This window comes from Podarcis bocagei (assembly GCF_964188305.1).
Source record: "Podarcis bocagei genome assembly, chromosome: 5".
Classification (NCBI taxonomy): domain Eukaryota; kingdom Metazoa; phylum Chordata; class Lepidosauria; order Squamata; family Lacertidae; genus Podarcis; species Podarcis bocagei.
Window position 1 is genome coordinate 26780563 of NC_138129.1, and position 252042 is coordinate 27032604.

Genomic DNA, 252042 nt, shown 5'->3' on the forward strand with positions numbered 1-252042 from the left:
CCTCTCTCCATAATTGATTATTTATCTAAAGCAAGGCTGAAATTAAATCCTCATGTCAGATTACAGTAAGAAGGAGGGAATGGGATGGATGAGGCTGGAACTCATCTAATAAGATATGGATTTCCTGAGCCACTGTACAGCTTTATAGACCTAATCTTTGAATCCTGAAATGATAGCTACACGTCTTATCAATTTCAGCAAAGAAAGCGCCTCTCCTCAGCTAAGCATTAGAGCAGATGGAATGGTCAGCCCAAGAACTAGCAATGCTATTACACCCTTATCAGAAAATGTTACTGCCTGCCCTGCTTTGCATCAAGTTGTACCAAGAATCCAAAGCCACAGAAGGAAAAGATTCTGCACACAAAGGCAATCAACTAACCAGCTCTTGACTTCCAATTCCATTCACTGGAAATTCCTCCTATTTAAGGGGAAGATGGTATCAGAAGAGGCAAAACACCAAAAGGCGATTCTGCTCCCAACCTTCCCCCACCACACTCACAATACAGTTGATAATATGAAAGCTCTTTTAATAGTCCCCATCAACCCATCTTGCAGCTTCCTCTGACAATTATAGGCTAGTCATTCCATTATACTGATTTTGCTGTTTATCATATGTCAAGTATGCTACAGGGAAGATTCTATATGCATATGTGTAAATCAGTCGTTCACTGTAAATTAAGTGAAGAAACAGGAAGCTCAGTTCTTTGGATCAGCCTTTACTACACCAATGCAATTGGCGATTTCTGAGGACTCAAGAGACAGGGTGTAATAAATACATTTGATCAGTCAGTATGAATTCCTTGCAAACATTGGATGACTATAAAAATAAAGAGAAAATTTTGCAAAGGGGTGTGCAGTTTGTTGGTACAGAAATTCTCTGTTCCAAAATGCTATCCTGCCAATAACCCACGTTGAAATTCTGTACTTTAAGCTGTGTTGCTGACTTCCGTTTAGTAGCCCAGCAGTTTACAGATGGATAAAAGCACCACAGAGGATCATATGCTTTACTCAGCGGAGAAGTTCAGAATAGGTTACAGGAATTCTTACTCCAAATATTTATGCTGAGATGTATACATTCGGTTGTCTCCACACCCTGTCCCAAGGGTTCATAGTGGGTGGCATATTCACAGCAAGTTCCCCCCCCCCCCGGGAAAAGTTGGTATAACTTATGTACTCCCTATCTCACATCAGGTTATTGATTGGTGCAGCACTTCTGGGTTGGATCATGGGAAAGTGAGTTCTTCATTATGGCTGAGGTCCTAAGTATATTTGCTCTGGGATATATCATATTAAATGTGCTTCAGATCACACTGCACAGACATCACTAGGATTGGTGGGTCTGCTCATTTATAAGCACTGGAGACTACCATATAAAGGAGCATAAAAAAAGAAGAGCCATCCAGATTCCTGTAGGAGCAGGACCTAAATGTACGGCACTCTCCCCACTTGTGATTCCCAGCAACTAGAATTGAGAGACATCCTATCATCAGCAGAGGAGGTGGAAGATGTCCAGAATAGCTGTTTTCCATTGATACCTTCCATGAATTTGACTGATCTTTTTAAGGCAACCAAGTTAGTAGTCATCACCAGCTCTTACGGGAATGAATTTTATGTGCCATGTGTAGAAGTACTTTCTTTTGTCTTTCCTGAAACTCCCAAATTTCAGCTGCATTGGACAGCCCCAAGTTCTAGTAATATGAGCCACATTATGATTACGGAAGCATAAATCCAGTGACTGTAAGAGCTTCAGAGGCTGCCATTTGGAACAGGCCTTCCTAACTGAACAATACCAAGAGAAGGATGGAGAAGACACCATCCTCTGGACTAGAGCTTTGTAAAGGTAAAGGACCCCTGGATGGTTAAGTCAAAGGTGACTATGGGGTTGCAGCGCTCATCTCGCTTTGAGGCCGAGGGAGCCTGCGTTTGTCCAAAGACAGCTTTCCGGGTCATGTGGCCAGCATGACTAAACCATTTCTGCTGCACAGGACACCGCAATTGAAACCAGAGCGCACGAATACACTGTTTACCTTCCCGCCACAACAGTACCTATTTATCTACTTGCACTGGCATGCTTTCAAACTGCTAGGTTGGCAGGAGCTGGGACAGAGCAACGGAAGCTCACCCCGTCATGGGGATTTGAACCACCAACCTTCTGATCAGCAAGCCCAAGAGGCTCAGTGGTTTAGACCACAGCGCCACCCGCGTCCCAAGAGCTTTATATCCAAACAAGAATGCAAAGCAACCCAAGTCTGCCATTCCCACTCCCTTTCTATAGCTGGGAATCTGAGTTTCCTACATTGTACCGAAGCAAAAGCAGCAGCAAGGAGTGCTGAAACTACCTTCCTCAAGGGCACAACAACACCGAGGTTCTCCTATCAAGGCAACATCCGAGATGGATTTCTCAGCACCCTCTCCAGGCTCTGCCTTCTCTTCTGCTTTGCCTTTTGATGCTGCCTCCACCTCTTCTCTTTTTCCCACATCCAAAGCCAATTCTTCTTCTGCCACATCACATTGGATCTCGGAACCCTTTGGCTCCATCTGTGCATAAATATTGTTTTTAAAGGAGAGAATTCCTAAAAGCTTGGCAAGGAGTGTGAGAATGCGGAGCCAAAGACTGCTTCCTTGGTCATCCTGTGTACACATTTCAGCTTCTCTAAAAATAAATCTGAAGGCTAAATGCTCCTGCCCGAGCACACCAAAACACAGCGGGCATCAAATTGCATTAGAATGTTTATATTGAGGAAAATTGCATCCTGCAAATCTAAATTATCTCTCTCCTCCCACCTGCCATGGCCCATTTCCTATTATATTTTCCCCCCTAACAAACCAATAGATGCTTGAAATCACGGAAAGCCATAAAGAATTGGAATCAAATTAAGTCTACATTCTAACTGCATTAGGTGCTGTCAAGCATAGTTTACTCACTTTTCACAGTTCTATCTAGAGGCTAAACAATTTTGTACCCTTTTCTCTACTAATCAAAACTGATTACTCTGATAATGGACCCCTGACGCTGAACACTTTATGAAGGTAAATTATGCCAGATTGAACAGGAAAGGGGAATGGAGAAATCACCCAGCAATAAATAGGTCTAAAGATGCATATATTGATCTCACCCTCATTCTTTATCTCTCTCAGTGCTTCACCATAGCCATAGGCCCAATCAATATTCTCAGTGCTGTAATGCCATCTTTCATAATAACATCATAATTGGCTGTTCACACACTTTGCCCTACAATGAACTTATACTAAGGCCTTTTCGTTTCAGGTCTTTTGTCCTCATCACATACCCTTCCTCATACTATTCAGAAGTTTGCTGGGGGCACAGAGTATTAAGAGGAGGCAAAATTAAATGCATCCTATATCTTTCTAAACACTCCACACTCTCTGCCCAGAGTTACATAAGTTGCAATTGCTGTCTAACTCAGCCAACAAGTGCACTCTGATTCATTTACCAAATGATATACATGTATAAGCATATATGATGATCCAATGCATTGGTAATTTTTGTTGTTGCAAAAAGCAGTATCAGTTTGCTATATAGAATATTCCTCCTGGCCCAGCTAAAAACAAGAGGTTTCTTCACACAGGGACTGGATACAGTGGTACCTCAGGTTAAGAACTTAATTCATTCCCCAGAGTGGCTGGGGAAGCCCAGCCAGATGGGCGGGGTATAAATAATAAATTATTATTATTATTATTATTCTGGAGGTCTGTTCTTAACCTGAAACTGTTCTTAACCTGAGGTACCACTTTAGCTAATGGGGCCTCCAGCTGCTGCCGCATCGCCGGAGCACGATTTCTGTTCTCATCCTGAAGCAAAGTTCTTAACCCAAGGTACTATTTCTGGGTTAGTGGAGTCTGTAACCTGAAGCGCCTGTAACCTGAAGCATCTGTAACCCAAGGTACCACTGTACTGTTAAAACAGATTTCGTAATAAGAAAAGAATTCTGTTGGTCGGAGTGGACTGTGACTGAAAAATAAAAAAGCTAGAGGAATAAAAAACACAGAAGTCTTTTAGTCCAACTTAATAGCTTAGTTTTCAGTGAAGGAGCCAATCTAGACTATAGCACTTCAGACTGAACATTGAGGCTCACATGATTGAATGTTCTTCCAATATAAAGAACACATTCACATAGACAATTAGCATATCAGTGTGAGGGCTGTTGGAATCTTTCCCCTTGAGATATCATTTTGTATGTGAAGAGATTTTTTTTTTCCTGTGGTGGAATATTTAAAAATTTGAGCACCTGCCTGCAAGTGGTACAGCCTAGATATAGTTTTGCAACCTTTTACCCACTACCTGTCTTTGCTGCTGGGATTCCCAGAAGTGGAATATATATCTATGGATACTTCGTCTACAACCATGGTCCACTAGCGCAATGGGGCAACTTCACTGCAGACTCACCAGCTCTGAATGGGAAACACCTAGGTCAAGCTGATCTCCTAGCTCCCTCTTCTGATATTCAGCGACTTACCCCATTTCATCTTCAGTGCTGTTTCCTCCTAAGCAAGATAATTGTCAAGCTAAGCTTTGTAAATTGTGAGTTTACTAAAGCACACCAAACACTAAAACAGGCTCTTCCACCACTTCATTAGTACACATCTTGCAGAACTGGAACTGCTGGCTTAAAACAGAATTCCATGGAAATTATCTCTCCCATTCCCATTTTACTAGCAGACCTTGCAGAACTTTATCATAGCAGAATAAGTACTTGGCATCCATACAGTGAAATATGAATGCACACCACATTTTGAAAATTTGTTACAAGCAACCAATATCTCTGAACAGGGTCTGCTCTAGAATTTAAACTATATGTTGAACTAATTAAGAGCGGAACAGGTACCATGGCTGGTTTAAAGATCACAAAGGTATCTGATATGGAACCATCTATAGGTGATAATGATTGGAAAGCTATCTGGCTATCTAAACCCACGCAATCAGTTTCTGCATATACAGGCTAAATCTACACAGCTATAAAAAAACCGCTCTGAAAACGCTCTGCAAAAAAAAACGTTGTAAAGCTCACAATTGAAAATATCATTGAGATGTGATTTCAGCCATACAGCGCCATCTGGTGTCACTGTGTTATAACACATTTATAACCCTGTATTTTGACCACCCTGTAATGTGGTTGAGTCCAGGGGTTACCATTCCAGGGCTCATGCCTAAAGCCAAAATTGAGTCTAGTCGAAACACATTGTGTTCAATAGCAAGTGGGACTGCCAAAGCCTTTAACTTGTGAGATTAACTTGGCTGCTGCTATTCAAACCCAAACCAGAGGGGTGCTAAATCACAACTCGGTCTTTTGGCATTATTCTACACCAGTTCATACAAATATACAGCACCCACGCCTGCTGTGTAATGTGCCTAATACCAGTTTCTGGTATTGGACAGGCCCTGACTTCTAGGTCTGTTTGGTGTAATTGTGGCATGACGAAAATACACACACATCAGTACAAGCCTTCCTTCTTCCACACATCCTGTTCTCTCTCACTCAATAATTGTCACACTTACATAATAGGAAATAATGGCCCTCCAGAATCAATAAGATGCAAAACATACTGCAGTCTGTTTTTCCAGGCATATAAAAGCAGGCTAAGAGTCAAGTAGCCATGCATCATCCATCATTTCATTTGTGCAGAAAGAGATGGGCCAGTGCAATTCCTCCCCCTGCATCCTGAACAGATGAACTTACAAGCTTGACCAAAGCCAACTAGCAATAGCAGAAACCATTCCCACTTCCTTGGCAAGCATCCTCTGCTCGGTGCCAAAACATGCAGCCTACAGAATTATTTTAGCCCAAAGCTGCTTTGCAAAGGCCACTAATCTGTATTATTTTCATTCTAAATATATTTACTGGAACTTCTTTTTTAAAAAAGCAAAAACAAGCATGCACGTAGCGGATGGGACACTTATAAGGAAGGCTATGGAAATGGCTACCTTGGTTCAGGAGAGCTGCTTCTGCTGGTCATTCCTAAATCTCAATCTCAATCTCTCTCTCTCCACCTTCTCCATGGTGGCTGCTTCCATGGGGTGAGTCAATCATCTGGAGCGGCTCACTACACAGGAGAGCATCACATCATCACTTGTCACCACATCACTTGTAGAAGTGTGGCTTAGTTAATTCATTTCAAAGCATTTTTATCCATTTTCCTATTGGGAATAATCAAAGCAGATGATGTGTTTAATTCATTAAACAGCATTTTTAAAAAAGCATTGTTGTTTTTTAACTGTCTGAATGTACTGTTTTATAAACAACACATAACCAACACACACACACACACACACCAGGAGTATTAAGCAAATAGCTTTTGTTTTATTATGTATTTCATGTTTTCGTTTTGTATTTTTATGTTTTGCACCACCCTGCGATCTTCAGATGAAGAACAGTATACCAATTTTAATTAATTAATAATAATAATAATGTTTGATCAAACTGTGGGGGGCAGTGGAAGACAGGAGTGCCTGGTGTGCTCTGGTCCACGGGGTCATGAAGAGTCAGACACAACTAAACAAGAAGAACAAGAACAAGAACAAGAACAACAACAACAACAACAACAACAACAACAACAACAACAACAACAATAATAATAATAATAATAATATTATGTTGGGGATTATATTTCTTGGCAAGTCATTAACTGTCCTGCAATAAGCCACAAGCAATGGAGGCAAGCAGATCTCCTATATGGGAAGGGAATTCCATAGTCTCTGGATTCCACTAATACAGCCAGTCAAACCTTTTTTTACTACTTGGAAGCAGCCACAGCATTTTAAAGCTAAAACTGTACCTATGTAGCTGAGGAGATTCATTGTGAGACAGTGACTACAGTTTTGGCCCTGGCTCTGCGATGAAGATCCCTCTTATCTCCGAGCCTGACCACCTCACAAGGCTGTTGTCACACTTAAATACTGATCTGAGTCAGGAAAAGAGCAGAGATAGAGAGATAGGGTTCACCCTATTCCTTTGACTGTAATCTGTTTTACTGTTTATAATTCTGAATTTTCAATTGTGGTCCGTGCTAGGACTTGCTGTTGAAGGGTGGGCAATAAAATAACAATAATAACTAAAGTATCCATGGCAGATGGCCAACAACCTCTGCTTAAAGATCTCCAGCGAAGGAGAGTCCACTACCTTTTGTGTGAGTCCGTTCTACTGTCGAATAGCTCTTACTATCAGAAAGTTCTTCCTCATGTTTAGTCGGAATCTCCTTTCTTGTAATTTGAAACCATTGGTTCATGTCCTACCCTCCAGAGCAGGAGAAAATAAACTTGCTGCATCTTCCACGTGACAGCTCTTAAGATCTTTGAAGATGGCTATCATATCATTCCTGTTGCTCAGGAATTGTAAGGAACCCCCCCCCAAAAAAAAAAAAATCAGTGCAGTTTTGAAAGCTTCCACAAATAACTTTGATTCAAAATTATGTTTAGTTATATCCAAATATAACCAAAACCCTACTCCTTGACACGGGTGGCACTTTAGGGTAAACTACAGAGCCTAGGGCTTGCCGATCAGAAGGTCAGTGGTTCGAATCCCCACGACGGGGTGAGCTCCCATTGCTCGGTCCCTGCTTCTGCCAAACTAGCAGTTTGAAAGCAAGTCAAAGTGCAAGTAGATAAATAGGTACCACTCTGGCGGGAAGGTAAATGGTGTTTCTGTGCGCTGCTCTGGTTCGCCAGAAGCAGCTTAGTTTTGCTGGTCACATGACCCGGAAGCTGTACACTGGCTCCCTCAGCCAATAAAGTGAGATGAGTGTCGCAACCCCAGAGTCGTCCGCAAATGGACCTAACGGTCAGGGGTCCCTTTACCTTTTTACTCCTTGATCTCAGGAACCATCATACAAAAGTTGATTAAAACCAGTGCAGCTTTGAAAGGTTCACAGTTGGCCATCTTGAATCAAAATGGTGTCCTAGTCTCGTTGCTGAGCAACAACGAGAAGAGCTCAGTGGAGGGGGAGGCCAGCTAACCAGAAGAGTCTCTGAGGCAGAGTAAGTATCCAAAGTCAGGTCCACTCCTAGGGTCAAGAGAACAGCAATCTGTGTGGTCAGATGGTCCAGGGATCAGGGAATCCAATGATCATGGGACATAGCTGTCAACTTTTCCCTTTTCTTGCGAGGAATCCTATTTGGAATAAGGGAATTTCCCTTAAAAAAGGGAAACGTTGACAGCTATGTCATGGGGTCAACGGTCAAGACAAGCAGGAAGCAGCAAGGAAGGACCAGGAATGACAAGCATTGTTACCAGCATCTGACTGCTGCTGGAAGCTCTGCTTAGGAAGGCTGAAGCCAGCTGGTTCTCATCAGTGCCTTCTCCTCTGTGTCCTTGAAGACTGATCAGTTGCTGGTGGAGTCACTCTGCTTTCTCCCCTTTCAGGTTGCTGTTCAACAGACGAAGCCAACACCCTGACAAATGGTGTCTAATTGTAAGTGAACATAGACAAAAACCTGCTCTTGATTCAGGAGTGCAAAATTTGGTTGGGTATCCAAATGCATAGTGAACAACCAACTTCCCAAAACATAAAGTGGATCATGCACCACATCACAGCCTCAATTTCAAAAGATGTTTTCCATGTGACATGGACAGGGCTTCTGTCTGAAAAACACTTGTTGAAACTGAACTAGCCATAGTCTTCTTTAGATCCACACCTACAGCTTGAACTATCAGCTTGAACTGGGATGTTGTTTTGTACAAGACATTTGAAATGAACAGGACTTGTATCAGAGCATGAGCTGTACTATCAGAAAAAAGTAATCCCTTAATCCCAACAGGTTGTCTACCATAGAGTTGCAAGGTGCGTGCATGCAAGTACAGTACACACATGCAGCCTGTGTGTGTGTGTGTGTGTGTGTGTGTGTGTACACAACATATTCCCATCTGCAGCTTTCTGCTCGTAGCTGAAGCTCAACAAGATAAATGTTCCCCTCTCAGAGACAAGATACCTATTCCACAAATCACTGCTCCCTTCCCTCCGCACCTTCCCTTCCTTCTAACCCTCCTCCATTACTCATCCACTGGAAGAAAATGCAAAGAGTAATAATAATTAGACAAGTACAAATAGCCAGACAGCGATATGGATGGCGTGTCCCACTAAATAAAGGGCCGTTACCATACCAACAGGCGGGCAGAGTGCTGATCTAACAGTGCTTGGAGGCGCTCAAGCAGTGGCACATCATCCGTTATCCGACAACTTGGGTCTGGCCTCTCAAAAACACAAAACGTTGCCCGGGACTATGTGCCCCTTCAGTGTAAGTCAAGGGAAACTACTGCTTTTCATTAAGTGCTAAATAAATAAATATTGTTGGTAGCAGCGGCAGCACAGGAACAGCCCTCCTGGATCAACTGCAAGGTCTGTCTAGTTCAGAGATTTGCAGCAAGGAAGAGTTGATTCGAGTTAAGGATGCCCTCTTACTGTCCATGGGGGGGCACACACAAAGAAGCTAAAGAGCAGTCAGATGTAAAAGTTAATTGTTCAATAGATTGGGTGGTATCCAACACACTTGTTCTGCTAGTGCAAGGTTATATGGTTCTGCAATGGCATGGCTCCCATCACATTGCCCCAAACCTGCTCCAGGGGCTTGGGGAAAATCCCAGAACAGATTTAGGGGACATTGCGGGAGGGGGGGAAGATGGTGAAGGTTCCATTGCACCAGCTTAGAGCTATGTTAGATACAGGCCATAGTAACAAAATTAAATACTTTTTAAAAAGTATTTATATAGGTTATGTTTGGATCAATTCATGATAAAGGTTCACTAAGCAGCTTACAATGTAGAGCAAAAACTGGGGGGGGGGAGCCTTTTGCTGCTTATAAGCCTCCCCTGCAATAAGGATATGGTAGCCAGCTGTATGTCATCTAGCCTGGTGAGAGACACACACCCCTCCTTTCTGTACTGTACTTAAGACAGACCGGAAGACTAGTACCATAAACTTTGTTGTCACTTAACTCTTGTTTTGCTTTATATTTATGTACTTACCGGTAAACCTAGATGAGATGGGTTATTTGTAACATTGAATTTATTCTGTGTTTGTTAAATTGTTGATTCATCATTTTTTAAAAAAAATATCAATGAGCTCTGTATTTTGTTTATTGTGTTTTGATGTTTTGAGTGTTTGCTGTAAGCTGCCTTGAGCACAACTCGTTGTGGAAAAGGTGCGTATAAGTAAGCTCAATCAATCAATCAAAAAGTTACATCTGGGAAGGGGGGGAAACAGGAGGGGTATACAGAAAAGACAAGGAGTTGAAAGCCAACTATTTGGAAATGATGTCATCCGAATGCTCTGTATAATATGAGTGAGCAAAAAGACAGCAATGCCACTGTGCATCTTTTGAATCTTAAAACAAAACACCTGTTTGTCTTTAGAGATATAACACGAAACATGTAGGCAGTATTCAACCCAACACAGATCAGTAAGAATCAATGTACACTTTACACAAAATGAAGCAGTAGATTTTGTTATTGCGATGGTGTGGGGTGCAGGTAGAATTCTGGACTAAACCATTTCAGACTCCAGGTAGGAAGACCATATTTTTAATGCTCTCCCACATAAACAAGCTCGAGCAATTTCCTGCATGTAGCAAACCAATACAGAGAGAGAGAGAGAAAATAGTAGCCTTATATGTTACTTTTACATGCAGTCAATTTTTTAAAAAATGTGGGAGCAGTCAGAATTACTCTTTCCCACCATCTGAAGTGAGGCAGTTCAGAGTTTTTAATCACCTCATTTTGGCAATTGGCTCTTGGGACCCAAATGTCACAGAGGGGAATTTTCCTTCATATCAGGACATTCTCCCCCTCTTTCTCTCCTGTAACTCTACTGAGACTTCAAGACCAAGCAGTAACCCAGGTGTGGAGAACCTTTGCCCCTCTAAATGCTGCTCAACTACAACTCCCATCATCCCTGGCCATTGGTCATGCTTGCTGGGGCTGATGGGATTTGTAGTTCAGCAACATCTGCAAAGTATTGGAAGACACAGGATCTACCCACTCTGGAAGAATGGCAGATGAAGGTGATAGACTATATGGGACTGGCTGAAATGACTGGCAGAATCCGAGACCAAGGGAGAGAGACGGCGGAAGAAGATTGTTTATGTGTTTGTATGTTTGTATTGTGTATTGTTTGTGTTTATATAAATGGTGAAAAACCAATAAAAAATTTATATATAAAAAAAGTTCAGCAACATCTGGCAGGTCAAAAGTTCTCCCCACCCACAGTAACCTTTTACCATAACCTTGAGGCCACCCCATGCTCATAATCTGATTCTTGTTGTACTATTTCCATCTCTACCTTAGGCTCTAAAGCTGCTCATTCTGCAACCATTCCCTCCCCACAGGTCATAGCACCAACACCCTTCAAAAAGGTTCGATCCCACTAAGGCCATCCTATTTATAATCCCCTCATGTTCTGACTCCTGAACACAACATTGGCCATGTCATCATCTCTTAGTCTCCACACTTGACATCAGGAGCACGCCTCTTACTATATACAAATTCTTTTCATAAAAACACAGGATAGTCTGCTGCTAAGGGAGGTGCACTGGTTGCCGATTTGCTACTAGGCCGAAGCCCAAAACTCCTCAGGCCCAAACAATCTTAAGGATGCTGACGCCTTCTCAGGGAGCACTTCTGGTGCCCCTGAGGTTTGATGTGGCTCCTGTGGAACTCCCTGCCAGGAGAGATTTGGAAGGAACCTTCCATTTTCCCTTTTTTTTCAGGCATATTTTGAAAGCGATATTGTTCAGACAGGTCTTTGCAATATAATTTTTCTCATTTTAACCGAACAATATTGGTTTTGTTGATGTTTATAATAAGGGTGTTTATGGGGTTGTTGTTTTTTTGCTGATTTTATTCTGATATGTTGCATACCACCTGAATGCATATTTTTCTGAAGGTGTGGGTTATAAATACATAAATAAATAAATCCTCTCCGCTCTGCTCTGCTCATGTCTGGTGTGTCGCAGCTGCACTTACACTGTCCTTTCTCTGCATCACAAATGGCAGGATGCAGCGTCCAATGTAACCGTGCGAGTGCAAAATGGTACACCGGTACTTAAATGCAGTGCTATTCTATCCTATTCACTCAAGCAGCTTTGGCAGAGGATACAATTGCACTATTAATAGAAGATTAAGCCTGAGCTTGCGGATTGTGTTTCTACTCTTCCTGTCTGTCGAGTCAGGCAATCTCAACTGTGATAAAGAGAGAGAAATAGCTCTCACACAGAGACACTTGCCTCTATTTATAATGACTATGTAAAAGGCCAGCTATAAGGCAGCCCAGCCCAAAAAACGTGAGTGATAAGACCGACTTGCTTTCAGTTAATGGGCTTGAAAGGGAGATGCTGGAAACTGGACCACCGAAATCAAGAGAAGATGCAGCATGCGAAACAGAGGTAGCAGGTGCCTCTTGGGACAGGTAGGGCAGAGCACTGGTCAACAGCAAGTGGAGCAAGAGCTCTCTAGCCTACAAAAATATTTACTGCAACCAACGCTTTCATATTTAAGATGCTGCAAGAGTCTTTGTTGTTAGTGCAGGTATCATCCATAAACAGTCATACCTCGTGTTGTGTTCCACTCATTACAGACTTTCAAGTTACGAACGCTGCAAACCCAGAAGGGTTCGCCACCCACGCATGCGCAGAAGCGATTTGCGCACTTCGCACATGCACAGAAGCACTCAATGGCGCCACTCACATGCGCAGAAGAGGAGCTCTAGTTGCAGACTTTTCGGGGTGCGAACGGCACCCTGAAACGGAATCAGTCCACAACTAGAGGTACCACTGTACAATAGTTGGAAGTTTGGGTGCAACTCAGTTTGCTGAGAGGGGGTTGCATGGGGTTAAAACAGATAGAATAAGAGACCTCCATATTCCCAAGCTATCCCTGTGCCTTTGACCTCTTTGCTGACCTCCCGATCCCCTTGAAGTCTAGACTGATACATCTTAGGTTGCATCCTGTTTACAACCTCCTCACACTTCTCTTTTGGACCTCAAAATGAGAGGTCACCTTGACTCTATCTTCTGAGGGGGGAAAGGCACAAGCATGTCTTTGTCGTCTCTAAATTAGTTAGTGAGATTGGAACTAGAAACCTGTTTCCACCCAAGTTGTGCACTTCCTATCATCAACTATGTTGTTAATTTTCTTACGCCTCGAGCATCTCTCTGGATGTGATCACAAAAGGGAAATGCTACTCTCTCACCCAATTCACAAGCCATACGCTTGCATTGCATGCCCACTCTGCCCACTTAAGAGCTCCGATAGGTAATGGGGCTCCTTTTCAACGTAGGTACCTGCTCACTTTTAGTTTTGATGTGCAAGGAATGATTAAGCCTCTACCTTGCCCAGCCCTTGCACTTCGCAAGACAAAGGAGACGGTTAACAAGAACTCTCACAGCTAAGCCTTTTTTTCCCCCTCCCCTTATTTTTTAAGACCTTCGCAAACCAGCTCAATCTGATCTCATAGCCTTCTTGCTGATACGTCTCACTTTATTGGTGAGTTTGGCCTTGGGTGTCTCAGCTGTTTGATCAATATTGCAGGGGGTCAGTGATATTTTCTCCCTTTTAGTGTCTTGCTGCCTTTAACTTTGTCACCTGATGAACAGCGCTACCCCTTGAACGCTTATCTTGTATCGATTTTCTCAGCTCTCTTTCTGCATTTCCAACTGTCTCACCATTTCCTCTCCTGTCACCGGATGCCCATTTAATGTTAACTTATCCCCTTCTACACAAACTCCTTGTTCTTGCAGGGATCCTTTTTTTTCCCCCTCCCTCCACCACAACAGCAGATTGTCAAAAAAACAATTTCCTCCTTTTGGAGGGGAACTGACTCATTGATAGCCTTCAGCCATTTATTGTCTGTCACAGGGATTCTTGCTTTCTCTCTTTGCCCCCATGATGATGATCACTGCAATTTCAAAAGGGAGAGGAACACTGTAAATTGAAGTTTCTGTTCTGTATTTTCGTTGCTCCATCCCCTGATAAGCCACTTGATTAAAGGGGCCTTGTGCCAGGGTGGAAGAGCAAATGGAGCCCATCCTCAGACATATTTATTCAATATATATATAGCCCACTTTGCCAGCTCTTGTTCAAAGGAGCTTACAGCAGCAGAGACAGGGCAGGGGAAGTACAATCATATAAAATGGATGAAATCAGAATGAAACAGGGGCGACTCACCTGTGTGGATCTCCCAAAGGTGAGGTTCAAATCCCATCATCTCCATCAAATATGGGCAATGGGCAGGCTTGGTGGGAACTGCAGTTCAACAATTTTAGGAGGTTCACAGATTAGCCACCCATGGAATAAAAAGAGATTGTGTGTGTGGTTGTGTATGTATGTATGCACACACACACGTGCTCAGGCACTCACCGACACACACATCAGTCATTCAGGGAAACTGACTAAGACAACTTTCCCCAACTGGATAATTCCAGATGGAAGCTGATGGAGCTGGAAGTAGCTGATGGACTTCATTTTAAGTTGCTTTAAATATTTGTGATATTGAAATATTAATATTAATAAAGGTAAAGGTAAAGGGAACCCTGACCATTAGGTCCAGTTGTGACCGACTCTGGGGTTGCGGCGCTCATCTCGCTTCATTGGCCAAGGGAGCTGGTGTACAGCTTCCGGGTCATGTGGCCAGCAGCACACAGAAACGCCGTTTACCTTCCCGCCGGAGCAGTACCTATTTATCTACTTGCACTTTGATGTGCTTTCGAACTGCAAGGTTGGCAGGAGCAGGGACCGAGCAACGGGAGCTCACCTCATTGTGGGGATTCAAACCGCCGACCTTCTGATCGGCAAGCCCTAGGCTCTGTGGTTTAACCCACAGTGCCACCCACGTCCCTATTAATATTAATACTGTGTAATAAATTGGGTTGCTGATGGATTTGAAGTCCCCAGGAAGAATACAGTTGGGTCATACTGCTCCTTCGTAAGCATACTGATGACATCTTGCTCAAACTCCCTAGTTCAGCCCTGGAAACTAGCTTTGAGGAGTCGGCCATGCCTGCCTCAGTTCAGTCACAGAAGACTTCCTAGTTTACCACACATCCATTCAGGACCCATGGACTGGGGGGGGGGGCAGAACCGACATGATTGGTCAGTTAGTTAAGTATTTCTATTGTTTTACTTGATGGGGGGGACAGCTGCCCCCCTTCGCTACGCCCATGTCAGGACCCACCACTGAGAACCACTGGAGCAAGAGATTATTTAGCAGCAAGTCACTGTTTCTCTCCCACCAGTTGTTTTTGAGGCCTGTATAATAATTGTTGCTGCAGAAGCCACTGGAAATATTCTTCCAAATACAGTGGTACCTCGGGTTAAGAACTTCATTCGTTCTGGAGGTCCATTCTTAACCTGAAACTGTTCTTAACCTGAGGTACCACTTTAGCTAATGAGGCCTGCCGCTGCCGCTGCGCTGCCAGAGCATGATTTCTGTTCTCATCCTGAAGCAAAGTTCTTAACCCAAGGTACTATTTCTGGGTTAGCGGAGTCTGTAACCTGAAGCATCTGTAACCCGAGGTACCACTGTATTATTGTCTTAGATGGTGGGCTTTACCTTTGCCCCCCCCAGAAAAAAATGGTTTCCTGTGTGCAGCCCTTCCAAACAACCCCAGTACAACTGATGGCATTGTGCAATGTCATCCAGTGGCATAGCATGGGGGGTGCAGGGGGGGCCGGCCGCACTGGGCGCAACATCTGGGGGGGTGCTCGCACTCGCAGCTCTCTGCCCCTACCTGGCTCACTCGGGTTAGGGGGCGCAAATTACTTGCCTTGCCCCGGGTGCTGACAACCCACGCTACGCCACTGATGTCATCTCAATCTGTTTGTGAAAAAATTCAGAGTGATTTGGAAACAAGTCAAATCAATGTAATTTCTGAGCCAATCGGGCATGAGCTGGACGAGTACTTTCTTTTGTCTATCTTGAATCTTCCAGCAATCCGCTTCATTGTATGGCCTCAAGTTCCAATGTTATGAGAGAGGGAGACAAAAATTCTCCATCTACTTTCCCCACACCATACTTAATTACTGATTTCTCAGACCTCATCTTCCTCCTATCAGGGCTAAACTGTTTCATGGACTGGTTGAGCCTATAGAAATCAGGAGATACCTATACGTAATTGCCCTTAGACAAAAGCTCACTCTCAACTCAGAAACTAGCAAACTAAACTTTGTGTACAAGAATACAGCTCAGCCTTGGATGCAATATTTATAAATGAGAAGCTGGGGGCAGGGTTAAATGGAGAGGTTTGGAAATACACATTTGTCTTTGCAGAGGGAGTAGCGCACCATCATTATTCAAAGTGTGAAAAAGAGATATTGATTAAAAACGCCAGAGATGCAAAGAGATCTTGATAGGCCTGGATGAAGAGGAAGGAGCCCTGTGACCTAAACTGGACTACATCTTTCCATTTCTTTGATCCAATTATGCACAATTCTATTAACTTGCCAAAAAAAAAAAGTTGTCCCTGGGGACAGAAGGGGTTAGAAATGTACTGCACTGTGCTTTAGTTGTCTGGGAACTTATTGGGTAGTCATTTAGGTCAATACAGTACAGTGAGCAGGGAAAGCCAGGCATTTCAATGTCTACAATGTGATCTTTGCTTCAAATCCCCGATATAAAACAAGGTAGCCTATATTAATGGGACGCAGGTGGCATTGTGGGTTAAACCACTGTGCCGCTTGGGCTTGCCGAACGAAAGGTCGGCGGTTCGAATCCCCGTGACGGGGAGAGCTACCGTTTTTCGGTCCCAGCTCCTGCTACCCTAGCAGTTCGAAAGCACGGCAAAAAGATCAGAATGGAATGCATGTATGAAAAGCAACAATGACTAGTGAATAATTTTATACTTGTCGGAACAATCATACTACCTACTTATATACCCATATATTGTATTGTTATCACTGTTTCAAGCAATTTTTTTCTTTTTGTTTTGCCTTGTTTTCCTTTCCTTCGCTTTCTTTCTCCACAGAACTGCCACCCTAGCAGTTCGAAAGCACGGCAAAAAGTACAAGTAGATAAATAGGTGCCGCTCCGGCAGGAAGGTAAACAGTGTTTCCGTGCGCTGCTCTGGTTTCACCAGAAGTGACTTAGTCACGCTGGCCACATAACCCAGAAAAACTGTCTGCAGAAGCAGATAAACGCCAGCTCCCTCGGCCTGTAAAGCGAGGTGAGCGCTGGAACCCCAGAGTCATTTGCGACTGGACTTAATTGTCAGGGGTCCCTTTACCTTTACTTTAGCCTATATTAGCTTCCCCCAAATTCTGCCCTACAGATGCTTCCGACTACAGTTCCACTTAGCCTATCAGCCCTATTGCTGCACAGACATTTCCCAAAAGTATCTTCAACACTTAACATTATAGAAGATCAGAATGGAATGCATGTATGAAAAGCAACAATGACTAGTGAATAATTTTATACTTGTCGGAACAATCATATTACCTACTTATATACCCATATATCGTATTGTTATCACTGTTTCAAGCAATTCTTTTCTTTTTGTTTTGCCTTGTTTTCCTTTCCTTCGCTTTCTTTCTCCACAGGAAAATTTCAATAAAATATAACTAAATTGAAAAGAATCATTACAGCTCAGAATTCTTTCAGGGAAATGTGTGCTTCGAATGTGCTTTAATGCTATAGTTGTGTACACAGTCAGTGTAATATTGTTTTTAATGCTGTAACCTGCCCTGGGACCTGAGGGTGAAGGGAGCGTCGTTAATTGATTAATTAATTAATTACATATGAGGGGAGGATTCTCACATCTTGCCGCCGGGGGAGATGTGCAAACCCTCTTCCACAGGGGTTGGCAAGGTTTACCTCACCTGGGCTGGTTCACTCCAGCGGAGATCCCTCTGTGGGCCAGTTTGCACATGCATCTGCGCAGATGCAATTTCCGGCGCATGCGCAGAAGCGATTTCTGGCACTGCAAAAGCGAGTCCCCGCACCGCGCTGCACCGCTTTAGCACAGCACATGGGGACTTGTGGCACATCGACCTTAGGTTGCCGACCCCTGCTCTTCCATTATGTTAGCCAGAAGCACAGAAAGCATTTCCCCGCACTTCTCTGACAGAAGGAAGCAGCTCCCAAAACAAATGATTCTGTTCCATTCTGCAAGTTGAAAACAAACCGAAGCTATGATGAAACAAGCCCTACCATTAGGCAGAGGGAAGAAGCTGCCTCGGGTGGAGCAGACAATGGCGGCAAGGTGTTAGAAAACACAGCTTGCCCTATGCCGCCTATTGACCTTGGGTGTCGTGCCCTGTCCCCAGTGAGCTTCTGGGGAGCGGGGCTACATCCTGTCCTTCAACTCGGATAGCAAAATCGTTGCAAGTGCAGAGATGAAGTCTTCCAGTAGGCAAATACTGAATTTACTCAGCTACCATGCAAGAAGGAGTACATAAGAGACACAGTGTGGTATAGTGTCTAGAAACTGAATTGAAATCCCCCCTGCCCTCTTTCAACAATGAAGCTCACTCAGTAACTATGGGCCAGTCATGATTTCTCCCTCTAATGATAAAGGTAAAGGTAAAGGACCCCTTTAAGTCCAGTCAAAGGCGACTATGGGGTTGTGGCACTCATCTCACTTTCAGGCCGAGGGAGCTGGCGTTTGTCCACAGACAGCTTTCCGGGTCATGTGGCCAGCATGACTAAACTGCTTCTGGTGCAATGGAACACCATGACGGAAACCAGAGCGCATGGAAATGCTATTTACCTTCCCGCTACAACAGTACCAATTTATCTACTTGCGCTGGCGTGCTTTCCAACTGCTAGGTTGGCAGGAGCTGGGACAGAGCAACGGGAGCTCACCCCAATGCGGGGATTCGAACCACCGACCTTCTGATCGGCAAGCCCAAGAGCCTCAGTGGTTTAGACCACAGCGCCATCCACGTCCTCTAACACACCTCACAGGAGCCTTATGATGATGAACCGGGAAGGTAGATATACCACCCTGAGGTAGTTCGAGGAAGGGTAAGATAATAAATTATTAGGAATCTTGTAGGACTCAGGGGTTTAATTCAAGCCCAACTATGGTTATAATTATTCTTTTCGGGGGTATATTTATGATAGGTTGTAATTGGATGGTTTAATGTATTGTGATATAAATTTGAATACGTGTGTTTGTGTGTGAAATTACCAGACAGTGCAACATACACTGGGCTAATAATATTTAATATTTTATCCTGCCCAGTTTTATTGGGTTTCATCCTCCCTCACCAGATGCAATGTGATTGTTGTGGAGATTCTGCTTTTGGCCCACAGCTCTGTCGCTGTGGGCTGTGGTGTTAAAAGCTGTGATTTAACATACACAGTCTCTTTTATTCATCTAACAAGTTTATTCCTTTGTCAGGTACTGCCTCGTATCAAAGGATTTTTACCGAGGTGGGCGTGCAGGGAATTTATTGCTGTAACAGGTTTATTCTTGCAACCTTTTATTCATTTATGCAGACTCCCTTCCATTTGGCGTCTCTCTGCATAAGAGGGGGAAAGATCCGAGACTGTGAGACCACAGCGCCCCCTTGTGGTCCAAAGCGGCACCTGACAGCCCGAACATTAATCATAGCAGCAGGAGTGTAAAATTCAATTTTACCTCTCCATTCATTCTGAGATGAGCTGAAGGCCGGCCTTGTACATATAAACCACACTTTACTTCATCAGAGCCCCGGTAACAAATGGTGTGTCTTCTTCAGGGAGTTTAACCATCAAAAAACAGCGCACCATTTAATTCCGCTCGCGCCTAGGGTCAGAGCAGGAGCTCTTGGCATCAGCAAATGCTTCAGCCCTCAGCTGCGCAGTAAACTATGTTTTAGAGATTGTTCCTCAATATGAAATGATCAGCCCATTTATCTGCTAAAGGAGCCCATCTCTTTGTTCAGCCTCCCAATATTTTTTTCCGCTGACCTGATCTGGACAATAAACCAGAGCCGTCTTAAGATATTCACTGTTCAATTTGTTACTTGAGTGCCTACAAGCTCGGCTGTCTCCCGTCAGAATCCCAGCGTCCAATTTCCACTTTCGCCAAGCTAGCCTGGATTCTCACTTGGTTTGGCAAGACAAAGGGCTGGAGCCATCCTCAGAGATGGTCCGACAAGGCCACCAAAGATATAAAAACAAGAACCTGGCGCCCCAACCCAAATTATCCCAAAGTATATCACCACCATCAGTCTACCTTTCACTCTAAGGCTGGCTACAACATTAAAACTTTATACAGCAACACATCAATAAAAGATTTTAAAAGTTTAAAATAAATTGCAATCACAAGAATAGGGTGGGTCCCAAAACATACATCTCAAGTGACAAACACCAGTCTCTCCGACACACAGCAAAAACTGCATGGAGAAGGTTCAAGAGGAAACTCTGCGGGGAGGGAACTCCACATTTTAGGGGCTTCCACAAGGAGATCCCAAGCCACCAGCTCCTCAAGATTCAGAGGGTGGTGGAACTACTAAGAGAGTCCCCTGTGCTCATCTCTAACACCTGAAAGGGTTCATAGGGAAGGAGGCAGACTTTCAGCTACAGTGGTACCTCGGGTTACATACACTTCAGGTTACATACGCTTCAGGTTACAGACTCTGCTAACCTAGAAATATTACCTCAGCTTAAGAACTTTGCTTCAGGATGAGAACAGAAATCGTGCAACAGCGGCACAGCGGCAGCAGGAGGCCCCATTAGTTAAAGTGGTGCTTCAGGTTAAGAACAGTTTCAGGTTAAGAACAGACCTCCAGAACAAATTAAGTTCTTAACCCGAGGTACCACTGTATTTGGAACCTAAGTCATTCAGGGTTTTAAACATGAGCACCTTGAACTGGATCTGGAAACAGATTGGAACTGAGCCAAGATTTCTGCCCAAAGAAATTTCGGCTCTGAAATTTTGACAGGTGGCTAAAAGGGGAATGTTACCATTCTTCATCCCTTTTTTACATTTATATACTGTCTTTTCCCCAAAGAATTTGAGGTGACATGCATAGTTCTCTCCCTCCCCATTTTATCTCCACAACCACTTTGTGAGGTAGATTAAGCTTGAGAGTGAGTAATTGGTCCAGCGTCACTCATCGAGCTTCATGGCCGAGGGAGGATTTGAACCCTGGTCTCCCAGGTCCTATTCCCACACCCTAACCACTACACCCTACTGGATTTCCCAGACTCCCTCCTTTACCTTTGAAAGTGTATGGCCATATTTCATTTTAATTATTTGTGCCCCCCCCCAAAAAAAAATACAGTGGTACCTTGGGTTACAGACGCTTCAGGTTACATACGCTTCAGGTTACAGACTCCGCTAACCCAGAAATAGTACCTCGGGTTAAGAACTTTGCTTCAGGATGAGAACAGAAATCGCGCCGTGGCGCTGTGGCGGCCGCGGGAGGCCCCATTAACTAAAGTGGTGCTTCAGGGTTAAGAACAGTTTCAGGTTAAGAACGGACCTCCAGAATGAATTACGTTCTTAACCTGAGGTATCACTGTACTGTCATCACCAGAGACAATGAGGAGGCTCTTCTCAGTAGACAAAGGCCTTCAGCAACCTGTGTGCATTTCTGTTTGGGGTGTGTGTTGGGTCTGGATGAATCCCATATCAAAGAACCAAAGCAGGGCTTGTTGAAAGTTGAAACTGAGAGCTCTGAACTGAAGCAGGGACCTCCAAATCAAATCAGATGTTAAGAAACAACAAACAGCATGTCTGCAAAAATTGAAAGGTTCCTTGCCATATAAGGAAAATTCCAGGGGGAGGAGAGTTCTTTTTTGTCTGACAAGTCTAGCTTCTCATCATTGGGGATGACTTTACCAGGCCTCTCCAATCAAAGCACTTCTCTGTTCCATCAACTTTGCTACTTCTGCTAGTGGTGCTTGCTTGGAAAACGCTGGGCATGGCTACATTTCCACTTCTGTCAAATCAGCTATGAACTTAAGGCAATATTCAACTAAATTTTTGCACAAATGCAAGGGTTAGTGCTAGTGCAAGGGGATTCCCTCCCTCCCTCTCCCTTCTCCTCCACCAACAAACCCCACTCTATCCCCAAATCTGCTCCACAGGGTTGGAGGGAGCCACAAAACAAATGTAGAGGACACATGGGACAAGGAGGAGAGTACATTCCACCTAGCAAGGAGAAATTCTTGCACTAATGATGGAATCTTAGCTTTAGTACTGCATTGCTTCTGTGACTTCTGGTGCGAGCTGAGCCGAACACAAACCTGAAGCTGTTTTCCATGGGTAGGCAAACTAAGGCCCGGGGCCGGATCTGGCCTAATCGCCTTCTAAATCCAGCCTGTAGACGGTCCGGGATTCAGTGTGTTTTTACATGAGTAGAATGTGTCCTTTTATTTAAAATGCATCTCTGGGTTATTTGTGGGGCCTGCCTGGTGTTTTTACATGAGTAGAATGTGTGCTTTTATTCAAAATGCACCTCTGGGTTATTTGTGGGGCATAGGAATTCCTTCATTTTTCCCCCTTCAAAATATAGTTCGGCACCTCACAAGGTCTGAGGGACAGTGGACCGGCCCCCTGCTGGAAAAGTTTGCTGACCACCGCTGTTTTCATTTTATTTCTCACAACCCTGTAGCCCATGCACCAAATCTTTTGAAATTTTGGAGTATCTTTACAATGTAAAGGATCTCTGACAGTTAAGTCCAGTCACACACAACTCTGGGGTAGCGGCGCTCATCTCACTTTACAAGCCGAGGGAGCCGGCGTTTGTCCGCAGACAGTTTTTCTGGGTCATGTGGCCAGCATGACTAAGCCACTTCTGGTGCAATGGAACACCGAAACCAGACCTTCTGATCGGCAAGCCCAAGTGGCTCAGTGGTTTAGACCACAGCGCCAAACGTGTCCCCTCTACAATGTAGGTCATTTTTATTTTTAACGAATTTGTCCCAAAAACCAGAGGGAGGGAAGTTCTCCCTACCAAATCAGTCTTAGAGGCACCTAGAACAAAAACTGCTTTCTTAGCTGGGGGTGCCTCTCTGACATGCTATTTTCATACAAATGGTCCACAAAATAATAGAGATTAAGCAAATCCGTTTTTACCCACTCCAAAACTGCAGTTACATGAAAACTACTGTAACTATCCTTGTGAAATGTGAAAGGATACATCTTGCTTGCAAATTTCATTCAATTCTGCCAAAAAAATGTGCATAACCCTTCCTTTTTTAAAAGGTGGCCGGCATCATAACAACAAAAACCCTAGGCTTAATACGCCTGTAATTTGGTATGACATGTCCACTCAAGACGGCCTACTATGCCTGCAAAATTCATCTGCTTCTGCCAAGAAGCTGTAACCATTTTAAGAATTGCCTCATAATAGCAAATGAGACACAAAGTTTCATTTTTCCCCCAAAATGCACTTCTGGACTGACCTGAATCAGCAGCCTCTGAAGTGCCTTGGACCCAATCGGGCTGGTTTCTGAAGTGCTGAATCAGGGCCTGAACTGAATCTTGTACTTGGTACACACCCCTGGTTTCTGCAACACTTGAAGATTAATTCTTTGCATTACACAGAACGGCTAATTCAAGAGAGGATTCACGAAATGTGGGTGCCCCAAGGCCCATTCTAGCACATCAAGAAGTGCCATTTAGCCTCAGGTTTGTCAATATAGGGGCAGGAAAGGTTGACTACAGGCCATTTTGGCCTTGTGCTTTCTGTAGTGATGGACCTGTCACCTAAGCTGCAATAGAACAGGACCACAAGTTGCTTTAAACCAAGGGTCAGCAACCTGCAGCCCATGAGCCACAAGCAGCCCACGGGGGTCGTTTAAACGATCCACAGGCCGCCCCTGAACCGAGCCACCCACTCAGTGAATCCCTGCACGCTGTTCTAAACCAGCACAGCACGGAGCGGGGACTCGCTTCCACGGCGCCTGAAATCGCGTCTGTGCAGACGCAATCCGACCCACAGAGCGATCTCCATGGCAGTGAACCGGCCCAGGCGAGGTAAACCTTGAAGACTGAAACACTAGTCCTGCTCAGAGTAGAGCCATTTCTATTACTGAACATGACTTAGGTTCATTAATTTCAATGGGTCTACTCTTGAGTAAAACGTTGTTGCTTGGGTCTGAACTGCAGAGAGCTGGAGCTTGTGAAGGGATTTTGGAAGTTATAGTGTACAAGAGGCCCTTTCAGATAGTGAGGGGTTTTTAGAAGATAACCACAGGTATTTCCACTGACATGTCAACCAAAACTAGCAACTTCTGAAGATTCTCCCAGTGAAGTATTCAGTCTTGTAATCCAATTCAGGAACCCATTCATCCCTCTGCAAGCTTAAATTTAATCAATGAGTAGAGAACAAGGTGACAATGTTAAATAATATATCCAACTTCAGAATGTGCCCCACGCTTGTTACCCTTTTGTCTTTCTGCTTATCTGTATAATTCTGCTTGAGTGCCTGGATCTTTCAGAAGTTCAAAGCAGACAATATTCAGAACTATTGTCTTCCCATGATTCAACATTAAGTACAAAAAAAGCACATAATGAGGCTAATGGGCACAGCACCCAGCTTTCTGAGTACGTAGCCTTTAGAAAAATAATCTCTCACCTCTTATTAAAAGAAGGAAGTGATAGGCTTGATGGGGTGTATTATTATTTATTTGATTTATACGATTTCTCCCCTTTGTATTACCAATGAAAGAATTGCACAAAGGAAAGAAAAATGTACAAATCTTGAAGTACATAATTTGGAACGGTCTCCTTTGGGAGGCCTGCTTCCTTTTTTAAAATGTAAAAAAATTATAAACATATTATTAAAACAATAAAACCTCTCAAGTAGTTTATAATCAAAAATCCCAACATTCAAAAAATTATCTGACAACTGGATAAAAAGAAAACAGAAGTGCATATCTCAAATAAAGATGAAACTGAGCAATGTATAAATAAAATAAAAAAAGTTAAGAGATCTGGAAAGAGCTTTTAAAAGGCACTTACAGAGAACAACTGTCTCCACCTCATGAATGACCTGAGGGAAGGCATTCCAGAGAGTGCATGCTGTTAAGGTAAGGCTGCCAGATTTTTTTCAATGAATCCGGGGACACTTTTCAACATCAATGGATTTTGTATGGGGACTGATGTGTAAATCCGGGGACTGTCCCCGGGAAACTGGGACGTTTGGTAACCTTATGTTAAGGCCCACTAAGTGACAAACTTGCTAGCCGTGGAATGACCAGCAAGATCTCCCCAAATCTTATAAGGCTTGGCTTGTACCAAGAAAGGTGGTCCACAAAGTATCCTGCTTTGCAACTTCACCAACCCATTTTCCAACGAGTACAGTGGACGCTCAGGTTGTGAATGTGATCCGTGCGGGATGCACGTTCGCAACCCGCAGCGGTGTGTCTGTGCATGCACGGGTTGCGATTCGGCGCATCTGTGCATGTGCGACCGCCGAAACCCGGAAGTAACCCGTTCCGGTACTTCTGGGTTTCAGCAGTCCTTAACCCAAAAAAAGGCAACCTGAAGCGGCTGTAACCTGAGGTATGACTGTATTTGGCTTCTTTCGACAAAACTTTGGGCCTCATCTCTTGGTGACTCAGTGACTTTGTGGCTGTTGAACTGTTGGTAATTATATGTTTGTTTTTGCTTGTAGAGCCTGTGTGTGTGTGTGTGTGTGTGTGTGTGTGTGTGTGTGTGTGGTTTATTATTTGTTTTTAAAGTAATTACAGCTGTATGTAGGGGGGGCAACACAATGGCAAAGTTAAAGTAGTTTAATAAGTAAGTCTAATAAATAAATGTATTTACTTCACAGCTTTTCTTGAGAGATGATTTTGATTAAGTTGCAGAGTATACATGACGATGCCAGTGGATATCTTTACAACAAATTCATTCTCCAAAACAGCTTCCCACCGGTCCATAATAAAACAAAGTCTTAATAAGTGATGCAGATAATTAACTTAAGAGGTTCCACAACTTAATAAGCATTAATAGGCACAACAATCCAATATTTCTTAATTCCACAGCTTTATTTATTTTTTCTCTATAAAGTATGATACCAGAGGACAAAGCAACATGGAAATTTACACACTTTGTATCCGGTTCTTTGTAAGCTCCTTGAAAGGGAAAACAGCTTTTAGATACAAGTTCAGATGCCCATAACGGAGCGTCAACAATATTCTGGACACCACACAGTACATAAAAATAAAAAGACAACCCCGGCTCTACAGAGTTCACATACAGAGAGAGAGAAAGAGAGGGACAAACCCAGTTGCATCAGAATTCCAGGGGTGGGAATGAAATTTTGTTAAGCTAATATATACAGCACAAAGACACTGAGTGGACCACATTCTGACAAAACAAGCTTCTTTGCAGGTTTGTGGGGAGCAGAATAGGAGGGAAGATCTGAAAAAAGTGGCTCTTAATGCACATCCAGGGCAAGGAAGACCCTTATTCTGTGTAAAAAAAATAAAATGCTGTCATTTACATATGTTTTAAAAAGAGGCGAAGGAACAAGGTATTCAAAAAAAACAATAACAATCCAATGTTCTAAAACCAAACCCACACATTGAAACCACATCACTGTAAATTAAATGTTTTGTGAAAATAAATATTTACTTATCTGAAACTATATTGCTGATGCAACAAAAGGTTTTTGTGTGGAAAGGCAGCAACTGCAGTTTAACCAGTGCGTGCTACAAAGACCACGCTTCACCCTTGAGGAAGGTAGTCATAACAGCTGCTAAGTTCACCATGTATCCTATACGCTTTTTTTCCCAGGGTTCATGGAAGCACAATGGCGTTCACTGACCTAAAGCCAGCACCATCAGATAGATTTCACTAGCTCACTCAGCAACAGGAACTTTTCCTGAAAACGGGGCAGTTCTACAAATTGCAAGCTGGGAACCTAAAACTTATTGCACTCATTCTAATCAGATATTACCTCTATTCAGGATGGAAGCAAGGAAAATTTGCACGCAAGGAAAGGGATTAAGAAGCATAAGGAGATGAGAAGACCCAACTTCTCCTCATAGATCATCTTTCAATCTTATACTGTAGTGACATCAGAAGCAGAATAAGGAATGGTGTGGGTTTTTTGTCTGGAAATAGCAGGAAGCATCTTCAGGACACTCAGCGGAGGTCTAAGTGGCCTTGCCTCTGTCCCATTTCCTGGTGAAAGGCACCTCTTCAACTTCCTCCTCTGCAGTCTGGAGAACAAAAGAGGACTTCCTCTCAAGATAGTCCTCCTGTGTCTATCTAATGATGGCACTCCTCACTTGTGTGCAGTCAACACTTTTTTCCTGCAGGTTCCCCCACCCACCACCCCATTTATCATGTTATATGTTACTTAGATGGCTTCCAGGCTGCAAAGAGGTTTATACTTTTGTAAAATATATAACTGCCAACTGTCTGATTGGTGGTGGCAATCATGACTCTCACTCCAAAGCAAGATTTGCAAGACCACGGATCCAGCACGGCAGTTTTTCAACATCCACAGGATCAAAAAAAGTTAGTAATACAACCAGATTATTTCTGCAAGAGGCGGCCCCTCAAGTTATTTCTCATTCTGAAACAAAAAGGCAAGCAACTTGCATCGAACCTTGCTTGCGAATGTAATGTACATCCTGCCCAATTAAACTCCTCTCTAAAAGTGCTTAAACTTTGAGGTGGGTGGGAAACTTTGGTGCATGTTAACATATCATGTTTATGGAAACAGGTTCGGCTTGAAAGCAAGTCATGGAAAAAAATGTGAAGGAGAAAAGAAGGGAAAGTCAATAAAGTATTAGAAACCTATTGCTTGACAGCAAAAAAAGGAAAATCACAGCAGTTAGGCACAATCACAGTTTCAAGGTTTTCATTGCAACCCATTAAGGTATTTCAAGGCTTTGCTTGTGGTCCCAAATCTGCCTACAATTTGCAGGCAGGTCTAGGATGACCAACAGCTTTCACAGTGGTCTAAAGGATCCTGAGCGCCACCTCCTCATTCTGAGGGTGTCGTTTCCCCCCCACACCCTCCCCCTTCCTCCCCAAGGGGTTCAAGTGTTGCTATCCACATATTGCAAAATTCCCTACAATTTTGTTATGTCTTCTTTTGTATTGTTAGTTTCAAACTACCTAGTTTAAAAGGAGCAAAATTGCCCTGGGGAACAGGAGCGGTCATCACATTTAAGACTGTAGGATAAAAAAATATCCACAATGCAAGCTCTACTTAAGTGGTACAATGTATTGGTCATGCAAAAATCCCTACAGGATCCTGGCAGGCAGGCATTTCAACAGTTATAGTTGATGTGGGGTCAGGTTGCTAATCAACTAATTGTTGGATGGACAGTAGCACAGTTTCAAATTGGCGGCAGGTTCTGCGTCTCGCGCTGAAAAGTTCAACAGCCGCGGGAAGTCAGTGATCGTCCACTTTAGTTCTTTTGGCTTTCAGGGAAAGGTGCTGCAACAAAATGAAAGCATCGTTTTTGTTTTTCGTAAAATTCATAAATGCTCCAAGCGATATACTTTTCTATTCCAAATTACATCAGTCTCCATGTTAGCAACACATTCCATCCTGCATTAGGAACTCTACGCCAACTAAAATGTCATTTTGCAATAGCCGAGAAGACGTATCAAGCCTGCCAGCATTGCCAGTATAGGAATCAGTGCTATTTAAAAAGCCATAGACGACTTCGCTGCCTGGTGCTTAAACAAAAACACCCCTGCTCACCTGCAACATTGCTGAGTTTTGTAATAACTTGTCTTAAGGAAAACATCTGCTATATTGTTATCTACCATAACAGTATTAATGCTGTCAGGGTAATGCCTTTATTTATTGCAAAGACAATAGGTTATCACACCAACAGCAACTCTAGCATAACAGAGGCACCCAACCAGTCTTTCCAAGAAAAAGGTTTCTGCCTTCCAGTGCATGCTTGTGGTGTGGGATCAAGCTATTTACGGGAGTTCTCTTATTCAAGGCATAGGCAAACTCGGCCCTCCAGATGTTTTGGGACTACAACTCCCATCATCCCTAGTTAACAGGACCAGTGGTCAAAGATGATGGGAATTGTAGTCCCAAAACATCTGGAGGGCCGAGTTTGCCTATGCCTGTCTTATTTCTTCTCTTCTCTCTTTGTCTCCAGAAGCATACTATTACCCAACCTCCAGCATTTAGCACTAGCAGGTACGCCTTAGGGTTACTTTGAATTTTACATGGAGAAATGTGACTTCTGCCATCTTATGGCTGCTCCAACACTATTCCATAAGGTATAAAATGCTGGATCAGGCCTGTTACACAGATCTGAGTGCATTTACACAACATGGCAGCAGTAACTGCCTTGATATTGTGCCCAAATCACTTCTGCAAAAAAACCCCTTATACTACTAGAGTAGCGTGGGATACAACAACATTGTGGCACCAATCACACTGCTACAGGTAACAGGTAAAGACAGCTTTAAAGTCACTTTGCGCATTCTTAGAAGTGGTAAAAAGTAGGTATGTGAGTTACTCACATTTCTACTTTTCAAGCTTCAAAATAGGAAGTTGCATCCCAATATGGCAGGAACTCAGGATACCTTAGGGAACACCTCCACGCAACAATTTCTACCTAAGCTCTCGTATCTGGAGATGCCACTAAGTCTCACAATTTAAAGACTTTGCATCAAATGGTTCACAGAGCCAGGTATCCTTAGTTCCTGCATTGTAGAACAGCCTCCTAGTTTCTGCTGTTGACTGCGTTATGTTCAAAGACGGAAGTTTTTCTTTAAAAAAAAGAAGAAGAAGTTGTCCTGCTGATACGACTATTATTTTCCATTCTGGACAAAAACAGTCAAAAATAGCCCCCATCTCCCAAAACACTGGGTTGCATCCATCAAGTGATATTTAGAGTAGACACAGTGAAAACAACGGACTTAAGTTAACCATTTCCATTAACTTAAATGAATCTACTCTGTATATAACTAACATTGAACAAATTCTCAATTTAACAAATTTCCGTATATTTGTGTAATTCTGACCAATCACACATAACTGATATTTTTTAATTGTGCCAGCCTTTTCACTGAGAAGTCTCTGCCAGAATTTCTAGTCATACAAGGAGATACAACATGCCTATGGAGTCATATAATATGAAGCTATGATAATTATGAGCAATTACTATAGCAATTGCCAGTTACTTTTGATTAAGTAATGGAATAATGATTTGCATAACTGCTGTGTAGTTAAAGGCACCACTTTATATGTGACACAGGGAGGCATAATATTGGAATATTTTAGTGCTATCAACTCACTTAATTACAGATATACCGGATTCCTAGAAGATTTAATATAATTGTGGTGTTGGCTCATTTCCTTCTCAAACCATACCTGAAACACTTTTGCTAAGTGGCCAAAACCACTTCCATAACTTTTTTATGTTCTGCAGCACAATTGATTTGAATGCATTACAGGACACAAAGCAGACAATATCAATAATTTCAGGATGGGTTCACACTGCCCAAGCTTACAGATTTTGTGTACCGGGTTGCATATGGTTACCGTAGTGCCGTATAACATTGAAAATGCAAGGAGTAGATATTCATGTGAAACTGATTTTTCTAGATCCATTATCACTTAGCTTTCAGACGACTGTTCTGAACAGAAACTGCTCTGGTGGCTTATTTGTACCAAGAACTCAATTGAGGGAGCACAATCCTTTTCATACTGCTAGACCTCTCAAAGCCTTTGATACAATTGATCATCAAACTCTTCCAGACCAGTTGGAGGCACTGTATTGCGATAGTTGTGGTGCACAAACTGGTCGGAGCTTTGGGCAACAAGCTACACTACAACTTGGACTACTTACCCCAGGAGGCACTGCTAGAAGAAATATTGTGCTTTTTAAGTTAATTTATCTGCATAATATTGTGATATAAAATAATCTTTATCTGGAACAGTTTTATTAATTATTGGTAACTGTCAAACAAATAAATACAAGCAAAAGCTGGGGTAGTGGGGAGAGGGGATATACTTATGTAAACCCATTTTGCAAGCACAGGTAAAAGCATAGAATAACAAGAGCTGCCAATACGGCAATGGTACCGTTTGGAGGCTATGCCGAGTCCGTACCGTTCCTTGCTGGTAAAAGTGAGGGGCCAGTTCCAATAGCCAAGCAGATTCAATTGCTGTAACGTCTCGCATGTAATACTTGGAGGTCTGCATGACTTCATTGTAGACAACCCTAAAAATATAGCAAGAAAAGGCACACCCACTAAGAGAACATTTGGATACATTCCCACTTAATATTGCATTGGAAAGGTTTCAACATCTAGACACCAAGCCTTAATTCAAAAGTCACTGGGTGGTATTCAACTAAGTTTCACCGAGAACAGACCTGACTTAGCCATGTCCATTAATTTCAATGGGTTTACTATGTATAAAATATGAATACCACCCACTATCTTTATGCATGTTCCCACCTGAATTCCCTATATAAAAGATCCCTCTCTATGTTGCCTACCTTCTCCTTATGACTTGATGTGGATTGGGTTACTAGCGAGACTGGAATGTCATTGCCAATGGCTGGAAAACCATCTAATGCAAGTGTACTTTTTTATACCGCAATCAAAACACTACCGGTTATTGCTCATTGCATCATCCTTCAAAATTGGAGGATATGCATAAGATATGCTGAATTTCACATGCATGCCTTCGTAAAGGCATTACAAACCTCCCCACTCTCATGGAAGCAAATGTTTACACCCTCTTCTACACAAGCTTCTTGATCCTGCGGTTTGGGAGGGAGAAACCAGCTACTTGGCTTCCCAGTCATGCAACAACTTCTACAACTTGTTGCTGGTAGTGCTCCATCTACCTTTATCGCTTTTTCTCGATGTAAGTGTAGTGTGGAATGAAGAGTACAGCGCTCACTCTGAAGCCACAATCTACCAGATGGGCTGTGTTCTGTGAAATAAGCAACTCTCAACGATGTGGAGTGTCAAGCTCAACCAGTATGCTAATGAAAACCTTTTCAACGTACCAACGAGGAGGTTTCTCTGCATACAGCACTGAGGTGGGGTGTATATAAAGTTCATGGTCATCGCGAATAGTCCTTGAAAGAAGAAAAATTATTTTAAGACTTACAATATTTATTCATTACACAGCAATGGGACTGTGCCTAAAAATACACCTTTTTTCCTCAATTATAAACCTGATCATAGATAAGCAAAACTATCAAAGGATGCTGAAAACTTGTTTATTTATTGGTGCCTTTGAAATACCTTTCTTTACCTCTTATTCGTCTGAAATATTGCTCAGTCCACTTAGTGGACTGCTTCAAGTTTTTTCCAGCCTCTTCTAAGCTGTTGACGCTCAACTACGCCAGGAGACAGAATGCCAATTTGTTTCAACCTGACGTATTACCAGTTGATGGTACTGACAAGAAAGCATCATTATTTTTTTATGGCTACTGGCTTTCCAATGAGCCCTTTGTTAATGATTTAAAGACAATTCTGATCTATATGGCCCCACTATGTTCCCTTTCATCTTCCCCTTACTCTCAGAGGCCTGAACTACAGTAATTATCACTAGTAAATGTGTTCATATTGGGATGTTTATCACAACAAACCTCACATTTACCTGTATGCTCCGGTAGAGTGAAATCTGGCTGCGTTAGCAAAGAATCCAGAAACTATACACCTTAGAACAGGGTCTGGATCTCCTAAAAGGAGGAAATGGACCAGTCATTCCACAAAGTTCATCAGACCAGCTTTCTCCGACATGGTGTGCTTCAAATATTTTGAACTACAACTCACATCAACTTGTGTGGCCAATGGTAAAGAGCAAATTAACTGCCTAGTCAAATGATCGCAAACGAGCAGGGGGGAAAGTGGAACTCTGAAGGAATTTTTAAAATTTCACTTAGTTTAGTGCTCATTATTTGGGATGTTAAGCATAACATAGCTGTTTTATCTCCGTTCAAGCTCAATAGATGTTTGAATTGTTATCACAACCAGATAAAATAGGTGGAGCTGATCATTTATCTGTGGAAATCACTTTCTGAGATGTGACAGATCTCGCGCATCTTCTGGAAGGACCAAACTAAATTTTACATGGCAAACACATGTCACACGTTGTCTGGGTTTTTTTAAAAAAAGTTTAAACAAAAACCAGCTATAGGAGGCTGACATTCTGCAAATAGAATGGGAGGGGATGCTTAACCTTTCTCTACTGCTGGTTTCCTGTTCAACACCACTCCCTCCCCCCAGCTGCTCTTCCACTTGCAAAGGGAAATAATATAGGCACATATCCTTTTCTACCTAGGTGAAAAAGGAGCTGAGGGAGTGAAGGAGGGGGGGAGAGCCAGATGAAAAGTGGCTAAGCTCCCATCCCTTCTTATGAGCGTGCGTGCGTGCGCGCGCACACACACACAATTCATCTGCTGAAATCGACATCTGCTTTCCATTAAAACAACAAAAATCACTACATGCATCTGCCCTAAGCTTTTCCTTACTGTTTAACAAAAAGAGGAGGAGGGAAGCATTCCTCCAGACTTGTTTCGGGGTTTTTGTTTTTTTGTTTTTACATACATAGGGCGGTATGCAAATTTTACTCAGAGCACACTAAGTCATGTTAATTAATTTCAATGAGTTTCCTCTGAGTAAAACTCAGTTGAATATCACCTACAATTTTAGTAGTTTTAACATACACTGAACTTCAAGTACTATGGCGGGTTACATTTTATTGTATTGTACTACAGAACTTAATTGAAGGGTGAAGAATACCGTATTTTTCGCTCTATAAGACGCACCAGACCACAAGACGCACCTAGTTTTTGGAGGAGGAAAACAAGAAAAAATATATTCTGAATCCTAGAAGCTAGAACAGCAAGAGAGATCGCTGTGCAGTGAAAGCAGCAATTCCTCTTGCTGTTCTGGCTTCTGGGATAGCTGCACAGCCTGCATTCGCTCCATAAGGCGCACACACATTTCCCCTTACTTTTTAGGAGGGAAAAAGTGAGTCTTATAGAGCAAAAAATACGGTAAATCTTAATAACAATTTCCCTGTGATTACATTTATCATGTATGCCCTTTATGTTTACAATCACACACACCTGGAACCAAGGTATGTACGTGTTTAACTTATGCCGAGCATGCTTCTGATTACTGTGTTCTCTTTAATAAGCACCTTCCTGCTTAAGGTACTTAAGCAATTTTTCTGGTTAGGTGTGTTCACTTCTTTTTCCACAATACACTATGCTGTTGCCTGGCTCCCCCCGCCCCCCCAATGCAAAATATAATCTAGTCAAACATAAATAGACTTTGCAGGAAAGAGGGAAGTCTCAGATGCCAAAAGGGCTGTCTGCAAAGCTAATAAAGTCTATTCCAGTTTCCAGAACCCATGGGTTTAAATAAATATTCTAGCTTGTTATACTAAGACTGAAATGAATGTAAAAGTGAGGAAGAGGTCCTCTACACTTAGTACATTAGAAAGCTTTTACAGTAGTAAAAACACAATATACATCACTGAAGCAGTGTAAAGCAAACAGATAATAGAAGATCATGCTAAAAAAAGCAAGAGTGGAATCCAATGGTGACTGTCCACTGATGGAAGGCTTTCATTCAACAAAACGGGAGGCGGTAATTTTTGGTGGCACCCCCACCTATTACTGCAGTCCCTTATGCCACACTAAATCTGCTCTGGAAGGTCCCTCAACTGTCTGGAGCAGATTTAGAGTGGGCATGGGCTAAAGGAAGATTGGGAGACCACCACAAATTGCCACATTCTGTTAATGGATTCTCTTCCATCAGCAGACAGCCACCACTGGATTAACGTACAATGGAAAGAAACCAATGCTACTGTCACGGGAATTGGGGTTGCTTGTGTGTAAACCTCTAGCTGTTCCAAACTGTTTAGGGGCGGTTGTGTCTTTCCCTAACTGAGCAGCTTGGGTGCTGCCGCTCAGTCACTTGAAGAATCCGTGAGTGGGCGTCTCCTAAATTTCCTCCAGCATAAGAATTCCTTAACGGACAACCTTCGCCTCGCCTCTCTGCGCGGAAGCCTTCTGCGCAGAGTGGGCGTGCCTAGTGGTGGTCCTCCACCCTCCTCACTGACTTCACTGGAAGAGTCTCGGAGCCTCACCTCCGAGATGCTCTCTGCCTCTCCCTTCTTCCTGGTGTCACCTGGACTTCCTTCCCCAGATGACGTTCTCTCTCTACCCTTACTCGTTCCCTCTCCTGCAGAATCTGGAAGCCTCGCCTCCCTCCTCTGCTCTGATGTCAGTTCCCTGACATCCACCTCCCTCCCAGGGCCCTCCACCCCCCACCCCCCGTCCTTCCCTCTGACGGTGATGCAGGAAACCCCCGGAAGGAACTCTCCTCTCCATCTGATGATTCAAACACCCCTCTCCATTTGCTGCTGTCTCTTCTCTCTCCCCAATCTCCCCAGTCGGATTCTACTTCGGACAAATCCCCTCCCTCCTCTTCGGAGGCGGGAAAACCCGCAAACTCTTCCTCCTCATCGGTGGTGCCAAATTGCTCCCCCCAGAACCTCTCTGGTGGTTTGGGCTTTCTCGGGTACCTGCTATGAAACTCCTCCTGCAGATACTCATCCCTCATCTCTTCTGCTGGGACCCATGCGTTTTCCTCTGCTGGCTCCCCCTCCCACGCCACCAAATACTCCACCCGCCCCCCTTTCCACCTGGAATCGAGAATTTCAGCTGCATGGCCACTGAGTTCCCTTTCCTCCATCTGTGGATGCAAGGGTGTTTCATTTTGCTGACCCAGAAATTCCCTCCCTTCCCTGAACGGTGAGAGTAAGGACCTGTGGAACACGGGGTGCAGTTTCATGTGAGGTGGCAATTTGAGCCTAAAGGCCACCGGATTAACTTGCTGGGCTACTTCGAACGGTCCCAGTCTCTTTGGCCGTAGCTTCTTGCACCCTCCTTTGAACGGTAACCCTTTGGTGGACAACCACACCTAGTCCCCCACTCTTATGTTTTCTCCCTCCCTGCGGTGCTTGTCTGCCTGCCTCTTGTACTCTTCCTTGGCCCTTTCCAGGTTTAACTTAAGCTGTTGGTGTAAAGCCTCCATCTCTTCCACAAATTTTTCAGCTGCGGGAACACTCCAACTTCCCTCCCCTTCCCCTGGGAAAGCCCTGGGGTGACACCCGTAATTCGCCATAAACGGACTCATCCCTGTGGACACATGTTCTGCGTTATTGTATGCAAACTCAGCCAGCGCTAATTTGTCCACCCAATCCTTCTCCCTCTCGTTGACGTAGCAGCGTAGATATTGCTGCAGTACGCTGTTTGCTCTCTCTGCCTGTCCGTTGGTTTCTGGATGCCTGGCCGTGGAGAACCCAACCTCGACGTCCAGCAGACTCATAAGCTTCCTCCAGAATCTGGACGTGAATTGCCAGCCTCTGTCGGATAAAATCCTCAAGGGGGCGCCATGCAACCTGAAAACATGCTCTACAAACAGCTTTGCTGTTTCTTCTGCAGTCACCGCATGCGAGCACGCAATAAAATGGCACATTTTGGTCATCAAGTCAACTACCACCATTACTGCCGTTTTCCCCCTGGCTTTGGGTAAATCCGTCATAAAGTCAATTGATACCACCTCCCATGGCCTCTCTGGTGTCGGTAAGGGCTCCAGTAACCCCGCAGGTGCTGTCCTCTCCCCCTTCGCTCTCTGGCAGCACTGACACCCGCGTACATACTCCTTCACATCTTCTCTCACCCGTGGCCACCAAAACTGCCTGGTGACCAGTAGCATTGTCTTATGTTGGCCAAAATGTCCTGCCGTGGGGTTGTCATGCAGTTGTTTGAGTATTCTGCTCCTCAAATCCCTCAGGTATGTACAATGCACCCTTATAGTACAGTGCCCCGTCCTTTACTTCAAAACCCCCCTGAGTTTCCCCAGTGATACCAATTTCCCAGATCTTGGTTTGTGCATACTGATCATCCCTCGTCAACCCGGCCAGCTCTTGCTTCCCTACGAACACTCCCCCCCACACCCATTTGTCCTCGGGTATGACGTAACGCGCCTCTGGTCTTCCCTCCCCTTCCTCGTATTCGGGCTTGCGGGAGAGGGCGTCTGCTCTGACATTTTCCTTCCCAGGCACGTACCTAATCTCAAAATTAAACTTGGAAAACTCCTGAGCCCACCGCACCTGTCGTTGGTTCAGCACTCTCGCCGTTCTCCAATATTCCAGGTTCTTGTGGTCAGTACACACCTGGACTTTGTGCTGCGCGCCTATGAGAAAATGTCTCCATCGTCGAAACGCCTCGTGAATTGCCAGCAGTTCCCGATCATACACGGTATAGTTTTGCTCTGACTTGTTAAGCTTCCTGGAAAAGAAGGCACACGGTTTCCACTCCCCATTTCTCTGCTGGAGCAATATGCCTCCTACAGCTCTTTCTGAGGCGTCCGTCTCTAGCCTCATCGGCTTCCGCAGATCCACGTGTAGGAGCTGCTCTTCCGACGCGAACGCCCTCTTAAGCTTTTCAAAGGAACGCTGGGCCTCCTCCGTCCATTCGAACTTCTTCTTACTGCTGAGACAATCCGTTATGGGTGCCGTTAGATGGGCGAAGTTCTTGATAAACTTCTTGTAGAAATTTGCAAACCCCAAGAACCTCTGCACGTCCTTCCGGTTCTTGGGAGGCTTCCATTCTAGCACGGCCTGCACCTTGCCTGGGTCCATTGCCAGACCTTTGTCTGACAACCTGTAGCCCAGGAACTCCACCTCTCATGCATGGAATTGGCATTTCTCCAGTTTGACCCACAGCTGATGCTCCTGCAGCCTTCTCAGCACTTCTCTGACATCTTTCACATGCTGCTCCTCGTTCTCTGAGTAGATAAGTACGTCGTCCAGGAAGGCCACACAATTCTTGTACAGAAGGGACCCCAGCACGTGGTGCATGAAAGCTTGAAATGTGCTGGATCCTGATTGTAATCCGAAGGGCATAACGAGATACTCAAAGGCTCCCAGAGGGGTGAACATCGTGGTTTTCCATTCATCCCCCTCCCTCATCCTTATCAAATTGTACGCCCCTCGAAGGTCCAAATTGGTAAAAACCTTCCCTTTCCTTACCCTGGCCAAAATGTCATCAATCCTGGGCATTGGGAAGGTCACCGGTTCCGACACCCGGTTCACGGACCTATAATCTACGACCAAGCGGGGCTCTTTGGAGTCTCTTTTGTCCACAAAGAACACTGGACTGCCCCCCACCGCCCTTGATTCACGTATAAAGCCCCTCTTCAGATTCTTGTCAATGAACTTCCGCAACTCCTGCATCTCCCTGTCTGACATGGCGTACAGCTTACCCACTGGTAACTGAGCCCCTGGGAGTAGGTTGATCTGACAAAGGGCCGGTGAGGGGGTAGTCTATCCGCCTCTCTCTCGCTGAAGACTTCTTCCAGGTCTGCATACTGAGGTGGTACTCTCCCCTTTTCTCCCACCACCATCCCTGCCACCCTGGCTACTGCCATCCTCGGGGTTTCCCCTTCGTGGCAATGCTCTACGCAGTGAGCTGACCCAAAGGTGACTGTCCGCTGGTGTCACCCTACTACTGGGTCGTGCAGTGCCAGCCAACTCATTCCCAGTATGATAGGTGGTCCTGCTAAGGTGGCTACGTGAAAGGCAATGGTCTCAGTGTGTCTGGAAACTGTCATTTTCATGGGAGGGGTCTGGTGGGTTACTTCCCCTCCCAAAAGTTCTCTCCCATCAATCGTGGTTACTTGCAGGGGATGTTCTAGAGGCACCACCTGCAGCTGGTGTTCTAGCGCAAAATCCTTGCTAAAGAAGTTGCACGAGCTGCCGGAATCCAGCAGCGCCTTCACTTTGATGGGGTGTCCGTTTGGGAGTTCTAGCACCACCTCTATGGCGATGGCTGCTCGGGGAGGGTCTGGTTTGGGCACTTCTACTGGTTGCTCGCCTGGCTGCTGTGCCCGCCTTCCTGCAGCCAAGCTCTGCCGTTTCCCGGCGCCTCCTTCTTTTCCTCCTCACTCCCCACTGCCCCCACCATTCCTTGCCACGCCTTCTTCTGAGGGCATGCTCTGGCAAAATGTCCCGGATGCTGGCATAGGAAACACCTCTTACTGGTTTTCCCCTCCTTCTTATGCACCTCGCTGGAGTTTGAAAACCCGCGCGCACGCGCTCCTCCAATCTCCATTGGCTCCTCGGGTGGCACAGTAGACGCTGGCATGTCTAGAATGCGGTTGTCATGCCAATGCTCCGCTCTCCCTTCCCGCCTTTCCAGAGCGCGCGTCTCTTGCCGGACTCCCACAGCAAGCGCCAACTTGGTCAGCTGGTCCATCGATTCCGGGTGGGGTGAGCGGGAAAGTTCGTCTCTCACCCAAGGGGATAAGCCCTCCTCAAATAACATTTGTACCGGTTCCGAACTCAGATCCCACCCAAGTTTATGGATCAGCATAGCAAATCTCAACCAGTACTCTCTCACTGACTGGTTTCCTTGTTTGCACCCCATCAGTTCTTTGCGCGTCACACTCAGTTCAACATCGCTCGAAAACATGTGATCCATCGCGCTAAAAATCTTTCTCAGGTCCTTCAAGGCCGCGTTCTCTGCCGCCATTAAGGGTCGAACCCAATCTCTGGCCCGCCCCTCCAGGGCGACTCTTCCCCCATCATCGGCAAAGTCATCGTACTGCAGCTCCAGCGCATACTGTACTTCTGTCTTAAAAGCGTTATAATCTCTGGGGTTGCCCCCAAACTTCTGCACAAGTCCCGGTACCTTTCTTGCGATGGGGGTAATCTTCCCCTGGGCATCATGTGTCCTCCTTTCATCCAGCCGCGCCGCTAGTAGAGCCAGTTGCTGCTCCAAGTCTCGGTTTCTCTCTTCCAGACTCTGTCCGCCTTTGGCCCCCTCTCCTGCGCCGGCTCCTCCAGTCTGACTCATGACTGTACCCCGTTCCTCTTGCACACAAGCAACGTAAGGGTCTCACGGATTGCTGTCACGGGAATTGGGGTTGCTTGTGTGTAAACCTCTAGCTGTTCCAAACTGTTTAGGGGCGGTTGTGTCTTTCCCTGAGCAGCTTGGGTGCTGCCGCTCAGTCACTTGAAGAATCCGTGAGTGGGCGTCTCCTAAATTTCCTCCAGCATAAGAATTCCTTAACGGACAACCTTCGCCTCGCCTCTCTGCGCGGAAGCCTTCTGCGCAGAGTGGGCGTGCCTAGTGGTGGTCCTCCACCCTCCTCACTGACTTCACTGGAAGAGTCTCGGAGCCTCACCTCCGAGATGCTCTCTGCCTCTCCCTTCTTCCTGGTGTCACCTGGACTTCCTTCCCCAGATGACGTTCTCTCTCTACCCTTACTCGTTCCCTCTCCTGCAGAATCTGGATGCCTCGCCTCCCCCCTCTGCTCTGATGTCAGTTCCCTGACAGCTACAAATGTTGTGAAGCTCCCATGCAGCTCACAGTTGGCAATTCTGGTGTTTTTTTGTACTAAACAGAGTATAGGCAATAAATAAGAAATTGGTAAGATCTCTTCTCTCTTGGTCGTACCTTCACTGGACTTTTTTGGTACTTTGAACTTGACAAGAAGTTTTTTCAGCTGCTCTCTCACAGTTGTGGCTCGGACAAGGCCTTTATAATTCAGAAAGTGATCTTGACACCACTGGGAACTCTTGTTGTGCTGCAAAGAAAAAGGAACAGCTGAACCGCCTTAAAAAGCTTGCTTTATAAAGGTGTTAGCTCTGACTTTATCTCTAGGTTTCTTTTCCTAATATTATGGGAATGGGGGTGCATGTACCAGCCAAAATTCAGTTTGCAACAGGTCAGTCTAAAATCCTACAACTCTCCTGGCAAGAACAGGTCGTGCTGAAGGCCGGAATCTGGAAAGGAGACTCTGGTACTTAGCTACTCCTGCAGTTCAAACACATCAGTTGATCCCGGGAAAATCTCATGTTAGGAATGTTAAGAAGAGCCTGGCTGAATCAGATAAAAGACACATCTAGGCCAGTAGGTTATTCTCACTGTGACCAACAAGATGCCTATAGGAAGGCCAGAAATAGGACATGAGCTGAACAGAACTCTTCCACTTATGATCTGCAACAACTGGTATTCAGGAGCAAACTGCCTCCAATATCAGAGGCAGCACCATCATAATGGCTAGTAGCCATTGATAGCCTTGTCCTCTGTGAATTTGTCTTAACAGCATTTAAAGTCGTCCAATTTAGTGGCCATTACCACATCTTGTGGTAGCAAATCCCAGAGTTTAAATATGTTCTGTGTGGGCATAGAAGATTCAGGACAGACAAAAGTTAACTAATATTCAGTTTCATTGGATGACCCCGTGTTCCAATGTTGTGAGGAATTATGTGTGCCACTATCAAATTTCTTTGCATTCTGAATCTAAATTTTAGTTGACAAAGCCATTATAGATGAGGGAATTCTGCAGTCAAAGCATTTTCATAATTTTTTTACACTCCAAGTGTAAGCAAACATGATGGTAAACAAATATTATACAAGGTCATGGGTTGGCAGAGGACATGGTCTGTGTGAAACTTGAGAGCCTCAGCATTTGTTTTAAATATCACAACATACACACAAGTTCCTAGTCTTCACTGCAAAATAAACTTCAGAATGTATTGTCATAATATGCAGGGCATGCTGTGGATCTCTGAATTCAAAGAATGGATGAATGGAGCTTTTGGTAATGTACTCTAATGCTTTAAATATATCTAATACCAGTGGGGCTGTGATTTTACACCCCAGGACAAACATAGCTCGATTTAGATGAATATATTCTCCGATCAAACTAAGTGGAGCTTTAGGGCTCTGTACAACTCCCTGCCTACATCAAAACCAGAACTGACTTTGCTTAGCTCACAACACACATCTGATCCTGTTAATTACTATGTTGGACGTCCCCAAACTTCTAACATCCACAACAACTGGATTCAAGGCCGGCAAAAATCTTGTACCTCCTTTTGAGCTTACTTACTTTTATAAAGGCTTCATACGCATTAAGCATAGTGAGATGGTCGCCTTCCTCCACAGCAAATTTTCTGTGTTCTCTGATCTGAAAAGGAGGAACATTTTGGGAAAGTGGCAACATCAAAACCCCACAGACATCCTTTAGACAAAAACCACATTCAGCAATATCAATAGGACTCCATTTGTGAACAAATTTGAGAACAGAAGCCTCAACCTTTACAATTTTCAGTGCATCTACCATCACTGCTTATTCCTTTCCACATTTAGTACTTAAAATTTCTTCTATGAATAACAGTATTTTGTTAAAAGCATTTTTAAGGGAAATAGCACACATACCCAGTATTTAAAACTACTATGTATTTCTAATAAATCTTTGGAGAAAAGTTAAACATACTGTAAGATTCTCATGCTCACCACTTGCCACTAGAAGGTACGCACAAATAAATGTAATGCAATGTTTTCAACTTAGACATAATTTGTATGTCTGTCCAACATTTTTTTCAGTGGAATAATCTCTTTAGCTATTCAATCATTCATTTTCCAACCTCTCAGAAAAAGTTGAAATGAGTATTTCATTCCTTTCCCCACATCCTGAAAGCAAGCAGCTCACTCAAAAAAATATTATATTGCAGCTTTCCACTTCTTGCAAAATATGCCCAAGGTGGTTAACAGCAACAAAGATTAAATATCAAACACAATTAAAATGCAAAGCAAGAAGCATCATATGAAAACAACAAAACAGAACAGAACAGAAAGAGCCAGAAATAATGAGAGCCAAGGCAACAGAACTGCTGGAACAACATTTTTTCAGTTTGCATTGCAACACCAGTTAAGCAGCGAGGGCAAACAGATTTCCTGGGCAGTGAGTTCCAGTGGCTGAGCACCAATGTAAGACAGCTGAGTTCAGAAAGGGCGCTTACAGCTTGTGTCTTTTGGTTTGGAGGAATCATAAAGATATTCTGGATCTGCATCATGGCTGCAATGCTCAGGATCTCCTGGGAGCAGCCAAAATTCCCTGCAAAATGAGTTTAGGGGAGAAGGAACTTTACTTTTACACTGACAACACAAAGCACATTGAGAAAAAATTGTCTTCCTCACACATGCTGGATAAAAAATAGCTATAACAGCTCTCACAGAACTATATGACAGGAAACACTATGGGTTATATAAAGTGGTGGCTCCATCTAAGAGAAGTGCTTCTGCAGGGCAGGGCACCCAGTTTTCACCAATCCCTCTAACTTAGCACAATCCCTCTTCCCAACAACAAAAAGGCTTCTCTAAAGCCTAGGTGACCCCCTGGAACTGTATGGGATATAGCACAGAGGGCCGCAATGGGTTCGAGAGATTGGTGGAAACGGGGTGCCTCACTTTGTGCAAGTGGGAAAACGTTTGCTAGCCAGATGCTATCCTTGGATACAATCCTAATATTTTGCTTCTGCTATGTAGTGGAGAACAGAAACTCTAAATGTCATTTCAAAATGCTTGTTGAAACAGCTATTTTCTAGGTTAGAACATGCGGTAAACAGCCCTGGCAGTATATAAATTTAATTAAATAATAATAACAATAACATAGTGATAGCAGGCCAAATACCAGAACAGCAGCTGTTGATGGACTACATTTATTTAACACACATGTTCAGTTCTCAAACAAGTTGAGGCAGGGAGCGCAGGACATCTGCTCATCACTAGCAACCACACAGAAGATAATCCAACTAAAATCCCATATTGCTTGAGATTCTGGCAGCAATCTAATACCATCTACTGTGGCATTGCCTGTTATTGCTCCAGAGCCATGCAGTGGATTAAAGGCTTCCAGCTCAATGTAAAACCTAGGTATGCAAACTACTTTCTTCACTATTCTCTGTTGCATCCAGCATTCAAAGACTCATTTGTTCACATTATGGTATCCAGCTCGAACAACAAATAATAAGTTTACAGCAACAAAAACAAACACAAGAGAGGTGGATTTATTTATGGCACTTGTATGCCACGTACCACAACATAGAAGTCACTGGGAGACTTACAGCAAATTAATTAAGCTGGACTAACAATACACAAGCTGATTTACAGTTGCATGACACTGGCATTACCTGATTCTAGGAGCATCTTTGCAAACATGGGGTTCAAAGGAAACTCAGCTATCCTGATTCCAAGAGGTTCTGTGAGGCGGCAATATTTATCAAGCCCTGCAGGAAAAACAGCAGCAATATAAAATGCAAATACATACTGATGACTCAACACAGGGTTATAAAGTATTTCAAAACAAATTAATTATAGGCATGACTCTCTCCACAGAGAGGTATTGCGATACTGCATGTACTATTCTGCGGAACTAAAATTCTAGCTAAAATTTATTCCTGCGCCTAAAAAGCAGAAACTGTGAACTACTGGGAGAATCAGAGACGAGCCATTCTGCAGCATGCAAGATGGGTTTCTTGGGCACTCCATCGGATTATAGACAAGCTGCTGTTTATCAGCTCCACCAGTAAGCCAAAAGCAGCAGCCTGAATACCACTGCAATACAGTGGTGCCCCGCAAGACGAATGCCTCGCAAGACGGAAAACTCGCTAGACGAAAGAGTTTTCCGTTTTGGAGGTGCTTTGCAAAACGAATCTCCTATGGGCTTGCTTCGCAAGACAAAAATGTCTTGCGAGTTCCTGCGGGTTTTTTTTCCTCCCCCCCTTTTTCTAAGCCGCTAAGCCGCTTATCAGCTGATCCGATAAGCCGATAAGCCGCTAAAAGCCGCTAAAAGCCGCTAAAAGCCGGTAATAGCACTAATCCGCTAATCTGTCAATGGGCTTGCTTCGCAAGACGAAAAAACCACTAGACGAAGAGAATCACAGAACGGATTCTTTTCATCTTGCGAGGCACCACTGTACTGACTTCATCCATGACGCAAAGCAGAAGCATTTTTATTTTACTACATTTAAGCCCACCCTTCTTCTACCTTGGACTAAAGGTGGTAAACACGGTATTCCCATGATGGCTCCCATTCAGCTACTGACCAGACCCGTATCTTCCCAGCTGCCGCAAGGTAGCTGCCTCACATGGTCTCTGATCTTGTAGCGGCACATATATAACACACCCTTACTTCTTTTACTGTAGGATTTAATTATGCATGCTTTGCAAATAGATTTGATAGCAAACTCAGATTATAGGTATTATCACAGAGGACAAAGAGGGCTCCTGGAGCATCTAGCCAAAGCTGCTATTAGCAGACTGGGGCCTAGCTGTCACTCCCAAACTCTGCTATAAAAGTGCCTTCTTTTATATAAAAACTACATAGTCAATATCCATACAGGCTGAGAATAGGAAAGAGAGAGGGTTCTAATGAAAACCCCACACCTTGAAGGACTGCTTTACTTATTATAATTCTCAATTACTCCAATGGACTATATAATGAGAAAGGCTTGTTCACATGTCTGTACTTGCAAACCACCCATGAAAATCCATCAGCGGCTTGCCTTGCACATGTGTCTCCATACGAACCAAACAGAATTATTATTATGGGAACACAATGTGAAAGCAACTGCAGAAAATCTGAGCATGGAAACCCGACTCAGACAGTGACTGTAGAGATAAATGACTATCTTGAAACCACAATACCTTGTTTAAAGAAAACGAAATTATCTCCCAGCATCTCAAAAGCCTGACATGCTCTTCATGAGATGCTAATAAAAGTCTACTATTACAGTTCAGTTTTGCTTTTAACATTTTGGAGTTAAGTCTAAAGGTGCAGGGCCTTAATGAACTTAACAGCATTGCTGGCAACGGTGCACAATTCAGCTGAAAAATATGACGGCAATCAGCAGAGGAACCTTACCTCCTAATGCATAGAGGAGCTCAAAAGCTTGCACCATTGATTGAGCAGGTGGAGGCTGGGGAAAAAACACATACATACCATTTGTTCTGCCTACTGTAGGGACATTTATTACATTACAATGAACTCAAGGGACACAGATAAGGGCTCCCATGTGATCGCTCACCCAGGTCCCGCTTATGCCTGCAGGTATTTCACGGCCGAAAACTTTTCTAGATATTTCCTGAAAAACGCCGTGAGCCATGCAGGTGAACACTGCTTCATAGCCTTGTACAGGCTGTGAACATGAAGACTTCAAAATCCTCTGGTTTTGCTAGCTACTTGAGACAAATTTCTCTAGCAGTCATGCTGGATAACATCTCAGCAAACTAGAGCCTTGCACTCAAATGGTTAGCTCAGGTGTCTTCAACTTGGTGCCTGCAGGTGCCAGTACCTTTCATGGCACCCATAAACGATCTCAGTAAAAATCCACAATAGACTGTTTGGCTTTCCTGCTTAGTTCTTGTCCACAGTGCCTCAGCCTCTTTTAATTAAACAAGTTCCCTTAAACATGTCTACATTTTATTAAATGCAAGATACAAACAGCTTCTCTCTGATGTGGGTTCCCTTCCCCACTATTGATGGGGCAGCTGATAAGAGGAAGAATGGCTGCACCATTTTGTGGTCCTTTTTCTTTCTTTTTTGCTCTTTTAGATGTGGCAGCCGTTTTGCGTTATGCCATGCCCACATTTTGTGACCGTTGCCCACTACATTAAAAAAAAAGCTGGTGACCCCTGATTAACATGAACAGAGTTTCAGAACTGCCTTGTGGAGGCACATAAAGCACTGAAGTCCAAATAGTCAGTACAAAACCAGAAACTTTAAATATTCCAGAACTGCAAAGGGTAAGGTGGCACTGGAAAAAGGAAGTTATATATAGGATCTAATAAATCCAAAGATTTAGAAAGCTGCAACTAAAACATCTGCTAGTTGGGGAAATTATTTGAACAGTACAAGTATGCTTACATTTAATATATATGTTTTATTAAATTGCTCATGGCAGCTGGAGTGTGTTGAAGGGATGACAGGGGGAACACTGCAAAACCTAGAACCATGTGCTCCAATATTTTGGACAGAGACTGGTATTGAAGGCTGGGATGAAAAGAATCAGGAAGCAAAGAGACACTGGACTTGTATGAGACGGAATCAGAGCAAAATTAAATGTTAGTGAATCATCTGCCAAAGCTGCCCGCAAGGGCACAATGCACAACTCAACTGTGCTAGACTGATGCAACATCTTTCCATGCGACATCACCCAAAAAAACACTCTGTTGGAACTGACTATATTTGTTCAGTGCAATTTCAATGGCTCCTGGTCAGAACAAGTCCAGGGTGCTGTGCTGCTCCAAGACAGAGTGCTCTGGGCATGTGGAACCTGAACAGAGCTGCTGTGACCAAAAGCTATTCAGTCCCAGGTTACTCTATATTCTGCATGCTACAGCATGTTGGTAGCCATGAAGACCCCTAGATGTCCCCATTCAGCAAATAACGTTCAATCACAAGCTAAACATGGGAAGAGATTGCGAAATCTAGTTAACAGATCTATATATTTATCGTTATATACCACTTTCTCGGCTATTCAACATCTCAAAGTAGTTTACAATTAAAACCACAACCACCAAGCAGTCTATTGCCAATAACACCAACAGTGTCTTCACCAGAGGGGCTGCAGGGCAGAGCAAAGGTAGGGTAAGTTCCACTGGGTAAATTAACAAAACAGCAGCATTGGATTGGAAAGCCATCTGAAAATGGATGCTTTATTATTTTTTTCTGTGGAGGTTCCCGAGGTTCTTGCTTTCTTTACTAAAAACACAGGGCTCTTCAGAAGCAGTTGGGCAAACACTCAACCTTGGTGTTAGGTCCACCCTATCCTTCTTCCTGGGTGTCAGAGCAATAGTTACTAGGCTATGAACCATTGACCTCTGATGGTCTGCTACCTACTAGTAATGTTCAGAGAACATTCAAGACTTACAAGCTCTTTTTAACCTCTCTCCTTATAGCCTGCAGGCATTTAGAACTTTTATTTCAAAAGAGCCATGAGACATGCAGAAACAAAAGGGAACATAAAAGCGAAGGAACACTTCTTAATCTGGCATTTAACAGGAAGATATGCATATGGTCCACAAAAACACAACAGGACAACAGACCTTGCAGTCCTTGTAAAATGGCTTACACCATGTAGACAAAGTTGACAAACCACGGAGCATGGAAAAATTAAACAAGAATCCCATACTTACGGAGAGGAAAGGAAATCTAAGCACATTGTCAATTCCTAAAGCCTTGAGCTGCAAGATGACTGGTGCCAGGTTACTGCGTTGCATCTCGGGAATAGTGGACTGTGGCAACTTCTCAAAGTCTTCCTCTGTGAAGAGGGAACACGTTTTAAAATGCAAATCTTTTAAGTCAAAAAACCTCTACAACATTCCAGAACTTAAGAAAAAACAAAAACACACAAGACATTCCTAATGTTAACAATTATGCTTAGTAAGGAATTGAGATAAACACAACAACTTAACTAAACAAGACGTTGGCAAAAGGTGTTTGAAGAAGGTAATTTTGCAGTATCTGGTGCCTGAGAATTTTTATTTAAATGCAAAAGTGAGTATTGAACATGTCAAGCATGTAGAATCAGAGGTGGAAGGGTTTGAATCAGGTGAAACAGGCCTGCAAAGTGAATGTTTCTGAGAAATGTAAACAGAGGGAAACTGATGGAAAGGGATTTTCCCATCCCTTCTCACCTGGGCAATCCCTGGTGCCCCACCCCCCACCCCAAATACAGCAAGCTGGTGGGTCAGGGGACCCCACTGAAGAGGAGAGGAAAGATTTTAAAGTACAGTGCCACCCAAGCCACAAACAAAAGAGCAAAGTTTTAGTGTTACACACACTTCACCTGTGTAAAGTCTGTAGCATTTTCCTGAGCGGTTCCGGCCTGCACGACCTGCTCTCTGATTGGCAGAGGCCTTTGATACTGGGACAACCACAAGGCATTCAATAGCTGTTTTTGGATTATATGCACGGAGTTTCACAAAGCCACAGTCAATCACAAATGAAATTCCATTGATTGTGATGGACGTTTCTGCAATATTAGTGGCCACTATCACCTGAAAGAATAAAGAAAGCCAGTTTGTTTGGGATTTATTATGCTTGCTGATTCCTGACTAGTTAAGTTTAAGAAAATAAAAGCAGAAAAAAGTTTGATATAAAGGGGGAATCACAATAATGGGACTCTAATTCAAAACGTTTTCTAGGAGTGGTTAGCCTAACAGCAATAATGCTTGTCTGAAAAGCTGCATTAAATAAAAGAACTAAGCACACACACACAAAACTCTGATGGTGCTGCAAAAAAGAGAGCCATTGATTTGTATAAGGGCAGATATGTACCCTGCAGCTGAGAAGAAAAGCACAAAGTCTTCAATGAATTAAATAAGATAAAATAAAGCAACATATTCACTACAAACAACCTGGGTGGGCATTGTTGCAGGGCAGGGGTTGTAGTCTTGCATTCAGCATTTTGAGGGAAGTAAACAACCTACTATGAACTGCAGTGGCAAAGCATAGAGATGATTAACCTCTAAGCCAGCCCTTCTCAACCTTGGATCACCGTATGCTATTGAACTACAACCCCCATCATCCATAACTAGCAGGGGCAGCAGTCAGAGATGATGAGAGTGGTAGTCCAACAAGATCAGGGAGCCCAAGGTTGAGAAAGGCTGCTCTAAGCAATATAAAAATGAGTAAAAATTCTTGTTTAACAAGAAGGGTACATGGAGTTGATCCCAAGAGGGAGACTTACAGAAAACCCTACAGCATCTGTTACCAAATGCAACGTGGGGAAACACATTGTTACCATGTGGTTACCAAACGCAATGTGGCGAAACATTAATCGATGGTGGGCAATGCCACCAATTCGCAAGCACAGTGCCCTATTAATTTATGGCAACAGAAGCAACATTACCTTTCTAACGTTGGGAGATACCCTCTCAAACACTTTCATCTGCTCAGTAGCAGGTAATCCTGCATACATTGGAAGAACTCGCAGGTGTCTTTTCATCCCTGTGCGAGCAAGGACACGGGCCTGTTCTATCAGCATAGAAACAACTGTTTCCACTTCCTCCTAGAAAAGCATCAATATAAGCGACAGATCAAAATGCATTTAAGCTCCAATATCATATCATGGAGACTGAAACAGATTTAGAGAACTTAAAAAACAAAATACTGTAGTGTCTTGCTAGAATTTCTTCTCACGTGTTATTTAAAAGTTGCCAGATGACCGGCAATCTTTATCCAATACTCCATGGATAGGCAAACTAAGGCCCAGGGGCCGGATCCGGCCCAATCACTTTCTAAATCCGGTCCGTGGACGGTCTGGGAATCAGCGTGGTTTTACATGAGTAGAATGTGTCCTTTTATTTAAAATGCTTCTCTGGGTTATTTGTGGGGCATAGGAATTCATTCATTATTTTTTTTCAAAATCTAGACCGACCCCCCACAAGGTCTGAGGGACAGTGGACCGGCCCCCTGCTGGAAAAGTCTGCTGACCCCTGCAATTACTGTGTCTTATCATTCCATTCCAGCAGCCACACAAGAATGAGAATCCGACTTTGCAGTTTATGCTTAAAGACTGCATAACATCCAACTTCCGAATCATAAGCTATCAAGAGGTCTGCTTTATATACAACAAACAATGACAAGAGGATGCACAAGAGATTTCTGCTTTTTCTCTCTCTCTTGACTGAACTAAGATTTTCTTGTGATGAGAACTGCAAGCTTCAGCAGCTAGCTGGACCACACAGTGGGATAGTTCCAGGAAACCCCGGTTCCACATTACAAGCTGTAGTAGGGAAAGAGAACTTCTGAGCTGCAAATACTTTCGTTTAAGTGCTGTAAGAAAAAGCTCAGCCTTTCAATTGACCCAAATAGCTATGCTATCTCCATTTCTGGAACTCCAAAAGGGTATTTGCACATAATTATTCCATACAGGTAATACAGTTGTTTTGATTAATTTAGAGGTACTGTAATAAATTTTCTTTCTCCCTGGGTAGTAGAACAGTTCATACTAGCAGTACAAGTGACAAGTCTTCAGAATCTACATGTTTTAATGGCATCTCCATTTGAGATTAGAGCTTCCAAACATCTGAAACACACAGGCCAAATTCCCTCTATATTGTTGTACAATAGGAGTAGCTTACGGAGTAATAATAATAATTTATTATTTATAACCCCCCCCCCCCCAATCTGGCTGAGTTTCCCCAGCCACTCTGGGCAGCTCCCAATCAAGTGTTAAAAACAATACAGCATTAAATAGTAAAAACTTCCCTAAACAAGGCTGCCTCGTTTAAAAAAGGATAGCTGCTTATTTCCTTGACATTTGATGGGAGGGCGTTCCACAGGGCGGGTGCCACTACCGAGAAGGCCCTCTGTCTGGTTCCCTGTAACTTAACTTCTCGCAATGAGGGAACTGCCAGAAGGCCCTTGGCGCTGGATCTCAAGGTCCAGGTAGAACGATGGGGGTGGAGACGTTCCTTCAGGTATACAGGACCAAGGCCATTTAGGGCTTTAAAGGTCAGCACCAACACTTTGAATTGTGTTCGGAAACGTACTGGGAGCCAATGCAGATCTCTCAGGACCGGTGTTATATGGTCCCGGTGGAGTAAGTGGGAAGCTCAAGCTGTACTGAAATATGGCTGATGAAGCAAAACCATAGTAAGCAGGTGGAAGCAGGTGACTTAGAAGCTTCCCAAATCAGATTAGAACCACAGTGGTATTTCACAGTTTAGTATAACCCCAAACAGGTGTATGCAGCAACCCTAAATTCTAGAATTATTGAAACTATCATTTTACATCCTTGCTCCCTCTCACACACATTCTGCATAAAAAAGATGTTTTCAGAATTATTGCACAGCACAAAGTGAACATATCTTATACCAAAGTAACAATTTCAACAGGACAAACATTTCTTTTGTGTCTACCTGGCCAGTTAAAAATGCCAGTATATCCCCATCACCTTCTGTCTGATGAATTTTCATAACAGTTTCCACAGTTGATTTCACATAATCTGGAACGGGACTGTTGAAAAAAGCATAGACATGAGTTTCAAGTAAGGAAGGCAAAACTTGCTCTTATTACCAGGATAAAAAAGGGTATAGTTAGATTTTCATAAGTAATACAGACAGCTCACATACTTGAAGTATGCTTGATACGTGACCTAAAAATTAATCCTGGCGCTAGCTGGACCTTTCTGAATTCTTCACAAGTCACTTAAAATAACTTCACTAGTTTCTTTGACTTTATCACAAATCCTGAATGTCTGTATCTAGAGAGTCCTCCATCTCTATATCACATACACGCACAAGAATTTATTTCACAATTGCAGAAAAACAGTTCAATCAATATGTTGCTTCGATATCTAAACAAGTTACTTTTTTAAACAGTTCAGCTGTACTAATATTTGCCTACAAAGCACTCAGCATTGTACAAACACACAAAATTGCTTATTACCTGAATAAATTCTATGCATCTATTATAAGGGCTTGCAATATTCAATTTAACACAACAAGCAAATTTTGTAAGAGCCTCTAACATGCAGAGAAGGAGTTCATTGCCCTATATGAAAATTTACATCTAACTATGGACTGGATCACACATGGAAGCTTAATACTCAATGCCTGAATCATGTGATCTTACATATGCAAAAGGGTCATCACAGATACAACGCCATCCACAGAATTTCCATACCACATCATACAAAAGCTTTCCAGTGAAATCAGTGCACCCATTCAGCTGGTAGGACCAAGCATATAGGAATCAAGTTATGTACATGCACATATGAGGCAGCCCTATATGCACTAGTAAGTAGCCACGTGTTGTTGCTGTTTTAAATCAAATAGCTGTCCTAGTTTTCCTCAGAAAAGAATGGAAATTTGTATATTTAAAAATTATAAAATAAAAATTGGAGAGATTGGAAACTCAAGCCTCTAATATTTGCATAATACGCCATCATCTCATACAGTGTTTAAGGAATGAAAAACAAAGGACTAAATTACTACACCCATATATACGCACTGCTTCATGCATCTAATGATATAATAAGCCCTGAAGACTGTCTGCTGGTTCAGCTACCCCAGACTAACATGGCTACTCTCCCAGAATGCTTTGCCACTGCTACTTGAGCATTCCTCAAAGATGCCTGACACAAACATAGTAAGGTCGCAAGAACATAAAAGGAACATGATTCACAAAGCACACGATTATCCGCCTATGACACCCACATTTCCTTGCCCAGCGCAAGCACAAAAGCAAGCACTGTGTGTGCAGGGGTAAAAAAACGAGCCCACTTCTGCCACCGGACCTGTCCATCTCCTTCTGTGGAGGAGGAGGAGAGAGGGCATGAAGGTGCTGCCAGGTTTGCCCATATCCCTTCTGTGGAGGGGGAAGGGAAGGACTAAGATTCCAGGGGAGGAAAAGCATGAAGATTCCACCGAGTCCCCGTAGCACTCGTCTGAAGTCTGCTCCAGCTGGCCGGTGCAGAAGGGGACGGGGGAAGGTTCCCGAAGCCCTCCTCCACTGAAGTCTGCGCCTGTTGCTCACAAAATAGGAGAAAGACACATTCAATTGGAAAGCAAGATTTCAGGTTTACATCCTCAACGTGCCGGCACCCATGTAAAGACAACTCTTTAAAATAATACCTAAGGTCCGTTTAATGCTTCCCTTTCCCGCCCAGACTTTTGGTCGACAAGCAGGTGTCACAAGATGCACGCTCCTCTAGTCACCACTTACGAGTATTAAACAGGAACAGACCTCTGAATGTAGAAGACATCCACTGGAAATGTTCGCCCTTCCACTGTAAGGATCATGCTGGTATCTTTGCTTGGGTCACTGGTCTCATTTTGGTTAAAGAAATCCCTAAATTTCTAGGGCAAAGATAGCAAACAATTTTTTGAAAATCAGTGCGTTATTTAAGAGAGTCCAGTTCCTAACTCAGGAGCCAAAGGTAGGGTGTTGCTACTATTCTCTTTCAAAATATAAGCATAGGGAGGGACCTAACTAACTCGTTCTGTCACTGGCAAGGATTTCTACTTGAGCAATGGACCTTCCCCCATTCATCTCCCTGAGGGTGTTCCTTTCCCTCCTCACATCTGCTCTGGAGGACTGGGGAAACCCCCAGATCAAATTTAAGAGACACATGGCGAGTTCTACTGCACAAGTGGAAATCCTTGCACTGACAGAGCAGATTAGTTGGATATCACCTGTTATTTTCTGGAAAGCAAGACATTACAGTGAGCAACTTATGTTCCAGGTGACTTCATTTACAGTGGTGCCTCGCAAGACGAAATTAATCCGTTCCGCGAGTCTCTTCATCTAGCGAAGCAACCCTATTAGCGGCTTAGTGGATTAGCGCTATTAGCGGTTTAGCGGCTATTAAAGGCTTAGCGGCTTAGCGGCTAAAAGGCTATTAGTGGCTTAGCGTCTTAGAAAAAGGGGGGGGAGCGAAAAAAATCGCAAGACTCGCAAGACTTTTTCGTTTTGCGAAGCAAGCCCATAGGGAAATTCGTCTTGTGAAGCGCATCGGAAAACGGAAAACCCTTTTGTCTAGCGGGTTTTTCGTCTTGCGAGGCATTCGTCTTGCGGGGCACCACTGTACTTATCTACATATGTATGGAAGAGCATACATAGGTCCTGGGATTTAAGAAGAACTTTTCCTCCTAGTGCTGTGTTGTGATTGGGAGGAAAAAACATCCCAGGTAACCTGGCAAAGACACCTATAATCCCTCATGTATCACTGCAAACAGCTGGTGACAGGATGCACAAAGAGGGAGAAGACTTCTGACACAGATTTTACTGGTGGTGGCAAATTAAAGTTAGTTCCTGCTAGGCCACTTAGAATGAATTGGGCAGGTCTGACCCAGCTTGCAGGCTCAGATTTGCCACCCCAGCTCAGAACATATGGAGGTCCAGCAATAATTTAATCCATCTCTGTGAACTTCTGATATTTTATGCTGCTACACTTCAATATATAATATATAATATATAATAATATATAATATATAATAATACCTAATAACATTAACAAGTACATTTCCCCATAACTAGTGCTGAAATATTTTTCAAAGTAGCAACCAGCCTAGGTATCCTTGGTTTTGTAATTTCTTCCTAATTTGCTTAATCTAGTAATTATCAGATGTTTTGGAGAAAATATGGCTGACATCAGAAGTTTTAAGTTGTGTTACCAATGTAAATGGTGCAGCCTTTTGATTTTTAATCAAAAACAGATCAAACTGAAAGAATGCAAAAGTTGCAATTTCTGCAATAACGTATTTAATAAATATGAACAAATCTAATCCCTTTTAAAATAAACTGATCACACAATTTCACAAATTAGGTATTATCTGCTCTAGAACCTTCTAAAAAGGATTCATTTCACAGAGTTCAGGGAAATAGCATGTAGTGTAACCCAAAACTAACAGCAATTAAGCTTAAACTTTATGCTTATTAGTACCAGCAGATTAAGTATAGGCAATACAATCCAAATTTTCTTTTACTTGGATTGGAAATACAAATCTTAGTGGCTTCATAAATGTTCAACTCAATGGAAGGCAAGCATTTCAGCTGTGAAAGTTATCTGGGTGAGATTAAAATGAAAGCTGAAAACCCTTTCCCCCTTCCACCACCTCCAAAATTTTCATTGTTAAGAAATTAGTTCCCCTGCCCAAACTGATAGGGGGTAGGGGGAGAGACCCAGTAAGTTAATGTGAGTTAACATAAAAACTTAACAGTGATTTTGTTCAACTGCCAACTATTCTGATGGGGTTTGGTCTGCCTCTGCATGAATGTGTTGATTAGGCTACCATGTCCCATACTCTACTGAAGAGAACCTCCAGATGTTGTTAGCCTCTAACTCTCATCAGCCCCAGTCAGTATAGCCAGTGATAAAAGATGATGGGAGATGCCAACATCTGGGGGGGGCACAGGCTCCCTAATGTTCTTCTATAGAATGATATACAAGATGATAATTGTTTCATTTTCTATCAGAAATAAAACAGGAAAATTATTCAAATCTAATATGTTAGTTCTACCTCTGCATCCAGTGTAGCTGATGCAACAATCAGGCGAAGGTCTCCTCGTTTCTTTTGAACCTGTGAGACACAGCAGGGGGTTTTTAATGCTCAATTATGGTTAATAACCACAGAATCCCAGAACTGTTTGTCTAATTTATGAAAGACATTGGTCTGATATGCATACAAAAACAATAGCAAAATCAAGTATCTCTATTTTTCAGGAAATGACTTATCCTATTCAGAGTCCATGCATTGCAAACCAAGCCAGATATTCCCACGTTTGAAAATCATGTAGGTGTATGAACTTAAGTAATATGCTACCACTAAAATAATCCTCACCACCAGTGTATCATGCTTACAAACCTTAGGAAAATGTTTTATGAAATGATGTAGCACTGTTTGTCTTAAAGCCCTGTAAACTATTAACAAGTATGGTAGGATTCATGTTGCTGTTTCCATCAGAACTGTTCCTTCTAGAATAGCATCCATTATGAAAATCAACTCAAAATTAGCACCATTGCAAGCTTAACAGAGCAGCAAACTCTTCGACAGTAGGACCAAGGTAATCAGCTCACAAACACAGGGAACTGAATAGACGCTCTGAGCAGGTGATAATTCCAGAAACATTATAACTTTTTGTTCAATTCAGAAATTAAATAACTGTGGGGGAATGGAGGTAGGATGAACAAAGAGAGCTCTAACCTTTTTTAATAAGCCAATGGCAATATCTGTATATAAGGTCCTCTCGTGGGCTTCATCCAACATGATGACACTGAATCAAAGAGAAAAGAGCAGAGTTCCAATTATGAGAGATCAATGAAAGCTGAAATTAAGTCCACCTGAAAAATTCCAATTTACCAAGTGTAACACATTATATAATAGGCACAATTCAAATAATTATGGAAGTAGTATGCAAGCTGATCTTGAAAGTCACACATTTATGACTCAGCTGAATTTAAAACTCCAGCAGAGCTGCAATAACCATAAATTAAACACGACTGTGGGGGGGGGGGGATGGAATGGGTAATGAAACGCTAGGGATAGTTTTTCTTAAGCCAATGACTCCTTACGGTAAAAGTACAAAATGTGAGGCCTGAAGATTGTGCGTGCAAGTTCATTTATACCAAGGACAGGGAACCAGTTTCAGCTTAAGGGCCACATTTCCTTATGAGCAACCTTTGGGAGGCTGCACGTCAGTGTTAGGATATAGTTCCGTTCCTCCTTAAAAGGGAACAGGCATGACTATTTTATGTCGCATGCCTGTTTACTTCCAGCACTTGCTGGGAACTTCCGTTTGTATATAGCTTTTGCATTACTGCTGTTTTGCTGGGGACGAAGGGAAGCAGACATGCTTTCCTTTGTTCCTGAACTATGCTGAATAAAATGCTGTACATTATGTTTATACATTTCTCTATCCGCCTCTTCTGCTGTGAGAAGACACTCTTCTGATAGAGCATGCACGGGTCTCTAAATGTATCTGAGGCTCGTGTCGCTAACTGATGCTGTTCCAAGGGAGACCAGCTGCCGGCCGGTGGCTGGAGCCAGCTGGGGGCCTGCCTGATGCCCCCGTCTTTCCGGCAATAGCCCAACAGTCAGTACATGTGGGGACAGAGGTAAAACACAGAACAGGACTCGGCATGTAATGCCTTAAGAGAGAATATTATGAAAATGATTTACAGGTGGTACATGACCCCAGTCAAGCTTGCAAAGATCTACCATTTGCCCGATAATAAATGTTGGAAATGTAAAGAAACTGAAGGTACTTTTTTTTCACCTTTGGTGGACGTGCCCGAAGATTAAGGCCTTCTGGGAAATGATATATAATGAAATGAAAAAGGTACTTAAATGTACTTTTCCTAAGAAACCAGAGGCTTTTCTCTTGGGCATTGTCGGCCAAGTGGTATCAAAGAGGGATAGAACATTTTTTATGTATGCTACAACGGCAGCAAGAATACTCATCGCAAAGTATTGGAAGACACAAGATCTACCCACCTTGGAAGAGTGGCAAATGAAGGTGATTGACTATATGGGACTGGCTGAAATGACTGACAGAATCCGAGACCAGGGGAAAGAGACGGCGGAAGAAGATTGGAAGAAATTTAAGATTTATCTTAAGAAATATTGCAAAATTAATGGATGTTAAAATGTTGTGGTTATACAAAGTAAGGGATTACAGCTGCTAAGGATTAAGTAAAAGAAAAGAAAAGGAATAAATTGGATAAAATTAAGGGGAAGGATTTGCTGAAATAATTTTGGGAATTGGAATGCAGAAAGGTATGGAGGTATGGGGAAGTCGATGAAATAAGTTTGAGGGGGGAAAAGGAGTTGAAATTATACGTGTTTGTTTGTTATTGTATGTATATTTTTGTATTGTGTGTATTGTATGTCTTTTTAAAATTTGTGAAAACTCAATAAATATTAAAAAACAACAACACACAGAACAGGACTGGTGAAGGGTACAGCTGGGGCAAGGGTGTGTGGCCTGAGAAGAGGCTCAAGAGCTGGATGCAGAAGCCTAGACAGCTGCATTCAGCCCCTGGGGCAGAGGTTCTTCAACCCTCACAAATTGTGGTATTTCTCTGGGATCAAGGGCACTGTACTTCATTGGTGCTGCTCCTAATTCAATGCACAATTACAGAAGGTCTAATTGCTCAGAATTTATTGCTTTATTAAGTTCCGTAAGTATCCATGGCAAATTACAGAACAATAAGCAAAATGAAAAAAGTTAATCACTGCTGCCAAACGAAAGATAAATGTGAGCAAAAGGAAAAGGTGGGGGAAGCCTTACATCATTAATGTATACAGCAGTTAAAAGGGTTGTTAGCCTAACCTGTATCTTGTTAGCAATGGATCAGCCATCATTTCTCTCACCAGCATCCCATCAGTCAGGAACTAAAACACAGATACAAGAACAATCGGCGACTTGTTCAGCAACTTCAGCAGCACAAAACTCTAGGCAACAGATACACAATATCCTGCATTTCCAAAGTTCAGAGCCAAGAATGCAACTTTATGAAGCCAGGAAAGCAGTATCCACATACAAGAAGGTACCAGCGTGATTGTGGGAACTCCAAATTGTGTAGAAGTGCCAAGCAACTTTATCTAACAACAGAAAGCTAGGTGGGGGTGAGGGGAAATGGAGTCTCCTGGAGAAGGGCACGGCTAGCTGTCTGGAATACTGAACAGGTGCTGCAACATGTACATTTTTGCAGGTTTCTCTTGCGTCTACTGCGTTTTCTCAGCCTATGAATCTCTACTGGCTATGTGTGGTGCTATGTATAGTGCCAAGTATGGAATAGTGTTTTAGTGCTATGTATGGAATAAAGAAATGGGTATACATTTCACTGGATTAGGAAGATAAAGCAAGGGACACAAATTTCTGCACCTATGGGTCACAGGCGTTTGTTCAAAGATGTTACCTTAATCCTTGTAGCTTGTGGATCAGTACAATCATCAAATCGTATGCAGTACCCAACTTCATGACCCAGCAAGGCACCCCTTTCCTCAGCTACCCGGCCTGCGATCTAATAGAAGGAGGAGGAGGTTTAAAACTGAAGACATCAAACAAAACTTAATTCTTGAACTAGGCCTTATTAATAATAATTGACATGTGTCTGTAGTTAGAAACTGAATTTAGCTAATTTGGCTAAACTGAGCTAATCCTGTTGGACAATTATATAACTTCTGCACAAGCATCCCTCGTATGACAGGGATCTTTTAGGATCAGTGGAGTTGCAATTACTGTGCTTCTACGGGGACTGCACAACCTACAGGTTTAGCACAACCTATATTTGAAAACTCTACTCATATTAGTGACTCAACACAAGGTTTTGATTGCCCAAACAATAATAGTAACAAATAAATAATATTTTTTATTATTTATAAACACCATCAAACTCAGAAAGCTGACACTGGAACATCAATGTAGCTAGAATCCATTTATACAGCAGGCAGGCTATTTATAATGCATGTATTCCCTGAATTACAATCAACCACTTGACTCTGGATGAATTCTAGTTGTGCCAGATGTAGCCCCAGGATATAACGGCCTACAATTGTATTAGCAGTTAGGCTGGCGCTTCATGATGTATTAACACTTTCCCTAGTATCCCTCAGTGCCTTGCATGCATTGCAATATTTTTCAAATGGTCACAGATAAAAACATCTCCTCTCAGGAACCACCTATACAGTGTTGGCTTACTGTCAGCCTATGTGAATTAAAAAATAGGATTGATGAATGGTTAGAAATAGGAAGGTGGAATCACACAGTCAGCTTAATTCCTGGATATATGGATTAACAGCTAGCTTTCCGCCCTCTCAATTTTCATACTTTCCTAATTCAAAAGAGAAAATTTTGAATGGCAGAAGTCTCAACATTAAAATGCCTGAACATATACAACTAGGTTTTTCAACCCAGAAGGCCACTGCTCAAGGATAAGGGTCTAAAACACACCACCAGTTTCTAGCACCCAAAAGAGTGCGGTCTACCCATCAAATTTTATGCCACAATACATTCCTACCATTATTTTAGTGTTGCAGAACTTTCCTGTTTTGGAACGGGAGACTAATATAACTACTTCTACAGACCTATTTTTAGAATGCTTGGCTATTTCCAAAGCATAAGTTGCACAAAAGCACTGAAGCCTTTTCTGTGTACATTATCTTCCCATTGTCCCTTTCTTCTTGACTCCATGTTTTCAGGCAATATATTTTCATCTCCTGCACTCCCAATATTTCCAGCTTACTGAAGAGAGAGAGAGACTAACAATCTTAAAACCCCTCACACTTCATATGAATAGAAAAACTGCATTGTACAAAGCCAAACCACTTGTCCACTAGCCCAGTGCTGTCTGCTCTGTTTGGCAACAGCTTTCCTACAGAGGAAATTCCTAGCTCAGCTACCTGAACTCACTTAACTGGAGATGGCAGGCTGAAAATTGAATCTGAAGTAGCCACTCGAAACTGAAAATTAAATTCTCTGCAGCCACTCAAAAACTGAACTAGGCTTCCTCCCCATGTCATACTTATGTTTCTTCAAGACTGCTTTCTCTAACAATGTTCTTATCAGCAATAAGCAGCCCACTCTAAAAATCAATTTCAATTAGTTATAGTGCTACAAATGAAAGCACAAACTGGATCCATGAAAGGCTCTTGTGCCAAAGGCTGAAATATCCAGGCACGTTTCACATTTGTTCATCAAAATGGGCCATGTGGTAAAGCTATGCAGCCTTGAAACAAACTAAAAACAAGCATAAAAATGCAAATCCAAATTGTATGTAAATACACAGCCTGGAGCACATTTTAGAAGAGGCAAAAATTCTCTCTAAACAGAATGCCTGTAATATAGCATTCTCTCTCTCTCTCTCTCTCTCTCTCTCTCTATATATATATTTATAAAATCCCTGCACATCATAACTGCTAGTTCAATATTTAGTAAAATAACAATGACAACTACCCTTCTGGCAAAGAACAATCACACAATAAATGATCAACGGCTGCAAAAATGTTAAATATTTTCTGCACCCTTGCACCTTCAAGCCCTTGTAATAAAAAAATATGAACCATGTTTTAATGGTTACATGCTTCTTTGGATCCTGTACAAAGCTGTTCTCACCACCCTAACTTCCTACTTTTAATTACAGGTAGATAGCTGTGTTGGTCTGCCATAGTCGAAACAAAATTTAAAAACTCCTTCCGGTAGCACCAACTAAGATTGTAATTGGTATGAGCTTCTGAGTGCATGCACACTTCTTCAGATACTCAGATCATACCAATAACAAACTTAGCTGGTCTCTAAGGTGCTACTGGAAGGAATATTTTTTATTTTGTTCCTACTTTTAAGCTGATGAGCTTTAAACTGCTATGCACTGCATCTCCTCGAAGTAAAATCTTTTGCTTGACCATGATGTTATTCCAGCAAATGGCTTCCACTGAGAGAACCACAGGATGCGGCAGTTTAAACCCATTGACAAAAAACTGGGAGCAGGACAGCAAACCCTGAGAAAGAAGCTTTCACCAATACTTGCTCAGTGTTTCAGTCAAAACAAGGAAGAATTCTTCACCAGAATTCATGCTCAATTGTGATGGGGAAAGAAAGAAATTACTTTGTTCTTACTACACACATCATTAGGAAGGAGGGGAAACTGGGCTAACACCCTATTGCAAAGATTTTCACTGAAAACATAGGACCTTAAGCAAGTCAGCATCTGTCAGACTCTGTGTCAGAAGACAGTTACGGAGCCCAGTTAAGGTCCCATTACCACATGGATTTTAATGAGATTCAGGAATGCTTAGCTATGCACTGGGTTGTGTCAAAAGTTGATATAAATGGTGCTATACAAAAGGTTGGGACGCAGGTGGCACTGTGGGTTAAACCACAGAGCCTAGGACTTGCCGATCGGAAGGTCGGCAGTTCCCTGTGACTGGGTGAGCTCCCGTTGCTTGGCCCCAGCTCCTGCCAACCTAGCAGTTCGAAAGCACGTCAAAGTGCAAGTAGATAAATAGGTACCGCTCTGGCAGGAAGGTAAATGGCGTTTCTGTGCACTGCTCTGGTTCGCCAGAAGTGACTTAAGTCATGCTGGCCACATGACCCGGAAGCTGTACAATGGCTCCCTCGGCCAATAAAGCAAGATGAGCGCTGCAACCCCAGAGTCAGTCATGACTGGACCTAATGGTCAAGGGTCCCTTTACCTTTATATTATCATTCCCCAAAAGAATAATACGTAGACAAATAGTTTGAACTGGAGGCACTCACTGAAACACAAGCAACTCTCCGGGGTTGTGTTACTCCCACCACTCTCCCTTCGGCAGTCCAGCCAGCTTCTGTTAGATACTGTAATGAGGAAACAAAGTTGTTAACATAAATGGTATAAAAATTCTAAGTTAAATAGTTGCACTAGCGGAAGCCGGTGCAACAATTCCTGTTAGCACAAGGAACCTTCCTGCCTCTCCTTTCTATCTAAGTTCACAGCCTGGGGCCATGGTACCTGAAGGATCACAACATGTTCCTGTTGTTCACTATGATCCTCATAAGAGTTTCACAAGTTCTCCTACTATCTAGGGCATTGTGAGGGGTTTTAAGGGGGGGGTGACGGTCAGTGGTGGTGCTCCAGTTTTGGAATGCCTTCCTCAGAGAGACTTTTCAGGCACATAATGAAGACGTCATATTATCTCTTAACTTTTTTATTTAATTTGATCCATTTTGTAGATGCTGTATTGCACCCAACGCTGTCCATGCTAAGATGTCATGCAACAGGACTTCCAACTTCTTCATCTCTCCTCTGCAGCCTTCTAGGTGCCCTCAAAATCTGCTTTAGCACTAGGGAACCCTCCAGAGAAAATATGGACTGCATGCAGGAGAAAGAAAGGTGAAGTCCCATTGTTAGAGCAGAAGTCCATTTATACAATGTTGGACTCTGTTCTTTGCATTTATGCTGCTTTTATATATTCTTCTGCTTTTATTGTACTTGCAAACTACCCTCTGTACTGGGTTGAAGGGTAAGAGTATAAATTCCTACAGATGAAGAAAAATGAATCATTTCATACTCACTTGAGGAATCTGAGTGCTTTTCCCACATCCTGTTTCTCCAACAATCACCAATGTCTGATAATTTTCTACCAGATAAAGGATGTGATTTCTAAGCTGAAAGAAAAATAAGATATTCAAATGTGATTTAGAATGGCTTAAGAAAACAAGTTCAAAACATCAACTGAGAGAAGTGTTTGCGCAAAAACAGCATAGATTACAACCTAGCACAAACTCCTTAAAACCCACTAAATCCAACATGTGCCTAAACTGATAGTGGGACGTGTGCATTTTCATCCACTCAGAGTTACTGTACAAAATAATTGAATGTTCTAAAAAAATATTTTGTCAGAGGAAATGCACGTTCTATGTTGCAAATGCACTATCAGTTTTCATACTGCAAAACAAATGTAGAAGAAATGGTAAAATACCCAGAAGATAATGTGCACAATAATTCAATACAAAGTACTTAAAAGAAATTGATACCTTAAAAACTGGTAGTTTTTGCCTCTGTTGTTCAATAGAAAGGGAAACATACGGATTATAGATCACTGAAACACTAGAGCTTTCACCAGCGCTCTGTCTCTCCTCTGAAAGGCTGACACCAGGCCCTTCTGTCCCTGTATGACCAAATAAATAAATGTCACTACTAATAGGATGACAAGACTTTTAGACTAATGCAAAGAAAGTGGAAAATTAAGTTTATCTGAATTAACCTCTGTAGCTTTTGTAACATCCAAGGCTATCATGCAAGGGAGAATTACAAACCAGTGTGAATTCTAAGATATTCAAAATTTGTTTAAACCACTAGTCATAGCTTGCATGTGGCCCTTAGCCAGTCTCAGTACAGCACTGAGGAAGTCCCACCCACCTTTCCCCACTGCCCAGCTGATCTTCCATGGGGAGGATTATCTATACATAACCAGTGTGTGTCTGTGTGGGCAATGCAAGGCCTATAAAACCTTGTCCCCATTTTTATGTAAACAGGTTTTACCGAGTTAAATAGAGCCTTCCAAAACTGTCACTCTATGTGGATGGTATTGGCTGTCAGCTGGGTACTTGTGATATAGAATCCTCCATGAAGTTTTAAATTTATTTTTCTGTCGGAAACTTCACTGGACTGGTCGTGTTGTGCAGATGCCTGATTATCATCTTCCAAAGCAACTACTCTATTCCGAACTTAAAAATGGAAAGCGTAATGCTGTTGGTCAACAATAAAGGTTGAAAGACTGTCTCAAGGCAAATCTAAAAAAATGTAGTATAAACACTGACAACTGGGAAACACTGGCCTGTGAGCGCTCCAGTTAGAGAACAGCCTTTACCAAAGGTGTCATGGGCTTTGAAGACACTCGAACTCAGGACGCAAGGGAGAAACGTGCTGGGAGGAAGGCACGCTTGGCAAACCCACACCGTGATCAACTCCTGTCCGGAAACCAATGTCCCCACTGTGGAAGGACGTGTGGATCCAGAATTGGCCTCCACAGTCACTTACGGACTCAGTGTTAAAACCGTGTTTATGGAAGACAATCTTACTCGGCTACGAGTGATCGCCAAAGAAGAAGAAGAATGTAGAATCATAACTTCTGTTGCAAAGGATCCAGATGTCTACTCCATTGAACAGAAAAATCTAGAACTTAGGTCTGAGTCTGCAGCTGGCAGCCATCCAGCTCCAAGGTAGTTATGAAGCTGGAACAATCCACAGGAAAGGATATCACACCATTTAATATTGCCAAGTAGCATGTCAGTTAAGGCCCTTAACAGCTGTAATTTCCTGACATTTTGGAGACTGAGTGAACATGGAGAGCTCTTAAAGATGACATGTTAAACCAAAAGGTTTTAGTTATTTGAATTTGGGTGCATTCTGTGAAGGCTTTTCCTACAACTCTCTCATCAGGCAAACTTAAAATTGAAAATGAGAAACTGGTGAGAAAAGGGAAGAAATACCCACATTAAAAAGAAGCGAGACACCATTTAGAACAGCAGGATTGCCTATTGAGACCAATTTAATAATTGAAATAAGGTTAGAAAAACGTGTTCCAACATTTTCATAATCATGCTCCTGTGTCTTTAATGGGGCTGCCATTGTTTGTCTGTAACAACTAGTGTATTCAGTGACATTAGCAGGGGGTCATGCTGGTTCTCATAGCGTACAATCACCCCAGCTAATTTCTATGGCTGTTAAAATCTCAGAAGCAGGAGTAACGGGGGGGGGGTTTTCTAGGTAAGTTGGCAAGCAAAACTTCCCCACTCCCTCATTTCTCTTTATTAATGATGGAATGCAGTTCACTACACTCTAACAAATTATGCATTTATTTATGAGTAAGCCCTACTGATATCACTAATGATTACTTTTGAGTAGGCATGCACAGAAGCCAACTGCAAGGCCCAATCCTAAATGCATTCATTGAATAGGGACCTGAAGACAGCAATTCTATGTACGTTTATTAAGAAATAAGTTCACTGAATCCAGTATGGCTTAGCTCCTTAAGAAGTGTGCCGGGGATGACAGAGCCTGCTCAACTCAGAAGGACTTATCACGCATATAGGATGCATGTTTCAAGATGTTTTATCTTTTCGAAGGCTCACTTAATAATGCCCGCAACAACTACAAACAAACTACAAACAAACATTTAGTCAGAAATAAATTTACCTTTCAAAACCATATCATTAATCCTTGTGGATTTGCTGCAGATTACTAAAGAGCTACTGACAGCTGTAAGTGCTGAATCATGCAACTGATGTTCCAAGGAGAAAACAACACCCCCATCATTATGGATATGCATAATTTGCAGTTTTCCCTACGCAAGTTCATTGAGATGCCCTTCAGTTTGTAGGAGCTATGCCATATGGTTGCAGAACACAATAAATGAAAACCTCTAATTATGCCAGGCTGACTTAGGCCCAGTCAGGATACATTTCCAGGATGGTATGAGCAGCACTCAAGTAGCATGTGTGTGTATATATCTTTGCAATCACAATTTTGAAGATCCCCATGCACCAAGTTTTTCCAAAACTTGGTTTTCGTGACATATTTGTCCATATGCATGGGGTGGTATTTGACTAGGTTTATTCACAGTACTCCTACTGAATTAATGAACATGACTTCTTGTTGTTTAGTTGTGTCCGACTCTTCGTGACCCCATGGACCAGAACACGCCAGGCACTCCTGTCTTCCATTGCCTCCCGCATAACGTGACTAAATTAGGTCAATTAATTTCAGTGGGTCTTCTCTGAGTAAAAGTGTTTTCTGTTAGTATAAACATGTATGTCTGGTTACATACATATGTGTGGTTATATATGTCATGATGGTCAAGTTGTTATTTTGTAGAGTAGCACTGTTTATCATTCACGGGCTTCTCAGTAGTTGGTTAGTTTACAGCCCAACCTTCTACTTCATTAAGCTCAGATGTGATGGTGACTTTTAGTTCTAGGAAACTTCAAAGATTTCGTCCATTTGTCAAAAGTAGTTCAGAACTGCATAGCCATAATGACAAACATGAAACTTTCCTCACTATGCATCAGCATCCCAACACATTTGGTAGCCAATATGCTTCAATTGGCTGTTCTTCGTGATGTTTTGGACAAACTGAAGATCATCTCCGGGTGATTTCTTATTCAAGGACAAATCATTGCCATGGCTTGTTTTTGACTCAACTGTGCAGCACTAAATGGTCCCAAAGAAACCAGCACTCCTCAAACAAACTTGAGAAAGGTATCAACATGGGGACAATACAGGCATAATGCAGAATTCAATACTTGTCCTGCTAATAGACCCATTGAAGTTAATAAACGTGACTACCTTTGGTTTTATCAATTTCAATGGGTCACTGAGGAGGGCTTAATTGTATACAACTCATAATTGATAGCTAATGTTTCACATTCATTATACATCTGCCACCATATTCTACAGGTACACAAAAAATGAATTCAGGCAATAACGAAGTAATTGGTCACTTCCAAATAATTCCTGCAGAGGCAATAAGAGCCATTACATCCCGGCCTGTTTCTCGTCAGTTCCAATTAAAAATATCTGAGAGTTCAAGCACAATCTTTGTTAAAACTTGGCTCATGCTGGTGATCAATATAAGCAACACAATGTCCAAAGATGTATCATAAATATATATGGCATGAATCATGTACGTCACTTCTGCAAATGCAATGTTCTTGTCAGTAGCTAACAAAAGAATTGGTAGAACCTAAAATCCAATCAAATTATAGTTTATATGGCAGTCAAGGTCATAAGAGTTATAAGGTTTAATTTGCAACATTGCCTGTGGTAAATAAACGGCAATATAATACTTAACAAAAAATAGTTTCAGATTAAATTTACCATCCAGTATGCTCAAAAGAACCAGTTTCAAAAAGCAGCAGTAATTTCCTCAATGCCAATCAATATGTGTAGATAAAATTACCAAGCATATAGAAGAGCAGGTCTTGCTGGAGCAAGACTGACTAGCATCTGACTAACCTTTTTGAGTGTGTCAGTGAGCATGTAGATAGGGGAAATCTGGAAAAATATTGTGTACTTGAACTTTCAAAAAACTTTTGGTGAAGTCCGTCACCAATGACTCCTGAATAAATTTGCAATCACATAATATGAGACAAGAAATCCGCTTTATGAATCAGCAACAGGTTAGAGAACAGAAAACAAGAATAGGAAGAAACATCCAATTCTTATGCTAGGGATCTTTAGGAAAGGAACTGAAAATAAATCTGTTAGTATCCACTGCCTTCATACAGATATATGGTTGACTACCCTAGAAATATTACAGTGATACCTCGGGTTAAGAACTTAATTGGTTCCAGAGGTCCGTTCTTAACCTGAAACTGTTCTTAACCTGAAGCACCACTTTAGCTAATGGGGCCTCCCGCTGCAGCCGCGCCACTGACACACAATTTCTGTTCTTATCCTGAAGCAAAGTTCTTAACCCGAGGTACTATTTCTGGGTTAGCGAAGTCTGTAACCTGAAGCGTCTGTAACCTGAAGCGTCTGTAACCTGAGGTACCACTGTATTTACATTTCCGGTTGCTATGCCCAAAAAAGGATATTAAACAGAAAAGGGTGCTGAAAAGAGTAAAAAAAAACAGTGCTGGAGCAACAGACAGATTTTTTTTTAAGGTTAGACAGAAGGTGAGTAAAGGTCACGATAAAATTAGGCAAGGTCTGGTGAAGGTTTTCTCCCTCTTCCATAATACTAGAATTTGGGGACATCCAATGAAGCTGAATGTTGATTTAGGTCAGTCATAGGACAGTAGTTGCCTCATTAAGTTTCCTAGCCTAGCTCGAAGATCAATCCTATCAGAGGCAGTTTTAGGGTGCGGCGGCGTCACAACAATGCTGCATAACGGAGCGCAAGTGAGGGCACCAAATTTCAGCATCACAGAGGGCACCGCTGAAATTTGAGAGCCCACTGATCCTCTGCATGTTGATTCAGGAAAGAGACCCACTAAGTAGGGACGCAGGTGGCGCTGTGGGTAAAACCTCAGTGCCTAGGACTTGCCGATCGTATGGTCGGCGGTTCGAATCCCCGCGGCAGGGTGAGCTCCCGTCTTTCGGTCCCAGCTCCTGCCCACCTAGCAGTTCGAAAGCACCCTTAAGTGCAAGTAGATAAATAGGTACCGCTTTATAGCGGGAAGGTAAACGGCGTTTCCGTGTGCTGCGCTGGTGCTGGCTCGCCAGAGCAGCTTCATCACGCAGCCACATGACCCGGAAGTGTCTCCGGACAGCGCTGGCCCCCGGCCTCTTAAGTGAGATGGGCGCACAACCCTAGAGTCGGACACGACTGGCCCGTACAGGCAGGGGTACCTTTACTAAGTTCAATTGAGCTCCCTCTCAGGTGAGTATAAATAAGATTGCAATGACTTGACTTCAACAATTTCACATATACCCAAAACAAACATTTACATAACAATAACAGTGCAATCATATGCATTTTTACTCAGCAGTAAATTTAAATGTGTTCAGTTGGTCTTACTCCCATGTAATTGTGTATAGGATTGCAGCCTAAAGGCTATTATTTATATTTGTTCTACCAAAGTGGAAGCATAACACTCCCAATTACTTACACTCCTGTGCAGCCCTTTCTTTATGATAGAAACAATCCAAACAAAAACATGTACTAACTTCTGACTAGGCACAAAGAAATATACACTAAAAGAAACTATTACTACAAACACTGTTCTGGAATTTTTGGGCAGGTTAGCTCCAGACCCCAAAGTGAGCAATACTCTAATTTAAATAAATATTAATAGGCCTATAAAATTTCATCCACGCAGTGAAACACTGTCTGCTAATTATCCTTCACGCCAGGACAATCATCTCAAGAGCATCATGCATATATCAAAGAGGTAGCATGCAGATTGCTTAGCACTGCAGAAACCCTTTACTGGTAAGTTTGTATTGTTTTATAAACCATGAGCCAATGAGGACGGGATCTAATTTCACCAGATGAAAATGTTGACCTTGTTGCTTTTTCAGTCACACACAAGCTTTTCCTAATATTTCACAGATGTCCCTTATTTTCAAATTTTGCCCTTTTAGTAATGTACAGAGATCAATATGGAAACATTCCATATTATTATTGCAGCTCTGTGCAACAAATTACATATATGGTTTAAACTTCTCCCATTTGTTTGAACCACTGCGTTAGCACTAGATAACATCTGTTGAAACAAGCATTCTTTCGTTTGATAAACTGCAGGCAGAAAAGATGCAAATCCAATCACTGCTAGGTTTAAACTGAAAAACTCCCATGGTTTATAATACAGCTTTATTCCAAGTGGCAGGGTAGAAGAATGACAATTAAATATAAGGATTGCAGTCTTGCCATATGTACATTTACCCCAAGGTAAATTCCACTGAGCAGAACAGAGTTCCTAATGAGCCTGGCTCGGAATGGGAACCCAGAATAAGGTTATTTGCCTATTAAGCTGAGTGTAGGCTCATTATGCTTCATTCATTCATTCATATTAAATTTCTATACCATGCTTCATCTGAGGATCACAGGGCAGTTAACACAAAAATATGCTACATAGTAATAAACACGATATCTACCCCCCCCCCGAGTTTAAAAGGCCAGATTGTTTAATTAGCTAGGGAGAAGAGGAATGTTTTTGCCTTATTATAACATACGATGGGGGGCAGGGGTTCAAAGCGGTTTTGAGTACCTATTAACAGGTAGCAGTGAAACTGAAAGAGGACTCCAACACAGACCCTCCCTCTCACTGCAATATACTATACCTATCTAGTTATCTATCCAGTGCTTTTTTTCTTCTAAAATAAATAAATGGGGTACTCTCATTTTCTTACTCATATTGAAATAATGCCCCTCAATGAGGCCAAACTTAGATTCACAAAATTTTTAGGGGTATGCGTCCCCCTAGAAAAAAGCATTGTATCTATCTATCTCTATCTATCTCTATCCCACCAGGAAGGTGGGAGTAGCGCTATAAGCTCCGTTTACAGCACAGCTCACTCGAGCACCCGTTTTTTCAAACCAGCAGCAACAGCGTAAGGATGGCGCGGGTGAAGGTGCTCTCGAGCACGTGCAGAGTACCCCCTCTCACGCCGCCACGTTCCCAAGGAAGGACCGTTAAGTCCAAGGAGCCTCACACGCCTGCAGTGTTTTTATTTTGATTTGTCCCACGAATACACGGCCTGGAGTGGCGGTGGGGAGATGGTTATCCACCCCCCCCCCCAGACAATGCATCCTTTGCAGCGCCGGGGGAAAGAGAAATAGGTTTCTCCTCCTCTCCGTCCTTCGCAAGGAAAGCGCTTCGCAACATCCCGGACCCCGCCCACCGAGCCCTCGAGCCCTTCAGCCGCGCGAAAAGGCGCTTCCTCCAAAACTTCCCCCGGCGCCCCACCCCCCTCAGCTTCTTGCACTCCCACCCCCCTTTCCCCAAAAGGTTCAGCCCTTACCCGGCTTCCAAAACTTCAGCGGACCGACGGGCGCCGCCATCTTGGGGTGAAAGGTCAAAAGGAAGCGAAGGAGCCCGCTCCGCAACAGCGCGGCCCCGGAGTGCGCGTCACGTGCCCGGGGAGGGCGTTGCTATTGGGTGCGGGGTTGCCATGGTTGCTTTAACTCTCAGGCTCGAGCCACCGCCGCCTCCTTCCCAGCCAGGCTGGCTGCGAGGGAGAGCGGAAGCTTTGCTTTTTTGTACGGTGCTGCCTCATGAACAAATGCAAAGCCTTGCGTGGTATTTGCAGTCGGCCCTAATAAAAGCCCTGTCCTGTTGTGCAGTTCTGTATCCAAAATAATGGCTCAAGCGTCTCTGCCGCTTTGCTTCACTTGGCCTTGGTTGCATTTTGTCTTTTACTCCGTTGGGAAACCTGGCGAATTCCAAACGGGCTCTCTGCATCCCATAAGGAGCAGGAGTCGCTTTATTTTGTCCTTTTCACCACCATTTGCGGCGCAGGAGTCCCGTGGCAGGCAGTGAGACTGGCACGCCATGAGCGAGGCACCCAAGAAGCTTGCCCTTCTTATTTATAATTTTACTAATAATTTTATTATTTGTACCCCGCCCATCTGGCTGGGTTTGCCCAGCCACCTTGGGCGGCTCCCAACAGAATATTCAAAGCGCGATCAAACATTAAAAACTGCCCTAAACGGGATTTTTAGAGCCCTGAACCCGCTTCCCTCGCTGGAGGCTTCTCCCAAGTTTCCCACGTTGGCTAAGGATGGGGTGGACGGGCGTCCTCTGCATCAATCTGGGAGCGCTGAGTTCAAGTCGCTCCTCCTCATCCTACGTGCAACCCACGCGCTCCTCACCCGGCACGTCTGAACTGGAAGCTGCGTCCCGTTTGACAGGTCCCTTGGGTCGCAGCCCAAGGCGCCTTCCCTCGCTGGCACCCGGAGGTGGAGAGGAACTGAGTCAGGCTGTGCTGGCCGAGCGACGCCACCAGCTTCAGACAAGACCAGGGCGGGATTTAGGTTTGATGAGGCCCTAAACTACTGAAGGTAACGGGGCACTTTATATGTCCATCTGTCCTTTGTCAACAACAAATTGTTGCTGTTTCTTTGTGTTGAATATATGCTATATGGTAATTTATGGATCTAATAGGTATCTAAAGTCATTTGCAAGTAACAAAATACATATTTCATCAAAGCTTGCTTTTTATCTTACATTTTGGAAATGTACATCAAGTATTTTTTCCCTTTAAAATTTTTGGGGGGGGGCAAGAGGGGGGCCCTAAGCTACAGCTTGTTTAGCTTATACGTAAATCTGGTACTGGACAAGACAGAGGGGTTGGGCAACACAAGCTCACTGTTTGGGGAAAGTGCTTTATCTGCAGTCAAGTCCATTGATCCATCAAGATTAGTATCACCGACCCTGGCTGGCAGCAGCCCTCTAGGGCAGTGTTTCCCAACCACTGTTCCGCGGCACACTAGTGTGCCGCAAGATGTTGCCTGGTGTGCCGCGAGATGTTGCCTGGAGGGAGGCGGGCGAGTCGGGCGGCGAGAGGCGGGGCGGCGGCGGCGAGGAGAGGCCGCCCAGCGCGGGGCTCTCGCCGTCTGCCTGCCTGGCTGCCTGCAAGCTTGGTGGGCAGCGCCTCCGTCCGCAGCGCCCGCCTCGCGGCTCTCATTCCCTGCCCCTGCCAAAGCTCACCCAGCCAAGCCGCGCTCTCCTTCCTGCCTCGCTTTGCTGCCTCCTCCCCCCCACCCCCAAAGCTTGGAGGTTCCCCGGCAAGGGGGAGGGGAAAAAATTGAAACTTACACTTTCGTGCGTCCCTCCCGGCGTGACGCTGCACGCTGACGTCACGGGGCTGTAATGGTGGTGTGCCTCGAGATTTTTTTCATCAAACAAGTGTGCCTTTGCCCAAAAAAGGTTGGGAAACACTGCTCTAGGGTAAGGTTTTTTCAGTGAATCTGGGGACACTTTTCAACTTCAATGGATTTTGTATGGGGACTGGTGTGTAAATCCGGGGACGTCTGGTAACCTTACTCTGGGGTTTCAGCCAGGGACATGTCTAGCCCTACCAGAAGATGCCAAGATTCGAACCTGTGGCTTTCTGCCAGAATGGTGGATGCTACTGCAGTATGGCCCTTTCCCCAGGCAGATGTGCTCAATAAGAGGTCCTTCTTGCAGTTGTTGGAATCCTAAATGGTGCTGCTACAACAACTGGGCCTGTGTGGCCAAGTTCTCACAAGGTGAGGTTCAATCAGGGCTTCTTTTTTTCAGCTGGCGCTCAGCTCCAGCACCAAGTTCACAGTGAGCTCCAGCACCTCTTTTTCTAGAAAAAAAACCCACTGGGTGCAACTTGTTCCTGGATGCAGCAATTTAGGGGATAACTGTACTTTTCTCATAAGAGAATATCTCCCAGCATGTGTAAAGCAAGCAAACATAGCAGAGGCCACTCTAGAATTGTTCACCGTAATATCTAGGCTTAATAATATAACAGCCTTACTCCATCAGGTCAAAGGGCCATTAAATTCAGCATTCTGTTCTCACCAAGCTAAAGTAGGGCTTCATAAAAAAATAAAGTGCAACAGGATTGCTCCAACTATGTATATGGGGGCGTGGTTTCAAACAGTTTCCCAGATTCTTACATTGCAAGCAACCACACCTCTGGTTACTTCTGCTGTGAATCAGGCATAAACTCACTGCAAATGAAAGGGTAGTTAAAAAGGGCATTGACCAACATCCACTCAGCTCTGCAGCTTTCAACACTGAAATTTCATTTGAGAAGAGCAGATAGAAAGAGCAACCAGAATATGACATGCAGATTTGGAACCAGCATAAATCTAGCCTCCATTCATCTTTAATAACAACTTACCATATTTTGGGGTTGCCTGTTCTCTAAGAATTTGGTGCCCTGAAGATATCCTAGCCAAATTTTGCATAATGCTTCCTGAGATCAAGGAGATTTATCTATGTTTAGATACAGTTGAATGCCATTTTGAATCAAGATAGCAGACAACCTTTCAAACCTGAACTGGTTTTTTTGCTTTCTTAGAATTCCCAAGCAACACTTCACACTAATAATAAACCAGAATGTGCTTAGTTTGCAACAACTCCTGTTGCTAAAAATGCAATTCACTTTTCCTTATTTATTATCTAAAAGCTAGAATTTTGCTGCCAAACCCTCTGCATTCCATTCCAGTCAAATAAATGTGTTGCAATGTTCAGCTGGTTGTTCATTCAGTCAATTGCATCGGGCTCCATTTAGGAAATGCACTGTCATCAATCAATGGTGTTCACTTATAGACAAGAAATAAAACAGTGCAATCCTATGCTCGTGACTCAGAAGTCATACTAGGTCAATGAGACTTCGTCTCAAGCGTTTATGTATGCATAGGATTGCAGGCATGAATAGGATTACAGCTGAAGGCTAATGGAAAAGAATGTTCTAAATTATTGGCATTTGAAAGGCAAACAAGATGTATCATGTCTCTCAGAACTAGTTACCACAGTACGATCCAGCAGTCTTAATTTTCTGTTTGTTATGTGTTGCTTGTAAGAGCTAGGAAAGATGGCCCTAGATCTAGTGGAGGAATACTATTGCAGTAGAATAGGCACCACTTTTGAGAGAGAAACTGCATTCTGTGTGCTGCAATACCACAGCAGTACAGAATCCTGCAGAATGTGTTGGGGGCACTGGATAATTCAGCTTGTTGAGAATTGCAAGCTTCTAGCCCTTGTGCATGCAGAAATATGTTTGCATCATGTGTAAACTGCCTGCTGAGATCTCAAAACTAAAGGCTTAAAGAACCAGGCAGAGGGCCTTTTCGGTAGTGGCGCCTGCCCTGTGGAACACCCTCCCATCAGATGTCAAGGAAATAAACAACTATCTGACTTTCAGAAGACATCTGAAGGCAGCCCCGTTTAGGGAAGTTTTTAAGGTTCAGTGTTTTATTGTGTTTTTAATATCCTGTTGGAAGGCGCCCAAGGTGGCTGGGAAGGCCCGGCCAGATGGGCAGAGTATAAGCAATAAATAATAATAATAATAAATTGTTGTTGTTGTTGTTGTTGTTATATAGAAGAATAAGATTTCCAGGGGATCAGTGTCCCATAAGAGTTTAAGGTCTTCTCCTTAACAAGCAGTGCCCAATTTATTGTTATTATTAATAAAACATATATCCCACACCCTTTCTCCAAAGAAGCCCAGGCCAGCATGTGAGAAAACACAGTAAGAAAATGTGTCAATTGGCATACTTTAAATAAAAGGAACACTAAATTCTGAGCTGAGAATTTGTAGTCTCTTGGCAGAGATTATGTTGGGGGTTATTTTGGTGACTGAGTCTGCAATCCCAATCATGTTTACACAGAAGGAAATCTCACTGAATGCAGTGGAACTTACCACCAGGTAAGCAAGTTTAGGATTGCAGCCTTATGCTTTTGGAAATATAGAGTGTAAACAGTCCCCATTGTGACCTATATTGTAAGGAAGGCAAAACTGTCAAGAGACCCAAAAGCCTCATTCACCATGAGATTTCACCCCTCCCATACCCAAGAATCTCCTGATGATCTCCTGAAGGTCTCTGCTGACTCTCCAGAGAGGAGGAGGCGTGTCCTGCCTATCTACTTATTCTGCCCAGCAACATATCATTGTGTGTGAGTGAGAGTCAGTCAGCCAGTGTATCGGAGAAAGTGAGAGTGTTAGAGATTCTAGAGATAAGATTGCTGCTAAGTGCAGCTGCAGACTCTCAGTGCAGCATTGATTTATGCTTAGAATATTCAGCTCTGTATATAGTTTTGTATCATAGTTGTAGTTACAGAATAAAAGGAAGATATTCTACAGAGCTGCTCTCCGAGTGGTTTATACTCTGCAAGACTCTGCAAAACTCTGCTGCGCAACGACTGTATTATTGAGACAGTGAATCCGGTGCTCTCAGCTCTGAGCTGTGAGTCCACAGCACTGTGACCGTTTCCTGTGAGAAGGAGGTCTCTGGCGGTGCTTCCCAGCTCGCCTAGCCCAGTCGGGGTTGAGGTACATGAGTCCAGTTGGTGCACTGGCTCTAGGGCGATGCTGACACACCAGAGATACCGTATTTTTCGCTCCATAGGGCGCACCGGACCATAGGGCGCACCTAGTTTTGGGAGGCGGAAAACAAGAAAAACTTATTCTGAATCCCAGAAGCCAGAACCGCAAGAGGGATCTGGCTTCTGGGATACCGTGTGGCTGTTCTGGCTTCTGTGATAACCGCGCCAAGCATCTTCAGGGCAGCGGGATGAAGGCTCCCCCTGCCCGAAGAGGCTGCGCAGAAGCCAGGACAGGCGCGTCGGTGAAGGGGCGCTGCACCTTCTCTCTCTGCGCAGAGAGGGAGAAGGCGCAGCGCCCTTCAGCGAAGCTGCAGAAGGAACAGAAGGAGACCCTTCTGTTCCTCCTCCGGCTTCGCTGGAAAGGCGCGTCACTGCGAAGCGGGAGAAGGAACAGGAGACCCTTCTGTTCCTCCTCGGGCTTCGCTGGACAGGCGCGCCGCTCAAGGTGCGCTGCGCCTTCTCCCTCTCTGCGCAGCGCCTCTCCTTCACAGGAGAGGCGCTGCGCAGAGAGGGAGAAGGCGCAGCGCCCTTCAGCAAAGCTGGAGAAGGAACAGAAGGAGACCCTTCTGTTCCTCCTCCGGCTTCGCTGGACAGGCGTGCCGCTGCGAAGCGGGAACAGGAACAGAAGGAGTCCCTTCTGTTCCTCCTCGGCTTCCAGGTCAGGCGCCTCGCAGCGAAGCCGAGGATCCTGCATTCGCTCCATAGGACGCACACACATTTCCCCTTCATTTTTGGAGGGGAAAAAGTGCGTCCTATAGAGCGAAAAATACGGTAGCTTTCAAGCCTCTACTACCCGTAGCTGTTCTCTCCCAAAGTGCAGGTGCTGCCACACAAAAAGATTGATTTCTGACAAGTGCAGAACAGATGTTATACTTACTCATCAAAGAAGCTGGATGTACTGGAGATACATACAGATGTGAGCAGATCCCCTTAGAAACAAAGGACATATAGATTTCAAAGTTGTCTCTTTGCATTATCTGGATGGCCTTGTTCAGTGCATTTTTGAACAAAGTAAAATCTGCACAAAGTAATATTAAACTGAGCCACATCAGACTTTGCTTTCTTCTTTATTCTGAATTAATTACCCTTGTGGACTGAATAATAAGCTTGGATCTGCATTTAAGTTGTTCAAGTCACTTGGTCCTGAACTGACCCACCTCAAATGGCTGTTAGGGGAAAAATGAAACGTGAAGACATTTTGAAGTCAAAGTTGCAATCCTTAAGCACACTTGCGTTCAAGTAGAATATAAACTGATGTCTGGTTTGACACTATATTACCTTTAAAAAATCCTCTAACTTGGGAAAGATGTGTTTTGTTTTTTGGAAATGCTTTATTTTTCAGAGTCAAATAAGAGTTATATACAGAAAAGTAGAAGACAATGAAAATAACGAACAACAACTGGGAAATTTGCCCTAAGATATGGCCACAGTTGTTGGAAAAGTTATGAGTCACTGAACATTGTCTTTTGTTAGCCATCGGTTATCAGGCCATCAACTACAGGGTCATACACTTAAAATATTTTTACATGCTCCTATATTGGGACCAAAAAAAAAGGCACTACTGTGTTTTTTTAAACAATCAAAACAGCTAATATTTTTGTCCCTTGATAAAACCAAGTTACCCCATGATTTCTTAGACCAAAAAAAAGCAGTAGAAAGCAACATTTCTAAGGGCAGTACAGAATTGATCAAGTGTGAAGGCAGGAGCACTTACAAGTAAGCCACAAAGAGCAACGTGAAGTAGTTTCCACGTGATAGCTACCATCATGCTGCTAGGTATAATGTGTATATTGACTTGGCATTCCAAACCATTTTTCTCCATGGTACGGCAAAGCCTAAGAAAGGCTTGCAGTATCACAAAGATGGCTGGGCAGCCAAGTTAAAACAAAAACAACCAACCCAGCAGTATGTGCCGTACAGCAATTATGTGTGCCAGCTCTCACGATCCCATTTCTCAGAAGCAGTCATTTGATGAGTACAGTGCAAAGTCTCTGAGGTTTATGAGGCTCGTGCTGATCCGCTGCCTAGGCTTTAAGTTGCACCTCATTGGGCGGCAGCCTATGTAGTTTTCTGCCACGTTGCCCCTCCTAGACAGCATGGAAACCATGTGATTCAGCTTGGACCGGATGACGGAGTAGTGGAATTCTCTCTCCTTGTTCAGCTTGCGGAAATAGTCGGCCCTGTGGTTGGCGGCATAGTCTATGGACCTCAGGGATGTCAGCGAGCCCGTAGAGCTTGCCCGTGAGCACTGGGAAGAAAGTGAAGAAAGCGACCGAGCGCTGGATGAAGTTGAAGTGGCCTTCCTAGTAATGGGAGATACTTCTTTAGATGGCACCCTCTGATCAGGAGATGCTTCTTTGAAGACCACTCTCTGTTCGGGCAGCCTTTGATCAGGCACCCTTTGATTCTGGACCACTTCTGCAGCCTCCCTCTGCTCAGTCTGCGTTGTGGTGGTCTTGTACAAAACGGTCGTCTGAGTGCCCACCATCCTGGATCGAGTAGTGGTCTGGGTGGTGGCTGTTGCCACTGAAATGCTGGTTTGTGTGGCGCAGTTAAAGAGGGTGGTGGCGGGCTTCTCTTCCAATGGCTCGGTCTGAGTTGACTGGCTACTTGTCCCCTTAGGGTTTGCTAGGACCTCTGGGCCATTGTGCCACTCCTCATCGCCACTCAGGTGAGGGCGCTTCGCGGTCACCCTTCCACTTTGGAGTTCTCTCGCCAGCTCCAGTTCTCTCTCAAGCTTCTTTGGGCTGCTTGAGAGCCTGGCGAACTCCGCTCTCAGGAGGTTGTGCACAGTGAAGTCTTTGCACGGTGTTGCTTTACTGCTCATGTGCTCAGAGGCATCGCTGTTCCTGTAGCTGGATGGCTGCTTCGGGTCAAGAGGTTTTGATCGTGCGTACAAGATGCGGAACTCCAGATCAAAGTGTTCAACCACTTGGCCAGAGAGTAGCAATACATTGCTGCTGTTTAGTTTCCCATCAGTCCACGTGAAGCTACCAGGGGTTGGGGGAGGAGGAAGAGAAGAAGAGTATTATGCTATGCATAACCATTCCTTTAAAAAAAAATGTTTTATGGCTGACAAATGGACATAGCAATGCAAACTGGCTGGGGAGTTGGAATCCAATGTGAAGTTCTATGATGACTGGTTACCTTTTCTTCATTAACTCCAGGGGAAACTAGACCACCTACTCCTCACATTCTCTCACAGCATCAGTCTGGTTGTGGTATCTGTTCTGGTACTCAGTCCCTACTTAGCGATTACTTCTGAGTCCAGCCTTTTGCAATGTACATGTGTTTTTGCCTGTGGGAGGGCTTGTTCTTTCAACATGGGACACATGTTCTATGTTTGTTTGTTTCAACCTTTTTATTTACTTACATTCTGTAGCATTTACATGTTTCTGGGTTTTCTCTGATAAAATCCCAATAAAAACATTCAGTGCTTTTTTCATAAAAAAATGTTCAGCAGTACTCTCATTTTCCTACTCATATAGAAATACTCAACTAGGCCAGACCTAGATTCACAAAATGTTTAGGTTTATGCATACCCCTGCATCCCCCCAGGAAAAAAGCACTGAAAATATTATTTAAAACATTTTTTCATGGCCTCTTCTTGTTGGTATGAAGTAGGTAAGACTGAACTGCTCCCCCTTGTGAGACAGAACAAGAATTCATTCCCATTTAAATACACATTTGCTACTACTTCTTTTTCTCCACAACCCCCATCCCCTCAGTAGAACTTCAGTGCCTTTTTACAGCTTGTCTAGCAGAAATTCAACAGCTGCTGCTTGGACAGTCTGAAAGGCCATATGTCACTTCTGCATAATGAATATACATACACTACATTCTATACTGCCGTGTCTGCATATAAATACAAATCAGGAGTGAAAGGAACTAAAAGCAGCTCAAGAAGACTAATCAATCTCCCCCTGGCCCTTCCTTCTGCCCCGCTTCAAATGAGATAAAGCCTTTGTCAGTTTCTTAAAGGGTCTGCTAGTCAAGGGGGCATGTTTGTACCAGGGAAATGATGCTTCAAGCACAGGCGATGGGTATTTGTCTGTTGAGGCTATCGCAGACTTCCCATCAGACTACACTCTACAGAAGACTCTCGGGTTTGTTAAAGAAATACAAAAGGTATCAGGTAGCTTACCTGTAAGAGCCTGTAGTCGCTCTTACACCATCAACCAACATGAACTTCTCATGGACACTCCCAATTATCTTGGCTCCTGATCTTGCATAATAAGTGTTTCCAGTAATAGTTCGGACTCTCATCAGCTGTTAAAAAATGGCACACAGTTTAGGCCAAAATGCCAAGCTCTCTTCAAGCCAGAACTGCATCCCAGTGATGGGCCTGATAGAGCTGCTGCAGCAAACTAGTTGAGATTTACCACCACCCCATGCATAGTTCCCATCCTGGCTGGCACAAGGTCTCCAGCCACAGTTTGGATTGGTCTCTTAACTGGGATGTATCAAGGGAACCTCACTTCTGGGTAAAGGGTTTAGCATCCAAATGTATTAGACAAGGAAAGGGAAAAGCAGCTTTGAGCATGAGACTTTCCCCCTCTCTTGAATAATGGGCTGAGGTAAATCCAAGATCAATCTGTTTTCCACCTGTAAAATCAGAAGCGCCCCACAACTTACAGGCTCCTGTTCAGGAGAAAAATCCAGGTTTTTGCACATCTCCATAAAATGACAAAGGCAGGCCTGATCCAGGAGGATGTAGACAGGAACCAGCCTCTTCCTACAGGCTTCCCGGAGATCACTGAAGATGTCCATGTCTGTGAAGGAGTCCATAACTATAGCGATAACCTGGAAGAATTTAAAGTAAGAAAAAATGAATTATAAGAAGTTATGTGCAGAAACTTATCTTGTAACACGCTTTTGGTCAAGGGAGGGGATGTTGTTGGACTCCCAACTCCCATCAGCCCCAACTAGTGTGTGGTCTGTCGATGGGCGTTGTCGTCTAACAGCATCTGGAGGGCACCCCAGTGGATGCCAGACAGACCTAGCAACTTGTTACATTTAAATTTTCTTGCATAGCGTTAGAACAAGGGTGGGAAACCTGTGACCCCACCCCCAGTGTTTTCCTATTCCAACTCCCATTGGCTCTAGCCAATGTCAGACATCATAGGAGCTATAGGGAAATGAGACCTTGTCTCATCATGCAATGGTTTTTTTTCCCACCTGCCTTCCCCCACCATCCAGCCTTAGGAGCCTTCAGAATGGAGTTGCTGCCACGGGCCTTATGTTCATGTGTCTTTTGATCAACTGAGTGGAAGACTATGAGTCATGGGGGTGGGGGGAGTGTTTCTGCAAATTCAACCATGCTTAGTTGGTTTTTGGTTCATTAATGTTATTTTGTGCATCACGGGCAATTTGAGAATGAGTTATTAGCAGTAAATGGCCTTTTAGGCTTCCTCCACGTGAATAGGAGTTCACTTTTTGAATAATAAGAATTACCGTATATGTCACGGCGGGGTGGGGCGGAATCAGGGTTTTAGAGATACTTAAGCTGCTTTGTGACTTGTGTGAGTGAAAATCTGCATGGAAATACTATAACAAATGGGGGGGATGAAATAAGCAACATCTGGAGGGGCACCACTCCTGGCATAGGTATGTGTTCTCATAACCCAGGGGGTATACAACGATCCCTCTACCACCAGCACCACCATCACGTCTACTGAGGAGCCTGCATTTCTGTGGTTTCCCCTGAATCAAGGTGTTCTGCTGTTAATCTCATGCCATGGCCTGAAGAGAAACTGTGGCAGAGTCAACTATCAGTCAACATTTTCCTCCCCTCCCTTCCTCCCAGGCAGAGGCTGGGCCATGTACTGGCTTGCTGCAGGTGTTTGTTAGGAAGACCAACACAGCTTATTAAAAGGATTTGGCGTTTCAGATAGCAAAGCCAAGTCTACAAGGTACACGTGACTTCTGCCATGTTTTTTTTCCTCTCTAAACGCTTCATAAGCGTTGAGGAAGGGCCAAAAAGAGGCAAAACCTTGTGTTAGCATTGCATAGGAATCTCAGGTATTGTCAGGTGCTGGGAGGAAACAGTGAAGTGTGCCAGAGATTTTTCAAGCACTGCGTTAGGAAGGAAGAAAAATAACATTCTTCCTCTTGAACTGGAGAGCCCACTTGTAAAACAGAAATCAGGACTTGCCTATAGGGGTGTTGCAAGGACAAAGAGGCAACACTTTCAAAGTTCTAATTGAAACCTATTAAATTGTAGCCTGCAATGCTAGCCCTACCAAAATAATTATTGTCATTATTTTGTATTAACCTGCCCTTCACCCCAAAGTCTCAGGGTGGGTTACAACAGGCATAGGCAAACTCGGGACTACAACTCCCAACATCCCTAGCTAACAGGACCGGTGGTCAGGGATGATGGGAGTTGTAGTCCCAAAAAACATCTGGAGGGCCAAGTTTGCCTATGCCTGGGTTACAACATCAAAGCACAATGTTAAGCACAGTTTAAAACAATTTACAGTCACAGAAATAAGGAAAGTAAAAAATGTACACCTGTGTCAAAAGCCAGGGTAAGAGGTGCATATTCAGCATTCACCAGAAGCTCTACAGTGATGGTGCCAGACATACCTCTGTAGGGAGGGAGTAGCTTAGGGGCCACCACAAAGAATGCCCTGTCACCCAGCATCTTCATTGTTTACAAGTGCCTAATAACCCAGGAGCAAAATGTGCCTGACACCTGGCAATTTTTGAACACTGGCACCAAATGGCTCAAGGATAATGGATATGAATTCTGAAATACGTATACATCTCACAAACTAATGTATATATTTTTTTTCACATTGCTTGTTTTTTCACAAAGAAACAGTATTTGATGACACATGGAGATAACTAGGATTCCTATGAATGTGTGGGTTTAGCTTTGAAATATGACTGGCTGTTAGAAAACAATCATGTGTGATTTTGAGTAATCACACATTCAGTCTAAAAACTGTAATAAGATCATCTTCATTAAGCTTCTTTATCTATGGAACCATATGACAAATTTGCCAGTGAGACAAGACCTTACACTTTGGGTTACTAGACAAAAATAGACAAAATTAGTTAATGAATTCTAGATGTTCTGCCTCTTCAGGGTCAAACACAGGTGAATGATCAGAGGACAGTTTTTCAGTGTTAGCCTTTGGGCATGAAACAAGACTTATGTGCCATATTTTTGGTTAGTTGACTTTTTTATTTTCACGTAAGTTTAAACTCATACATACCAAAACATGTACAAGTCACAACACAAAGAAAATAACTAAACAAATGAACCCAATATAAAAACAAAATATGCAGGTTATAACAAAACTATCAGTGAGGGGAAACTTAATACAATGCCACACCTTTAAGATGTTACCAAGTAAAAAAAAGTCAAGGGACAAAGCATTTAATAACCTATGTGCTTGCAGAGTTGAGAAAGGATGTGTCTCTTCCTAAAGAAAGCTATTACAACATATGAGAAAACCTAGTATCATAACCAAATCCTCTTGAATGCTACTGGTGGCGCTTGCCCATGTTCCGTCTTGTTGGTATAATCTATGGAACCAAACCACACTGCAACTAACATTTCTTTTACTGTGACCTCTTGTGACTCTGATTTTGTATTTCCTAGGAGTGCTATTTCTCAGACCACATGATGTTGATATTCTGTGTTAGCCTCACACAAATCTTTCCAGAGCCTTGCAGCTGTCAGCAAAAGACTGATTAATTCTTTATTTTTCAAAACTTTGTTGCCATCTGACCACAGGTTCAACAATTGCAGTTGCAAGGATGGCACAATATTCTGTCTGACTATTGCCTCCATTTCCTTAAATGGCCAACACCAGAAAACCTTATTTGGGCGGCAAGATCTATGCAGCTATTAAAAGACACAGGAGTCTTGTCTTCTTGCCTTACTCAGGAATGTACATACTGTACAGCCATCTCCTGTTCACATTGACTCAAGAACTAGTGGCAGCTAAGTCCATTGCCAAGACAGGAGGAAATTTGTGGCTTTGGGGTGTTTCTGACAGCGCAGTCACTGAATGGAAGTCCCAAGGCTAAATCAAAAGCGCAAATGTTGACTCACCTGTCACCAAGCAATATAAAGCTGTTTTTATTTAATTAGTGTCATCTCCCTCACTCTTTAATTATATTTCATTTGATTACTTTAAACCCTTCCCTCTGGTTGGACCGTGAATGACCTCAAGATAAAAGCCTCTCTACATGAGTTAAGATTGCATGGTCCTCTATTCCACACACCTCACTCCTTTCAATTAATGTCATCAAACAGAAGCTTATATATAGTTTCCGCCATACTAGTTGCCTGACCTGTAATGTGTTCTTGATCAGCAAAGACCTCACACCCTCCTCCAGTCACCGAAACTACACAGTTTCATCCTCCTCAAACTGCTCCTCGCCATGTCATTTTCGACAAAACTCAACTTCAGGACTATGGGGGGGAACCCACAAGCTGTCCCATTTCTTGAGGAAAGGATACCAAGTGTCCGTTTATGGGAATGAGTTATTCCGGATTCAGAGCTCTAAAAGGAAAAAGGCTGCCCACTTTCCACTGTTAGGTACTAGAAAGAAAAATGTCTGATCTGCACAGACAGCAGAATGAAGTCCAGAGGTGGTAGACAAGCAGACTGCAAGCAGAAGAACCTTTTTTTAAAAAAAATATCCCACAATAAAAACAGAACTCCCTGCTGAAAGGGGAAGGGATCTTCTGTTCTGCAAGTGTTCTACTTTCAGGGAAATGTTTAGTTTTCCACTCTAGTCAGTGACTGAAATAAATTGATTCATTCGTGTTTAGTTTTAAGTGCCGGAAACATTCAGGAATGCTATCTCCCACCTACTATCTGAAACACTTGTGACCAAGCTACTTGAAAGTTCACCTCCTCCCACTTACATCTGCCTGGACCATAAGGTCTTTGTCAAAAGCTCTTCTTGAGGTGCCCCTGCCTAAAGAGATGCCTTTTTGGTGGTGGCACCCCTATTATGGAATGCTCTCCCCCAAGAGGCTCACGTGGTACTTACTGTACATAAGATATTTTTAGAACGAGGGGAATAACTTTTTCATTTCTCATGCCTTTTAGAACCATGCTTTAGTACTTTGAACAAGATAATTCTATTTTTTTACTTTCTTTGAATTTTTGTAAGACCCACCATGAGGACACGTGTTAATGGGGTGGTTAATAAGATACACAAAACAGGTGGCTCGATCTACTCTCAATACCTCAAGTTTCACTCCACTACATGTCAGGTTCTAATCAAAGCATCAAATACCAACATTCTACAGCAGGGGTGGAGAATCGTTTGGGCCCAGTGGACCAGATCATCCTCTGTCCTCACCCTACAGGCCAATTTTGGCAAGCAGGTGGGGCAACTCACCTGTCAATCACCTGGTGTCATTGAGACACGTGCCAGGCCAAATTTGGGATGGAGCTTCACTGATCATCTGAACAATGGGAAGAAGCAGTGGAGGTCCAGAAAAAAATATGACCTTCACGAACACTCTCTCCTCAGTCTCAGGGCTCTTTCTCCTGTTTTCTCTTCCTCGGCTGGTTAACTCTTCCCAACCCTGTAATTTCAATTATGATAAGCCTCATGCTGCTATTGCGCTTTTTCTAAGCTTAATAGCAGAAAGAGTGTGTGTGGAATTTCCATTAGGATGGTGAGAGAAGGGGGGAAGATTTAAATATTTCCTCATCCAGTGATACCCATTGTGCTGCTCAGCTGACTAAGATACCTTTTTTTTCTGGAGCCCCGTCCCTTCTTCCCATTGCTCTGCTGATCAATAGGGGAAAATGTTGTGGGCCACATAACATTAGGCAATGTGCTAGAAGCAGCTCACAGGGATGCAGATTGCACATGTCTGAACCGCAAGGGGGGAATACACGTTTCTGGGAGGCTATGCATACTGATCAGATAATGTGTATATTGCCTGGAGTATGTACAAAATGCCGTTGAGATAGGCATCATTCTTCAAGGCCTGTTTGGCAATTGTGCATCATGGCCAGAGAATGTGCATACCTCCTTCTTCATGGATGGATGATGTGCACATTCTCCATGATGCCTGGTGAATGTGCACAATGGTCAATGGCTGTGCACATCATCCATTCAACTTGCAGTTCTCCTAACATATCTGTTTCTCTGTCTTCCTCTTCCAGCTAATCCATTCTGATCTCCCTCCACTCAAAGGTTTCAGTCACTCTGCACTAATAATGTAGGACTGGATTTGGGGTTCCTCCTCTTAGAGATTTTTCCCTGCAGATCTTTTTTTCTAGTTATGCATGCTTTCCTAGCTACGCAGAGTCTACTGCTACCTCTCTCTCATGCATGGTATGGTTTTGGGGTATGTAAGAACAAGCAGAAGATGACTTCACTTGGTATTAGAACATGGATGTACTAATATTGCCTGCAAATATGGAGGTTCTATTTACCTAACAGTCATTGCCAGATCCACATTCTTAAAAAGGGATTTAGTCTTGTGATCTTTGAGCTGGCAATACCCCAAAGCCAATTACAGTGGTACCTTGGGTTACAGATGCTTCAGGTTACAGACTCCACTAACCCAGAAATAGTACTTCGGGTTAAGAACTTTGCTTCAGGACGAGAGCAGAAATCACACGGCGGCAGGGGGAGGCCCCATTAGCTAAAGTGGTACTTCGGGTTAAGAACAGTTTCAAGTTAAGAACTGACCTCCAGAACGAATTAAGGTCTTAACCCGAGGTACCACTGTATGTATTAACCATAGGGATCAAGCATAAATGAATTACATGGATAATCAATTTCTCTGACTCATTTATATAGCATTTTGGTAAGTACTTTATTTACTGCATTTCAAAGGCATAATCCCATCCTTCAACACACATCCACTCTGTGTAGACAACATGTCCCATCCCCCCAAAAAGGCTGAGAGAGCACACACAGAAATCAAATGGCAATTATAGTTTCCTCCCATCTCCTGTGTATGCATCACAAGAGTGTCACTTAATAGCTCTTTCTTGCCTGGCATTTCAGGAACTTTAATCACTTGTTTATTTCTCTTTATCTGAGGGTGCATCACCCTTTTGAAAAATCATTGCACTCTTCTCATGGCAAAGGAAAAAAGGAAAACAAGATCAGCATCTGATCCTGTTTAAAGACAGCTGGATTAAAAAGGTCACCTGGAGGCACTGCAGAACAGGCATGGAGCCAGCATCTGAACTAGACATTTATTTTACATTTTAAAAGAATTAAAAAACCCTAGAGCAGTTTATACTGTGCCTCTTCAGTGTATGATAGCTGCAGCCACATATTTTATATTTAACAGTGCACAAGTGTGGAATGCAACTAAAAGTTGCAGCATGGAATGCTGCTATTCAGAATTCCAGTTAGACAGGGCCAGGTTCTCCACCCCACCTCCAACCCCTCCCCCCCCCAAAAAAAAAATCACTTAGCACTGCAAGACCGCTAAGCATGTTTAGTCCTTATTGGGTGGGTGGGGGGTCTCCTTAAGGTTTTCGTGATTCTGCCAATATTCCCAAAAGTCTGCTGATACCACCTTCTTGTACATGCATGGGGGTGCCATTCTGCCTAGCTGTAGGTATATCGGGTTTTGAACAAAGCAGAGGTTTTCCAGGGAAAACGTGTTAAACACCTGATTCTCTGGCCACCCTCCAAGCCATGCAACCGCAAGCAGCGAAATTAACAGAACAACCCCACTTGTTCTTACCAGAGACCTCTCTAGCCCAGTACCCTGTTTCCCACAGTGACAAGCGAAACACCTACAGGAAGTCCACAAGCAGGAGACAAGTGCAAGAACCACCCTGTCACCATTGTTCTCTAGCGGCTGGAATTCAGGGGCACGCTGCCTCCAATTGCAGAGGCAGCATATCACTATTGTGATCAACAGCCTTATCCTGCATTGACTAGTCAAGTCACTCTTTAAAGACACCCAAGTTGGCAGCCATCACCATCTTGTGGTAGCGAATTCTGTAGTTAAACTATGCACTAGTTGTACTTCCTTTGGTCAATTCCCAATTCCTTGCCATTCAGTTTCTTTGGATGAGCCCAAGTTCTAGAGCAGGTGTGAGGAACCTCTGGCCCTCCAAAAGTTGTCGTTGGTCACGCTTGTTAGGGCTGATGGGATTTATAGGTCGGCCACATCTGGAGGGTCGTAGGTTCCGAAATGTTCTACAGCAGGGTTTCCCAAACTTAGGTCTCCAGCTGGTTTTGGATTACAACTCCCATCATCCCTAGTTAGCAGGATCAGTGGGCAGGGATGATGAGAATTGTAGTCTAAAGAAAACAGCTGGAGACCCAAGACTGGGAAGGCCTGTTCTAGTTACAAGAGAGGGAGAAGTGATGCTACTTCGTGACTTTACCAAGAGGAACACAGGAGATCAAACGATCAAGCAGTACAGAGACTATTTCTACTTTTAAACAACGGGGTGCTACTTCTGATCAATTTAGGACAAAGTTCCCAAAGTACAGTGTGCATTACATGGCAAATTAGTGGGTGTTGCTTCTCTCATGGCTAAACCATGTCACGTGCCTTCACAAGTTGTCATTGCCACAGCACCCTCTTTATGGGCAGAGATTCTAGAAACCTGGGTCATATTCTGTGTAGTCCACCATATTTAAGAGGCTAGCAGAGCAGAGGTTAAACCAATTTTTTCTCAGAACCCCTAAGGGCCAAATAGCCTTGCACAAGATACTATAACTATCAGTTACAATGGATACATTTCCACAAACCAAGTTGTGTATTATGGATATTTAATTGCACACAAAAAGCAGAAACCTCTTAGAAGTCACCTGTAATTGATGTAGAATCACACCTATCACAGCCAAAGAAGTTTCAAGAGAAGCTTAGAAGCCTTATCTTACAATGCCAAAGATATCTTCAATGGCTGGACTTGAGCGAGAAAATTTCTTCTAAACCTAGTATTGGACAACTTATAAATGTCATCAAGCACCTATTCAGGCTTCTTATACAAGGAACAATCTCAGCTGAACACCCTGGTGAGAAGCAATTTAGCAGTCACCCTCTCTGAATGATTCATTCTGAACAGAATTAGCAAAGCAACTAGAGCCTAATGCTAGCGTACCTCTCAAAGTGGCAGGCCGTCAGTTTTAAGGCAATGATGTCACAGAGCCCAGCAGCTGGAAATACTAGTGAAGTGTGCACATCCTGGTATGTACCAATTTCAATCCACCCATTTCTAGGTGGAGCCGCTATCAGTGCTGCAGAAGGCCACAGCGATGGGAAGAACACACTACACAAGTTAGCAAACTTAACTGGCAGACAACTGATAGCCAGGCCAGAGCACCGCCTGGTAAGGCAGAGACAGCCCACCAGATGCCTCAGAGGCAGTGCAGGGGTCTCAGATGCAGCTGCCAGGCTGCCTCCACCTTCCCTGTCCCCCGTTTCCACCTGGCTGCCTTCAGGTGGTGCAGGAGGCTCCTTTGAACTTCTCCCTTGAGGCGAGTGCAGCCCCGAACCCCTCAATGAAAAAGTGTGATGGAGCCTACACATCCCCAGCTGAGCAGCCCCAATCCAGCTCCATGCAAACAGGAGCTGAAGTCCTGGCTCTCCCAGCTGGAGAGGAGGGGCTTGCACTCCCCAGCTGAGCAGCCATCCCGCTCAGACTTTTGTGCAAGCAAGAGCAGGGTCAGGGATCTGATGTTGGGAATTCCATTCCACCCTTGCTGCAGATATGTGGGATTGTTACATGTCACATGTCTGTTTACATTCCAGCACAGATTGCTGGAGTCCCATGAGCGGAACATCCACTCTGTATTGCTTTTGTTCTCTCTCTCTGAGAAGAATGACAAGGAGAGAATCCATGTTTTTCTTTGTCCTGATTTATGTATAATAAATGCGTAGTTTAGTATAGTATCCATGCCTCAAGCCTGATCTGTTGTGTGTTTACTCTGCTGAGTAATGTGTGCTCTTGCATGCACAGCAGCTTGAGTTGCAGACATACGTCGGAGGAGGATGACTGATGGATCTCCGCAGCGGCAAGGGTGAGAAGGGAGCCGCTCCGGCTGGGCCAAGCCAGCTGGCTTTCCATCCCATGGTTCCGACATCTCTCAGCTAAGAAGCGGGGAATCAGGGCTCGCTCAGTTGGTTGCAGGAGTCTTTCCTCCCCACAGCTGAGCAGCACCTCGGCTCCCACCGTGAGAGCTGAGGCAATTTCTCCCAACGCCTCGCCAGCTGGGGCCAATGTAGCTTGTTTCAACATAGCAGTTTATTGCCAAACCACAATGTTTTGCTGGCGATCTATCGCAATGTTGAAAACTTAACATTGCCCACCCCTAACAGGGAGGTTAGACTACTGTACATCTGTTATTTACTGAACATTCTTTCCTATTTCTTTGCAGGGAGGTCGTCCCGTGCTGGGTCAAGCAAATGTTATTCCACACTTCCCAGTGCCTTTTTTGTAGGGTGGAAAGTCGCTTCTTTGCACAAGAGCTCAAAAAAACCCCCCAACTTTAATTGCTCAACTGGAGCTGGCCAGTATGCGACTGAATCTCACCTGCAAAATACTGACAGTCTAGCAGTGCCCCAAGACTGAGCAATGGTAGCTAGATGGAAACGCAGTGTGGCCAGGCAGGTTTCCATGGCACATGCCACCAGGTGGAATCAATAAGGAAGATGACATAATGTGTCATGGGGAATGAAAATCTAGCCAATCTGCTTACAAGAATGTTTTGAGTTATTGCCGCTACAAATTGCCACAATTATAATCATGCAAATATCCATGGCATTTGAATTACACTATAACTACCCTTTATAAAAAATGGTCATGTACAAAGATGGAGCTAGTGATGGCATCTTCCATAGTGACTTCAGACCCCTTCACTTTTGCTTATCCTCCTTTTATACAGACTTTGTCAGTCTCTAAGAGTGTAAGTACATATTCAAAACATCTGCTTGTCCCACCTCTCTTTCCCCATTTCTGCTCACCTACTATACGGCTCTTTCTCAGAGTAGGTATGTCAGCAGTGCGCAGGAAAAGAAGCAATCATCCACCTAACAGCTCGCTGGTTTGCATCACACTGCAGTCATAAATCATTGGAACATACCCAACACGAGAAAATTCACTGCTAATTATTGGCTCTACACAATACTACAGGTACCTCTGCTTCAGTATTCTTAGCTCGGATTGCCACCCAGTACTTCAAAATTAGATCACTAGACCTCTCCCATGTCAAATATAGCCTTGCTATATGATGCAGGACAACATTGCCAGGTGTCGCTTATTTGCAAAGAGTCTTGATCCAGAACCCTGTGTTAATATAGGTTAAAAGACTCCCTGCTGTTGGGAAAGGTTGAGGGCACAAGGAGAAGGGGACGACAAAGGACGAGATGGTTGGACAGTGTTCTCGAAGTTACCAACATGAGTTTGACCAAACTGCGGGAGGCAGTGGAAGACAGGAGAGCCTGGCGTGCTCTGGTCCATGGGGTCACGAAGAGTCGGACACAACTAAACGACTAAACAACAACAAAAGACTCCCATTCAAATCGCAAAGCTATTGTGATGTATTGTTGCTGAAAGGGAAATCATGGAAAGATGAAGGGGGGGAAGCCAGAGTAGTTGCTATGAGGAGTTGGAGCAACTCCTCTCTTCAGGAAAGATTACAGCAACAGATTTTTTAGTTTAAAGTCAAGAGGGGACCTGATAGAAGTGTATATAATTATGCACAAGGTGGAGAGAATTGATAGAGAGACAGTTTTCTCGCTTTCTCATAGTACTAGATCTCAAGGACATTAAATGAAGCTGAATATTGGATGATTCAGAACAGAAAAAATAAAGCACTTCTTCCATAGTCAAACTATGTAGTTTGCTCCCACAAGATGCACTGATGGCCACCAGCTTGGATGACTGTAAAAAGATCAGAGAAATTATTATTATGGATGATAAGAATCTCAATGACAACTAACCAAATGTCTATGCTCTTATTTCCACTGTTGGAGGTAGTAATACCAGTTGCTGGGAATCACAAGAGGGAGGGATGGGAAACCAGCAGGCAAGATCCTTGTTTCCTCACCCTGTAGGGCCAAATTCAACTGGTGGGCAGAGCCAACTACTGTCAATCATGTGATGCTGAGCTTTGTAGTTCCAACGGTAAGGGCTTTAAAGCACAAGGTAGGGCTGCTTGAAAGCCCCTTTGCAAACAAACTCCACACTGCTCTTCAAACCTTTTTCTAAAAAAAAGTTTAGAGAACAGCACAGGGTTCTTTGCAAAAGGGCTTTCAAATAGCCCCACACTGTGCTTTGGCTGCCTGTGTTTGTTCTCAAGAGGGGAATAAGTGTGCAGAGCAAACTGAGCAGGACTGAATCAGCTGGTGAGTGGAGGGTTGAATTCTGCTGGTTGCAGGAGTCTGCATCAACAACATGGTCCCCATAGGAAATGTGGTAGCAAAGCAGATCCCAGCAGGACTGAGTTGCACCCATCACCTAGTGATTTCAGCTGATGGCATTGTGCCCCAAGAATGGCCTGCAGGTCAGAGGTTCCACACCTCTGTTATAAAGGAGTTGAAGCTGGCCTTCCCAATTTCCAGCTTAAAGCCTCGGCTCAAGCATAAGCTCTCACCTTAAGGCAAGCAACCTCAACTCATAACCGGACTAGCTTACTGGGTTGTAGTCAAGGTAATAAATATCAATGCATCTGAAGTGCTGTGCATGCATGGACAGAAAAACTCCAAGGAAGACTGGACATCATACATCAATTCAAAATAACTTCTCTCTTCCATCTTTGCCTTCCATCTAGCACAGTACACTAATTGGTATTGGCCAAATACTCCACCTCATTCCATTTCACAAAATGGATGTGAGACATATAATGATTGACTTGATCACATATGTCCCAAAGCATGTATTTTACAAATAATTTTGTTGGATTTCTAACTTATTCCTCCTAAATTCAGCTACAGTTCTGAAATTCACATGGATGAGGAATGAAAGAGAACACTGCATAATGGTTACACCTAGTCTGAGGTGGTATTAAGGTCGTGCAACATCATTCTGTCATAGCTTTTATCTGGTGGTGCATCTCATGCTGGTAATTTTTTTTTAATGTGCATTACTAAAACTAGAACAAAGTGTGAAAAAAAATCCAAGTGCATCAGAGTCAACCTGTTCCAACGGCCAGCACGGGTGCCTTCAACTGTCAGTTATGCAGCAGTTCCATGGTACTCATTCATCTATGGCAGTCTCAATTAAAAAGGTGACATATAATCCTTTCAGCTACTACCTCTGCCCATGCTGCATAAAAGGACCATTCCAAGACGCCTGTTCTATTCAAACTAGGCTGCTGACCATTTCTGATGCAGGCTACACAACACATATATATAGACAAGAGCAAATGAAGACTGAGAACCACCATTCTAGGGTATTTGGTCCATCCATTGGGGCAGGGGTCTTTGTGTTATCACAGACCCCCTCAGCCCAAAAGATCAAGCAACCAAACAGAAATCAAACAAACTTACTTTGCTCAATAAAAGAGGTGTGGTGCCTATATAAAAAATACTTTTCTTAGCTACATTTTGCCCCACCCTCCCTTCCAAATGGAGTTCAGGGCAGCATATATGCAATCCAATGTAACAAAACGTTAAAAACTCAAAATAGATGCCACTGTGGGGAACAAACAGTTCCACGGGGAGACATTTATGTGGCAGCCCCTAGCCTGAATGGGAGAAACCCACTGGTTGGACTATAAGCAAGGGTCCCCTGTTATAGAGAGCCTCACTGTGGTATAATGGTTAAAAGCGCTGCTCTATCGCTCGGGAGATCCAAGTTCAAATCCCCACTCAGGCAGGCCTTGTGTCTCAGTCTAACCTACTTCAAAAGGCTTTTGTGAGAACCGAATGGGGAGGAAGAAACTCAGGTTTGTCAGGCCCGAGCTCCTTGGATGAAAGGCTGATTAAAGCTTCCAGATACCGCGCGAAGGCTTCATATCCACATTCCGGCGCCCTGACATGGTCTAAGGAACCGCTGGGAAATGTTGGAGAATCTCCGAGGGAATAGGATCGGGGGCAATAGGAATCAGATCAAAAACTGGATTCCCATGCAGCCGCGGCTAATCCAGTCAATCCCCGAAACGGAGCTGCCGCTGCTTCTCCTGGACGGCTCTGACTCACCTCCCTGGCCGACCGGATCTGCTTGCGCACCACCTCCTTGCAGGGGTAAATGGTCTCGCCAAAGCTGGGCTGGAAGTGCGCCTCTACCCGGGTGAGCCCCCGGAAAGAGCCGCCGACGAAGGCCGGCCAGCCCAGCTCCAGCACAGGCGGCTCCACGTCGGACTGCACCGGGAAGTAAGTGAGAGACGAGCAATCCAGAGAGGAGTTGGGGGACTGATCCGAACTCTCGTCCGCGCCCGGCGGAGGCACGGCGGCGCGCAGCACCGCTCGGATCTCGGGCTCGGAGAGGAACGCGCGCAGCTTCTCCCGGCGCAGGAAGGCGTGGAAGGCCGGCCGGCCAGCGGCTATGAGCTCCTCCAGCGCTAGGCGCTGCGCCTCGCTGTAGACCTGCGGCGGGCTGGGGTCCCACAGGGTGCGGAAGCCCCGAAAGGGCGCATCGTCCAGGCACTGCGACTGGTTCGCCATGCGGGCAGCCGGTGCCTCTTTAAAAAAAAAAACACGGCGCGCTCCCGGGGGACTAAGAGGATACCAAACACGACGACGCCTTTTATAGGGAGTTTGAAACTAAATTCGTCCCCGCGCCTCTGCTATTGGCTGCAGGTGCGAAAGCGAGTCTCTGGTTGGCTGCGTTTGAAGACCTTTCGCCAATCGCATGGCGAAGAGGGGGAGGATTTCGGCGGCTGTAGCAGTTTCTGCCTCCCGTAAGTTCTTAGGCGCAACCTGTATCCATTCATTTCGCCCGGAGCTTGGGCGCGGTGGGAACTGAGCTCAGACGGGTAACCGCTCCTGCGCTGCGATCAGGTAGGTATAAGGCAAAGTGCGGCGTCACCTGGATCCCGCCGGAGATGGAAGCTGATAATAATAATAATCTCAACCTTTGAGGCTGCGTCCTTGCTTTAGCGCTATTCTCTATCGGCAAAGCAAGTAGACCGCCAGCCGAGTTGCAGTCGATGTTTACGCTGACCTAAGCCTTGTTTAATTCTATGGGGTTTACTCCCAGGTAAGTACGGTCAGGACTCTGGCAAATTCGCACTGAAAGAGGTTTTGGACAACTTGGAGACAAACATATTACAGCGCAATCCTGTATATGTTTACTCACAAGTAAGCCCCCCTGCCTTCGGTGTGGTTTACCGCCTGGTAAGTATGTGTAGGATTTCTACCTTGGCAAAGCAAATGCTCTACAACTTTGCTCTGCCTTAATTCTTTTTGCATGCAAGATTGTCATTTTTTTCTTTTTACTGTATTTCTGAAGTATATTGTCTGTTCTAGTTTCCAGTCTGGCTGATAGGGACCGGCACATCACATGGATGTATGTTGCACACAAGTTGACTTCTGGATGGGGCATCAATCTATAGCAGCTGACAGGCTACAATTACTGGTGCTCTGGGCCTCTGCTTTATGGTGGTCCACCATTCAAACCCCAGTTACATTCATTTATTCATTGATGGAATAAATCTCTTTAAAAACTGCCTCTGTGAATGAATATGGTAGGAACCCCTGAGAAGGAACTAGGAATTGGCTTGAGCTTCTCCTTGTGTACCAGGATGCTGATGATGGGTGGGTGGGTCAGTTTTCATTGCTATACACATTATTTTTTATTGTTTCTTGAAATACCACCCTATACCCGGAGGTCTCGGGGCGGCTCCAGCAGGACGCTTGGGGATTATCTTGTGTTTGTGGAGATCTAAAAAAGCTGTCCATGGTGGACAGAAAAGAAGCTGGTGGTGAAGCACTTCCAATACCATTAGGGGCTGTCTTTGACAGCTTGGGCGAGCGTGATCTGACAGTATCACTGCCCTTTGCAGGACCCTGAGACCTTTGCCCTGCAACCATAGAGTCTGCATTGCATACACAGGCCCATCCGGTTATTTTTAGCCATCCCACAGAGCAGTGATTGCTGGCAAACGAAGCAGCCTCTTCAGCTCCAGCCTACTGATGGCAATCTGGAAGCACAGGATGGATGCACACTTGCACAAACCACTTCTGAGTACTTATGCACTAGGCAGAAAGCAAATTCTAATCAAGAGAAGGGCTAAGGGTCTGAGTTTTTCCTGTCTTTCCCAAAGCCATGGAAGGTTATGCGTTTCAGCATGTGTGTGTACAGGAATGCTCAGAGAGCACGAAGAAAAATAGCGGGCGATGAAAGAATGCTTTCTTTGCTCTCCATGGTATGCTTGCTACAGTCATCCACAGCTGTTCTGTGGGCATCTTTGGCATGGCACAACTTGTTTTTTTTCTGGCCTTTGCTTGTAGCGCACACTGATTAGCATGCATAATGCCTTGCTACATGATTGATCTGGAAGGAGAGATCACAGATGTGGAAGATCTTGTTTTAGGACTGGGGTGGCCTTGGACAGAGCATGGGTGGTACAGTTGGATAGGAATTAGAGAGCTTGTGGGCTGTAAGAGGCCCAAATTCTTGTGTACCTCTCATATTTATCTATACAGTTGTACCCCACCTTTCCTGTAAGGAGTTCAAGGCTCTCTCCCCCCCCATTCTATTTTATCTTCACAACAACCCTGTGAGGTAGGTTGGACCTAGGAATGGTGATCAGCCAAAGGGTTTGAACCCAAGTCTTAGTCCATCCTCGCTGGGGCTGATGGGAGTTTTGGTCCAAAACATCTGGAGGGCACCAGGAACAAAGGCTGTTTTGCAGTTACCATATTTTTTGCTCTATAACACTCACTTTTTCCCTCCTAAAAAGTAAGGGGAAATGTGTGTGTGTGTTATGGAGTGAATGCAGGCTGCGCAGCTATCCCAGAAGCCGGAACAGCAAGAGGGATTGCTGCTTTCACTGCTCAGCGATCCCTCTTGCTGTTCTGGCTTCTGGGATTCAGAATATTTTTTTTCTTGTTTTCCACCTCCAAAAACTAGGTGCGTCTTGTGGTCTGGTGCGTCTTATGGAGCGAAAAATACGGTACTTATATTATACCACATGTGCCACTTCATTTCTCATTTCCCCAGTGTGGCAAGATTGCCTTTGGAGCACTTGCATTTTACCTTGCTTTTCACCATCCTGAATCATCTAGTGTTGCCTGAAAACATGGTCATATTCTGTCATCCCTGACTGCAAATAATTTTATGAGCAAGATAAACAGCACCCATCCAAACAGGGAGCCTTGAGGCCCATGTTGCTTACTTCCCTCTGTTGTGGGAAAAGTCCTGATATCTAATATTTACCACAAAGCCCTTTCCATGTGTTTGAATGACACTCTGAAAGAAGTTTAAAAGGACTTCCCTTTTCAGAGGAGAAACTGGTTCTTGCTCAGCCAGACTTGTTTCTCTATATTACGCTTTTCACCAACATAGCCAAGGCTTATTTCCCAGCTCCCCTCTGCGTTTCTTTTTAAAAATGAAATAAGGCATTATATTGCCTACTTTCACTAATGGGTGATGACCAGCTACATATTTTTTAAAGAGTTCACCTTTGAGCCATTTAAGAATTCTTAGATGTACCCCATAGATAACCAATGAGCTGGTCTTGAGATGTAGCTGAACTCCAACCTCCCATCAGCCAACATAGCCAATGGTCAGGAATGATGGCAGCTTTAGTCCAGCAATTACTTGGGGGGACGGGGACACTAAAATATCCAACCCCACTCTAGAATATCATCTCTTGTCATCTCCATGTAACTTTGTTCTTCAGGTGCATTTCCCCCAAAATGGATCTGTCCAACACAAGGAAGACAAAAATGACTTTAAAAAAAAAAATTACATAGGAAGCTGCTTCAAGCCACACCACTGGTCCACCTACTTCAGTATTGTTGACACTAAATGGTTGGGACGCTTTCAGGCCAGTCCTACCTAGAGACCCTTGCGTGCAAACCTTGACCCCTGAGCTATGGACCTCCCCAATTACATTCTCTTCCAGTATAATATTTCATTGTAGGGTGTTTAATAAGTAAACCATGCAGCAGTCTTTAAGATTGCTTGGATCTCAATCCAAGCACGGCTATTTAAATAGGAGTAGAAGCCAGATTAAATGCTAATCTACATCCCTGACCAGGTTCGCAAAAAGCTGCTACGCAGGGGAAGCGGGAACATGTGCCTCAGTGACTTGTATGTGAACTATGCATGACAGCACACTGCCCCCCAGCAATAGGTTTAACACTGCTGTTCACATACCAGCAGGGCAGGAAGTGAAGGCAAGCAGATCTGCCAAGGTGTTGGATATGCTTCAGCATGATATTCAGTTGCTTCAAATAAATGCAATACACCAAATTTACCACCAGGTAAATGACAACCAAAGTCACACAAAAGCAAATGCTGTATAGTTTAGGGTTAACAGATGTCCCCGTTTCCCGGGGACAGTCCCTGGACAAATTCCATCCTCGGAATGTCCCCAGATTTCACCTAATGTCCCTGGGAAATGCAGCAGCGGCAGTCTCAGCAGCCTGGAGCAGTTGGCTCTGGCTGGCTTCAGGAGCTGCTGGGAAGTCCCCATATGATAGTGGTGCAGAGACTAAGATGCAGCTTCTGGGCTGCCTCCACCTTCCCTGACCCCGGCAACTAAGCTGTGAAGGGAGGCTTCATGCTGCCTATCGGAGCAGCCTCCCAACTCCTACTTGCATGAAAGCAGGAGTGGGGCGGGGATCTCTCAGCTGTGAAGGGAGGCTTCACACTGCCTATCAGAGCTTGCATGCAAGCAGGAGGGGGCAAGGGATCTCTCAGTTAGTCATCAGGAAGCCTCCCTTCCTAGCTGAGGGATCCTCACCCCCTCCTGCTTGCACGCAAGTAGGAATGGGATTGGGGCAGCTCCAATGGGAAGAGAGGCATGGTTGGACAGTGTTCTCGAAGCTACCTACATGAGTTTGACCATGTACTGTGGGAGGCAGTAGAAGACAGGAGTCCCTGGCGTGCTCTGGTCCATGGGGTCACGAAGAGTCGGACACGACTAAACAACAACATTCTTGTTATACCCTGTCCCATCACCAAGGAGCTCACAGCAGCTTCCAAATGGTTCCCGGGTGGTCTATCAACAAACCTCCTTAGCTTCTGCAGTAGAAGTGGGGCATGTGCTTTCATTCTCTGCGCATTGATGTGGCTAGCGCCAAAGCATGCTTTGTGCTGTGACTGGTAGGGCAGTTTCTTTCATGAACACATGTAGGTGTAACTGCAGCTTTCTGAAGGTTCTCAACGCATGCAGCCTCAGCCACTGGAAAACGAGGAACCACACACAACCAGCATTATTTCTATGTGCAGTTCCCCATCCAGTTATGTAGTATAACATGCTTTTGCTCACCTAGGGTCCCTGGTCAGACATGGTCTTTTTGCAGAACTAGGCTGCACCTCTTTGCTAGCATGAGCAAATCTGAGCGATCCTTCTCAGAGATGGGGCTGTTATGCAGCAAGCCGTGAACACAGGTTTTGTGATTCGGATGGGAAAGTTCAGATGGCAGTGAATAATAGGAAGTGCATTTTGCAATGGATGCTGCGAACATTCTTTTGCAGGGTGCGTCAGCTTCGCTCGTGGAATTAGCTCACTCATTTGGATTGCTCCGTTGCAGAAACCAGCCTTGCAAATAGTTCACAGGAGAACTCTGCCCTGCTCCTCCTTCCACAAGCCTCTATGCTATCAGAGGACCACTTCCTGACTGTTTTGAAGCCAGGATGGGCATTGGCCACCTGCATTACTGTCCTCCCCGCTTCCACACATATTCGCCCTGTCCCCTGTGGATATCCAATATTCAGCACAAGCACCATTCCAACATTAGTACGCACTAGCTGTTCCTTGTCATGCAGAGCAGCACTCTGCATTTTATTTGTTTCTAATACTGCTTCCTCCCCACAGCGCAAACTGTGTGTCCATTGGCTTGGGGTGGGGGCAAGTCAGACTGGAGCAGGTCCCAATTTTAATTAGGATCTTGGCAGAAGAGCAAGAGGGTTAAAGTCTTCCTCCTTGCCCCCTGCATACCTGTTAACTATCAATTTACATTTTAAAATAACATGCATGTTAAATGCAAAGATGCACTTAATCCCATGTCCAGCTTGGCCTTAAACCACAAGCTCCAAAATTTCACAGAGGAGAGCAGGGATATACTTGTTCCAATGGCAATAATCACTACCTGATGTAACCCACTGTCAAGAGCTGTGACGTGCAGTTGTCCATCATGAGAAACCCCTGCACTGCAAGTGACTGCTGTCTAGTAAAGCATCTTTTGGCCCTGGACCAGTTTTGGCCTACACCTGTTGCCAGATGCTCCCCAACCTTCAGGAACAGCTGTATATATGTAGGCATCTTTCAGCATAATGAAAATCCAGTCTGAGAGGGCAAGTCTTTCTTATATAGTGTTTTAACTCGGCACAAGGACTCAACACTCAACTTCTATCTTGTTCTTAAAAGTAATTTAATAGTTTTTAAATTAAAAATTGTTCTGTTAAGACACCAAAGTCAGAAACTAATACTGTCACACATATACTGTTTTGTCATCATACTCGCAGACAGTTTTAGATTTTATATACTTGTTTCAACAGTTAAGGAACCACCATCTTTTCATACATACATTACAGCAATATGAAGTTGATTCCATAAAATATCAAATCATCCTTATTTTAAAAGTTATATTAGATTCTGTGTGCCAAAATGACATTTTTGTACACAATGCTGCTAATGTAATATACAGGTGTATTTCCTCTGCCAAGACCGCCCACGCCCCGTGGCCCCACCACATAAACAATCTCATTCTTTGTTTGTACATCATTTATGGAGATCCACAGAGTCAAGTTATTGCAAAGGGCTGATCAAACTGTTATTTCCTGAATGTGCAGTAGCTTATCTTCCCTGGATAACATTTACAGGACTTACTCTGTAATCAGCTTCCTTCCTTCCTTTCCAGTCAAAACCTGGAAAAGTTGAATTTTTAGATGTGAGATGTGTTAACATCTAACTCTGTCACTATCTTGAAGGAGTGCAATTCTCCAGTAGCAAGATTTTGTATATTGCCCTTGAGTGTAGGCCTTGAAGGACAGTATAATCTTCAGGTGAGCACAAAAAAATGTGTGTAGAAATCAAGACTGTAATCCTCATACCTACTTCTTCCAGAATAGCCTCAATTAACATTCACTGGATTGCTCTAGAGAAGAATTTAAGGGTTGTAACCCAAGACTCAACCTGTGCAAGCCACCTTTATGCAAATAAACTCAAATGAATGAAAAGAGATCTATACTTTCCAGATGCACCAAAAGCATATCTTGTTAATACTCTGTAGGAAAACCATCAAGAAAATCCCACAGCTATGTAACATAATGGACTGATTTTCTTAACTCTCCATTATGAAGCAACACTGCTCTAAAGTAAGGATACTGTTATGGACTTTATCTGTTGTTTTACCCAAGACCAGGATTTTGGAAATGTTAGGTGCAAATCTGAAAAACCCTGAGAAAGGGGGAGAGAAGCAAAAGATGACTAGAAGCTGCATTGCAAGAATAACTCTTGGGAACGTTTGTCTTGTCAGGAGTTTAAAAGCAACTTTAAGTTTCATGGAACTGTTGCCAAACACTAAGCAGAGCGGTTCTTCGTAAGACTGGAAGCCACTTACAGCTTCAACATTTCCATCTACCGAAAACCTTAAACAAGAAGAGCATAACCATAACACTCTTCAGACACACACCCCAATGAAGCAAATGAATTCCTTGGGGTGGATGCTTAATGTGAGACCCACTATGATGACTGTGTAGGAATCCACATCCAGAGCTATGAGATGTGCATGACTAGAGATGGAGCAGAGCCATAAAGTTCTTTGATGCCCATTAGGAAGGCCTCATACTAGTACTCTCCTACTGACAAGTTCCCTTCCTTCTCAATGAATAAGTTTACGTATCCTTCACGTCTCCATATACAACTAGGATTTACATCTTACAGGTCACAGTGCCTGCAAGTGATTTGCTCCTGTGAAAATTGTGCAACATCACAACAGCTTTCATACATTTGAAGTTGTCTGGGAGGATGTTGCATAGTCGACCACAACCTCTCAGGGTTGCGAACTTCATATGTGCTTTCAGCTTATGGCAAATAATAAAGTTTCCTTTTGCATGTAATTATGCAGTTGTGATTAATAAACAAATGATCACCAGGGTGAGTTTTCAGCAGATGCTTGCAAAGTCTGGATTTGGAATGAATACCCTGGAAGGGTGATAAGATATGGGATTTGGTTTCCCCTAGTGGTTCTCAGAGCTACCTAGTGGTAACACACATTTTCGCTGCAGCATAGGAAGGTGTGATCTCTAAGGAGGGAACGGGTGTGAGGGTTGCTTTCTTTAAAACAACAACAAAGTACACAGGTTGGGCACCTGAGAGGAATACATTCCATGCTGCACTTCAGACAACATGTAGGAAATCCTCAAGTGTCAGGAAAAGGTACAAGAAGTGGGGGCTGACAGAAGAAGTAGCCTACTGGTCAAAGCCTATGTACAACTTTTTTAAAAAATGAATCATTTTAAATTTATGGGGAAAAAAGGTTGGACATGTAAGCTGTAATACAAAACACATATATGACGTGATCTTGCCTCTTCCTTCAGCTCTCTGTCATACTGGTATGGTGGGACAAGCCCTGGAAATAAATTAATAATAATAATAATAATAATAATAATAATAATAATAATAATAATAATAATAATAATAATAATTTATTTATACCCCGCCCATCTGGCTGGGTTTCCCCAGCCACTCTGGGTGGCTTCCAACAAAATATTAAAATACAATAGTCTGTCAAACATTAAAAGCTTTCCTAAATAGGGCTGCCTTCAGATGTCTTCTAAAAGTCTGGTAGTTGTTCTTCTCTTTGACATCTGGTGGGAGGGCGTTCCATAGGGTGGGTGCCATTACTGAGAAGGCCCTCTGCCTGGTTCCCTGCAACCTGGCTTCTTACAGTGAGGGAACCGCCAGAAGGCCCTCAGCGCTGGACCTCAGTGTCCGGGCAGAATGGTGGGGGTGGAGAAGTTCCTTCAGGTATACTGGATTGAGGTCGTTTAGGGCTTTAAAGGTCAGCACCAGCACTTTGAACTGTGCTCAGAAACGTACTATGGAAAGAACTGTGCCTTCAGAAATTGCCAGATTTATTTAGGTTACACGGATAATGAAGGATCTATAGGAAAATGGCACTGTGTAATTCACTAGCTGACAGCAAAATAGATGATGTGCAGTAACAATTACTCTCCAGTTGAGGGCACAGTAGACTTCTGTTCAGAACAGACACACTGAACATTAAAGTGATCTGTCACATTCAAGATGTTAAGGAACTATTCGTATCTTCAAAAACTACCCCCATATTCCTTGTGCATATCTACTTCTGCTTTTCCATCTGATAACAGGAAAGACAACAACCCGGTTTTGCACATACAGCTAAGCTGAACTGCGGCTTAGAATGAATGAGCAAACATAAGATTCCCAGCCTGAAGGTTGTGATCACTTTGGTCAGCTTCTGCTGCCACCGCTGCCACACTACCCAGAACATCCAGGCTTATAGTTTGTCTCCCTTGCACAAACCAAGAGTGGTGAATCAAGGGGAAAAAGAGGGGTTTACAGCTTGTGGTTTAAGTGGGGTTGATAGAAGTTATAGTCCCAATGAAATCTGGAGGGCACCAATTGGGGCTTCTTTTTCAAGAATCTGTGGTGTAAATTATACTGCGAGGAGAAGCAAAGAATGGACTAAGCACAACCTGATTAACTGAGCTGAAAGAGTTTTTGCAAGTTTACTGCATTGTGTGTGCAATCTTCGATTATTTTACTAGTTTTCTCAGCTCTAGCTCCAGAGCTGCTTTCTCAACAAAATCACTTAAATGAGATATATGAGCCATAACTGTTATTGCTTCTATACTCTCTTACACTGAGGCTTATTTACATGTCACATTTAGGCAGGTATGTGGCCCAGACCCAGGACATATATGGAGGAATTTAATGTTGCGCTATGATAGATAATTCCATCAGGGCAAACATTTCAGCTTGCTAGCTGGAGTGATCTCCCCCATGTGTTCTGCAGTTCTCACAACCCTCCAAGCCAATTTCAGGTGGCACAGGGGAGGGAAGTGGAGGAAGCCCTGTTGCACTAGTGGGAGTCTTTCCATGGGCTTCCACTGCTGTAACTCATTGGTTGAATCTTGCCCATACTATAGCAGTAAGTGGCTATAGTTGCTTTCCCTCCACTGCTTATGCCTGGCGCATATATTGCTATGTTCTGGGGTGGCAAGGGGTGCCAAGATGCTGGGATTCCTCACAGCCTCATGGTTCTTTGTAGAGTTGGAGAAGAAGAAAGTAGATGTGACAAATTGTTCAAGATTATCTTGATGGCCCTGGCAGAATGGTCAAGGACCCGACTCGGTTAAGGAGATGTCTCAATGGATCAGTGATTCTGGAAGGGAAGAGCCATTTGGGAATCAGGGCTTAACACCTACGTGTCACTTCCTCTGGCTGGGAGCAAGTAGGAAAGAAGGGAGCCAATCTAACTTTGTCACCAAAGACAAAGAACATACAAAGGCCTGATTTCACTCAATGAGCAACCAAAGCAATGACTGTGATGACCCATAACCACAAAAAAGCCACCCCCAAAATAAACTATTAGGAAATCAAGTTCTGTTGGAGTGTTAATGATGTGAGCCCTTTTATCCTACGCTTAACCTGTATGTGTGTTATAAAGCCATACATTACAAAGACACCACCACAAACCTCCAGTGACCGACTTCCCAAGGAAATCCAACTCAAGTATATACTGAGCCCCCTGAGAGATTACCCCACTTGGAGATTGGGGACTGCACATGGCCTACTGCTGCGTTCAATATTCTGCTTTGTATTCAGAATATTCAGCATTGTATTCTGCAGAGGTTGAGACGGCAAGTCAGCCATCTTAGATAGCTATGCTGTGCATTGTATATTGTTTTTGCCATGAAGGAAAAGCTAGGCCTCGCTCTCAAAATGGATGCCGCAGTGACGTGGTCTTTGAGCTGTCGGAGAAAGAATTCTGAGTCTAATCTTTAAGAGATGAGACTGCACAGCACATGCAAAACTAAGCAGCCTTTCAGAAGTAAATAAAACTGATGTTTGGGGGAATTTAAGATGAATGCCACTTCTTGCACAATGGTGTGGCCGAAGGAGAGGCTACTCATGCTGAAGACCTTCAATGAGCAGCATTGTTATTTGGCTGCAGGATTTGCTTCCAGCCCTTGGTTAATATTCTTATTGCTGTGTGATGGCTTTTGTTCACTGTCAAGAGCTTCCCATGCAAGCAGAATTACACGAGACAGATGATATGAGGCTGTCTTTCCATAAGATCTGCTATTTCTTGCACAATGTCATGACATGAAGTGTTTCCCCATCTGCAGTCACATCAGCCAATGAGTAAGGTGAGGTAATGCACAATGTCATGACACCACAAACATGGGATAAATGTTACTGCTGCATGTTATGGTAGAGGAGAACTCAACCCAGCAATTTTCATTGAAGGCCCTGCATCTTTCTCAATGTACATACTGCCTATATTTTTAAACAGCTGAGTGTTTCCAAACCTTATTTTAGTAACCCTGGTTACTAAAATAGCTGAGGAATAGCTGAGAAAAAGCCAGAAATTGTAAAAATCAGAGGATGATATGAGAATCACAGCAGAACAGGAAGATTTTGCCAAAACAAAACAGGCCACAAACTTTAATGTTCAAGAGCCATTTCAAATACTCTCTTAGGCATAGTAAGCATGGGCTAACCAAAAATACAATTACAACGGTCCAAGTGACAAAAAATAATGTTTAGACAAATGGAAAAAGATCCCATCTAGCCTAATCTTTCCTCAACAGTGGTTTGGGGGGGGGATCCAAACACAGCTGCCCTCTGATGAAATATGATGAACTTAAAGTTGAATTCCAGCCATGTGTCAAATTATGCCCAGGTGCTAAGTGAAAGGACTGCAATGGAGGTTATGTGTGAACCATTAATCCCTTTTATCTGTATCACTCCTCTAAGGAGCTCAGAATATCCCACTCATTTATAATAGGGTTGCCGCTTGCAGAGAAGACCTATCCAACTCTCTGTGTTGAGAGAGAGCACAACAGGAAATAGTGGCTCAAAAAAATTGGCAACAGGATGGCTGTGTCCCAACTGCGTTGTCACAGAACAGTCTACTGGTTGTTGTAGTAAAGTGCATATGTCTTCTGTGTGCAAAAACCTCACATTTGTGTAGGCAAAGTGAGTCCTTCAACAGTCCACCTACGCTGCTCGTAAAAGTGCTCGGGTTTGGATCGCATACCTTTGGTAATGGTGCACCAAGGATGTGTTGAGAGGGTTTGTTCCCAAAGTGCCATTTTTCAGGAGCATGGTGGCCCAAGAAGCTCAGAAATAGAGATGGGGTTAGCAATCACATGGATGTAATGAGATCTCTCTCTCTCTCTCTCTCTCTCTCTCTCTCTCTCTCTCTCGTGTGGACAAGAGTATGCAGTAAGGAGCTGTCCTGGATTTCTCTCTGCCACCTACACTTGCTTGATTTTGTAATGGAAATGCAAAAGCAAAGTAAGGTACTAAAAATGAGTAAGCCTGGTACAGCCTGGCCTGAGATGACTGATCCAGATTCTCCCGTTCCGCAGTGATAACAACCAAGACTCAGCAGAGGAGGCAACATGCCTACGCAGCTTAGCATCTCAGCTGGTTAGCAATGAAATTGGATCAGGAAATTCTGCAGCACCCGTGCACCTTCTCCTCCATTTCTTCCATGGGAGCTTTGAACTTTAAGAGAGGTGGATCACCGCTCGACACTGTGTAATAAACTGAAGTCCCATTGGATGTATAGGAAGGAGTCCTGGAGCTAATGAGGTGCTCTTTCGCTTCTCCCCCGTTCTCAGCTGTGCTGCCCCCGTTGCTCCCAAAGTGTGTGCTGATGAAGGGGTGGTTGAGAAGCTTCGCCGCTGCCCGCTGCCGTTTCAGCTCCGCGAGGGTTTGGTGGCTCCTTTCTTTGTAGCCCCCCCAGATCTGATGAGAGTCAGGGACTCCGGGGGTATCATAGGGCAGTGCTTGGCCTGCCTCATTGTCCAGGGCAGAATGCATTTTCCAAACATCTCCATTAGGGATAGAGTATTGGTAAGTGGAAGAGGATAAGTTGAGCCCGTTCTGGAGGAGGGTTTCCGAGTCACACTGCGTGCTTTTGGTTACCAGCTCCGGAAGGACTGTGGGCGAATCTGCTGGAGAATTCTGAAACAGAAAAGAAAATGAAAAAGGCTCAGCCATGACTAACCATTTATCTTTTTTTTTTTAAAAAAAAAATATATTTTTATTAATTTTTTCAAAAAATAAAAATTAAACAAAGAACAATACATAACACTGTAAACACACTTATATACATATTTTCCCAAATGAAAACTAATAAAAATAAAAATAAAGAAAAGGAAAAATAAAAGATATAAAGAAAAAAGACAAAAGAAAAGAAAAAATACTTTTCATAACCTGGAACATTTCCGAATTCTTGCTTCAAATACTGCAATATATAAATCTTAGTTAAAATATTATAAAAGACTTCCACCGCATTCACCACACGTCTCTTAGTTGTCTTACTTGCATTTACATCTGTTCTTCAGTCATTTCCCTTCCTTAGATTCTTTCATAATTAATCAAATCTTTATGTTCTCTGTATTCTTCACAGACTAACCATTTATCATTTGACTGACGCTTACTGATTTCCATGCACCAAGGAGCTATGCATGCCTGCTATGTTAGGCTAGCCTGTGGCTTGTGAAAACATTCATAAGCCGATAAGCAGACACAGGGCAGTCTGCTTCCATTCTTTTTGTCAGGTTATCCAAAACCTTCTGGGATTGGTGGGGTGGGGGGAGAGGGAAACCCCATGAGATCAGCATGAGGCGATAGATGAGCACACGTTGGAGCATAGGCTATTGGGATAACGAAACTTCCACTCTACTTTGGAGCACTGGAAATACCTTCACCCCAACAGAAGGATTAGTTAGTTATTACTTTGCCCCTTACTGGATCTGTGTTCTCTTGGTTGGAGCAAGACTCCCTGATGTCACCGTTGTAGCCAGAGGTCCTCTGCTCTTCTGAAGATTCTATTTGCTGCCAGATGATGGCCTCCTTCTCATACTCCTTTCTGTAAAGGTTGGTGCGGTCAGAAAGGCTTGCCCTCCGTACCACTTTCCTGAAGAAAAAAGGACAGAGGAGAGGGATTGTGAAGAGGATAATCACTGAAGTGGAGCAGATATTTCATTCTGTAGCTACATTCCCAGTGTGAACAGCCCTTCAGAATATTTCACCAAGTTGCATATAAGCATCTTCAGGTCTTGCTAATAAGGAAAGTACCCTTCACTCTTTGTACTTATTATTATTTGTAGTAGTAGTCGTAGTAATAGTGATTAGGCCTACGGGACTTCAGAGATTGACCCGCCAGGCCTAAGCGCACCCACCTTTCCCAGCCGTGACTCAAAGTCATTGTTTTTTCCAAGGTGGGGTGAGGCAATATTTTTGATGCCCTCATCCCAAGCTGTATAGAGCTTTGTACACAAGAACAAACACCTTGAATTGTGCCCGGCAGCTTATTGGCAGTGAGTGCAATCCTTTCAGCAGTACCATAACATGGTGGCGATAGCCTGTCCAGGTGAGAAGCCAAGCCACTGCATTTTGCACTAGCTGCAGCTTCTAGGCCAAGGACAGCCCCATATATAGCATATTGCAGTAATCCAACCTGGAGGTTATAAGCAAGGGATTCTGACTCCCAGTTATATTTAATAATAGCAGCAGCAAAATGACTCCCCTTACACCCTAAGTTATCCTGTTGAAATTAGGAGCCCAGGAGTGGAGTTCTGCATGGAAAGGTTGTGAGCTCCTTTAAGTTCTGTTACTCAAATTCAGAATTCTTTAATTGGCCAAAGAGTATATCTTTTACATAAGACTGCAGCTTGTGAATCTCAGGACAGTAGTAAAAAGAATTCAAAAGATCCCATGTACAAGCCTGAAATCTGTCAACTTTTGCCTTGGTTCAGCAGCAACTGAATTCATTGAAATGCTTGCATGAATTATTGTGAGTAGGCAAATATGCAAATCTGCTATAATATTTTTGCCCAGGACATGTAATTGCTCCATAATTTATAACTAAAGCATTAGTTCCCATGATGCTAAATGGTCAGTAGGTGGCTCTCATTCCTTGCTAGCAAACTGTGTGTCTTCCCTCAATATACTGTAGGTATATAAAAAGATTGAGAATCCTTAACCCTCTTAGTTCTCACATTCAACACAACACAATCCTATGCAGGCCTAAGAAAATCTCACTGCGTTCAAGGGGCTTAGAGCATGTATAGAACTGCATGCAACTGCATTTGATCAGATTCACTTCTTGTAACCCATGCCTCTCCCTCCCATTTTTTTTTGATCTATATTTCAAAACTAACACAGATAAAATTGTTTTTGTAAGATCTTGGTAGCAAGAACCACCTGATATATTTTTTTGCTTATGTTCTTCTGTAAAACAACACATTTTGGTAACAGTGCAATATAAAATAATAATAAGGAAAAGGTTAATTTTAGCCCCCGATAAATCACACTGTAGGATTTCTTCCTAAAATATCTCTTGTAGGAAATCAGTTTTGTCTCCACCACAAGCCCACATTCTCAGTTAAATCTTGCAGTCATGGCATGCATTTGCCATGTTGCCTTTCTTGCTGAATCTGCTTTTATTTATTGAAAGTAAGCTTACAGAAGTCAACTGTGGCCAGTTGGAAATCCCACTAAGCGGCTACAAAGCTCAGACTCACCAAGCACTAAGGCATGGAAATATACATCTAGCCAACATGGCTTCTCTCTGCTCACTCACCCTCTGCTTCCAGTGCTGGAGGTTCTTCTGCTCAAGGAGGACTTGTGCCTCATCTGAGACTTCATGATGACATCGTGCTTATGCTTCAGCTCCAAGAGCAGAACCTTAAACTCTTCTTCTTCACAGAGGTCTAAAGGGAATAGAAACCAAACCCTTGAGTTGAGCTGCCTTGCAATGATGTAGCTAAAGATTGAATGGTAACCACAGTCCCCAGCTCACACACTGCATTTTATTAGGAGTACTCCAAGCCCAGCAGCACCTAAGACTGAGAACAGAAAACATCAGCTTATTTTATTCATGTGCATAAACCAGTCTTGGGTTCAGATTTTTCCCCCTCCAGCAATTTGTGGGGGGTGGAGGTGTAAAGAACATGCCCCCAGAAGACTGATATTCAGATGGGGACCCAGGATATGCATTTGCCCAAGAATGGAAAGTGCAAACGGAGGCAGAATTACAGCTCACCTATTGGCATCTCATCCATGGTGGTTCGGGCGCTCAAGCTTGCGCCGTGAGACACCAACAGCTCTGCCATATGCATCTGGAATAAAGGAAAGAAAGCAAAATTCTCACTAGTCCTCCGAACACTAGGGCCATGTCTTTTATACAGATGAACTTGGCATTGCAAGAAGAGCCCTGCTGAATCAGACCAAAACTCTAGTCCAACTTTCCCCAACCTGGTGCCCTCCATATGTTTTGAACTTCATCTTCAACCTGGCCAGAGCAGATAGGAGAAGGCCTTGTCAAGAAGAGAGTTTGGATTTGATATCCTGCTTTGAGACCCAAAGGAGTCTCAAAGCGGCTAACAATCTCCTATTCCCTTCCTCCCCCACAACAAACACTCTGTGAGGTGAGTGAGGCTGAGAGACTTCAGAGAAGTGTGACTAGCTCAAGGTCACCCAGCAGCTGCATGTGGAGGAGCGGAGATGCGAACCCGGCTCACCAGTACGAGTCTACTGCTCTTAACCACTACACCACACTGGCTCTCCAGTCAAGTCCTGCAGCATCTTGTCTCCCCACAGCAGGGAAGCTCACAGGCAGGATATAAGGCTCTCTTCATGGTTGCTCCCCAGCCAATGATATTGAGGTTCTATTTAGCTATCGTAGGTAAAGGTCTTTGAGGAACTACTTCTCATGAGTTGGTCTTGCCCTCTTCCGAAAGGTTTGCAACAAAACACGTACGTGTCCCCAGAAGGCGGCGGCATGTAGGGGCTCCCAGCCATCCCAGTCCTTGAGGTCCAGCCTTGCTCCATGGTCCAGAAGAATCTCTGCTGCATGCAGGTAGCCATTGGCTGCAGCTATATGCAACTAGGAGAAGGAGAAGGAGAAGGAGAAGGAGAAAGAGAAGAAGGCAATGCCTTTTATATTGAGTCTGAAACAACCTAGAGCCTGACCTTAAGGATTAAGTGCATCCCAAAGACCTAAGCTGTATTCTCAACTGGGCTCCTGCTCCTTGTACCAATACCTCATTCAGCTTTGCATCCATTTCAGTAATTAAGAGTTCTTAAGATTGCCGCAGCTCCCATTCCTTTCCAACTCAAAGCAAATGCTTAGCAACTGCCTCTTAATTTCTTAGTACTGAATCTGCACAGCTAGTAATAAGACTCTTTATTATCTGTAGATGTTTTGCCAAGCTCAGATAACCTGACCCTAATACAAAATCAAGACTCCCCCAAGCAAAGTATGGCAATGAGCACATAGAAAATTGCCATATATCAAGTCAGATCATCGGTCTGCCAGGTCTCTTCCAGCCTTACTTGGAGATGCTGGGAACTGAAGCTGTGCACAAAATGTGTGCTCCACCACAATGACACAACCCTTATGGCTCTTGCTCCTAATACTGGCCCAGCCAAATAAGCATGGCTTGATATAAATTTAATACCCATGACCTTTCTATTTCATCCATAGCCCACCATTAACAGCCAGACAAAACTCCACAAAACCAATAGGGGGCTCCAAGTGAACGGAGCATTGCTATGCTAGAGAAACTCCTTGCATTCCTTGCCAGAGCTTGATGTGCAAAACAGAATTTCGTTATCAATTTTGCTACTGAAACAACTTGTCTTAGGGCCAAATTAGATGTAACTGGACCTCCCAACACATTTCCCTTCTGTTGGAACAGCTGTGTAGCAGTAACACCCCACCCCCCGCAAACCACCACCATTTGGATCAGGGCCAAGTACTGGGGAGGAAGATTTAAAATTGTAGAGTTGCAGAACTGCAGAGTTGGAAGGCACCACGAGGGTCATCTAGTCCAACCCCCTGCAATGCAGGAATCTTCTGTCCAACGTGGGACTCAAACCCACAGCCCTGAGATTAAGAGTCTCCTGCTCTACAAACTAAGCTATGTTGTCATACTGTTTTCCTGAATTAAAATGCCTCGCTGAAGTGGATATTAATATTATCAATCAATCACTCAAACAAACAAACAAACAGATCTTCACTCTTAAGATTCTGGTGAAGGTTGCTGCCATTTTAAATACAATATAAAAAATGGTTTAAAACAAATTATGATCAGGGTGGGTCCAAAAATATGCATCTCGAGTGTCAAAGGCCAGGGTAAAGAGATGCATCTTCAGCATATGATGGAAATATGCAGTGAAGGTGCCAGGCACACCTCTGTAGGGAAGGAGGGATAGTAATACTAGCAATTGTCCCATGGAATGCTAAAATTAATAAAGTGCAGCAACCTGTGCATTTGATGAGAACCAGCAATTGCAAACACCAATTTCATTTAGGACACCTGACCTGCCACATTTCAGCAGTCGGTGGTGGCTGCTCTTAACATACAAACCTACTCTTGAACATCACGGTATTTATTCCAGATTAAAAATGAATGTGGTTTTGTTCTCCTAAGCACTGATGAGTGTGAGAATCAATTTAAAGCTCACTTGCAGAATTAACTCACACTGAATACTATGTAGCCACCTGTTTTGTTACCCAAGACCACAGCAAAAAGGGATGAGATCCACACACACACCCAACACACTCTCAAACTGTTCCTATCTGGAAAAGTTCATGTGATGTTGTGTTAATCCCTGACCCCTAACTACAGTAACAAAACCAGGTGTAGTTAGCGATAAGAATCTCCCATTTTGTGCCAGTGATGAAATGATGCTTTTTTCAGCCAGAAGGATGTCCTTGGAGCAATTTCTAAGGCGGAATGCACATACAAGTGCTGTATATTTAGTCACCACTTCTCAGGTGAACCCTCAGAGAGGTTTAGTGACGCTGTCGTGAGATAAACTCCTCATTGCACATCAAGCTGAGCTGCTTAGGAGGAAGGCCGTAAAAAGGTGGCGGGCGGGGGTGGGGGATAAATATTTCAGCAGGAGCCCAGATGTCTGACTGTGGGTCAGCCCAGAGTGTGGGGAGTATTCTGGGGGGGGGGGTGGTCAGTACCTGCTCATACTAGGGCCAATGTACAGAAGGTTTTTTAAAAAATAAAAAAACAGCTGAGAAGTATTACAGATTTGGGAGGGAGGGAGGGAGAGTTAACCGTTCCCTTCTTGCAAAATTCCCCTGATCTAAATCCCCTCCTGCAAAGCTGCTATTTGCCCCGCTGTGGAAAATACAACCCTTCCTCTATTGCCGCAGGGCCAATCAAAACGGAAACCCTTGCAGTAATTTTAAAAACTAAAAATAGAAGCTTCAGGACATCAGAACATGGAGCTCCCATGTCTTGTATTTTAACACACACCCAGACTTACCTACCTCACATGGTTGTTGTGAGGGGGGAAAAGGGGGGGAAGAACTATTGAGAACCTTGAGTTCCTTGGAGAAAAGGCGAAACACAAAAATAACTAAAATAAGAGCAACATAACTCTCTTATCCTGGTTTCATAATGCTGGCCATCAACCGGAATAATAAAGCCTTGATTGGGCTAATATAAAAATAATATACCACTGGAACCGAAATTCCTTTCAGCCCTCTTAAAAAGTAATTGTCTACCCTGAACATCCGTCACTTCAAGAAGATCCACAGCAAAAAAGCAATAAAGGAAATGTCGAAGATTTACAAGTCCAATTACATCCAAAGGCAGGCAGCCAGCCAGCTTCTTATAATAATTCAATGAGAATATGGCTCACCAGCGTAGCACCTTGTGCATCGGTCCTGTTCAGATCTTGCCCTGTTGCTATCATCTCTGTAATATCATCAACCATTGCCTGTTCTGGCGCAGCTCGCGTCTCATTGATTTTCTCCTGTGTGATTCCTACAGTGAGCAAAAGGAGAGGAGTAGGAACAGCATGAGGTTCTATTTGACTTAACGGAAAAATAGTTTGGTTAGCTTACAGGCTAACATACATGTTACAAGCAAATGGGTATAGGAGAGTGGCTTTAAAAATAAATCTGTTCCAGGAGGCATGCTTCAACTTATGAACACCTTTCTTTTTTTTAATTTCAGGGGGAAAGCCAGATGAGAGAGGGAGGCATTTGGAGCAAAGAAACAGCTGGAGGACAAAAGGTTTATAATAAATAATAATAATAAAATAATAATAATTTATTCTTTATACCCCACCCATCTAGCTGGGTTTAAGCATACCTCCCTGATGCTTTTCTGTTTCAAACAGAGCAGTTTTTATTTTTTAAAAAAACCAGCAGCATCAGAATTAATAATGCCTTTATTTGCACATAACATGTAGCTAGCCCCTTAGACTACACACATAGAAAAAATCAGCAAATAGTAATCAAAATGATTACGGGGATGGATATACGTAAATAAATCTGCTGGACTGCAGTCACTGACTTCAGCAGCTCTGGTGTACATGTGGGGAAACCAGACCACACACATAGCTCTGCATGGGGAGAGACTACTGCCTTGTTTACTTCCAGGAAGTGGTTTTCTTTTGCCCAGGACTGGGCACAAAACTGCCGGAAGAAATTAAAGTTTGGTGCAGCAGTTGTCCAGCTGAACAGAGCTACCTTAAACTTAAATATTTTCATGGATGCAAAAAGATAATTTAATGTGCTAGATCAGGGATAGGGTAACAGGTAGACTACAGCTTCCATCATTCCTAGCCACACTGGAGAGCCAATGTGGTGTAGTGGTTAAGAGCCGTAGTCTCATAATCAGGGGACCCGGGTTTGCGTCTCCGCTCCTCCACATGCAGCTGCTGGGTGACCTTGGGCTAGTCACCCTTCTTTGAAGTCTCTCAGCCCCACTCACCTCACAGAGTGTTTGTTGTGGGGGAGGAAGGGAAAGGAGAATGTTAGCCGCTTTGAGACTCCTTAAAGAGAGTGAAAGGCGGGATATCAAATCCAAACTCTTGTTGTTGTTGTTGTTGTTGTTGTTGTTGTTGTTGTTGTTGTCTAATCCTCTTTTAAATTCTCTAAATTGGTGGCTATCAATAGTTTGACTCATGAGAACATGGCCTGGATGCTCACAAATAATACATACCCCTCCTCCACCCCCACAGTGTCACACCATGCCATGAAGGTTTGGCTTTTATATTGGCCTTAGAAGGCTGCATGCTTCTGCTGCTCAAGTGCTGCAACGCACATCTGCCCCTAATACATTTTCCAATAGCAGCATGGCTGTTCCTTTACAGGGATGAGGGAACCTGTGGCTCTGCAGATGTAGCTGGACCACAGCTCTCATCATTCTTGCTATGAGCCATGCTGGGATGGGATGCTGGAGTCACCTGGACTGGACATTCAACCTCCACAGGAAGATGTCAAATAGCAACACAAGCCCACACCTGAAGCTCCAGTTTCTCATAACCGGGCCTTACCCTGGTATGCCATGCAGGTCTCAATGACGTCTAGAGTTGGTTCGTCTTCACACAGGTCATATGGCATGTTCCCATCTGCATTCACCGCTAGAAGGTCTGCTCCACTGCAAGGAGAAAGCCAGGCATGAGAGATATCAGCACACTTGGATTCAAGGATCTCAAGGGTAATGCAGAGCACATGTGACAGAAAATCTTGTCCCATCAAGCTTTTGAGAACTGACTGCTTTTAATGAAAGGGATGGTGCTGTGCTGTTTTTATTGCAATTATCTGTTTGCTTTATAGGCTTAACTCTATCAATTTTAATTGTTTTTTAATTATTGGTTTTTCTCTGAGATTTTAGCTGTTCTTTTTATTTGTAAGATGTCTTGACTCCCTGTCAGGAGAAAAGGTGGGGTATAAATAAATAAATAGACAACAACAACTCAAACATGGTGCCCAAAACTTAACAGTGCATTACTGGAGACACATAGAGCTGTGGTGGGTTTCAGAGGTGTTTTCCCCCCAAGAGCCAAATGAAGCAAAGCAGGTGGGAGTCAGTTGAGACCTTACTTTTGTCATGGGGATCTGTATCCCCATGACAACTTTTTCCATCTGCCAGCAGGATTGCCCCCTAGGTGATAAGGAAAGGCAATGGCTAAGAAAGACTTTCAGTGAATTCATTGGATTCTAAAGTGGAATGAAAATACCTTAAATTATAAACTCCCAAAGAAAACAACAATTCCTTCCCACTTAATACAGCAAGACACCCTGAGAGACGGTGCCTCCACCTGTCACTGTTTGGTCACAGTACTCTAATCTCTTGTCTCTCAGAAAACCAAGTGGATTAGACTCTGTAGATAAAGGGCGAGGAGCCTGTGACCTTCCAGTTGTTGTTGGATTACAACACCCTGACCATTGGCCATGTTAGCTGAGGCTGATAGGAGTTGGGAGTTGCAACACCATTGTGAGGGCCACTCCGCACCGCTGCTGTAGATCAAGAACACCCTCTAGTCCATAGTTCTAGCCTGAATGCAATCAGCTGATCACACAGCATAAATCCAGGCCATTAGGGATACACCAGACCGTATAAAGCCCTTACTTCCACATTAGCTTCTCAGTCCAAATAGCATATGTCAGTAAGGAGTCACACAGACTGTGTTTTCTCTGGAATTTTATCACCACCCTACCTAAATCTATAATGCAGTTACTACATCAGCTGCCTTTAACCTTATAGATCTTTGCTTTCTTGCAAGAGAACCAGCCCCCACCACCCTCACCCCAAACGGTGAGAACTTGTCTCCCTCTCACCCCAAGATGTAAGAGCTTGTCTCTCTCACATGCATTTTCACTGTCCCATTCCCACATTTCTCTCAATCATGCATTCCGTTTTGCGCAGGGCACCAAAACTGACAGGCCCACCATTCTGCTTCAACAAGTCAATTCCCGTGCCTGTAACAAAATCCTAGGGGTGTCCCAATATATTCTGAACCACATGTGGCCTCAACGTGAAAATAATATCCTAATACAGATTAAGCTTGATCTGCCTTGACATTTATATCCCTTTGAAGTGGAGACCAGGCAGTCGCTTCCATTGATATTCATGCTCATTTTTCCTCCCCATGAGAACAGAGGAAATTACAATGTAAAACACACTTGCAGGTTCTTTTTATAGAGTCCGTCTAAATCAGCAAACAAAGCACAGGATCTGACATCCTTTGTACTGCTGCTACTTCTACAGGTCTCTCTGGGTTCCATGTTGTGGCACTGAAGCCTTTTGATTCTGTATTTAAACAGACCCTTTGATCTGATAGACTTCTTACTGAATACTACTTTGATTGCAACAACCACATGCTGTGTTGTGTTCTGGAGGAAAAAATCCCAGTCCGTTGCTTCTTCTGGTACAGAGAATCAACTGGCACGGTGCAAAAACAACAGCATTCTTATTACTGGGGCGCAGGCAAAGCGGAATTTATTTATCCTACCATATTTGTATCCCTTTCTTCCTCCAGGGAGCTCAGGGTACCCCCAATTTTTTATTCATAATAGCCATATAAGGTAGGCTCAGAAACTGGCAGTTATGAAGTAGCACATTAAACATGCAAGATGGCGGACATCAGACTCATGTGGTTTACTTTTCCTTCTTCCTTTTTTTAAAAAAACGAATCTCCATGGAGCATCAACACATTATACATTTACAAAGCAGAAGTGCAAATCCAATTTGTTTCCAGATCTAATTCAAGGTAAAAAGAGCCTAAACTCTTTGAGATCAGGATGTGTTAAGGACCATCTCTTCTCACAAGAATTTGCCCATGTACTGGGGCACTGAGAGAGACTTTGTCCTGTGTCCCTCTGCCCTATGAGGCACAAAGGGTTGAGATGCAGAACAGGGCCTTCTCATCAGTAGCACCCTGACTGAATAAACTGTTCTGTGAACCACATTCTGGCAACTCTTAAAGTATTCCACTCTAGCTTATATCAAGTGGTAACATGAAATGAAGTGTGGCATAAATCCAAACCTTCACTTCCGCCAAGTCTAATCTGAATAAGTCCTGAAGAACTCTAGGACTGCTTACCCATGGGAGAATACCAGGACTGTTGTTCTAGAACGCAAGAACAATGGATGCTGTGTGTCTGGCTGCCCAAAATATTCATCTATCATGTCTTGTTCCTGCTACTTGCTGTAGTTTCCGGCTGGCCAAGAGTAGGCTAGTGAACTGGATCAGATGAGTCTGATTCTGATGTCCTTCACCCCCATGGACCACCTTTGACAGTTTGAGGTCTGTCTGCCTGTCAATCACCAGACATCAGGATGTCAGGTGACACATTGTTTGAAATCAAATAAGTGTTGCTGATCAGCTAAGACCAATAGCAGAGGGGATGGACTGGAAACACATGACTAAGCAACAAGGACCCCAACTTTTATCAAAGGTATTCAAAATGGGTCCGGCCCAGCATAAGACAGAAACGTAACACAGGTCACCTACTGCTGAATCAGTATCTTCACCAGGTTGATGTGTCCACATGTTGCTGCCGCATGCAGAGGAGTCCACAGCTCATTGTCCTTTGCGTTGACATTGGCACCATGGTTCAGAAGAAGCTTAACGACCTCTTCATAGTTGTCTATGCAGCACTGTTGAGAATTAAAAGACAGCAGAGGTTTTGTTTCATTTAACAAAATCAATAACCCACTTAAACAACATAATAATCTCAGACAAGTTTACATTAAATGGTTTTTTAAAAAAATCATTAAAAAGGGGGGGGACCACCGACAGATTTTAAAACAGCTAACATAGTAAAATTATCAAAATATAAAAACCAAATAGACATAGTAAAATTACATGTCTGGGTAATACTGCCTAAACAAAAATGGTTTTAGCAGGCCTTGAAAACTGTACAATGAGGCACCTGTCTAATATTAACTGGCAGGGAATGCTAAGAACAGGGGCTGCCACACTGAAGGAATGATTTCTTGCAAATGCAGAACAAACATTGTAGGCTAATTCAAATTCAAATTTATTAATAAGGCAACCAAATACAGGTCTCAGCCAAACAGAAACATATGGACATAAATTATACATAAGAACCATACAGAAAGAAACTTGACCTGTACAATAAATAAAACATACACAAAAACAGAATCTTGGCACTCAAGGAAGGCCACATGGCTTTGTCTAAGTTGAGCTGTGCTAAACATTACAGACCTGTCTGAACCGGACAACAGATATTTAGCTTCATCCAGTGGCAACTACTGCTAAAGATTTCTCTAAATACTTATGCCTAGGTGTTTCATACAGCTTACAGTGCAGAATATAGAAGCTGGTGTTTTCCACCCAGGGGCCACCACATACACTTCTCGAATTCACCTTCCAGAAAACTAGACTTCATAGCTGTAAATGAAAATTTAGGGCGATGAAGGTGGATTTAGCTCTGATAAGTATTTTGCTTCCCCATGGTGCAGTTTTAAGGCAGGGAAAAAACAGCGCCATCCATGTCCTGCTCTGCAAACAGATCTTGGAGCTGCAGATGTTATAGAGAGCTTGCAGAAGTGCCAGTTCCAGCAGACTGATGCACTTAACTGGGTTACATATGGGGGTGAGACGATCCTTTAAATAAACTGGTTCCAAGCTATTGAGGGCTTTATATCTTAATTGTGACACCTTGAATTCGGCCTGGCTTGTTCCTGATACTTCGGGATGGGAGTGGGGGGAGAAATTTGATTCAATTCACATTTAAAGGCAAACTTAGTTTGCACTATGTGTGCAGCTATCCATCACACTTCTCAAAATGGTGCAGTTCTCCAGTCAAGAGATGTGCACAAAAATGCATATGCATATAAATGCATATATTAGTGAAAATAATATTTAAAAATGCATTATGTTAGGGGAAATCAATTTGCAAAAATGTGTAGTTTAGGCAAAACAGCATACAAAGATCCATACGTTAGGAGGAATTTGCACTAAAATGCTGATGAATTTTCACAAGCCAGGACCAGGATATCTAATAGACGGCCTCATTCCCTACCCAACTGATCACTGTGTCAACAGGAGGAGCAACCTGCAAATACAATCCTACCAGGAAGTTCGTTGCACATAATGTTGGAATCGGGCCTTTAGTGTGGTGCCATTATGAAACAAACACCACCCTAGGAAATTCTAAATGTCAAATACCAGCAACAAAAGAATATCTGGAGTTCAGTTGTCTAGAAATTTGCCTTCCATCTGCAGTAGTGATATGACATTGTTACATGTTCACATTATCTATTAATGTTTGCATTTATCACCAAAATGGTATAAACACACAAAATGGTATTTATCACACAAAATGGTATTTGACCCTTGTATGCCCTCATTTCTGCTCATGACTAGAGGAACAAACAGTTTTTAAGCTATGTGATGACTGAACAATGAGCCTGGTCAATATATGATACTGGAGTCAATAATTTTAGTGAGCTTGCTTTCTGCAAAAGCTTTCCCACCTGACTAGAAAGTCACTTTTACAGACCAAAAATGTTTTCCTTTGTCATAGGGTCAACAAAAAGGAAACATCATCATATTTATTTATTTAACTTAACTTATGAATCACTTCCTATGAGACACCTCCACGTGATTTACAAGACAACAAAACAGTTACATATATTAAAAAACAGTTTGCAATTACATATATAAAAACAATTTTTGAAATAGAACAACAGTTTAAAACAACAACGGCACTTACATAAAATCAGTTAAACAAACAAACCAGAACAGATACCAACTGCCATTAAGATTTTAGAAGCTTTGCTGAAATATATATTTAAATATATATCTTTATATTTAGCTTGTTTCAGGAGCTAGTTTGCATGTCAAAGTAAACAACTACCCAGTGCCAGAAAAATAATGCTCATTTGCAGAAGAATCTGGGCTTCAGCCATGGGGCATCAATAGCTGCATTTACAAAACCTACTAAGAAAGAACGAAATTTGGATGAAGTTATCCGCCTCCAGAATCAGCTTAACAACCCTCCCTCTGTTGTTACTACCCACCTCCTCAGTGCCTAGAAAATAGGCATCCAGATGGTCTCCGGAAAACCCAGCAGCCATCTGATTTCAGAAAGTTGAGGAAATAAGGATACGACAGTGAGTCCAATCTCATTTCCCCCACATCAAAAGCCCATTCAAACACATTATCAACCTGAATGATCTGCCTTATAATGATCTATCCTAGAATGATCTGCCAATTATCCTGCATGGTCCTTTTCTTATCATCTTTTGGGTTGTTTTGAAGATCAGAAACATGCATGTAGCACATCCAGTTTGAGGACACTTCTGCTTATGCTGTCCTCAATTTAACCTACACAGTTGGTTCAAAACACATAAAGCTGTCTTCTACTGGGTTAGCCTATAAGTCCAATATTGGCAGGGGCTTTCTGAACCAGCTGTGATCCACATCCTTGTATTAGTTTATTAAAACAGATGTGAGGATGCATGTGGGGATCTGGATCTCGGGAAGTGAGGTTTAAACATTTCCCCGTGCTATTTTACCCAACATAAAATTATTAGCCAGAGTGGAGTTTGTGTGAACAACAGGTACAATTCTCTCTCTCTCTCTCTCTCCCCCCACATTTCAATAGTTTTACAGTCATCTTAACATTTCAAAACTTGACTTCCTCCTCTTTCTATGGTTCCTGAAATTGATTTTTTTATCATTTCCTGCATATTCTAAATAAACTTAACTTATTCTTTTATTCATCTACTTTAATTATATACTCTGATGAAACTGCAGGTTATTACAGTAACCCTGCCAATGTCCTTATCTGTTTACAATTTGTTTGTAAATATTCAATAAACCATTTCCATTCTTTTATATATATATATATAAAGTTTGTTATCTTGATTTCTTGTTTTTCTGGTAAGTTTCACCATTTCTGCATAGTCCATAAGTTTTTGTATCCATTCTTCTTTCGTCAGGACTTCTTTCCATTTTGGGGCCAATAACATTCTGGCCGCTGTAGTCGCATACATGAATAAATTTCTGTACTGTAGTTCTACCCCTATAATTCCAAGAATGAAAGCTTCTGGTTCCTTTGGCAAATGTTATTTTAAACATCTTTTTTAATTAATTATATATCATTTTCCAGTAAGCTTTAACCTTACTACAAGACCACCACATATGGTAGAAAGTATCTTCTTTCTCTTTGTATTTCCAACATTTATTCGATTTTGATTTATACATTTTTGCCAATTTACTCGGTGTTAGATACCATCTATATAAAACAACAGGTGAAATTATTTGTAGGGTGTGTGTGTGCCAATGGTGGTCAACCAATGGTGTACAGCCAGCTTTCCAAATGGTAACAAGTAAAACGTAAGTTAGTTTATTGAAATCCCAGTCAGGTAATAGCTTTATTTGGACCCAACAAAATGTTACAAAAGACAGTCGTACCTTGGTTTTCAAACAGCTTAGTTCTCGAACGTTTTGGCTTCCAAACGCTGCAAACCCGGAAGTGACTGTTCCGGTTTGCAAACTATTTTTGGAAGCCAAACATCCGACGGGGCTTCCAGCACCCAATCAGAAGCCACGCTTTGGTTTCCGAACATTTTGGAAGTCGAACGGACTTCCGAAACGGATTCTGTTCGACTTCCAAGGTATGACCTACATCGGGGCAAACCCAAAGCAGCCAGGCTTTGTCTTTTCAAAAATGAGGAGCAACTATTTTTTCTCTCTGTCCCAGAATCCTAGATGTGCTCCCTGTTTATTCTTTTCTATAGATCAACACAAACTACATTAACCTTTTATCTCCTTTGGCTTACTAAGTAACTGGGGACTTCCTGCAGTTCTAGTTCATTCCTCCCGTGCTACACTGACAGCATGGCAACAGCCTACGTGAGCATTTTCTTTCATCTGACCCTGCCTGATGTCACACTTCACCTTCCCTAAACACTTACCTGATGCAGTGCAGTTAATCCATCTTCATTGCACAGGTCTGGGCTGAAGTTGTTGTTCAATAAATAACAGACTGCAAGAGACAAAACAGAGAAGTTTGTCCTCAGTAAATATTATTGCTAATTTCACCTTCAGATGGAACAAACAACTGGCAACAAAGAATAAAGAGAGGATTTCAATAGCTAAAATGCCCAAGCCAATAAACGACTCTTGCAGGGTAACAACAACAGCCTTGAGGCTGACAAATATCAATTATTATGAGGCTGTTCTACAGAATGGGATTCTCCCATGCCTGTTGAAATTTCCTGTGTGGATGGTGTTATTTTGACCACATAAGGATTGACACCTGGTGAATGGGTCCACTATTAGTATGCAAGGTTACATTCTAAACTGAGGAGATAGAATTCTGAACAGTATTACTTTTACTGCAGTGAAAGGGTTATATGTCTGAACACCTCCATACGTAAAAACACACACATACACACCAAGACAAGAAGCTATTAAACATGTATCCCCCATCAGCTAGTTCTTACATACACTAAACATGTTGAGTAGGAGCATTCCAAAATACAACCCTTCTTGTCTTCAGGTCCAGAACTCTACTACCATGGAATACCAAAGCAATGTGGCTAAGGCTGCAATCTTATACATGCTTACATGGTTGTTGTTTTTAAATTGTATTTTAATCCAACTTTTAGAAGAATCTCACTGAATATATTGGGACTTTTGCACAAGATTAGGCTGCAAAAGCCATGAACTGGTCCTCCATGGGTCTGGTTTTTGAATCACCAACAACATTTTGTCAATGAAAGCACTGCTTTTAGCATTTTGCTCACCCCTCTGTAATGTTCCTGAACGAATGAAAACACAAGCCAAGAAGATAATCATTCTCATTTCCTCTCCCCTCCAACGGCTTGGGGGAGCCAGTGCTACTAAAGAACCAGCATTATATATAAACCTTAATGGGAAAGAAGGCTACAAAATGAAGAGCTTTAAAAGGAACTAAATGAGCACTCCATTAAAAGGCTGTGCACACAGCCTATATGGTGTACAACATAAGCTGTATCAAGTACATTACAGGAGGAAATGTGAGTGTTAAAAAGCTACTTCTCTGTCAGCTATTCAAATTACAAGCAAAGACCTAAAAGATGTGTCTAAATAAATTGAAATCACAGATGTCATGGGCAATGGGTTGTCTCCAGTGCTGGCTCTACATAGAGTAGACCTATTGAAATTAATGAACCTATTTTAGTCATCTCAATTAACATCAGTGGATCTACTCTGAGTAGGAATAGCACTGGATGCCACCCTATATATGCATTCTGTCTCTAAGGTCCACTGACGTAAACAATTAGATGAGGGTGGTGGTTGACAATGTAAAGCCATTAGATAACTGATGTTTGTTATTGCTAGGAACAGCGAATGCTCAAAGGTGATCATACTTTGTTATTTTATGTAAAAAGAAAAACCCTGTCAATGCATGGGTTGGATTACCACAACGTGTTAGGCATTTGCGATACCAAAAGTGCATTATCTACCTTTATCATTTTCAAATGGACAAATGAACTGATCCATAACATGGCTTAATCATTATGACTGTTTACCTTAGGAACCCTCAGAATGGTGGTCTAGTCTACACAATGCAGTAATGTGAGATGGGAATGCCCTCTAAATATTCTCCCAGCTACACAGAGAAGATGGCATGATCAAGAATCCTGGACCTCACTGAACAGAACAGACGAGGGGCAACAAGCAGGAGGACCCAGGAGACTGGGTCTTCCTCTACTTCTACCTCCACATCAGCACATTAGTGTAATTTGCAGAAGACATGGCTGGCTCACACAGCACTCTTCTTGAAGACACAGGCAGCCTAGTTCTCCCTCAGACAACCCTAATATAACAGACCTGTGAATGTGTGTTTACAAATTTGTAATTATGAATAGGATTTAGGACATAGATGGAGGAAAAATGCCTTCCAAATTCCTGTAACTTGCTTAGCTGCTCTCTCTCTCTCTCTCTCTCTCTCTCTCTCTCTCTCTCTCTCAGTGTGCACATTTCAAAACATTTTTTTTTTAAAAAGAACAATGCACAAAAACTTGGTGCAGCTCTACTTAAAACATCTTAGGTGTATCCCTTAAAAAGGCAGTGTACTCTCAGAAGTTGTCACCCCTTGAATACAGAGAAATACTAAATATATAACAAGATAGCCTTATACTTTTATGGGTTTTTCCCTCTACCCCTTTTCCATCCTTCTCCTCCAAAAAAAAAATTGAAAATCAAAATGAGCTTAACCAGCATGTATGGCATATGCAGTCGGACTGCACCTCACAGTATATCCAGTTTAGATAACTTGTGCAACTCATCTAGCAAATCCAAATTTATGTTTATGCTTCTGTTGCTGGCTGGCTAACCACACTGCCCTGCCCTTCTAATACCAACTGACGGATAGATGTGTCACTCAACAGAGGCTCTGATTTGCTCTTGTTTACTTTGGATGTGATTTCCATTAGGACGCTTAATTCAATCTGGCTCATTTAAAAGCCATTGTGTACTAATGACACGGGGATCTGTATAATCATGTTGACCCTGCTTTCAGTGATATGATCCTGTTACTGTGCGGAGATTAATCTTGTCAGTTCTCCCCTCCCCACTTACATTTGAGAACAAATGTCAAAATAAACAAAACTTGCCAGTTCTATTCTTTTCTCCGTTGACGATGATATTTTAGGAGAAGTACCATGTCCGTTTAAGTCATAAAAAGAGCCCATGGAACTATATATTTTCCATTGCTAACAATGGCATTCCTGTTTTATCTATAAAACCTATGAATGAAGGCAGCAGACCTTTCCAGTTTTATGTCCAACATATGTTTTCAGAAGTTTCCTGCCCAGTGCAGGATCCTACAGGGAAGGGAGCAAGGCAGGTCAGTGGCTGCAGGACCACTGACAGCTCTGAGTACTCCCTTGAGGGTTGGGGGCAAGCTGAGGGCAGATCGAGACCCTGCACATGACTTCCCCCAAAGAATCCTGGGGGAAAGTCATGCGCTTTAAATGTGCATTGAACTTGCTTGAAATGTAGGTATGGCTCTGCCCTGAGCCCTTAAAAGCATCTGCATCCAGACTACTCCCAGGCTCCACCCCTTTGTGGATAACTAGTCTTAAAAGACCAACCCTTTGGTCTAGAGGTGGGCACTCGTCCTCCATTCCATAGCTTCCACCCTGTGCCCTCCTTGTTCTGCTGGGAGGAATTGGGTTCCAAAGGCTCACGGGAAGGTGTCAAACCAATGGCCTCAAGTTGCAAGAAAGATCTTCTGACTTAACATCAAGAAGAACTTTCTGACAGTAAGAGCTGTTAGACAGTAGAAAGGTCTCCTTCGGGAAATTATGAACTCTCCTTTAATGGAGGTTTTTAAGCAGAGGTTGGTTGGATGGCTGTCTGTCATGGATGTTTTAGCTGAGATTCCTACATTGCAGGGGGTTGAGGTCCCTTCCAACACTACAATTCCATGATTCATTGTTAGGTCTATTCTCCACAAACGTCATCTGAGCTAGTGGTGAGCCCCACATCCTATGGGCATGTACTGTGTGAAGGAATTCTTCCTTTTGTCCGTTGTCAATCATCAATTCCACTGGATGGCAAGGTCCAAATGGTCATAACTGCAAGACAGTGAGGAGGAGGAGGAGACATCACTCCAGAATGACCTGGCGAGTCTGGGGAGAAGTCATGAGTTACACATAACTTGAGCATGGGCATGTTGCTACTTTCAAGAGCCAGTTCACCGTGCATACAAATCATTCTGATCACCCCTGGGATGCAGTTGCTCACATCAACTGTTTTGTAGCGCAGATGGGATAGGCTCCCAACATTGCTAGGATGTTGTTTGTGAGGATTAGATGCAGTGAATAATCACATGACAGTTTCCCTTATTTCACCAACCCACTGATGCTATGGTTGCTTCCTGGAATAGCTTAGTCAGCTGTAAGTAAAGATTAAGGTTTAATGGGGAATTTGTTCCTATTACACCTCCCCACCCACAAAAAAGGGAAAATAATTTGCTCTATTCACACTGTAGATAAAAACATGCATGACCATCCCTCTACAAACCAAGTAAGAAGCTGACTTATATATTTCTGAAATGCAGGTTGTTAACCATATGGCTCTTTGTGAGCCATCTGATATTTTATCATCGTTCAGAACATTAACTCTCAGTTACAAATACAGTCATGCTCAGGAGGCCCTGCAAATTTCAGAGTGTTTCAGGCTAATGGCCAGTTTCCAGCTGATGGAGAAGATGCCATGAATGGGCCAGGCGTAGGTGGAATTGTATTCCTGCAGACTTGGCAGTGGCAGCAGGTTGGTTTTCCTGCCACACCTCATTACAATCCCCCAAGATTCTGCAACAATGTTCTGGCAACAGATCCTCTGTGACTACAGCAAAGGAACTTCAAGAATGCAAAGAACTGCAAAATGTACTCCAATCTTATACTGCTTCTATAGTTACACTCTTCTCCTAGGATACCCTGGGAGCAGGAGTTCTGTGAGGTCACAGAAAATCCTTGCCATTACAATTTTCAAGATATTTGAAAAGTCAGAGCATTGAAGCTTAGTTCTCCATTCACACACTGGAGAGACAAGCGGAACTTCACCTGCCAGCCCCATTACTGACATAAATAAATGGAAAGCAGGGAATGGTGTGTTTTCCAAACTCTCCGGACTCAGCTATACGGCTGCAAATAAAACGTTTTAATACAAGGTGATACTAGATAGCGATGGTGAACCTTATGGAAAATTCAATGTATTTTTTAAAACACTTTTTAAAAAAATAATAATTCAGAATGGTTTTTATATGTGTATAGATTCCACTTCCATTTATTTATTCTCTCACCCACCCATGTAAGGTTGTGATCACAAGTGCTGGGAGTGAGCGTAAGTTGCAGGGCCACTCTACTTTAGCAAATAGAATGCAGCAACTTCTGCTTCACTAGCCACATTCTTTTACTGTTAAATTTGACTGTTTAGTTTTGCACTTTTAACTGCTCAAAGGGTCATGCACTGTGATATATAGCTGCAGCTTGTTCTAGTACATCAGGCCCAGTGGCGTAGCGTGGGGGGTGCCAGGGGTGCCGGCCGCACCGGGCGCAACATTTTTGGGGGCGCGTTTGGCCGGCCCCCCTCGAGGAAGTGGGAACCTCTCCAAGGCACAGCGTGCCGTCGGTAGAGGAAAAAAGCCGCGCAGCAGCAGCAGCAAAGTCGGGAGGAGGAGGAGGTGGAGCGAGCCTGCTATTTCCTTGCAAAGTCGGGAGGAGGAGGAGGTGGAGCGAGCCTGCTAATTCCTTGCTGGGAATTAAGCGGCTCAAAGAGGCAAAGGAAAAGAGGTGGAGCCGCTGGCCCGGAGGGGAGGAAGCTGGAAAGAGCAGCGCGCCAAGCGCACGTGACGCAAAGGGCCTGCCCAAGTGCAGGCTGAGCTCCCCGTGGCAGGGGCGGAGGGAGCCTCCCTTCCTTTTAATGGGCAAGCATTTTCACGCGGGGAATCTCTCGGGGAAGGGGGCATTTGGGAGAAGTGTGGATACCTCGGTTGGTTGGAGCGCGGCGATGAGAACGCCAAGGCTGCGTCTCTGATCCTCGTTTGGGACGGCTGCATATTTATCCCTGCATTGCAGGGGGGGTTGGACTCGATGACCCCCAGGGTCCCTTCTAACTCTATGATTGGCGGGGGGGGGACTGAGAGGCTGGCCTTAGGGACAGAGGCAGATCTAGCTGCTCCAGCGCCCGGAGCGGTGCACATGCCATGGGGTGAGTGTCCCAGGGGGAGAGATGCCCATGGGGGGTGGAGCGAGCTGTCCATGCTGGGCTGCTTCCTGGGGGGTGGGGAGCCATGCCGCTTTGCCAGCGCCCTTCTTCCTTTCCCTCTTCCTTTTAACAGCTATGGGGAGGCTCCCCCCCCCAGCAGCCCGGAAGCGAGGGGCAATGGCGCGACGCTGGCCCACAACTCCAAAGCCTCCCCCAGCTGTCAAAACAAAGGGGGAAGGTGGGGAAGGCCGCTGGCAAGGCGGCGCATCTCCACCCCTTCCCCTGACGGCTCGGGGTAGGCCTGGGAGTCACGGTGCGCCGAATGTCATCCCCCTCAGTGATGACACCTGGTGTGGACCGCCCCCACCGCCCCCTTCCTCTGCCCCTGCTTAGGGACAGGCAGAGCCTGGGCTCCTCGGAGTTGACAAATGGAGGGGTGCACATGGAGGGACCAGCAGCTGGCCAAAGAGGGGAAATATTATTGACTTATTCGCAGAATCTATAGCCTTCTCTACAGCTGAATTCTCCCCACTCCCAAGAGTGGGGAGCAAAGTAATGAAAACAAATAATAATAATAATAATAATAATAATAATAATAATAATAATAATAATGATGATAATTTATTTAAGCCCTGCTTATCTGGCTGGGTTTACCCAGCCACTCTGGGTGGCTTCCAACAGAATGTTAAAGTACAATAACCTATTAAACATTAAAAGCTTCCCTAAACAGGGCTGCCTTCTGATGTCTTCTAAAAGTCTGGTAGTTGTTCTTCTCTTTGACATCTGGTGGGAGGGCGTTCCACAGGGCGGGCGCCACCACCAAGAAGGCCCTCTGCCTGGTTCCCTGCAACTTGGCTTCTCATGAGGGGACCGCCAGAAGGCCCTCGGAGCTGGACCTCAGTGTCCAGGCAGAACAATGGGGGTGGAGATGCTCCTTCAGGAAGAAGAACAATTTACAAAATCTTTTAAACAGGTCCATTGAAAAACTAATCAACGTCCTATTTGTCTGGGGGGAGGTGGGGGGGCAGTGCCTGCCTGTCCCTTTCAAGCACGGCTGGGAAGAGGCCTCTGCAGGCTGAGCAGTGGCGTAGCGTGGGGGGTGCAGGGAGGGGGCCGGCCGCACCGGGCGCAACATCTGGGGGTTAGGGTTAGGGGGCGCAAATCCACGGGTTAGGGGGCGCAAATTACTTCCCTTGCCCCGGGTGCTGACAACCCACGCTACGCCACTGATCAGGCCTACTTCTCTTATCTGAGAGCCTCCAATCATTCTTCAGGGCTGGCTCTGCTTCTGAACACAGCTTCTTTATCACAATCTATGATATACGGCCAGTCTTACCTGCTGAGCCAGGAATCCAGACACACTTCCAAAAGATTCCTCAAGGCTCAGAGAGTTCAAAGCCCAAAGAGACTACCTCATGCCTATAATGCACAGCCTTCATCATGCCAGCTACACAACATGGTATCGCTGTGCAAGGATTTGGGCCTCCAAGGTACCATCTGTTCCTTACTGAGGCCATGTGCAAGAGGAAATTTCACACAGGTAAGATAAACTGCTAGACTGTTGCCTCATTCCAGAATCTCTCTCCCTCTCCCCCCACATTTCTTTTTCATGAATATCTCTTGACAAAGCCTCTTTGCTTTCAGATTACTGCTTAGTCCTGAGGAGTTATCACTCCTAGAAAACACTCTGTTGACCTTTCAGTTACATTTCAGACCTCCATCTGTGTGCAAGCTTTCACTTTGCCACTGGGTCAGACTGCTAAGACACTGGTGTTCAACAGCCACACAAAAAAGTGTAGGGGATGGAGGAATGCAATTTCTGTGCAAACTGGCCTGAGCCATGCCTCCTGAACTAATGTGCAGATTGGAACAGAAATATCCTTCAGATTATAGTGGTACCTTGGTTCTCAAGCGCCTTGGTTCCCAAACGCCGAAAACCTGGAAGTAAGTGTTCCGGTTTGTGAACGTTTTTTGGAAGCCGAACGTCTGATGTGGCTGTTGGCTATTGTTTTTGGGGCGCCTGCACCAATCAGAAATCAGAAGCTGTGCCTTGGTTTTCGAACATTTCAGAAGTCAAACGGACTTCTGGAATGGATTAAGTTTGGCACTTTTGTTTTTGCTATTTATTTTGCTTTTTTGTTTTTGAGGCTTTTTCGGTTAATCTGTTTTTGTGATGGTATGGATGATAATTTTTATCATCTACAATACTGTCTTATTTATTTTATAGTACAGTACATGGATTATTGCTTTCATTTTATGGATCAATAGTCTCGTTAGAGAGTAAAATTCATGTGAAATTGCTGTTTTAGGGTTGCTTTTTTAAAGTCTGGAACGGGTTACTCTATTCTGCATTACTTTCTATGGGAAAGCGTGCCTTGGTTTTGGAACACTTTGGTTTTGGAATGGACTTCCAGAACGGATTAAATTTGAGAAACAAGGTACCACTGTATTCAAGCTATCCTTCAGATTTTGCACTTTTCCAAATTTAGCAATATAGTACTTGGCTGTAAAAATGTACAAAAACACATTAAACTTGGTGCATCATCAAGTACATAGATCATTGATCTTCAGCTGGTGAGTTAATAGGGAGTAGCCTGGGGTCTTTTGTAACAGCCCTGGTTTTCCTACCCATTTCCCTCTTTCAAAAACTTTGCATACCCATTGGCAGGACACACTGCAAAATACACTGCCATCTTAAACTGGCCAGAGGCATCTGGAAGGATGTGGAAGGATCATTAGGCGCGAGTGATCATGCTCTTCTGAAGTTTACTATACAGCGGAAAGGAGCAGCCAAGCATACTAGGACTCAATTTCTTGACTTTAAGAAAGCCGACTTCATAAAACTTAGGGAAGTGCTGGGTGAGATCCCATGGACAGCAATACTAAAAGGAAAGGGAGTTCATGATGGCTGGGAGTTTGTTAAGAGGGAGATAGTAAAAGCACAACGTCAGGCAATACCAATGAGACGGAAACATGGAAGGTGCCTAAAGAAGCCAGGGTGGCTATCTAAAGAACTTTTAACTGAATTAAGATTAAAAAAGGATGTGTACAAAAAATGGAAAAGGGGGGAAACCACCAAAGAGGAATTCAAACAAATAGCCAGCACATGTAGACACAAAGTCAGAAAAACTAAAGCACAGAATGAACTCAGGCTTGCTAGAGAGGTTAAAAGCAACAAAAAAGGCTTTTATGGGTATGTTCGTAGCAAAAGGAAGAACAAAGAAACAGTGGGGTCACTCAGAGGAGAAGATGGTGAAATGCAAACAGGGGACACAGAAAGGGCTGAACTCCTCAATGCCTTCTTTGCCTCAGTCTTCTCTGATAAAGAAAACAATGCCCGACCTGAAGAATTTGGAGCAAATGATTCAGCAAAGGAAACACAGCCCAGAATAACTAAGGAGATAGTACAAGAATATTTGGCTAGTTTAGATGTATTCAAGTCTCCAGGGCCAGATGAACTGCATCCAAGAGTATTAAAAGAACTGGCAGATGTGATCTCAGAACCACTGGCAGTCATCTTTGAGAATTCCTGGAGAACAGGCGAAGTCCCGGCAGACTGGAGGAGGGCAAATGTTGTCCCTATTTTCAAAAAGGGGGAAAGAGAGGACCCAAATAATTACCGCCCAGTCAGTCTGACATCAATAGCAGGGAAGATTCTGGAGCAGATCATTAAGCAAACAGTCTGTGAGCACCTAGAAAGGAATGCTGTGATCACCAATAGTCAGCATGGATTTCTGAAAAATAAGTCATGTCAGACTAACCTGATCTCGTTTTTTGACAGAATTACAAGCCTGGTAGATGAAGGGAACGCAGTGGATGTAGCCTACCTTGATTTCAGCAAGGCATTTGAGAAGGTGCCCCATGATATTCTTGTAAAGAAGCTGGTAAAATGCGGTCTTGACTATGCTACCACTCAGTGGATTTGTAACTGGCTGACTGACCGAACCCAAAGGGTGCTCATCAATGGTTCCTCTTCATCCTGGAGAAGAGTGACTAGTGGGGTGCCACAGGGTTCTGTCTTGGGCCCGGTCTTATTCAACATCTTTATCAACGACTTGGATGATGGACTCAAGGGCATCCTGATCAAATTTGCAGATGACACCAAACTGGGAGGGGGGGCTAACACCCCAGAGGACAGGATCACACTTCAAAACGACCTTGACAGATTAGAGAACTGGGCAAAAACAAACAAGATGAATTTTAACAGGGAGAAATGTAAAGTATTGCACTTGGGCAAAAAAAATGAGAGGCACAAATACAAGATGGGTGACACCTGGCTTGAGAGCAGTACATGTGAAAAGGATCTAGGAGTCTTGGTTGACCACAAACTTGACATGAGCCAACAGTGTGACGCGGCAGCTAAAAAAGCCAATGCAATTCTGGGCTGCATCAATAGGAGTATAGCATCTAGATCAAGGGAAGTAATAGTGCCACTGTATTCTGTTCTGGTCAGACCACACCTGGAGTACTGTGTCCAGTTCTGGGCACCACAATTCAAGAAGGACACTGACAAACTGGAATGTGTCCAGAGGAGGGCAACCAAAATGGTCAAAGGCCTGGAAACGATGCCTTATGAGGAACGGCTAAGGGAGCTGGGCATGTTTAGCCCGGAGAAGAGGAGGTTAAGGGGTGATATGATAGCCATGTTCAAATATATAAAAGGATGTCACATAGAGGAGGGAGAAAGGTTGTTTTCTGCTGCTCCAGAGAAGCGGACACGGAGCAATGGATCCAAACTACAAGAAAGAAGATTCCACCTAAACATTAGGAAGAACTTCCTGACAGTAAGAGCTGTTCGACAGTGGAATTTGCTGCCAAGGAGTGTGGTGGAGTCTCCTACTTTGGAGGTCTTTAAGCAGAGGCTTGACAACCATATGTCAGGAGTGCTCTGATGGTGTTTCCTGCTTGGCAGGGGGTTGGACTCGATGGCCCTTGTGGTCTTTTCCAACTCTATGATTCTATGATTCTATGATTCTATGATCTATATTAGCATATGGAAATATTATGCAAATATGTGTTATCAGCATCCACCCCAAGTCCTTTAGGTGCCTAGCAATGGCCCTACTCTTATGATTAATCAACTTAAAGATATATTTAATTGGATGGCAACTCCATTTCAAAATAGTCATAGGCAGTGTAACTTGTAAAAGAGGCAAGCGTGCGCACACACCTTGTTTTTTACTGCACCTATAAGGTCTGATAATAACCTAATGTTTTGGAAGCCAGCAGCTAATTTGCCTTGCTGAACTTTCAACAACCTTTTTGCTTTACAGCATTCTTTCTGTCCTCGGTCTCCTTTGAAAGATCTTTGGTACCCTGTTGTTAAGGCTGCCCACACAAGAAACTATTTTCTAGACCATCTCTTTCCCACCTCCCATGCTCAAAGTCACAGTCAAATTGCAACCGACTCCACTGTTATTAAGTAAAATATATGCCCACACCTCCTGCAGTAAGCTTTGTGTTTTCTGTCTGTTATAAGAAGGCCTCTTGTATAACTGTTCAAAAAAATATATCAAATCACACAAACAACGGAAACTGACTCACTGGTTCAGTGCAGAAGGAACAATGAGACTGATTGCAAAACAAGTAATATCAAGTCTACAAAAGAAACAGGCTCTGGACTTCTTCACACCTTGCACTGCATAACTCCACACTGCTCATGGCACCAATTAATTTGTGAACACATCGAACCGAAAGTCACTTGTAATTCACATACATTTGGCAAGTACATGTCAGAGACTGTCACATTTAGAGACAGTGTAGTCTGGGGGCTGACTGAATAATCTTTGGACCAGGAAGCCCTCCAGTTCAAACATCACCAATGCTATATATTCCCTAGGGCTGAAGGGAGATTAGTAACAGCAATAGCCCATTCCACTTCCCCGAGCAGCTCATACAGTCCTTAGGTTTGAGGAGGCCACACTCACTTTCAAGTATTTGTGGCCCTCTGGATGTTGTTGGACTACAGTGTCCATCCTTTCTCACCATCTGCCATTATGGCTTTGGCTCATGGAAGTTGGAGTCCCATACTAGTCACTAGAGGACAACAGCAAGGGAGGGCTATTGCCTTCATGTCTTGCTTGCAGGGCTTTCAATGAGTATTTTATTGGCACTGTGGGGAACAGGATGCTGGATTCGATGAGTCTGTGCTCTGATCCAACAGGGTTCTTCTTGTGTAACTATCAGAAGCAGAATACATTATGCAAAATAGAGAACCGTGGGTGAAAGTGTGCTCATTCTGCAGAATGTGTACAAGTCACAGAATCCAACTTTTCCTGCTGTTGAATCTGTGTTAACTTAATACTGAATTTTAAGGAAGGAAAGTTGCTGCAGGTGCCATAAGTTTGGTTATCATATTCCTTCCACCTGTCACAGACACCAAGGTTATCAAGTTCCATATCAGAATATGTGATAAAATACGCAACCGATCACCAAGCTTCACTTTATCCAGGGAGATTGGTGATAGATGCAAACACAAGGGTTGTAATTTCACTGAGGAAGTGACATTGGGACTTTTTTTAACCCTTCTTTTATATGCTGTTTTCACAAATTAATCCTCCCCCAGGTACTATTTGTTCTGGAGGGAAAAATTAGGGCAGGCATGATACAGGTGCCTGTATGTTCCCACCCCTCACCCCACAGAACAAATAGCTTCCATAAGGGAGTTTTAGATCAGTGGAAAGTGGCGGAGGAAAGAATCCAAGCCACTTCCCCATTCAGAGCAGCAATATGCCATAGTTATATTTAGTAAAAATAATGTTAGATATAAGAGATCAGTCCCAGATCTGCCAGCCTAATGTGTAGCCAGAACCTTGGCCTTACTCAGGGCTGGCCAAGATGCTGCTCCTGCCCTGATGCCCATGCCCCCTACAGATCTGGGGTCCCACCTTGCCCCCTCCCTGCCTCCACTGTGGTGCCCCCACTGCTGCCAGCCCTGTCACCACAACTGTCTCCTCAACCTGAGGCTGCACCCATGCTGCCACCACAATGCAGCAGCATGGGCACAGTTGCAGCAGTGAGGGCAATGGGAGGGGATTGGTTTGGCTTCCTGAGACAAATGGCTTCACCTTGCATGCACGGGCTGCCCCTGGTCTTACTTGTCTTAGCAGGTACAAAGACAAGAATCATTATATCACAATCTCCCCCGGTCTGGTAGCCTCCATGTGTTTTGGACTATAATCCACATCAACATCAGACAGCCTGGCCAATGGCCAGGGATGATGGGAATTGTAGTGCAAAGTCTCTAGGGGATACCATGCTGAAAGAATATGTTTTAATGGATCAGAGTTAATATAGCTGAAGCTGTTTCTATTCACTTTTCTTTCATAGATCTCTCTTTTTACATATATAATAAAAACACCCTTAGCTTTAATCTTTGCTCTGGCACCCAAAACAATGTCTCTGCTTGAGGGCAAGTTCTCTTTGAAACTATAATAAACTGTGTATTTGTGGAATTGCAAAGTGAAGAATTATTTCCAATATGATTCCCAGCAGTTGTTTTATTCTGGAGACTTGAGATGCAAAACTGCGTGAAAACATATATTCTGATGAGCCTGGAAAGCTCTTTATCTCAGCAGTACAGTCAAGCCCATTTAAACAAATGCTTCTTCTAAAAAAGGGCTCCTGCATCAGACAGAAACCTATTTGGGAAGAGAATGTAAACATTTAAATTAACTCTGAGGCAACAAGAGCCTGGTGAGCGAATCTCAGAAAACTGAAAGACAAATACACCAAAAATTGAACCTACCAAAACTGGGAAAGTTAATGGAATTTTTTAAAATCATTATTAAGTTGATAATGTATTCATATTTGAAACTTAGATACCATCTGCACATTTGCAGAAGATTTTGCTAAGGAAAGCTATTCCTAAGGTTTAATTTTATATCCATTCACTCAACATTTTATGGCATGGTGATTTGTGGTGACCGGCTGACCATATCCGGTAACATAAGATGAAAACAAAACTTATGGGGTGGGCCAAGAATCTACCTTGCACCCAGATCCTACACATATGCACCAGCAACCAGCCACAGATTGGCACCTACTGCTTCACTGGATGTGATGTCATGGTTTATAATGTTGAACTGGTAGGTACAGCTAAACACAAAACCATAACAATTTCATGGTTAATGAATACACGGAGGATGGAAATGGAAACACAAGCTTCAAGTATGCAACAGCAAGTTGTGATTGAAAAGGGGCTGGACTAGATGACTCTCGGGGTCCCTTCCAACTCTACAAGTTTATGACTCTATGACTACCACCCTTGACCTCCACACATTCATTTTAAGGCCAAAACAGACCGCCCCACCCCCATATACCTGTAGGTAAGTAGGGCTCTCGGTACATGATTGGAGACTTTGATTTTTCAGGGTTCCTGGTCACAAGGAGAGAGCTTTATATGCATACACCTGTACATGCAGAGACTCTATTCCCATTTTCAAATGTAGCTGTGGATGTCAGTGGCAGAGGTAATCCATGCAAATTCACTGTGCCTTGACACATATCCATAATATGTGAATATGACCTTAAAGGTAAAGGTAAATGTACTCCTGACCATTAGGTCCAGTTGCGGACGACTCTGGGGTTGCAGCGCTCATCTCACTCTATAGGTCGAGGGAGCCGGCGTTTGTCCACAGACAGCTTCCGGGTCACGTGGCCAGGATGACTAAGCTGCTTCTGGAGAACCAGAGCAGCACACGGAAACGCCGTTTACCTTCCCCGCTGGAGCTGTACCTATTTATCTACTTGCACTTTGACGTGCTTTCAATCTGCTAGGTTGACAGGAGGTGGGACTGAGCAACGGGAGCTCACCCCGTCGCAGGGATTCAAACCACCAACCTTCCGATCGGCAAGCCCTAGGCTCTGTGGTTTAGACCACAATGCCACCCATTGCCTTAGTTGTTGTCAAAGGAAAATTTGACTATGGCAGAGACAAAATGTACAGCCCGCCCTCACATTCATGGGCAGCAAAATGATGAAGGAGCATTTCAACTATTTTTGGGTGGTGGGGGGGACATGGGCAGTGATTTTCAGAACGTGTCTAGGTTATCCAACCTATGCTCCTTCTACATGGCAGCCATTTCCACCCCACCTCAGGATTCCCCACTGACCCATGCTACATGAGAAGAGAACACTGGTCACAATCAGTGGCGGAGGAAGGGGTGCGGTAGGGGTGGTCCACCCCAGGTGTCACCATTGAGGGGGGTGACAAAGGGCCAGGCAGCACTCACCGGGGGCCCTGCAGTGAACCCAAGTCACACGTCTCTCCTGGGAGTGGCACAGTGGCTTAGACACCCACAGGCTCCTGTGCTGCCCCAACCGGTCCACCTGCCACCTCCCCCCCCCCAAACTGTAGGGCGGCTGAGTGGGAGGAGGCAGGCAGACTCCTCAGAGGCCCCTCAGAGCATCCTGCCCTGGCTGGCCCCGCCCCTGGGCGCAGGGCACAGACACCCGATTGGCTTGCTCCACTCCGCCACTGGTCACAATGACACTATGGAAGGAAAAAAATGCCGACTAGCAGCTGCCGGGAGGAGCAGAAAACAGCTAGGAGGAGCCCTGCTTTTGTTGCTGCAAGAATGCAAGAAGAGGTAGCAGCAGCAGGAAAAAGGGCATTTTACCCCTGTTCCATTCTTCCAAGCTCATTTGAACTTTTGGCTTAGCTTTCGTCTTCACTGAGCACTTCATCAACTCTAAGATGCATGTCATTAAACAAGACAATAACTTCATACAAAAACTTGGCTTTTCTCCAAGAAGTGCTTTTAGGATTACTTCTATGGAGAAACACACCTGGAAAACATCATGCCAGAAAAGAAATATAGGCAAGAAAGATCCGTGAAGCTTTCCTGCTCACTGGACATTCCTGCACTTCTCACTTAAATTTTCCATTCCAGGGTAAATCTTTTGCAGTGATTGCATCGCCCCCAGCCCCCAAAATATGATATTTGGGTTGCTCCAAATGATATTGCAAATAGTAAACTGCCCATCCATCATACGGATCCCTAATAAGCAATGCCGCCCCCCCCCCCCGCAGAAGAGCAAGAGACTGAAAAATGTGTACTTCTGTCTTAAAGGTTTTCTGCTTCTACAATCACCATCACAACCACCACTTTATGTGCATGCCGCCTTGCCGCAAAAAAATTATGCTCAAAGCAGCTTAGAAAAATACACCAAAAAATATCAACCATTTCAAGAATAATTTCATAACAGCAGCAATAAAATAGCAACATCCAGCAAATTTAACAGCAAATGAAAAATAAAAAAATTCAATGTAATACACAGTAATATTAAACCTCTGGGCAGTAGCAAAAACAAGGGAGTATGAACAATTTCACCTTGGTCCTCGATGTCCTGGCCACTGCTGGTATGTTTGCCGCAAATTAACCTAGAATCAAGCTCATCAGGTCAGATGCCTAGGCCTCAGTTTCTCCAAAGGAACACGGCTCCTTTGGGCATCACCTTCAGGCAGCAGCTCACCCTGTGATGTTACTCACAGTCCCTTTCCTTCAGCAGCTTCTTATAAGGCTTCCCGAGGCGGGGGAGGGGGGTAGCTGGAAACATTCTTCCCATGATGTTACTCAGGCAAGCATGACTGGCATGAGGGTGCTGGAAGGTGAGGGTCCCGCCCAAACCTCAAATGGTGCATGTTAATATGTCATCAGGGTTAAAAGTTTTATGATTCAAGGAGTCTACAGTGATCCCTTCTGTCATCTCCATACTGAGCCATAAAGGCCCACTTGCCGCCTCCTCCCAAGTATTATGTTTATCTGGCAGAGAGGGCAAGTCACAGTAAGCCGGGTTCATACAAAGGAGCAGGCATGCATGTAATGCTGTATTTATTTGACACAGTACACTGTAGACCCCAGAAGTTCACTGTCCAGACTGCAAGCACAGGTGTGGTTGCCATGTGGTTAAAATGTGACCTCGTTCTTTGCTGGCAAAGGCGAAAAGGTTGGCGTGCCAACATATTTCAAGATGCTACCAGCGGATTTCTGGCAGGAGCCTCAGCATATTTCCTTGACAAAATCATAGTGCCTACTTTGAGGGATCTGTAGTCCTTCTGTGTAACAACCGAACCAAACCAGTGAACTCTGCAAAATCAATGAAACCAGATTTCAAAGTAAGTCATAATCCCTGGGGAATATTCCTCCAATACATGTAGCTCTCAAGCAGCGCGCTGTATGTGTCATCTATACCAGGAAGGGCGTTGGGAGCGGGGATTTCAGAGATGCAAATATGTCTGGTCCTTCAGACTGAGGTTATGAGATGAAAGGTGAGTATCGATGATAACCAAAGAGGACAACTCTTAGCTAAGCTCAGGGAAAGTGCTTTGAACTGATAAGTTGCAATGGTTAGAAGGCATGCAAATGTGTATTAATGCAACTGCTACAAAAGTCCACCTTGAACTGTGCTGCTACCAAGATGGAAACCTTTATATTCCCTGCCTGATCACTGATTGAGGTCAAACAGGCCCCTCCTTACTGAACGCCTGGTGCCTACCGAATACTTAAAAAAATAAAATAAAAAATCAGCAGACATTTTAACTGAAATCTGATTTTATAGTTTTAATTGTTTTTTTTTTATTTTCACTGTACTATCTTCCTTGTACGCCACTTAAAGACTATTGCAATTAAGCATTACATTAATTGTCTAAATAATAATAATGATACTAATAATGACATTACATTCTTCATAAAGTGAAATACGCTGTAAATAGGATGACTGAGGTAGAGCATGTGACTCCTAATCTCAAGGTCGTGGGTTCAAGCCCCAAATTGGACAAAATATTCCTGCACTGCAACCAGATGGCCCTTGTGGTCCCATCCATTTTATGATTCTCCTTGATCACTGCAGGAAAAGAGATGCTGAACAAGTGGGTTCTTTTGACATTCCTAATTATAAAATGTTTCATAGTGAGAAAAATGATGGAAGTATAGGCAGTTCAATACAATACCTAACTCCATAATCCCACAAGTTGGGGTTTGTCTACATTTAGTTCATGCATCAAAGGTTCAGTCTGAAAACATGAAGAACAGAATGGATTATTTCCTTTCTTCCTTTATTTAATGACATCGCTATGGCAAGCCTGAGGGAATTATGGTACTTGCTTTGCCAGCCAACTTAGCATGTTCCAGTCAAAATCAAGTATTTGTTGGTAGTTACCTGCGTAGCAACAGTTGATAGGAAAAAAGCAAAAATATAGATTTTCAATGCTGACCTTAACAACTATAATTTCCTAACCACTACTCATGTTCTCTAGAATTTTATTTTTTAATAGTAAGAAAATCTAAGCACTTCTCTCTCTCTCCCTCTTCAAACAAAGGCTACATGAAGTACGTGCATATCAAAGTTCTGATGCATAGGAAATTTATCCTTCAATATCAGTTAGAGCAGAGGTGAGCGAACCTCTGGCCCTCCAGATGTTTGTTGAACTCCATCAGCCCCAGTCAGCATAGCCAAGGGTTTAACCAGGGTTGAGGAACTCAACTCACATCAGCCATGTAGGGGGAATGGTTAGAAAATTTTGTTCCCTTATCCCTGTGTTAAAACCAATTCAAATATATGCTAATGCATGAAGTTTGGTCTACTTTGATATATGTGGAACCTCAAACAGGATAAAGGGGCCTGCATGCTTAACTCTCATGTCAAAATAAAAGAAACAGTGTTTTCTGCTAGTCAAATCTCTAGCCGTATGTGAAGATTATAACTGTCAGGCAAAAACCTGCACCTGCTCACCTTTTCCACAACAGGGCTGTTTCCACCCCTGCAATCATGGAAGGAAAATATTCTGCTCTCAGGTAAGCAAAGGCCTTGAACCTGCATCCCCCCCACAATCCAAATGTATAAGCATTCCAGCTGAGTAAATACAAAATCTAAATCAAAGAACCACACCAGATGCAGTTTACTAGGCCTGAAATTCAAAAGGGAGCGGGGAGCTCTAGTGATCATAATTAGCAAAGCAACCGAAGAATTCCCCGTCTAGCTGTCTGCAACATGATCTCCTGTGCAGCCTGACACCATGTTAACAGTCAGGCTGTGCTTAAGGCAGCTGCTGCACAGCTCCCCTGAGAGCAGGGAGAAACACCCTTTGGAATCAACAGAAAAGACAGGAACCCTCAGCCAGTGCTTTTTCACACCTCGGGCTTAAATCGGGGTTGGAAAGCCTTCCACTTTAAAATGGCTCCCTTTCTACCCCACATCAATGTTCCTATGTGGTGCATGCACACATGAAAAGGACCATCAGAGGCACTCTCGTGCTGTATCTTGTGTGAGAGTTACCTCAGCCTGTCTTAAACAATAACTGCAGATGGACTTTGCGGAAGGGAGGTAAGGTAACAGGTAAACGACCCCTGGACGATTAAGTCCAGTCAAAGGAAACTGTGGGGTGCGGCACTCATCTCGCTTTCAGGCCGAGGGAGCCGGCGTTTGTCCACAGATAGCTTTCCGGGTCATGTGGCCAGCATGACTAAGTCGCTTCTGGCGCAAAGGAACACCGTGACATAAACCAGAGTGCACGGAAATGATGTTCACCTTCCCACCACAGCAGTACCTATTTATCTACTTGCACTCGCATGCTTTCGAACTACTAGGTTGGCAGGAGCTGGGACAGAGCAATGGGAGCTCACCCTGTTGTGCGGATTTGAGCTGCCGACCTTCTGATCTTACAATATGAAAGGGGAAAAGTCAACTGATGTTTTTCATCTGTCCGGGGTGGATCCAGATACAGAATGAAAATGCTGTAAATAAGTCAGAAATTAAATTGTTACAACAAAGGGGGGAGGGGAAACCTATGTAAAAATCCATATAAATTCCTTTATTGCTCTCTGGCACCATCTGGTGTTGCATGTTTATAACACATTCAAAACATATTATTGTGATGAACGTTGCTGAGTCCCAATGAGAAACAGAAACTGGAGGGCAATCAGATGACATGGGCTTCTCCTAATGATTAGTTGAAACCCCTTTCTTCCAATTTAAACCCATTGGTTCAGGCCCTGCCCTCCAGATCAACAGAAAACAAGTTTGTGCCATGATCTGCATGACATCCCTCCCCATGCCTGGAGTAAAGGTAAAGGTAAAGGGACCTCTGACCATTAGGTCCAGTCGTGACCGACTCTGGGGTTGCGGCGCTCATCTCGCTTTATTGGCTGAGGCAGCCAGCGTTTGTCTGCAGACAGCTTCCGGGTCATGTGGCCAGCATGACCAAGCTGCTTCTGGCAAACCACAGCAGCGCACGGAAACGCCGTCTACTTTCCCGCTGGAGCGGTACCTATTTATCTACTTGCACTTTGATGTGCTTTTGAACTGCTAGGTTGTAGGGACCGAGCAATGGGAGCTCACCCCGTCACGGGGATTCAAACCGCCGACCTTCGGATCGGCAAGTCCTAGGCTCTGTGGTTTAACCCACAGTGCCACCCGTGTCCTCCATGCCTGGAGAGGACTGCCATTTTGCCTCATAATCGTATCTTCTCCCTCAGGGCTAACCGTACCTAACTAATTTAACTTTACCTCACATGTCTCTAGGCCTGTCACCACACCTTTGTCACTTGACTAGACAGATCCCAGTTAGATGGCACCAACTTGGATGGCTTCCAAAGAGGATTAGGCAAATTCGTGGAGGGAAATAGCCATTGTGGCTAGTAGCCCTCTGCGGCCATGTTCTACCTCTTGTGTTGCTGGGCATCACAAGCAGGGCAAGGACTATCGTGCTCACGTCCACTTTGTGGTCATCCCACAGGGATCTGTTTGACCATTGTGAGATTAGGGTGCTGGACTCCATGGGTTTGGGGCTTGATCCAGCAGGAGCTTTTGTTGCTGGACCCAATATTTCAGCTGAGCTGCAGTGAAAGCTAGGGCAACAACACCCCAAGAGCAAGCATAGCGTAATGGATAAGAGGCCGAGCTGTGAACCAGGAAGTCTCTTCCCAGTCACGACCTAGCTAGGTGGCCTTAGGCGATTCTCTGTCAGCTTCAGCTTACAGCCCCCTGCAACGTGAGCATAATAACAGTGGGGCTGCTGGAAGGACTACAACCAAATGATGTAGTGAAGGGCTTTGAACTCCCCAAAGCACTAAGTGCTGCCATCATTATTAAAGTACTGGCACCTACTCTGCTGACAACACAGAGCTCCCATTTCCTCCTGGAGACTTGCCAAAGTATGAGCAAGTTCCCACACTTTGACACTAAAATGCCTTGAAGCTGTGAATGTTGCTAATGCAGGACAGAAACAGAAAGGAATCTCATGTACATTATGTGCAATTTAGGCCTCGAGCGGAATTCACAATACGAGAAATGTCAAAAAAGAACCACTTACTAAATCACCTCTGAACTGTGAACTCACAATTCTGGAGGAGCTTTTGCAGCTGGAGTAATATAAGTACCATATTTTTCACTCTATAGGACGCATTTTTCCCCCTTCAAAAATGAAGGGGAAATGTGTGTGCGTCCTATGGAGCGAAGACACCATAGCCCCGCGACCCTCTCCCAGCTGGGGAGGTGACGCGGGGCAATGGCAGGAGCCTCTCCGCTGCCCCTTTCCGCTGCTCCCTGACCTGCTCTTTGGGGCTGGTGGTGGGCTTCCCCCCGCCAGCCCCAAAGAGCAGGTCGAAAGGAACCTGAAGCCTGGAGGCTTCCAAGGTAGCCGCCTGAACGCACCTTAAACGGCACCTTGTTTTAGAGCCGGAAAACAAGAGGGCGAAAGTTCTCCCCCTCTCTGTGCAGCGCCTCCTGCCACTTCACTGAAGGGGCACTGGGCAGAGAGGGGGAGAATTTTTTTTTCTTGTTCTCCCCCCTCTAAAACAAAGTGTGTCCTATTGTCCGGTGCGTCCTATTGTGCGAAAAATACGGTAATTATTTAGCACGGGGTATAATTTAGCTGTGCATATACTGGTCCCGAGGAGATATGGTTAGGGTGTCAGACTAGGTCCAGAGAGACACATATTAAAATCCCTACTCAGCCATGAATCACTGGGTCTCATTGGCTCACAGTTACTCTCAGCCTAGCCTACCTCACAAGGTTATTGTGAGGATAAAATGAAGAAGGAGAATCATGAGCACCAAATTGGCCACCTTGTAGGAAAGGTGGGGTATAAACACAATTAACTGGTATATACACTATTCTGTTCATTTTACAGCATTTGAACATACTTTAGAGCAGTGTTTCCCAACCGGTGTTCCGCGGCACACTAGTGTGCCGTGGAAGGTTGCCTTGTGTTCCGTGGGAGGGAGGCGGGCGAGTCGGGCGGCGAGAGGCGGGGCGGCGGCGGCGGCGAGGAGAGGCCGCCCAGCGCGGGGCTCTCGCCGTCTGCCTGCCTGGCTGCCTGCGAGCTCGGCGGGCAGCGCTTCCGTCCACAGCGCCCGCCTCGTGGCCCTCCCTCGTCGCGCGCCTTGGCTCCCGCGGCCGGCGAGGGGAGCCCGGGCCGCGCGCGGCTGCTGCTGCTGCCGCCGCCGCCTCTCCGGGCGGGAACGCTGCGGGTGCGCGAAGGAGGAGGGCGGCCCCCGGGGGCTGGGAGAGCCGGGCTGCCGTGGCCGAATGGGCTGCTCTGCCGGGCGCCGCTGACATAATTTAAGAAAATTATCGCGCGCCTTGGCTCCCTCGTCGCGCGCCTTGGCTCCCGCGGCCGGCGAGGGGAGCCCGGGCCGCGCGCGGCTGTTGCTGCCGCCGCCGTTTGTGGTCATGGCGGAGCTGCCGCCTAGGGAGGAGGGGAGAGGGGGCTGGCGGGGGGGCAGGCGGTGAAGGGGGCTTGGCTGCCCCTTGCAGGCTCAGGTGTGCACAGGTGGGTCCCTGGCCACCTGCATCTCTGTGTGTTCATCAATTGGAGGGGGGAAGGCAGGTAGAATTTGCAGCCTCTCAGGCCAGGAAGGGGGAAAGATTTGGGGTCTGGCGAATGTCTGGTGCGGTTCTTGTGACGCTCTGGCTATCCTGGGGTGTCCCCGGAGAAGAACTCAGAAAGGCCTGTGGGAAAGATCTGAGCCCTAAACTGGCTTTTCTGGTTCCTGGAGGGAGGCGAGAGCTGAGCTGCCGGTTCTTAGGAATGTCCTCCCCCCTCTCTCTCTCTCTCTCTCTCTCTCTCTCTCTGGCTCTTCCCGCCCAGGGCTTGTGGGCATCTGCTCTGAGAGGAAGATGGAGGTGACTTCCCTTAAACTCTATGATGGAATCATAGAGGTGGAAGGAACCCAAAGGTCATCCAGTCCAACCCCCAGCAATTCAGGACTCACAGCTAAAGCATCCCTGGCAGATGCCCCCCCCCGACCTCTCCCTAAAAGCCCCTTCCCCTGTCTGACTGCTCTCACCACCAGAAAGGCCTTCCTAATGTTTTGTGGGAATCTCCTTTCTTGTTTCTTTATATTTTATTGAGAGTATTACAAGGAGTTAAATTGGCAGGGGGGGAGGGGGAATAAAAAGGTTACATGCATTAAAAATAAATAGAAGCAGAGGAAAAGAGCAATAACAAAATAGCAATGGAATATAATTAAGCCTACAGAGCTATATATGCAAATGGATCTACTTATTCTTTCCCTTGAAGATACATTGATTCGTTTGTTACTGTGGTTTCGATCAATACTTTCCAAAGATCTTTACATTTGTCCATGCATGATCTTTGTCTGAAAGCTCATGGGTTGCAGGAGTTGTCATAGGAGGTTATATTTTTGACCTTCCAACTGTTATGGAAATTACGGGGGGGGGGCACATCTTTAAAGTTGTTAAATGCTGCCGGTGTCGACGGGGAGGACACCGGCAGCAGCGCCCCTCCCCCAGAAACCCTCTCCGGGCAGGTAATTCACAGAGAGTGGACAGAAGGAAGCCTTAAAGGGCTTCAGCCTCCCAGAGTGGCGGGGAATAATAATAATAATAATAATAATAATAATAATAATAATAATAATAATAATAATAATAATAATAATAAAATTGACAGGTGGTGTTTTTCTAGGTGAGGGGGTGGGGACTGTAATAACAAAAAAATCAGCTGTATATCAACCGCTGTTTTGCAATGAGGAATTGCAAATAAGGAAGATCAAAAGGAGAATGTTTTTTGGGGGGGGACTCTCCTCCTCTTCCTCTTCCTCCTCCTCCTCTCGTTCTTGCTCCTCTTCCTGGCAAAAGGGCTGCTGAGACCCCTTCTCTCTTGGGTGCCGGTGGGTGCTGTGACGTTGACGCTGCTGTGGCAAGTGCCTTTACTTAGCAGAGTGCATTCCCCTTTACACAGGAGGGGAGGGAAAATAATTGAAACTTACACTTTCGTGCGTCCCTCCCGGCGCGACGCTGCGCGCTGACGTCACGGGGCTGTAATGGTGGTGTGCCTCGAGATTTTTTTTCATCAAACAAGTGTGCCTTTGCCCAAAAAAGGTTGGGAAACACTGCTTTAGAGCAAGAGACTCTTAATCTCGGGGTTGTGGGACTAGAAGATTCTTGTGGTCCCTTCCAACTCTACAATTCTATGATTCTTGGTCTATATCATCCTTCCTTCAAAGTGCTCAAGACCAGTTTAGATGAGGCTCCCACTGCCCTCCTAGTAAGGTTCATGATTGAGGCCTACGCCCTGCTTCAGTTTAACAATGCCTGCAAATCAAATGCTCCCAGGCCATATATGTTACCTGGGCCAAACTATTGGAAGAGGGCAGGTAAGAAGCATTAGGAAAAGGTTCCAGGGACTTAAGAGATGCACAAATCCAAAAAAGGCAAGGCAAAGGGGAAATGCCCACTCTGTCTACCACAGAGCACCATGTCTTGCAGCAAGAGCAACCTAGTTCCATGCTCAGGTGTTAACTCCAACTGTGTTCAGTGCGGCTTGCTCCCAAGTAAGGATGAAGGCAATTGCAACCAGAACACACTTCTGCTACTCAAAACAATTTGTTTTGCTCCAAACGCTCAGTTATTAGAAAGCAAGGGACCCATTGCATTTAATTTAGCAACTGAACTATGTTCATTAACCTCTCATTAGCTTGCCAAGATTAATAACACATGGTGGATTTAATCCCATGCATTTTGCTGTTGCTAATAAGTCCACCCCAGTTCTTCGTGACAGGAAGGAATAAGCTGGCATTTCAAAAGTGGCCCCAGAGAAGGGACAAAGATGGGACGCCCCAAGGCTGGCTGTAGGGTATTACTTAATCCCACAGCGCAGTGTTTTGTCTTCAAAATTTACAGCATAAACCAAACTGCTCCAGAAGCCAAAGTTGATCTCAGTAAGTTCATTAAAGTTAATTAATGCTTAAGTGGCTGCCTATACTGCTCCACGGAAGAGAGAGATAATTATATGCTACAGACGTAGATCACACCAACTTTCCGGGGGAGCCATGAGTCACTTCTAATTAGGAGGCAAGGGCTTAGATTTATGTGGCAAAGTTGCGAGCTTTTTTATTTTACTTTTTTAAAAGACCAAATTATTGCAATTTAGAGACAGCCTACATTTCTGGTTCTGCAGACTTTTGAACCACAACTTTGCCGGCGAGACCAACTGTGTAACAGAAGCTTGGATCTAGCCAAACTGAGGAGACAGTTTATTTTTAACAATGGCATATGAACAGCTCCTCGACTCCACACAATCATGTCCAAGGGATGTCAAGAGGTTTTAGCAACGGAAAGTGGCAACACATCACTCCTTTACTGTGAAATATTGGATAAAATGCCAAAATCTATTCAATGCTATTTTAAGCACTAACTGATAAGCACAGTGAAAAGAGTAGGATGACTTCCTACATCTGGAAAAAGAAGAAAAAGTGTATCACCAAAATACAGGACAAAAGGGGGCACATATCTGCATACAAAAATTGCTATGCATATATGCAATCTGCAAAATAATTACTATAATTCCAATAAAAATGCAATAAATCCCACCACACTGGGGAAGACTGTGAACAGGTGGGCATACACAGTCTGCTGTCCAGGTGTGAAATGTTGATGGGCAACTTCAAGGCCCCTGTGTTTCTTCTTCTTTAACCTGGACAGCCCTTTAAATAGAGTGCTAAGTCTTCATAATACAGTAGTTGAGTAACAAATGTAACTTTCTATATGGAAAAAAGAATAAAATATTATTATAAAGTAGGGCACATGGTCACCCTAGCATCTATGAATCATTAGTGGAAGAGGATGACAGAGAGTTTCATAACGTTCTGTTCCTGGGTTCAATAAAGGAATCAAAGCTTACAAGCTGTGGGAGAGAAGCCATTGCTTCTTTGACCAGGATACTTTGCTGCACCCTATGAGGCCAGATTCAAAGTGGTGGTTTTGACCTTCAAGGTCTTAAAAGTGCTCCAAGATGGAGTGATCTGCAGGATACCCCTGTCCAAACAAGGATGGGAAACTGGTGGCACTGCAAGTATTGTTGGACTGAACAGTGCTATTTTTCTAGATAAAGAGGTGCAGGAACTCATCATGAACCCCTCCCTTGTTCTCTTAGGAGGGCAATGGTGCCCACCTGAGAGGTGCCAGAACTGAGCTCTGGTGAGTTTTGGCTGGAAAAAAAGCCCTGGGACTACACCTCCCATCGTCCCTGACCACTAACCATGATGACTTGAACTGATGGGAACTAGAAGCCAACAACATCTGGATGATCTTGACTTAGATCAGGCATGGCCAAACTTGGCCCTCCAGCTGTTTTGGGACTACAATTCCCATCATCCCTGACCACTAGTCCTGTTAGCTAGGGATGATGGGAGTTGTTGTCCCAAAACAGCTGGAGGGCCATGTTTGGCCATGCCTGACTTAGATCAACATCTGAATCAAACACAGAAGCCTCTCTGGTATGCTCTAAACTGATGACTGATTCCACAGAGCAAGGCTGATCAAGAGTTGCAGGACCAGGGATAGCTCCAAGTGAGCAACTTCCACCAACTAAAGTTGCCAATAGACTGAGCCTTTTCAAGTCTCTGCCCTTAGATTACATCTCCCAAACTCCACCCCATTCTGGATCATCTCAGATGCTTAAAGGGCTAGCACTCTGGCCTGAAGATGGGACCCTTTCCATGGCCTCCTGACCAGTGAGGTACTGTGAGAGGCATTAGGTTCTTTGGAGGAAGGCACTCCCTTAAAGTCCAGCCTCTGGCCCTACAGGCCCTGGGCAGGATGGGAGGTTGTTCTGGGTCCATCAATCTCAGGTGCAATGGTTTTCCAGTCTCCAGTAGCAGGTTAAGACCTTTGCCTGGCTCCCCATCTGGAGACTGCAGCCTCCAGATTTGAGTCTTAATTGCTGCTGGTCTCTAGGGTCATGATATTCCAGCACTCAACACTTGTAATGCAAAACCAGACACTTTGGAAGCAATAGTACCTCTTCCACCTCTGCTGGTTTGAATTACTTTTGGGACCCTGAGTAGAACCTGAAAGAGAGAAAATTCACACACACACACACACACACACACACACACACACACCGCAATAGCCATAAAGGAAGAGAGATAAATATAGCAGGATGCCAAGGTAATGGCTGCTGAACTCCATTATCACTCCAGAATTAGAGCAGTAAGTCACAGCAGTTGCTACTTTCATGACATTAACTGGAAATGAAACCAAGGCAAAGAAATGTTTGCATTCTAAGGGCAAAATCCACATCAGATTGAGGTCAACGGGAACTTCTCCCATCCATATGGATGAAAAGTGGTTTACAGACATTAACAATTAAAACCAAACTCTCCCTTTCTCATACCAGCTTGGAGTCAATTTGCAGGTTTAGTAATCCTGCAGAAACAATCCCTGAACTCTCTTCAGTCTCGCTTGGACATGTAAACACACTGAAAGCTAAAGTTAGATGAAAGAGAGAAACGTCTGAAAAGGTCACAGTCTCTCAACTCAGTCATCCTAAGGGACACTTCACACCAGAGAAAATCTGAGCATAAGGACACCTGCATATGTCATGTAACTACAGCGCATCTTGCAAAGTACAAGATCTTCACATGCCCTTTTATAGCTGCACACACACACACCAACACACACATACACTGTACATTGCATGCTTCATGGAGCTACATTTACCCCTAGATTCATGGAGCATGTATAGAAAGAAAAACACTAAATAAAAAATGGGGGGAAAGAAACATCACTGTCACACATTGGTACACCACAAGCAGTGTATCAGGTAATTCTCTCTCTCTCTCTCTCTCTCTCTATATATATATATATATATATATATTCTTTAATGAATGAGCATGTGACAATAGGAGAGATGTTATCATGGCAAGCTGTAACTCTTGGACTCCTTTGCACATTGGGAGGAGGAATGAGGGAGACAAGGCAACAGCAGGGTAGGGGGAAGGCAAAAGTAATCTATAGACAATGGGAAAAGATCTCCTAGTTGCTCAGACCAGCAAGCAAGCTTGATCCAGACACCTAAAAGCTTTTATGGGGTCAATTACCTGCCCAACTGGTAATTTGAGGTTTCATTGGCCTCTCTGTGAAGATCTTTCCTTCCTTTGCCCAGAACTAACTGAAGGTTCACAGATGAAATCTCCATTTGGCACCCCCTGCAATCTCCTTCAGCTATTGATACTGACACGAGTTGTCAGCTCCATAGGAAGACTAGGGGTGACTCTCAAGGTATAATCATCATCTCGTCCAAAAGAATTTCCTGGTAGCTAGCCTTTTTGCTGTCCCACACCTCTGATCAGAAATGTAGCATAGGGTTATAATGGTTCATAGAAAAGAAACTGGCAAAAGAATCTATCTCTCTTTGTGTGTGTGTTTGTAACACATATGCAAATGGTCTTGAATAAATACTCCCTGCAACCCTCTAGTTCCCCAATATTCAATCGGGAAGCAGATGTAAAGGAAGCTAGTTTTAAAGAATGCTACTTCCCAAATCCAGGATTCACCTGCCCCACCCCAAATGTTGGCCCAGGGGAAAAAAAGATCACTCCCCACAAGGAAGATGCATACTACCTGGAAATACTACTGGTATTCAGAAGCATACTATGGAACAAGAACTCTTTTGCCATTGGAAATGGGAACTATTCACTCAGGATACAACCCTGAACAACCAGAGGTGGAGGGGAGATCCGTTTTAAACATGGAATTTTATGGTTCCAACCCACTGACCTTTGTTCTGTTCTCTTGTGTCTTGCACCCACATACCATATTGGCCTGAATATAAGCCTCACTTTCCCCCCAAATTCCAACCCTCAATTCGTGACCTTACGGTATGCAGCCAGGAGCGCAGGGCAAATAGCACCAGGATTGCGGCAAAGCGGTGCCCTCCCCATGCACGGTCCCCTGTCCTCTCTCCGAAGGCCGGGATGGGAGAGTGAGGAAGGGGAAAGGCCACCGGCAACGCAGCACATCCCCCCCCCCCATGCAGCCAGGAGCAGTGAGGAAGGGAGTGGCTTATATTCAGGGTTTTTTCCCCTCCCCCCTCCAATTTTAAAGGTGCAGCTTATATTCAGGTGCAGCTTATATTTGGGCCAATACGGTATGTCCAAGCTATTCCTGAACTGCTGGTTTTATTTTATTTTTTAAATGTGAGAATTGTTCACATTTCTAGCAAAACTGGGGGGAAACCCCACTTTTCATCAATATTAAGGAGTAAGATGGGATTTTTTTTTGGGGGGGAGCCCATGTGAATAAGCTCAATGGCAAGATTTTCAGCAACTTCAACGCTTGGTAACAACAGCAGGATTTTGAGTGAATTTTAAAAATCAGCAAAAGCGTGCAAGGCCACCTTTGGCTCTAGATCCCTCTGCAGTTTAATCTACTGCCTACACTCAATATGCCATTACCAGGATTTCACTTTTTTTAATACCTGGAAGGACATTCCTCAGGTTTCATCAAGAGAGCTAATAAGGCAGGCTGACACTGACCTGCCATGTTAAATGAGATCAGTGCCAAATTGATTTTAACTTCTCGTGTAGAATAATCTGCCCAAGCTCACAGATGACATTTTCCTTTCGTAAGAAAAATAGGATCCGACGAAAACTTGCTGACCTGGGCTTTTGCTTTAACACCAGCTGAAAGAGAAAAATGAAAGCAATTTGGAGTTGAGAAGGGACTATTGCTCACCAATCTTTCCAGCCGCGGCTTCTGGCTTTGATCATCATTTAGTTGCCTCTTGACTATCTACTTAGACAAGGTGTGTGTGCCCCAAATACATTCCTAGCATTGCACTGTTCTGCTGAAAGAGTTATTTTAAGGTTTGTTCACCCATTAGACATCAATCTACAGTTAAATAAGGACCAAGGTAGCCAAGAAGTCTAAGAACTGCGATCAAATTTCCCCCTCTTTTAAAAAATCAGCCATGCAGATGTGGGTAGGGGAATTGTGTCTGTGGCAATAGAAGTTTGGTGGAGAAGGGGCCTTGAGGGAATAGCCTATAATCCTAGTTTAGATGAAGATTACATTGTGGTGAAGGAAGTACTTTCTGTGTATGCTCTAAGGTAATTTTTTCTGACATTAAGCTGTGGCTGTAAGGATTCTGTAACTAAATCCTGCTGTACTCTGGCTGAAATTAAGACCAGTAAAAAAAATATGTTAACATGAAAAGGCAGCTCATCCAGTATCTAGTGATCCTGTGAATATGCTTGCAGAGCCTCTGATCTGATGCCCTTTCCAGGGGTGAAGCTGCTAATCTTCATACCAATGACTTTTAATCAGAGGTGATTTCCTAAAGCATCCTCATATCTGTGAATATTCTTTCCCCCCCAATAGTTAACTACTCTTTAGTGCTACAGAATGTACAAAATACAAAGAAGAACCCCACACTGATGATTCAGTTTGATGCTGCAGGTAAGCAGCTAATTTTGAAAGCTCACCTAGTGGGTTTGCTGCAGAGACAAAATTTAAACCAAGGATTTTCTTTTTCACAAGTCAGTTTCTTTGCCACCTGACATTAAGCTTTAAATCCTTATAAACAAAGAAGCATCATGGGGGAGGGAAAGAATGACAATTTTTGCAGTGTGCATTTTGCCTGTCTCTAGTAGAAATAGTATGTGAACAAACCACTAGGCTTTTAGATTCTAGCAACAATAACAAAAATACCAGTTACGCTTAGCACACACCCTGGAGTTTCCTGCTTATAAGCAGCAGGAGTTTCCTGTTCTGTTAAGAGCACCATGTCATGGAGGAATCAACAGTTTCGATTTCCCTTGGCCACAGGAGAAGAAACTTGCTGCACATTCTCGTTCACTTGCACCAGCAGTTCATAGCAATGCAGAAGGCAGGCAGTGACAATGCAAGAACTAGAGCAGTACCACTGTGGAAGAAAACGAGCCCAATGTCTGTTTCCCTGAGATGTAGCGGTTTGAAAGAACATGACTCTTTACCACACCAAATTCTCTTTATAAATCTCCTCTGATGAGTTATATATCAGAATCAAACCCATGAAACCTGCGCAGAGGTATTGACGTCAGATGTCCACAAACTGAGGGTTGATAGTATCTGAGAGAAAGAGCAGAATCTGATTCCGACACCAATCTATATACGCCGTGAGACAGAAGTCAGGCTCAGAGGTTCGTGTGTGTTCTACAGGTTGGGATGAGTTGAAAATTTGGTTCAGATCACAATTTTAATATAAACCTATGGAACCTGCACTCCCAGAAACAATACACAAACCAAAGCACAGCTATCTTTCAAAATCTACACTTGTCTGAATTTTGCAATGCAGCTGCCTGGCCATGTCATCTACGCAGAAATACATATATTAGTGAAAATAACATACAAAACTGCACTGTGGCAGGGAAATCTGCTTGCAAAAATATGTGTTTTATTGCATACAATTGCATACAAAACTGAATGCTAGGGGAATTTCACACGAGAATACTGATCAATTTTCATGAGGAACCGATTAAGAAAAATTAGAAAGTGGTGCAGAAATGTGAAGAAACTAACTCAGAAATGAGAAAAATAAAAAAATTCCTTCCAGTAGCACCTTAAAGACCAACTAAGTTAGTTCTTGGTATGAGCTTTCGTGTGCATGCACACTTCTTCAGATACCTGAAGAATACACTTCTTCAGATACACTTCTTCAGATACCTTCAGGTATCTGAAGAAGTGTGCATGCACACGAAAGCTCATACCAAGAACTAACTTAGTTGGTCTTTAAGGTGCTACTGGAAGGATTTTTTTTTTTTATTTTGACTATGGCAGACCAACACGGCTACCTATCTGTATCAGAAATGAGAAACAGAGAAAAACTGAAATTGACCAGTGCATCCAACTGCAAGTACAAGGAGTGTGAATGTCAACTGGAAACTAGTGGGGAAAACCAAGGAATAAACATGGGAGCTTTTCTTGTGCATTTGGTGGCAAGCAATAACAAACAGCTACCATATTTTTCGCTCTATAGGATGCACTTTTTCCCCTCCAAAAATTAAAGGGAAATGTGTGTGCATCCTATAGAGCGAATGCAGGCTGCGTGGCTAAGCCCAAAGCCAGAACAGGGAGACGGAGTGCTGCGCAGCGCTCCGTCTCGCTGCTCTAGCTTGGGGTTAGCTGCGCAAAGCCTCCACAGGTCAGCGGGGGTGCCTTCACCCCGCTGTCCTGCGGAGGCTACAAAGGCTGTCCCCGCAGCCAGAACAGTGCTTCCCCCCCCCCCAGGAATATTTTTTTCCTGTTCTCCCCCTCCTATGGTCCGGTGCGTCCTATGGTCCGGTGCATCCTATAGAGTGAAAAATACGGTAGTTACTAGTTACTACACACACCATCTCTGTTCTCCAACCAGGTGAGGCATCATCAGAGTTCCACAACACATTCCAGCCAGGCAAAAAACCACTCAAAGCAAGACTGCTGAGAGGAGAGTGTGCCAAGGGACAGGGAAAAAGCTGAATCCTCTTCCTCCCCAGTCCTGAGGTTCCCTATCCCTGGGTTTAAAGAAGGGCATGCATACATGTGGGCTGCTTAACCCTTAAAGAGTGGCTCTTTTCCACTCAAAATTGGCCTCTCAGCTGCTTCTCTCTCGCTCTCTCTTTCAACGGAAGCGATAACAGATCAGCCGTAGCTATTGAACAGGAAGCCAGACGCTGGTATTCTTCTGAAGCTTTCAGGAAATGCAGCACAAGAGAAACAAAACAATCAAAGCCTTGAGGAAAGGAAAGGCTTTTTCATTTTTAGGAAAAAATGCAAGCAACTAGAAATAGTACTTGCACAGTGGTACTGCTTGTGGCAGAAAGGTTAGTAATGACATTCTAGTATGCCCAGTGCTGTCAAATCATGAAATCAACTATTCTGGGTACTCCACAGGACCCAGATCGGGGTGGGGAATCTTTCAGCCCAAGGACTATGTATATGCATATATATTTGGCAGTGGTCAAACTTGCTTGCAGAAGTTTATGATACAGTTATGTGAGCCATGCCTATTAATCACTTTCATGGTCCAGTGCAGAACTATGTTTGCATGCATCTCATAAAGTACAAACTGGGAGACATGCGAGAAGTGGAAGTAGCAAAAAACTGTTGGGAGCAGAAGGTTAGGCCTGACTTTTGCCATGACAAGATAAGCCCCTTCTCCACCAGTCCAGGAGTGCTACGAAAGCGTCTGCTGCCTGTGCTACATTTGGCACTGTTATCAGGGACGTAGCTGTTATATACTGTGGAACCTCGTTTTTCGAGCATTTTGGAAGTCGAACGATGGATTTCCGAATGCCGAAAACCTGGAAGTAAATGCTTCCATTTTCGAACATGCCTCATAAATCGAAAGGTCTTCCAGAACAGATTATGTTTGAGAACCCAGGTACCACTGTATTGGAAAACACTACCAGTGTACCCAAGAGGAACGCCTCTGGCCGGTAAACAGACAGGCCTCTTCTGACTGGGATGGGGCCCTACCATAATATGGAGGCCAGCTTGGAGAGATACAGGCAAAGATTTCTAAGCAAATTGTCCCTGAAAAAGTTGACTTTCTTCATTGTATGGAGAAAGTTTGTCATAAAAACCTGCCACAAACTGTGTGTGTGTAACTGCAACAGAACCTTTACGCTGCTGCTTGGCTCATTTACTTCACTTGTCATTTTGATCACATCACTTGGGCAGAGCTGCTCAGTTCCGTTTGTTTATGTCTTGCCTTGTATATGGCAACAAGCTGCTAAGATACATAATTAGAGAAATGCTTGGTGCTTTCCCTATTGGGACAAACGAGATTAAAAGAGATTATTTCGTTTGCCTAGGAGGAAGTGGCTGAGTTGTATGCTTTTATTGGGATCAAGGGGCCAGATCATCATCACTATTGATTAATTTATGGATCACCTTTTATGTTCGTCATTTACAGGCCATTTACAGGCATGCCATAAAGACAGCTAAAAATAGCTTTGAAACTGGTTCCAAAAACTCCCCGTAAAGATAGGTTTAAAAACAGCACAGTATGAAAACCTAAGGGAGACCCTTTGATCCATCTTGAAAAGCTTGTCAAAACAGAAACATCTTCAATAGTTTCAACAGATAGAGCTTGTGGGCCTCATGTTGGCAGTCTGGGTTGCAAGGATCACAGACAGTGCATGTAAAGCAGTTTGAACACCCTCAAGGACTACACAGATGCGAAGTATTATGAAAGAAGACAATGCCTTTACTTGGAATTATTAATTCCACTGTGAAATGCTGTAGAACAGGGAATGTACTATACCCTGGAGAGGCGAATCAGTAGATGATACTGAGCTAGGTAGAGCAATGCTCTATCTCGGTATAAGGCAGCTTTCAGTTTCCCCAACTCATCCCAATTTCATGAGCAACACTCTCGGCTGAACTTGAACCCCTGAGAGCCCTAATCATTGACAAAACAGACGTCAACAGACAGTCTCTTCCCCCAGTGTATACAAGCAGAGGAAAGATAACCAGGGTCAAGGGACAACAACTGGATTTTCTTATAAATCCTATCAGAGAGAGATTAGCTCACTGTTGCACCAAGCAGCCAACCCCACTTAATGAGAGCTGAAGTAGATGCTACAATACAGTCACACTTTTCAGTTGCTGCTTTTAATGTTAACCGTGGTTCATTGTTTTGGGTGAAGGGATGTTTAGAAGATAGATACATGATAGATAGGTGATAGATAGGTGATAGATAGATGGTATTGTCTAAGATTTTTATTTATAAAACTCTGGGTGAGGGGCAGATTCCTACCTGCATGTCATAATCTATTTATAAATATAGAAATAAATAAGTGAAGTAAAACCCAGGGTGGGGGGAACACACCTGCATCCATTGACTTGTAAAAGCTACAATCATAAACACATGGAACAAAGGATAATCACTGAAGAGAGAGGGAGCTGTTTCCAAGTGGGCAGATAGGGTCAGCCCAAGTAGGGTTGCCATATTTTGAAGAGCAAAAAAGAGGCCACATTTGTTGACTTCTACTTTAAACTATGGATCGCTATGATGACTCTACCCATGAAAAAGAGGACATGTCCTGGAAAAAGAAGGCATATGGCAACCCTACCAAAGGTCCATCTAGCTTTCTACAGAAGCTAAGCAGCTGCCTCTGGGAAATCAGAAGCAAGGCCGGAAGACAATCCTGTTGTTTTCCTAGGAACTGGTATACAATGATATACTGCCTCTGAACCTGGAGGTTTGATACAGAAACCCTCACACACAGAACCAAACTGTGTATTAGCTTCTAAACAGAGTGGAACCTCCCCAACATCAACACTACCAGTGTCATCCCTTAGGGCTCCAAAAACATGTGTCAATCTCTAACTACCACATTAGAAACCCTCTTCTCCTCCCATCACAGTTCTAAATACTGTTAACATGATGGACATCAGGAGCAATAGAAAAAGCAACAAGGAAGGATTTTGAGGCTAAAAGGTCTGGAAGCACTTGTTCTTTCCAGGAGTTCTTGTGTGCTTGTACTTTGACAAAGCTGGTTAATAATTTACTCTGGAAATTTAGTATCCACTATATAGTCAAATAATCACTATTTAAGAAGGTGATTGGTGAGTAATTCCCCTCACAAACATATACAATGGTATCTCGGGTTACATATGCTTCAGGTTACACACGCTTCAGGTTACAGACTCCACTAACCCAGAAATATTTACCTCGGGTTAAGAACTTTGTTTCAGGATGGAAACAGAAATCGTGCAGCAGCGGCACAGTGGCAGCAGGAGGCCCCATTAGCTAAAGTGGTGCTTCAGGTTAAGAACAGTTTCAGGTTAAGAACAGACCTCCAGTACGAATTAAGTACTTAACCTGAGGTACCACTGTACAGTATACACCACTGACACACCTTGCTAGAACCTTCCAGAATCCACAGAGCAGCAAGTAGCCCTTTTGGCAACGTCTGCCATGTTTTATTCCAAAGACAGGGTAAAAACCATCTAACCAGTTGGCAAAGGAATACCACATGTTGCTTCACATTTGTCTTCTGCCCCGCTCGTTTTTGCCTTATTGTACTTATTTTGAAGGTTTTGCTCTTTGTCCAAATGAGGGTATAACAAGACCAGATACAAAAGGCCTGCACTTTCTTTTTCAAGGGACAGGAAGATCAGAATAAAGCACAGGATCAATGTTTGTATGGGAAGCAGTTGAGCAAACAGCCGTATTTTAGCATTACAATAAGACATTTTGAGAGGAACTCCTCCCTGTTCTCTATCAAATACACAAAGGGGGCAGCAAGTCCATACTTCCCAGTCCAATCATCAATGTCCACATGCCTCCTTGCTGTGCTATCTGTCTACATGTTATCTACATGTATGGAGAGAGATCTGCTAAGCATCTCTAATGCAGGAACCAGTTCTGCGGATATAACTGTGTTACTAAGGCCTGGAGCAACCTTCTACAATATAATGCCCTCCAGATGTTATTGGACTACAATTGCCAAGACCCCTGACTCACTGATCATGTTGGCTGAAGCTGATGCAGCTTCTGCCCAACACCTGGGGGTTACCAAGCTGGGATGTATCATGGATGACTTTAGAGCTATTTCCAAGAAAATCAGAACGTCTGACCTATCTTAGCTAGAATCACTGAACAGGGTGTCAGAGCAAAAGAACACCTACCATTATGCCATGTGTTTTTGTGGAAAGTTCACCCACCTCTTCCTGTGCCATGAGTGGAAAGCACAGAGACACTTCCTGTGTAACAAGAGTAGGGGAAAGGGTGTGATAGAAATCACATTCCTAAACTGGGTGACCACAGCCAAGTGGAAAAACCATTCACACCCAGCTGATGGAGGATTGCCAAAGCCAAGTAGTTTTGTTGCTGCAGGATTTCTATTGTGTTGGGATTTTTTTAAAAAAAGAAAGAAAATCACACTATTTCACCAAGTAATAATATTAATTTAAACATAACATGGAATAAACTCACAATCCTGACCACTAAAACATTGATCCAGACTGAGTCATTTTTGAATTGGTGCAAGAAAATTGGTGTTGGTTCATGGATTTGAGGTGATGGAGAGCTTGGACAAGGAACCCTTAACAAAGACATATAAACTGATTATTGTTTCATGCTGTCACCGACTATAGGTGTACTATGCAAAGCGTCATAATGCCAATTCTACTGGGATGATGATCCTTGTTAGCCTTGGAGGTCTGGAAATGCCCAATTTCATCACCCTCTAGAGCAGCCTTTCTCAACCTGTGGGTCCCCAGATGTTGTTGAACTACAACTCCCACCACCCCTAGCTAGCAAGGCCAGAGCTCAGGGATGATGGGAGTTGTAGTCAACAACATCTGGGGACCCACAGGTTGAGAACTGCTGCTCTAGAGCCAACCCTCCTGCAAATGGACACCACCTGTTTGGGGCATTTGACTCAATGCTTAGTAGCACCAGCCATGTCCACTTAAGGCTTGCAGAAATGCTTAGTATTATAGCTTTATGAGCATTACGGTATATGCAAAGACCGACCTCACACTCCAACAAACTTGTGGGATGACGAATTTTGAAGAACCATCTCTAGCAAAGTGTTATTTCTGGCATCCTCGCCAAGGGGTATTTATGGAAGAGTACAATTTAACTGTCAACCGAAGTATGACATAACATACTAATTACATGAAGAAATTAGAAAAATGTGAGTCAGATGAGGGAAGTTCTAAAAGTTCCTAAATAAATTGACACAGTTGCCTCCTTCAGACCTCCATCCACTCATGTTCATTTTGTAGGGGGGGCTGGGGGAGTCGGACCATGCTGCTGATATTGCCATACACCACTGGCTCAGTCCCCAATCTCTGTGTGCAGAACCAGAAGTTAGAAAATGAGTACAGCTGTACGCTAGTAGGTTTTCCATGCATTTACATAAACACGTACAGAAACTCTGAGAGGTAGCAGTATGTTGAGACAACTATTGTTCTAGTTGCTGTCTGACCATTGCTTTGCTGTGCAGACTAATAGTACAGGACTACAGGATGATTACTGATGCTTTAGCCATGGGGGAAAGAATCTCTTGCTGTGCATGAATCTTCTATGCTTTTGAATAAGATACTCACCAGGGTGCAGGGAATACACAGTCTTTACAGTGAAAGAGAAGGGACAGAGAGATATGAGAAACAGTTTTGAATGAAGAAATAAAAGTCACCTCCAGACTGCCAGCATACTGTAAATTAAGGCTTGCAAAATCAAAGTGAATTAGAGTGCTCTGTTACAACAATTTCGCTTAAAAAAAAGCCCCACACAGACTTTAGGATAGTGATGGAGAAACACACTAACAAGTATGGGATAATGCTCAACAGGGAGAGATATAACGTCTACCCCAGTGGTTTTCAACCAGTGTGCCGTAGCACCCTGGGGTGCTGTGGGCAACACTGACCTCTGTCCCTTTTTCCTTTCCTCCCTCCTCTGATGCCCTCTCACATCTCTGCCTCCCAAAGGCTTGCACAGCTGTTTATTGCAGCAGCCCTGGCTATAAGCTCCGCAGGCAAGTGATGCCTCTGGGGTACCTCTCTTTGGGGCAGGAGGGGCAGCTCAGAGACCAGGAATAGAAGTAGCAGCTGCCCAGATGACTCCCAAGTAGAAGGGAAGGGAGAGGAGTCTGAGGGAACACTCCACAAGGGAAGGTGTTTGAAAAAGGCTGAGAGACTGCCAGCTCTACATAACTGGGCTCCTGAGCCCCACAGGGGTGCCGCAGAAAGAATGCAGTTGGTTAAGGGATCCACGGACTCAAAAAGGTGGAAAACCTCTGCTCTACACAATCAAATCAAGATGCTCAATGAACAGGTTGTCTGGAGGAGCCTTAAAAGAGAGTGATGTGTATTGTCTGAACATGAAGCGACTCTGAATGGAAAACTGATGCAGGGTTACAACTCTGCTACTGTATAGAAGTGCCTCTCTGCTTTCACTTATTCTCTGTATTTTCACTTATGCTTCTGTATTTTAATTAAACAACAACAACCCAATGAAATAAAAAAATTAAGGTCATATATATATATATATATATATATATATAATAAATATTCATAAATGTACCAACCAAGCACATACATAGATATGTGGACCACATGCCTGGAGCAGAACAGGAAGACCGTCCTGAAACCATTTTGACTCCCAAACTGACCAAATGTTTTCTCTGCAAGGAGGGAGGGGGTGAGGGAACCTTCCCATTGTCTCAGGAATTGGGAAATCACCATCTCAAAGGAATGGCCAGACTACCAGGAAAGGCAATCAGATAAGGCATTATCAGATAACCTGACAGACAGAAAAAACAACAGCATTCAAATTTCTGTTGTAGACCACCTTTTCTGTGATGTAGGTATGATGTATGGAGGGGGGTCTTGAGCTCCAGGGAAGGCAATTTAAAATGTCTATATAAGGGCAGGCACACCTTTGTTCTGGGTCCTCCTCCTTTTTCCTGCGTGTGAGGGGAGCACCCTGTTGCAACAGTTCAATAAAGATCAGACTTACTACCTGCTTTGCTTCTCAATATTCTCTGTTTGGCCTCTGTTATTTTCTCCTACCGATGGAGAACCTACAAAGGACTCTGTAAGGACTCTTGTGTCCCCCATAAGGAAATAAGGGCAGATTTTGTTTATTACACCAAAAACAAAATGCACCAGTAGCCTTCAATGCTCTCTCATCCATGGGAAATGAAACCCAACAGGGTTGCCTCTGGAACATCTCAGCACTTGGTGAAATGAGGCTCAAGGAGAAATGTTTTTCCTCTGTCTGCACCCTTTTGTCACGCATGAAGCTCCTCGTTTTGAATCTGCTCTGCTATCTTTAAGACCTCATGCAAATCAAGTCACGGGTGAGACCTCATGCAAATCCAGTTGCATTACACACAGCAGACCGCAGTGACTGCATCCATGTGCCTGAGATTGCTTCTCATGCATTAATAAAAAATGGTCACCAACACCACTGCACAGGGACCGCTTTGAAGGATCTTAGGGTCCAAGTCACATCACCAGCTCCAGTATGCGTCTTGCCATTTGCATGCATGTGGAGGGGAGCCTGCGGTGAGGCAGTTGCTTGACTTGCTAATTGTGGGCACAGAACTCTTTTTGGGACTTGACATCTTTCCGCATTGCCTGCAAGACAGAGCTATTCCACCAGGCCTTTGGTCAGGGCACAGCCTGACTCCCTCCTTTGGCAATCTTTGCAGAGCTCTGGCCCAGTGGTTGCCATCAGTTTGATTTGAGTTAATTTTATAATGAATGATTTTGGTATGTTGTACTATTTTATTGTTGTTAGCTGCCCTGAGCCTGGCTTCGACTGGGGAGGGCGGGGATATAAATAATAAATTATTATTATTATTATTATTATTATTATTATTATTATTATTATTATTATTATTCTACAGAACAGCTTTCCATGTGCCCTTGGCAGAGTCAAAGGACGTGCAGACATAGTGATGGACCTACAATCATATGCTTTGCCTCTGCTTCTGATATTGATACATGCACAAACTGTTACTCTACTAGTGATACAGTCTTGAAGGGCCGCTTTGTCAGTGCAACTTACAGGAGGAAAGAAAACAGTTAAGATACAAGGTACACCAATACAGGAAACTGAAACGACTGCTGCACAAGCTGATGGTTCGATGCACCACATGACATAGCACCGCATGTGGCCATCATATTACTCCTACACAGTGGAAGCAGGAAGCCACCTTAAGTAGCTGTGTCACTTTTATGCATACATAATGTTGGCAAGACACTTGGAGATAATAAATGCAACAACTATGATGAAACTGCAAGAGGAATATAAATAAATGCCAAATGGCTAGGAATTTTTAGTTAATTTTATAAAACGACAGCTAGGAATTTTTGGAGCAGGGATTTATTGCATGCTCCTGTGAAAATCTGCAAGGGTATTCACAGGATCACTAGATACTGATGAGCTGCCTTTTCTTGTTAACATTTTCTTTTTTACTGGTCTTTTCATTCTCTCTCCCCCCTATAGTCAGACATCCCCAAACTCAGCCCTCCAGCTGTTTTGGGACTACAATTCCCATCATCCCTGACCACTGGTCCTGTTAACTAGGGATGATGGGCGTTGTAGTCCTAAAACAGCTGGAGGGCCAAGTTTGGCCCTGCCTGCCCCTGGTGCTTCTTTGTTTATAAGGATTTAAAGCTTAACGTTCAGTGGCAAAGAAACTGACCTGTGAAAAAGGAAATCCTAGGTTTAAATTTTGTCTCTGCAGCAAACTTACTTAGGTGAGCTTTCAAAATCAGCTGCTTACATGCAACATCAAACTGAATTAACCATGCAGGGTTCTCCTTTGTACTTTTGTATATTCTGTAGCACTAAAATGTAGTTAACTATTGGGGGGGGATATTCACAGATGTGAGGATGCTTTAAGAAATCACCTCTGATTAAAAGTCATTGTTATGAAGATTCGCAGCTTCACCCCTATGCAGGGGGGGCATCAGATCAGAGGCGCTGCAAGGATATTCACAGGATACTGATGAGCTGCCTTTTCATGTTAAGAACATTTTTTTACTGGTCTTAATTTGAGCCAGAGTACAGCAGGATTCAGCTACAGGATCCTTAAGGCCATAGCTTAATGTCAGAAAAAAATTACCTTAGAGCATACACAGAAAGTACTCCCTTCACCACAATGTAACCTTCATCTAAACTAGGATTATAGGCTTTTCCCTCAAGGTCATTTGGAAATGCAGATTTGGGCTTTGGCACTCTTTCTTTAGAAACCTGAGTATGAGCAAGACGTTAAAGCATGATGAAAAAAGTTAAAGTTATGTTTCAAACTGAATGGATTCAAAACACAAAGTGGAAATATGAATGAGCATTGTCTACTGCAAGTCTGAACAGGAAACACAGATTAACAAAAGTATGTGAAGAAAAGAAAATGCAAAAAATGGCACACACAACACTCTCTTATCAAGTTAGCAGTTTTATTTCTGCAAACAACAAATGTTAAGGAACTGGATTTGTGTCACATCTGTACTATAATGAACTACAAGACATGGTGGTGAAAGCAATGAAGACTATGAAAGTATTGGCTAAAGTAGACTGATGTCATAAAAGAGTGAAGCTCAATGAACGATTTTTGGAAGATTCCAAGAGGTGGGCAGGGTCAGAGGGAAGAGGTACAATAGGACAAGTGTTTGGAAGAACAGAGTGGTGGGGGGCCTTTAAAGAAGCAGGTGCCTAAAAAAAGCTGGTGCCTAAAAAAAAAAGTTGGGAAATTATTACAGATGAATTAAAAGGAAGAGGTGGAAGCCAGAAAGAAATGAGAGGGGAGTAAAACAAGGAGAGAGGAACTGGGAAGAAAGGAGAAATGAATACAGTGGTGCCTCGCAAGACGAAATTAATCCGTTCCGCAAGTCTCTTCGTCTTGCGGTTTTTTCGTCTTGCGATGCACGGTTTCCCATAGGAATGCATTGAAAATCAATTAATGCGTTCCTAGGGAAACCGCCTTCAGACCAGGTCCGGGGACAGTCTGTCCCCGGACCTCATCTGAAGGCTGGGGGGGGGGCAAGGGCTTTTCTTCCCACCCCCAGCATTTTAAAAAACCCTGGGACAGCGGAGGACTTCTCTGCTGTCCGGGGCGATCTTAAAATGCTGGCGGGCGGCATTTTAAAATCGCCCCGGACAGCGGAGGACTTCTCCGCTGTCCGGGGCGATTTAAAAGCCCCTGGGAAGGCAGGCAGGGGGGACAAAGACTTTCGCCCCCTGCCCGCCTTCAGAAGGTGTTCCCGCCCCCCGCCCCACTTCGGAACAGCTTTCGGAAGTGGGGCGGCTGGGCCAGGTGTCCCCGCCCCCCCTCCCCACTTTGGAACAGCTTTCCGAAGTGGGGCGGATGGGGCAGCTGTTCCCGCCCCCCCTCCCCCCTTCGGAACAGCGTTCCGAAGTGGGGCGGATGGGGCAGCTGTTCCCGCCCCCCCTCCCCCCTTCGGAACAGCGTTCCGAAGTGGGGCGGATGGGGCAGCTGTTCCCGCCCCCCCTCCCCCCTTCGGAACAGCGTTCCGAAGTGGGGCGGATGGGGCAGCTGTTCCCGCCCCCCTCCCCCCTTCGGAACAGCGTTCCGAAGTGGGGCGGATGGGGCAGCTGTTCCCGCCCCCCCTCCCCCCTTCGGAACAGCGTTCCGAAGTGGGGCGGATGGGGCAGCTGTTCCCGCCCCCCCTCCCCCCTTCGGAACAGCGTTCCGAAGTGGGGCGGATGGGGCAGCTGTTCCCGCCCCCCCCTTCGGAACAGCGTTCCGAAGTGGGGCGGCTGGGGCAGATGTTCCCGCCCCCCGCTTCGGAACAGCGTTTTAAAATGCTGGGGGTCGGCAGCGAACGCTCCCGACCCCCAGCATTTTAAAATCTCCCCGGGACAGGGGGAGATTTTAAAATGCTGGGGGTCGGCAGCGAACGCTTCGCTCCCGCCCGCCAGCATTTTAAGATCGCCGGGGCAGGCGGGGGGAAGGCAGGCGGGGGGGGGAGCAAAGACTTTTGCCCCCCGCCGGCCTTCAGAAGAGGTCCTCTTCTGAAGGCCGGCTGTGGGCGAAAGTCTTTGCTCCCGACCGCCAGCATTTCCCTATGGGCTTTCGTCTTGCGATGCAAGCCCATAGGGAAATTCGTCTTGCGAAGCGCCTCCAAAACATAAAACCCTTTCGTCTTGCGGGTTTTCCGTCTTGCGAGGCATTCGTCTTGCGGGGTACCACTGTAAATACAAAACAATGCAGGAATAGCTCACCAAAAGTCTGACCACACACCTTAAGAAAAAGTTCTTAAACATGGACTGATTATTGCTGCTGTTACTAACATGAAATTGGACAAGGACTTCTATAGAGATCCTGCCAGCATCTGTGTCAGCACTACAATGGAAATGGTTAACAATAACTATATCCTTATGGTATAAAAAATAACACATAAATTATGGGTCTCTGAGGGAAAGGAAGATTCTAGTCATTTTCTACTCAGTACAGTGGGATTTTATTTCATATAGTTCAGTTTCAGATTTACATGCATCTCTCCCTATATCATGATCTTTGTTTGGGTGTTACTATTTAATATGTTTAGAGTTTGCTTGCCCTGCCTTTAAGTTAGCTATTTTTTTTTTTTTTTTTGTTATTGCTCATCTGTTTTTGTGGTTCTGTAATAATTTGAAAACTAAAAAAATAAACTAAAAAAATAGTCTGGCTTATCATGATGTAGAAATGCAGTTGTAGGAAAGAAAGAAAGAGAGAGAGAGAGAGAGAGAGAGAGAGAGAGAGAGAGAGAGAGAGAGAGAGAGACTTGGGAGAGGTTTAACAATATTACCAGAGTCTGACCATCCATGAGCTCATTCAGATATTACCAAAATGTAATAATATTTGTGAAAGCATTTTGTTACTTATTGCAAAGGGGAGAGGAACTGACCACACTCCAAACAAAACAAGCTGGCAGGAGAGTTTGCATGCATGGAAATCTTAGCATCCGTTATCAGGAGCTACCTAGACAAATGCTATAGCAACTGGAGTTAAATAAGGATTTAAAGCATTTGGCAACTAAAAGGGAGTTATGAGCTTGGGATGTGCTGTAAAATGAAAAGGCCTGAAGGGAAAGAAACTGTGAGAGTGGGAGACAAGTGTACACAGAAACAGTCCCCAGAAGTAGCTTTTAGCAACACAGACACAGGAACCATCCAATTATGTTGGCCAACATAATAAATGTGACTACTACAACATTTGCCTTGACAGCAGCCAGCCACCTAACATGAAGGCCTACGTAGCAATCAGTGGTGCACAGATGGAGAGAAAATTGCTTTAATCTAGGAAGAAAATGGCACTTTACACAGGGGAGAGGACAGTTTGCTTGTTGGTTGTTGTTTTTTTAAATGCTCCTTGTGAAGGACCAGGGTGAGCTATCCCTTTGCATGTCGAGGTCCCCAAGACACCCCCCAATAAAACACAGTTGACACATGATTTTAGTTTTAAGGTTTTTGGCATAATTTTGGCCACAACTTTATTAAAATTACAAGCGATATGAGTGGTTGCTTAGGCATTGGTTGCGACTATCTGACCCCGCACAGGACCAGACTGACATTTGCACACCCGCAAAGGGAAAACATTTTGGGCAGAGAGATGGAGCTGGGTACCGTGCCTCACCTCTCCCCAAATGCTCCCGTGGGCTCTTGCGTGGCCCTAGCCCCTTGAAAGGGTTCGGACAAAAGCAATAGTGAGCCCCTGGATTCCTTTAATGGAATACCCTTACAGCAGCAGCATTTGGAGGGGCAGGCACAGCCAATCCATACCCCTTCACCAACCAATTCATAAAACCAATGCCTAACCGCAACCTTACTAGTTGTGACGATTTGCTATGGAGTAGGCAAAAACCAAATGGCACCAGCCAATCAGCCAAATGGACAAAATTCCTACCGGGCCCCTGCCCCAAAGCAGACAACCCCATGTTAGGCATAGCAAGGTCAAGCAAACACCTGAAAATAGGGAGGGAGGGTGATCCGATGTGCACAGCGAAAAGAGGAAGCTCAATGCTGTGCACAGGATATTTAAAAGCTATGGCTATCAATCACGAAATGGCAACATTTAAATCTCCAAAGCAACAGTAAGCTCAATGATAATGGTGGTCAAACTCTTTTCCCCACCCAGCAACAGTGGGTGTCTTGCTAGCCCCCACCACAACATATGCTCTCCATGGAGAACACGCTTTATGCAATTCTGGTCCAACACATTTTGCTGCAGGATGCCCTCTTTCCATTTCTAAGTCAAAGTGCATAGAACCCCACATAAGCCAAGTTGTTTTGGGCACCTGAGGCAGAAAAACCCAAAAGCAACATTCCCCCCTTTTTCTTAGTAAAAACCACCACCACCATAGTAAGTTCAATAATTAGACACAAGGCAGCCACATCTCTCTGCCTAATGGTAGGGCCAGCCCTGCAGAGATTTCCACCTTGCTGCATCCTCCCATTGCATCCTCCGGATATCTCTTTTTGCAGAAGAGGAAACACAGTTTTCACAATGCAAATTTCAATCACCACACACAACCCAGTTATGTGGCCCTGGCAATGGTGACAAGGGCACCCTACATCATTGCCCATTCTCTCCCCATAACGTTCTTATACATAAAACAATGCCAGTGCTGTGGAACTGACTTTCAGATGTCGTTACACAGTAAAACATGACTGGTTAACATGGCAGCATATTGAAGCTAAGTCAGAATCAAAGTCCTTTCTCTGGCGTTGTCTGGTCCTGCCAAAAGGAAGGAGGAAATGGTAATCATCTACCGCTGAACGATGGTTACTCACTTGCTGTTGGACACAGATGGCATTTTCAATATGCACAAGGCGAGTAGCAACGTTTCGTTTTTTACTGTTCAGTTGATGCAATCTCTTTGCATGCAACCTTACTTCACACTGGGATTAAGCAAGCCTTAATTCATCAATGAACATCTTAATTCACAAATTAAAACCCATCCCATCTCAATGAATTGGCAGAGCAGAGAATGAACGGCACACAGCTGAGCAGGCTGAACATATGCACCAATAGCTTCCTCTCCCTGCCATATTATGGAAAATGCAATTTAAAGAAGGATTTTCCTTCCCTTCCCATTTACATCCCAAACTAGCAGATGCTTTGCCTTTCAAGTTGAAATACCAGCACTAATGGCAGGCAGCTGTAGCCAACAGCACTCAGCTGAAATCAATTTCAACACAGGTTCTTAAATATGGATCTTCTAGGCAGTACTGATATGATTAAGCCTTGTTCATTTTTAAAGCTATTTTATCTCCAATGTACTATGAAGCATTATATATTTGAATTTCCAAAGCTGAGGAACAAGACACTACCGAAGATGGACTTTTCTTTTATACATGCCAGCTTTTGCTAATTGAAAGTACTCATATTGCCCTTTAAGTCCTAACCAGCTTGGGGCAGGTTATATGACACCCAGATGACCCTGACTGGACCTCAAGGTCAGGCAGAAAATAAAAGGCCTTTTCAGTGGTGGCTCCATATCTATAGAGTTATGTTCCATAAGTGATATGATTAGCTCCTTTCTCATTTCCTTTTAGGTGGGACTTAATGGATTTTTCATTTCAGGCCACCAGGATTAAAGAGGGTGGTGCAGTTTTTACTGCTCTCTGTTTTAGATTGTGATATTGTGAACTTTAGATTGGTTTGCTGGTCTGAAGTGCTTTATGCTGTTCTTTTATTTATTATAGTGCCGTTGTTGTTTTTTAAAATAATATTTTAGATACTAGTGTGTTTTTGCTTATTAATAAAAAATAAATATTTGTGTAACCTATGCTAGGAAAACTTTGTTTTAAAAAGCAGCATAAAAATTCTTGAATAGACTATAAATAAAATAATTTGCATTGTTAGGCCATCATACACTTCAGAAAATGTGCCTGATACAACCGCAAAAAGGCAACATTACTAAGTTTGGATAGCATGCAATAATTCAACAGATTAATCAAATCACTTAAAGATCAGATGATTAATTAACTAAACATTCTTAGCCACTTGACAGCCAAGCCTTCAGCTGCCAAAATCAATGACATTCACAGCTAAGAGGGATACTGTGTCCTCTGGTTTGCCTGCTGAGATCTGGCAACACAGAGCTTGCGAAGCAGATGGCAACCTTAAGCATCCGAACTGGTTGTACCTCATGCAGACACACCAATGAGAGCAATTCAAATGAGCTCCTTATGTGCTGCTATGGAAGGAACACATTTGTTAGTGCTGCTACAAAAAACAAAACAAACAAAAATGCAAAATTTAATCTGCTAGCATCAAAATGAACACCATTTTCAGGGATAAGGGAAAGGAACTATGCACATAGTCAAGAGTTTGGCATTATCAGCTAGCAATTATTGACATCATTCTCTACCAATATCTAACCCAGCTTGGAAAGTGCTAGGTCCTTCGCCACAGTGTTTCCCTTATGACTCGGAAGCAGGCTAAGTGGTAGAGAAAGTGCTTTGTACACAAAAGGTCCCAGGTTCACCCCCAATATCTCTTGTTAAAACAATCTCAGGTATCAGGGCTGGGCAATATTTGTATCTCAAACCCTACCACCAGCAGCCAGCACACACAATTTTGGGCTAGATGGTCAACGTGCACCTCGAGTTCTACCTTTAGCCCAGCAGAGAGATGCTCTCTGCTCTCACAGAGGCAAGATGTACGTTTGTGTGTTCTCGGTATAGTTAGAAATAAAGCTTAGCAATGTAGCACTATACCTGCTTCATCCTTTCGTTTCATTTCGTTCGTAAACTCTGCTGGGCTCAAGGCAAGATGAGCCGTATCAGCTCAAGGGCCAGAGCTGATCAAATCTAACAGTTCCAACATCTACAAGAAGAAGCCCAATACAATGGTTTAATCCTATAGAGTGGTACCTCGGGTTACATACGCTTCAGGTTACATACACTTCAGGTTACACACTCCACTAAGCCAGAAATAGTGCTTCAGGTTAAGAACTTTGCTTCAGGATGACAACAGAAATCGTGCTCCGGCGGCGCGGCAGCAGCAGGAGGCCCCATTAGCTAAAGTGGTGCTTCAGGTTAAGAACAGTTTCAGGTTAAGTACGGACCTCCGGAACGAATTAAGTACTTAACCTGAGGTGGTACCTATAGATATGAATGGGATCCGTTCCAGAGCCCCGTTCGCATCCAGAAGCAAATGTAACTAGCGACGGCACGTATGCGCATGCTGCTTTCCGCCACTTCTGCGCATGCGTGTGACATCATTTTGAGCGTCTGTGCATGCGCGAGCGTCGAAACCCAGAAGTAACACGCTCCGTTACTTCCGGGTTGCCGCAGAGCGCAACTTGAACGCGCTCAACATGAAGCACGTTCAACCCGAGGTATGACTGTACTTCTGCTATTCCTTTCAAATGCTATAAATATTATGCAGAAAAACTGAGGGTGATTTCTGGGGACAATGTACTGAAACAAGAAGCTGAACCTAGATGTCAGACAGATTGCCTCCACCAGGGAGATTCTGTACTTGGGTCAAAATCCCTCCTTAGAAGTAAATACCAGTTTCAGAAGAAAAGGGCTATATGGAAAATTCAAGGCACCTTTGTAAAAAGTCTGAACATCTAGGGAATAACTGGAAATTTAAAAAGGAGTACCGTACATTAAGAGAAAGCAATTTATAGAAACTAATTAAAGGCTCTCTTTTAAAAAAAATGCTTTTCTAATTGTAGAAGTTGGTTTTATGTTGAAAGTGGTCCAAAAACAGTAATGAACAGCCACTAGAAGGTGCATGGATGATTTTACATACATACACACAGCACACACAAAACACCACTGTGCTCATTATCAATACTATGACTGAATTAAAGGATCATCATAAAGGAAAATTCTACAGTACATGATGAATACTGAATTGATGAGCTATTTCAGTTCTTCCTAGGTTAAGATACTTTCCTTTAACAAACTAGGATTATGAGATCCATCATACATCTTCAACTTTAAAAAGGCTCTTAAAGGTATTTAAAGAACCATATTATCCGTTATCAGGAGGTGTTCCTCTGTCTCACCTTGTAAATTCTGTTCAAGCATCTGTCCATCAGAGTATCCTCCTTCATTTATCTCATGTGTCTGATAACATAAGCTAAAATCTGCTTATGTCCCAAGATACAGGACAAGTTCAAGTGTTTCTGGATTGCACCACTTGAGCGAAATGCATTTGTGTAGTTCTTTAGTCCCAACTACTGTTCCCCTCCTCCCACCCAATTTCGGGTTTCTGCCTGTCAAACTGCCCACAACCCAGGCCAGTCAGTGTGCGTGTACACACACAGCACGTGAATGTTCACTCACAAAAATTAAAAACACCCAGGGGCGAAACTAGGCTTTATTTCACCCGGGTCACACACACAGGTTGGGAGCCTCTAGAGGCTTCACCTGGCTAGAAGTCTGGCTAGTCCCCTGGTAGATACGGCTCTGAAACACCTACAAGCAGAAAGCCAGCCTGCTTGGAGGGGCTACTCTTTTTCATTTCAACCTCTAGTTTCCTATATAAAATGAATCCTTTTCTCTCTCCTTTCAAGTTTAAAGAAATGATTAATCACATGATTCCCCACCCTCATAGTCTGTCAATGTACAGCCCAGGAAAATATTTCTAGCCCATTCATTCATTTCACAGTACTTGTATCCCAACTTTCTATCCCAAAATCACTCAAGGGAGGCAGCAAACAAGCACTGAAAGATCAAGAAAACAAGTTGAAAGGAAAGATAAAGTGACAGCCTGATGGCAGCTGGCCAAAATTAAGCAACCTGCAGGCCTAAAATGACAGTGAAATGCCACCAGAGAAGGGTGATATTATCCCATTTGTGTGTGGGCTACCCATTAGTCTTTAGTGTGACATGTCTCTTTGTCCTCAGAATCCTAGGGTTTCAAAGAAACAGAAAATGAGGTACTTTAACACACACACACACACACTGCTTTTAGCTAAAATTAAATACCCCTATAAACTCAGCCAAAAAGTATCTTGAGCACCTACAATTTACCCATAGCACTTATTAACACATCTTACCTATAGCATTTCCCTTGAAGCAACTGAAGACTTAAGGCCCTTCCAGGCATCCTTTTTATCATAGACTCATAGAGTTGGAAGAGACCATGAGGATCATCTAGTCCAGGGTTTCTTAAACTTGGTCCCTCCAGCTGTTTTTAGACTACAACTCCCATTATCCCAAGCTAGCAGGACCAGTGGTCAAAGATGATGGGGAAACTGTAGTACAAAGACAGCAGGAGACCCAAATTTGGGAAACCCTGATCTAATCCAACCCTCTGCAATGCAGGAATATGCAGCTGTCCCTTACAGGGATCGAACCTTCAACCTTGGCATTATCAGCACCACGCTCTGACCAACAGATCTATTCATTGTGCATATATTTTATTTAATGTGCATTTATTTACTTAGACAATATATACCGCTTACTTACAGTCATTTCTAACAGGTGTACAGGAGATTCAATACAGTGAGACTAAAAATGAGTTGAAAATATATAATCAGACTTCAATTAAAAGCCTGCTGAAATAAAAGAAGTCTTCAGTGGCACCTGAAGTTCAACGGGGAAGGGGCTTGTCTGAACCCAAATGAGTTTCACGAAACTGGTCCCACAATGGTGAATGAATGGCTCCTGGTGGATACGAGCCACAGGGGTGGGGACTAACAGTGACCCTGGAGATCTCAATGATTGGGTAGGGGTAGACGAGATCAGGCACTCTGTAGAGGGATCCTGGGCCTGAGTTGCTAAGGGCCTTTAAAATTCATACAAGAACTCTGAAATTGATTCGTGTTCGTGATGGTACTGGTGCATTCCTCAATCAGTGCATTCTCCATAACTTCCTGCTGACTCTTCACACCACAAATGTACCATCGCAGAAAAACTAATAAAGTGGAATGACAGGTGGACGGTCCAATATGTATCCACCACCAATGCAGGATTATTGTATCAATGACATGTTGCAGAATTGTTGTTGTTTGGTTGTTTAGTCGTGTCCGACTCTTTGTGACCCCATGGACCAGAGCACGCCAGGCACTCCTGTCTTCCACTGCCTCCCGCAGTTTGTTCAAACTCATGCTGGTAGCTTCGAGAACACTGTCCAACCATCTCGTCCTCTGTCGTCCCCTTCTCCTTGTGCCCTGAATCTTTCCCAACATCAGGGTCTTTTCCTTTTTTTATAATTTTTTTTTATTGGTTTTACAAAAATTTTTAAGACAATACAAACATATAAAAAGACAAACACGTATAATTTCATAACCTTTTTTTCATAGACCGTGTTTCTCAGACTTCCCCATACCTCCCCTTTCTGCATCCCAATGTCCAAAAGTTTTTAGCAACTCTAAATATATCTGTCAATCCTCTGTCCTCTCAATCTTTCCTTCAATCTAATCTTGTATCGCTGTAACCCTTTCTTACTCAAACCTCGACATTCTAACATTCATCAAGTTTATAATAGTCCTTAAGATAGATTTTAAATTTCTTCCATTCTTCTTCCGCCGTCTCCTTTCCCTGATCGCGGATTCTGCCAGTCATCTCAGCTAATGTCATATAGTCCATCACTTTCATCTGCCATTCTTCCAGGGTGGGTAAATCTTGTGTCTTCCAATACTTTGCGATGAGTATTCTTGCTGCTGTTGTAGCATACATAAAGAAAGTTCTGTCCTTCTTTGACACCAATTGGCCGACAATGCCCAAGAGAAAGGCCTCTGGTTTTTTAGGGAAAGTACATTTAAGTATCTTTTTCATTTCATTGTATATCATTTCCCAGAAAGCCTTAATCTTCGGGCATGTCCACCAAAGGTGATAGAAAGTGCCTTCAGTTTCTTTACATTTCCAACACTTATTATCAGGCAAATGATAGATTTTTGCTAGCTTGACTGGGGTCATGTACCACCTGTAAATCATTTTCATAATGTTTTCCTTTAAGGCATTACATGCCGTGAATTTGATACCGGTGTTCCACAACCATTCCCAGTCAGCAAACATAATGTTATGACCAATGTCCTGTGCCCACTTAATCATAGCCGATTTAACTGTTTCATCTTGTGTATTCCATTTCAGCAGCAAATTATACATTCTTGACAAGTTTTTAGTATTGGGTTCTAACAGTTCAGTCTCTAATTTTGATTTTTCCACCTGAAAGCCAATTTTCCTGTCCTGTTTAAAGGTCTCCATTATTTGGTAATATTGAAGCCAATCTTGTACTTTAGATTTCATTTTCTTTTTTTTTTTTATAAATTTTTTTATTGCGTTTCTTTCCATAGGTTAACAGATTTGTTTACATAGCAACATGCAAGAAACATTTTTTATATATGAAGAAAGATAAAAAAAAAAAAAAGAAGAAAAAGTTAAGAAACTTTCACAACGTCCTTCAACAGTTCGCTTTCTTTTTGGACCTCCTCACATCCTCTCAGCATTGCATTCATTATTCTAGCCAGTTCAGCAATTTGTTATCTTGTTTCCCATCTTATTGTACCTTTGAGTTTATTATGTTACCAATTTCGAAAATTTGTAATTTAGTTTTAACACTCTTAATAAACATAATATTTTGTTTCTAATTTGTCTCGTTTTTTTCCATCAATACTTACTTTATCATTTACTTAGATAAATTGCAGAAGCATAACGTTTCTTAATCGTGCACAATCTTAACATTCAAACAACTTATAATATTTTTGCAAATAGTCCTTAAATTTTTTCCAGTCCTCCTCCATTGTTTCTTCGCTCAGATCTCGAATTCTGCCAGTCATTTCTGCCAACTCCATATAGTCCATCAGCTGCGTCTGCCAGTCCTCCAGTGTGGGTAAATCTGGTGTCTTCCAGAACTTTGCAATAAGAATCCTAGCTGCTGTGGTTGCATACATAAACAAGGTTCTGTCCTTCTTTGGCACCTTCCGGTCCACCATGCCCAGGAGAAAGGCCTCTGGTTTCTTAGAAAAGGTATATCTGAATACCTTTTTCAGCTCATTATGTATCATTTCCCAAAAGGCCTTTACTTTCGGGCAGGTCCACCAGAGGTGAAAGAATGTCCCTTCTGCCTCCTTGCATTTCCAACACTTATTATCAGAAAGATGATATATTTTAGCCAACTTGACTGGGGTCATGTACCACCGGTATACCATTTTCATAATGTTCTCTTTCAAGGCACTACATGCCGTGAATTTCATACCGGTGTTCCATAACCTTTCCCAGTCCTCAGACATAATGTTGTGTCCTACATCCTGTGCCCATTTTATCATAGCAGATTTAACTGTTTCATCCTGTGTGTTCCATTTAAGCAGCAAGTCATACATCCTCGAAAGTACCTTAGTCTTTGGTTCTAGTAACTCCGTCTCCAGTTTCGATTTCTCCAACTGAAAACCCGCTTTTTTATCCATTTTGAATACCTCTTGAATTTGAGCATAATGTAACCAATCTCGCACCTTGCCTTTTAGTTTGTCCTGGCTTTGGAGCTTCCAATTATCTCCAACTCTTTCAATCAATTCCCAATATTTTGGCCAGTAGGCCTCCATATTGGGCCTTTTTTTAGAAATCTTGGCTTCCACAGGTGATAACCACCTCGGGGTCTTACTTTCTAATAAATCCTTGTACTTCATCCAGACGGCAAAAATTGATTTTCTGACAATATGGTTTTTAAACAGTTTGTGAACCTTCGCCTTGTCATACCACAAGTATGCATGCCAACCATACACATTATCAAACCCTTCCAGATCTAGGACATCGGTGTTTTCCAACAGAAACCAATCCTTCAACCAGCAGAAGGCTGCAGCTTCGTAGTACAACCTTAAATCCGGCAGGGCAAACCCCCCTCTTTCTTTTGAGTCAGTTAGTATTTTAAATTTTATTCGGGGCTTTTTGCCCTGCCAGACAAACTTAGAGATATCCTTCTGCCATTTTCCAAAACATTCCATTCTGTCCACGACCTGAAGGGTTTGAAATAAGAATAACATTTTTGGCAAAACACACATCTTTATAGCTGCGATTCGGCCTGACAAGGTAAGTTTCAATCTTGACCAAATATCCAAGTCTTTTTTAATTTCCAGCCAACATTTTTCATAGTTATCTTTGAAAAGGTTTAAATTTTTAGTGGACAAGGATACCCCCAGGTATTTCACTTTTTTAACCACACTTAGCTCTGTCTCTTTCTGGTACCCCTCTATCTCTGTAGGTGTCAGATTTTTGACCAAAACCTTAGTTTTTTGTTTGTTTAGCTTAAATCCCGCCACCCGACCAAACTCCAAGATAAGTTCCAAAACTCTTTTTGTACTAGATTCTGGCTCCTGTACTGTCAAGACTAAGTCATCTGCGAAAGCTTTCAGTTTGTATTGTTTCGCTCCGACCACTATACCTTGCACCAACTGGTCCTCCCTGATCATATTCAGCAATACCTCCAGAACAGAAATAAATAGCAGAGGGGATAGAGGGCACCCCTGTCGTGTCCCTTTTTCAATTTGGAGTTCCTCCGATACAACATTGTTCACTATCAGCTTAGCTTTTTGCTCTGAATAAATTCCTTCTAGTCCATTTTCAAACCCCCGTCCCACTCCCATCCCTTTCAAGTTTTTCTTCATAAACATCCAAGAAATGTTGTCAAATGCTTTCTCCGCATCAATAAAGATTAAAGCAGCCCTTGTGTTTCTAATTCGCAACAGCTCCAATATATCAATAATGTTCCTGGTGTTGTCAGACATGTGTCTACCAGGGAGAAAGCCTGCTTGGTCCTTGTGAATTACTTCATTTAGTACATTTTTAAGTCTATTTGCTAAAATGTCTGCAAATATTTTGTAATCCACATTCAGGAGTGAGATGGGACGGTAGTTCTTAAGCTGAGTCTTTTCCCTTTCTGACTTGGGAATCAATGTGATGAATGCTTCTTTCCACGTTTCCGGTGCCTTCCTCCCCTCCATGATCTGGTTACAAACCTCCAGCAACGGTTGTATCAAGAAGTCCTTCAAAGTCTTATAATATTTGGAGGTGAGTCCATCCGGGCCTGGAGATTTGCCCAGCTGCATATTTTGGATGGCACCTTCAATTTCCTGTTGAGTTATTTTGCTGTTAAGAATTGATCTTTTATCTTGACTTATTTTAGGTAATCCATTTGTCCTCAAAAATTGATCTATTTCCGATTCTTTCTGAGGCCCCTGTGCGTAAAGCTCTTTGAAGTATCTGTGGAAGCACTTTCTTATTTCTTCTGGTTTCTGAACTATTTTTCCTTGAATCTCCAAGTTTGTAACCGTATTTAACTTTTGTCTTTTTTTCAACTGCCAAGCTAGCAACTTTCCACATTTATTTGCTGATTCAAACGATCTCTGCTTCATTTGTTTGATTTTCCACTCAATCTCTTGATTGATCAATTTCGAATATTGTGCTTGATGGAATTTGATCTCTCTTAGCACCTCTTTTGACTTCGGTTTGATTCTCAACTTTTTCTCTCCTTCACTTATTTTCTCTAAAATTTTTTCCTTTTTTCCATTCCAAAATTTTCTCTTTATTGTATTCTGTTGTATCAGAAACCCTCTCATTACAGCTTTACTTGCATCCCAGATTGTTCTTTTCTCCACCGTAGTGTTCAAGTTTATTTCAAAGTAGTCCTTTAGCGTTTTTTGGGCCTTCTTAACAATCTCTTGATCTCTTAGCAAGGTGTCATTCATTCTCCATCTGAAGGATCCAGTTGGGAAAAGTCTCAATTCCATTTTTAAGGCATTATGGTCAGAGCAGGTTTTTGGGCAGATTTCCACTTTTCTTGTTTTCGGAGCCAGCCCTCTAGATATCCAAATTTGGTCAATTCGTGTCCATGACAAGTGGGCCTCAGAGAAGAAGGTTCCTTCTTTACCCAAGGGGTTCCTTGTCCTCCAAATGTCAATCAAGTCCATATTGTCTGTCATTTCAAAGAAGGTTTTAGGGAGTCTGCCGTCTGTTGTTAAGTTTTGATTTTGGGATTTGTCCATATTTGTAGACACCACCCCATTCATATCTCCCATCACAATAATGTTAGAATAGTCCAAATAGTCCATCATTGTCTCATGCAGCTTCTTATAGAATTCTGATTTTCCATCATTTGGCGCATAAACTCCTAATATCAAAATCTTTTCCCCTTGTGTTTGGATTTCAATTGCGAGAATTCTTCCATGATCATCTTTGAATAAAAATTTTGGTGACAGGTTCTCCTTTGCATAAATTACAACGCCTCTTTTTTTAACTTTGTCTGATGAGATAAATTCTTGGCCAAGTCTTTTATTGATTAATACTTTCCTGTGGAGCCTAGTCACATGTGTTTCTTGAAGGCATATTACATCCAATTGTTCTTTTTTTAGGATATGAAATATCCTCCTTCTTTTTTCCGGAGAATTCCCGCCATTTATGTTCCAACTAAGTAGCTGCAGAGACATCCTGTTCTATTTAAGATGTTCTTAGGATGGGGTGCCTTCCTTTTGCTCAGATCCCGAGGGTGCAGGCGTTGGCCCGCTTCCAGGCAATATTGGTGCTGGTAAAACTGGAAGCCAGTCCACTCCTTTTTGGAGATCTTCTCCGTGGTCGTGAAGGAACTTTTGGTTATCTTCAGGTGTTCTAATTTTAACCTTCCTTTCTTTGTAGGTGAAGGATAATCCTTGTGGAAACTCCCACCTATAGGGAATTGCGTTGTGTCTCAGCAATTTTGCTAGTTCTGTATAGGTGGCTCTGAGGTCCAGCAACTGTCTCGGAATATCTCTATAAATTTCCACCCTTTTGTCTTGTATTTCAATTGCTTTTTTGAAGTGAAGACCTAGGATCTTGTCTCTCTCTTCCTTTGATCTTAAAATTATCAAACAGTCTCTGGATCTGTCTTTCCTTACCAATCTTCCCAGTCTATATGCCGAGACAATCCTGAAATCTGTATCTTCCTTTAAACCCCAGAACTTCGAGAATTCCTGTGTCAAGTATCCAATCAAGTCTCCTTGCTCGAGTTCCGGGATGCCTCTCAATTTGATGTTACTCTCGCGATTTTTCAGTTCCACCATTGACAGATAAACTTGTTGTTCACCCACCTGTTTGTGCAGGGGCTTAACTTCTCCTTTTATTTCTTCAACTTCTTTTTGTAAAGCTCCCACTTTCTGGATTGCTTCTCCAGCTAATTCCCGATTTTCCGCTGTTGCTCCTTGCAAATTCTCTATGGCTTGCGTGTGCTGGGAAACTTGATCAGTCAATTTTTGAGTCGAGGAAGTTGCTTTATCTATCTTCAAAGACTGGTCGTCCACCTTCTGGTTTAAACTTGATAGTTGCTCCAATATTTGTTTTAATAGTGTATCTGACCCACCTGCTGCCATATCTTCCTCAGTGGACTTCTCAGTTGTTTCCCCTTGTTCCCTTTGGGTCACCAGTACAGCTGGAACCGACGATCGGCGTCCTTGGGTCAGTGTTGTTTGTACAAATTGTGCTGGTTTTCTTTCCTTTTCTTTTTCCTTGGCCTCTTTAGATTCCTTAGCTTTAGATGCTCTTGTTCTCCCTGCACCACTCATTACACATCTGTCAGTGTTCAAGGTCAGATTGTCTATTGTTCCATGGGAGAGACAAATTCAGTTATAAACAACCAGTGAAGTGGAATTCAAAACAAAAGTCAATTCCCAGGATTTTATAATCCGAAAGCCCTGTAGGGGGAGTGCCACCAAGTTTCAAAGACAAAGAAGGAAGTAATCCGCCATTAAAGTTCCAAATTGTTTCAACTCAGTAAATTCGATAATCCAACAGTCCCTTCAAAGACTCAAAATTCCCCAAAGCACCTTTTAAAGTTCAGCAAAGTTTCACAAGAGGTGCTTGCAACAGTATCACGTCCAGTCTTTTCTGCTCAAATGTATCAGTTATGCTCCAACAAAGTTTTTACAAATTTTTGCAACTGTTTCCGCAGTTTGACACAGTCTCCCTCTCCGGCAGCCCGACGATCTGGCTCTTTAAAAATACGACCCAAAGAAAAGGGGAGGTAGGAGGGAAGCCCCCGTTACTCCTTCTTTTAATCAAAGTCCCTTTCCACCTTCAGTTCAGCAGGAAAAAGAGCAGGTTTAATAGCACGAAAAAGTTAGAACTTCCCACAGTCCCGTTTCAAGCGCTTTCCGCTTTTTAAAGCTTTGCTTTGATCTTGTCAGCAATGTCGGAAGACGGACTTCCCTTTTCTCGTCTCCCGTTTTCAGCCAAATTTAACAAATTCTTTGCCAATTTTAAACCCTTTACTCACGGGTATGTTACTTGCAGTTTGGTGTTGGTTTTAGGAAGAAGGATCAGCGCTCATCTGCAACGGCCGCGCGGCTTCACTTCCGCGGAAAGAGCGATGAACTCACAGCACCGCTACCCCTCCTTCACTCCGGGTCTCCTTACAGGGTCCCTTCTGTGTTTTCGGAGCAGCTTCTGGTGCCCGCCGAGTCCCACGGCCACGGGCTCACTCTACCCGTGGTTTATCTTGATGGGTCGTCGCTATGCCGCAGCGAGCGACCCTTTTCCGCGGAGCCCCTCTTCAGAGCTCGAAGAGGACCGCCATTACAGTTTCGCGCCGCCCCCGGAAGTCCCTTCTCGGCCTTTTGGCTAAGATCAAGTGTAGTAGATTTCATTTTCTCATGACTTTGTAATTTCAGTTTATCTCCCTCCTGTTCCAAGATTTCCCAATACTTCGGCCATCCGACCTCCATATTGAGTTTCTTCAATGCCTTAGCCTCCACGGGTGACACCCATCTAGGGGTTTTGTTTTCCAACAAATCTTTATATCTTATCCAGACATTAAACAATGCTTTTCTGACAATATGGTTTTTAAAGGCCCTATGCACCTTGATTTTATCATACCATAGATATGCATGCCAACCAAATGCATTATTAAAACCTTCCAAATCCAAAATGTCTGTGTTCTCGAGGAGCATCCACTCTTTCAGCCAGCAAAACGCTGCTGCTTCATAGTACAATTTTAAGTCCGGCCGAACATCAGGGTCTTTTCCAGGGAGTCTTCTCTTCTCATGAGGTAGCCAAAGTATTGGAGCCTCAGCTGAAGATCTGTCCTTCCAGGGAGCACTCAGGGCTGATTTCCTTAAGAGTGGATAGGTTTGATCTTCTTGCAGTCCATGGGGCTCTCAAGAGTCTCTTCCATCAGAATAATTCAAAAGCATCAATTCTTCGGCGATCAGCCTTCTTTATGGTCCAAGCTCTCACTTCCATACATCACTACTGGGAAAACCATGGCTTTAACTATACAGATCTTTGTTGGCAAGGTGATGTCTCTGCTTTTTAAGATGCTGTCTAGGTTTGTCATTGCTTTTCTCCCAAGAAGCAGGCGTCTTTTAATTTCATGACTGCTGTCACCCTCTGCAGTGATCATGGAGCCCAATAAAGTAAAATCTCTCACTGTTGCAGAATACACATGTAAAAAAGCGGGGGAGAACCCACTAATACGGAGGGGCCATTCCTGTAGAGATGTTTGCCCTTGTCCAGTTTATTGACCTAGAGTCCTGGACCTCTAAGCAGTGGCTAGAGAGGTAATTAACTGGATGGAACTAGCAATTTACCTCAAGCCCCATTACTGCTGCAAAGACATGTTTGTGCAAATCTCTTCTCAGGATCTATTTGTGACTTGCCTCCTACAGTGCCCTCCATAAAGATTATACTGTGGGCAGGCTGCCTATCAGAATAATCCCAAACTTGTCACTGTTGCCTTTAGCTTGCCTCCTTTGTCCTGCCTACCTATCAATCTTAGGGTTAGATTGGCAGATTTTTAAGCAGGGATTATACTTGTTTGTTTCCTCTGTGGAGCCAGCTACAATGGGAGCTAAGCCTGTAGCTGATACCACGCAAATAAGCAGAGGCATTTGCAACAGGATATGCTAAGGCTCCCATAGATTTTCCTTTTCCTTTTTTTTCTTTTTAGCCTTTCCTTGACAAATGAGTCTCAAATCTAAATGACATCATAAATACCAAACAGCATAAATCTTTTATTTCTCTTTTGAAGAGGAAAACCAATTCTTGCTCAAGGCAGTGAACAATTCCCACACACTCTCATAACAATTCTCGTTTTTAAGTCCAGAGGTTTTAAAATCCAGGTTTTTGACAGTTATATAAAGATGCTCTAAAAGGCAATATACACTTGTTGCATACAACAACACGAATGATCACTTTAGCCAATCCACTGATACAGCAACACCACTTACGCATTCAATGAGCAATGGCTTGGAGTTTGGTGGGTAATTCCCCTCTTATGGATAAACACTGATTTTGGAAGGATGTCAGATAGCATGTGGCGGGGGGGGGGGGCAGAGCTGGGGAAGCAGCTTCCAATGTAAATGACTGTCATGAAAGGCTAGGATATCAATGGAGCCCTCCAGGTGTTACTTTTTCATTTATTGGCTGCCATTCACCACAAGGTCTTTGTGTGGATTGCAGCAAGTGAAGCAATTATATTTTAGAAACAACTCAAACCATTGCATCCAAAACAGAACATTATCACTTCAACAATAGAGATGGGTCCCACAAAACAAATTACTGTAACTGTCAAGGGCCAGGAAAAGAGGTACATCTCGAGGATTATGGCGGACGTTGTACAATGCAAATGCTAGCTAGACACACTTCTGTGTGGAGACAGCTTCACCATTTAGAGCAGAGGTCAGCAAACTTGTACTTCATTTTTAGTCCATACTGATTAAAGAACCATCAACAGATAATTGCATAAAACAAACCTTCGGTAAATGTTTAATATATACCTGGTGTATGTGTATATGCTGCTGTTTATACCAATTCTGCAAACATTTCCTCATTCTTCTCTAATTATTTTCCTTGTTATCCAAAACCAAAATATCATATACACATTTAAAAGGCTTTAGACAACACGTCCTGATTGCTACTTGGAATGAATTTACTTCCTTTAGAACTGCTGCCAGACATTTGATATATACAAAATGTCAATGCTGGAAAAAAATAAAAGGGTCCCCCTCCATTTCCTCATTCACTACATCATTTGATATCTTCCCTCCAACAATCCAATCTTTAAATCTTGAGATCAGATTACACCATAGTGTCCTATTGTCTTGTCCCAGCTGAACAATTTATGCCTAATGACCAAGGGCAGTAGGGAAATATCTGGGCTAATCCTACTTTTATCATCCTCTCAGCTTCTAAACAATTTGTTGTGTAATTCAGATATCAGATGGTGTTTCCTTTCAAGCCGTATTATTGCATCTAATGGATCTAGCCGTAATGTCTGTTCCAGCCCAAACTACATCCAAATCACATACTGACAAAAGATAAATAAACTGAACAGCATAACAGGCTGTGAACATTTAATGCAAACTCCATTGATTTTGCAGGCCATTTGTAGCTATTTCTTCTAATTTGCCACCCAAAGGACTGTTTATTATTAGACTCCGCTAAATATGAAACAAATTATTGGGGAAATGTAAGAGAAGAGAGTCCTAAAAACAACAACTATTTTTTTAAACTTCAGATAGAATATCCATCTTCACAATCAATAACTTTTTCTATGCAAAAAATAAATAAATCTCAGTAAAGTTGTCAAGAGGCAAATCGTTAACTTTCCTTCTTTCTCCCTACTTCCCATTTCACCCTTCTTGTGAGATGTCTCCTGAAAAGAATCACCATAAATCCTTATACCAAAACCCAGAGCAGCTATTATGCTTTAAGTGTGTCTTTTGCCACTTACACAACATATACCAAACAAAGATCAATATTCCAAACATTTCACCTAAGTCCAATTCTTTAACACAGGCATGGTTACAAATGCTCATTTTTACTTTAAGTCTATATTATTCTTTTCTACAACAAATTGGTACTCTCCCATCCCCGCCCAAGTAAATACATCAGGGTAACCCAGAAACAAACCCAATTTTATACCTGTAGCCATGCTGCACGCACTTTGGGGTATTTTTTCCTTTCTTAAAAACCAGACTTTTTTTTTTTACTTCCGCCCTAACACATCAGGAATCTGCTAGAGCAGCCTTTCTCAACCTGCGGGTCCCCAGATGTTGTTGAACTACAACTCCCATCACCCCTAGCTAGCAAGGCCGGAGCTCAGGGATGATGGGAGTAGTAGTCCAACAACATCTGGGGACCCACAGGTTGAGAACCGCTGTTCTAGAGGGTGCAAAACATGGAACGGCAGTCAAGGGATGGGGGGAAAGAAGAGAAATGTTCATCGTAAGCCTCACACTGGACATATTACATATGGCAGTCTAAAGGACAACCATCCAGGGCCCTAAATGAGCACTCAGATGCACCACTGGGCTTACAGTCAAACCTAGCAAGGGCACACGGGGCACGAGAACTTGCAGCATCTCCTACCTTCCTCAACATCGTTCCTTAGTGAAGCCTCCAGCAGCGCAACGCTGGCCTCAAAAGACACCTTCTTGCGGCTGACAACATTCCTCTTCTTCTCATGCTTCCTCCTCTTGTGTTGCATCTCCTTCTCGTATTGCGCCCACTTCTTCAGCTGCTGAGCACGGCGTTTCTGGGCTGTCCGGAGCCGCTCGAGGGTAGGCACCTTATCCAGTAGCTGCAGCTCTGTCAACAAGTCCATGTGGGTGTCCATGGCCCACCTGCCAATGGGTCAGCCACACTCCTGCTGGACCAGAAGCCCAACCTTGCGACAAGATGCCTGACACTACGGGAACATGCTGCGGCTGGACTGTGAGCGGCACTGCGTAGATACCGGAGAGCACATTGTGGTATCCTGCACAGTGAGAGAGAGAGAGAGCAGAAAACAAGTAAGGGTGTGTTGCGTCTGGCGAAAACAAAACAGACATAAAAGAACGCTTGTGCCGATTGCTACATTCTAAACAGCCATTGAATGTTCTCAATGATGAATGTTGCTCTTTTTTCAAAAACTTCTCCCTGCAAAAATGAGGTGTATATTCAGTTGCAATTAGGTATTTGTTCAGCTAACAGGCCTTCAACTTATCTGAATATTTTAAAAGTAAACACACCAGGAAAGGAGGAGGATTACCAACACACACCAGGAAAGGAGGAGGATTACCAACCCAAGGAGGAATGGCTTATAAAACTGATTGGCCTATACAGAAATTGGCTACTAAATTAAGAGGACATAATAAGGAAATGTTTAAGGAGGAATGGAGACCATTCATAGCTTACCTATCCAACCATCACCCATACATGAAAGTCAAAGGCAGAATTTGAAGTATAAACAGTGGGTTGTTGAAAGAACTAATGATATTGGGGTTTGGACAATAAAAATGTGTGTTATAAAACAATAAAAAGGTTTAAAAGAAACAAAACACACCAGGAAAGGAGGGTGGGAAGTCAAGAAGAAACTATGTATTTATTTATTTTTTTAAAAAAACCTGTATATGATGAAAAATGCTTTGAAATAACTTTGGAGAATTAATGAAAATATTTATGTTTTTAAAAAGCATATGCCCATTAAAGAACACTGAACTCTCAAAGTAGTCTTTTTAAAGCCACGGTTATCCTACAACAATAACCCTTGAACTCGTTTCAGTCTCCCTGTCCAACTAATGCACCCATCCAGATGTTCATTTGTTAAAATTGCAACAAAGGAAATGGATAAGATTAATGATCACTTTTCATGTTTTCCTTGTTTTAAATGTTAAAACCACAATCAGAGGTCTTAAAAGTGATTCCACCTGGCAGTGTCCAGGGCAGCAGAATCACTTTGTTATTACAGTCATACCTTGGAAGTCGAACAGAATCCATTCTGGAAATCCGTTTGACTTCCAGAACATTCAAAAACCAAAGCACGGCTTCTGATTGGCTGCAAGAGGCTCCTTCGGCCAATCCGAAGCCATGGAAGCCCTGTTGGACCTTCAGCTCCAAAATGTTCGGGAACTACGGTAAGCTGTTCGACTTCCAAGGCATGAATGTATAGCAAGATTAAAGATTGTTGGGGGGGGGGGAATGTTACAGTGGGTGGAGTTCACCAGAACATGAGAAGAGCTTTGCTGAGCCAAGTCAAAGACCCATCTAGTGCAGCATTCTGTTCTCACAGTGGCCAACCACAGGTATTTGGAAAGTCCATAAACAGGACCAGAATGCAACACACTTGTGAGTCCTAGTAATTGGCATTCAGTGTGCCTCTGACACTGGAGGTAAAATATAGTCGTCGTGGCTACTAGCCACTGATTTTTAGCTTTAAAATACAATCATTGCCTAACCCCAAAAATACTCAGTAAAAGGTCCTAAGGTACAGAAACACTTTGGGATTCTTTGTTCCTGTGAACAGACGGCACATTCTGCTGCGTCTTTACATAGCGGCAAGATCCACTGGGTGTATCTTAGGTATGTGCAGGGCTTTTTTTCAGACGGAGCTCAATTGTGGCACCTCTCAGGTGGGTGCCATTGCCATTATAAGAGAACAAGAGAGGCATTCATGGTGAGTTCTGGAACCTCTCTTTCTGGGTACATGCACACAGAACTGGAGTCAGGAGATCTGATCTTATATCTCACTAAACCATCCCCACTGAGTCGATTGTATGGACAAGCACTAACACATGCCCACTTTCCCCCCAAATAAATCAAACGCACACTGTATATATATCTGAAAATCATATTTTTAAATTGGCCTCTGTGGCCTCTGTTCAATGTACTCCTACTCCCTGCTCTATTGCGAAATGGCTCATAGCACATGCTTTGCATGCAGAAGAACCAGGATCAATTCTCAGCATCCCCAAGGTATGGCTGAGAGAGGCACATGTCTTCTGGAGAGGCCCTGCCAGTCGGTGAGCCAACGGTCTAACTCTGTTTTAGACAATCCCCCGTGGAAAATTTGCTCATTCGTTCACTTATTTTGAATTCTGTGTCTGTGTTTTAAGAAAGTTGACATTTTTTTTCTGTTGGGAGCTGGGAGTGGGCTGCAAGACCTTAATTAAGTCAACTCCTTCTCAGGTTTCCCACCATTCAAGGTGCTTAGCCTGGGGGACCAGTGACAAAAGGAGGTCAACAAAGGAGGACAGGCCAAGGAATCACGAAATGGGACAGGAAGGCTCCCAAGGCTCCTTCTGCCTTCAGCAATGTTGGTTAAACACCAACACTTATTACCATTATTATTTTTTTCTTCAAAGGTCATATCCATTAGGTTTAATCATACAGCTGCCTGCCGAGAGGAGCACAGAGAGAAGAAATGTCATGGTGCATCTGCTCACACTGCAGCCCCAGCTGCAACAAAACATCTCCCTCCGCATTGGTCTCTACAGCCACAGCAGGCGATGCAACCTTCCAATAGCTAAACTTCGTCCCCAAATGCACACTCCTCCATTGTCTGCCGAGCACACACACCAGGTTCTGCCCAACTTGGCGGGGGCAGCGACACGCGCATAGGCGCCGACTCCATGGGGCTTGAGGGGGCTCGAGCCCCCTCAAAAAATTTTTTTGGGGGGCTCAGCCCCCCCAATAATCTCGGGCGGGCGCCCTTCCAGCAGAGCGCCGCCGCCGTCCCCCGCCTCCTCCCCACCTGCTCCTTCGCCAGCCAGCCAGCCGCGCGCCCTAATCGGAGAGCCCCGGCCGGAAATCCCGTGAGAACAGGGGAATCCCGACTGGCCACACCTCCCAGCCAGCCAATCGGCTGGCTGGGGGGCGTGGCTTGCCCTATTTAGGGCCGGAGCCACTTTATTTGCATATTCATGAGCTTATTTATTATTCATGAGCTTTCCCGGGCCCCCCCAATATTTTTTCTAAGTCCGCGTCCCTAGACACGCGTGAAATCATGTGGCAGGAGGGTTTCTAATGGGCCCTGCCCTCCATTTTGCAAAAAGAAGGGGGAAAGGGGAAGACGTATTATCTCCTTTCCCTGTGCACTGAGTACTCCCTGGCTCCTGAAAAAGGCTAGTATCGGGGCTAAGAATACAACACAGCATGGTTTATCTAACCCCTGTCTTTTGGAAGAGCCAGATACAAACTATGCACTAGCTTTAGATTAAACAGCAACAACAAAAAATGGCCCGGCCTCTATCACTCCACCACCCTCCTTAGCAGAAAGGGGAGAAGAGGTAAGTAACCACAAAGCTCTTGAAATACTGTAACTCTTTGCAAAATGCTTCATTCTTTGGAGGGCAAGTTGAGCGCTGTGTGTTTTTCCCCCCTTTTAAAAGCAGAGCATTTCTGACTCACCCAGCGCTATACCACACAGAGTGAAACAAACATCCCCGCTAATAGGAGGCAGTGAGAAACAGAGACATGGGTGAGAGAGCCTCTGGAGGGATAGATATGTTTGGAAGCAAAAGCAGAGGTGGAAACTTGAAGAGCTCTCAAGGCAACCTAACTCCTACTCGTAGCAACACAGGGGGAGGGGTGGAAAAACTACAAGGAAGGCTGATCAGAACCCCAGGTGCAAGCCATTCCGTATGCAAGAGCACATTTTCTGCTTTCCACAAAAGCACCAGGGTACATTTCTCACATCAGCCTGCCCATGGGTGAAGCCTCCAGAGGGGCGCCATTGAGGCTCCTAGACTGTGTGTGTATGAAAATGCACATGGGGTGTGTGTGCCAAACTAAGTCTTTGACACGGAAATAAAGCATAGCTTCAACCCAGCTTATGCTCACTTTACTTATGCGATTACAACCTTTCATGGGGTAGGGAAGAATGAATGAAGGAATGAATGATGGAGGGAATTTGCTGTTTCCCCACCAGCACCTCCATTTTCCCCCTCCTACCAGCACAACCAGAAATACCTTCTTACGTCCTTCCACCTAGAGCCCACCTATGATATTACCAGAGCCTGGTAAAGCAGTTGTCTGCCTTGCAGTTGGGGGGGGGGGAGCGTGTTCCAGGGGTTCCTGACTTTGCACGCTTTTACCTTTGTGCACAGACCCGCAGAAGTGGCAGACCTACTGTATTACATTTATATCCTACCTTGCCTCCAAGAACCTAAAGGTTTGGTATCTGCTTCTCCTCTTCTCCATTCCACCCCCCACCCCCCAACAGCAACCCTGTAAGGTGGGTCAGGCTAAGAGAGAGTAACTGGCTCAAGGTCACCCAGTGGACTTCATGATTTGAGTGGGAATTTTAATCCTGGTACCCTAGGTCCTAAACTGATCCTAACCACTATCACACACATACAATTGAAATACTACCAGAGGTGTATCCAGGCTGCTATGTTTTTCAGGTGGGATTTAATCATATACCACCAAATTGAGGTTGTACGACTAAAAGGTGATTTGGAGCTCTTGTGCGAGAAACCCGCTTGCACACACACACACACACACACACCATGTTTTAAGAAAAACGACAGGAAAATGCACAGGAAAGTATGGGATAACGTGTTTGGTGCAATATTGTCTAACCTTCCACAAATAAATCAGAATTAATGCTCAATAAACATTAAAGCTCCCCGCAGACAAATCTGGGTGAATGCTTGGCAAATTGGTCACCTGGAAAATGTGTCTTTTCCTGTTGAAGGCAATATATTTGTAATTATTCCCCCCCCACCAACCCCCCCTCCCCCCTTGCACTAAGGAAAGTGAATACAAATTAATTAACATTGTGCAGTCTTTGGAGGCTTCAATGCTGGATATTACACATAACAACAAGGGAGAGGGGGAGAGAGAGATAAGTTCCTGAGGACCTCAAGCTTGTTCACGACTTGTTACATTTTAGTCAATCCTAATAAAAGGCATTACTGCTACCGTTTGGGGAATGGCTTTTTCGCTCTCCAATAGACCAACATGACTACTTATGGCTTGTGTATATTCCCCACTTTTCACACTAATTGCATTTCACAGTACATAATTGCCCCTGCTAATTTAAATAAGTAGCCTGCAACCATTCCTCCGTATTTCCACTGTTTTTTTCCTCATCCTCAAAGTTCTGCCTTTTCAGCTCAGTTCTGAAGAACCTCTTGCAAATGCACCATGGACTCCCCTTTGCACAGAGCTTTCCTCTCTATTACCTGTTCAATGTTAACGGTAGTTTGCTGTCCAAAGTGACAAACTGCGGTTAGCAATCCACAGGAAACAGAGAGAGGGAAGCCGTGCACCAAAGGAGAGGAAGTTTGGAGACCCTGCAGCAGGTTCCCAGGTTGTTCAAAGTTTCTACACCCAGGGACTACCCTGAAAATTAAGGAGGTCCACCAATCACAAAATGGTGGCAGGTGGTAAGGGAGCAAGTCACAAAATGGTGGCATGGCACTTTATGACCCCCAGCTTTTGTGAGTTGGCAGCAGTGGTGGCTGGAGCCCATTAGGCAGGATGGACAACAGTAGGTGGAGCGAACTCTGCCAGAGCCAATGACTGGCAGAGACAACTCATTATAGTTTTGTCCCCATCTTCCTTTGGGCAGATGACACTAGGGAGGAGGAAGTTGAAAAGTACAGTGGTACCTCAGGTTACACACGCTTCAGGTTACATACGCTTCAGGTTACAGACTCCGCTAACCCAGAAATAGTACCTCAGGATAAGAACTTTCCTTCAGGATGAGAAGAGTGCTCTGGTGGCGCGGCGGCAGCGGGAGGCCCCATTAGCTAAAGTGGTGCTTAAGGTTAAGAACAGTTTCAGGTTAAGAACAGACCTCTGGAACGAATTAAGTCCTTAACCCAAGGTACCACTGTAGTTGTTAGTAAGAAGGCAGGTAAGTGGAGACTGGCTAGGGGCTGACTGAGGTTGACGAAGCTGGGCCCCGTTTGCCCAAAGAGATCACCCTCCCTTGCTAAAAACAGGATACAAACAATGTGCATTCCTTTCATGACACACCAAATCAACTGCCAGATGTGCTCACCTCACGCTGCCTAAAGGTAGGCACCCCCAATCCCATCGTAAAGTTTTCCTTCTGCTTTCAAACACAGCACTGTGTGGATCCCAGCACAGTTCTCCCACATCATGTTTGATTCCTTCTATGGACTAAATACAGCAGTTGCTACTAAGTGCAGCAATAAGGATCTGAAAGAATCACCTGCATGCAAAACTCCAGGGAAGGGCAACCGGCTAGTTGCGTTCTGACTTTGGTCCAAGTCATTAATTAGCACATGACACGGTTCAGAAACCCAGTGCATACCTCTGTTCCGCCGCTCAGGCTGCCCATTTTCAGAAATGACCTAGTTTCCTTTCCAAAATCGAGAGAGAGAGAGAGAAATACAGTTGCCGGTTTCGGTTTTTGCACAAACTGGTCAGTCTAATTATAGCACAGGCACAATGTTCACTTACCTGTGAAGCAGCAGAGGCCACTGTAGTTCACAAAGCATTGCATCTGCGCTCGTTTGCTCCCCCCCCCCAAGGAGAGTGTGTTTCTCCTCTCTACAAGCTCAGATCTGTTTCCATGAGCTCAGCACTTCCGCTTCTTGAGATGTGCCGAGAACATCCTACAAGCCATGAAGCGCAACCAGAAGAAGTGTGGAAGGAAGAATAATATCGACCTTAAAGGGCAAAGTGAATGAGAGAGAGGAGGGGGGCGGTGGGTGGGTGGACGTGAGGCCATTTTACGGTAAGGCAGGCTTGCAGGGCTTGCAGCAGCAACAACAAAAACCTCACCCAAAAACCAGAAGCTGAAAAGGAAGGTGGCAGGGAAACAGCAGCGAAAGGACAGGGCAGTTGTCTGCTAACATCTAACCACAGCTCACAAGATTTCAATGCACAGTTCTGGGTAACATGCAAGTGGGAGGGGGGAATAGCCCTGGTATCCTCAACACTAGAACCTGCACCCTCAAATGTGACACTTTTTTATTTTTCTTCTTTTATCCCTCCTTGCAATGTGTGGAGATACAGATTGTGCTAATGCAGAGGTTCCCAAACTTTTAAAGCCACAGCCCCCTTCGTTCCATAAACTCATCCCCAGTGCCCCCTTCCCTATAGAAAGCATTATTCAGCTCTCCACCTCTTTCCCCCTTTTCTTCCTCACGTAACACTAATGTCTCCACAAATGAAACTGATCTGTAGAAAATATAACTTGGGGGGAAAAAATGCACATACTTTTGTAAACCAAGAAGTCTTTAATAAAAATGTTTTGTTTTGTTTTTTTAAAAAAAGCATTATTCAGAACAGCAGTTTGCATGACCCACTAAGGAAGATAGTAGTACAATAAAATTCAAATCAGCAACAATTGGTTGCAAATTAATCAAAATTCAATTACCGTATTTTTCGCTCTATAGGACGCACTTTTTCCCCTCCAAAAATGAAGGGGAAATGTGTATGCGTCCTATGGAGCGAATGCAGGATCCTCGGCTTCACCGCGAGGTGCCTGACCTGGAAGCCGGAGGAGGAACAGAAGGGACTCCTTCTGTTCCTTCTCCCGCTTCGCAGCGACGCGCCTTTCCAGCGAAGCGGGAGGAGGAACAGAAGGGTCTCCTTCTGTACCTTCTCCAGCTTCGCTGAAGGGCGCTGCGCCTTCTCCCTCTCTGCGCGGCACCTCTCCTGTGAAGGAGAGGCGCTGCGCGGAGAGAGAGAAGGCGCAGCGCCCCTTGAGCGGCGCGCCTGTCCAGCGAAGCCCGAGAAGGCACAGAAGGGTCTCCTTCTGTTCCTTCTCCTGCTTTGCAGCGATGCACCTGTCCAGCGAAGCCGGAGGAGGAACAGAAGGGTCTCCTTCTGTTTCTTCTCCAGCTTCGCTGAAGGGCGCTGCACCTTCTCCCTCTCTGCGCAGAGAGAGAAGGCGCAGCGCCCCTTCAGCGACGTGCCTGTCCTGGCTTCTGCTTTAGCCCTGCGCAGCCTCTTTGGGCAGGGGGAGCCTTCATCCCGCTGCCCTGAAGAGGCTTGGAGCGGTTATCCCAGAAGCCAGAACAGCCACACGGTATTCCAGAAGCCAGATCCCTCTTGCTGTTCTGGCTTCTGGGGTTCAAAATAAGTTTTTCTTGTTTTCCGCCTCCCAAAACTAGGTGCGCCCTATGGTCCGGTGCGCCCTATGGAGTGAAAAATACAGTATAGTAAAACTATTTAGTTTGATTAATTCAACAAAATTTATGAACTTGAGCCGGGAATACCAGCTTTTCAAAGTCTCATAGTCAAGTACACTTTCAGCACACACACCCATGCCCCACTGCCCCCTTGCCTCTTACCGACCTCCATTGTCATCCCAACTCTACCCAGGAGGTGGTACCATCCACTTTGGGTACCACTGCCCTAATGTGCCCTTCTCCCTTCTCTCTCTCTCTCTCTCTATCTATATATATATATATATAACCTCTCTCTATATAACCATGTCCTGTAAACTTCACCCTCATGTAAACAAGTGAGGGATGTTTCCATCCATCACTTCTACTCATAACTCTCCCCTCCCCACTTTGAAGGCTCTTTTCTCTAACTTAGCATTCAGTTCCATATGCAGAGGATTTGCTGGGATAGCTCAGTTGGTATAGCACAAGACTCAATCTCAGGATTGTGGGTTCAAACCCCACATTAAGCAAAAGATTCCTGCACTGCAGGGCATTGGACTAAATGACCCTCATGGTTCCTTTCAACTCTACGATTAACAGTCTGCTACTACATTTTGTGCATATTTAGCCTTACACCCATGTCCCTGTCTTCCTCCATCCCTTTTGTTGTCTGATTGTTATTGAAGCTTTATTTTTACTCTGGTGGAGAACACGTCATGCTCCTTCTGGGGTAGTTTGTCCACCTTGGGTCCCCACCCTGCACTAAGTTCCCACCTGTGGCTCCTAGAAGCTGTTGGCATGCGACAGCAGCCACAACCCAGGAACAGCTTTGACTGGCTGGCTAAACCAGGTGAGGGTAGCCGATGGGTCTCAAACCCTCAGTGAGTCAAGAGTCTTCCCCTGCCTGTGAAGAAAAGCTCCAGAGGACTGAGCAGACAATGCAAATAGCGGGTGCAACAGTCAAGAAGGTGGTTTCTGCATGTGCTGTAGAGGCAAGTAAGGGGCAGATGGGGCTCATCAACCTGGGAAGGTAGTCTATCCAGGAGAAGGAAAACTCAGATCCTAAACCTCCGCAGTCTTGTGGGATGTCTTTGTTGGGATGTGTCGGGGGAAGCAGGGGCATTTGGCAGGCTACTACACCGGCAGCTGGGTGAACTCCGGTTCTCGGAACAGCATCAATCAGCGACTCGAGCCTCAGAAGCCTTCAGAGACTGAACACGCTCTAATCAGCAGAATGAATAACTTTTCACAACGGAAGTGGCAGACAGAGACATGTGTAAGCAGATTTACAGGCATTTATACTGTGGGTTAAACCACAGAGCCTAGGACTTGCCGATCAGAAGGTCGGCGGTTCAAATCCCCACAACGGGGTGAGCTCCCGTTGCTCGGTCCCTGCTCCTGCCAACCTAGCAGTTCGAATGCACGTCAAAGTGCAAGTAGATAAATAGGTACTACTCTGGTGGGAAGGTAAACGGTGTTTCCGTGCGCTGCTCTGGTTCGCCAGAAGCAGCTTAGTCATGCTGGCCACATGACCCGGAAGCTGTATGCCGGCTCCCTCGGCCAATAAAGTGAGATGAGCGCCGCAATTCCAGAGTTGGTCACGACTCGACCTAATGGTCAGGGGTCCCTTTACCTTTACCTATTCAGCATCAGGAACAAAGGAAAAATATGTCTGCTTCCCTTTGTGTCCAAGCAAACAGCAGTATAGCAAAAGCAATATGCAACAGAAGTTCCCAGCAGACTATGCTGGAAGTAAACAGACATGTGACATGCAACAATCCACACATCTGTTCTAAAGGTGGAATGGAACTATATCCCAACAGTCTTCAGGAGAATAAAAGGCTAAGGCATGCATAGGCAAACTTGGCCCTCCAGATGTTTTGGGACTACAAGTCTCATCATCCCTAGCTAACAGGACCAGTGGAGTAAACCTTATACAAATCCAGAGTAGTCTCTAAGACGGCTGGATAGTGCCCAGAGGTGAAGCTAGCTGCTCCAGCATCCGAAGCTGCGTGCACTCAGGGGGCAGGGCTAGCCAGGGAGGTGAGTGTCGGTGGGCGATGTCACCCCCCCTCAGGGATGACACCCAGGGTGGACCACATCCACCTTGCTCTGCCTCTGATAGTGTCTCATATGCCTCTTTTCTGCAACTCCTGCAGCCCAGCTGGTGCCCAACGTATTGCTCTGCTTACCTTTGAACCATATCAGCGAGGCCATATCTTATCTGGACAGCCCAGGATCTCCATACACACTCCCCAGGCTTGTGCTCCAGGGAGGTCACTTCAGTGCTGACACAGCGGTTTGGCTTCACCCCCCCCCCCCATGAGGTGTACTCCATTGTTTCTCAAGACAGATGGATGCTAACCAACAGGTCTATAAGGCAGCATATGCATGATGAGGTACAATAAATCGAGATTAACAATACTCCAATTGGATATTGCTCCCGACTGGAGCAAGGCACGAGAGCTTGTAAAACAAGATGCATAAAGAAATTTGATACATATTTACAAAGCTTAACTTCCTCCTGTGTATCTGAAGAAGTGTGCATGCAAACAAAAGCTCGTACCAATAACAAACCTAGTTGGTCTCTATGGTACTACTGGAAGGATTTATTATTATTTTGTTCCTCCTAGGGTTACCAGAAGTTCTAGCTTCACTTGAAACTGATCAGAAAGCTGTGACTAATGCAAAAATTGGGTGGCTCAACTACTCAGCAGGGCAGAATATTGCCATGATATTACACCACCGCTGAATGATCTGCACTGGCCGCCAATTAGCTACCAGGTGGCCTAAAAGATCATCTAACCCTTTATACTCCCATCTGATTACTGTGCTCTGCAGCACAGATCACACGTCCTGTTTTGCCACCTGGGGTGAAATGGGAAAAGGCTGCCTCGCTTCAGTCTCTCTTACCTGGCTTGCGTGGCAGCAATAGTGCCAGTTCCCAGAGAGATCTCACCAGATCTCCTGCGATTTCAGTGAGATATCCCTGCTGCCAGTGGAGGGCAGGATGGTTGTAGGGGTACTGCTTCTTGGAGTGTGGTGGTTAAGAGTGGTAGTCTCGTAATCTGGTGAACCGGGTTCACGTCTCCACTCCTCCACATGCAACTGCTGGGTGACCTTGGGCTAGTCACAAATCTTTGAAGTCTCTCAGCCTCACTCACCTCACAGAGTGTTTGTTGTGGGGGAGGAAGGGAAAGGAGAATGTTAGCCACTTTGAGACTCCTTCGGGTAGTAATAAAGCAGCATATCAAATCCAAACTCCTCCTCCTCCTTCTGCTTGGGGTTCAGCTGCCTGAAGAGGATGCCTCATCCCGCTGCCTCATGGGGCAACCTGCAGATAACAGCTTATCTCGAGGTCCACGTGCTGTCAAAATTGGGCCTTAGTGTGGGGGTACCATCAATTTGGATCTCCCCACTGTTACACACCAGAGAGGCACCATCTCTGTCTTTTTGGAACCTGTGGAAGTACCATATTTTTTGCTCTATAAGACTCACTTTTTCCCTCCTAAAAAGTAAGGGGAAATGTGTGTACATCTTATGGAGCGAATGCAGGCTGCGCAGCTATCACAGAAGCCAGAACAGCAAGAGGGATTGCTGCTTTCACTGCGCAGCGATCCCTCTTGCTGTTCTGGCTTCTGAGATTCAGAATATTTTTTTTCTTGTTTTCCTCCTCCAAAAACTAGGTGCGTCTTGTGGTCTAGTGCATCTTATAGAGCGAAAAATATGGTAGATATTTTGATCCCAGTTAGTATATTTAGTGGATTTGAAATTGTTTTTAACATATGCAATTGTTTTAAATATGCAACTGTATTACCCCTCCCAAAAAAAACCTTTATAACAACTAAGTTTTATATATGTTTCTTTTAATTGTGTTGTGAAATTGCCTGAGAAAGAAGAAGAAGAAGAAGAAGAAGAAGAAGAAGAAGAAGAAGAAATGGTGTAAACTCTACAGACAAGATTCAGGACCAGCCCTCAATTCTTCACACACAGAGATTCTACCTTCTGGAAGTATAGATATAAAAGTTTAAAAACAATATTCTTTATAAGGAAATTGATCCCTGCAGGCAGTAATTGCTATAAGCTGGTAGGAAAGAGGAATGGAATTATAATTGCTATTGTTATTAATTTATATATGCTATAAGTATTAAATTTATATATTAATTTATATACTTAGGGGCAAAGTGATTTCTAACTAGTTTGCCAGTCATAATATCCATATGTAATTAAAAATCAAATGAAACAATTTCATCAAAATATTAAAAGCAGACCTAATTAAACTTCACAATAAAACAAGCTTGTTAAAAAGCATAGCAATTAAAACAGTTAAACGAGCAATTAACATTTGTTTGTGTACTACTGAGAATGGTGGTGAAATCCCAAGGTCTTGCTGCTCATATAGACACTTTCTACCACCTAGTGCTCTACAGCAAGTCAGGTTGGCAGTGGCAGAGCTTTTTTGCTCATCCTGATCCATTGCAACTGGTCAGAGTCAGGTGTCACAAATTCCCTCTCTGCCCAGCTGGAGTATTCAATTCCTTATATATGTTGTGTTAAGCCTCAGGCATAAAAGCCAGTGGCAGAGTGCAAAGGTACAATTCTGCCCAACCTACTACCCAGGGAAGCCTCAAAGCAAGCCAGTCTATGACTTTTCATCTACCACCTCAAAGAAAAACATATCTAAGGCAACAATCCAGTATTGGTTTAACTGGTAGTAAGTCCCAAGAAATAAATAGGACTTATTTCTGAGGTGATATGTATAGGTTTGCGCTGCAAGTCTGCTAGCTCGTTTAAATTTGGGGGATTTGGTTCTAGAAACAAACACAGGATAAGTCAGGCCATGCAGCTAAGTAATATCTATCCCAGGGGTCAGCAACCTTTTTCAGCCGTGGGCCGGTCCACTGTCCCTCAGACCATGTGGTGGGCCGGACTATATTTTGATTAAAAAAAATAAATTCCTATGCCCCACAAATAATCCACAGATGCATTTTAAATAAAAGGACACATTCTACTCATGTAAAAACACAATGATTCCTGGACCGTCCGCAGGCCGGACTGAGAAGGCCATTGGGCCGCATCCGGCCCCTGGGCCTTAGGTTGCCTACTCCTGATCTATACTGCCTGGCAGCAATTTTCCACAGCTTGAGACAGCAGCCTCTCCCAGACCTATCTAAAGAAGCTGGGGAATCAAACTGGGGAACTTTTGAATGCAAAGGATGAGCTCTGCATAAGCATAGATCATGCTGCGTGTTTTCTGAACAGAAAATATGTTTAAGCTATGTTCAATTACTTTAAACAACAAATAACTGTTTGAGGCTATAAATTAGGTTGCACTTGGAGCGACTGTCCTTATCACCCCTCACAAGCATCATTAGTACTCCCCCCGCCCCAAGCAAATTGTGACCCTAACACTGGGTATGATTAGATGATAAAGACAAACAGCAAACATTTCCTCTGGGTTACAGGCAGTCAAGTGGAGGACTGAATTGGCTACCAGTAAAAATAATCTGGATGATGGAAGGTGATGGGACAGAAATGGACAAGGAGAAGGAAGTCAATCAAGCAGACAGCTTTCTCCCAGCCCGTTAACATTTCTTCCCTGAAAATGTTGATCAGAAGACTACAGCTTCAATAAAAATGACATTTCTGTCTAAGCAAGTAAACATGGCCACTGAACACCTAATCATTTATTGTTCAGAAAATGGTATTTTCAAAAACCGCACACTGCCAAAATGCCCAAAGACGGTCAACAGAAATGCCATCAGCACATAATACCCTTTTTAGAAGAAGCAGCTCTGATTTGAAAAGCCTGGTTAAAGTACACATTTTAAACATGCCATTAACCAATAATTTGACCGCGCACACGCCTGGGCCAGGTGAAATCCATTCATGATTTCGACCTTTAAAGCAGCGCCAAGGTAAGACAGTAAAAGATGGGAGGGAAGGAGGGAAGGAAGGGGATTTGGAAGTAAAGATTGGTGGAGGTGGGGGAGAAATAACAGACAGCTCCAAAAGGTAAGGTGGAAGTAACAGCTACCGCATAGCCCTGTCCACACTATAAAGCTCAATTAAGTTTTTGCCACTTTAATTGCCATAACTTACCCCAAGGACTCCTGGGAATTAGAATCTGGCAAGTGTTTAGAATTCTGCTACAGAACCATCCCTCAGGATACAGAATGATGTTAATCTGGTCTTACCCTTTAAGTGTAAAATTAAAGTTGGACGGGGCCTTGTAGGCCACCTGATTCAATCCCCTGCTTGCAACCAGAGCCAGAACATTCCCAAAAGATGACCATTTAGTCTTGAATTTCCAGATGATGGTATTTGATTGACCCTCCCAGCTTCTTCAGTTAAGAAGCTTCTGAATGTCTTTCAAGGTTGTCGGTTGCATTGCTGAGCACCAGCGTAAGGCTGGCTGGCACACAGCCTCCTCCCATCAGTGCCAGAACCTTTTGTAAAACGCCATGCAATAACTATAAGCAGGTGTTTTGGAACCAGTCTGTCCTGCCCTGGGCAATGGAAATCAGAGTCCCTGTAATCCCTGGGCTAAGTAATTGGCTTGCTCTTAACAGCCCACGCCAAATACCAAGGGCGAGTGTCCAAATGCTATTAACACCTGTTTTGAGCTTCCTTGTGGTTGTCAACTTAGAGAAAAAAAATTAAAAGTACGATGTCCTCTCTGACATCACACTGAAGGGCTATTCAAAGGATCATTCTGATGCATGCAGAAAGTGTAAATAAGTTGAAGCGGGGGTGGGAGGAACAATCTCCCCGCATTCTAAAGGAAAGCTACAAGCTGCTAGTCAGCTTTAAGTCTTGATTTATAGAAGCCATTGATAAGCTACCTGAATAGCATGACTGCCACTTCCCTGTGGCTGCATCTTGGAACATCCAAACAAAAGAATCACATAAGAGGGTCTGATCATATGTCCAAAGCAGTCCTGCACTTGAAGTCACTGAAGCTAAAATCCTTGAAGCCGCCAAGCTCCCTACTACTGCATTCGCAACTGGCATCCATTCACTGGGGCTGAAGTACTTACAAAATAGAACACTTTCTGCGGAAAAACAAAGCATCACTGCTGCCAACCCAGAATGGCTCCCTCTGTCCAAGATTTGAAGCAGCTCTGGAGAAGAGACCATCACTGGGTCCTTTTAACCATGAAGGACAGAAAGTGTGGGATGCTCAAGCCAAGGGTCACAGCTTTGGATGCTGAAGGTTCTGGGTCATTGTTATACATTACTATAAAGGTAAAGGTAAAGGACCCCTGACAGTAAAGTCCAGTCATGAACGACTCTTGGGTTGTGGCACTCATCTAGCCAGTGTGGTGTAGTGGTTAAGAGTGGTGGACTCATAATCTGGTGACCCAGGTTTGATTCCCCGCTCCTCCACATGCACCTCCTGGGGGACCTTGGGCTAGTCACACTTCTCTGAAGTCTCTCAGCCTCACTCATCTCACAGAGTGTTTGTTGTGGGGGAGGAAGGGAAAAGGAGATTGTTAGCCGCTTTGAGACTCCTTAGGGTAGTGATAAAGTGGGATATCAAGTCCAAACTCCTCTTCTTCTTCTTCTTCTTCTTCTTCTTCTTCTTCTTCTTCTTCACTGGCCGAGAGAGCCGATGTTTGTCCATAGACAGTTTTTATGGGTTATGTGGCCAGCATGACTTCTGGCGAAACCAGAGCAGCACATGGAAACGCCGATTACCTTCCCACCAGAGTGGTACCTATCTATCTACTTGCACTTTGATGTGCTTTCGAACTGCTAGGTTGGCAGGAGCAGGGACCGAGCAATGGGAGCTCACCCCGTCATGGGGATTCGAACAACTGACCTTCTGATCGGCAAGCCCTAGGCTCATTGGTTTAGAGCACAGTGCCACCTTTACATTACTATATTCATTGTCTACTATATTTTTTTGTTGTATCAAAGGAACCTGATTTCTTACAGAAGGAAAAAGCATACAATTTAAAATTAAAATACTGTAGATCAAAATATTTAAAAACATTATTCCTCCACCGCAATCTCCCAGGAAGCCTGGAAAAGACTCCTGTTTGACACCAGTCAGTTCAGCTAATACTGAGCTAGGTGGGCCAATGGTCTGACTCAGTATAAAGCAGGTTCCTATGCCCAGATAGCCCTTTGCCCAGATGACTCATTCAATGAAGCCAAGTCACATGCGAAACACAAAACTTTTCTAAATGGCTCATTCAGAAATGCAGCATCTGGTCATCTCAACTGAGAACAACAACAATCCAACTAAAGATGAAAGAGGAGAGGAATGACCTTGTGCTGTCTTTGTTTGGAAGGTTCTCTCCAGCTTCATCAGTGGACCTCTAGCTGGCATCAGGACCCTGGCAAATTTATCACCTTCCAGAGTGGGATGTTCCTTTGTAACTATCAGCAGCTAATCTGAGCTTCCTTGGATGACAAAAATAGCTGCCACATCTACGTTAGATGCATCAGATTCTCCACTCCTGCTCTCGCTCTTCCCTATGTTGAAAATTTGTGTCCATCTTGTTAAACTGGATACACCAAACTAGCCTTAAATCTTCCTTATCTATAAACAAACAAACAAACATGGCAGCACAGCTCCTGCAATCTTGGTTCCAAAGAGAATCAATGAGCAGCAAAAGCTGCTGCTGCAGAAATATATCAGGAAGTCTGTGTGCTGTGTAGCACAGCTACTTTACACCCACCTCAGCATGGTTTGTGTGAATGCATACTTGACATAATTTGCCCTTCCTACACCAATGGAATTACATGCATGCTCTGCAGAAATCTCAGTGACCAACGATCTCATTTCCCAGCGTGTTTGTAAGTAATACAAAAAGTCTGACCTCTCCCCCCCCCCACACACACCTTCCGTGCTTTAAACCACTCCCCCATATCTACTCCCTTAAGAACCTTCACTCAACTGCATGCCCTTTCTCAGGTTCTTCATATGTTGTCTGCATGTTAAGGACAACAAAAGATTCAAATTGCTCTCCTTCAGATTTTCACATAGTGGCAGTTTTGGACACTGTGGATGGGTAGGAGATATAGTTCCCCTACCTAAATTCTGACATGTTATTATTGACAGGGACACTGTACCAACTGCCTTCTCTTGCATTTCTGAAACAGTTCTGTGTATTATTCAACCACTCCAAGAGCACATAGGAATTTGGTACTGAATACAACTTTTTAAAGTGGTTTCCCCCCTGATTTTCTGTTGCAACAATAAACCATAACCACATTAACAAATGCTGCAGGGCTGATGTTCTTGTCACATTACCCACTATCTTCTTTGAGTTCACACTTCTGCTTCAACTCACTGAAGCATCAACAAATTGGTAGACACACATTTTGCCATAGTGTCCCATGCGCTAAAGACGGGATCAATGCTAGTGCTCCAAGTATCTGCAAATTTGTCATTCACTTTAGGTCCTCTGCATGCTCTGTAATGTTGTGTCCTGTAAAACATGCTACACCCTGAAAATTGTATTTTTTGTTTACAAAAACAAAACCCTCCAAGAGATTAGTCATGAAGAACATAGGCTTGAAAGTATGTGAGCAATATCTCTGTCACAGTAACACTGGTCCTAAAAGACCAGTGGTTCCTGGTCCATTTCTGAGTCCTAAAACACTGGTCCTAAAAAAGATTGGCTCCTGGTCCATTTCTGAGTACAATTCAAAGTGTTGGCGTTGACCTTTGATGCCATGGGTAGGCAAATTAAGGCCTGGGGGCCAAATCAGGCCCAATCGCCTTCTAAATCCGGCCCGCGGATGGTCCTGGAATCAGTGTGTTTTTACATGAGTAGAATGTGTCCTTTTATTTAAAATGCATCTCTGTGGGGCATAGGAATTCGTTCATCTTTTTTTTCCTTCAAAATATAGTCCAGCCCCCCACAAGCTCTGAGAGACAGTGGACCGCCCCCTGCTGAAAAAGTTTGCTGACCCCTGCTCTAAACGTCTTCAGCCATGTATTCCTGAAGGAGTGTCTCCACCACCATCATTCAGCCCAGACACTGAGGTCCAGCTCCAAGGGCCTTTGGGCAGTTCCCTACTGTGAGAAGTGAGGTTACAGGCAACCAGGCAGAGGGCCTTCTCGGTAGTGGCGCCCACCTTGTGGAACACCCTCCCATCAGATGTCAAGGAAATAAACAACTATCTGACTTTTAGAAGACATCTTCCCTTATAAGGAAGTTTTCAATGTCTGATGTTTTAGTGTGGTTTTATAATTGTTGGAAGCTGCCAGAGTGGCTGGGGCAGCCCAGTCAGATGGGTGGCATATAAATAAACTATTGTAGTAGTAGTAGTAGTAGTAGTAGTAGTAGTAGTAGTAGTAGTTAGCTGATGACCCAGGCAATATGGGTTTTGGTAGCCTGTGTATGAACCTGCTCTAACCAACCAACACTGCATTTGTCACTTCAAACCACAAATCCATTATACTCTCTAACCACCACTTGGCACTGTAAATAAGCACCCTTCTGTTTAAGCCCAAATTGAGACTTAGTTGTCTCAGTTGGCTATTTCCCTTATGTAACTGTGTGTGTGTGCAGGTGCGATACAGTCACCCCTGTGGAGTACAATCATCTGTAACTTGCAAGTTCCCACACTCGCATGAACAGGGAAACTGGCGGACCTGGTAATAATGCTTTCAGCCAAAAGTGTTATTCAGTGGTGAAGGGCACTGCCAGTTAGCTGGAAGCAAAACCTATAGAACCATGACTAATAGGAAATCTCTTACATTAATAATGTGTCTTTCAATTCCATAGCTCCCAATGCTCTTTGGAAGCAATGATTTATAATTAAGAAGAAAGCAGCGTATTGCAGATCAAGAGAGCGGTGCAAGCTGACCAAAAGCCAAGCACTGATTTATGAGATGTGCCTTGAGATGAAGACTAAAGGAAGGCTTCTCAAGTGTACTTTCCTAAATCAAGGAGGAAAGCACCATTCCAGTTTTCCTAAAAGAACAAACCCTGTCAGGGGAAGGTTCCCTTCCCCTTTTACCAGGCATGCAGTTTTGAGAGGGGGAGTTCGCAAATGTTCACAACTAGTTCACATGTTGATGGAGCAGCTGCAGCCCCAGGATTGCTAAAGCTGTGTGGGTGTAGATCTCATTAGTCTGCTGGTTGGGAGGACATTGGGAGCACTGTTATTAGCCATGACACTAAATGGAACCTCCAGAAGCAACAGCCCCCAGACAACAGATGCTGGAGGCTGTTGTCTTTATGCCCAGATAGCTAGTCACTGTGGAAAGGAGGACACTGAACTAGATGAAACCTTTGGTCTGAAAGCAGGGGTCTTAAGATTCTGATCACACACAGTTACTGTCCTTCTGAGGCCACCGTGCTTCGTCTGACACAGGAATCTTTTCGATATAAGAAAAAGCTGCACATGAATTTGTGAGAGTGATGGGTGATGTGTCTCAGAGCAGTGACTCTAAAATTCAAGCTGTTGTCTTGACACAGAATGCTGCTGCTTTAAAACTCCTTCCAAATAATAAAACTAGTATGTTGTGAAAAATTGTCACTTTAATTTTCCTGCTCTAGCACGTAGTCTTAAAAAAAAAAAGTGGGGGCAAAAAGTATATCAGGATTTGCAGTAGATCAGGAAGGATTTCCGACACTGATTTGTGTAACAACAACAAAATGACTTCCTACCCCTCAATTAGACAGATGAAATGAAGAAAACTTTCAGGGACCAGGAATAGATTTTTATGTAGACTGCAAGCGTCCTAGTCCTGTGCTGCCAGCCATGGCAGAGCTCAGTGGAGGGAGAAGCAAGCCAACCAGCTGACTCTCAGGGGGGTACTTGCCTGGAGGCAAGAGTCCATATGCAAGGTTCAGTCTAGTCTTAAGGTCAGGAGTATTCTCAGTTCATGGAGTTGGATGATCCGAGGATCAAGAAAGTTGAGAGTCGAAGGTCACGAGAAGCAAGCAGCAGCAAGGTCTGGCCAGGGACGATTAACGTTGTTTCCAGAAACTGAGGCTGGAAACCCTGCTTAAGAAAGCTGAAGCCAGCTAGTTCTCAGCAGGGGCAAGAAGGCTGATCACCAGCCGGTGGAGTCACTTCACCCTCTGCTCCTTCAGGCTGCTGCTCAGCAGGTGAAGCCAACTCCTGACCCATGACAGCAACCTCTGTTCAGTTCTGGTACTCAAAACAAATCCCTCAGCTCAGAGGCAGCAAGCTCAGTTTGTCTTCCGCACCTGCCTGCTGCTGTTAGATATCAAGGTTCTAGTAAGACATGAAGTAGACACACCCATTAGAAACAGTGGTTGGTATCCAACTAAAAGGACTTTGGGCTGTGCAGATAAATCTGTTATGGGGTTTTCCCCAATGCTTCAAAGCAGATTCATGGAGAGTGTGGAGATGGATGCACAGGGAGATTAGAGGGAAAAGTTGTTCTGTTGCACCAGTGAAAATTCTTGCACTGCTGGATCTATTTAGCTGGATACCTCCCAATCTTCTCTGCCTAACTTTTCCCCCAGTACCAGACAAGAAATGCCAAGCAGGATAATCTGCTTCAAAATTTCAGCGGAGGCTGCTAATAGACATTTAACGATTACTTTTCTTCCCCCACACCAAGCCTTTTCAAGTTCTCCAGCAAAGTCTTTTTGCATGTTCACGTCTCTTCCCTAATCACATTTCTTCCCTGCACTCACTTCCCTCAAAACTTTCACCTAGCCAAAAAGAAAAAGGGAAAAAGTACACTTCTTCCTTGAATCTTGGCTCCTTTTCAGTTGGATCTGCCATCTTCATTTTCCTAAAGGATTGCTGGATGCTCGTTCTCTGCAGCAACAATGTAACAAATGATTACACAGAAACATCTTGTGCCTTTGGCTTGCTGCTACCAGCACAGATCCAGAAGCAGGGGAACTGGTCCAAAACCAGAAGGCATAACAACTGAAAATGTGTGTGCCAACTTCGCCCTCAGCGGGTTGGATTTCACAGTCCTTGTACGGCCTGCAACTTTCACAAGCACCTTGAAGACTGCAGCGAATGAGAAGCCCCCAAAGCCCCATGTTGTCCTGTTCTGGTCAAGGAGGAGTCCACAGGGCAAAGCAGCTCACTTGTTGCAGCACCAAGGAGAGCTCCCTAGCAGACAACTTGCTCTCACAGAGGGGTGGAAGTGAATTAAGATTTTTGATTTCTGCCTCCACTCTGCCTCTTCTGTGCTCTTTAGAGAATTGGGATGCATACACAACATGCATCTGAAGCATATTATTTTCCCCCAAGGAATCCTAGGAACAGTCGTTTGTTAAGGGCATGTGAGGGGTAAACTACTGTTTCCCATGATTCTTTGTGGAAGTCATGTGCTTTAAATATATGGTTTATATACACAGCCCGAGGCTGTAGCCAATGCTAATCCTACCAAGAGTAGACCCATTGGAATTAATACAACATAGCCATGTCTGTTAATTTCAATAGGTCTATTCAGCATAGGACTAGCATTGGATACAATCCTAGGAAGTGTAGTAGGCTGGGCTGGGTGATATCAGCTTTTCAACACTGCAATGTATCACCATCAGCCAAGCATCGTGATATAGCAATACATCACAATGTTAAAAGTGGAGGGAGGAACAAGCTGCCTTGGGCCCAGCCCCCTAAGTGAAACCGCCTCTCCTTCCTTGGTAGAAGCAGTGGCGGTTTCACCCCAGCACCTCACAGGCTGGGGTAGATGCAGCTCATTTCTCCAAGTGCCGGCAGCAGAGGGAGATGTGTAAAGGTACAACCATGCTCTGGCCCTCAAACTGGTTCTGGGTGATGTATCGATACATCACCCAGGCCTAGTAGTGGGGGACACTTTTCAGCCCGCAAACTATTTTCCCTTGTGGAGAATCTCCCAGAGGCTGCATGCCAGTGGAGCGTAACACCAAGGACAGAAATAAACAGAGCATCTTCGTATAGGGTGGTCACACATTCCAGCCACACAGAAGTTTATACACATATACACCCATCCATCCAGAAAACATGAAGAAGCACCACAGTTCAAGGATGCAATCCTGCTAGGCAAAAGCACTAAAGGAGGATGTGAAAGACTGGCAAGGAGTTTAGCTTGGGGTGGGGCATGGCCAAGGGAGTGTTCCAAGGGCCAAGTAAAATGGACTGAAGGGCCACATTTGGCACCTGGGCCTGAGGTTGACCACCCTCACCCAAGTTCAGTCTAGGAGGAAATATGGATCATCCTGCAGTGACAACCATTTCAGGAGCAATAAGAATGTTAGATACCTACTGGATTTGACCAAGAGGTCCTCCATTCCAACATCCTACTTCCAAGAGTGGCAATGCAGATGCTTCTGGGAAGCCCTGAATCTGGCCATTCTGGCGATAGAATGGTCACATGGCTTCCTTGCCTTCTTCAAAATCTTACACAGCATTTTCCTGATGAATATGAATCACAACCACCATTTCAGAACTTATTTATATTATTTTAAGTCTTATTTATATTAAAGGGGGCTGGACCTCTCAGAACTCCACATTTTTAACTGTGCTTCCTTGTTCAATCAGGTGCCCCCTCTCATCTGAGCTTTTACTTTTCTTTTTTAGGGGAGAAAAAAACCCCAAATCATTCCATTAGTCATACTCTAAGCAGTGAATTAAATTATCGGTGCTGGTTGACAGCTGACTTGACAACAACTGGCCACTGTCCAAGGTCTGATTTCCCAAAACATAAAGGTATGCCTGCCAAGGACCCTAAATTATGTTATGCGGGTCGTGAGTCTTTTTCTCCCTTTTCTTTTTAATGAGCTCAATGCTTGAGCAAAGCTTCGCAGCAGCGGCAAGCTACGATAAAAAGATCATGCAGAATATGGATTCTCTAGTGCAAGCACTTAAAGAGACCTTCAGTATAAAAGATAATCAGCACTGGGGAACAAATAAGGATGTTCATCCCTGCAGGAGAGTTATGAATTTGCTTCTTTCCTTGGCACACGGGTAAGGATGTTGCAAGACAGAAAGAGCTCTGTAAATGAGGCGGCTTCTTTCATCTGTGCTCCCATCCATGGCCTGAGTAATTGAGCTGGGCACCGGAATGACACTTAAACCCCAGGAAAAGGAATCCTGCAGCAGCTGCAGCTGCTGCAGCTCTACTTTACAAGGTGCAATAGATCTGGGGAGCAGTAACCCTCATTGCCTAGGTCCTGGTTTAGTTTCACTCTGCTGCCACCTAAGAGCAGGCAGCATCCTGGCCAGCCTTCCAGGAGATGCTTGCCAGTGCTGAGCAGGGACCAAAGGAGTCAGGCATCAGGGCTGTCACATGTATACTTGCATGCACACAGATATACAGTCTAGGCTCTAGGAAATCTGGAAAACTCCACATTTTCTTTTTGTTTTGAAATGGCTGATCCACAGGTGCAGGTAATTGAGAAACATCAACCAAGCGTTTCAATTCAACTGACGGTTAGGCTTTTAAGCGATTAACAGCTCAGCTAACCAAGAATATCCATTCATTTAAGCCTGATATGCAATGCATGTTGATTTTCGATAATGCATCGGGGTTTTGGAGTGCCAGAGAGAGAAGCTTGGAATGTAAAATGTTACACAATAAAGGTGGAATGTTAAAATAATAAAGGAGCATGTGCATAGTATTTTCCCTTACCACTATAAACAAATACAATCACCCTACACACATCCAGGATTCAAGGGAATGGTTTCTAGCCAGTAACCTAGTTAAAAAAGTCAAGCACCTGAACTGCACTTTGAAGCCCAAAAGAAATGCACCCTTGTAGGGAGGGGGCTCCCTTATTTTTATTTGCAGAAGTCACCAGTATAGTGCCTGTGGATGCAAGGTGTCCTTGATGGTCTTCCTCCGGTGCCCACAAAAGCTTCTGACACCACCACACTCACTGTCCCCTTGGTAACAAGACTGTGAAAGTTATTACCTTTTTCTCCCTTGAAAAGCAGAGAGAACTGAAGGATGAAGCTGGAAGAGTTCCACTCTTCCCCACTTCTTGCTTTCAGCTGAACAGTCTGTGCTTCAAGGCTCAATCTAATTCTACTTGATCCACCATTTACCTAGATCCCTTGGAAAACTTAAGCATGCTCTCTCTCTCTCTCTCTCTCTCTCTCTCTCTCTCTCTGTCTGTCTGTCTGTCTTGGGGCAGAAGTCACCAGAGGTGGCATCAATGGCACTTGTTCAATAATCCGAGAGAGAGAGAGAGAGAGAGGCAACCCCTGCTTTATCAGGTTATTCTGTGTCACCTTCCATAGGTCCCAATCTGTGCTTGCATCTCAGTAAAATGGGAAGAAATACATGTTTAGCTCTTAGTCTATGGGTGGGTAAAGACAGGGTGCTTCCAGACAGTTGATATTTTGCAGGTGGGACTCCATCACATACCAACAAATTCAGGTTGTGCAATTAACAAATTCAGGTTGTGGATTTGTGGCTCTTGTGCCAGAAACTTTTCGCAGAAAGGAAAGTGACAGGAAAATGCACTGGGAAACGTGGGATAACAGCAGCTTGATGCAATGCCAAACAACATCCCTGCAAACACACCAGAATGCATGCTCAACGAGCAGCCAACACCCTCTACCTTCCCTGCAAACTTTGTGCAAACAAACCAAGATTTGTGCTGAATAAACAGGTTGTGTAGAAGCGACCTTCTGACATCTTGCCTCTGTCTACTCCCGATTTAATTCCATTCTAAGTTCAGATGCTGCATTTAATGCTCAATAAACAGGTAGTCAAGAAGCAACAGTGGTTCCCCTGAAAATAAATGTTAAGACAGGCAACCACCAGCAGAATTGTGTGTGCATGCTTGGGCTCATCCCGGGAGCAGATCAAGGCACCTGGTTCTCAACCTGTGGGTCCCCAGATGTTGTTAGACTACAACTCCCATCATCTCTGAGCTCTGGCATTGCTAGCTAGGGGTGATGGGAGTTGTAGTTCAACAACATCTGGGGACCCACAGGTTGAGAAAGGCTGCTGCAGGCTTTGGCATGAACTGAGAGGTGCTCCCCAGGATCCTACACAGAGCCCCAGAAAGGCCTGAGGAATAAGTGTATCACTGCTACCCCAACAGTATTGCTACCCACCCCAAGCCATTGCTTATGCATTCAGTCCCCACTCGTGAGTTACCTGTCCATTCACACTGCAAAGCTGCCAGTAGATCCCACTTCACTTGACATGCTGCGCTGCCACTAATGCCCACTGTTTCAAGCCTTAGGCTTATGGGAATCAACAAAAACAAATAGAGTACTTGCTTCAGGTGCAAAAACTCTGCCTGGGGGAGAGTGTGGGAAACTTGCTCTTTCCCCTTGATAAATGGAAAGTTATCAGACTGGCTTCACATTCTCCATTTAGCCTTATTAATCCTGAGCTCTGCCAAACTGTTCTAGATGTAAACAGAAAAATAACTACTGAACTCATTTCCGTAATTCCAGGAGAAGGGGCAAGGGGGGGCTGGGATAAATTGCCCAGGATGTTTGCTGCATTGTAACACAAAACCCTTATCTCTGCATACCAAACCTATTCCCCCACTCTGAACTCACCTTTTCAGAGAAGATTAAGAATGAAATAGTCACTTGCTCTAGTTCAACATATCATACATTTTATTAGGCAGGCAGGCAGGCAGATCTACACACATTTAAAGCACAAGTCAACACACATTTCAAATGCATGACTTTCCCTGAATAATCCTGGGAACTGTAGCTTTCTCCTCACAGAGCTACAATTCCCAACATCCTTAACTAACCACGGTTCTCAAGACCCAATGAGGGAAATCAGATGCTTTGAGTGTGTTTTTAATGTATGGTGTGAATCTGTACTAAGGCTGAAGGTATAACATAGTCTAGGTGAATGTGAAGTTTCAGTACCACGTTTTCCTCCTGTACATTTGCATTTTTAAGAATATGGAAAGATAAGCACTTATAAAGCACTTATAGATACATGTGTAGCCCCATGTACTTATTTTTTTTAAGTGGAAGGTTGTCTTTCCACCCCTTCTCTCCAATATGTTCCTGCTTGTCAATATCCTTCTTAAATTGTGGTGCCCAGAATTGGACATAGTACTCCAGATGTGGTCTGACCAAGGCAGAACAGAGTGGGACTATGACTTCCCTTGATCAGGACATTATACTTCTGTAGATGCAGCTGTTGACTCATGGTCTACTAAAACCCCAAGATCCTTTTCACATGGACTACTGGCAAGCCAGGTGTCCCCATCTTATATTTGTGCAAGTGGTTCTTCAGTTAGCAACCGGTGGGCCCTGGGCCAAATCTTGCCCACTGGCTGATGCCACCTGCTTCACCCAACCTGAAAGCAGCCCATTTGGGATGCATGGGGCTTTGATCTCTGCCACCTCTCCCTCCCCTGTCAAAGCAACCCTCCAGCAAAAAAATAATAATTGCTGACCGAGGTCCCAAGAGACCTGCCCAAATCACCCAGAAAGTGACCAGAACCCTGCTCAAGAGAGAACCTTCAAAATAAAATACTCAGACCAAAAATACATTAAGAAGCCATCAAGAAGCTACAGCGCATGAGAAGGGGAATGAAAGAATGTTTCTGTCATTGAGCAATGCAGATATTGTGCACAGAACTGAATGGTAGAGATCCATCTGCATGGATGAACAAGCAAGCACATGGAAAGAAGTTGGAACGGCAAGCTGCCTAATTGGAGAAGACAGATTTCGGGTAAGATTGCAATAAGCCTCTTTAAGTTTCCCTAAAGGGTGATCCAGCTGGCAAATCAGTCCCAGGAGGTGTAACTTGACAAAAGTGGTTGGCTACGAGGCAGTTCCTTTCCTATCCTGCGGCTGCTTCTTTCCTTTAGCTTTCTTTATGCCCCTGTAAGCCTAAGGAGGTAACTAGGTCTATACACCTTGGAAAATTTTCATGATTCTACAACTAAAGAGGAAATGGGAGTTCTCTGTGTGCACATGCATGCAAACACACTGTATCCACAATGCATTACAAAACAGAAAGGAGGATGAAGAATAGTAAACGAGATGAGGGTGGGGTACCAAAGTTTTGTTGCAGTAGAAGATAGAGGTTACAGGTATGTGTCAAAAGCTTTATGGAAAAGTTGGGTTTATTCTGAATGTGGGATGTGAAAACTCAGACAAGAAGGTCTACATGGGGCATGGCATTTGTGCATATTTTTTATATGGAAACTTTAGCCACAGTGAATCCTGAGTAGCAATAATTCCCAGCCCCCAGCAGCAAGGGAAGCCTCAACTGGTGTAAATGAGAGCTTCCCTTGAAAACCAAATAACAGATTCAGAAATATGTTTTTTAATCAATGGCCATTGCAGGGAATTCCCTACACCCAATGGCTCCAGGTCGCTCAAGCTATTCCAGACCTAGCAAAAGACACACATAGTAACTGCATTCATGAAATTAATGTCTATTATGGTCCTGAATGTACAATGCTCTCTTGACCACTGAAACAGAGTAGAATAGGCACCTGCACCATTCACTACTCCAAAAAAAATCCACTATTTACCAATCAAAGTGTGGTTGTCTAAGGAAAGGGTAGTTCGCATTAGGTTTGAATACAGTGGAGGACTGACTGAGAAATCTTCACTCCATTGACAATGCAACATAGACCCTTTCTCAATATTGCTCACATGGCTTTTGTAAAACAATCAAACACTGATTCACTCTCTCTCCACAGTCCAACAATATCTTGGAACCACAATATGCAGTTATATTATTTTTCCCCAGCAGCAACCAGTTTTCTATACTTGGCCGAAAGAGCAAAATGTGAAGTTTTAGATTTAGGGTGTGTGTTCAGAGCAATTAATGCAGAATTCCATGGCTTACATCTTGTTTTAAAGCCAATAATTTCTAAACCAAGGAAGCAGTGCAGTTTTCAAAAGGAAGCTCAAGAAAAGCCGCAGAATGGCAGAAAGATTAATGGATATGATTAATGAATGAGGAAATTTATTTACTCCACCGAGGCTAGACAGGAGATGATCAAGAGCTTTGTGTGTGTGTGTGTATATAACAACATTTGAGAGAGATGCCTATTAAGAAAGAGTGTGAGAGACAGCTCAAGCTGTTTACACAGATTTACATAAGTAGTAACCAATCGGAACATTTGGGATACTATCAAGTAATACTTTTCCACTCAGACCATGGTGCAGTTAGGTACTTTTACAACCCTGAGCTTAATGGTCTTACAAGACTCCCCCTCTGAAAATGGCAATACATATTTATTCATCTCCTTCAAAATGTGGCAAGAGAGAACTGTTGAGTTTGGGAACCTTTCTGCTCATTCTAATGAATGGGGGCCTGGACTTCTGCCCCCCCCAAAAAAAAATCTTGCCTTGATTGGACCTTGGACCACTGCCTTCTGTCATCTACTTATTGATTCTGAAATCAAATCAAGACTATTCATTCAAGTTTCTCTCTCTCTCTCTGCTCCTCTGAAGCTGCAATAAATAGGGTGGCCAGGTTTTGGGGTTAGACCAAAATTCTCCACCCTGTTTGCAGGGGGCAAAATGAATAGGTCGGGGGTTAGATTTAACCAAGTACTCTTGTGCAGGGATTATAATTCTTCAATGAAACAATTTGGGTACGTGATTGGGGGGGGAAATCCTCAGCTCCCCACCCCCTCAATAAGTTAATGCTGAATGTTCTTACTGGAGGAAGGAGGAAGCAGTGACCTAGGAAAGTGTATGTGCCACTCAGAGTGTTGGTTCGCAGGCTAGTGCTAGTCAACGAGCCATTGGCTGTTGCTCTGTTTCCAGGAAAGGGCCTACACACCCTGTAAATCTTTATCACCTGCTGTTGCCTTCCTTCCCACGCCCTCCTTCCAACATGTGCAGGTCTCCACACCCTGCAGCAGATCCCGCTGCTGCTGCCACCTTCCTCTCTCTTCCTTCTCGTTTCAACATGCATGCAGGACAGTGTCAAAATGGGGTCATCATTTCTACCCCACTACCCAGATCCAAATAGAACAGCCTCCCAATTAAATCCAGGATAATCAAAAACAGCAAGAACAACCCTCACCTCTCCTCTCTCTTCCTCTATTAAATGGGGAGACTGTTGACCCTTTGTATCTTCCCTAATTCAAGGAGGAGGGTATGTAAAATGATAGTACGTGGGTGGTGCTGCAGTGTAAACCAATGAGCCTAGGGCTTGCCGATCGGTAGGTCAGCGGTTTGAATCCTCACAACAGGGTGAGCTCCTGTTGCTTGGTCCCAGTTTCTGCCAACCTAGCAGTTCAAAAGCACGTCAAAGTGCAAGTAGATAAATAGGTACTGCTCCGGCAGGAAAGTAAATGGCGTTTCTGTGTGCTGCTCTGGTTTCGCCAGAAGTGGCTTAGTCATGCTGGCCACATGACCCTTGAAAAACTGTCTGTGGACAAACATCGGCTCACTCGGCCAGTAAAGCGAGATGAGCGCTGCAACCCCAGAGTCGTTCATGACTGCACTTAACTGTCAGGGTCCTTTACCTTTATGTAAAATGATGGGGAAAGCCGTCACCTTTTAAGAAATTGTCCATGTCCTTTTTATGAATATAGACGCGCTATCTTCTGACACAAAGGGGGCTATTAAAGCTGAAAGGTGAAGTAAATGTGCTTTGGGCCGAAGCTAACATGTTAATATGGTACAAATAGGTTACTGGTCCCTGGCACACTGAGGGGGAGAATTGCTGGTCTGCTGCATCAGATAGTTTGAGAAGCACCAACTCAGGAGAACTAGACGCAGTGAGGACCAAGCCCTTTGCTTAACAATAATAAAATAATCTTACTATTAAAACTGGGGTCCAGTGTTGCACTTGAAATTATCCACCCTTTTAACAGGAGGTGAATCTGGGCAGGCTAACTCACCAGTTTTCAAACCATTTAGGGGCAGCTTACGGATCAACCTAAACATGGCTGGCAAACATTTCTTGCTAGCAAAAGTCATTCAAATTCCACACAAAGCTGTATCAAGCACTGAGAGAAGACCCTGCCCAAGTTGCAACCCTTCTTGAGGTAGCATCAAAGAGAGAAAAACTGTCCATTACTTAAGTTTTTGTGTATTTTTTGTCATGAATGGGGGAAAGGATGTCGTTTGGTTTGGCTTTTTGGGGGGCCATTTTATGGCAGTCTATGCTCAGCCCAGTCCCTTTGCAAAGAAATGTCACCACCTCCCCGCAGCCAAGGTCACACCTGACATGGACTAGTATCCTTTCATCCATAAGGAATCACCATGGCATTTGCTCTGCTGCATGTTTGGGAAAGTACAAATTCATTTGTTCAATAGCTTGTCTCCAATTACTGCTTTCCACGAGGGAGGCGGGATCACAACTGAAGGGTAAAAACCACCAACATCCAGAAGCCCAGGGTGGATAGTCAATAATAACAATAACAATAACAATAACAATAACAATAACAACAACAACAACAACAACAACAACAATAATAATAACAACAACAACAACAACAACAACAACAACAACAACAACAACAACAACAATAATAATTTATTTATACCCCACCCATCTGGCTGGGTTTCCCCAGCCACTCTGGGCGGCTTCCAACAGAATATTAAAATACAATAGTCTATTAAGCATTAAAAGCTTCCCTAAACAGGGCCGCCTTCAGATGTCTTCTAAAAGTCTAGTAGTTGTTTTTCTCTTTGACATCTGATGGGAGGGCATTCCACAGGGAAGGTGCCACTACCGAGAAGGCCCTCTGCCTGGTTCCCTGTAACTTGGCTTCTCACAGCAAGGGAACCGCCAGAAGGTCCTCAGCGCTGGACCTCAGTGTCCGGGCAGAATGATGGGGGTGGAGATGCTCCTTCAGGTATACTGGACCGAGGCCGTTTAGGGCTTTAAAGGTCAACACCAACACTTTGAATTGTACTTGGAAACGTACTGAGAGCCAATGTAGGTCTTTCAAGACCGGTGTTATGTGGTTTCAGTGGCCGCCCCCAGTCACCAGTCTACTTCCCCTTCTTCAAGGGTTGAGGGACTCCAAATCAGGAACAGGAAGGGAGCACAGAGACAACCCCAGTAGCACTTCCACCAGTGTGCTTTTCCAGCCCAGTGATATGGAACTGTCCTCCTTGGACTCAGCAGACTCCATTGCAGGAGCCCCAGTGAGAACAGAGACTCTCTCACTCCCTCATAACTAGTCAGGGCAGGTGGGGCTAACAACTAGGATGCGGCTGCTGCCGCTATAATAGGGTACCATATCACAGCTCTCTCTCCCCCACCTGCAACTGTTCACATCAGAGCAGCTTAATTAGCATTAGATCCATATCTGCTTGTGTACACGGGGATGTCCATGGATCTTCACCCTATGCAAAGGTATTCATTAGTTGGCTAGAAATTACTTAGGAATGGCTCAAGGGCTCCAGATAGTGTGAAGCTGGTTTGTGAGAAACAACACATCAAACAGTTGCACTTTATAACCAAGTAGGGATACATATGCATTTTGGGTAACTGTGAGCACAGATTGAGAACTCAGCCCTGGAGAGCCAGTGAGTGTGCAGTAAACAGAGTAGGAACACAGCCTTAGCTTGTGTGCTGCTTGCTGAAACAACATTAAAGCTCTGTGTTCTCGTTGCATAGCCTGAGCCTCACCACAAAGCCAGACAAAGAGAAGCTTTTGCCCACCTTGCTCTGTATTGTCTTTTTTGCTTAAGAAGAAAGATGCAATCACAAAAGCTAAACAGAACTGAAGTCCAACAAGAAAGAGGGAAACTGTGCTCCTTTAAAAAGAAAGGTACAATAATGGATGCGAAGCACAATCCTAAATTTATTAACTGAGAATAAAGTCCCATTGTGCTCCATGGGGTTTATTCACTCCATAATTATACTGGTGTGCTTAGGGTTGCAGGTTTAGTACTCAGAAGAAAGGCAAACTAAAATAATACCACCATATTGAAGGAAGTTGTACAGAATTTGCTGGTTCCATAGCACAAATCAACTTGAGAGCCTGAGATAAGAGCATTCAAAATCCTGCTCAGCCAGAAAATGCATTGGGGGACCTTGGACCAGCTATTCTCTGACAGCAGGTGTGGGGAACCTGGGGCCCTTTGGATGTTACTGAACTACAACTCCCAGCATCTGGGTCCATGCATGCTGGAGCTAATGGAAGTTGTAGTGTTTTTTTTTATATATATAAAATTTTTATTGGTTTTACAGAATTTTTTAAAGACAAACAAACACCTAAAAAGACATACAAACACGTATAGTTTCATAACATTTTTTCATAAACCTCTTTTCCAGGACTCCCCCATACCCCCCCCTTTCTGCATCCCAATGTCCATAATTTTTTAGCAACTTCTAAATATTCCTTTCCAACCTCTGTCGTCTTAATCTTTTCTATAATCTGGTCTTATATCACTGTATCCCTTTTTTCCTGAAAACCTCAACATTCTAGCATTCATCAAGTTTATAATAGTCCTTAAGATAACTTTTAAATTTTCTCCATTCTTCTTCCGCCGTCTCTTTTCCCTGATCACGGATTCTGCCTGTCATCTCAGCCAGTGTCATATAGTCCATCACCTTCATCTGCCATTCTTCCAGAGTGGGTAGATCTTGTGTCTTCCAATACTTTGCGATGAGTATTCTTGCTGCTGTTGTAGCATACATAAAGAAAGTTCTGTCCCTCTTTAGCACCAGTTGGCCGACAATGCCCAAGAGAAAGGCCTCTGGTTTTTTATGGAAAGTACATTTAAGTACCTTTTTTATTTCATTATAGATCATTTCCCAGAAGGCCTTAATCTTTGGGCATGTCCACCAAAGGTGATAGAAGGTACCTTCAGTCTCTTTACATTTCCAACACTTATTATCAGGCAAATGATAAATTTTTGCCAGCTTGACTGGGGTCATGTACCACCTGTAAACCATTTTCATAATGTTTTCCTTTAAGGCATTACATGCCGTGAATTTAATACCGGTGTTCCACAACCATTCCCAGTCAGCAGACATAATGTTATGACCAATGTCCTGTGCCCACTTAATCATAGCCGATTTAACTGTTTCATCCTGTGTATTCCATTTCAGCAGCAAGTTATACATTCTTGATAAATTCTTAGTATTGGGTTCTAACAATTCAGTCTCTAATTTTGATTTTTCCACCTGAAAGCCAATTTTCCTGTCCTGTTTGAAAAACTCCATTATTTGATGGTATTGAAACCAATTTTGTACTTTATGTTTCATTTTCTCATAACTTTGTAATTTCAATTTATCTCCCTCCTGTTCCAAAATTTCCCAATACTTCGGCCATCCGACCTCCATATTGAGTTTCTTCACTGCTTTAGCTTCCACTGGAGACACCCATCTAGGGGTTTTGTTTTCCAACAGATCTTTATACCTTATCCAAACATTAAACAATGCTTTTCTAACAATATGATTTTTAAAGGCACTATGCAGCTTAATTTTATCATACCATAGATATGCATGCCAACCAAATGCATTATTGAAACCTTCCAGATCCAAAATGTCTGTGTTCTCGAGGAGCATCCACTCTTTCAGCCAGCAAAACGCTGCTGCCTCATAGTACAATTTTAAGTCCGGCAGGGCAAAAACCCCTCTTTCTTTAGCATCTGTCAATATTTTAAATTTGATTCTGGGCTTTTTGCCCTGCCAGACAAATTTCGAGATATCTTTCTGCCACCTCTTAAAACATTCCATCTTGTCGAGAATCTGCAAGGTTTGAAACAAAAATAACATTCTAGGCAATACATTCATCTTAATCACTGCAATTCGGCCTAACATTGACAATTTCAAATTTGACCATATTTCTAGATCTTTTTTAATTTCTGACCAACATTTTTCATAATTATCCTTATACAAATTCAAATTTTTAGATGTCAAATAAACCCCTAGGTATTTCACCTTCTTGACCACCGTCAGCCCTGTCTCCTCTTGGAATTTCTCCTTCTCCATATCTGTTAAATTTTTTCCTAAAACTTTAGTTTTTTGTTTATTCAGCTTAAATCCAGCTACCTGGCCAAACTGTTGGATTATTTCTAGCACCTTTTTCGTACTAGTGTTTGGCTCTTGCAAAGTCAATACTAGGTCATCTGCAAATGCTCTTAACTTGTAATGTTTAGCTCCGACCTGTACACCTTTGACCTGCTGGTCATTTCTAATCATATTCAGCAACACCTCCAGAACTGAAATGAAAAGCAATGGGGAAATTGGGCACCCCTGTCGTGTTCCTTTTTCTATCTTAAGTTCCTCAGTTATTACATTATTTACAATCAACTTAGCTTTTTGTTCAGAATATATTGCACCCATACCATTCTCAAAAGCTTGGCCTACCCCCATCCCATGAAGGTTCTTTATCATAAAACTCCAAGAGATATTGTCAAAGGCTTTCTCCGCGTCCACAAAAATCAGTACTGCTTTAGTATTTATATTCACCTCTAACTTTTCCAAAATGTCTATTATATTCCTTACATTGTCTGCTAGGTGTCTTTTTGGGAGAAAGCCTGCTTGGTTCTTATGAATCTTTTCCATCAACACTTTTTTAAATCTTTTTGCCAAAATGTCTGCAAAAATTTTGTAGTCCACATTAAGTAATGATATTGGGCGGTAGTTCTTCAGTTGAGTCTTTTCAGTCTCTGTCTTTGGTATGAGTGAAATATACGCTTCTTTCCACGATTCAGGTGCCTTTTTTCCCTCTAGAATCTCATTACAGACTTCTTTTAATGGTTGAATCAACCACTCCTTCAAAGATTTGTAGTATCTGGAAGTCAGTCCATCTGGTCCTGGAGATTTGCCCAATTGCATATTCTGAATGGCAGCCTCTATCTCTTGTTCTGTTATTCTCTGGTTCAGATCCATCTTACTTTGATGAGTTGTGAGTTGGAAGTTGTAGTTTTGAAACATCTGCCAGACCAGTGGTTCCCCTACAGCCAAATGTGTCATGGGGCTGGGGGCCATGGCCCCGGGCACACATTTTTGAGGGGGCACAATCAGGCACCCCCATGACAGGCATGGAGCCCTGGCAGCTGAAGAACAGCAGCAGGCAAGTTGGTCTAGTAGTGGGCAGGTGGGTGGAGGAAGCAGACAAGGAGCCTGTTGGAGGCAGGCTCCATTCACCCTCCATGTGGGATCCACACATGCCCTCCCAGCTGCCCAGTCCACCAGGGGGCACAACACTTGCCCCCGGATGCCAGCAAGCCACACTATGCCACTGCCTAGTACAGCCTAACTTACCTCACAGGGGTTTTTTTGTGTGTGTGTTTTGTAAAGATAAAAAGGGGAGGGGGGAACTGAGCCCTTTGGAAGAAAGGTGGGATCATAATGTAATAAATCCATAAAACAATTTGCAGTAAAATCCCATACACCCAAAACAAACCAGGTGATAGAAGCAGGAAGCACCATCATTAAATCAAAAGCCCAGACAAAACTATTGCTTGAGTGCCACCATCTATTGAGTGGATCAAATTGGATCTCAGTGGAAATGGGGCCCAATCAAGTTATGGTGGCACAAAGTGAATTTATAGACAGGCGGCAGTTAGATTTTGATGGAGGCGAGGCCCAGAGAACAATTCAGCAGTGTGGTTTTTTTTTAGGTTTTGCTGCTGTACAACCAGAGAGAACCAATGACTGAGAAATGCAATTCTTATTGAAATGTAAATAACAGAGACAGCGTGACCAGCCACACACAGCGGAACACTAGCATATAAGCACTCCATAAACACCAGCATCTAGTCAAAGGAGAGCATGAAACGGCTCTATAGATGGCTGTGCAGTATTAGGCATTAACTAAAACACACTGTTTCTTTCAAATGCAAAAAGCAGGCTAAACATGATGCAGCAGAAAAAGGGGGAGGAGGGGACAAATGCCAAGATAAAGCTGGTACCATGAGCACAACAGAATCCACACGAGGTCAGTTCCCTAATAAAGAAACCTTGTTAGAAATGAGTCAGCTGGATAAAGATTTTTAAGAAGAGCAAGGGACAATGCTGCTCATTTCTATGCCTAGGATTCAGAACAAGCCTCCACATGGGACTAGTGTTAGAAACTGAGATATGAAAGCTAGGAGTTAAATGCCACCTTAAACCTAGGTTGTGGGCGCAACAACAGAATGCCTAGGCGTGCTTTTTTTTAATAACAAGAATACAAAGCTGAAAATGAATGAATTGCAGCTAAAATATTACGTTCATTTTTCACCTGGTGTAGTCCTTCCCCTGCCCATCTCTCTAATATTCTTGAGAGGGTCTCTTCTCCAGCCTGAAGAGAGTAGCTGGAAGTGGAGAGGCAGAAATAGGCCCTCCTTTCCTTCCACTCGGCAGTTTTAATCTGAAATCTTAGGCGCAGTACTGCGCCCAGAGCTCAGAAACTGCTTGTGCTAATGAAATTCCCTGTCGCAAAATGCGCCTAGAACAATGGGAGTTCCGAACACTGCATGGGGCTAACTTTCCTTTCCTTTTGACACTCCCATTCCTAAAGAAAACAAAAGGTTTCTCCAGCACCAACAGCAACATTTCGGTTTCACGCAAAACCTGACAATCATCTAATTGCACCACCACACTGAACAGGAGTCCTGACAAAGAGAGCCACACTATAAATCAGCAGAGGAGATAAATTACACATGTTGTCTCTCATCACCATGTAGCTAAGAACATACCACATTGTTTTCTGTCCTATCCTGAATATTAATGTAAAGGAGAATCTCCAGCCCATGGACCAATTTTGGCCTGCCAAGGAATCTGTGTTGGCCCACGAGGCCATCTCCCACAAGCCTTACCCACCTGACCATCAGCTGACATCACTGGATGACCTCAGCTGATGGGCAGGGAGCAGGGTTTAATCCTGCTGGCTGCAGAAGTCTAGTTTGTTAGCGTGCTGTCTTACATGCCAATTTGGATTCCCTGGCAGGTGAAGATTAGTGAGCAGGGGGTTCAATCCTGCTGGCAAAACAAGCACCCACATGCAGATAAACTTTTGAGGTGTTCGCAGGATCGCTCACCTTTCAGTCCCTTGATGCCATCAGGATGTCAAATGACTGACAGCTGGGTGACACGACCCTACTTGCATTTTGGGGAGATAACAAGCACATGAAGGCCTGTCCTACCACACATTAGCACCTGCTATGTGATTGTTTAAAAACCTACTTGGCAAAAAAACAAAAACAAAAAAACCTACTTGGCAGGAGAATGGTTCAGCACACTCACCCTAGGGTAGTTTTTGTGGGCTCAGTATGGTTCCCAAATGAACAGAAAATATACCGTATTTTTTGCACCATAACACTCACTTTTTTCCTCCTAGAAAGTAAGGGGAAATGTCTGTGCGTGTTATGGAGGAAATGCCTACGGGTGGCATGCCTACGGATTTTCCTCCTCTAAAAACTACGTGCGTGTTATGGTCGGGTGCGTGTTATAGAGCGAAAAATTTGTATTAAAAAGTACAGCCATCAAGAGCGGTAATCGTCATTCTGCAGCAACAAGGTCTGGCTGAGGATGCAGACAGGATGCACTCAATATAATTGTAAAAAGTTTAAAAAGGAAAGTGAGTTCTGTATCCCAAAAGCAGCAAGATGAGACCCTAATGAGGCCAGTTGTTTATTCTTCCAGTAACACTTGAAACCTCTTCAGGTACGTACAAGAGAATCAAAGAATCAGTGCAAACCCTGGAGCACCACATACTCTTTGAGGCCATCCCCATCCATAGGCAAGCAGTTCTGTTCCAAGCTACCTGCGGCTTCTGGACACTGTTTTCAAAGAAAGCCCTATGAAGGATACATTTCCATAATCAGTGGCTGCTTCGGATGCTGTTGAACAGGCCAACAAGCAAATGCACAAATGATGTGTAATGTCCAAAAGGGAATTCATGCTGGGAAGATGTGGAAGCTTCAGCCATGCATGCAATGTTTCTGTACCAAGAGACCAGAGCATCACTGCCTGCTTTGTGCTAAGGCAGAGAAAAAGCCTTCAGCTGAGCGACTCAGCGATGGGTGCCAAACATTCCACATTTAACTGGAGGGGCCTGCATTTCAAAACAGTGCAGGTCAACAGAAGTACATCACCAAGGTGGCCCCTCCTGACATTTCCCTTGTGTGGGGAATTGGATGAAGACTCTGTGCATTACTTCCCCAAAGCCCTGGGAACTGTACTTTACCCCTTGCATTGCTACAATTCCCAGTTCCTTTAAACTACAGCTCCCAGGATTCCCTTAAACGACAGTTCCCAGGATTCTTGGGGAAGGAGAGAAACCATGTACTTTAAATGCATGATGTGTAGGCAGAGTGGACTTTTTAAAGGTTGCAATCCTATTGGCTGTTTAATGCACCTTGTGGGTTTTGTTTTACTACATGCATATTTTGTTGCTGAAAACCCACTTTGAGCTTCTTTATCTGGAGGAAAAAATATAGTGGTACCTCTAGTTGCAGACTTAATCCGTTTCGGGGTGCCGTTTGCACCCCGAAAAGTCAGCAACTAGAGCGCCTCTTCTGCACATGTGTGCAGCACGATCGAGAGCTTCTGCACGTGCACGAAGCACGTAGATTATTTCTGCGCATGCACAGGTGGCGAACCTAGAAGTAAACACTTCTGGGTTTGCCGCGTTCATAAGCTGAAAGTCTGTAACAAGAGCGGAACGCAACACGAGGTATGACTAATGTGTTTTAAATAATAATAATAATAATAATAATAATAATAATAATAATAATAATAATAATAATTAATATGCACATTTACCTGAGGCTCACTGAAGTAAGCAGAACTGTCTTCCAAGTATGCATGCAAGGAATTGCACCACACATGACATTTGCAAAAACATATTTTGTGGTTCTAATCACCATCCTAAATACTAACAGTGAGCTCATTATCCAAGTGGGGATTCCTTACATAAGCAAAACATTCACACAACCAAAAGCCTTTGAGTAACCCTGAGGTTTTCAGAATTGAGAAAAAAGAAAAGAAATAATTAGGGGGAGAAACCCAAGGGTGGAAAAAGCACTAACAGTTCAATGAGGACTATCTGAGAAGATTCATTGGCTAGAGGTTGCTGAGTGTCTGCTCAGAAGCAGGGGGTGGAAAATTAGTGTGAGAGCGGGGGGTGGGGAGGAGAGAAGAGAAGGTGCATGGAATGCAGTGTCCGGAATATGAGCAATCTGCATGCAACATTTGCTGCAGGGTCATCCTTGTCTTCTTGATCTGTTAAGCTGTGAGTGGCTTGGGCCCTACATACTTAAGTTTAGAGCAGGGGTCAGCAACCTTTTTTAGCCGGGGGCCGGTCCACCATCCCTCAGACCATGTGGGGGGCCAGACTATATTGGGGGGGGGATGAACGAATTCCTATGCCCCACAAATAACCTAGAGATGCATTTTAAATAAAAGGACACATTCTACTCATGTAAAAACACAATGATTCCTGGACCGTTCATGGGTCAGATTTAGGAGATTGGGCCTTAGTCTGGGCCTTAGTTTGCCTACCCATGGTTTTAGAGAGTATTCCTCCCCCCCACACACACACCATTGCAGCTACCAAGAAATGAGCCCTTTGTGCATCTAATGAAAACAGCAAGGGCAGACAGAGGCATAACAACATTTTCCTGGAGGCATCTCCCCATTTCCCAAAGGTAGTTTTAAGGGTGAATTCACAGGCACCTTTCATTCCGCGACTGCTGTGACAGATCGGCAGGCCACACAGACATGGCTTTCATAGCAGAGGAACCCAAACTCATTTTGCCAATAGGACAGCTCCTATAGCCAAGGCTGATCGAGAGAGTACTGCTGTACAGATATTTCAGCACCCTTATGGAAACAGATAGCCATTTCAGTGCTGCAGTTCAGAAGCGATGAGAAATTATTACATTTTTATACTACCCTACTCCCAGGGAGCTTACTGTAGGTGGGCACCCTTGGTTCTCCCTTCTATCCCATTGTATCATCACAACAACCCTGTAGCTTAGGTTGGACTAAAACACAGGGGGAGAGGTTCAAATCTCCACTCCACTGTTGACTCAGTGCATGACTGAGGGCCACTCACAACCATCAGCCCAACCTACCTCACAGTATTGTTGTAAAGTTATAAGGGAGGGAGGCGAAAGGATACCATATGTGCTACTTTGACCTCCTTAGAGGAAAAGCAAGACATATAAGTAAATAGTAACTACAACAGTAAGGTGTTGGAACCTGCCTATGTGACTCAGAACCAAGACCTTTTTATACGTACTGAGAGTGGTTAATATTAATAGTTCCCAATAGTTTGGGTGGCTCTCCTCATCACTAGGTTAGGCAATTATTATTTTATTTATAAATGTCCACCTGTGTTTTTAGCATCCTACCTGTGACAAGGCCAGAGAAGATGCAAATTTCATTGTGTTTTATTGAGGAAAATGCTATTCTAACATACTTTATTCTATTACCGTAAGTGCTATATAAATGATGAACATCATCATTAAATGAAAATTTTTTAATAGTATTGTTCCTAATGCGGCTTAGATGCTGTACTGAGACAACATACATCATCCAAGACATGAAAACTCTCTCTTTCCTCTCCCAAATTAGATTTTTACATTGGCATTTTCACTTTGAGAGAATCAGTGGAAAACTGCAATAGAGCAATCAATCGCAGATGCTTCGGTATTCCCTACTTTTTAAACACCATTTCATTTTTAAAAAAAATTAAAAAGCACTCACATTTTGCTTAACTACAAGATGGTGCCTAGATCGCAGTTAAGGTGGAAGAAAATTCAAAGTGAAGCAAAGTGAAAGAACAAGAATGGCAGAAGGGGGGAAAAAAACACACCTCTAAATTGGCTGCCACTCTGCAATAATGGAAACTCTGCAAAGTGATAACACCCAAAGCCAATCGTGCAATGGAATAAACTGCCACCTGTCCCAAAGTAGTACACCAGGATTAACATATACAGCCTTATCCTCCTTCATGTAGGAGGACTGAACTAGATTATCCATTTGGTTGTTTGCAACCTCATCTATCACCAAAATACCTTCAGGAGGTCAAGGGTGCAAGGGAAGGGAGGGCACATAGCCTACTCTCTGAATTGCAACCTCGCCCTCTGCTTCCTGCATCACACATTTATCCTTACAGTACTTCTGATTCTTGCACCCACTCAGTAGGAATCACTTACATATGGAAACATGCTGGCTATCCTGCCCTCATCAACCCAGCTTCACTGATTTACATAAGCAAGGGGGTTATTCAAAATTTCTGGCATGCAGAAACTGCAGATCTAGCTTCGTTTAGCAAAAGTTGCCCATCAAGTCCCCTCCCCCCCCCTAATAAAATTGCTACATCTCCCAAGTGCACCCTCTGCAGTACTCTGCCTGGCCCAAGGGTGTCAAAGCTCATTTTGTCATCACAGCAACTGATGACAGCCATGGTGGCTCTAATGCCTTGGCCTGCCCAGGCCCAGTGTGAATGACATCACAGCAGTTTCAACTGGATGATTCTCATCAGCTGTGAATGTGCAAATGAAATAACGCAAGTTAATCATCACTGTGTGTAGGAGACAGATTTGAGTACATTAACAGGCCCATTCGGTGCTCAGAACAGGCAAACACACTGTACATTAGGATACACTATCAGTGCAGCTCATATTTCCTAATACCACATCTAATTTGGCATTTAATGCAGAAAAGGTATGCCCTTACTGAGAACCTTAGCTTTTTAACCTATTTGAAGAAGCAAGTTCCTAACATTCAAGTCTGTTTTTTTTTAACAGACTTTTGCAGTTTTAAAGGCAAAAATACCCTCCCACAAAGCAGCTTACAATCATATACAATTCAAAAAGCTGCAGAGGAACGGAATACAGAGCCCTTTTCCAGACCACATATTGGGTTTGTGACAGGTGGTGATGTTAGAATCACACCTGCTGTCCCTGTCCCCAAATGATGCACATGCAATTGACCTTGGAAATGGATCCTGAAAACAGTCAAACGATATATGCACTGGCATGCTCAGGGATTACATGAACAGAGCCTATGCATGGTATGTTGATAAAGTCAGTTTAAACACACAGGTTGGAGCACAGTCTCTGCATGTATATTCACTTTACTTGGCTCATTATCTTAAAAGTGAACATCAGTAAGCAGCTGTGTCAAAGAAGTAGAACCCTTGTATAGCTGACCTGAAGCTAAGAGGTTCCTCCCTGTCTCCACACCACCTATCCCTAAGTTTTAACTCATACATCACCCTTCCTAACATTGCTTTGCTTAGGGGAATGATATTTTTTTAAAAAGAACTGAGCATGTTATTGCAAATGTCACCTTATTCCAAATGAAGACAGCAACTTAGATGAAAGCAGATAAAAATACAATCATACGTTCATGAATGTAAAATCCTTTTATAACTTTCAAATTTGATGTTTCAGAAAGGACTAATTCTAAAATCTCGCCCCCCGTCTCCTTTTCCTTCCCCAACTGTTCTGCATCTCTGCCCTGCCTCACCCACACAAGTCCTCCCTCTCTAAGCTCCCATGCAAGCATCCCCCTCATTTGCTAACACAGCGGTGGCATTACGACACCCTCAATCACACTCCCCAACCCGATTTCTCTCCTGTGGATATTTGGAGAAGGCACGGAATGGAAATAGCAAAAGGGTGTCAGGAAATAACTGCTATGCATTCACCAGAGGTATGCAGAAGACCAGGGCAGAATAATGCATGTAATAGGAACAGGAACACACATGGGAGAGAGAAATGTACACTGCACCTGCCCACGGCTTAAGAGATTGAAACATCCATAGCAGAAGGACTCCCTTAAGCCACCAAGGAAACATGAATATGCACACATTATTGCATATATGCAGCCACACTCTAAAGGAAGCCAAGGAAGAAAGGCGGAGCCTCAAACGCATTGGAGCTCCGTTATATGAATGCAAAGCTTTAGGAATGCTTTTCTGTTTCTGTATGGATTTGGATCCCGCTAACCATACAATTGCAGAGCTGGAAGGAACACCGAGGGTCATCTAGTCCAACCCACTTCAGTTCTCAGAGCCTCCAATCTATCCCATAAGGTCTGCTTACATGCTCGGCTTCTTTTGAGGCAAGGCTCAAACCTCAAATACACTCCAGTTTGCCCTGCATCAGCCAACACAATGAGGGCAAGAGCACCTCTAACGATGTGCAGAGTGCCACTCCTCCCTTTCTCTCCCCTACAGAAAGAGGGAGAGAGGACCCCCATCCTTTCCTCCTTACACGTGTTGACGGACCGTGTGAACGTCTGCATAAACATGCCCCCACACCTGTAGGGTTTTCCACAGGTGAGAGCCCCGAGGCCATTTCATTAGCCTTTCCTTCTCAACTTCTGAAATAAAACGCTGGAAGTTCTCTTTTTGCGTCCAGCAAAACGCACGGGGGGGGGGGAATAACTCAGGCACAGCCTAGGAGACGATCTCGAACATACGTGTTAGACCCTTCGTCAGGTAATACGCTGGGTCTCCTCTGCATCAAACCCTAACAAGAAGAAGAAAAAGCAACCCACCTCCTTCCTGGGTGCTTCTGCCGCGGCTGCAGCGGCTCCGAAACAGCGATGGTGGCGCCTAGGTGCGAGACGCGCCCGCGAAGCGACCCGCTGCAAAGAGCCGCTCTGAACCAGCCGCAGCTGCTCCGCCACTCGCTTAACGCGGCTCAGCGGCAAGCAGCCCAGATCCGCCCGAGGCGGCTGCCCAAATCCCCAACGCAGCCGCCGGCCCCAAGCGAAGCAGCGGGACCCTGCAGCCGGCGCTCCGGGGAACTGCTCGCCCCCAGCAGCCTCGGTGTCCTTTGCGGGCTCAAGAAGCAGCAGGAGGCAGGAGGACTCACCCAAAGGAGGGCGGGCGGGCGGGCGGGGGGAGAGAATGAAAGCCGCCGGATCCGATGGTACAGCCTTTGGGTCCGGTCTTCGGTGGCCCCGCCCAGCTCCGCCCTACGAGGCGGGGCTATGCAAAGTGGAGAGGAGGGAGGTCGTGGACCAGGGATGCTGAGCAGGGAGGAAGGTGATGAGCGGCGAGCGGGAGCGTAAAGGAGGGGAGATGGGAAAGGCGCGGGCACAAACGGGAAAGAGCCAGGCTGCAGGGTTAAAAGGATGCTCCACCAAACCTCGAAATTGTGTTCCCAGAGACGAATCAGATAGTTGGAACACACACACACACACACACACATATATATTCCTGTACCCAATGCAAGCATATACACAGTCCCAAAGTACAGCATTTTTACACTGTAGTGCAGAGATCTTGGAGGGCAAAGTTGTGAGTAGCACGTGCCCCCCTCCCAGGTAGTCTGCAAGGGATGATTACCCATTTTTATGTATGCATTTATTTGTGTGCTTTCAGTATTCTTTACCCTTTTTACATATTTTCAAGAAACAGGATATAAGCATAAGCACAACATTCTCAAAGCAATTGGTATGCTTAACAAAAGAAATGGCCACAGGGCAGCTATATAAAATATGTATAATAAGCAAAATCTTAATATAATTCTCATAAATGAGCACAATGGGGGGTAGCCTTTTTCTGGGCTGAGGTCCACATTCACTCTATCCTAAACTCTTAGGAGGCTTATTGCATGAGTGGGTGTGGCTATCCTACACTCTTACAGGCACACACCCCTAGGTAGATCAGCTGAGGAGGGAGTTTGTAGCCCTGTCTCCCTTTATTGAAGTATTGATCTGATGAAAAGGGATGGGGTGATTTGCATTTCTGTCAGAGTGCTAGACTCCACCCATCCAAGCACCTTGTGTATTTATTGCTGCGGCTGCTGGCAAAAATTGGGGAGGGGGGGAGAAATCAGGCCCCCAAACTGTGCATAATCCACCTGTGAGATGTAGGTGTCAGTCTGCTCAGCTTTTGCATGTGAAATAGGCTGGTCCATCTTGTATTTAGCCTCAGGCAGCAAAATGTCTGGGGCCTGTTTTGAAAATAAGGCTGCTCTTCTAAATATGCATCATACTTGAAAGTTAACATCAAAATCATTAAGGCTTAATTCTGTTTAAGACATATATGTAGGGCAAAGTTTGCCTTCCCCAATGCACTTTTCTTTTTTACAAGGGCTAAATTCTGATTAAAGAAAAGAAAACCCATTCCAACTACTCTGTTTTGGTTTGAGGCTTGGCAACAGTGCTGGTTTAAATGCAAGCATTCCAGTTTAAGTGGTTTGTGGGTTTCAGCCATAGCAATTACTGTTGTCATACAATCCAGGAAAGAAAACCAAAGAAATAAGCCCAGTTGGACTCAGACGGCAATCTTATGTACACTTGCAGTGAAATCTGAGTTGTAAGTGTGTGAGAGAGGGGATGAACATGGCTCCCATTAACGTTGTATCAAGCCAGAACTTCTTATAGTCCAGAGGCCCTTCCAATGGAGATCAGTATGAAATTTCTGCAATGCTGGATTTGTTCTAGTGGTTGCAGAAGCCTTCCTCAGCTTGGTCCTCTTCAGATATCTTGGATTGCAATTCCTATGAGTATGTCTGTACTACTTGGGGCTGATGGGATTTGTAATCCAAAACATTTGGAGGGCACCAGGTTGGGGAAAGCTGGGCTAAGGGGATGAATAACTTGTAGTTGTACTCAAGGTTAGGAGTAAAACTTGAACAGGTGCTGCATTAACACTGCTTTGTACTTCTAGGTTGCTGAACAATCTCAAGGCGCTCAGTATAAGTTAATGAATCAACAAACCAAATAAGTTGTTTGAGACAGTGTCTTCTCAAAAGCTAGAAGTCTTTGTTTGAAAGAATTTAGCTTTAACTACTAGACTGGTCTGCCAATGTTTAATCAATGCCCGGATTTGCTGTGAAAAGATGTACGGTTTTCTCCCTACAAGAAATGCCTTTGGGAGTTCATTAGTGTAATTAGGGGTCAGAGCATTAAGCACAACTGACAGAAGTGTGGATTAAAGTAGTGGGTCTAGTAAGGTAAACTCAAATCCACCGGCTATTTATTTGAGATCTACCATATACTGTAGGCTTACAGGAACAGCTGTGAGCCCTTTGATAAAGGAGCGAGGGTTGATTTTCCCTTGGGTGGGCCACAACATGTTACAAAGAGCAGGTATGCCAAGTCCTTACCCCAAGGGCCTTACAACATAGAATAGACACAGGAAAGCAACATTAGAAGGGTGAAATGGAAGCATGAGTAGGCAGGGGAAGAACATGTGATTATTCCAATGACACATACTTTTGTTAGTTTCAGTAAGGTATAGGACAGGTGTGGGCAACCTCTGATCCTCCAGATGTTGCGGAACTACAACCCTCATTGACCTTGCTTGCTGGGGCTGATGGGCATTTTGGTTCAGCAACATCTGGAGGACCAAAAGTTCCCTAGACCTGTTATAAGGATTAGTAGGGAGAATGAAGGAGCAGCAAACCCAGAGGGAACGGGAGAAGGGCAGCAGTAGATTGAGGATAAGGACAATGGATAGGAGATTAGCAGACAGAGGGCAAGTGGGTACCCCCCCATGTCTAAAATACATTTCTGGATGAGAATGAGGCGTTTAAGCAGGCAGGGTTTGTGCAAACTGGTAGTCTCAAGGACAGGCTACAGAGCAGGCATCTTGGCAAATATGTCACACCCAAACAGTCCAGATCCACCTAGGCACATCTATCAGCTTTTACATGTCAAGGCGATTTACAAACATAGCATAAAAACAGCTAATGGTTGTTAAAAAGTAACTAAAGATAAGCTTTAAAATAATACAAAAACATCTAAGGCTGAGAACTTTTCATCCAGCTGTTCTTCAGGGTCCTCTAGCAGTTGCTGAATATTGGTACTCTGGAAACCTTTCTAGCTGAAGGAATCTCCCTTTCCCTCAGCTACATTCTGCTTGTCCCCCAATTTTCTAAATCTTCATGGCCTGAATCTACGACATCACTTTTTTCCTCTGAAGTAGAATGTATCAAAAGCCACAATATGACATGAGGCTTTGGGGGACTTGCATGCTACCCACCACAGAACTTGCCCCAATCCCAAAGGCAAGGGCGACAGGGCTCATTTGCTTTTAATTAAGGTTGCCAACTGATGGAGGGAGGGAGAATAACTTGGCCTGCTCCTATATATCTAATAGCAACATGTGCTTTCAAAGCATGGAAGTAAACATCCTCACCTGTTTCTTGCTAGAGAGAGAGGGGAAAAAAACCTGCTGTTAAAGAAACAGCTACAGTGGATGAATAAAATTTGGCAACCATACCTTGTAATAATTGTGTAGAAGTTGGGCTTTCGCATGCCTCTCTTAGTCTTGTAAGTAAGACAATAAGCACATACTACAGTTCTGCCTTGTATAACTGTTGAATTACAGGAGGGGCCCTTCCCTCCTTAATTTTGTGCCAAGTAAACTTAATTGTGGTGTTAAGGCTGCATGACGAATACTTCTGGGGAGGAGAAAATGTCTAACCTAAATTCACAGGCCTTAAATGTATCTGCACTAAATGTGGGAGTAAAAAGTAAACCATAGATCTCGGGAGATGGGAGAATCTGACACAGCTTTGCGACCCAAATGGAGGCAGTCCCTCCAGGTACCTGACCTAAAAAGCAGAAAGGAAAGTTACAGCCTGGAAGTAAAAAAACAAAAAACAAAACAAAAAGTTTGGCAGTGTGCTTTGTTCAGGGGTAGGAATCAAAGGGCCTGAGGACCAAAGATGGCCCTCCAAGCCACTCTTATCTGGCCCTCAGAAGCCTCCTTCCCAGGCCACAACCTTCACTGGCCCTGCTCCACACGCAACTCTGGCTCTTTGGCTTGGCTAGAATGTGTCCTTGAGCTGTAATAACACTTCTTGCTTGCCTGGAGAGAGAGAGATCTGTGTAGAAACCTCTAGCTTTTATGTGGCTGGACTGGAGCCTATTGTGCAAAGATAAAGACTCACATCTGTTGCCTCACCTCTGGCATGCGGCTCACAAGGGAATGCAGATCTTGGCTTTAAAGAAGTTTCCCACCATTGGCCAAGTAGGACCCAAGCAGCAAAATGGCTTTCTGTCCCCTCACCTGTTCAAGGTGCGTAATACTCAAGGCCAGTAATGTCATTTTGGCATTTGAGGCAGAATTCCACACAGGCACCTCTCTCCTTCCCTGGCAGTAAAAAGACAATCAGGGCATGTTTTCTGGAACAGCATCCCTGTTGAGATACAACAGGCGCCTGTTATCTGTACTTTCCGGAAACAATTGAAGACATTTTTGTTTTGACAAGCTTTTCCAGCTGGATGAAAAGGGTTTCCTTCAGCATTCCTTTTGTACTTCTTAACACCTCCCCATTTTTGAGAAGAAGTACTATTTTAAAAACTATTTTCAGCTGGTTTTATGGTATGTCTTGAAATAAAAAATCTAAGGTTATATATATATTATAAATGTTCATAAATGTACCAACCAAGCACATACATAGATGTGTGAACCACATGTCTGAAGCAGCACAGGAGGACCACCCTGAACCATTTTGACTCCCAAACTGACCAAATGTTTTCTCTGTAAGGAGGGAGGGTGTGGGGGAGTCTCCCCGTTGTCTTTTTGTTCACAAATCCTGTCTTAAGGATATGTCTGTGTATGAATAGGGTGAGCCTGTGACCTAGCTCAGGAACTAAGTATTTGTCATTACTAAAGACTGGCCAGGCTCCCCAGGGTATCCAATCAAGTAACCATTAACAGGTAACTTGCCAGATAGGAGATACACAATGCACTCAGATTTCTGTTGTAGACCGCCTCTTCGGTGATGTGGGTATGATGTTTCTGGGGGTGGCCTTGGACTCCAGGCAATTTAAAAAGTCTATATAAGGGCGAACACACCTTTTTCTGGGTCCTCCTCCTCTCCTGCGTGTGAGGGGAGCATCCTGTTGCAACAGTTCAATAAAGATCAGGCTTATGAGCTGCTTTGCTTCTCAGTATTCTCTGGTTGGTTATTTTCTCCGACTGATGGAGAACCTACAAAGGACTCTATAAGGGCTCTTGTGTCCCCCATAAGGGAATAAGGGCAGATTTTTGTTTATTACAGTCTTTAAATCACCTTCAGAGGCATGCAAAAGGCGGTTCAATAAATTAATAAACAACAGTGGCAAATAACTAACCATTTGCTGCCCTTTCATGAAACACAAAACTTGCTTCCTCACACTAAACCTTACTAGACAGTAAGCCCCCTTGAAATCAGTGGGACTTACTTCCGAGTAAATATGGGCCACATCCACGCCAAACAGTTAAAACACTATGGTACTACTTTACCAGTAATGGCTCCCCCCAAAGAATCCTGGGAACTGTAGTTTGGCAAAAGTGTTAACAGTTGTTAACAGAGCTCACAGAGCTACAATTTTCATAGTTCCCAGAGAAGGATTGGTTCTTAACCCATTTTGGGAATTCTAGCTCTGTGAGGGGAATAGGTGCTTCCTTACAACTCTGTGTCCTTAACAAACTACACTTCCCAGGATTCTTTGGGGGAAGCCATAGTTTTTAAAGTTGTATCATAGTGCTTTAAATGTATGGTGTGAATGTGGTTATCCTTACAAGTGTGTTATAAAAGAGGTAGCAACTCTCCTCAACAGAACTTACTTTTGGTTAGCCTTCTGACACAGCAGAAAGCCTTTTTTGTCTTCCAAAAAGAATTTGCTTTGCTAACCTACTAAATTTTAATATCCCTGTATCTTATCTGCATGTATGTATGTATGTATGCATGTATGTATGCATGTATGTCTATCTATAGTTTTCTTCATCCACAGTTGTTATTGTATTTGACGTATTTACTCAAACATAATGCACACCTTTTGGGGCCAAATTACATCGTGAAAATTAGGGTGTGCATTAGATTTCATGGCGCATTTACATTCACCAGCAAATACTTTTTTGGTTTCAAGGTTTTGACATTTGAGGTGCGCATTAGATTCAATGGTGCATTACATTCGAGTAAAGACAGTATTATGGCACTTGATTCCAATGTTTTGTAAGGCATCTTGAGTGTTTGTGGGGGTTAATGGAAAGATGTAATACAAATATATTGTTTTAATAAAGAAATATTTTCCCCATGTGACTTTTCCCCATGTACCTGGAGATGGAGGGGAAATGAAGTTTTGAGGAAATATGAATTATACACAACATTTACTTGGTCATAAGTACCAAGCTTTGTTATGTCCTTTATTAGCAAAATTGATATTTAAAAACACAGTCATGTTTGGGCAACAGGCACCTCTTATTTGTTGTTAAGAGAGGCTTCTTGGCCAGTCTCCCTGTAGTTTGGGCTTCCCATGGGCATCTGGTGAGAACAGGATGGTGGACTAGATGGGCCTTTGGCCGGATCCTGCAGAGCTTTTGTGTTCTTTCCTTTGGCCACAGGTAGATGGTGACACACAAACTGAATCTGACCCTCACATCCCTTTGGCCGAAGCTGTGCTCCAGAATCTTGTCCTGACAAATAATTAATTTAAGGAGTGAGTCACAGGAAACAATAGCAGTTTAAATGCCACTGTGGCAAAGTGTGAAAATTAACAAATACCGAGAAAAATCTTGTCCCACCTTAAAGGCTAACAAGCTTAGTGTGGCATTCGTATTATCAGAATAAGGGACTCTAGTGGATGGAGAGCTATTCTACAATAAATCTGTTTAACCTTCAAGACATCACAAACATGTGTGTGTTGTAACAGCGCTATCCCTCTGGGATTTGTAAGGATTAGTAATTGATGGAGGAACCTGGTATCCTGTTTTAAATTCATTTGAATCAAATTCCTAATTATTGCTCTAGAGAGCTAAAATTCACACATGATGTGTCCAGGTCAGATTTGCTTCTGATGTATATTTCATCAAGTCTGCATGTTAAAGCTTCGCTCACATCAGTCTTATTAGAAAACCCCATTTACACAGACTGTCTCTATATGCGCTACTGGACCTGCTTGTTTTAAAACATCTAGTGCTTTAAGCTAACCCTGTGAAGCAAAATGCCAACATGAGAAGGCACTCATGCTACCTGAAACAGTAGAAATATTATATTTATTATTATATAGATGACTGGGTGTCTGGCAAGAAACTACTGCCCTGTTTATTTCAGCTACAGCAGTGTTTTAGCTATTGCTTGGGAATGTAAGAAAGTGAAATGCTTCTGGAATATGATATATAATGAAATTAAGAAAATGTTGAAATATGCATATACTAAAAAACCGGAAGCTTTTCTACTGGGAATTGTAGGTACAGACATTAACAGACAAGATACTAAGTTTTCCTATATGCAACAACTACAGCAAGAATTTTATTAGCACAGAAGTGGAAACAAGAGGAATTACCAACAAAGGAAGAATGGCAACTGAAGCTAATGGAGTGTGCAGAACCGGCCAAAATGACGGGAAGAATCCGAGAACAACAGGACCAGAAGTTCATCAAGAACTGGACTAAATTTGTAAATTATTTGAAAGACAAATAATCAATCAAACACGTTGGTAGGATTGCAAGAAGCTTTGTAAGGAAAGGTAGAAAAATCACTGCAGAGAAGAAGAAAAAAATATGATGCTTTGATGTTTTTGATTTGAAAGCAATGTTTAAGCAGTGAAAATGCAGAAATTTGAAATGAAAGAAAGAAAATCACAAGAAAGGTTTAAAGGAAGTCATGGCCCTAAAAAGCCAAAATGTGTAAGAGGAGAGATTGTAATGGAAAGCATTATTGTAAAATTAATAAAAATGATATGGCAAAAAAAAAAGTTTTAGCTATTGCTACTAGAACAGCCTATTAAATGATACTAGACTTCAATCTTCAACCTATAAAGCACAAAGAATCCTGGGAACTGTAATTTACCTTCCCAACACCCTTAACAAGCCACAGTTCCCAGGATTCTTTCTGGAAACCATATGCTTTATAACAATAGAACCATATAATTGTGGAGTTGGAAGGGACCCCAAGGCTGATCTAGTCCAACCTCCTGCAATACAGGAATCTCAACAAGATTATACACCAGATCATACCACCAGGGCCAGGGCCTTCTTAGTGTTGGCTCCGACCTGGTGGGATGCTCTGTCCCTTGAGACCAGGGCCCTGCAGGATTTAACTTCCTTCTGCAGAGCTATTCTATCTGGCTTTCAGTTTGAACTTAGCCTGCCCTGGTGATCATCTAATGTTTATTGGATGGATTTCCCCCCCTAAATTGATTTTTGAATTCTGAATTTGTTATTCACGTTTTATACTGTATTTTATGCTGTTTTTTGTTGCATCAATTAAGTGTTTTAAATTTGTTATTAGCCGCCCTGAGCCAGGTTTTCTGAACCGGGAAGGGCGGTGTAATGGGATGATGAGCTGCTTGTGCGTAAAATTCCCTGTCCCTCAGAGTTTGGTTAAGTCCGCAAACCTCTGTCTGTAACGGAGCCCCTTAATCATGGCTCCGTCAGTCGCTGGCAGATTCCGACAGTGGTTGCTTCCGGAATCTCTTCCAACATAAAAGCTCCTTAACGGAAACGCGTCTTCTGGACTCTCAGCGTGACAGTTTCCGGCGAGGAGTGGGTGTCCCTATAGGAGGTCCTGAAACCTCCCCACTGTTTTCGCTGGAAGTGTCTCTGAGCCATCCCTCCTGCTCACTTTCCCTCGGAGCTCCTCCTCTCCCCCTGCTGGTTCCCTCTTCAGCTGCTGAGTCTCTCCCAACCTCTGTGAGCCCTTCCACCTCCTGTCCTTCCGATGGCAGTTCCCTGACAGGCGGGGTATAAATATTGTTGTTGTTGTTGTTACATGACAGGTGGTCATCCAACCTTTGCTTAAAAACTTCCAAGGAAGGAGAGTCCACCTTCTTCAGCGGAAGTCCGTTCTACTGTCGGACAGCTCTTACTGTCACAAAGTACTTCTTGGTGTTTAGTTGGAATCTCCTTTCTTATAACTTGAATCCATTGGTTCAGGTCCTAGGTTGACCGTATATGACAACTCCCGATTGCTTACCTATCAGGAATCCTAAGTGACTTACACTGATCAATTGATCTCAATGGGATTTTACTCCCAAGTAAGCGTGTGTAGGATTGCAGCCTTAATGGGCTTATATACCTGCACTTGGGTGTAAGGACAGAACCATTCTAGCAAAGGGGAGCTAAGCGTGCTTGCAAGAAATCCCGAGATACTGGATAAAGAAGTCACACTTTAGTAAATAAGAGGATAAGCTGTGACCTTCCAAGAACAGAGCAGGAGAGATGGGTGATTGAAAGGACACTTGAGCAGCTTCCCACTTATGCAGAGCTTAAAACGCTTGCTTAACATGTCCATCACTGTCACCAGGTAAGAGAAAAACAGTGCTCAAATTATTGGAGTTGAGGAGAGAGGACATCTGATCACCTTACATTTTTTTGTGACAGGCCCCTCTATTGTTTGCTAAAAAGATTGATGCTCTGCCTTTCCACCACTTTGACCTTCAGTGCAGCATGTTTAGAAATACAGAATGCTTATGGGGTGCACAATTAAACATTTTGATAATCCCACCTGTCTTTGTTTTTAAACACTAAACTCGCGTTTCTAGACCTTAAGGTTTGTTTATTTCATAAAATCTATATACTACATTTTATGTAAAAAAACCTCAATGTGTCTTACAAAAAAGAATAAAACAGTAAGATTATTAATAAAAACAAGTAAAATATTTTTTTAAAAAAGGATTGTGAATTTAAGGATGTACCCAATGCTGGTCCTACCTAGAGCAACAATGTTGGCATCCATCTCTCTTGGGAGAGTGGAAGAGTGCGCTTTCAGGGGTCAAGTCAAACCATTGGAGAGTTACAGCGCCTACTGTGGCTATAGAGACTGATACAGGAGAGACATGTTTTATTGCAGCTGGGGCAGATGAAGGGGTCTGGTTTTGCTGTTACAGATGTACCATGGTGTTCCTTCTCTCTGCGCTCCTCCCAATGGTCATTTCTCCACTGGTCACTGCTGTGGATACACGACCTGTCTGCCTCCAGGCACTGTGGTCAACTGCAAGGGATTCCATGGCCGAACGCCACTCAGGCTTGGACAAAACAGTTGATGAGTTTCTGTAGAGCTTCCTTGGAGTACACTGTCAACAGTGACAGAGCTTCATGCTCTGGCACCGGGGGGCGGAGAGCAGGCGGGGGCGGGGCTGGCGCACGTCCTGGGAGTGTGGTGCCCAGTGGGGGGGGGGGCAAACGTGAGGGACCCCACCGGAATCGCGCTGCTGGGGGCAGTATGCTCCCCCCCACTCCTCTTCCTCTGCCAGTGACTGTCGAGGCTGCGTCCCATTGAAATTAAATGGAACCTAAGTTAGTCATATTCAGTAATAGTAATTTATTATTTGTACCCCGCCCATCTGGCTGGGTTTCCCCAGCCACTCTGGGTGGCTTCCAACAAAGATTAAAAATACATTAAAATGTCACACATTAAAAACTTCCCTGAACAGGGCTGCCTTCAGATGTCTTCTAAATGTCAGGTATTTGTTTGACATCTGATGGGAGGGCGTTCCACAGGGTGGGCGCCGCTACTGAGAAGGCCCTCTGCCTGGTTCCCTGTAGCTTAGCTTCTTGCAGTGAGGGAACCACCAGAAGGCCCTTGGCACTGGACCTCAGTGTCTGGGCAGAACGATGGGGGTGGAGATGCTCCTTGAGGTATACTGAGCCGAGGCCGTTTAGGGCTTTAAAGATCAACACCAACACTTTGAATTGTGCTTGGAAACATACTGGGAGCCAATGTAGGTCTTTCAGGACCGGTGTTATATGGTCTCAGTACTCGCAATGGGTCTACTCCGAGCAAGACTAGCATTAGGTAAGGCCTATAAACTTCAAGATCTATCTCCTCAGGTCCCTAGTGTCCTGTTTGTTGAACCTTGATTACTGGGTTCAGGCACAACACGTTTGTAACTTAACTGGTTCTATCAACAGGGCACATAGCAAAGTAGTCAACTGGAAGAGACCACTCTTTTCCACCATAGGCAACTTGCTGTGTTTCTGTGCCTGGAGAAAGGAAGCTCCCTTTTCCAGTTCACAGCAGAGTGAACTGGGGGTTATTGGGTTGTTGCTGTTTTTATTTTGATCATGTACTTTGTGGTTTTATATCCTGATTTTATTCTGTGAACCGCCCTGAGACCTGCGGGTATACAACGGTATATAAATTCAAAAAATAATAATAAAATAATAATATGTTTTTGTGGGGTTGGTGAGCATAATTTAGCCCTGCACACCCCACATTTTGCAGCCACTGACAACTTTCCTGGTGCAAGGGAACACAGATGATGAGGAGCATGATAGTATGGCAACATAAAGGAGATATTACAGATATATTTGTAGGTATGAAATGGGAGACTGCAACACAAAAGGATGTTGTCCTGTAGTGCCATGTGACATGAGGTTTTTTGTTTCTGTTTTGTGTATCTTCGTACATTACCTTGACAAACATGGGCCTTGTCGGTGGCTGCTCCCAGACTTTGAAACTCCCTCCCTAAAGATGCAAGACTGGCTCCCTCCTTGTTGTCCTTCCACTGGCAGCTGAATTCTTTATTGTTCAAACAGGCTTTGGGGAACTGACTACTTTTAAGGAAAGGGCTGGTGCCCTGCTGTTTTTATTGTGATTATGTGTATGGTTGTAATATATTTTAGATACATATATAGTTTTAATTCTATCAATGTTTAACTGTTTTTAAATGATTGTTTTCAAGGAAAGGGTCAGGGTATAAACAAATAAAAAGGTAGGTGGTCCATAAATTAAACAAACAAATGGGAATAAATCCATGAGGCTGAAGAAGGCCCCCAATTTCAGCTTTACGAGCTGCAGAATTTACATTCCTTTGCTGGAAAATTAGGACTTGTCATAGAAGAAAAGAGAAAAAGAAGCAATCAGCAACTGAGACAGAGGTACAGACTAGGCGACACAACCCTTTAAAAGTCAGAAATTGCTGCTTAGGGAAAGTGGTAGAGGGAGTTTAAGTAAAATAAGGCAGCAAAGGCTAGTTTGCCGCCCTGAACAATATAAACTTGTTCAAGCACATTGTTCAGACATTACAATGCAAAATTAAATTCCAGAGTTGAGCCGGGGAGATATAGAAGCCTGGTAGAAAGGCACCGAAAACATTTTTAAAAGAGATCTATTGGGCCTGATCCAATAAAAGTTAATCACTTTTAAATCCCATCGATTTCAATAGAAGAGATTTAAGCAATCTCTTTTTGAAAATCAATAGACTTTAAAGTGATTAACGTCTGGCTGGATAACCTCCATTTTTCACTTAAGACCTACAAATGATTTCCTCTAACAGCAGCAGAGTTTGTTTTCTGTACAAACTTGCATGGCTGCCCAGTCCTGTTAAGATGGGAGGAAAAATGTGTATAAACTGTTTGGTTTTACTTCTCAGCTCGCCATGCTGTCTGTTTCAGTTACCTCTTCAAGCATGAAACAGCAGAATGACATGAGAGGTTTAGAAGAGATGATATGAAAGATATAGGGTTGTATTTAACAAATTTTTACTTATAGTAGGCCCATTGGAATTAATGGTCCAAACTTAGTCATGTTCATTAATTTCCTCTGAGTAAATTTCAGCTGGATGCCACCCATATAATGCTAAGAATTTTGAGCGCATCTAGTTAAACCCACTGGTCAATACAGGAATCTTGCAACTGCAGCATTCCTGACAGATGGTTGTCCAGTCTCTGCTTAAATACATCCAACAAAAGAGAGCACACAATCTCGTCTGCTGTTGAATAGCTCTCAGCATTAGGAAGTCTCTCCCTATGGTAAGATACATTTACAGATGACACAACCTTGATGGCAGAAAGTGAGGAGGAATTAAAAAACATTTTAATGAGGGTGAAAGAGGAGAGTGCAAAATATGGTCTGAAGCTCAACATCAAAAAAACGAAGATCATGGCCACTGGGCCCATCACCTCCTGGAAAATAGAAGGGGAAGAAATGGAGGCAGTGAGAGATTTTACTTTCTTGGGCTCCATTATCACTGCAGATGGTGACAGCAGTCACAAAATTAAAAGACCCCTGCTTCTTGGGAGAAAGGCGATGGCAAACCTAGACAGCATCTTAAAAAGCAGAGACATCACCTTGCCAACAAAGGTCTGTATAGTAAAAGCTATGGTTTTCCCAGTAGTGATGTATGGAAGTAAGAGCCGGAACATAAAGAAGGCTGATCGTCGAAGAATTGATGCTTTTGAATTATGGTGCTGGAGGAGACTCTTGAGAGTCCCATGGACTGCAAGAAGATCAAACCTATCCATTCTGAAGGAAATCAGCCCTGAGTGCTCACTGGAAGAACAGATCGTGAAGCTGAGGCTCCAATACTTTGGCCACCTCATGAGAAGAGAAGACTCCCTGGAAAAGACCCTGATGTTGGGAAAGATGGAGGGCACAAGGAGAAGGGGACGACAGAGGACGAGATGGTTGGATAGTGTTATCGAAGCTACCAGCATGAGTTTGGCCAAACTGCGGGAGGCAGTGGAAGACAGGAGTGCCTGGCATGCTCTGGTCCATGGGGTCATGAAGAGTCGGACACGACTAAATGACTAAACAAGAACAACAACAATGTAGTTGAAATCAGTTTCCTTGCCATTTCTACTCATTGGTTTTTGTCAGGCCCTCTGCAGTAGCAGAGAACAAAACCCACTCCATCTTCTGCATGACAGCCCTTCAGATATTTGAAGACTGCTCCCCTTAATCTTCCTTTCTACAAGCTGTGTCTGTCACCTGAAATTTTCAGTATTCCAAAGTTGGCTCAGCCTCAGTCTATCATCTAGATGCGTGCACAATTGTTCTGAAGATGTAGACATTGCGTTGTAGAGCGCTTTCTTTCAGAGCAGTCATTTTCAGCCTCTAGCTTGAGGGAAACCCCTTCCACATCAGTTTGGCAGGTGAGCAACCTCTGCCACAGGATTTTGGGATGTGTGATGGAATGACCAAGTGGGCAAAATGCCTAATGGGGGGAAAGTTATAAGGTTATGGCAGAAAGCATATAAAACCCCCATCTTGCTGAAGATAAGCAGATCTGCATCTGGTCAGTGCCTGGACTGGGAAGCACATATACACTGCTTTGGGTTCAATAGTGGAAAACTAACATCTGATATCACCCAGTATCAAAGCTATGGTTTATGTTTTGCCTATCTTCTAGAAAGAGATGTCAGGCAGTAGGCCTCAGACTATGCAGTTACTGAGGAATGCAGTGGTTTACTTTGGAGTTGATCCCAGCTTGCTCCAAAGAAATGTTACTTAGCAATTTAGTTGTTAGCACTGAATATATATGCAGAATTGTCAGATCTACTTGGTTTCCATTTGAACCTACCTAATTCAATTACCCTTCCGAATAAACTGGTCAGCATATGACATCAAGGCATGTGTGTGCACCCAGAGACAGCATTTTAGGCGGCACTCCTGCACATACTTTCGCTTGAGTAAATCTCATTGAACTCAATGGGGCTTACTTCTAAATACAGTGGTGCCCCGCAAGACGAATGCCTCGCAAGACGGAAAACTCGCTAGACGAAAGAGTTTTCCGTTTTGGAGGTGCTTCGCAAAACGAATCTCCTATGGGCTTGCTTCGCAAGACGAAAATGTCTTGCGAGTTCCTGCGGGGTTTCCCCCCCTTTTCTAAGCCGCTAAGCCGCTTATCAGCTGATCCGATAAGCTGATAAGCCGCTAAAAGCCGCTAAAAGCCGCTAATAGCGCTAATCCGCTAATCCGTCAATGGGCTTGCTTCGCAAGACGAAAAAACCGCTAGACGAAGAGAATCACAGAACGGATTCTTTTCGTCTTGCGAGGCACCACTGTACAGTGGTGCCCCGCAAGTCGAATGCCTCGCAAGACGAAAAACTCGCTAGACGAAAGGGTTTTTCGGGTTTTGCGTTGCTTCGCTAGACGATTTTCCCTATGGGCTTGCTTCGCAAGACGAAAACATCTTGCGAGTTTGTTCGCTTTTTTCTTAAAGCCGCTTGAAGAGGCGCAGTTGTGACGGACCGTGCTTTGCAAGACGAAAAACATCGCAAGACGAAAAGACTCGCGGAATGAATTAATTTCGTCTTGCGAGGCACCACTGTAGACGTTTATAGGATTGTATTGCTAGAGCTGGGTTCAGTGAAGCTAGATAACACTTTACAGACCACTTTGGAGACAGAGAAATGAACTCATTGTTCATTTTTAATGGCTTTTACCTCAGATGAGCATACTTCCTGCTTTCATAGCAAAAGGCGTCAAAACTGCATTAAAATCAAGTGCTTAAGGGCATGTTTTCTATTTTTAAAATGTATTCTTTGTCTTTCAAGCACATAATCAGGCAGCTGTTTTTCTTTGTTCAGACTTCTAATCCAACACTATGCTTGGAACAGGTTATGGTTTGAGTTGAAATATTTTAATCGATCAGCTAGATTTATCGATTTAACAATTTTAAGATTCCACTTAGCTTTGCCTCTGGCTCTACACTACCCACCTTTTATTAGCCCCTGTATTTTAAAATTTCATGGTTTTTTCTTGGAAAACAGCAGAGGACAATGAAGACAGCTGCAAATGCAAAAGGATTATACAGACAACTAGTTTTGGTGGTGATCAAGGCACACTTGCAAGCATTTGCATGACTCATACAAGCATTTTGCCTCTGTTGTAGGGAAAAGAGGTTACACAAATTGCAGTTGCTGGTGGAACTGTACACTTTAATAAAAAAAAATGTGTATTTCTACTAATATGCCTGGTTGTTGCTGTTTTAACTGTCCTGGACATAGTGCCCACAACCATCAATGTAATATGAGATGTTTCCCTCATGCCTTCATAGTTGCTAAAATACTGCTTTTTTATTATTAGATTCTGAGAAAGGTTAGCTCAGCTCCGAAAAAACTGCATAGGGACTTGCATGGTCCTTTTGCAATAAGGGAAGGTGAGACTGCTATTTCTGCTCTGAAATAATGTATAGTACTGAGATATTTATCTTAAGTGGGAGTTTTTTCCCTCTGAAGAATGTGTATCCTAAAAAGAAAAGGACACTCGAAGGAAGAAGAGTGGAAGAAAAAGGCACACATGATGGAGTACATTTGACAATCCATGCTGAATTGTTAACAGCTTGGGCCAGGCAATATGCTTTTGCTGTTTTCTTGCTTGGATGAAAATGGTAGAACTTCCCAGAGGACTTTTTTGCCACTAATCCAAGGACCTTTTTTTCTGCAGTCCCAGGGCAAGTGGAGGTTGGAGCAGAGTTTGGGGTGGTGGGGCAGTACATAGAATTGGCCTCTCTAGAGAGACAGTGATCTTTGAATGGCAAGGATATCACATGTGATGAGAATGGCAAGGATATCACATGTGATGAGAAGATGGAGGTGAGGCTGTAGAAATCAGGGAGTTCATTCCTGACTGGCTTGGGTGCGCCAGCTGATTTCCACGAGAAACTAGCTGATGTGCCTGAACCCTGCAGAAATCAGGACTGAACTCCCTGCGCAACAGCTGATATGTGGAGAGTTCAATCCTGCTTTGGCAGTATCTCCTATTGAAGTTGGCAAGCCAGGATGGGGAAATAGAGATCTGGCCCAACAGGGTTCCCCAGAGTTCTAAACAAAAGGCAAGTAGATCTCAGAAAACTGAAGTCTACTTACCCCTTCCCTCTGTAACAATCCACTACGTTGCAAACACTTGGATCTCTGTTTATTGTTTAGAGAGCCAGTGTGGTGTAGTGGTTAAGAGCGGTAGATTCGTAATCTGGGGAACCGGGTTCGCGCCTCCGCTCCTCCACATGCAGCTGCTGGGTGACCTTGGGCCAGTCACACTTCTCTGAAGTCTCTCAGCCCCACTCACCTCACAGAGTGTTTGTTGTGGGGGAGGAAGGGAAAGGAGATTGTTAGCCGCTTTGAGACTCCTTAGGGTAGTGATAAAGCGGGATATCAAATCCAAACTCTTCTTCTTCTTCTTCTTCTTTATTGTTAATCAAAAGCAAGTTATTTTGAACCCAAAACGATGCTTCCCCTCTCCATCTAATTTCAGAAGCCTCAGAACATCTTCATTTTAACCTCAAGTGGTGCGTTGTAGCATGGTTCCTGGAGAGAACTTAATGAGCTGTTTGTTTAGCGGTAATAGGTATTAATCATGCAGTTGTCTGGCTACCACAGAGATAATTTCTCCCCTGAACACATCCTGCCACAATAGCTTCTAACAGGAATCTATCAAAATAAAAGCAATGGCAAATTGCAGCACTGGCAGGGCACACTCTTGCATCTGGGCAGTATCTGGAACCCTGACTCTATAACTTGAGATTCTATAGCATCACATTATTACCCGTATTTTTCGCTCTATAACACGCACCCGACCATAACACGCACATAGTTTTTAGAGGAGGAAAACAAGAAAAAAAATATTCTAAATGAAACAGTGGATGTATGATTTTTGTGGTTCATGCTGTGGCCACAGACATGTGATCTGATGGTGAATTTGGGGTGACCCAGTGCAAAAATCCTGAGGATCCATGTGGATCCGTGCTTTGTAACCACATTTTAAGTGGGGAGGGAAGGAAAAGCACTCAAGGGACAAGGAGCACGCGTGGGGTGTGTGGAGAAGGATGCTGCTAATAATGCAGAACAGGGGTTTAAGGGGAGAAGGAGCACACATGGGGTGGGTGGAGAAGGATGCTGCTAATAATGAAGAAGAGGGGTATAAGTGGAGAAGGAGCACGCATGGGGTGGGTGGAGAAGGATGCTGCTAATAATGAAGAAGAGGGGTATAAGTGGAGAAGGCTCCTCTCCTCTCCCGCTTTGCTCCTTTAAAGAAGCAGGCTCTCTGTCCCTCTCTCCTCCCCACTCAGCGGCTCTTCTCCCGCTTTGCTGTTTCAAAGCGAGCCCCGGAGGAGGGAAGGGGAACCATGGATCCTCTGCTCACGACTGCAGCAGATCCCCCCCCCGCCACCCGTAGGCATTCCCTCCATAACACGCACAGACATTTCCCCTTACTTTCTAGGAGGAAAAAAGTGAGTGTTATGGTGCAAAAAATACGGTATATGGATCACCACAGGTAAAGTATGAGCCTATAGTGTGACCCACTTCTCCCACCTCCATTTACCTTGCAGTGGGGATAGTGAATCCAGCTCCTATGCTACACACGCTTAGCTAAAAACAGTTGGGCTTACTTCTGCATTAACATGTATATGTTTGCAGTTGCTTCGTGTGGTCATCAGGCAGGGCCCTGAAGCCGCATTCCCAACCTCTTGATCCCAAGACTGCAATGAGTATTATACCTCTCCGTATACTTTCAAGCATTTATTTTTGGCATAAAGACAAAAAAATTGCTTTTTGATGTGTCTGCATACATGCATGAACACTATCAAGAATGTGACTGCCACAGCTAGCACTATGTTCTACGTTTTTTCTGCACACTTCCAGAATCATTGCATGCACGCAATCTGCTCATTAAGGGTGTAGACCAGTGGTTCCCATTTAGGGGTCCAGAGATCCCTGGAGGTCCGAAGAACACACCCAGGGGGTCTACAGCCCCATCCCTTGCCTCCCCCCTTCAACTATTTTTTTTGTCATTTTTGCATGGTAATATCACAAATTTTATGGTCTGTCTTTTACTATACCAAAAATCCTTTGCTTATTCGAGGCTACCCCACATTTTGTTCAAAAAATTGCTTTGCAGAGGCAACTACCATAGTTATCAAAATTTTCAAAAGTAGGGGGTCTGTGGCTTGGATTTTGAAAAATATATGTAATTAGCTAACTGGGAATCACTGGTTTAGACTACAAGGTGTGGTGGGGGCATTCAAGGTAATGTTTTATTTAAATCTACAACCTGACTTCCTTCTCTTAGCAAAGGCCGAAACGTCAAACCCTGCTCACAGACCTTATGTTTATTGCCACTCAGAAGCCATTGGGGAAGGTGACTCAGAAGCAAAGAAACTTGCATTACCTCCGTATCTTTTTGAGCACTGTAGAAAACAGAATCATAAAAAATAGGTGGCTTGCGGTGCCGTGCTGGAGAAAAAGAGGTGCATGGTAGAATTAGAATGCTAGTGTGACATTGGCTTCATGGAAGTTAGGTGTAACTCCAGCCTGGATCTTACAAATGCTGGCCATAGCTGTTACCTGGAAGAAAACCTGCAAAGCCCCAAGAATTACAACTGGGGATTTTTTTGAAGGCATTCAAAACTTAGAATAATCATCCTATCCAGGTTGCTAATGGGACTCAACACACACATTATCAGATGTACTTGCAGCTTCTAACAGTCCAATCCTATGCTTGTTTATGCTGCATTTTTCCACTATGTGGAATCTAATGGGTGTCACTTCGCTGATGGAAGGCATCTGTTAGCTAAAAAAGGAGGTGTGCAAGCTTTCAGCAATTACCCCCATTCCCTGCAACCTCTCTCAAAAACTGCTCCAGACGCAATCCTTTGGAGTAGATTTTGGGAGGGGGTGCAGGGGGAGGAATTGCTGAAAATTTCCTCCATCCCTGTTCTGCCAGTTGCTTTCCATCATCAGAAAGACACCCAGTGAACGCTACCCAATAAGTTGAATAAGACAACCTCCAGCGTGCATGAGTAGGACTGAACCCAACACACAGCACTGCTAGCAATTTATGAGTATCTCAGTTTGTAGCTCAGATTTACGAGTTGTTCCCTCTGACTCCTAAGTCACATATTACACAGACTAATTCTGCCTAATATTAGACAGACGCAGGAACCCCCTTGTGTAAAAAAGAAAAAAAAGGTGGAATTGGCATATTGCTTGTAAGATCAACAGTATAATTCATTCCAAAACAAGACCTGCAAATGGCACCATCAATCAATGCAGCTGTTTCCAGATGTTTTCTGAATACTACTCCTAGGTATTCCTCGACTTGTATTTTAAAATCATTGTAAGGAACCATCTGGAAGATGTATGAAAACTTGCTTCTTTGTACCATAAGAAAAACCAGACTCAAAAAGTGATTTTTTGAGAAAGCCCTTACTCGTACTCATGCCAGAGTCTTCTGCCAAGGGCTATTTTCTTACAACATTCATCTATCCATTCTTAAAGAACACATACACAGAGACAGCTTCACAGAATATCAGGATCTTCTCTCAAACATTTGGGCAAAGGCAGCTCTTTCAGAGTTCAGGAGGAAGTTGAAAGACTTGTTCCAAAGTACACACAACATAAAAATTAATTTTTAAAACATTTTAAAAATGTGTGTTGATAATCACCCCCCCAAAAAAATTAACATGTTTATACAAGGCAGTCACTGCTTTTATGGCAGCAGTAAAATGTGCACTTTATGTATTTGCACCTCATTTATGTGCACTTTATTTTTTATTGTGTAAACACTAACACTAGCTCACAGGGTACAATAGTTGCTTGTGAGAGCCATTTCCAAAGATTAATCTACACGTGGCCTGAGAACATGAGGGGTGTGTGCACTTCTCTTCCTAACCAAGAGGGGAAATGGCCTGCCTCCTTCCATTTGGATGCAGAACAAAATGTCCCAGGGGCCCTTGACCTCCTCTCAAGACCTCTTATGATATACGGCACTGTTCTCAAGCAAAATCCGTCTCCGAGCCTCTAGCAGACGCATGAGTGACCTAGAAACAGGAATGTGTGTCAATTCCCAAGGTAATAAATGACTTGGAAAGGAGTGCAGAAACGTCGATCTCCTTTTGCCAGGCAATCGCTCGAGAGAGAGTGTGCCATTAACCCTGCCAAACCAGTGAACGTCTAACATAGGTGAACTAGTGTGGTGCTTAGTGAAGCTCAAATGGAACACTTGTACACAACAGCACACATCAGTTTTCTGAGGGCTGTTATGGTGGAAGAAAAAACTGTGTTTGGTGAAGATTAGTCAGATTAGAGGACAATCAGGGACAGATTTAGCTTTGATGAGGCCCTAAGCTACTGAAGGTAATGGGGCCTTTTATATGTCCTTTGTCAACAACAAATTGTCACTGTTTTTTTGTGTTGATAAAATGGGGGGGGGGATTTAGATCCTCCTTTCCCCTGCATCTCAATTCCTAGTTGCACTCATTAGAAGCTGTTTTTAACACTTTAAAATAACTGCCAGACTCCTGCTATATATATATATAGTTGTATAACATGTAGCTTGGCCACAAGTTCAGTTATTCATGGATCAAAAGTATGCGGTTGCCTAAAAACACAGATGCGGCATATTAATTAAACAGCCAAGCCAGTGAAAAGGTATGTAAGGAACTGTAGCAACCAGTAATGATTTAAGAGATAATAGGTTCTGTTTTCCACAGGACCTGAGCTTTAGGGAAAGTCTAGGTTCTGCTTCTACATCATAGGCAAAAACTAACCTCTGTGGCTGTCTCTGGTAGTTGGACTGCATGTTTCATAAAGGAGATAAACACAGATTAAAGGTAAAGGGACTCCTGACCCTTAGGTCCAGTCGCGGATGACTCTGGGGTTGCGGTGCTCATCTCGCTTTACTGGCCGAGGGAGCCGGCATACAGCTTCCGGGTCATATGGCCAGCATGACTAAGCTGCTTCTGGCAAACCAGAGCAGCGCACGAAAACGCCGTTCACCTTCACACTGGAGCAGTACCTATTTATCTACTTGCACTTTTTGGCATGCTTTCAAACTGCTAGGTTGGCAAAAGCAGGGACCAAGCAACGGGCGCTCACCCCGTCGCAGGGATTCGAACCGCTAACCTTCTGATCGGCAAGCCCTAGGCTCTGTGGTTTAACCCACAGCGCCACACGCATCCCAATAAACACAGATTAGTGTAATTAAATTAATAGGCCATAAGGGTAGAAATCACCCCATGCAAGG

The 252042-nt window shown here is 43.8% G+C and overlaps 3 protein-coding genes and 2 long non-coding RNA genes across 13 annotated transcripts; 1 reads left to right on the top strand and 4 right to left on the bottom strand.

Annotated features, from left to right (window-relative positions):
* Positions 1–25908: 25908 nt before the first annotated feature.
* DHX35 (DEAH-box helicase 35) lies at positions 25909–77133 on the bottom strand. Of its 4 annotated transcripts, XM_081196151.1 has the most exons (23): positions 71175–71309; positions 63740–63873; positions 63278–63370; positions 62483–62560; positions 59148–59252; positions 58559–58620; positions 56431–56500; positions 55747–55806; positions 53471–53583; positions 53022–53249; positions 51643–51739; positions 49629–49787; positions 48564–48774; positions 47911–48035; positions 45638–45692; positions 43905–44000; positions 42735–42829; positions 41822–41899; positions 40381–40510; positions 32499–32580; positions 31900–31971; positions 30963–31101; positions 25909–28340 (listed from the first exon to the last, which is right to left on the bottom strand). In XM_081196151.1, the coding sequence occupies exons 1-23, from the start codon at positions 71212–71214 to the stop codon at positions 28296–28298; spliced, it is 2367 nt and encodes a 788-aa protein (XP_081052277.1). In that variant the 5' UTR covers positions 71215–71309; the 3' UTR covers positions 25909–28295. The 4 variants fall into 4 exon arrangements, with proteins under 4 accessions (XP_081052277.1, XP_081052278.1, XP_081052279.1 ...); XM_081196152.1 differs by lacking the exons at positions 53022–53249; positions 71175–71309 and adding an exon at positions 77115–77133 and having other exon boundaries at positions 30990–31101; XM_081196153.1 differs by lacking the exon at positions 53022–53249 and having other exon boundaries at positions 71175–71307.
* Positions 77134–77548: 415 nt separating this feature from the next.
* On the bottom strand, positions 77549–94829 carry FAM83D (family with sequence similarity 83 member D). The gene is made up of 4 exons (XM_081196257.1): positions 94350–94829; positions 80873–81040; positions 80382–80506; positions 77549–79227 (listed from the first exon to the last, which is right to left on the bottom strand). Exons 1-4 carry the CDS (start codon positions 94812–94814, stop codon positions 78192–78194), a joined length of 1794 nt encoding a protein of 597 aa, XP_081052383.1. The 5' UTR covers positions 94815–94829; the 3' UTR covers positions 77549–78191.
* Positions 94830–94973: 144 nt separating this feature from the next.
* LOC308588456 lies at positions 94974–95817 on the top strand. 2 transcript variants are annotated; one of them, XR_014008784.1, is made up of 2 exons: positions 94974–95050; positions 95619–95817. It is a non-coding gene; the product is annotated as an uncharacterized lncRNA (long non-coding RNA). The 2 variants fall into 2 exon arrangements; XR_014008785.1 differs by lacking the exon at positions 94974–95050 and adding an exon at positions 95063–95150.
* On the bottom strand, positions 95591–98663 carry LOC308588425. The gene is made up of 2 exons (XR_014008747.1): positions 97283–98663; positions 95591–97021 (listed from the first exon to the last, which is right to left on the bottom strand). It is a non-coding gene; the product is annotated as an uncharacterized lncRNA (long non-coding RNA).
* Positions 98664–105953: 7290 nt separating this feature from the next.
* Positions 105954–230226, bottom strand: PPP1R16B (protein phosphatase 1 regulatory subunit 16B). Of its 5 annotated transcripts, none has more exons than XM_081196287.1 (11): positions 229901–230226; positions 186094–186481; positions 123271–123341; positions 118832–118977; positions 115868–115971; positions 114224–114348; positions 111318–111443; positions 110601–110676; positions 110139–110268; positions 108302–108470; positions 105954–107512 (listed from the first exon to the last, which is right to left on the bottom strand). In XM_081196287.1, exons 2-11 carry the CDS (start codon positions 186338–186340, stop codon positions 106991–106993), a joined length of 1716 nt encoding a protein of 571 aa, XP_081052413.1. In that variant the 5' UTR covers positions 186341–186481; positions 229901–230226; the 3' UTR covers positions 105954–106990. The 5 variants fall into 5 exon arrangements, with proteins under 5 accessions (XP_081052413.1, XP_081052414.1, XP_081052415.1 ...); XM_081196288.1 differs by lacking the exon at positions 229901–230226 and adding an exon at positions 192919–192937; XM_081196289.1 differs by lacking the exons at positions 186094–186481; positions 229901–230226 and adding exons at positions 137380–137435; positions 138153–138403.
* Between the last annotated feature and the right edge of the window lie 21816 nt (positions 230227–252042).

Bases quoted from the DNA above. Each gene is read 5' to 3' on its own strand.
- DHX35 (XM_081196151.1), bottom strand. From the start codon at position 71,214: ATGGCGGCGCCCGTCGGTCCGCTGAAGTTTTGGAAGCCGG. The intron at 63,874-71,174 runs GTAAGGGCTGAA...TTGGTCATACAG, and splicing joins GCTGAAGTTTTGGAAGCCGG to GGACAGAAGGGCCTGGTGTC. The intron at 42,830-43,904 runs GTAATGCCAGTG...CTCATTTTGCAG, and splicing joins AAAGATGCTCCTAGAATCAG to GGAATTTTGGCTGCTCCCAG.
- FAM83D (XM_081196257.1), bottom strand. From the start codon at position 94,814: ATGGCGAACCAGTCGCAGTGCCTGGACGATGCGCCCTTTCGGGGCTTC. The intron at 81,041-94,349 runs GTGAGTCAGAGC...AAATTCTTCCAG, and splicing joins AGATCCGGTCGGCCAGGGAG to GTTATCGCTATAGTTATGGA. The intron at 80,507-80,872 runs GTAAGTTGTGGG...ATTTTTTAACAG, and splicing joins TTTCTCCTGAACAGGAGCCT to CTGATGAGAGTCCGAACTAT.
- PPP1R16B (XM_081196287.1), bottom strand. From the start codon at position 186,340: ATGGACACCCACATGGACTTGTTGACAGAGCTGCAGCTACTGGATAAG. The intron at 118,978-123,270 runs GTAAGTGTTTAG...AATTCTCAACAG, and splicing joins GATTAACTGCACTGCATCAG to TGCTGCATAGACAACTATGA. The intron at 108,471-110,138 runs GTGAGTGAGCAG...TTTTTTCTTCAG, and splicing joins TCCAGCACTGGAAGCAGAGG to GAAAGTGGTACGGAGGGCAA.